This window comes from Anopheles stephensi, chromosome 3, assembly GCF_013141755.1.
Source record: "Anopheles stephensi strain Indian chromosome 3, UCI_ANSTEP_V1.0, whole genome shotgun sequence".
NCBI classification, from domain to species: domain Eukaryota; kingdom Metazoa; phylum Arthropoda; class Insecta; order Diptera; family Culicidae; genus Anopheles; species Anopheles stephensi.
In genome coordinates this window covers 8,854,595-9,098,387 of record NC_050203.1, presented here as the reverse complement: position 1 = coordinate 9,098,387, position 243,793 = coordinate 8,854,595, and the positions used below count along the sequence as shown (strand labels likewise).

The window sequence follows — 243,793 nt, the reverse complement described above, 5'->3', positions numbered from 1 at the left end:
ATTAATTTAGAAAAAAAATCTATGTTTTATTCAAATAAATTAATTATAAGGCTTGAAAAGAAATAATGTTGTAAATGAACTTCAATGTTTGCAAGCCATCCAATCCCAACGCTTTTTATACAGTGACATGCATTTCTTTTCCAGCCATTCACTAGAATCCGGTTTTTGAAAGTATTTTCGGACCTTATCTCGAACCAACCACCCAACCAAACCCAACCAAAGCCAGTTTGTTTTTCGAAGGCTTTCCTTCCTATCACTTTTATTAGGTTTCATTGCGTTAAAGATATAAACACAGGATATAGGCTGCTTTTACTTGCACCTTGTTCGGTTTGCTTATTTATGCTTCTTCTAGTTTTCTGCTTTCATCTTCAACAGCATTGTCTTACGCTACTTTTAAAGAAATCATCACTTGCGAAGCACTGTTAAAAAGGCAGTTTGTTGCTGTTATGAAACATGGTCTTGTGGAGCGTTGTTTTTCTTTCTTTCACCATTTCACTGTTGACCAGTTGAGTATTTTTAAGCTTAAAACATGTAACTGGCTCACGGCGTTACGATCCATAGAACCACTTGAAGTCGAATCCTTTCAGACCGGCCTGTTTTTCCGTCTCCTCTCGTGGCGTTTCTTCCGGGCTAACCTTTTCGAACTTTATGTGTGGCTGAAAACCGAACTCATTCGCTTTGTAGCTAACTCCCCGTCGAATGCCGTCCCGACCGATCGAGTAGTAACCGCCCTCCTTATTGCCTTGCCGATCGCCCTGCTCGTGATGGCCGTGATAGCCGGCAGTGTAGTTGAACCGATAGAGCAACCCGTTCAGGATGTGCTGGATCATGTTGGCAGTGTGTATTTCGATCAGCTTCATTGGATCGTCTTTATCTTTCTTCGGGTTGGATTTATCCTCCTTACTGGGGCCGTCTGATCGGGAGTGTGTTTGAGGATTATTTCTGAAAAGAATAAGAAAATTGTAGAAAGAAAATCAGGAAAAATTAGAATAAAATTTAAAATGGTGAGTAACAACAAGAAAATGTGCTCCAGAATGGTGAATTTCAAACGAATGTCGACTTAGTCGATAATCGAGCTAGAGATATGTGTGTTGCGCATTGCATACCTTTAGGCGCTTTTCGTTCCGCGCTTGTCCGTTCGTTCGATTTGTTTACATTTTTCGTGTGCAGCTTTGGATTTTCTGCATTTGCATTGGGATTTACGTTCCGATTCGATTCACCATCCACTTTCGGACGGTCCTTTGCATCTTTCGAAGCCTTTTCCACCAACTTTTGTGGCACATCTTGGGGTGGCTCGGTACCACCGCTCACTGTGGTCGTGGAGGTCGCGGTACTTGTCACCGGCCCAGGTGTAGGCTTACCGCCCACCGACTCAAGGTCATTCTTGTTGACGATTTTAAATGGTGGCACGTACAGGGTGCTGGTCTCGGGCAGCGGAGGTTGCGTGGTCGGAGGCGTTGATGGTTCGGGAATTTTGCATCCCGAGCAGGACGCTACGTTGGAGGGCTTCGGTGTGGTGAGCGGAACGATCGATTTGGCGGTGGTGATGATGCGGAATGGTTGTGGCGTCGTCGAGGTGGTCGTTGGGGCGGGCGTAGTCGTTGGTGGTACCGTGGGTGGTGGTGGTGTTGGTGGAGGAGGTGCCGGGGGCGGTGTTGTTGGGCCTAGTTTATAGTTTTTCATGCTGACAATCTTAAAGTTACCGTCCTCGTCGGTCGCATACACCGTGACATGGTAGACATTATCGGCCGTAATGAACCCGAACTCGCCCATAATGATGCCGTTTTTATCTGCAGACGGTAAGGGAAGCGCGAGATGAGCAATCAGCGTTGGACATGGACTCCAGCTAGAGCCAAAGAGTTCAACTGTGCGAAGCGATCACAAACCTTTAGACTCCTTCCTGTGCTGATGTCCTTCGATGTTAAATCCAAACTCGTACGGACGTATCGGACCATCGTAGTATTTGGATGCGGCTCGCACCATCGTTAAGAGCAGCAGGCTGATTATCTGCAGAATAAAAACCATTGATAGATTGTGTGTGAGTCTAGTTGCCCAGCATGGTTTCAGAGAGGCCTTCCAAATTCTTGTCCCGACCATCTAAGGCAGCACAGGAATGCGAATCTTTATCAAAATTATCTCTAAACAGGTGGAGTCTGAGGGAGCGATGATTTGTGGGAAAGATGTTGCTTTTACCATTTAGTAAAAAACGAATGCGTCATTTCGGTTGGATTCGGTTCGGTTCCCATGTGACTCATTTCTACGCCCGTGTCTACTTTACTTGATAGCCATTCGCGTCCAACGATAAAGCTCAAATGTTAACGCGTTTTAGAGTGTTGGAACGGGTTGATGCGCTAAAAACTGATGCAAACATCTTCATCAAACGTAATGCAGTTTTTAGGCTGATGTTCCACCCGCGAAAAAGGATTCCTGGCTCGATTTGCAACACAATGGTCGATAGCAAACCGTCCCAAACCGTGCGGTTGTTATTCGATCGGGTTAAGGTTGACCCGAGGGGTGGTCGTGTCAATAAAAGTTTATCGGTTTTATAGCCGCGAGCCATACGGATGGTCGAAGACAGTCGAGATTCCACGCGGTGCAGAACTTCCTTCCTTGCGAACGTGGGTTGAATAGTTCATAAAGATCTCACCCTGAACCCCTGCGCTCGTTCCTGCGCTTCCGCGACTCCCGCAGCTGATATGAACGATAGCACGATCACGATCAATCGATCGACGGTGACATAAGCGAAAATGCCTTGCCCGGAACGCAGGTGCTATCCCCGAGGCGAGTGAGTCACATGACTCGGAATGAGGTGCAAAAGCGCGGTAATCTTGGTGTTGAATATGTATTGCACATAAATCTTTCGGTAGTTTGCAACGCATGTTAACCCATTCCCCGCTGCTGGGACGATCTAATGCGATGGCTACGCTAATGGTTTATGTAGATCGATTAGCCGGGAATTATGGCAAGGTGATGAATTTTAGTGTCATTAGAACTAAAGCTACTGTTGTGGAGTGTTTTCGTGTGTGCTATGTAAATCTGTCAAATGGTTTATTAAATCAACATCAAAGTTAATCCTATCTCATAATTTAGTGAGACAATTTGTTGGCCGGAGTTTTGAGAAATAGTTTTCACTAGTCATCACGCGATGATCTAGTGCAGTGGTTGGCAAAGTGCTGCTCGTTTCGCGATAATCTATGCAATCTGCAAGATATTAAAATTAATAGAGTTCAGAAAATTACTGCAGGACATCTACCAAGCAATAAAAGGCATTCCAATATATTGATATCTTTTATTGGAAACTAATGAACAGCCGCATGAGCGGTGCTATAAATTCATCCTTATCGTAGACTGAACATCTGCTATAAATCTTAACGACACCATAGCTATTTGTAGCTTCTCTTCTACATCCGCCAAGCGAACATCTTCGTCACGCTTTTTATGTCCCAAGTCCTTTAAGTGTAAAGCAAAAAATAAAAACACACATCGGTACTTGCTCTGACATGCACAAGAAATCACGAAGCGTATGGGTCCAATGGGACTGTCCACACCATAAAACTCCAGCGGCGAGGAGCCAAAGCCTCACCCTTGAACGGGCCGATGCCGCATTGAATAATTAACTCTAACGAGCAGCCGCGACATCGATGTCACTGCACAACACCGCAAAACACCGTACGTGAAGGTGTCGATGATGGACGCGATCGTCTTCATCTCGGGGCATCGGTTCGATGAAAGGTAAGAACATGGCTGGAATCGGTATCTCTTCTCTCCCGCCAGAACATTGTTGTGGCTACACGGGGCGCACTGTTTGAACAGTGCAACACCAATTAACGACTGCATACCATATCGAGCCGAGCGGGGAGAGTTATTGGAGAGACTGTGGTGCTGGATATTTATGTGCATATGCTAAACACGATCTTGAGCCAAAGTGGGGGAGGGGAGGGAAAAACAGACGATCGATATCGACGATATGAATCGCTGAAACTGATGAATGGAACGGGGCGCTAGGTCGCGCGTATCATTGCAGTTTGAGCGGAGTGCATTTCGCGAACATGAAGATGACATTTCCCATCTCCAAGGGTTTTTGGGGGGAGATTTTTTGGGGAGGGTAGGAAAGGGGCAGATGATAAAGGCCACACCACGCCACGCGACCTTATGCTGAATGGATTCAGCTTTGATGCGGTTCAAAGATATCCTTAGATGTGGTGGAGCAGTTTCGGGGGCAGTTATTGTAGTTGCAACATTGTCACTATCGATGAGAGACCGATCAAATTCGAGTGTAAGGCCATGCAGTCGTGGTCGTAAATAGGGAAAGGTGTTGAGTGTGAAGTAGTGCGAAAATGACACATGCAGGCGCATGATAATTCGATTGTCAAACAGTCAACGTGCTCTGATTTACTCTCGCACGTTTTATGTACTTGCAGCTGCATTTGCCCTTATTTAAAGATAACTTCACAGCGAAAAATCAAATTTTTTAAGTCTCAAAGCTGAGGACGTCACTAAGGCAAATAAAAAATCAGAAGCTCGTTACGGACACTGTTCTACCGAAAGGCTTGCCAATTTTGTTGTTTTTCGCAACAAAACCTATACAAATACCACGCGTAGATGGGAAGTCAGAAAAGCATTTCAAAATTACCGTATGATGCAATCGCACAGAAGTCAACCGGTCGAAGCGTTGTTTGCCAAATATTTGCATAATTCTGACAATCCCTGGCTCAGCGTAGTACGGCCGCCACCGACAAGCATTGCTTGGGGAGTGGTAAATTAGAAACGGGGATTTGCTATAAAATTATAGCAATACTTTCTAGACTTTAGTATGGAGTTCATCTACTTGGAGAGACCCATTTTTATTAGTCAAGCTTTGATAAGGAAATCCAACAAGTGCTACACATAACAGAAGGAGAATATTGTATTTGATCTATCTATTTGTACGGCGACACATTCTCTAGCCGGACCCGGATATTAATGTTCCTCATCACAGACCAGGCTAGGTTTCGTTTTCATTGCACACAATCTGCTTGACGATCGTGTCGATAATCTCGTCGGGTGCTGCTGTGAGAAGCGCGCGTTCCCCACGATGAAGAATAATGTTATTTACAGGTGCAAATTGTAGTTTATGTAAATTTGTTTACTACCCAATCGTCCCAACCTGTCCGCGGGTGTCAAAATAGACCATTGAGATATTGGTGCGGGCTAGGGTTGAAAAATCGTGGGCCACGTTTAATACGCGCTTTATGAGCCATTTATGATCGTGCGTGTGCGCATCTGCCTGCGAGAATATAGGATTGGGTGTTGGCGTCTTCATAAACAGCAGTGGTTCGAGTGTTGTTCGAGTGTTTTGAAGGGGGGAAGCATAACAAACCCCATTGTAACGCTATCGAAGGGATCATATAAATTATGTAAAGTTCGGCTAATTTTGGACACGTGTTATCTGTTGGGATTTAGTGACTTGATAGCACTAATGATATTAAGGGATTTTTTACTGCATTTAATATCATCGATAAAGCTTCTCCCAAGTTAAAAGCTGAACATATTAAACTCTCCTTACCAACACCTTAGTCTCCATGTTCAAACACTTCACAGAAATAATCTTATCCACAGTTTTGCTATCACTTTCGCTTTTCGATACCGTCACAGCACTCTCGCTGATATCTTTTCACTCTCACTCTCTCTTGATCAACAAGACTAAAACAAACGAGTCATATTCAAGTATCACAGCACTTGTTCTATTTGTTTCGAGTTATGCCACACGTTTGTCACATCACTAGCTCGATCACTGGATACTCCCCACAGGTGCGACAATCGCAACAGGTGTGACCTGTGTGTGTTACCCTGACGGTGGTCCAGAACGTATTAGTCGGATGCAATGTTCGGCAGTTCTCGACAAGTCGACGGTCGCATCTTTCCACAGCGATGAAAAGCCTCGACGACCCCATCCGCATCATGGTCTTTTTTGTTGCCGATGCTGGATCGATGCTGGGCTCATCTTTTCCGTGCACGATTCTTCTGCCCGAGCTCGCAGCTGACGTTTAGTAGTGTGAAGATCGTGTGAGTAGTGACGACAGCACCGCGGCAAGCTAGAGAAGGGGTGTGTTTGTATCGAGTAATCAGGAAGGGATCTTCGGTTGATGATTGATGTGATATATTGAATATTGAAGTCCAGTAAGTTATTAATTTTTCTATTTAAAATTATCCAACAATTTAATTTTATGCAGAAGTTTGCAGTCTATTATTTTTTAAAATATAAGAGTCTTACTATTCATCAAATTAAATTTTAACCTTTAAAGAAATTTGATTACAAGAGAGCTTCTTGATTTTGACCACAATGTTTGTCGTCCAGTAATGACTTCCACCCGTCCATCTTGTTAGATAAGCTAGCCACTGTCCAATGCGCTCATGTCCCATTAGCATGATGAAACCAATTAAATCGTTCTCAGCAATAACTTTTCCAGCCGATTCCTCCTATCTTCCCAGAGGCAAACATTGCTCACTCCCAGTCCCGGAGGTGTTAAAATGCACCGTTTTTCCACATTGTTCCGAGGTGCAATCGTGACAAATGGCGCTAAAACCCTCGTAAAGATGGTGCGCCTCCCTGCTCTCTTCACACTCGATTTCGGAAGTGTTCTATCGCAAGCGGTGTGGCGAGATTTCAAAGGCTGCTGGTGATTAATTGTCATCTGGAGAGGTTGTTGGGGAGTGTCTGGTAGAATGTGCTGGCCGGCTATCTATCCTTACTGCGCGATATGCTTCGATTGTTTTTACGCTAGCCAGCTCACACGCTGTTGCGTTGAAATCCGTTAAGCTCGAGAGGTTTCCCTTGGCTCTCGACACCTCACGGTGGTGACCTACGGTGCTGCTCTTTCGCCATTAAACCAACTGTGGTGCAGATTTTGGCAGTGGTGCGAGAAAGAGCCGCGTAACGCACAATCACGCTGTCCACAGAAGGTTGCCAAACATCGGAAAGGGTTGCTGGTGGCTTTTTGAACCGTGCAGCTATTCTTGACACTTGAACCCGGTAGATCCGTTGCGGAAGAAAGAGTCGGGGAAGTTGTTTTATTGTTCCAGGCGAAGAATGTCGTTTACAATCTTGATTCTGTATTTTTAACACTTTGTTAGCTCATAAAGCATACGACGCCGGACAGCATCGTATCCGCTTATCAGCGTGTATGCATTGTTAATTTAAATTCAGTCAAACAGGTTGAGTTGCATCTCCGGCGAGAGTGTGCACATTTATTGGCAGGCGTGTTTGTGGCCGTATGTCGAGCAAAACTTGTACCGTTTTATTGCTGGCTTGGAATTTTACTCTAGCTGCTATCGATACAAAGATCCTGTTCGCTTACAAATAAATTGATAATATGGAGCTCTTAAACATTGTTAATAATTTATGATCTCGTGTCCAATAAATTGCATCTCCCTAAGCTTACTACAAAATAAATGTGATTGATGGTGCACAGATCAAAAGCCATCACCCCTGGCAAAGCTTCGCCGTTTAACAATTTAAGTAGCCGATCGATCATGTTCCACCAGCCGCGATGAGCGAATGATCATTCGAGGCAATATTTATGCACCAATATGGTGCTGCAAGGTGAGCTGCGTTGTGATTTAATCGATTACAGTATTGATTTGTAGTAATGTCTTCATAAACCAACGCGGTAACATCTTTACCCCGATGGAGGGATTAGCGAAGTGCAAGAAGCGTTACAGCGCGTTACGCTGATCGTGTGCACATAAAGCTCGAAAGCTTCATTCGAATGTATGTTCGAAAAAGCTCACCTCCTTGAAAACTTGAGCGCTGTTTAAAATATTTCAGAAAATACTGGGTTTGAAGTAAAAGTTATTTTTGCTCTCATTTAACAAAACGAGTTAAAATTTTGATTAAATAAATATTTGGCCCAATTTAGTTTAATCCCAACTTAAACACACGCTTGTAAATAACAAAGCGAAGCTTTAGGGTTATTTTACAAAGGGTCGATTGGAAATATTTATAAAGTTCCAGTTCTAACATTGATTTGCAATTTAACAGAGTGGCCAGGCCATCCTTTTTATAAAGTTTTTTAATAAATTAAAAACAAATCAGCAATTGCGTCCATGCCGTTCTACCTTCTTCCTTTGCACTACTCCCTCGAAAGGTCTCGGCCTGCCATTTCTGGCTTTCTGTGACTTGATTTTACCCGTAGCAAAGTAGTCAGCCCTGCGTACGGGGAGGCGGTCTGGATGGGATTTGAACCCATCCCGTTCCCACCGGACCGCCCCATGCCGTCCTATATGAATACAAAAAATGAATCGAATGGTCTGATGGGCGAGAACTTCGGATGTTTTTAACACATATAAATAACTCCTTCTAATACCTCAAAATGACACTTTTTATATTTAATTTAGTGTGATATTTTATGAAATTTATATTTTTGATGCATATTCTCTTTTAAAAACTATACGGCCCTCTTAGCAAACAACTTATGAAGCAAGAAGACACAGTTTTAATCGCCACTGCTTTATCACCCGTCACGGAATTAACAACGCAGCGTCTTTATCCATCTTGATATCCTGAATAATATTTCTCCACCTTCGAGCTGACACTAAATACTGGCCGGACGAGCGGTTAAAAGCGCATATCATTAACAGTCAGTGCGCGGCCGACCAACCGATTCATTAAATCTTTAACCCATCAAGGCACATCGTTTGATGGCCTTGCATTACCTTGAACTAAAAACGCCCAATGGCTGTGCAGTCCAGCATCCGAACAGAACCGATTTCATTTCCACAACCACAAAGAAGGACCGTTGTGTTGTATCGCCGCGCAACGACCAAGCGAGTGTATCATCTTCCTCATAAAGTTATTATGATAACGATTTATGGAAATTGCGGTGCTATTTCATTCACACACCACCAGATGTCGGCAGGATGTTTGTGTGAAGCGCTTGGTGAATGAAATTAATTATTCGTCCTAGCGAGCAAGGGTTTGTCCCGAAGACGAAATTTAAAATTCAACATCTATTGAGCAATTAAATTTCGTGTCTTTTTGTTTACTCTTTCGAAGGTTAGTAGCTTATTCACCTAGCTTTTCGAACAAACAAGGGCTCGATGTTCGAAAACATACTAAGGACATATTTTTATGGCATGATTTTTGTACTATAAATAGATGTTTTCTTTTTGGCATTTCGGATAAAGCGACCAACAATCGATCGGGTTCAGGTTTTGTTTCTCCCCAATAGCTGTATTTGAGTAGTATGTAATTACAAAATCTATGTATGGCATTTGTTTGTCCCGAGCGGTTTGTGTGTCTCGGTTTGAGTATTTTTCTGTCTGTGCTGCCCGTTGCCGTTTAGGACCGAAAGACGATCGTCTCGTCGCTGGTTTTCACCATGATTGATAGAAAAATCGCATCAACAAATTGAAGGCTCCAGTTAGTCTTTTTCTGGATCTGGTAACTTTGCTTCACGTGTGACACCACGACCGAGAGTCCCTGATGTGACGTCACCGTGTGACGGGTTTTGTCCTGCGCTTACAAGTAGGAGATTAAAACAACGACATTTTTTTAAACACAAAAACTGTACACAGGACGATAGAACGGCCTAAGATTCGTTGGAGGTTGGGTGTGTTCGATAGCGTGCAGAAAAATTAAAGTATTGGCCCGTGAACCACCCTGCGACTCGCGGTGCGGTTGATATTGGTCCCGCACAATTGGTTCACGGGCATGCGCGCGCGCGGGTGTTCTTCGGTCGGGCGACCGTCTAGCTTAAGGGTGTGTGTGTGTGTTTGGTGTCGGTTTGGTGGTGGCGTTAGACCTTGAAGACCCTTTTAAACCGTGGGCAGATGGGCACCTTCCGGCTGGAATCCGTTCTCGTCGGCGACGTAGTTGACCGTGTACACCTGACCATCGTCACCGGTGAACGAGTACGAGCCACGGACGACCAGGGCCTCCACATCATCGCCCAGCTTCCTCAGCTCAGCCTGCTCCTGACGCTGGTGTCCATCGCTGGTTTCGAAGCTGAGAAGAAGGAGCAAAAGGCAAATAATCAATATGGATGAGCTAAAGGGTCGTCCCAGCCACTGCTGGATGGGGAGCAGCTGCTAATGGGCGCAGGGTTGCAAGAGCCATTGCTTAACGCGACCACCGAATAATGCTTGAGCGGTGACACAAAATAGGCAAACAAACAAAGCGTCCATCGTTCGGCGGTTCGGTTGCAATCGCTCATATAATGGACAAACTACTGCCGTTCGTGAGCCGTACAATTGGTCCAGATTTCAAGCCCAAACTTGGACGTGGCCATGCATGTGTGTGTGTGTGACTTTGAAGGGAATTTCCATGCATCGGCTCACAAAACGTCTGATGTCGCAAGTAATTAACGTATTCACACACACACACAAGCTGCTGCACAAATTCCTTCTCAGAAACCCTGGGGGTTCGTCGCTTGCGCTACCTCGCACTGAGGTTGCGATTACTGGGAGTTGGCTTTTTTCACGTCTACTAACTACACATGCAAACAACACCGGACACTTACGCGAACTTGTATCCATCAACTCCGATGTTGTCGTTCTCGTACTTCAGGATCTGGGCGTTCTTGGAGTCATCCAGAGGGGCGGCCAGGGCCAGGGCGACGACGAAAGCGAAAGCAATGATGGTTTTCATGGTGAGGCTGGTTTTGTTGTTTGGTGGTGTTTTCACGAAGAACACTGAAACACTGCTCTGAGCCGGAGCTGATAACTGATTAGATGGACAAGCGACAACTGATGCCGATAACCGATCTGCCAAGCTCTTTTATACACCATTCTTCGCCCCGATATGCGACGGGTATCCTGGTGGAGACGCTCGGCAGCAACACCATCGGCGTCGTCATCCCCCTTCTGGGGTCTACCGGGTAGGGATGAGCACCCGACCGGTGTTCGAGTGTGTGTGATCTACCGGAATCGCGCGTGTGTAGATGTGCGTAAGCGACATGCTTTTGGGCGGGTACCTACCAAGCGAGGTAGGCTAAATTTAAATACAATCATACGCCGTACGAGTAATCCGGCATCCGTGCAGTTTTCGGGGAGAGAATCTTCATACTGGTTGTGGTTGTTTTTTTCTTCTCGATCGTTCCCCATCACAGCCCCACGTACACCCAATTTCCTATTTATCTCGCTCTAGGGGGGCTGTCTCTTTTGTTGCTTCTGCACGTGTCACAATAAAGTTTTGTCCAAAAAGCGTTGGAAATCTTAAATCTGTCCAAAAATCATTCGCATTGAGGAAGATATGTTTTAATGGCGTCAGGGAGCGAGGCAGGACAAGGAGGGGAGGTGATCTAGACCGTCGGGGCTGATGATCACAGCAAGGTGTCAATAAAATAGTGTGATCTTGCTAGACTTGAGGCGGACAATGCCGGCCGCTTGTGACGATACTAGATTGTGCTAGAGATTTTTATTGCGTTTGCCGAGCGTCGGGCAAAAATTTTGAAATGTCACCCAACGCTCATTAGCTGCCAGCAATATTTGCAAATAGCAAACATCATCGACGAAAGTTCATGATCGAGTGGTTTTGTTTTAGTTTTTTTTTGCAGTAATATAACTTGAGGAACGCCGCAGATGTCAAGCAGCTATTTGCGATGATGATGAAGTTCATCGGATGCTATAAAGATGCCATAAGAGGAAATGGAGAGTATTTTTATAGTAAATTGATGTAAGTATTTTTAAATCATAATTTAATTGTTCATTGTGTTTTTTACATCTTATGTATAAAAGATAACTTAAAATACGTAATGACATATTTATATAAAACTTACAGGATGATAAAAATTTTGCACTGAACGTTTCCAAGTATAATAAAGTCCCCATAAAAAAGGGAAGGATCTTAAAACCCTACCATTAATAGAATATCGTGGAATTAAAGAATGCAAAACGGAAGAAAAAAGTCGCATCTGCACTAAATCCTTCTTGCCTCTCGCCAAACATTCGCACACGTTTTAATACGCTGGTGTAAAATCGACTTGCTAAGCTACTTTAAGCGATATTTGTTAACTAGCCCGTTTGAAGATTATCTGCCGCCGCTAAGATGGCGATATTTTATGCTTGCTTGGATTATTGCTCTTCCTGCAAAACGGCCAAGCCACCGTCTCAATCGTCGGAACGAAAAAAAGAATCTGCTCCGGAGTTCACCTGTTCCGTTCAAAACTGACCACCCCGACTTTGAATCGCTTAATCCGATTAGCATAAATTGACGCATCACAGCTCAACAGCCGTTCCACCACGCATACGTACGCACCGGCCACGATTCCGAGACTCAGTTGCATGCGGGTTGGTTATCAACCGTGTGGCACCAAACTTTCCAGCACGGACCACATTTTCGGCTTCGGTGACCTTGAATCAACGTAGCTAACCTCGCTTATCAACCGCATCCATCATTCACCACCCAAGACGGTGGTCCTTAACGCCCTTAACGCTTTCGTCTGCGTGACCTTTAAACGTCACGCCATCTCCACATGATCGAGCCCCATCTTCGGCCGTCCACCGAAAAGTGTGTGGTCCAGATAGTTGATGGCCTTTTCCGAACAAGACAAAAAGCACACACACACACACACACACACATTCATCTATGTTTTTGAAAAGGGTTTCATTTTCTACCCAAAACTTTAACGTCCCAAGTCGTTTAGAACCGGAAATAAACGAAAGGGAAAACTGGTCCCTTGTGTGTGTTTAAAATTGAGCTCAACACGATCGTTTCGCTTGTAGAGCACGTCTCAAGTTCTGCACAACCGCGCCCTCCTCTCGAACCGGTTAGACAAACCTCGGATTGTCGCCGGAGATTAGAACTTATGGAGGGACTTTTTTTACGTTCGCTGGAAGGATGAAAGATCATCTTCACTTTTTTTTTTGTTGAGTGAAGTTTTTCGACCAACCGTCTGCATGACAGGTAAAACTATCTACCGGTTCCGTCATCGCTCGATCGGGTTGGACATGCTATCGGATGTTTAATTTTAGCTCATATTCAAATGTTAAAATTAACATCACATCTATGTTTGGCACGTTGCGACTCACCAGCTTGGGCCGGGTTGCAAGAAAAACGGACGATTTTACAGTGAAGTAGAACCTGTTTTTCCCAAGGAAGAAAGAATCAAGATCCTAGCGCGCGTCTGCACTGCAAAAGGGGAGGGTAGAACGGACACGGACCCGCACCATGGGAGACTTCAAAAAACCTAGACCGCGTTCAAGGTCCGCCAAAATTTGTGATTCAAATTTGCCAGTGAGAGAGACCCCGCTTTCCAATCATGTACCCTTACTATCCGACCGGCGTATGGGCCAGAAGACGAATCAAAGCTTTATTTGCTCTCATCATTGGGGAGGGTTTTTTTTTGGTTGTTGATGTGTTCGTGGTCCGTATGGGTGTGTGAGAGTGTATTTATGTTGCGGACAACATCTTTGGCTTATGGTAAAGGAGCTCTATTGGCAAGGTGTTCTGAGGTCTGTGATTACGGACTAATAAACGGAAGTAATAACGCTTAGGTTTGATTTAGAGAATTCTTAATTATGACTGTGTTAATCAATATCGCAGGCACATTGGAAGGATAACATTCAGGAACGAAAAGGTCTATAGACAGGAAGTTATCAGTACCTGCTGAAATATCATGCCTTAATTAATGTAGATCATCGCACAGCAGTCTTATGCACCTGTTATAATCATTTTTGGCCTGATCTTTTTCCACAGAAATAACCTCAATATCTGTCAACAAACGTCAAAACTCGTTGATCTTGACGAGCGCGTACCACAATGCAATATCAAATATTGAATACGCTGAATCGCGCTGTATTAAATCAGCCAACCATTTTGTAGCGTACGAAGTAACATCATCATCACTGTTGGTGCAGCAATGTGCAAAAATTCTTCACCGAAAGGATTTGTCGTCAGTGGTTGAATATTTGGTGAGCATACAAACCGAATACTACCGCACACGGCGGAAGTTTACCGAGAGCTCGTCCCGTACGACGCGCTATGGTTGGCTTTTAAAGAATGACAAGTGTGTAATGAATGGAGAAGGTGAGATTTCCTGTTTGAGGTTCTTCGGTGACCGTATAGATAGGTGATTGTCGTGGTATTTGGTGATCTTCGAGACAGCTGTAGATGTCTTGAGGTGATAGAGTCTTTTAAATGGCCTTCTTGGATCTAGGACTAGGTCTAGTCTAGACTTGGATTCCTATACTCGAGGAACGTGTATAGGTATACGTGAGGAACCGGTCTGGAAAATCGATCCTTTAGTGATGTTGGTATATTGGGTGTTATTAGCCAGAATACAATCATCAAATTTAACTCTTAACTCTATGTCTGTCATCGTCAGTAGAAAGCAAGTAAAACAACATGCACTTTAGCTTCCGTTGCCCTCAAAAACAGAACAACAGGACATCTCTATTTGTGGTCGAAACAGCTTTTATCACGCAAAAACAAACTCTTAACTCCGCTAGTAGCCACGCCCCGGTTCCTTACAGGCTGGGCACATTCTCGACGTACTCCTTCGGGATGTGGTCACCCTCGGGATGGAAGCCCTGGCTGTCGGCGACATACTGCACCACATACTCCTGACCATCGTCGGCGACGAACTTGAAGTTGCCCTGAACGTTCATGCCCTCCTCTTCCGTCTTCAGCTCACCCTGTTCCTGGCGCGAAATGCCATCGTCAGACTCGAACCTAAGGATTAGCGAATAGTTATCGTTTTTTCCGGCCCAACCTTCCCAAAGTTGCGAAATACTTACGCGAACTTGTAGCTTGCATCACCGTCCTGCACGTTCTCGTACCGGAGCGTCTTGGCGTTCTGGTTGGCGGCCACGGCCACGATGGCGATCAGCGCAAACACGATCAGAGTCTTCATGGTGTTTCAGTGGCGTTTTGCAGGATGCTTACAGGATGTTGCTGGTCGAAGGTTGGGAACACAACTCGTTGGCCCAGCCCGTGCATCGGGTTGCTTTATATATGGTTTCCCGATCGCCATCCCAACCACCGCCCAATGCTGGCCACTGCCAGAGGTCCATATCTTATGCAAATTTTCTGCCAGAATCTCGTGTCAAATTTTATTTCACCCCCAGCGAAAACGACGACATCATTCTCGTTCGATCGGGCACACGGGGTGTCTTATGCTGGTTTTTGGCGTGGCCTCTTGCTCTTTTTGCTATATTCTCCGTACGGACAAAATGTGTGGATCTTCCTGGGCGATGGTTTTGCGCTGCAGGACACACCGGTTTCCTTCCCGAGATTGTGTCTGTCTCTGACTTCCTTTTGTACTTTATTCCATCGTACGCCTTTCGGAATGGGCAAAGTGTCTGTAAAGTCTGGCAACACGGCCACGAACCATTGCTGGGGCCACAATGTCTACAAAACGATCCAAATCCAAATCCAGTGCAGTTTGTTTTTTTTTTCATGTTGGAGGTTGACCGGAGGATCGTGTGTGTGTGTGTGTGTGTTTCTCCCGCTAGCCGCTTGTCCCACCGGATGACACACGTTCCGTTTCATTGATAAAATCGCTTCTCATTAGCATAAGCATTAGCCGAAATTAAAGTTATGACCCCACAGGTCCTCTTGGGGACGACAATCGTTTGCCGGCTTTAGATATCCGTTGCAATGTCTGTGTGTGTGTGTGTGTGGTTTTTCCTTACCCTTAACAGGTTCGTTCTAGATTGGAACTGCACAGGTGGCCAATCGAACCGACTGTCACCACGATGTATCCAAAAAGTGGTTTCACAAGAAGGTGTCCGAGCCTTATTTGGACCGATCGAACATCAGAGAACACTTTCGTTAGGGTTGAGATGTGGCGTGGTGAGAATTAGCATCGCTTATTAATACATCATGCGGCAGATAAGACGACAATCAGCGAAAGGTCAGCGATATTAATGGGTTCGGCGCGATAAACGCTGTCCACCAATTTCTGTCTATACATCTGACGCTATTCATAGAAATGGACAAAATATTAGCTAAGTTTTCATAATTCTTCAAGTTCCTGTACTTCAATACTCTCCCTCTAGGAACTGTTGAAGACTAAGCTTCAGAGCCTCTGAAATCTGTTCAAAATCTCAGCTTAAGTAGGCACGTGGAAACAAATCAACCACAATCAAAAAGGTCGATCGTCCGGTTATTGATACTTGTTTTGATCCGATATCCTCGTATGCTGAAGATGGAAAACCTGTTCTAGGGTTGGAAATGTTTCCATTCCTTGTTTTTTATTTTGGCGAACCATATGCCAACCGTTGCCTAATCAATAAAACTAGTTCTAGATGATGGGACGTTTGACTTTATCCAACTTTAGCTGAAGATAGTTTTTCGAGGATTCATCAACGAAATGCATTCTTAACATTGTTTTCCCTTTCATATTAATTCATTCTGAAGTATGAATTTGTTGTGCAGATGCTAAATTTACTCAACACCTACCACCAAACTGCTATCAGCGGCGTATCGGGAACTAACTCCTTTTTTTCGATAGTATCGCTAAATGGTAACATTATGAGGCACGTTTATCATATATTCTCGATTGCCGGGCCGGTTCCAGTTCGGTTCTCGCAACACGTTTATGCAAAGCATCAGCAGAAGAAAGATATCAAATCGCACCACAGGGGTGTTGCAAAGGACGGCGGGGTTGGTCATCGGCTGATTATAAATCTAAACCAGTTTGTCTACCCTGTCTACCGGACATGGCACCTTTTTCGGAAACCACACCTGCATAGCCCGTTGTGTTGTATTATAGAAGAAGAACCTTAGCAGGATATTGCGACTGTGGTGATGGTTCGTTTTTCCTAGAGGTGATGACTTTTGGGACCGTTTTAGATAAGTGGTTGATTATGATAATGGTGCCCGGTATGGATGGCGTCGTCAAGTATGGATTGGTGATGATTTGGAAAAAAAACAGCATCGATAACGTATTGATTTCGTGTTCTAGAGATACGATCTTATCGTTATCAAAATTTCTTCCCAATTCCATATTATTCGCTCGATTCGCTGAGACCTTCGGAAAGGCGGTTGTGGCGACAGGTAGTTGTGCACTTCAAGCAGCAATCACACACACACACACACTTCAACTGTTCATCTTCACCTTCACTTTCATCGAACCACCTCGATCGGTGGGAAGTTGCCAAAAAATCATCCTCAAAGAAAAACCGGTTGCTCACGACGACGGCCAAAGCCACGCCGAAACGCCATTACTGGGCTAATATTTTGATTGCCATGTACGCCATCGGTCGGTACGGTCGGAACACTGTCCAAGAATCTCGTGCCTGTATTGCGCACCCTCGCACGCCTGAAGAATATTTGTTCAGTGTGTTGACCTTCGACATGGCGGCGACGAAATTTTCAAGATTTTCGGTTGACAAATCGAGCTTCAATGCAATTCCTGTGCGCTCGTCGGTGCGGTTTGTTTGCTTTCACGCTTGAAAGTCCCCAACCGACCAATTCTTAGACAATGTCGGAAAGTACGGTCCCACCTTCGTGCAAGTAACAGCGCGCAGTATGCGCACAGCTTCCGGCTGTATGATCGTTTACGCGTACGTGTGAGGTTAAGAGAGAAAAGGAGAGATAAAATGGGAGAGGAAAAGAGAAAGGGGACTTTATTGTAAGTCTTCCTTTGAATGAGTGCACCGCCGTGTGCATACTAAATCAGGCGGAACGCGATCGTGATCATCGTCCTTTTTGTAGTGGATGCTGAATCACCGTGCGTAGGCGCTGTGTGTGGTTAAGTAATTTATGGCCCACAATTGGCACGTAATCGTGGTTGACATCCTTTTCCCCTTGCTTGGTCAACGTATCTAAGCAGGTTTGTGGAAAAAAGTATGAAAATACCAACCAAAGTTTCAATGCGGTTGGTTGAAAGAAGCCTTCGCTTGGGATTGACAAGCAGATTGCATACCTTTAGGCGCATTCAACCGTTGTTCGTTGTTAGAAAGCCGGTTAGGAGGCCATGCGAAAGAAATGGTACAATTTGAATTTAAAATGACCGTTAGCAGGTGGTATCAGTAAGTTTATTAACATTACTACCAACAAAAACATACTCTTTACGTTCTATGCGTTGGTTTTCCGCGTGTTTTCCAGAAGGAGCTCAATTTGAATCCTCAACCTTACCACCGACAACTAGTTGACGATGCACTCCCTTTTTCGGGAAAACGAGCTTTACCTGGATGAACGTGGATGAGCATTCAAATATTCCGCAATAAAAGCCATAATATCGCAACACATGAGCCACTTGTCCAGCCGAGCTATCTTTCGCTGTGGCAATAAAAATGGCTGACCTTCAACCGAGTCACCAAACCGATGGCGATCATCATAACGTTGGGTGCGTTGGATGATTTCGGGTGAATTGATTTTAAAATAGCACGGCTGTATGATGAAATCAACCGACAGGCTTGCTAAAGAAAGAACAGATCGTTTGAGGCGAAGAGGCATCTCATTTTAGTATCATTGCGTAAGCTGTGCGAGGTTTTGCAGCTAAAAACGATTGCCGGCAAAATGGTGCACCATGCATTATGGTAATTTCAAGCCATAACAACCTCCTGACCGGTGGTGGCCTTTCCTAGCCTTGACAGAGAGCGTGTGCGTGTCCAGCGGCGAAGATGTTTGCGCTCGCGGTACATCACGCAGGTGACCATTTACTCTAGTTTACGATTAATTTTACGGAACACGACGCCGTTCCAAATTTAGTAAGATGGTTCATCGTTAAATAAGAGGTGCCATCTTCCATCAATCTTTCGGTTCGGTGCATCAGGCGCGTTTATAGCGCCGACCGACTCCCGCAGTTGCTGGCGGGTGTCATCTGCCGCATCACCATCATCATCTTCCACTACAAAGTGGGTATTTCCTTTTGCAGTGGCAAATTTACGAGCGAGTGAAGGCTGTACCGACCATATTATGTGCATCAACAGTGAAGTCTGATTATATCCTGAAGCACTAGACCTCCCATGCTTGAAATATGAGCACCTCAGCATCAGTTGGGGAGATAATTATTGGACAACTTTGCATGCTAGTACCACCCTGGGTGAATTTCTGCACCGCAGAAGCTGCTCGAATGTTTCAAATAATTATGTGAAGAAACTGAACAAAAGGGAGATCTTGCAGTTCGTGCTGCAGCATCCTGGGGACATCTTTACTCGGGAGGGTCAAAGAGTAAGGCCAATCTTAAGGGGGGATCCGGTTTAGGACAGCCTTTCAAGGACAAGAAAAAAAGGCAAGAGAGCAAGCTCCAAGCGCAGCAATAACGCAAGGTGTAATAATCGGACAAATTAGGGTCGTATAGTATCGTTGACGTTGAGCTTTACGAGATAAAAATTGATTAAATTCAGCTCACAATGATGCGACAATGGTCACCTTGTGCGCCAATGAGGTGCTTAATAAAGGTAAATGACAGTAATTTAAACGAGCTTTGATCAGTATCAGGTTCGCAATCGATTACTGAAGCATTACTAAGATGGCGACGGTAGATTAAACGAAATTATTGACTGCTAAAAGGGGAAGACACAACAGGACCGATATTACAGCAGAACACAAAGAAAGAACTAGAACGTGTGTTTTGTTTTGGATTAAAAAAACATAATCAGGTCACAGCTTTTATTGGTGAAGTGGTAGAATTGTTCGAAGAATGTTGCATTAACCTAGGAAGTTGAGAGTGGCAGGATGTAGAGGGAAGGAACCAGGGACAAGGATCCCCATGGCTAGTCGTCCACCTTACAGGCGTGGGATATGGGGAGCCTCCGGCTGGAATCCGTTCTCGTCGGCGACGTAGTTCACGGTGTAGACCTGTCCGTCCGGACCGGTGTACGAGTACGAGCCACGGACGACCAGGGCCGAAACATCATCTCCGAAGTTCTTCAGCTCGGCCGTCTCGGCACGGTTAATGTTGTTGCTGGTTTCGTACCTGCAGAGCACAAGACAAACACACATCGTCAGCACAGCACACATTCACCGAGCAATGTGAAGCACTCGGCGCGAGAGTTCTCCGGGCAACACTTCAGGTGTCACTATTCGACCACGGCACGTGCACACAGTAACTAAACACACAGTTCGCAAGGGCCGCGCAGGTCACGCGATACTCACTGGAAGTTGTATCCATCGACTCCCAGGTTATCGTTCTCGTACTTCAGCACCTGAGCGTCCCGTTCGTCGGCGGGAGCGGCGAGGGCAACGGCCAGCACGGCGGCAAACACAATGGCGAACTTCATGGTGCGTGTTGGTGGGCTTTCGGCGAGCAAAAAACGGATGCAAACTCGATGGCGCTACGAGGCAGAGCTACGTTAGACAACTGACAGCAGCGAGGAGGTTTGCGTTTCTATTTATACTAATCACATTCACCCGGGAACGGTGCGTGCTGACGATCTGTTGCTACCACCCTCTCCGACCACCGGCCACCCTTCCACCGACGGCTGACCACAAAACCGCGGAGGATGCTCGCCGAGGGAAGGTTTTGCAATCCCGCGAACAGCGCGCGCGCGCGAGTGTGAACGCCTTCCCGTGTCTCCGGATCGAGCGCCGAAATCGCGCATCCCACCTCGGCCGATCATCTTGTAAGTCCTTCCACGGCGGTGATCACCACCATCGGCAACCGTTGCGGGAGTGGGAAAACAAAACGGTCCTAGGACCAAGATAACGAGTACGGGGAGTCACCACCGCCGTGTCTAATTCGACCACCGTGCGTGCGCGTGGCAGATCGGTCGATCGTCATGCGAGCGAGACGCCCAGCCGAATTCAAATTTTTATGTGACCCACACCCGAAATAAAATTGCTGCTTGAACCGGTTTCGATGATGAGTGAGCCACCGCAGATGTCACCATCGTAAACATCGCCCGTTGGTGTGCGGTTGGGCGGTGCGAAGCGTCGCGACTTAGGCCCTTCCGTTGTTGCTTCAGGCCGCGGAAGATCGAACGATGGTGGCGCTGCGGCCTAACAGTTCCCCAAACGCACACACATACACACAGTTGACGGAAAAATTCAATGCCAGGATGTATATGACCATTTCGCACAGACAGCGCAACCGGATGGAATCGGGGCCGGATAAATCAATACGTGTTCGGCACACCCCGGTACAAACGACGACGTGCAACGGAAATGTCAGCGCGTTAGTCTGAGTTTAAATTGGCCGAGCCGACCGTGAGCAAAAAAACCCGTCGACGAGCGCTTGGTGGAAAATGTCGAGGCGAGTCAGGAATGATCGGTTTGGGCCCGAAAGTGGCGTGTGGAGAGTAGTTTTGTTTTAGAGAATTGTTTAAGAGCTGCAGCTGATTTCGAAGGCTCGAAGGTTACTTCCGAAAGGATGTTTAGGGTCAGCTAATAGCTATTTTGGCTTAGGGTGGCTTTTGATGCAAATGTTCAATCTCGAACGATTCGTTTCTAGCGTCAAAAAACATGGTGAGATATACGAAACAAATTTCTGATTCTTATGTCACCATCTGGGAGAGGTCCCTCGCGAATTTAAATTTGTAGTTCGTGCAATCCATTATTTGATGTCACGTAGGTGCTCGATAATAATCTTTATTTTATTGCTCTATTTATTATTCATGTCACGGAACAGTACTGGCCCACAAGAGAGGATCGTTGACCGATATCTTCTTTTGTCTAGAATATTTTTGACAGTTCGCTCTTAGAATATTGTTTGAGTATTTTTAGTATAGTTAATTAATCTAGACATGAACTATAATTCCTTGCAATTTTGTTTAGTGAGAAGCGTTATTAAAAAAAATTAATCAACGATTGTTCTCCAAGTTTTTATTTAACCGGATTTTCTTTAATAAAATCTACAAAAAATCAAAAACAATTCTAGTGAGAGCAGTGTCATTCATTTTTGGGAGGAAATTAAAAGGCACATGCTTGCGGATGTTTACTGTGACCGAATCCAAACTGTCACTTGGATGTGAAACAGTCCAGGTCCTAACGAAGCCAAGAAGAGTTCTTAGAACCTTCTCAAATAAAACACAATCATTTTAAGCAAATGTAATCAACATCCTTTAATCAACAAATAAAAACAGAGTCTTTTTCTGGGACCACGTCTACTTCGGTAGATGAGGCGCCTCGGGCTGGAATCCGTTCTCATCGGCAATATAGTTGACCGTGTACACCTGTCCATCGTCGGCCGTGAACGAGTACGAGCCACGCACCACCAGGGCCGAGTTCTCATCGTCAAACTGCTTCAGCTGGGCCTGCTCCTGCCGCTGGATGCCATTGCTCGTGTCGAACTGGAAGTTGTACCCATCGATTCCGTTGTGGTCGTTGTCGTACTTCAGCACCTGAGCATCCTTTTCTTCTGCGCCGGGTCGGGGAGCTGCATAGCCAACTGCCAGCAGGCCGGCGAAAAGCAGGATAACGATTGAGGTCTGCATTTTGTTCTTCGCGACAGAGAGTGAGATCCTAGTGCTTCTGCTTCTGGGGTTCGGATGGGTACGGTTGCAACTGATGCTGTCCGAGTGCACTGAGACACCTATTTATACCGAAAACAAAAACCCTGCACATGCGATGACCTTCACGGCTTGTGGCGATGGTTCCTGCCCCCTTCGGGGAGGTGGGAATGTTTGCCGTGCCGGTAGCATCAAACACCGCCTGCCCATAAGCGTCATTACGCACTAAGAAGGAAAGAACGACCAGGTGAATGTCAAGTTTACTGTCGTGTGACATCCCCCCGAGATCGTGTGCCTGAATTGAATTGTTGTTTTGCTGAATGAATGCAAAAGGCACGTTGGAGCGTTGGATCAATATCGCACCGCAACAGCCATCGAATTGGCAGCCCATTGAGAGGGTCAACCGTTTGGTAAAGGGTTGTAAATCACGGCAATAAATTAGTGTTGCCAAAATTTGCCATCAAACCATGGAATGGAAGAGGATTGGAGGTATTGGATGGTGCAGGCGTTGCAAATTACGCAACAAGAGAGCAGAAACTCAACTGTCATATCTGTCAAATTTAAATCCGCCACACGGACCTTTTCTATACATTTTCCAACATTTATTTACAAACTCTTGATCAATCTCGTGTGCCGAACGATCTACTCCTTCGGGATGTGCTCCCCTTCCGGCTGGAATCCGTTCTCGTCCGCAATGTAGTTGACGGTGTACACCTGTCCATCGTCGGCAGTGTAAGTGAACGAGCCACGTACGGCCAGTGCCGACGCCTCACCGACATTCTTCAGCTCGCCGGCTTCCTGGGCCGAAATTCCGTTGCTCGTCTCATACTGATAGCTGTACCCGTCGACACCGTTAATGTTGCTGTCGTACTTGAGCGTTTCGGCGTTCTGGTCCGGGACTGGGACGGCCACGGCGATCGCCACAAAGCATAGAGCCACACAAACCAATGTACACTTCATTTTCACTGTTTTTGGTTACTTTCCCCGCAGGTGGAAGTGTTTGGTCGAATGTCGTCTTTACAAGCGCGAGAACGTTACTAGAGAACGATCGTTCTGAGGTGATCGCTTTTATAGTCCTCCAGTGGCTTGCCAAAAGTTCAATTTCTAATCAGCCGAGCCAAATTTGTGGATCAAACCTGTTGCACTTTGACGCCTGCCAAACGATCCATGCACAAAAAAGAAAAGACGGACAGACTTCATCAAATGGGTATTTTATGTGCATAAGAATTTTCCTTTTCCGCGGCGAATGGTGCATACGCTTAGGAACCGGTCCTACTCGACACGACGCTTTAAAGTGTCGAATGCCGGTTTCGGCAAACTTTAAAAGAAGTGAAGAACAGAGCTTTAGAAGTAGAACAATCATATTGCACCGATCGATATCGATAGAATAGAATTTATTTATTTTTTTTCTGACTGCATCGGAACACAGTCAAGCGAAACTGGATTCTTCAGCTTTACTGATCAACATTTAACAACAACATCTCAGCACAAGACATCAAGCATTTAGTAGTTGTGCTGGAGTAGAAGTGACTACGGTTGACCGATCTACTTTGGGATGTGTGCTCCTTCCGGTTGGAAACCGTTCTCATCCGCGATGTAGTTGATGACGTAGACCGTTCCATCAGGACCAGTGTAGGAATAGGATCCCCTCACGGCGAGTGCCTCATTATCTGTTCCGGCATTGCGAAGTTCAGCCTCTTCCGTTCGACTGGTACCGTCACTCGTTGCAAACCTATCGAGCGGGATCAGACCATACCAATATTAGGATGACTTCCTGGTGAGATAATGTGTTGGAAGAGGATCAAGTCTTACTCGAAACGATATCCATCAATGCCAATGTTCTCGCTGCTGTATCGCAAAATCTCAGCATTCCTGGAATCATCCAAAGGAGCAGCCAGCACACTCACCACCAGCGTTAAACCAACAACTCCTATTAGCTGCAATCATATCCAAAAAAACAGTCAAAGAATTAGCTAAACCAGGGGGATTCCTACACATCCTTGACTAGAACTTATCACTACCATCTTCATGGCGTTGGAATGTTGGAGATTTACAGGCCCGTACTCGATCACTCAACTACCGTCACTAACAACGGACACTGCAAGTAACATCCTCTTTTATACGCTATCAGCTTCGCCAGACGGGTGCGCCTTGCGAATCCCCAGGGGGCATGGCAATTGATAACGGACCTGTGGTTACTGGGAAGATTCTTCACCATGCCATTAAAGGCGTAACTCAGACGTACTACGACGCGAGACGGTTCGTGAGCAACGAGGTGTCATTGTGGGTGGGTGGCGTTTCGATCACTCGATCAATTACATCGAGTCATTCATCACCTTCGCGTGTAACCAGTCTGGCGACCTAAACTTGACTTCATTCCAATGTGCGTCTGCGTAACCGGTAGTGATCGGTGCATAAAGTGATCATTTTATAATCTTGTGCATCTCCGTTTTGTTTGTGCGACAGTGAGGATCTCCAGGGTTGTCGCGAGTGTGAAATTTGATTCCCCGCCCTGAGTAGCCTTGTGTGCGTCTCTTATCCGTTAGAACCGCTCAGAATTCGTTTCAACAAACTGGTCCGAGGTCTGCGCCGTACGCATTGGCGGATCACTTTTACTTTCAATGTCTCGTGTCGTCTTGCTGGAGGCTTGAAATGAGAAGTGCCTGCATCTGGTTTTCAGTGTTGTTGATGCGTAACGCTACTCAAGCGCTTCAACACTTGAGATGCGCACTCCTGTGTTGCTCTACAACTTGCTGGCACCCCGGGCTCAGCTGCCCCCACCTTTTCGTTGGAACAAATTACATGCAAACGAGCCGTTTTGCCGTATCACTTACCGACGAAGCGGTAAACCGCACCACAGCTCCAAGGAAACGACCACCAAGTACGCGCATCGCATGTTCGGCAGTAAATATGTAATGATTTATGGCCCCTCTTTGATGTGTTCCGTTAAGTGATGCATCCCGTAGCGGGCGATTTATTTTGGGCAGTCGGTTGCCCTTTTTTGTCCGGGCGCACGCAAGAAAGACTTCGGTGGCGAGATCGGACCGACCAAGACAAGAAATGTCACGCAAAGCAATTGGACAGGTTCGATTGTTCGAACAAAGCAATTTATTCGGTTCGGTAATGATCGGAACGATAAATTGGTGAGCTATGGCACAGGATCATGAACGGTTCGATGAGTTAGCTCGCAATTGTTGAAGCAACATTTTGGATAAAGTTCGTCTATTCGTTTTTTTTTGTCGTAGAAATATGATGCAAAATGATCGACAAAAAAGCCCCAAACTCCATGAAAAGAAGGGAAAAAAGAACACGTTGATATGCTAATGAAAGCCTCACAGTGTGAGTCGCACCAACCTAACATCACCCAAACTCGCCTCAGTCTAGGAGAAAGAAGAAGAAGCTGTCTCTTGGCGCTTGTGTGTGTGTGTGTGTGTGTTTGTCTAGTGTTAGTGATAGTGAAAACCCCGAAGGCTACCTTTACTGCCACCCCAGGTTTTCCCGATCACCCGAGCATCCGCCGGGTTGATCATCCGCGCAGCTCGTGCGAAAGAGACGTTGTTGATGGGGATCGAAAAGTGGTCCAATCACGACCCTCACGCCATTCACAAAGACCACCACTTTCTGGTTAACCTTGAAAGTATCTTCTTCATCTTTCTCCGATAGTGTGGTGGCGCACGGATAGCAGACAGCACCGAGCTCTGTGTGGCGGACATGGCGCGAGATGGCTTGGCTACACATAAGTCACATTTTAGTAGTAATTTATGCACGCGAACAGGGAGATGCCAAAGCCACTGGTTCCTTTTTCTCTTGTTGTGTGCTTCGAACCGTTCGGCGGTTCTTGTTGGTGGAGGAGTTTTTGTGTGTGGATTACACCCAACAAAAAAACTTCATCCTCGTGGTTGGTTCGAAGAATTGTTATTTGATATCTGTTTGATATTTAACTGGGCGAAGATCACTTGGACGAAACGGAAGTGCGATTAGAACTTCTTGAAGTTCAGAACTTCAAGCGATATCCCCGCAAGACTCTTTCGTCAAACAGTTGTTTTACCTAAAAAGTACTTGGCTACAACGGTTAGTCCGAAGGATTAAAAAGTCCATGCAGACGCCCGTTGACATTGGTTCGGTTCGAGATGAACAGAGAAGGACGCTGCAGCTCATCTCTCCAGCAGTGATCATCGCGATCAAGATAATCATTTTGAGCGTTACCATCATCATCGTCATCGCCAGCTTTGTGCGGCTGTTTGCCGATGCATCATCGATTATGTCAGCATGCATCGTGGAGCCGTTGTCACCCGAGATGACCTCCTGGCATCGTAGACACAACCGTGCACACACGCGCACAAGCACAGTGTCTTGAAGACGATATTTCGGGCCACGGGGTTTGTGTTGTGTCTTTCCTTCGACCTACATCATGCCTCCCGAAGCGATGCGTTCGTTTGAGTTTGAGGTTCCCCCCCCCCCTTTCTTGGCACCTTTCTTTCGCGGCTGGGTTATTATTACTGAGCTTTTTTCCCCTTTTTTTTGGGGACACCGAGCTGACTCGGCTAGGCGCGACAACAAACCGATTGAACTGGAGTCCCGCAAGCTGGGTAAGTAGGTGAGGCAAGTTTTACGGTTCAATTTTATTGGCTGATGTCCCGTGTTTGTGTTGGCGCTTACATTTTTGGTTTGGGAGCAGCTCGGTCCGGAGGGTGGCATCTTCGAAGGCCTCGCTGGATGAACCCGAGCGAGCGGTTTTGTGCAGTTTTTGGAGTAGTGTGGACAACCTTATCGAAACGGGGTGCAGGTCCACGACGTGGGAGCTGCTGTAAAGTTGTTGTTTAGCCGAAGCTGTGGCGTGCGGGAGTCGCGTCGGAGCATTCGTTTAGGGTTTTCGGGGAGGATTAATCGGTCAGCTGTAATCTAAATGCCGGTCCTGATGTCAGCTGCTGCCTCCCAACGAATCTTCCGATCCATGTTGGGATGTAAGGGCTTAAGTGGATGGGTTGGCTCGAAACGAGGTCAACTGCATGCAACCGAATGAACTTGTTTGTCCCATTGCATAAGCGTTAGGACCAGAGTTCAACTGGGCAATGTTCTACTTAAGACACTGGCGAGGAACTAATGTGGTCTCATCCAACATGGGATCTTTTGTATTTCCACCATTTGTTTTTCTCGTCGGTGGCAGATGATCTATCACAGCATAATTGTTTGGCGCCTCTTAGCGTCAGTTGAGACAGAAGCATTGATTATGCAATTGGCAACTCGACGAGCTCCGTCCCACTCTTATCAAACGGCGGCGTAAAATTAACAACGAACCAACCACCATTAGCATATTATCGTCCACCGTGCGGTTCGAGGCTGAACAGACGAAGATTTCTGTTTAAACCAGTCCGGTTAGAAACGGTTGTGTGACATCGGCAAGATAAGATGCTTAGTGTGTGTGTGTGTGCTGTTATAGGAATAAATAGATTTTTTCCATTAGGAAATCGTATGCGATTTTCTGTCTATTATTAGCCTTTATTGTGGTTAGAATATTTATTCAAAAAATAATTGCCTTCCTTCAGGCTTTTTGTTGGGTAGCTTCGTTTTCATTCCTTAGCCACACCTCACAGCACTGATAGAGCCATCAGCGCGTGATGTTCTCTCGTCAGCGTTAATCGAAGCACATTACATTGAATGTGTTCACCGCCTATGATGCATAATCCCACGAATTCCTTGAGCTGTCACTTCAACGCATCTAAACGTTGTTTAACGTATTCAAAAAAAAGTCCGCCACTCGATCATTGTTGAGCAGTTTTTTGAAAACAGCATTTTAAGAAGCTGGCACGTATCGTTCGGTGGTCAGTGTTCATCATGCAAGTTATTCGTGTGGTTGCATCGTTGGGAGCTCTGCTAGCACTGGCAGAATGTGTTCCGGTAGAGGCGATGGGCCAGGACTCCGAACTAATCGACTATGAAAGTGTCCAGGGTCAGGAAATGTATCGATTTAAGTAAGTACGTTAAGGGAACGTTAATATGGCTTAAAGATACTAAATTTTGGTTTCCTATTGTCCTTCCCAAGATATGAGACGAGTGATGGACAGTTTCGCGAAGAAGTTGGAATGCTGGTGAACGTTGGAACGCCGGAACAGGAGCTCATGGTGATGGGACAGTACGGGTTCAAAAGCAAGGACGGTGGTACGATGGTTATGGTCATGTACACCAGTGGCAAGAAGGGCTATCGGGCCCGCACGGTAACGAGAAACTCAAGGGATGCGGACTTAAGGAACAAAGCATTCCTTTCATTGTTGATGGGATGAGTTTTATTTAAAGATAAGCGTTTTTAAATTATAATAAGTCGTCGTCGTCGTGTAAGAAAATGTTGTACTTTTTTAGAGACAAAACTCCTCAGGAAGACTCTATATAATTGCTTTGCCATGTATTAAAGAGGTAAAATTAAGAAAATGGACCCAACCAAACATCGAACAAGATAATTTGAGCTGAACGCTCAATTTAACTATTTAAATTGAACATTTTTTGTTCATTTCTTGGTTGAATCAAATAAAAATTCCGTGTAAGTCCCACGCCTTAGAAACTTTGTATCTAATCAGAGACAGCATCTGGTCCCGATAATAGTGCCGCAATGTACTTTACATAGTGTTTAGTACCATCTGGTTTACGGTAGGTGTACCACCCTTAAAAATAAAAAAGGAGCACAATAAACCAACTAAAATGGATGCTCACGCATATTTGAGGATCGTGAAGCTTAGTTTTTGCTCAACTCCGCTATTAAGCTACTGAAAATGTTTTGGTCGGTCAGTCACTAGAAGGAAATGCCCACTTCCAATTATCAAATAGTTTGTGCAAGACCTACCACTAGATAATCTTTGAATAGGTCTCCTCCTTAAGGTCTTTAAGTCAATACGGAGTCAATAATATGCTTTAGACATAAAAAGGAAACCGAGCTGTTGAAGGAATTGAACTCTATCAACACTATCAACTCACTAGAGAAACCCTTCAAAATCGCAGGGCTAAACCTTATAGCTTCTATCATCTCATTGGCTATAAATCTACAACACGATTGGGAGACCTATTCTATGTGATGTTTTAACAGAAGTTTCCGCGTAATGGTATTCTAGGACCTTGCAGATCGTACTCTAGCTTTACATTTAAAATATCTTCTGAACACGACTCTTTTTCGATTCCCTTTTGTTTTCTAAATTTTATTCTTTTCACCAATTTATTAATAAGAGTAAGTTTTAATATACGTCATAGAAATTATGCTACTAGCCTCAAACTAATGTATAACTGTAGCCTTGATCTTGTGAGACAACAAAACCAATAATTCTACATCGAGCCTCCACATCTAGCCTTATCCAACGAGCGAAAGCAGCAGCGCATTATTAATAGGAGCTGCACCGACAACAGCCGGCATGAATTGGGAAACTACGGCACCCGGTTGCTTCGTAACTCGATAGCCATTTTCGTCCGCAACGTAATCAACCCGATACTCGGCGCCATCTGGTGTGCGGTAGCTGTACCATCCGGTGACAGTTAATGCCCCCGTGCTGGGATCGATTAAACCGACCTCTTCGCGTGCTTGTCCATCCTTAGTTTCGTAGCTAAAAGTAAGTAGGTAGAAGAAGTCAGTTAGGAGATAATAAAAAAGGATAACTTTAATAGATACTCACGAGAACCGATATCCATTCTCGGTCTGCACATTCTCATAGCTGAGCAAATCGCTGTTTTCCGCTTCGATTGGAGCACTCGCAGCTAAAGGAGCACACACCACAATTCCAGCAATAATAAGCACAGCTATCTGGTAAACCGAACAGAAGGCATCAAATGAAATCTTTAACGCTCAACACACCATCACAACTATTTAACTCACCACACGCATTTTCTACGCTCGTACACGGTTATCCTCCAACTTAAGAAATAAAAACAAAGCGGATTCACTGTTCACGATCAAGCGGCAGCAACGCATCTGCGAATGCTAGCAAAAGACGATCGTCGATAGGTGCAGATCGCTTGATTAGTGCGTCGTGCGAGAGTTAAGGAGCGGCGAGGAGGGAACACCATTTCAGCAAGGTCGTCGTTCTTCGTCGTCCGGGTTTTGCCCGAAGATGTTAATCGGGTGCGTGCAATCGGTGGAGATGAACGCACAAATCATTGCTCACTGGCAATCGGTTGTTTCCATTTGGCCGAACGTTAAACGCGTTTCGTTTTCTTTGTTCGTCGGCTTACCATACTAATCATACTAAATGTAAGATTTACTTGTTAAGATTTAATTGTGATACACTCCGAATATGGGTACAGGGATACTGGTTTTACCTTCTTATTAGGAGGTAAACACTGTGAACATTCCTTAACGTTTTTACAAACAAGAGCTCAATCCATATATTTTAAATTTTATTCATCACACGATTTTAGCAGAAGGAACAAGTTTCGTAAAATGTCATTGAATTGTATTTTAAAATATTATTGAACCTGAGCTAGACCCCACGAGATTATTCAAGTAAAAATTATAAACCTGCAGCCTTAACCAACGAGCGAAAGCAGCAGTGCATTGCTGATAGGAGCTGCTTCAACATTCGGGATGAAATCGGGATCAACGTCATCAACGTCAGGGCCTTGCGTGACTCGATAACCATTTTTATCTGCAATGAAATCCACCCGATACTCGGCGCCATCTGGTGTGCGGTAGCTGTACCACCCAGTGACAGTCATTGCCCCTGTGGTGGGGTCGATCGTACCGACCTCTTCCCGTGCTTGTCCATCCTTAGTTTCGTAGCTAAAAGCACATAATGGATTGTTATGAAATTCAAAATGCATAATAAAAAGGGTTTATAACATACTGGACATCGATACTCACGAGAATCGATATCCATTTTCGGTCCGCATATTCTCATAGCTGACTAAGTCACTGTTTTCCACTTCGATTGGAGCACCCGTAATAAAAGGAGCACACACCACAAGCACAGCAATAATCCCTGCAATCTACCAATAAAATAGATGAAAGTAAAGAAAATGATATTGCACAAAGCTTTTTCCGAACTATTTAACTTACCACACGCATTTTCTACTCTTAAACGAACTACAATTTGCTTTAAGTAAAGAAACCGATCAAAGCAGAATCACTGTTCACGTCCACACGGCAGGAGCGCATCTGCGAAAGCTCGCAAAATACGATCATCATTAGGTACAGGTGTCAGAGTTCAGGTACCCGAAGCGGGAGCCATTGCAGCAAGGTCGTCGTTTTTTCGTCCGCTCAGTCCGAAGTTGTTATTCGGGCGCGTGCTATGATTCCGGCACTGGAATCATCTCCATAAGTCATACGCTCAACACATCGCTCACTCCACCCGATTACCATCAACCCGAACTTAATGCCCTAGCGTATGGGATATCTTCTTCGGTTCTTCGTTTTTCTTTGTCCATCGGCTTACCAGACTAATCAAGCTAAGTATAAGATTTAAATTACTTTGATGAACTCCCAATAGGAACCAAGGAATACTAGTTTCAATGGTGTTTGTTGGCTATCACAATAACGTATATCATCCAACCAACGATAATAGCACCGTTCGCGAAATGCCAGTATCGACCAGCGGTGTGAAGACGCTGAAGGCATTCGGATCGGACAAATCGGCACCGGGAAGATGAGCGCCGAGTGGCCGGTAACCGTTCTCGTCCGCCACGTACTTGACCTGATAGATGACACCATCGGGGCCGGTATATCTGTACCAGCCAGATATTACCAGCGTTCCCGTTTTGGGATTGATTTCTACCGTTTCATCACGCCACTGATTATCCGTTGTTTTGTAGCTAGTATGATAAATGATAAAAGATTATTTCACCAACATACAAACATCGTGTAAGCGAAGATAACTCACGAGAATGATTGATCGTTTTGATCGCTGGTGATCTCAAAATGCTCCAAATTGTTATCCCGCTCGGTTGCAGGGCGAGCTTTAACCAGTAAAACATACGTCATTACAAACGTCAGGCAGTAAGCAATGGTCTGTAAGAGATGAGATAATTACAAGGGAACCGAAAATTATTAGTTTCACAACCTCACGTGATTCGGCGGTGTGCAGCGGCTTACGCTGGGCATCCTGGTCCTGGTTTGCCGGGTTTGCTGAGATGCGAAAAAGACGTCTAACCTGTTTCTGACGAAGTGAAGCTTTGGACTAACGCAAGCACGGTTTAAGAGACACTGGTTCGAGGGTTTGATTTTGCTAGCCACGGTTGATCGACCGACTAGCGTTTTATTCATTATCATTGATCTGTGGGACTGATTTGTTTTGGTTACGTGAGTGGGGGGACAGCAAACGATTCGCCCGGAGTTCGTTAAGGTGAAAAAAGAAACACCTCTATAAACTTCACTATGATAAGTTTCGAGCGATAAATCCAAACTATCCTGACGAACCTCCCGTCCTATCCCATTCATCCGTTCGATCAGTTTCATATGCCTTTAACATTTTCTATCCAACCAGTGATAAGAGCACAGTTTTGGAAATGCCCCCAGCAAATGGGACGGAAATGGTGTACAAATAGGGGTTCGGATCGGCTCCGGGCAGATGAGCGCCCAGTGGCTGAAACCCGTTTTCGTCCGCCACGTATTGGACGGTGTAGAGCACGCCGTCCGGTCCAGTGTATCGATACCATCCCGAGATGACGAGCTTGCCCGTTTTCGGATCGAAGTAGTTCGTTTCTTTCCGCGATTGGCCATCTTTTGTCGCATAGCTGGAAGAAAGCAGTGATGTTTTTGGCCAATAAAGTTTGGTGCAGAAATCGCCAAAAGACTTACGAAAACATTTGCTCGTTATCGTCCGATTCGATGTAAAAACTCTTCAAATTTGGATCCACTCCTTGGGCCGGTGCTCCTTCCGTGACACAGTGGGCAACTAGCGTTAGAAGCACAAGTTTTAGAAACATCTAAAGAGTAGCAATTAGGAGACAGTTAGATTAAACTCTAATTTATAGATGGGGTCTCTAAGTGGGTATCTGCATACCTTGCAGACCATTTTGCCGCAAATCTCGAGAGTGAACAAAACTTCAAACCTGTTCGCAAGAAAGATGCAAGCACACTGGCAAGAGCGATCAGTGGAATAGGATTATATTTTTGGAATCATTCGGTAGGTGGATTTTTGTTTTTAGTTCTCTTTTTACCCCTTTTTACCGAGTGAACGGCCTTGAAGAAGCTTCTTCGCTCACCGAAGATGTGTGTCATATCGGCGTGGCGCTTATCGATGCACCAAACGATGCTTTCCCTTACCAATCTACTAGCATCTGTGCAAGTTGTTGATGTATTTAAAAACGCTTAAAATACATATGCGGAAATATGTCTTGCTATCGCTACACACATGTTATCGTGCATGTATTTGTCAGGGGGGTGCATGCTCCACTGACAGGGATAACCTTGATCTGTTGAGGCATTGGGAAGCATGTTTTGAAGACCGTTCACCAGACGCAAAAGAAGTCGCTGACCGTCGGCGTCGAGGCATACGCCGAATGATGGAATATTTCAGTATTGAATTACCGGTGGACTGAGCTGGACGGAAAGAATCGCCGAACAAGCAATGGTAAGAAATAGCTTTGTCTGTTGAAGAAGGCTCTATAAACAAGTTCTTTGTATATGTTTTAGAATATGAGAATTTCTACCTGGATCTTAGCTGCGGCTGTGTTGCTGGCCGTTACAGCCGTTCTTGCTGCTCCAGCGAAAAATGAAGACTCGGATCTTATCTACTATGACAATACGCGTGACGAAAGTGGGTACAGCTTCGCGTACAAAACTAAGGATGGCCAGTTTCGCGAGGAGCAAGGATACATTGATCCAGAGTCGGGCATCCTAAGGGTGGTTGGATTGTATCGCTATGAAGGACCTGACGGTAAGACGTACGAGTATAATTACGAGGCAGACGAGAATGGATATCGCATCGTGGAGAAGCCTCCGCCGGCTGGAGCCCCGATTTCCAACACGGTGCTGCTATCGCTCGTTGGTTGAAGTAGCTTTGCTACAATGAGCAGTACGGTGGCAGCACATGCTAATACTTCGCGAACGAAGAAATAAAAATATTGCTTCACAAAGAGTCATCTGTTTTTACTTGGTCTGAGAAAGCATGCAACACCTGATGCGACGGTCAGCAAAACATTACAAAACAAAGCTTGAAAAGGTCAAGTTCACCCGGCAAGATTACCTTAATCGCTTATTAATGGATAGTTTTTTGCGCCTCAAAATAACCTAAGTCTCAGCATGTGCGAATAATATTTGCAAACACACGCAGCAAAAAAAAGCCTTTAATAAGTAGAGTTGCAGCTAAGAAAAAATTCACTCAAAATACGAAAGCTATCCTTTATAAAAAAGTTTATTTTCCGTACTAATTCCGAATGCGTAAAAGTATGCAATTTTTATGCCGTTTAGTTAAAATTCCGACCACCAGTCTGCAACATGTTCACACAGACAACACTCAGCGCCATCTCACGTTGGGAATGCACACTAAACTCAAAAGACTTGTGCCGGCATAAAGCGACGAACTTTCACATCGGAGAATGATTGGTAAGCACCGTATTGCATACTTTCAGGATGATATCCTCGATTTCGTTATTTCAAACATTTTCTCATCGGCAGTTACAATAAACGATACGAGTGAAATTAATCGGGAATGGTTTTGTTTTTCACATTTTATTTCTTTGTATACTGTTTTTCCCGTTGAATCTCACTGAGTTCCCTGTTGATGGTGGGCGGACCTTTGTTTGCTTCCGCTCCCTCCCTCTACAGCTTGGTCACCGTCGGACGGTAGCCTCTCTCGTCAGCAACGTAATCCACGCGGTACCGCTGTCCGTTGGGGTCAGTATATTCGTACGAACCGGTCACCGACAGGGCTGGCTCATCGGCTCCTTCCACCGGCTTCAGCTCACCCTTCTCTTCTCGCTTCTGTCCATCGCTCTGTTCGTAGCTGAAAAAAGCCAACGAATGTTCGGGTTGAAAGATAAAGAAGCACCACATTAGTTACCCCATAATGTCAAACGATAAGCACCGGATGGGGCAATAAATTTGGTGGTTTTGTTTGGTCGGGTTGCAAACTTACGCAAAATTGTAGCTTCCATCGACGTTGTTGTCGTTGGTGAATTGCACTAGCTGCACCTCATCCTGAGCCTGCACGGCACAGAGTACGAACAGGGTGGCGAAGATAACAATCTAAAGGAGGGAAGAAGAGTGAAAAAAATATCATAATATATTAGATGCGCTAGACAATCTTCTATCGGCTTTCGACAGGATGCGTAGGCTTAGCATTTTGACATTATTGCGCATCTTCACGGCCGTAATCTCTATCGAATGTTTGGCGCTGGTCGCTGACCAGGGATATCCAGAGTGCCAAATGTTGTCCAGATAATTCTGAGTTATGTTGAACCTGACAGAACCGTGCGTAGGTTGCTCGTGAAATAGGTAAAATAAAGTTCTTTTGCAGTGAACAGCACAACCTCGTGTATCTGCAACAGGAGTGTTGTCGAAGGTGTCTAATACAGCTTATAAGATTAGAATCTGATCGTAACTTTGCAGCTTGTACGAAATTTAGAAATAATTTATCTGGTTTTTATTATAATCCAAAACTCTTCACTAACAGGTAAGAGCAATCAGAATAATGGTTAGTAGTTTCGACTCAGAGGTAAGCTTCTGTTTGCAATCCACGCCATTCTCTGAAGTTCTTCGTAGACTTTTAAACCAATTCAACAACGATTCTCAGTCCATTCACGTTTGTACTATTCAAAACAGGGCTTAAAACACGCATGACAATCACACCACACTGTACAAAAATTGTCCATATAATTCACACTGCGCTGAAACTCTGTCACCCAACTTCCATACACCATTAAGCCTCCCAAACGTCTTTATACACTTCACGTAATTCAACGCCTACGATCCCAGGAACTGTCTCCCAGGCGCACTGACACAAAGTCACGTTGCAACTCACCACGTGTTTCATGTTTTTTGATGGTTTGGAGAAGCGCGCGCGCTAACACACTCAGTAGTAATAAACGTCGTCCCGGTTGCGAGCACAGGAGCAGCAAAATCTCGGAATCTGCGTACCGCGCGGACAGAATAATAAGCGTCCAAGATGCTGTGCGGCTCCTTTTATACTGCCACCGTGCACCAGTGACTCCGTGCCGGACATTGGCCAAAAACAGCTCGATGACAGCTCGAGGGAAGATTATGGTGGTGGTGGTGTGGCTTAGGTGACGCTACCATCCGATGGCCGCAATTTATCACCCACCGATGGGAGTTTATGCTCGTTTGCATGTGTGCTCTTACCCCGGGCCCGGCAATCGTCACGTCTTGGTGGGAGAGAACACTGTTTGATCGTAGGGAAGATGAGCACGTACGTGTGGAGTCATCTGCAGAGATTTGTTGGAGAGGATACACTGCAGGTTGTTGGTGTTGGCAGGAGGAGGAGTTGATGTGTGGAAAGGGCGGGAGAGGATGGAAAGGTAATAGTAGATAGCAAACCGGGGGATATGACAGTGTCAAAAGTTGGAGGACGATCGTTTGCAGGTAGCTCAAGAAGGTTCGGTAGCGAATGTCCAAAACGGAGGTGCAAAATTCGCGTAAAATGTTGGGAAAAAAGTTGTGATGCTATTTTATTGTGAAGTTTTTAGTAGGTCAGTAAGCAAACTACAACGTCTTGCAATTGCAATTAGTGTCGCGAACAATAGCATTAATTGAGCGAGTTTTATTATCCATAAACTGCACCGCTTAGAAGGAGCTGCAATTATATCCATTAAACAATAATTATCCAGAAGGCAAGCGATGCAGCAGTCTATTTAAATTTTAAATAAGGTTAAAGTCACCGAAAACAGTCATTGTGGAACTGAAATATTTCTTCTACTTCTTTTTATTGATTGTATAATTATATAGATATTACCTGTACAAAGTAAAAGAAATTAAAGAGTCTTGAAGAGAGAAGCAAGAAACTGAGGACTTCCGAAAAATCAAATTTATGTCATCAATAATCGAACTCTAAAAATAGACGATGTTTTTACGAAACATCACCAATACATCTTCAATTAATTTTAACCCTCGCTCGTCACATAATTTCAACCTCGACAGCATAGAACGATAATTGAAAGATAAAATTGCCAGCCGCAGCTTCATAAGCCATCCATGTAATCCTCGATCGATCGAGCATGCATGAGCCCCTGAAAGTGCATTATGCATTAACGAATTATCACATAGGTGACAGCTTTTCCTTGCACACACACATACACACGCATTTGCAACTCTGTTTCTGTGACTTCTTTTGCAACTCAACTCAATCGATTCAAAACTCCATTCACTGAAAGCTGGTAACGTTGAACCGGGCAAAAAAAATCTATTCATTGCTTAAATCTGTTAATTTATCAACAAGCTTCTCGTTAGCATGTTAGTGTGTGTATGCTTTTAATGATTTTCTTGCCGATTGAATAATGTTTGACAATTAAGTAAACTACCTCTCTCACACACATTCAGACACACACCAGATCGAGTACGGTGGCTTCGAACTTTGACAGTTGTTGCAAAAAAATGCTCCCCCGTCAAGAAGACTGACCATGAAAACAAAAAAGCTTCAAAAAAGGTCGGGAGATCGCACGATCCGGGAGGATTACATGGGAATCGGCTTGCTTACTAAATTATCACCTTCCGCGATCCGTATGCACCCAAGACCAATGACCGGTTGGCGGCTTCTGTTTTAGCATCTTCCCGGACACATATCGACTCAACTGTCACGGTAAGGCAGGAACCTGAAATACGCCCAACAGGCGGCCACCAATAATTGAACAACTTCAATCATCATTACCGGACCGGCCGGGGGTTGTTACGATTGTCTAAGGTGGATTTTTGGTTTTTTGGCGCTGTCTCTTTCTCCTTCGTCGTCCTTCCCATCTTGACCTTTCTGCAACATTCCTTCGCAGCTAAAAGAAGACACACAAACATCTTGTCGTGGTGAGATAAGCAGACGCAGACGACGGGACAAACCGAGAGCTAACTTCCATCTCATTATCGGCAACAATCAATTACTCCCATTCGTCACGAGATTCACCCATAACGATAGCAGCAACACGCCGGATTTTTGTGTAATCTACCATTGTGCATCAATTTCCTTGAAGGTCTTTTATTTTTGTTGATGCGTAGAGGCGGTTTATCGAGCCCCGTCGTATTTTTTGTGGTAACTGCATTTGACGAGAAAAAAAAATGCTGACGACGACGATCTTCCATGAGACTTATTGGGACACACAGACGCAGGCGCGCAGATCGGCGAGCAAGCGTTGAAGGCAGAATAGGAAACGCATCTCTAGCCACACATCATCTAGCCGACGAAACAGCTGCCCAGCGATGACACTATCGTGGCCCCCTTGCGCTCATGGCGATGTCTTACGCCATCACCCTGAAGTCCACACTGCATAGAAGGAACAGCAGCAAAACACAAAAACCGTTTGCAAACAAACCACTCGGCCCACCAGCATGTCCTCGCGGATCGTATCAGTGTAAGGAAGGGGATGTTTGGAGAAAAGGCGCGAGGTTCATGTGCATAGGTTAAACAGTGGGAACGCGCTAGACTCTCCCCACCGTCGCAGGTAGTTAAACAAATCAGCCTCAAATTATCAAACACTTGAGTGCACGCGTGCTTGACTCGATGCCCTGGTCTGAAGATGATCGATCGTGGAGATTTGTGTCGATGAGGCAGTTGGTCAAGTTGATCGTGCGAGGGTCGAGCTTCCCGCCGAATCGTGGAGACGGATGATGATGATGGCTGTAATGGCTTTTCTGCCGAAAAATGTGTCCTGCTACCAGCTCCTGGCTGAAGGTCGTCTACGGATATTTATCGATAGAGCCTGTCTTGAGAGTCTTGAGATCTGTCAACCGTAACGTACAGTTGTGTTCAAAATTGTGGCAGATCCGTGTCAGTTACTCAAGTTATATTATTTCAGAGACATTTAAGTGAGAGAAGAGCTCTTTGATAATAAGTCCTGAGACCAACTGTATCTAAATTTATAAGTAAAATATACAGCCTTTAACTGCTATTGTTTTGAGCACAACTGTTCGTCAAATGAAAGGGAAGAAGACATTTTGTTTGTGTTTTTGGTACAGATTTTTATATTTTTTTTGTTAAAGTTTTCTCATCAATTTTATAACTCGCTCGACTAGTAGTGTATGCAGCTGCTACTGCTGCTACTGCTACTCTTTTGCTGCTGTTTTTAACGTTCCCCGGTACGGAAAGGGCATCTTTAGAAGATTGGGGAACGATCCTAAGGACACAGAACTGGTGGTATACCAAGGTTGGCGAGCCCACTTAGGCCTCGGTGATGGTCGGGTTGAAACCGTTCTCATCGGCCGTGTACTTGACGATGTAACGCTTGCCGTCCGGATCGGTGAACTCGTACTGTCCAGTGATGGCCAGCGCTGGCACATCCTCGTTGTCGAAGTTCTTCACCGTCTTCAGCACGGCCGACTCTTCGCGCTTGTGATCATCGGACTGGTCGTAGCTGAAGCTGTACGAACCGTCCACCAGACCGGAATGGTCGATGTCCAGGTTGCGCACCTCGATGTCACCCTGGGGGGCAGCGGCCGCGATGGCGATCAGAGCAGCGAGAACGATCTAGAAATATGGGAGATGGATAATTAGGCGGAAGCGAACCATGAACACTTCCCGGTTTGAACCGGTATGGCTTATGGGAGGTCACTATCTGCAGAAAAGCTTCTATTGGCAATGAAAATCAATCGCTAGAGGAATGGGCGAGATAGTATTTCATCTTCAGCATCTTCTAGATGAGCTATTCACAACAGATCAAAATATTGTGACAAAATGTTTACTTGCAAAAAAAATCTTCTATAATTTGCGCTTGTGACCTTGAGGAATATCTTTCACCAAAGGCCTTAATCGTATGGGACGTTAAGCTTTAAGATGCTATCATAATATTTACACGCTGCAATCTATCAACACCCTGTGCTGCGGCTTGATGAACGCCACTAGCAAATAGATTTTTAAGCTGCCGGAGAATTCGATAATCCTAGACGAATATGAAGTTTTTCTGAAGACAGAACAAGACGAGGGATAGACTTAGATGATGCTTTCTGAATTTCAAGATGTACTTTGTACTAGAATCGATGAGTAATTCTCCTTCGAAGTTAATAAATCTCAGAGTTTGGTGGGCAGTATCCTGAACCAGACTGCAGTTCTAGCACTTTCTACTCCTTTCTGAGTGAAACTTCGCGCTGATCACAAGTCTAGACTATCTCAGGCCACTTTTTCGATGGAATTCTCACTCACCAGGCACTTCATTGTTGCTAGCGTTGATTAAAGTAAGAACTACTCTCTACTTTGCAGATAATACGTTGGAAGATCTTGTCACTTTGCTCTGCGATGCTACAATGCACTGAGGTAGCAGGACCCACCGGGTTATATATCCGTAGACCATCTTCACGAACCGGCTACTCGGCCACCGAAAAACACTAGATGACCTCCATTAATTCAAATTCCGCACCAAACTGATACAGATTCCGGCGCGAGCCTTTGGAGCTTTGGCTTTTTTTTTTTTGTTGCTTCAGCCTGTTGTTTGTGACCAACCGTGCTGGTTTGCTCTAACATCTCTCATCCTCCTGTCTGAGACTGCCAGAGTTCGGCGTCGAATTTTCTGACACCGGTCAGTTCGAAGTAAACGAATCGCTTCTATCCGGTGGAATGTCTCGGTCCACTAGAGAAAGGGAGAGAGAGGGAGAGGGAGAGGGGTCGAGAACTGAGCCGGTGGTGTTCAGATAATGGGCATACCGTAACCTTTCAGCAATGGCTGATCGGCTGCTGTCTGCGCGCGTTGAAGATGAATCTCTACCGGTGCAGCTCGTCAGTAGCATCCACGAACGTGTTTTTCTACCAGGCCGACGAGACTTGCGATTTTAGCTCGATGCTTTGTTTGTTGTAGGTGTTGTAGAGCAAGGCTGCTTGTTTCGAAGAAGATGCGTGCTTTTCAAGGCTTTTGATTTATCATACCCGACCGTCAGGGTATCCGGTTCTGATGCGAGGTACGATCTGGATCTCGTGAGTGATCCAGATTGGTGGCATTTTTTTGTTGTTGTGGCGCCAATGATTTTGACTGGAGTTTTGCAAAAAAAAAAAACCATTAGCAAACGGTCGTTCTTTGTGTGATATGGAAGGAATATTCTTTTCTCACAAGGTCACATGGTGGAGACGAGTCGCGTAGTGCTTGAGGTCCGCAGATTAGTATGCAACGGCCTAAAGCAAACTGGTTTTTGTTGGGCAGTAAATTCTAGCTGATTTCTACTGCTTCCCAAAGTGGGCTACTAGTCTTGAACTTGCCAGAATTGCTTCGTTTTGCGATTTTTGTTTGAAATCAATTTAAAATTGAATTTTGTTAAATTATTTGACATTTTGAAATGTATCTCGCCACAACACTTAATAGACAAAGACTCTTGATTAAAAGATGGATTAACTACGCTCAGAAAGGCCTGACGAGTACCTGATAAATCACTCAAAACTACAGGAAATTTTCAAAGCTTAGTCGTATTTCTCTAAAGTCGGTAAAGTATTCTTAGAAATAATTTATCATTATCCTTTAGGATATATAAGTCAAAAAGCTCATCTTGCCTGCCTCAGTTCGAGAAATCTGACTTGATTTAAATAAAACTCCCAGAAAAAACATTCATCTGATCGATGGGAACGCTCGTGAATTTAATGCTATCGTTCTGCAGTAATGAGGTGCGAAATTTGCGTAAGGCTAACCCCGTCCAGTTCATTACGGAAAAAAGCCTCCTCTTTCAGCATCAACCAACTCGCGCTCCGGTATAACCGGTACAATTAATATCCCTCACGCGCCCCAAAAATTCCAATCCGACCTCATCCGAGCGAGCGATAACACTCTTCTTTATGGCTCCACAAATTGATGACTTTTGGGAGCATCCCCGTAAGGTATGACGTAGGCGCCAGAACACGCAAAACCACAAAGTCGCACTGTGCACACCGGCCGGCCAATTCCATGCCACTCGCAATAGTGTCCATACGGTGGTGATGTCCATTAGAAATTCTAATTCGACGCACTCTGAACTTTGCGCAGTGGTCGTAAATTAGCGAACGGTCCATCCTTGACCGGGGGCCACATTTTCGATGTCAGTGTCGACACACACACACAGCTCCCCAGACACAGGATACGCGCGCGCGCTTTTTTTTTTCTTTGGTTATTGTTGTGGGTCGTTCCGAGTGCTTTCGAGACGGCTAGCCGAGACGGCTCATCTTCATATCACCACATATCCCGCTTGCTGCGTGTTTCTGTATGTGAATGATAACAACGAATAGATGATGCCGTTGATGATACTTTTCTTTGGGGCCAGGTTCCGACTCGTAAAATCGGGTATCGGTAAAATGCAAAACCATTCCACCAGACCAGATTCCTGCTAGTGATTTGCGTGTGTTTTAGTCAGCTGGAGGCGACTATGGTCGAGATGGGAACGATGGTCCATTGGGATGGAATGATGATGATGATGACCACGGTGATAATAAATGACCTAACCGACAAATGTTCTTGGATGGTTAGGACGCGGTTTCTCGATGTCGCAGCAAGTCTCACTCCTCCCTTCCCGAGGTTCGCCCCAAGAACTGAGAAAACTTTGGTGACCGAATTCGCATATAAAAGCCGAACCAAGGAAGGGTTCGAATGTCAGTTGGTCAGTTGTTATCGGTTTGAACCCATCCAAAACTCCCAAAGGATATCAACATGAAGTTTGTAAGTAATGTGTCAAGCGACCAGTTGCAGTGCGGATTCTAACCTCAACCCTAATTGCAGGTCGCTGTATTTGCATTTGTGTGCCTGTTGGGTCTGTGCCTCGCGCAGGATACCTCTATCGTAACCGACGACAAGGAGATGAACGTTGATGGTAGCTACAAGTTCTTGTAGGTGTTCAAATATCTGGTGCTTCAAGTCCCTTATTTGACTAATCAAACCCCTTTCTTTGGCTACTCTTAGCTACGAACAATCGGACGGTCAGAAGCGCGAAGAAACGGCAGAACTCAAGGCATCGGCTGCCGATCCGGAAGTACAGGCCATCTCTGTGAGTGGTTCGTACGAGTACACCGACAACGATGGCAAGCGATACCTGGTCACTTACACTGCCGACGAAAACGGATACCGTCCGATGGTGAAGCAGCTGTAAGTGGAGTGATCCACTGATTTGCTTCGGGTGTTAAGTTTTAGTTGGGGAATGGGGACAGTGTGGCCAGTGTTACATGTGCCGAAGCTTCGAAGGAATAAATATGACAAAAATTAACGTTTCTTCTTATTAATAATCGAGAAGTTCTTATACTAAGGTTCCTAACTGAGAGAAAGAATGAAATTTAGGAATTAAACTGGTTTGCTTACACAACCCATCTGCGCTATTTATCGGAATAAATCGGATTCGAAAATGTATTCACTGGCTAAGTGAATATTCAGTAGCTCACTAATCCTTCACCGAGTCGTCGTCGACGAACATCGAAGCACGTGTAGATGATTCGAAGAGTGGACATCAGTTTCGTCTCCAGTTCGAGCTGATGGATTATGGAAGCTAATCACTGTTTTGCCACGTTTTGCACTCACTTTATTCAACTTGACATGAAGTTTATCATACGGATGCGAATGGAGTTCCATTCTCGCTTCGTCATTATTGTGTCAAAAGCATTACGATTGTCTCAGGACACTTCTGTTTAATTACAACACGTGAATAGTTATGGATTGCAATCAACTTAAACTGGATTTAACTTAGTTTTTTTTTAAAGCAACATCTAGCATCAATTAAACAAAAAACGAAGCCACTATCAAGGGCTGAGAGCTAACACATCAACACACCGTCGCGTGTGATCGATGCTCCCCTGTGCTCGTAGAGTACCGCGCACGTGCACTAGTGAATCTCCCTAACCGCGACTTTAAATGTCAAACGGTTCCAGCACTTAACCGCACAGATTCAAGTGGAAAATTGCAAGAAACCAACCAGTTATCCTCGCGCCCACCGGGTGCCTTTTCGGCATCAAGATGGTACATAATGTGTTACCGCTACCGTCTGCTGTATTCATACGTATGATAAGATTATGCTCCGACGCTGGTTCAATCAACGAAACTGTGCCGATGATACTCCCTCCTCTATCGACGAGACAGGGCTGCCGGTCAACAGGGTAAAAGGGTCAAACTGATGAAGCTTTTAATGCTTGATGCCACCGGTTTTGATTACAACGTCCACTCATCAAACACCTTTTTTTGCCATACGGTGTTTGGAAGCAACGGTTTACTGATGAATGGGTAAACATTGGTGTTTGATGAAAGCAAATTCGATGCTTGTCGGGTTTGCCTTTTAAAGAGCAGGTGGCATAAAATTTCTCATAAACGGGGCTGTTTTGAGAGACCGTATACCTTTGGGTGTTATGTGCAGGTGATTTTAAAGCATTGATGATACTATTACATTTGAATTTTTCTCTTTTATTTCCTCTAGCGGTGTTTTAGATCTTTAAGTAAAATTATAAGAAATATTTTAAGCAACATATTGCGATTGGTTAAAATGTTCATCATGTCTCATGAATAAATCTTTCCTCCTTCACAATTCACCTTCACTTTCGTTCGGCTCACTCAGAAATGCGAACGAAAGTGAGAGTGCTCTGCCGATTGCATACCTTAAGGCGTTGATCTTCGCCGCAGCATCCAAGCAACCCATTCGAACGAGCGTCTTCAACGTTAAAGCAAGCGACGAACCTGTCGCTTGATGTACCACCCCGACGAATGAATCATGCCACAGCGTACCTTCAAGCATTCCAAATAAATTAATATTCCATTACATTAAATGAAGCGCAACACAATCATATTAAAAAATTAAACAATCATTGCGTTGTGGGTTAATTTCGCTTCACCGTACCACGGGGAATAATTTTAATTTATGCACTCCGTCCCGCGACCATACTCAAAACGCATGATGAATTTTACTCGCTGTCGCATGGTACTGCCACCGTATTAGTGGTGTGTGGTTACGGGGAATTAACTTCTGCTGCATCGGGTCCGTTCAGCGCTTTTTCCCCCTAAATTTATGTTCGACACCAAAAACTCTAGCCCCTGACCAACTGAACGACCAACCCGAGCAACCGGTCCTGTTTCCAGCTTTCCCGAGTGTGAAGCGATACCGAGATGTGGCTTACGGTGCTTTCATGTGCTGAAAGTGAGCGATGGTAGGAGTGTTGCGTTCCATTCGGGCTGTTCGATGCGCCCTACAGCCAACAGGACATCCTATTCAAACATTCAATCACGGCACTTGTGGAGGGTGAACGGGAAAATCGTTTTATTATTGCAAGCCGTGCACTACCAGGGGAACGACCGGCTGCACCGGCTGCTGCAAGGACTCGCTACCGACACAAGCAAAAGGGCGATAGAGACAGATAGAGACAGCGCTCGGCTGGAATGGTGGTTTTAGCATTTTAAGGATTTAGCCACGGTAACACCTGCATGTTCGTCTCGGTTCTAAAATAAACACCACTAGCCGGGATTTTAGCGTGAAGGGTAGATTTCGCTCCGCGAACTTCTCTCGCTCTCTCTTTCTCCCTCCCTCCCATTCCCTCTCTCTCTCTCCCTGCTAACAAACACAGCAAACAAAAGCGATGAGGTGAAAGCGATTTGTTGTGTTGCGTTGTGAAGTAGCAAAAACATATGATCGGTTCTCATCGGGCACTTTTCGTGGGGTTGACCGGACGGACCCCGGTCTGTGCGCCTGCGGGTGGTGCATTTCTACGCTGTTTGCTGAAAACCTTCGTGGAACTGCACATTTGTGGACTTGCTGCGGCCCAAAAATAAACCCCGGAAGCAGCGCATGGGAACTGGCGCATGTGTGTTGAACGATCCAGGTTGTCCAAGTACATGGGAGTTGGTTGGTGTTACTGGTTTGGTGCTGGAAGGTTGCGGGACGAGATTATCCAGGGACACCAATGGTGATGCAAATCTACCATCGATTGCTTAAAAATGCAGAAGCAGAACCGGGCACGCAGCTAAATTTTGTTTGTTAATAAAGCACTTGAGTACTTGGTTTCGTTTCAGCATTCCTATCGGATCGTACCGGAAATCTAGCGAAGCAATCGAATCAAATCGGTTCCTTTGAAATGCACACAGGAAAAAGGGGAAATCTTTTGTGCAGGATGAACAAAATGAATGATTATTACTCTTTCAGTCAGCAAGGGAGGGATAAAGCACAAGTGGGGTTTTTGGAAGAAAATTATCTAGTTTCGCAGACAAGCGGATCGATTACGCTGAAGTGTCTTTGAGGGAGTTGGAATAAAGCAGAACAATGCGTGAATCATTGGAATAGGTAAGATCTGGGAAAAGCAATAGGGAATATGGCTTATTTTGATTCCTTATCCTCGATCAAATTAAGCTTGTTGTGACACTAACAATTTATCAAACTATTGTTATTTCATAGCTACTTCCTCAGCAAACTTCCTGTTCCCCGCTTATAATGAGCTTCTATTTATGCAAACAACCTCCCGTCCATTTTTACTTGCTACATGGAATAACCAATCTTGTCAAGCTGCATCTGCCTTCAGTTCATCCACTGTAGCATTTCGCTATCGCCCAACATCGATGAGGTAATCCATCATCGATTGAAGCATTTGCTGAAAAAAGGAACACACTCACACAAGCGAAAGTATCAACACTGGCGGCACTAAAGGAAAAGAGACTCACGCGCACTCACGGCACCAAGCGACGAACCCATCGATCAACAAACGGGGCACACTTCCGTCCGCCCCAACAGGCGAAACATCGCAATCGCAACCAACCTTGAGGTTGCTCGTGGTGCCATCGTACCATCGTGACGGCGAGTGTGGCTCGAGTGTGTTGATGACGGCTGTCTCGTTGCGGTGGTAACTTTTCAATCAAATCAAAGCATTTAACAGCACCGGTGGTATACGGATGTGCTATTAAAACAATACTCAGACATTTTACACCGCATCATCGTCATCATCGGCAGTTCCCTTTCTCCGTGGGCTGGTTGGCTTTGTGGGGTAACAATAAATATTTTTTGTGATGATCAATCAAGGAAGAAGCAATTAAATGCATCATTAGGTTCGTTGGTATACTATATGGTCGATGGATGGTTGGTTGCTTATCGGATGCATTTGGGTTATGTCAATTATTTCATTTTAAATAAATTTAATCTTGCTTCGACCACGAGAAAACTTGAAAAGCAAATGTAACCACCCACCGTGGTCGACCCTGTTAGAGTCTCAAAATAGCCAATGCACCAGCCTTTTACATGTTTCTCAAGAGAAGACTCTTGTTTCGCTTGCTAATGCACTTGCATTTTCACGTGTGTTTCGGCCGAATGTGTGTCCAATTTTCTATCAAATTAGACTTGAACCAATTGCATTTCACTTTTACCCGCGATCATTCGGCTCCTCTTCTCGCTCTGTCTTTCCGTCTCGGCACAGCTCAACGCTACTCTCGATTTCGTTTTCGGCCAAATGGCACCCGTGCTCGGGTCGATTGCGTCACGCAACACGAGGCATAGTTTTACGTGCTCTGGCGGCAAATTAGTATAATTTTGTATCGTAATTATTTTCCTAAAAATTTTTTAGCAATTATTTATGTAACGTAACCACACGAAGAAATAGTGGCGCACTTGCAAAGAAGGAAGTAAATAAAACAGTCATAACATGTAGGTCATTTTGAAGCATTTTGCAGAGTTAAAAAATTGTTTTAATAAATTTGCTAGGCTTTTATAGACAATTTACCTATTTTTAGAGTAGGTATGAGGTGTAATTAACATTTTAAAAATTAATAAAAATAAGAAAAATAAATAATAAAAAATAAACCAAATTTGTTAAATTTTTCTTTAAAAATGTTTTATATCACATATATTTGGGTACATCAGCAAATCAGCAAAGTTTGCCAGACCACTAAGTCAGTCAGTATTGCTTTGAGATTACTGTTTTGCCATCCTACTGGCTCAGCCTCTTCGAAAAAGGGAATGCCACCACTGTTGGCACCCTCAGCTTAGGCACTCTCCGCCTTAGTAAGCGCTGTATCCGTGGCCCTGGGCAGGCTGAGCATACTCCGGCTCATCATGGCTCTGGGGCTGGCTGGCGGCCTTAGCGTAAGCGTCGACCAGCTCCTTCGGGACCGGCGGCGGAGTTGGGACGTGCGATCCCTGCACCTGGAATCCATTCTCATCGGCAACGTAGCTCAGGGACACCGGCACACCATGGGGATCGGTGTACGAGTACGAACCGTGGGCAACCTGCACCTCGTGGTCCTTCTGGCCTGCGTTCTTGACGAATCCTTCCTCCTGGGCAGTGATTCCGTTGCCCGATTCATACGCAAACTTGTAGCTACCATCGTGGCTGCTGTACGATTCGCTGTGCACGATCGGGATGTGCTTGGCCGGTGCATGCTCATACTCCGGGGCGTGATGGTACTGGTCGGCGGCAACCATGGCCGAAGCAACCAGCAGCATTCCCAGCGAGGCGACGACGTACTGCAAAAGGGAACGAATCGAGTGTTAAGCATCAAACACTCTCCCAGGAAGCTCCGGGAAGTAACTTACCATCTTCATGTTGGTTGGAACTGGCTCTTGAAAGAAACACTTGACTTGGACGACTGTTGCTACTCCTTTACACTGCGATTGCTGCGATGGAACTGATGGCCTTCCGAAATCGGGTAGTTCTTTTTATACCGGAGGCCACGCCACACGCTGGCACGCTGGGAGGATGCTGCCCGGATGCTGGGCCGGTGATGATTCCGCCTCTCCCTCCTTCCCTCTCTCTCATACTCTCCTTCGTACACCTTCGGGGGATGATAATGAGAGCATCGCATCGCCACCTGATAAATAGATGTTATGCGAGCGATCGAACCGTATTGGGAGCCCAGCAGCGGAACCGCTCCACCAACAGTACTGCATGCCTTTATGATACTTTTTTTGGTTGTAAGTTGGGTGTATTTCTGTTCGCACATCAATTCGTTTCCATTTTATTTGCCTATGGAAATTGTGTAAACACTAGCCGGCACGGGGAGAACAGTCGGTGCGCCGCGCGATCGTAACAATGGGGAAGCGAATGAGAGTGTGTAAAGAGGCGGCACATTCGCTAGGGGTGAAAATTCGTTGAACGAAGCTACGCAAAAAAAAAACCGCGGAAAGGATGCAACGGAAAGCCAAATGCAACAGTCGAGCGAAAGAAATGGGGCTTTTCGGCGGTGCATGGCAAATTGATCCATTATCCGAGAGAGTCACGTGGAATAAGAACAAGAACCGAGGTTCACGTGTTGGCTGCTTTCACCGTTTGAAGGAGAGTGTGGAAAAAGTGCGAATGATGATTATAAGGTTTCGTGCGAGCTAGACGAAGAAGAGTCTAGCTAGTAATTCAATGTAATGATGGCGGTGTACAACTGCGCTTCCGTCATTTCCCGATAGATGTCTCTAGGATTGAGAGCTAGTAACTTCATCAACATTAACTTTTTGAGTTGATGAATCGAGTTTTCAACATATTAATAATTCTACTTCGAAGGGAAAAAGAGATAAGAATACTTTATCACATCACTGACGAAGAAAACTCATTCCGGATTCTAAGGATGATCTTGATCTCGGAAAGGCAAGATGAAACCTAGGAAATTCAAGTGCATCAAGGCAACACCAAACATTCAAGACACGTAGGTTGTGCTCAGTTACATGCAGTTCCAGATAAATTAGATGTCTAACGCTTATATTAGAGGCGAAGCGAACCGGAGGAAAACTGTGGATAAATATAAAAAGCGTTTCGAGCGTTTGACCTGAGCTCTGATGTGAAATAGACCGCAATACAACGAAAGACATGGTAAAGGAACTGTTCAGTATTAGATGGTCGACTTCAAGTCAGTAAGATCTTTTTCTTCTTCTTCTTCATTGTACTACAACGCCGTAAGGTCTCGGCCTGCCATTTCTGGCTTTCTGCGACTTAACCTTACCCGTAGTTGGATAGTCAGTCCAGCGTACATGGAGGCGGTCTGGATGGGATTTGAACCCCGTGTGAGGATCGGGTAAGGTTAATATCTGTATGTTTTGTTTTTTTTTATCAAAGAACTATGAATAAGAGCATGAGAGCTTGATGCCTTTATTCCGAGGATTTTGATACCCTTTTGATCCTATGATCTTGAGATATTGATCACCCGCATTGGAACTCTGAACATCGGCTCTTCAAAATTATTTTCAAATTCACGCATTATCTCCAGAAAGATAACAAGCATAGGATAAGATAAATGTTCAAGTTTTACAATACGTGACAGAAAATTTTACTAAAAACATGCACCAATTTCACATGATATCAAGTCACATTAGCCACATAGGTATTGCATCTCACCCGACAAGGTTAGCGCGGCGTGTCAATCAACCAAAGTAGACACCACAGATTTTTCGCCAACATCTTTCAAGGCATGTGATTTCATAAATTTCCCACCAAAAGAGCAGAGAGAGAGAGAGAGAAAAAAAGCGAGTAAAACCGCAGCCTATTTGTTTTGCGGATAATTACACATTTTTTCTTCTCCGGTGTGTTTCAACCGGGCGGTTCTTTCTTTGCCATGCTGCTTTCTTCTTCCATGTGTTCGCGGTCCATGTGGGACGATCATTTTCTGCATGCCATGCTTTTCGTAACCATGCTGAAGTGAAAACCTCACGCTAGCCGGACGGTTGCCTTAGCTTTACCCGAAAATCAACTATCCAACGGACGACTAAGCTACTGTTACTACCATTTTGTCAAGCCAACTTAACAGAGAGCCCTTCATTCACGAATGTCGTGATAAGTCAGTCAGCTGCCACTGGCATGTGACATCATATAGGAAAATTAAAGTAAAGGACATATGCCGAAACAAATGCTTGCCAAAAAAAAAAACCCGCAAAGTAATGGACAAATAAATGAGTCTGAACATGATCGACAGAGGAGCAGAAGAAAATCAATCACACTGACCATCGCTCTAGATTCTATTCGATTGCCAGTCCAACCCATCATCATCAGCAGCAGCAGCACTGTCGCAACAGCCAGTAGCGTGCACACCAAAAATTGATTGAAAACGAAAAGACGAAATAGACAACGAAAGAAAAAAATTCGCACACGACGGTGGCCACCCCAATTGGCGCGATCTCAGGCCGCGACGAAAGTCTTTTATAAAATAATAACTTTCAATTTCGTTCCAAGTGGCGCTGCCTCCGGCATCCCAGCCAGGCCCACCGAAATCGCCGCTGGCCGTCCCCACACGAGCCACTGCGCGTGAGTGCACCGAGTTGCAGGGAAGGCTGGTTTGTTCCTATTATTTTTTCGGACGGATCGGCCATTCGTTTCGTTTCGTTAGCGATCGCTCTTTCTGTCTCCTCCAGGGTCTGCGATCTTGGGCGATCGTGTGCGCTCTTCTCGTCGTCGGGTGTTTCGCCCGCATCCACCAAGTGGAGCATATGTGGAGATTCGTGGTTCGCGTTTCTTCTTCTCCGACCCGGAGCTAGGAATCTCTGGTAGGCTCTCGGAGGGGTTTTGTTTTTTTGGCAAATCGTTCGAAGCGATCCCACACCCAAACCTTCTGACAGCGTGTGTGGCCGTCCCGGGGCCCGACACGGACACGGGCGGATGGTCAACCGTGGCCACTATAAATATCTATCGAACCGTTCCGATGGTACGTCAGTGCACAGTTAGCATCCAAAGCAAAACCAGCTCTACTCAGCAGCTCAGCAGCTCCGTTTCGTAACAGCACCAAGATGAAAATGGTAAGCGAGTTCTTTGTGACCGGCAGTGCCAGCAAGTGATAGCATCCGTTGTGACCCGTCTGTCTTGTGCTTCCAGTTCGTAGCCCTTTTCGCAGTGTTTGCAGTGGCCAGTGCCATCGGCGATTACCACCATCAGCCGACCGGGGCACCGATCAAGATCGTGCACAGTGAATCGTACCACGGACACGACGGAAGCTACAAGTTTGGGTACGAGTCGGCCAACGGTATCGCCGCCCAGGAGCAGGGATTCGTCAAGAACGGTGGCAGCAAGGACCATGAGGTGCAGGTTGCCCACGGTTCCTTCTCGTACACCGACCCGCACGGTCATCCAGTGTCCCTGAGCTACGTCGCCGACGAGCACGGTTTCCAGGCGAAGGGATCGCACATCCCAACGCCGCCCCCACTCCCGAAGGAGCTGGTCGACGCTTACGCCAAGGCCGCCAGCCAGCCCCATCACGAGGAACCTCAGCCACACTACGCCCCGCAGCCGACCTACAAGCACTACTAAGTGCGTCCCATCGGGCAGTTTTCTCCGACGGGCGGGTGTGTGACATTTGCGGGTGCGCAAATGGTGGGAGAGAGGGGAGGGGGGAAGTGAAACAGGTCCCCGCCACCCCCGGGCTATGAACCTATTGTGATCCATTACGCGGTGCGGTTTTCTTGGTGCTGCAGCAGGAGTTGCTGTGGGCATCGAGTGAGCGCGTCTAGAGTACCTAAATTGAATTAATAAACCTAAACTCCATTTTTAAAAAAGAAGGTCTACATGTTATTCCTAGTTCCCAGCCTGTAGAACTAGATATTGAACACAGTAGAATGCTCTGTCCGAATAGTTCATAGGTGAGGAATACTCTCGTAGCCTAGCACATCGTGCTCGAAGAGTATCATCACTTAAGAGGCCTCAATGTAAAAGATGGTCTGTAGCTGCGTAAGGCTTACTTTGGGTTTAATTTATGAAGGGACAACAGGAGTCATCATCTGGAAGCACGAAGAACAAGGAATCAGCTTTTTAAGCTCGGAATCTAGAATTTGGGGCAGAATCCAGAAGCAAAGACCACAGAATGACCCGATTGGGCAACCGTGAAGGTCTCATTTTAAGAGCCAGTGATCCGGACATTCCTCGTGTTAGAAATCCTTCGAACATCGCCTTAACGACTAACATCCTTGTGGTAATAAAGCAGTCCACAGTCCCTGCCTTCAGTTGACGATCCTGCGAAATCTCTGCAGGCCGAGCTGTTTTAAACATTAGTGTCCTCTCTACTGGATTCTCCTGAACACTACGCTACGAATTCCAACATATTTGAGTGGTAGGATATTGCAGACCGAAGCAGACTATTTAATATTTTATATACAACTTCCTTCCTATTTTTCCTTCGTTTGTTTAACTGTCAGTAGGTTCTTGTTTGAGATGATCTTATATTTTAGTTTTTTCTAAAAACAGTTCTAAATTTTATTTTAAGCGACTTACATGACTCAAACCTCCCCTCACGATACACACTCAGTCACTGTCCGCTTACTCCCTGGTCCCTGGTGCAACACCAACAAACCTCATGGTGTTTAGGTGGTGCCCGCAGCAGGTTGTCACTCGGTACGGTCTCGGGTGTGTCATCTGCACGTGCGCACTTTCCGCCAGCGAAGGGTCCAACCCTACTGCAATCAGAAAACCGCCGCATCCATACTGTCCGAGGGCATGACAAATTAGCTTTCGCCATGCACCAATCCCTTCGTACCTTCTTGTCCCATGCTTATCCATCACTAATCTCGTTCTAATAGTGGAACATCAAACATTAAATCCATCCTCGAGCATGTCCCTTTCACTGTCACTGTTTGGTTCTCTGCCTGTCCCGCATTAATAATGATTCTGCAGCGCAACGAGTCGCGGTGAGGTTATGATTTTGGATTATTATTATTTTTTGTGGGTATGGTGTGGCCAACAGTGTGCGGTGTGTTGCTTTCTGTAGCATAATTCGTTTGTTCCGGTGGTGTTGAAGTTAATTTAATAGTATTTTTTGGTATTTTTTCTTCTTTATTCGTGTTGACTGCGTTGTGTGTGACAAATTGCGTTATTTATCTTATCACTTATTTTAAATTTTAAAGCTAATCTCGTATAGAAGTGTAGAGTTTTACAACAAAATTAAAGACAAAGTGCCTTATTATTAACTGACCGGCAGAGCTCATGTTCCACAAGGAGCCTAAATAGAGGCACTTTCTGACAGGTACTTGGTACAAGAAGGAACGGCACCGACGAAGGACTCTCCTAAGAAACTTGCTCCAGGCTAGATATCAAAAAGACTCGATCCTCGACAGTGAGTGTATCAAACCGATCGCCATAGCACATCAGGAACCTCACCATCCTTAATTTATCGCAATTTTCCATCCGCTTCGTTAAGCTCCTCCCTTCGACGGGCATTGAAATCACTCTCATTCATTCATCGCCCTATCTACGCACATCTCTCCCCTATCGATACAACCATCGCACTTCATTGGCCATCGGGTCGGTCGGTCGGTATCGGAGCGGGTCTTCAGGTCGGGTATTGTTCGGTTCGGGCTTGTAGAGATTATATCTGGTCGACATGGTGCTACGTCACCTCCATCCCTCCATCAGGTCACCACCCCACCTAGACACCTAGAGGGTTCTGGGTGCGTCCGCAAAACGAGGTCGAACAAGAAAAAGGCATCATCCTGCTGCGTTACACACACTTGCGTCACCTCACACGCATTTGACTTGCATTTGCAGCTTCACATGAACCGCTGCACCACGTACACACACATGAGGACATCCACCCCCCCGGTTTGGGCTTGTTAAGATTACAGCCCCGCGATGGCTGATGAGATGAAAGTGAAAACATGCAGGAAAAAACATTACCCCGAGCAGCAACCCAAAGAGAGAGAGAGAAAAGAGGGCGAGTGAAAGAAAAAACTAACCACCCAACGCAAATGTAGTGATAATATTTGAGCTTTTCACGCTTTTCCCTCATGCGTGTTCTTGTTTCGTATGGAGGTTGTTTTTTTTGTCATTAGGGTCAGTTGATTTTCTATTATTAAGCCAATGCATCAATTTTGGCGAAGCATCGCCGGCTCGAGGGCGATGACGGGACGGCGGTAGGCAGGCAACGCATGTGACGAAACAATTATGATCGCTATGAAAACGCACAAATGTGGTTTTGAGCTCGGCAAGGAAGATGAATCATGTCGGGGAGTCGGTGGGTTGTTTTTTTTTTTGTTCAACTTCATTGGTTCATATCTAATTTTGCTTTGACACGGCCGTGACGTGAGCCTGGGCAGCATAGATTGTTGGCACGGGATAAGGTGTGCGACTGCTGCAGGGAGCAGCGCGATTGTTCTGTGGCGATTACAAGCAGCGGGATGTTATGATCAAACGGTGATTGATCTTTTATCAAAAAATCTGCAAAATTGGTCTTTGAAAGCATCTGATGCAAATAAGCTGAAATGTTTTCTTTTGTCTCAATTTTTCTGCGCTTGAGGTTTGCCCAATGCAAATCGCCTGTTGAAACTATTAATTTGAATAAACGCATAAACTTTAAAAATATAAATAATGAATAATAAACTCTACTCTTCAACATGGAAAAAGCTCCCAAAAGCGAAACCTAAATAAAAGGTCAATGAAACCTATTCCCGACGTTGAACCTAGTTCTCTTGCAAGCAGTCTTTAATATGTACTATAAACAACATCAAATCAATAGTAAAATGACTCAAAAAATTCAAGCACCTTTAGCATTCTAGATATTGAATGATAACTTTAAAAAAATAATAAAAACAGATTTATAAAAACCTCATCAGCAAAGAAAGATACTAAATTCAAATATAAAAAATAATAAAAAGAAATAAAATAACAAAAAACAACCAAAGCTGGAAAAATAGTTGTGTGGAATACGAAGGAATAGTAAGGCAGATTAAAATTGGATAGAAACAACTCAGGACCGGGGTTCAAATCCCACCTGGACCACCACCCCGTACGTAGGGTTGACTACTTTACTCCGGGTAAAATTAAGTCACAACAAGCCAGAAATGGCAGGCCGAGATCTCTCGAGGTTGTAGTGTCACCAAGGAAGGAAGGAAGGAAGAAACAACTAATATTGATGAAAGGCAAACACACATTGAGAGTGATAGATGATAAATAACATTTAAAAAACATACTAAAAAACAAAAAAATAAAAGAAATTATAACTATTAGGAAGTCTACAACCAAAAACATTAAATTGCAATAAAAAAAGATTAGAACAACATCATCAATACACTGAACAAACACACTGTAATAAATGATCGTTCGCTCTTACTCGATCGGACTTTGCTCAAACCCTAATTGTTCTATTGTTGCATAATAATTTTTTATGTCTTTTTTCCCGACCTCCCTCCTCAAAAATCAACTGTTTAATCCCTGGAGCCCATCCTTCTCTAGCACTCGCGGCCAAACAAAACCAACCCAAAAACCCGCTCATAAAGCCGAACGGTACCGCGCATCCTAATTGAATCGTAATGCAATGTAAACAAAAGGGGAAACTGTAAACCCCTTTCCTTTTTTCGCCGGGATGATTGAACGTCCGACCGTCCGAGCACTTGCTCTCCCTCCAACCAACCCCTTTCTTTCAACCGGATCGTTTTAAAGCGCACCACCATCGGAGGTACCATACGAAAGAAAAACAATCCCGAGCAATCCCGACAGCCAGGGGGTGGCCAACTAAACTGACTGAATGGCTTTTTCTCCGTTCTGGCGTGGTGAAAAAAGGAGGGATGTCCACAGGTTGTGCCACAGGTTCTTGGGTAGTGGACGCCCGAAAAACATATGATTCTGACGTCCTGCCGTGTGCCGTGTGGCGAAGGGTCACGGGAGTCCGGATTGTAGCCATTTAGGGAGCATAAGTGTGCCCTGCCGGCGCATGCCGTCGATTAACCGCAGCAGGAAGCGAGTTCATTTCGGTGCAGGAAGGGTGAACTTATCCGCATCCGCTCCGCGCCCTGCTTCATCGGATCATTTACCGAGTGCCGAGGAGGGCTTTATTGCATCGTTCGTCAGGACGGGAGGGTTGCCGATTGCCCACGGAGCGCCCAGGCGCCCAGAAGAGCTGATCTTTATCAATTCATTTAAAAACTATTATGCGGTGTTGTAAGGGCGGGCCCGTGCCAGGACGTGACCCTTCGGAATGTCGTGAGATTTTTAGCACTTGTCGCGCTCGGCACCGTCCGCCCGTTGTTTGTGCCGGCACGACACGGATGCTGTTTTGCACCCTTCGCCAACTGCTCGCTGCTGGCTGGAGTGACTTCGTATTAGTTTCCCTCCCATCGTTTTTGGCAACCCCCACCCCACTGTGTTTGATCGGTTTGTTCCGGTTGCTTTCGGCGAGGATTCAGGACATCTCCCTGCTGGCGGCAGCGGGTGTACTTTCCACACTTGCTAATGCGTTTGGCAAAAAGCTATACCAGGCACGGTACCCGACACCCAAAGGGTCGCCGTGCGAGCGTACCACCTGATCCTGAAGTTGCGCTCCGGTAACCTGTCTCCCTGCCGTCGGAGTCCTTGTGGATTTGCGATTCTATATAAAACATAGCGTGCAGGAGGTGTTGAGCTGCAGACCGGGTCGGCACGTGTCCGTGAGAGGTTGTCCTGTAGAAGATTTAGAAAGGATTTGTTTAGTGTGTTGTGTTTTGGTAGACGAATTCCTCAGTGCAAGTGTAGCTACCCGTGGAAGGATGTCAGTGTACTGAGGACATCTCGTGTTGGACATTCAGTGTGCATTGGAGTTCGAGTTCCGTGTGAGTCAGCTGAGCGAGAATGTTTCCATCGACCACCTTTGTCCCAACTCCGGGCGTCGAAGGATCTCCACCGTTCGTGCGAAAGTTTCGGCCGGAAATTGATCTCCACCTGAACGTTAGTCCCGAACCGATGTCCGATGGGTACGAGGGTTATGCCGATCTATCCTCACAGTCGTCTACCTCCGGTACGATCCCGAGGCGTGCTGCCTCACCTTCTACTTCGGTTTGTGCACTCGGCTTTCTACCGATGGATTCCGTCTCGAAGGGTTACGTACCGGAGGAGGTGTGTCTGAAGGCAGCCCATTCTACGATAGGTGCATCGTCGGGTTCTCGCACGACTATGATACGGAAGTCATCCTCTACCGGACTACTGACGACGAACGAATCAGCGACGGCGATGAAAAGCTCCAACTGGATCCGCTCGATCCGGCTGGCTAGTGATGTGCGAAGCTTTAATGCACTGTTGGAGCTTACGACGACACAGCTGCTTCGTGTGAGGCTCACCGGTGATGTGAGCAACGGTGAGGAGCTGAAGCTATGGTTCTCGGAGGACGTGATAGCGCACATGCAGATACCTTTCCTCACGCCCATTAACATTCAACGTAAGTAAGCATTAACTGAAGGAAACAAAATCCGTCCTAACAATGGCTTTCTGGTTTGGTTTTTTTTCCCCACACCAGGACAAAACTGCTACGTTTGCCACCTGTGTCAGAAATCGTACGAATATCCCAATCCACTCAAAATCCATCTCGCGACCAACTGTAACCGTGAACCCATCTCGATCCTTTGGCACCGTTTACATCAAGCCCTCGCCACGCGTTACGGAGGTCCATTCAATCCGCTGTACGAATTCCAACCGTGGCGAAATTCCGCTTTCCGGCCCGTGCTTAATGCACACGTCGTGAAAATGGATCACATTTCACCTCCGACTTCAAATCGTCGCATCCATCATCCACCACCGGTAGAACCTGTGGCCGCTGATGAACCGACCGGAGCACATCTCGTCACCGCAGCCCATCTGGAAACGATCGTCAGCAATATGGGATCCTCGAAACAGGGCCATGTGTGCATTTACTGTGGGAAGTTGTATTCGCGCAAGTACGGACTAAAGATACACATCCGGACGCATACCGGCTTCAAGCCGCTCAAGTGCCAATACTGTCTGCGCCCCTTCGGTGATCCGAGCAACCTCAACAAGCACATCCGACTTCATCGCCAGCACGATGGTTCGCTGTACGAGTGTAATCTGTGCGGGAAGAAGCTGGCCCGCCGGCGGGATCTACAGCGACATCTACAGGCGAGGCACAATAGCACGCAGATAATCGATCAATCCACCACCTCGGAGGATGACGATGATGATGATGATGAGCATGCGGATACTACACAGCGGCGAAGTACGAGCAGTGGTGGACGTCGGCAGGTGGATAGTTGAGCCAGAGCCGGACGTACCCTTGTCATCCTGAACGGAAGTCTAGTCTAATCGTGACACTACACCCCCGACGTTCGTTGGGTTTTGTTAAGTTTATCAACCTTTCAACAACAGTGTTTTAAATTAAGTTAACTACATTATAACGAAGATGTGTCACGCACGAGCGTAAACGACAGTGGTAATGGTATCGCGCGCAAGCAAGGAGAAAGATGGAAACAGAAACATAACCATAACAAAACACAACCCCAACCCGACTTAGCGTTATTAAGGTCCGCTGGACCGAGTACGATTTGTCCTAACAGCTAAAAACAGTGAACCGCCATTTAACTAGTGTGCAACGTCATCCACTTATCTCACCCTAACCGTTTTCCCCTCTGAATTGTGTGTTCGCCAAAAGCCTTACGGTTGATTGTTTTACAATTTTTACAAATCTATACAAGGATTGTGCTGCTTTGTCTGCTAACAGATGCTTTCTTCAACATTGCTCTACCGACTTTTACTAAATTAAACGATACTAGCGCTCATGCAACAATGCCATTAAATCAGGAAACAAGGATTCGTTCTCTAGCTAACAAGGAGTGAGAGTGATGCATCTACTTTTCTTATCAAGTAGCTTTCAATTAACTAGCTTCCCTCACGCGGAAAGCGCATCTCTTCCACATTCTAACCACCTAAAAATTCACACTCTGGACGGAATGGTACGTTTTGCTGTAGTAGCACATTAGCTTTTCCTTTTCGCTAACAGTCATCTTCAGTCATCCGACTCCTACTATCCACCTCAGCGAAGCTCTTTTCCGCTAGCGCCAACGAAAAGAGCCCTTGAAAAGACGGGAGTCGTGATGCGTCGTTTAGCGCACGTTCGTACGATACCCGTGCGCTAGATGTCCTGCATGGCAAGGATAATGTTTTGCAGCGCGGTTCGTGCATCCGATGGGGGCAACTCGTTCAGTACGTCCATCGCCGCTAGGCTGTGCTTTTTCTGCAGCGCCCGTGTCCGCTCGAGGCCGGGTCCTTTGAGAACTTCCGCGTGTAGCTTGGCAAAGTCCACGTTATCGACCGAAACTAGTCCCTTTTCAATTTCACTGTACAGCGTAGGATCGTGATCGAGATGGAAGAGAACCGGTGCGGATACTAAGCTGAATTTTCCACCTGAAAGAAAGCGAGGGAAAATTAATAACTTCAGCCACTTTGATTGTCACCCTTTCAACTGATCTTACCGGATGGAAGTTGATCGCTGTTGAACGGTTCCAGATCGATACAGGCCTGCCACGCCAGGGAAAGATGCTTCCCAAACATGTAACCTCGTCGTTGCAGCGCTTCCGGCTGTCCCGCCAGCATCATCGCACCTTGACAGCTTTTCCCGAGCAAACTGCCCGCGCCGAGTATGTGCCGCAGGGCCCACTCCTTCTCCGGATTGCCCATCACACCCGCCAAACTAAGCGGTTGCGTATTATCGATCATATCTCCGAAGCTTAGGTCCACATTCGTTCCACTGCTACCGGCAGCTACCGGCGATTCTAGTGGACGCGATGGAAGTGGATTGTTTTGCTGGTCTCGTTCGCCGAAAAAGTTTGACTCAGCCAAATCACGCACGGCCGACGAGATGAGCTCGATCAGTGGTTGATTGCGAAGACCCGCCAGCTGTAGGCAAGCATTGCCGAGTAGATAGTCTCCGCTCAGCAGAGCAATCTTGTTGCCGAAGATCGTGTCGCTATCGTTGCCCAGCTCGTTGCCGGCACCGTCCAGCGGTTGCAGATTGACCAGCCCCTGGTGGACGAGATGCGCGGTACGAATCATTTCCGTAATTTCCGCCAGTCCGCGCTGCGATTGAAGCACGCCGGCACTTTTGTCCTGCTCCAGGTCCGGTACGGTTGGCGCATGTCCGACCGCTTTCGAGATGAGTAGAACGATCAGTCCCCACGCTTGCATGTTGTTTTTGCCATTGTAGATTAGGATTCTAAAATGAAGATGAAGAAGTTTCGATTAGCATTTTGTAAAGTATGCCCGTTGAGCAATATTTGAAGATAGCACTATGGAAGGCCTTCCAGACTCTCGGAGATGGAATAGTCTGGTGGCGCTTCTTAGAGCCAGAAAATAAGGAGCGAAAGGGATAGATTTTGTTCGGTTAAATTTCAAGTAAGAGTCTCGGAGACTCAGCCTGATTTTAAGGACATCCACATGGACCGAGTGATGTTGATGAGCCCACCAAAAAGCCAAGTACATTGGATTAGAAGACGATCGTTCAATAACTTTTGAGTGTATTTTTGCGGCACTTATTTTGTCAGTAGCTTAGATTACGCCCGAACAAACCTTGAATAGGTTCATGGTTGTAACTACTTCCTCTTTTAACTTTCTAAATCCCAAAGAATATAGTAGCTCATTTATTACCTCACGCTCATTACGAACTCCGTGAGAATATATTTGCGTCATTCCCGGCAAATGATCAGATCCGTTAGAAGACGATCTTTGATACGCATCAAACAAAATGCCTATGACGTCAAATCGCTGTTCCTCAATTGGGTTAGGGTTAGGGGATGCGTGTCCTCCGTATGCCAAATTTTTATCCACAAAAACCGGTTTACTAACGCTAGACTAACGCGCATCTCGCCACAGCACTACGGGAGGAAAAACCTGTCCCAAATATTGACGCCCCACCACATTCCATCGATCGGTGGTGGTCGATCTTTCGCAAAGTGTTACAGATGTTGAATGTTTAAGACAACATTTCATAATGCTCACACAGCCCACAGCTACTCGGACGCTACTTACTTGGCCGTTCGAAGCAGTGGATGATTGCTGCCGACCAGCTTCCTGAGGTGTAGCGCTACGTTTGCAATTTCATCGCTTAACAGCCACCGAAGGCTCAGGAACGATGTCGGATAGCCAACGATCTTTTCCGCCTCACTAACGGCCCGATTCCAGTCGTGCTTTGGGACAGCTTTCGGTGCTAGCTTGTCGTGCAGCACGAGCCCCGAGGCGATGTACCGCCGTGGAACACTTTCTAGCTGCTGAGCTGGAGGAACTCTTGTGGACAGTTTCACGACACCGCTTTGCAAATGTGTCCGCAGCCGGGCCTGCATTCCGTAGATTCTGGCGAGCGACATCTCGACAACCGTTTGATCAGGAATACACTTAAACTGGAGATTATCTCTTGTGGACCAACTTCCGTAAACCACCAACAGACACCGTGGAGTGAGCTCGGATGTGACACACGCGTGAAAGTGGCACAGGCTTTTCTTCTGCGAATGTGCGATACACTCAACTGCGAACTAACCCGACTGCTCTCCGATGCTCATCTTGGCCAGGAGCGATATCGTCACGGCACAGACACACTCACACACACAAGCACACGTTTTCCGCTCACGGAGGGTTGGGCCTATGTTGCGCGTACAGCAATGCTTTCGGCGGCTTTCACTAACTCTCTGCTCATCCAGGTGCGGACAATTGGTCGCATCTCTCACCCGGTCACCACCAACCACCACTTGTTGCACCCAGTCGTTGCAAAAGTGAAACTCAAATCGATTCAACTTCACTTCACTCCAGCTGATCGTTCCACTCGGATGGACACAATTTGCTTAGGCAGAGTGCACACTTGCTGGTTTATAGTAAATCCTTCCCTGCGGTGCTGGATGATGATCCACAAGAAGGGATACCTTTTTTTATGCAATATCCCAACCGAGTTGATGCGACTCGAAGACGACACTTTGCATAAAAGCGGAACGAACGCGACTGACGCAACCGACTGCTCGGGCACGGACTTTTATCTTCTGGTTCCCTCGAGGCTTGCCGGGCTGGGTTCCACCGTGCAAGAAACAGGTTTTTTTCGGCAGTTTTCTTTTAAAACCGACGACGATCCGATGGGGTTTAGGTGCCTAGCCGCCGACGGACGACACACAGGGGGAACGATGCAAAACAAAACGTTTGATGATGTAACCTCTTTTCTCTTTGCACCTTCGCAAGTGGAGAAAGATTTTCCCCGGGGAATGAAAATGCTTTTCCTGATCACGATTTTTTCACGTAGTACTTTTCGATCGACTTCTGTTGTGTGAAAACATTTAAAGAGCAACTATTTTCACATTTTCTCCGTTCTGCAACAGGTTCAGTTACCGGAACGCTTTAAGAGCGCAACCATTCGTTCGGCGAATGATTTGTTTTGAAATTATTGAATTGCACTGATATTCACTTCACCAAGCCGTTGTTGAGACACTCTTGCACAACATGATGAACGTTCGCATTTTGCAAGGATAATCCACTCGGGTTTAATTAATTAATTGGTAGTAATAATTCCTTGCTTTCAAAAGTTGAACCGTATGCCGTACAGCGTGTGATGATTATTTACGCACTGTTATTATTGTTTTCATCCGCCACATGACAGCTGTCAGTGCAAGCGTTAAGCGTTTTCGTTGCTCGGTGAAAATGAAGCGATGAAGCGGGAGCGCCATCTAGTGTGCTGTGAAGGAAACAATTTCAAATTTGGTTTCAGTCCATGATGGCATTTGAATCACGCGCGAAAACGTGACTTTTAAACGATTAACGTACTTACCGGTTCTAGTTAATTCATGAGGTGAAGCAGAGTGTGATGAAGTTCTGTTCAATTACACCCACTTTGGACTTAATCTTCTTACGTGGTATGCTTACGCTGTACTGTACATTTTCTTCGCTACTCTCAACTCTCATCTCCCTTACAACTCTTGCATTGCTAGAATAATATTCTGCAATGCTCTCCGGGCGTCTGTGGCCGGCAATTCGTTCAGCACCTTCATGGCTGCTAGGCTGTGCTTGCGCTGAAGAATTTTTGTCTTCTCTAGCCCGGGCCCATCGAGCACTGCCTGGTGGACTTTGGTGTAGTCGATGTTGTCGACCGATCGGCGACCCTTCTCGATCTCTTCGTACAGATCAGTATCGTGCTCGAGGTGGAACAGTACCGGGGCGGACACCAAGCTGAACTGAGCACCTGTTTCAAAATAGAGAAGAGCCAATTCATAATCGAATGCTTCATAGAAATATTCTATCCCCAACTTACCCATCGGAAGCTTCGGCAACAGGAACGGTTGCATGTCGATGCATGCCTGCCAGGCCAGCGACAGATGCTTGCCGAACTGATAGCCCTGCTTCTGCAGCGATTCCGGATGACCGCCGAGCATTAGCGCTCCCTGACAGCTCTTCCCCAGCAGACTACCACCGCCGAGCACGTGTCGCAGTGACCATTCCTTTTCGGGATTGCCAACCACACCGTCAATCTTCATCGGTTCGGTATTATCCTCCAGATCGCCGAAACCCAAATCGTCCAAACTGTTCACATCGGTTGCCAGTTCCTTCGCGAGGGCACTCGGTTTGGTTGGCAGCGGGTTGTTCTGTTCATCCCGTTCACCGATAAAGTTCGATTCGGCAAGATCTCGGAACGCGGACGAAATGAGCATGTTCAAGTCTTGATTCCTGTAGAAGACATGTTGAGTTGAGATTATTTCCTGGTAGCCATCGGGTGAGACCATTTCGCTTACCTTAGCGTCGCCACCTGCTGACAAGCATTCGCAAGCAGATAATCACCACCGAGCAGCGCGATCTTGTTGCCGAAGATCATATCGCTGTCACCGCTCAGATCATTACCGGCGTTATCGAACGACTGCAGATTAAGCATGCCCTGATGCACGAGATGCGAGGTACGGATCATCTCCGTGACTTCGGCCAGCGCACGCTGCGAATGTAGCACACCGGCACTCTTGTCCTGCTCCATGTCGGGTATGTTGGCCACATGTCCGGCCGCTTTCGACACGAGCAGCACGATCAGTCCCCATGCCTGTTGATTTTTGTCGTTATAAATCAAAGTTCTACAAAGAGAGAAACGAAAATTAGTTAAACTAAACAGACAACATCCGCCTTGTTAAACTATCCGAGAAAAGCGACAAAGCTGTTATTTGTTTTTCGTTGTCTTATTATCCCCCTCTCCCTCGCTCTTTATTCAGCAGATCGGGAAGTGATTTGAGGGCTATCACGCGCCTGCATACCAATCGCAGCTTGGATTGGATGACCATGTAAGATTGCAACGCCCCGCTGATGATGATGATGGTTACATGTTTCGACGCTTTCTACTGTGCTGCGCCACAACAACACCGATCGACAGTCAGCAAGTGGTCGTCCTTGTGAGGCTTAACGAAGAAATTTATATTCTCCGCGGCCTGTCTTGTAGCCTCAAGACGTCCGATGTCGCTTCTTGTTGGTGTTGGTCTTCTTCGGTCTGACCACACCTGCGCGGTGAAACTTTGAATAATGCTACGAAAGCGGAGCTTTAAACACATCAGAAGACATCGTCGATCGAGGTTGATTGATTGTGCTGGCAAAAAGGGGCTAGATGGATGGATGGGTTACAATCGCGAGCAAAAACCAAAAACGATTGTTTGTCGATGGAAAAAATGAGAAGCAAAAGAAGTGATTTTGGGAAGAAAAAAGGAGGTAATTAAAGTATTCTCTCGTTGAAGTTACTTTGATGGCGGGAAAAAAACTTCCACTAATTCTGAGACGTTTTTTTTATAACCTGCTTGTCATTAGCACTTCATTAGCTGTAGAAGCTCTTCATGGGAGAGCATTAATTTAATTCTCATTATCAAAGCCCAAACACCTTCTGGTCAGTTTTATCGTTAGGAAGTTGCCTTTCATATTCCAAACAATAGCATTACTTTACATAAGAAACATTCAAAAACGTGTTCCACAAAGCTGAATTTTAAAACTGAAGCAAACAAGCTTTGGTTGGAAATATCGACCACACTCCAAAATCCGGAGACCCAAAAACAAGCGCCGTCCCACCGTAATCCAAACGCATTATTTTCACCGAAATGTTGGTGAAGGTCTCCCACCCCACCCCAAATTCCGGTCAATGAAAATGACAGCAGCAGGCACAGACACAGATTATTCGGGTGGGAATTTGGGACCCTTTTACTACGGGACCGGTTTTTGCGCTTGGAGTAAAAGCGCTCTCGAGACGACCATCCGATGTAACTCGAGCTGTCCCTTCTCCGTAGGTTGGGAACACGTTTCGGTCGTGCTCAGTGTCGTAACTGGGGTGGCCCTTGGCGTCCAATTGTTTCACCAAAAACTACGGACGCCATCTTTGCCGTAAGAAGATGTAATATCGTTTCCAGTTTCCAAAGCGTTCCAAACACGATCACGATCGTTTATGGTAGAGAGATTTTTAGCAGCATCCATCACATCTTTACCACCACCATCATCATCATCATCATCATCAGCGTCAAAATATCGAAATGAAATCCACCAGAAGGCCACTTGGAACAGAAAGTGTGCTTACTTGGCAGTTTTCAGCAGTGGATGATTGCTCCCGACCAGCTTCCGCAGATGCAGAGCCACGTTCGCGATCTCGTCGCTCAGTAACCACCGCAGGCTCAGGAACGACGTCGGATAGCCGACAATCTTTTCCGCCTCACTAACGGCCCGGTTCCAGTCATGCTTCTGGACGCTCTTGGTGGCCAACTTTTCCTGCCGACCGCTGCTGGTGGCAAACTGCCGTACGTCCGGGGACACTGCTGTGGCACTGTACAGTAGAGTAGCGGAGGGGTGTAGCTGCACTTTCCGCGACGGTACAACACTGCCGGACCACTGCCTAAGATGGCCACAGACCCGTATCGCTTTGCTCATAGCCATGGTACTCGTCGTTTCACTTCCTTTTCGCGCAAAACGCAAACACTTCCAGGTTTAGGAATGAATTGATTCGTGCTACTTGTACACTACTCCGCTCCTTAATTTCTCTCAACACTCGCGTACGCACTGGACACATACATACACACGCACACCACTACACTAAACTCGTGGAACTCACACGCGATCGACCGCTCGGTACGAACACCTGCACTGTACTGGGGTGGCCGCGGCGTATAACTGGGCTTTCGGCTCCACCAGAGGTCGATGCGCGTGGAACTGGTTGGGTAGCTTTACATCGCTTCCCCCCCACCACCACCGAGCCACCCCTCCGCCCCCCGCTCCCTTCCACGTGGAACGTGCGTACGTGTACCGAATTCTTCGGGCGGAAGGGAAATTTCGGACAACACTTCACACTCCAATCGTTCCCGGGCGATCGTACCCCGTTGTGGGAGTTGGAAGTTGAAGTGAAAAGGCCGAACCGAGGATTGAATCGTTTTGGTGGAGGTGCACCTTCTCGATGTGCATTTCATATATACCAAGTGTAAGCAATCCTACCTAGTTTACACTTTGAAGCGAAAGAGGGACCCCGAGTGGTGGATCGAATACAATGGGCCAGCAATATGTTTACACAGAACCCGAAAGACCTTGCCGATTTGCTACCTAACGGAGAAGGAAGCTATAAAAAAGCGGAAAAAAGGTAGCAAAACTAACCTGTATCAACAATCCGGGCCACCACACTTCAATGTCGGCCACCACCGGTTGCACTCCCAACGGGATGGTACGATCTTCATCAATGGGGTCCTCGATCCCAGCCACGATCGAATCACACACACACACATACTGCTTTTGATGGTGTTTCTTGCTCTCTTGCAGCACGTTCGCGCCATTCGGTCAGTCTTCGGCGAAAGTTCAGTGTAGTGCGCGGGCATATGCACGAAAGCATGAAGCGCGTGTTCCATTTTTTTTTGGGAAATTAATTTCCCACCTCGATCCGTCCGCTGTTCTGGTTAAACTCCGGGTGGGGTTGGAGGAATTAATGTGTGCGGATTAGTGGTCCATGCAGCAAGGTCCAAGCCTCCAGAATGAACTGGCGAAAATTGGGTCCTAGCGGGGCACTTAGAGAGAGAGAGAGAGAGAGAGAGAGAGAGAGATTAAGTTCCCTATCAGAGCTGATAGCATTATCAAGCTTCCCTTCTAGTTATCTATCTACATTGTTGGTTTCTAAAACTAAGCCTTCAATCCCCGTTGAGATATCCGCAAGGGAGTGGTCATGTTGAGATGCGTGAAGTTAACTTCAAACACCCATTGGAGGGCCTTGTGGTGAACGATGCCTACAGCCCGAGCATGTAAAACAAGCACTTCGGTATGATCTCACCATCAGTAACCGTCGTCAACCTTCTCTGTTTGTCCCTACCATAATGAAACTTTGTACCACCGCCAGCCACATCCGCCCATCCATCGTTTCGCCCTCGTACACTCTGCAAAAGATGACAGAAATTTTAAATATTTCCCACCGTGATCGCCGTCGTCACTTCATACTCATCTGCGTGTGTTTGGTTCCTTCCTTCCTTCTCACCTGACCGCGTTTCCTAGTTCCGGGTTGCGGGACCAGTGATACCGACACGCAACTCTTCTTCAGTCTTGAAGGTCCACGGCGGTAAACCGGTTTCTGTTTCGCTTACGGGTGATCGGGTGATCGCGGATTTGAAGGTGGTGATCGCGCTTTAAATGTTTCTGGCTGGCAGCTTTGTGGTGCGTGGTGAGAAATTGGATGAAACCTAGTCGGGTTTTATGCTAATTTTGCACATTATTAAGATGTTTTGGCATTCGATCGACCATTCCGGCTACCGAGGCCGGTTATCTTCGCCAGCTTACCTTAGATAATCTTCAAACGGGTGGTCGGGCGCCATTAAAATGAATGTGATATATCACAACAGACAGCCATTAACACGCCATTTAGACTGATAGATTAATAGTAATAGCCCGATTTTTTAATAGATAATGATTTTTCTTTCTGTCTGTTGTTTATTTTTTTTTTAATTTTGGTTTCTTCTGACAAACATTTCCAAAGCAAATCTCTGCTGTCGCCTTGCTTGCATTGCTCTCTAGAACAGTCTCACACGAACCTCGCTTTTTGTGGTTGTTGCTTACAAAATAAGTGCAAAAAATAGATTAAGAAAATATTGTGTCAAAAAATAACATACCCATGTTATAAACTCTACATATGTCCCATTACTAGCAGCGCCATCTTTCTTTTACTTAGTAACAGCGAAACGTTAAGCACCGTTTAGGGCTTCTTTAGCCCCTTAGGGAGTGTGTCCAGGACAGATAGATAGATGAGACCTTGTAGTTCCTTTAGAGTTCCAGAGTTGTGGAATTCCGGTCCAACAGTGGTCCTCCCATTCTACGCCATATTACATGCAGTTCCATTCAGAAGCGTTTGATTAAGACCTCACTATTCTTGGCGCCACCACCACGCGCTCGCTCGCATACACTCACTCCTGACACACTTGCACTCAAATTCCACCACAAATGCTATTTATTATTTATAAAAATAAAACACAAAACGAAAACAAGACAAAAAACAAACACTCGTCAGAGCCATCCACAACAAGAGGCACCAAGATACCAGCTACCCCACACAGTCCTTTCTTCGCTATCCTTTTCGTTTGGCTATAAACAGGCACCGGAAAAACGCATGATGAGCAATGATGTGTCGTCGTCCTAGGCATGATGTGCTTGATCACTCTCTCTCTCTCTCTCTCTCTCTCTCTCTCTCTCTCTCTCTCTCTCTCTGTACAGATGCGTATTACAATATTTCAAAGCTGGATCAAAAAAGGAAACTACCACAAACAAAACCCAGAGTTTCGGTCATACAATTTCATTGCCGGTTTTGGGTTTGCGCTTTTCCCTTCTGCTATTCTACCATTGATCAATCATTGTCTCTTTCGGTTGGTTTGAGTTAGTTTTTTGCTTTTCCCGTTCCTGTTTGAGTGTAAAATGGTGTGTAGATTATATTAGTTTATTTATTTGCGCCATATTTTGCGGTTGTGTGTGTGTACTTCGTTTTTTTTGCTCTCGTTATTTGCTTTTGTTTTCTTATCGTCTTATACTTCTTCCCTTTTTCTTGTTTTGCTATTTTACCTCATTCATTGTTCAGATTGCAAATATTGCTTCTCTTTGTTTGCTAATTACTATTTTTCTTATTTCCTTTAATAGTTATAGTTGCGTTTAATGTATTTTTCCCCTCCTTTTCCGTCCTCTGTTTTGCGATACGTTTCGCTCACTCGTGCAAAGGTATGAATTAGTGTTCGATACATGTGTATAATAATCTGCGTTGTGCGCTAACAAAACTCCTCGTTCGCGGCTAACAAGTTTCGCTACAACCGAGGGTCGTTCTCATTTTCCGCCCAACATCCGCGAGGAGCAAAAGGGAAATTGCTAATGATTTGCTTTACATGTCACGCCGGTCACGCCCGGTGGCCCGCCAATGATGCCCGATAATCGATAAGTTTCAGTGACTGGTTTAAGGCTTATTTAGCACGGGTTGGTTAGGTTGTCCTTGTCTCGTCCCAAACAATCATCATCAAAAACAAAAGCTCTTTTTCCCTCTCCCCATTACAAACACCCTTTGCCGGTTGTTTCTTTTTTTTAAAGCACACTTTCCTTCCCCTTCTTATAAATTACATTCACATCTAGCTTTTATTTTTTTACGCAATTTTATACTAAGCGCACGATATCGCCACATGATGTCAATCGAGAAACATTGCACAATTTGAGCAATTTGTTCAGAGTACTCACAAGTTTGAGGCTAGGAGTGCCTTGGGACAGAAATGCACTTTCGTTGAACACACACACACACACGAAAAAGTAAACAACCGGTAATGGATCGAATCCTTCGAAGTTGCGATTAATATGGTACAATATGGTATGCAGGGTTGCCATATGAATGAATTTCGTTTGATCATGTTAAAAAATTGTCAAATTAATTTCTTGCCTCGATCGAGTTTAAGTTAAGCAGATTGTAGATCAGATGTTCCAAAGGTTCTTCTAAAATCCCAGTTCTTTCATTTCTGATTTACTGCATCCCAGAGATGCCTTTGTGTTGGATGTTCTCAGATCAGCGGTAGATCAGATCTTCTATAGGACCCATATAAGGTCCTCTGATCTCTATCTAGCTGATTGAATTTAGCATGGTCCATAGATGTAGGAGATATGTTCAACCATTTTTTTCAGATAATTCATATTCAACATCGTCCTGATCCTGATAGGCAACTTAAAGATCCGATCATCAGTAGATGAGATGTTATAATGGACATTATACCACCCCAGTTCTCTTGCTCATCTGATTTACTGCATGCCAGAGATGCTGGTGAAATGCCAAAACAAACCTTTGTCGTTCAAAAAGAGCTGATCATTAGAAGATCAGATGTTCTAAAGGATCTTATGGGACGTCTGATCTCTAGCCGATTGAATTTAGTTTGCTCAATAGAAGTAAGAGAAATTTTCAACCATTTTTTTTCCTAGGATACTTTTTAAACATAGTCATGATCCTGATGGACAGATAAAAGAGCTGATCATCAGTAGATCGGATGTTCCAAAAGGACCTTCCAAAAACCCCAGTTCTCTAGCTGATCTGATTTACTGCATCCCATAAGTGGTGTCCATGGCCGTTGAAAAGATCTGATCATCAGTAGATCAGATGTTCCAAAGGACCTTATAAGCCCTCTGATCTCTAGCTTAGTGAATTTAGCATGTTCCAGAGATGTTTTAGAAATGTCCAACCATTTTTTTTCAGTTGATTTTTATTCAACATTATCCTGACCAAGATTTTAATAAGAGCAGATCATTAGCAGAACAGATGTCCTGATAGACGTTATGAAACCTCGTTCACTAGCTGTATGATTTTAGTATGTTCCACAGAAGCTTCTCGGATGTCGCAAGATGTCTGTTCAACAACGTTATACTGCAAGAAGTCTCCATGTTTAGAGCTGTCTGTCTGTCTGATCGAGATATAACAACGCCAAGACGTAGGATTGCTTGTATATTGTGTTGTGTCGTAAATCATGGAGACACTTGCTCTTTTGACCAAACCCAAACCCAAATTGTACAACCAAACTTTTGAAATCTCATACCGAAATATACCATGATGATGGCAACCCTGCTGTAATGTACAATACTTAGCGAAGGATTTTTTCCCCCTCTAACATACGCGCACAGCCGACACACGGGACAAATATGTTATTCGTTTTGTTTTTCAGTTCATTACTGGCACAGAGATTAAAGATTCAGCAGCACGCAACACACAAATTTATGCAATGGATTTGTGAGCGTCTTGTGTTACTTAATGTGTTATACAGCGCACGGTCTGTCCTTTTAAAAAAAAAACACAGGTGAGGCCTCTGCACAACTCCCATTTGTGGCTTATTAGCAGTAGGAACAACCGACAAAGAACCATCGAAAGCGTCCGTCTTTTTGTGGCATTTTCATTGGCATTTTTGTAGACTTTTTAGTCGTTTTTTTAAGTCAATAAAGTTGCTTCCACGCCCTCCAGCGTATTACGCTCAGTTCCCGGGAATACTCAAGAATGTAAGTAGTGTCAATGTCTGTGGGTGTGTGGCCATTTTAAGATGCTTTGCTGTATTTTTCGGTATGTAAGTGTGAATGTATGCGTGTGTGTGAGTGTACACAAAAGATTTGTACGTTTGTTCGAGAATGTTAGGTGTTTGTCTTATACAACAAAAAAACGAACTGATCGTGTAGAGCTGTCATAAGTATAGTGTCGTAGTAGCTGTAGTAGTAGCAGCAAACAGGAGCAGTAATACTATTCGTGATATTGCAGAACTGCAGATCCCCCCCTGGGCAGCTGGCTGCCCTCCTCGCTAGCAAAGGGATACGATTATGCCGTTTGGTCCTGACGGGTCCTGACATTGTGTGCGCACTTTTACCGCCAAAATGCCGCCATTTAGGAATGAGTGTTTCGGGTTGCTTTTACTGTGCGCGACTCACATTTTAACTTATCTACATTACAAACACACACACAGACAGACAGTGGGAGAGAGATATACACGTCTATATAGTAGCTACCAGTATACGTACACTGTACAAAGAATCGAAGGGAGTTATTTGACTAACCGATCCATGAATGCGCCTTCACCGCCGTTCCCCCTCCCTTCGTCTCTTTCTTTTTCTAACAGCTTCTTTTTGTTTGCTACCAGCTTAAAAGACACAGACTTTTTTGTGTTATGTGAAATGATGTTCCCTCGGAAGACCCATTAGTTTTTTTTTCTTCTTTAATGTAAATATTATTAATTCATTTTTTCATATAGATATATATATATATCTGTATAAGTGTATATATGTATTTTCCTTGTTCATTTACTTTTCTCACAGACAGGAGGCCAAGTATTTCTTCCACTTTCCATTATTACTTTACGTGTATCGCCGCCGGGCGCGTTCCTTTGCCCTGGGCGCGGACGATCGTTCTAACCGGACCTACTAGCACTAGACTTGGGTTTTTTTAATTCTCCATAATTGATAGTAGCTACCATGGTTGTTTTCTTTTATTTTCAATCGGGGCACTTGGTTTAAAACAAAAGTTTTTTTTTTCTTCTTTTTTCAAAACAATGTGAACACATGACATGTGATTATGCACGCGCACGTGCACGCACTTTAAACTGCAAGTCTCGCTATCGACGACACGTGCTCATCGATGGTAAAATTATACATTTATGGTTCATCACACGTCACTCATCGTACAACGGAAATCGAGTAGAAAGGGTGTGACCAACCAACTTTTTCTTTTCTCCCCCTCTACAACGACACAGCTTGCAGTAGTATGATGGACGAATTAAGTTCATTTCGTTACTCTTTAGGTTTCGATATCGGTAGTTTGTTTACAACAATTTCCTTTAATTTTCAAGAATGAAAGACGTACCACCCCGCGCACCTGCTCGCGACGTAACGGCTAGAGGGAAAACCGAACTAACTGATTCGCACACGTTGACAAATTGACCAAATCATCGGGTGGCGGCTGTGTGCTTGTTGATACGTATCATATAAGTGTGTGTGTGTGTAGGGGATTGGTTCGCCAAAGCCTTAAGCATATCCGGGCTGCCTCTCAAGTTCCACTACATTAAAGCGCGGTTGGCTTCATTCTACAGAAATCGGAAACGAAATCGGACGTTCGGACGATACCTCGCGCGGTTCCTGTGTGCACAGAATGTGTATACTTAAACATGATTGTGTTGTCTTCCTTTGATTTAGAGCTCGATCGTACGCAACAACGAAACAAGAACAAAATGGGGCGATCAAACTTAACAGACAACCAAAAACACTTCGAAGGGAAGAGAGAGAGAGAGAGAGAGAAAATGAAAACGGACATAAATTTAAATCGAAATGAACACTCTTCCGCTGTCACTCAGACCGGTGTGTGTGTGCTCTACACCGCTACAATTGAACTTATTATTGTCGGTTACTATAAGCTACGAAGGGATCGATCATGTAGCATGATCCGAACACAAGCCACGGATTTACTGTCTGTCGGTCTGTCTCTCTGCGATGCATATCGAGACATTCGACTAACGCAGTGCAGAGTTTTAGCTATTTTAATGCTTCCATAGGACACCGACCCTTCGCTCCTGACAAACGTTTTTTTGCTTAGAATTAGCTCCTAAACGCTTCATAATGATCTGTGGCCTCTTTAAACAAAAAATACAAAAAAAGCATGTTTGAGAACCATCGACTTTTACTCATTGCTATAATGTTCCTGTTCTTCCCGGCGAGTAAGCTTGGACTAATGTCTTTCTATTGTATGTGTGTGTGTTTTTTTTGTCTATAAATATCAAGCTATGCTACCGAACATTTTTCAGTTTCATTTTTTCCTGTGTTGTATTCTACTAATTACTTTAATCATATGTTTTATACCTCAAGTAACTATCGTTTTCGTTTTCTTATTTTGTTTAACCCTCTTCTTGATATGACATCAATAGTTTTCAGTTTTAGTTTTTGCATCATGCTTGATTCCCACACACACACACATTCCAAATCGTTTCCGACCTGCCTAAACTGCGAACTTATAACTTTTTCCGATTTACACCCTTTTTGAAACCCAACACCACCTGCTCCACCTAAGAAGCTAGACAAATGAAATTCGTTACACCGCAACGCGCACAGATGCGCTTGAGATGGGGACGTATTTTGCACACAGACACACACACACAGATATCATAGCTTTTTTTTCCGCAGGCTGCCAGTGGTAATTGTAATCGCCCTCATTTACACCACCTTATCATCGTATTACCAGTCGCACCTATTCGGCCGGCGCATCTCGTACAAAGCAAGCGTTTTTTTACTATAGTTTCACAGCACAATTTGATAACTTTTATGCTAAATCGTGTCACTAGTACTACTACTACTACTCCTGCAAACACACACACACCCACCCTGGGCAATGGGTAGCTGTGGGCCCAAAACGGATCTTCAACTTCAAGATCCGTTTTGGGTTTTCTGCGTGTGTGAGTGTGTGTGTATGCTGCGCAGATGATACCACGAACACGCTTTTGTTGCCCTCAAAAACTAGCCCTTAACACTCAAATTCAAACCCATTTCGTACCACGCACGTAAGAGTTAATTGTGAGTGCTCTCTCCCTTTGCCCTAACTGCAATCAAAATCTTACGAAACGCAATTTGTAAGCTCACTTGTTTTGTTTTGTTCCGGTACGCTTTGAACTAATTATTGCTCGAGTATGCACACTGAAACCACACGACCGCACGTGGTGGTGGTGGTGGATGGTTTGCCTTTATCGGCCGTTAGCAGCCAGAGGAAAGAAGTATACATACAGGCGCATTAGACGTGCGTTACCATATCAAATATCAGCTGTGTACGTGTGCATGCACACATACGTAGGTGCATAAGTAGTATTGTTTGATATACTATGGGGAAACCCTATCCTCGATCACGATGATGCTGGTGTGTGGCAAGAATTCACGGCAAGGTAATTGCGAGCATCAGTGTATCAGCGAGTCAGGGAGAGGCGTTACTGCTCAGCGCGAATGGTCTATATAAAAAAGGGCGTGTGTGTGTGTTTCTTTTTTGTGCTGGATCACTTCTGGAACCAATGATAATTGTAGACGATGCTAGCTTTTGCTTGAGGTAACAGAGCTTCGGCTCCTTCTCTTACGGGGTACACCGCTTGGATCACATTTACTTAAGGCATGAGAAGTGGAAATGAACCGCAACGCATTTTCCAAAAACGGGACAGCTTAAACAATGTTTTGTTTGTCACATTCAATGAAAAAGAAAACCGTTAAACTTTAAAGTTATGAGCAAACGCTTGTTCTAGTGTGTATGTGTGATGCTAGTAGAGGTAAAAGCAACATAGTTAGAACAAGTATGTTTGTAGTAAAAACGCGTGATCTGATTATCGTTTTCCTTTTTGCCATGCAGACATCATGCAGACAATTCGGACGCGTCCGGATCGTATCGCGAATCTATGACCACTCTCCCCCACGGTTAAACGAAAGTAAGCTCTTACCGCGTGTGTTGATTCAGTTTGTGTGCGTGTGTCTGTGGATTAACAGTGAACGGTAGCCGCAGTAGCAGTAGTGGTGGTGGTGGTGGTAGTAGTACCGTTCGTATGCTGTATTTGTCGCCGTCTCTGACGGCGGCGTCGATGACGCTGCTTTGGCTGTGTCGATGTTTCCGTGTGCTGTGTTTTCGATTGGCGCTGTTGTTGTTGTGTCGATCTCGGGCACAGTTGGCGCGTTGTCCGATGGCAACAACGGCTGACCTGCGGACACCCTCAATTATCCGGCGAACCGCTCGTATCACTCGCATCGGCCACTGAGCTGTCGGTGGAGGTGTTCGTGTCAACCGTGGCTTCGGGAGCTTCAGTCACGGTTGTGGTGATCGAGCTGCTGCTAGAATCCTCTTTTGCGCTGGTATTATTATTTACCACACTGCTACATTCATTGCCATTATTGCTAGCTTCGGTTTTTTCGATGCCGGAGCTACGATCGGCTGCCGCTTCTTTGCTGGATTCATTTTCCGCCGATTCAGGCTTTACGATCGTGGAGCTATTTTCATTTTCCGTCGTAACTGCAGCTGATGTTACGGTGGCCTGCTCACCGGTGATGGTCTGGTCGCTATCCGAAGGTGTATCGCTTGCCGATTTATCTCTGGTGGAGCGAAATGTAAAAGTAAAACCGATTAATTCCACAATATCCTTCATCGTCAGCACTCAAATTGCTTACCTAGCTTCATTTGCGTCATCGTTAGGTTCAGCAACGGGTAAAAGCTTTCCAGCACCGCGCTCACCAGTCGATTCATCTTCGGCACCCGCTGCTGACGCTGCTTCCAATCCCGATTGCTCGCTTCCGGTCCGATCTGGTAGGTTCGCGACGCCGGTCGGCGGTATCGAGTTTGCATTAAATATGTCCGCATTTTCGAAATCAAACAATGCATTGACCGAATCGAACGAGGCTGCATCGCTGGATGTAGCAGCTGTTGCTGGCGCGGTGGCCGCGTTGGAACGGCCACTAATTTCAGCTTCATGTTTGCTGGCGAGTGCACTTGCCGCGTCACCGAGCACCGATTCGAAGTCGGCAAAGTTGTCCTCCAACATGGCCGACGACGACGATGGATGGCCCGCTTCGTTGACGGCTTGCAGAAATTTCAAAATGTTGTGATTCATACCACCGGTTAGTGGCATCTCGCTGTTACTCTCGCTGTCGACCAGCCCGGACGATGCTAGGGTATCACCAAAATCCAGATCTGATTTCTGGCCACTGTGTGTGTGTTGGTACGAGAGAGAGAGAGAAAGAGATACAAGAGAATAAGTTACAGTCAGTGAGAAAAATTGCACCAAAGAGGGTATTGAAATACACACAGCAAACTGTCACCCATCAGCATGTCTTTGGCAAGGTGCGCATCGTGAGCGGTGGCCGCCGACGGTACCGGTGCGAACGGATCGTCATTATTGTCGCCGTCCGTCCTTTCCCGCTCAATACCGAACATACGCAAACCGAACGGAACGTTGCTATCCTCCGCTAGATCGTCGCCGTCGAACCGGGACAGCGGATCGGTTCCATCGTCCGTTAGCGAATCGCTCCCGAACCGGGACAGCGGATCGGTTCCATCCTCCTCCGTTAGGCCGTCACCGCCGAACCGGGATGGTTCGCTACCGAGCTGCAGCAAATCGTCCGCAGAGCTGAAGTCGGCCCATCGATCCGACTCGCCCGCCATCAGTTCGCCCGACAGCAGACCGCCGAAGTTGTTGAATGCAATGTTAATTCTTTCCATTATATTGCCTATCTCGATTTCGGAAATTTTTGGTATTGTGCTAGGATCAAAATTGTGGGCAGCACAATCGAAACGCCCTCTATCGCTGCTGGGAAGAAAGCAGAAAGGCACAGAAAAAAAATTAAAGCAACGTATTTGGTTGAAACGGAACAATCATTACTTACTTCGAACAAATGCGATATGGATCTTGATCAGCCTGAGTTTTGCAGTAAAGGGGAAAAAAAAGAAGAACATATTAGTAAAGTTTACTGTTTGTTCTACACAAAGCAAAAATTGCACGCTCATTTCGTACCAGAAATCTTTTCTGCGTTGCCAGCGTTTTCGCAAGCACACTGTCATCGCCCTCCATAATCGTCTGCAGGTGCTCCTTTTCCGGCTCCGTAAGTGTCGACTGTACTAAGGCACGGATTTCTTCCGAGAGGTTCATGGTGGTCGACAATGCGTCCAGCATTTCCAGCAGGTGGCCCATATACCCAAGCCTGGTACGTCCGCCCGTTGCATCATCGTTAAACAGCTGTACCAACTTCGAAGCCACCTTACACTCGGTGATGATCTGTTGCGAATGTTTAAAAAGTGCGACCGTCAGTAGGCGCTATCGTCCGGCCATTCCGGCTGCACTAACTTACGTATCGCTGTAAACTAGAGGTAACCAGTTGGGTTTCTCCATCGGCACCACCGTCACGCTGGTCGAACGAGCTGAGCGCATAGTTGATGCACACCTTCGCACGGCTATGGAGGAAATTATTCCAACGGTATTGCTTGAAAAGGTTGAGCAACGTGTCGTAATAGTCAGTTTCACAAATCCTATAAAAGAAAAAAAGGGGGGGAAAATGCCAATCAATGCCAACCACCAACTCGTCGTCCCGTATTTATCGTAACTTACGTTTTGATCGCCTCCTTATCCTCCGTCTCTATTAATACTGTAAACAAATTACAAATCTGAAGTCTCACGTTGCCCAGTGGTGGTGACAGTGTACCGAAGGTGGTAATAATGTCCGGTTTCTGGAAAGCAAAGCCAAAGCGCCGCCGGTATAGAGCGAACATTTAGACATCCAACAACCCTTGAAAGCAAACAACTCATCCACATACCGCGGGAGGATTCTTGAGGATCGCCACCAGTTCGGGAACGCGCAGTTTGATAACGCTAACCAGGCGCGTTACGACCGTGTCGTGGTGCTCTTTCTCCGCATCGATAACAATCTGCAGTGCCGTATCGGAAACAGGTTCTTGTCTGAAGAAACCGGGGAGGGGGAAGAAACGGATAATAACGGATGGGCCGACACGCATCCACCATACTCACATTATCGCATTATCTAGCAGTCTTAAGATGATTTGAATTCCTGCAACGATTGCACTTTCCTCCCCGTTTTCTTCCAGGATGATGTCAAGCAATTGTTTCGTTGTAATCTCACTCTCCAGCGTATCTAGAATCGGGTCCGAAGTAACTAAAAAACAACAAAAAAGAACACAAGAAAAACATTTTGAATTTGTTTGTTGTCTGTCATGTAGTATACATAGGTAGCAGCTAATCCTAAGCACTTGGGAGGACACAGTTCTTGCTCTTGCTCCAGCAATTCAATCAGGAGAACTTTACATGGGGTATTCACGATGCGGCAAATCTTGGAGAACTATGCAGAACATTTATAGTCCCAGTACTCCAATACGCCTCCGAGACATGGACTCTGTTCAAAACTCCCTCTTAGTCGCGTTCGAGAGGAAGCATGCTCAGAAGGGTTTGTTGGGCCCCGTATGTGTGGAAGGACAATGGAGCAGCCCCGCAACAAGGACGAGCTGTACGATAATCTCACCATCGTGCAGCGAATTAGACTCGCCCGGCTCCGGTGGGCTGGTCACGTCATGAGAATGACACCGGAAGACCCGGCTATCCACAAGGAAAGAGGAGGCGTGTTAGGCCCGAATTGAAATGGAGCGATGGCGTTCGGCATCGGAGTCCTTACGATAGGACCAAGGCTAGCAACACTATCCACTGTCAACAAACGGTCGATCCGTTTCACAGAATCATTCCCCGCAAAGATGTGATTTGTGTAACGCTTCAAAAACAATTTCCATTGTCGATTATTAGTGTGTTATCCCCCTTAAAGTATTCCTGCGAGAATTGAAGAGCAAGAGATAAAACCCCCAAAGTATGCAGATTATTTCTAAACTATTTCTAATTTCTGGTTAGGAGTAGAATAGGCCCACAAGTTGCATGGAACACACTCGCACGCAAGCTTTCGTGGCAGTGCGTGGAAGTGGAATGAGAACTTGACGAGAAAGGACAAAATGATTTAATTTAAACTCTCAGTAAGTTGGGTACATAAATTATGTAAAGCATTTTCATTTGTTGTGGTAAAATGTAGTTATAGTTTTTATATAATTTTCCACACATTTTTAGATAAAATCATGAAAAATTAATTTTTTTTCGATAAGTTATTGTATTACTATTTTATCTATTTTTTGTACCATTTTAGCAAATTTATAAACTGTTTAGCTAAAATTTACTTAAATATAAAATTTCTTCATTTTTTTCTATAAAACATGATACAAATGTGGATCAGTAATGATGAAAAAAAGGTAAAAGACTCGAGAAAGTCCCCCCTAGAATCTTTTGTGTGCAGCACTGTGGCCTGTCATTTTTATTGCACTGTGGGATTTTGTATGGTCATAACTCGTTTCATATATACATTGTGCATTGTTCCCTAATACTGTTACTGAACAGCGTGAAGAGCATAATAATATACATTGTAAGAAGTGATTTGAAATGTTATTATTCTTATTTTCCCTCCTTTTCCGTTAACAAGTATCCATCGATCCAATGCTTCCGTTACAGTCCGGGAACACCGTGTATGTTGTAAGCCTGATTGGCCACCTCTAGCGTGACCAAAAATTAGTACGTAGCTCCTGTAAGCCAATATAAATGGTCAGGATAGAGGGAGGGGGATTTAATAGAAAAATAAGCAATTTTTCATTCGTATTTTTTCAACCATTTTTGACCACACTGATAGCACACTGTGAAGCTTTCGCAATGTGTGCTGCGGATTTCCTACAGTGCCGAGCAAATTTTGTCAGGGGGGGTCTTCTCGAGTCTTTTACCAAATATTTACCAAATTTTACTTTTATGTCCTAAATACTCATGCACACATTTCACCGTGAACTTTTACACAACTTGCAATACGGTTGTGCCTCGTACAACTTGTGGGTACCTATTCTACTCCTTAGCCCTAATTTCTTTTTTAAATGACAACTAAAAAAAAACAAATTAATGTAAAACATTGACAAACAGGAAGGAAGGAATAAGGGAAAGGTTATTTTAGTTAAAGAAAAATGTTAAAACTAAATTCTGCTCCTTAACATGAATGGAAACAAAACACAGTAAAACACAATTGGAGTTAAAAAAAAAAGGTTAGATTGGGACCAGAGCTAGCGGCTGTACTACAGGTGTGCGAGATTGAGATAAAAAATCGCCCTCTATGCAATTAGGCGCAAAAAAAACGTATCACAGGCATGAGAAAGACCTAGGGTAGCGCGCATAGGTTGTACATGAAAAAATCTGAGTGAATGTAGAGCAGAAATGCGCGGTGAATTCGACCGATTTAGGTAAGAGAGAGAGAGAGAGCAAAACAACGAAAAAAACGGAACATCATGTGGAACATTGTGAAGGTGTGTTGTTGTTTGTTTTTGTTATATTACCTTGAAAGCGAGATGAAATCTTGCCCAGAATCGACGGAATGGTACTGCTTAGGTTGAAGTTGAAAATATTGTTCAGTTCGTTAGGGAGAATTTTAGATTTCAGATTGTCTATCCGCTTACAAGTGCTTTGCAGTCGGTACGTCCCTTCTGATCGTGTTACCGACGAAAGACCGGCAAATTGATTCGTGAATAGATTATAGCGTTATTTGGTGCAATATTTCGAATTGTAACGACAATTGTCAGTTTTCGGTTGACGTGTTTTGGAGAACATTTTCCAAAATCAAAGAAAACCAACCGACAGAGAGTTTCAACAACCAGAGTTTGTGGAGTACAATAAGAAAAGGGAAAAAGAAGAAAAAACACAGTGATGTTTAAAGAGAATGGCGTGTGTGTGTGTGAGTGGGGGTGTGTGTTTACGAAGTACGCAAATTAATGCCACAGAACAGCTTGCGGCAATAAGCGATAGCCACACAGCCAGCCTGCTTAAAGCAACTCGTAATGGATGGTTATAAAACTGCGATATGTGGTGGTGATGTAAAACAAATTGTAAACAGGTAACCTAAACAGGGATCGACAACTAGGATGTGTAAACCAGGAACAAACCAGAAACGAAACGGAACGCAATCGAAACAAATACCGGATGATATTGCATTCGTTTAACAGCTGTGCGTAACCGTTCGTCCAAACGATGGGCTACCGCGATCCGATCGCACCTTTCGACCTACCTTTGTCTTGCTGCTCGTTCTGTCGTTTACACCGGCTAATCTTGATCAGCTCGATCAGAAACTGTGAGGCGTTGTAGTGCTTCTGCACCTGACCGGGCTGCTTCAGCAGGCTGATGATTTCGGCCACCAGCTTCTGCTCGTTCAGCCACTGACGGAATGGAAGAATGTAATCGTTAGTGCGCTTTGCTGATGGCGGCAACACACACACACACAGCAGCCACACTTACTTCCAACAGTTCAGACTTTAGCTCCGCGTCCTCGATGTCGGTGATGTGGGACAGCAGCAGATCGCTGATCACCTGGTTCCCGAAGTGCTTCAAAATCGTCGGCAGGAAACCTTTCTTCGCTTTGATAAACTCTAATACTTGCAGGCACACCGATTTGTAGGAAAAGTAGTCCTGTTCGTTCTGCTTCGTGATCAGCATGCCGAACGTTTTGCAGAAGAACGAGGTCAGCAGCGGGTTGAGCGGGGGTTCCTTCACCAGGAAGCTGTACAGCTTGTTCAGAAAGTTCTGATTCTCGACGAGATGCGTTTTGAAGGACGGCACATCACTGGTAAGTATTTCGCACGCCATGTTGGAATGCAGGAAGCGTATATTGTCATCGATATCAGCGGGCGGTTCCTGTATGATGAGATCGATCAGTGCATCGAATATCTCGGTGCGATTTAAGCTGCAAAGAACAACAAAAAGAGCGTGTGAATAAGTAACGGTAGCGGTGAAATTAGGAAAGAGGAACAGATAAGATCACTTACTATTGTAACAGTTTGGGATTCTGACTTTTACATTCTTGTAGAACGTTTTCATAATCCAGGACCTCTTCGAGAGTTAAACCCTGAGCAGAAAGAGCATACCAGCATCAGTAACAATGTTGGGACCATCATCCAACGAGCAACCCCTCTCTCTCTCTTACCTCTTTGCTAAGCAATGCGTCAACATCGGACTGCGTACTGAGCGAGTCCCAATACATGATGCTCCGTTTGAAGCGTATTTTGACGGATGTAGAACGGAGAGCTGCTGAAGGACAATCGGCCGTGCGATGGCAACGCACGATTCAGCTTAAGGGGTAAGCCGTAGCCGTCCTTTTACGTGATAGCGGTGTGCAGCAACGGTCAGCGGTAGCAGCCCGGACCCTAATCGGTACAGGAACTCGGGGCCGAAACTATTACCACAATCGCGTGCGGACTCTTGACTGGTTGCTCTAATGCACACTACTCTACTTTTGCATACCTTCAACCCCACTAATTGCGGCAAGAATATTTTATCTACTCCTAGTATGCGATTTATGCTGCAAGGGGTTCGATCCTTCCTCTCTTCTCACTGCAGTAAAGCGTTTTTCACTGGTGCGGTTTGGTGGTTTCGTTTTGCTTGAGGTGTAAAAGGTTTGGTTCCAGAGTGAGTAAGTGACGTGAGTGATGTGCTACAAATCTCTAACGCCCGTGTTCTAGCCCAGTGTTATTTGAAAACATGCTACGGATGAAGGTTTCTGTCGTGCTGCTCCTTCTGTCCACCGAATAACAGTCGTTGATAACACAGCACTGTAAAGATAGAACAAATCATACGAATTAGTAGGATACCTAACAGGTTCATTAAAACTCAACAACAAAAATTGATCGTTTAAAGCGAGCTTTGTTTTCTCGTTCGGCTTTTGGACACACAGTTCGGCTCCCTATCCCTCTCTCTCTCTCTCTCTCTCTCTCTCTCGATCGATTGTGACTGTGAGGAACTGACTGAAAATCGGCGCATATCTTTTATTTTTAACACACAACCTCTGCGCCACCTGTTTCAAGCCCGGGTACCATCCCGCCGATTAGACCCTCGGGTGCAGCCAAATTCATTATTACTCCCCCGGGTGAACACAGATACTACCACTGTTGCTGCTAGTGCCCTCATGATAGATAGCTAGTGCGTCGTTTATTCGGCAGCTTATGCAGTCAATATTTTCTGGCAAGCTACGACCATTCCGACGGATCGGATCGGATGGACATCGCTAGGAATCACATCTTGTGACACAACATGTCAAAATGAGGATCGTGACACGATGATGATAACGTAACGAGCTTGGGGGGGGGGGGTGCGAACGAGCACATCCCAGCCCGTCCGTACTTTCGATCTTCGGCGTGTAAAATTCTGAATGAGCCGAACCGGATCGGTATGTATGCTTTGCATACGGGCGCGTAGTTTGCGCTGACGTCAAGCAGAAATGTGCGCTGTGTTTGTGCCGGTTCATATTTTTATCAATCGCAGACAACAAAACCACTTGTGACAAAATAGGCACCGGGCGGGGACGGACGGTGTGGTGTGCAAAAAAAATACGCTGATGGGTGCCTTGTTTGAAGGTCTTTCGGTGACAATTGCTGATAAGAAACGATAGGAGTAGAAGTAGTTGTAGTAGTAGTAGTCCGACAAAAGCAAGGAACATTTGCCAGGGAAATGTGTATCGTTGGCGAACGAAACGTGTGAATTAGTTTACAAAGAACCGTTTGTAAACTGCAAAACATTACTGAGTTACCGATAACACGTATCCGCTTTCAGATGGTATTACTTGATATCGGCTCAGCACTTCTCAGCTACCCTAGTAGGCGGTTTCACGCATATTGCTCCGGTTGTTAAGCGAACCCATCCAACTGGAACGATCCAGACACAAAGGGCGATACAGAAGAACGCCAACCGGCAATAAGAACTGCTGGAATTATGTGGAGAAGATTATGGTGCGTGTTGTGGAGAGCGTCGCGCTACTAACCTCAGTGAAGATCACAGATATTGCACATGTATGCAGGTGGAAAAAAAGCTAATTACTGATGCTAATGGTCGCTTGTGGAAAGTTGAGGTGGACACCGTCTACGAGATTGGTGATGATTACAATTTTTCGAACCTCTGTCCTCTTTGTGATTATGATTGTTTCATTAGGTGCACAACCCTGTTATTACTGCTGACGGGATGACGGGTATGTGTCGATTGCCGATCCCCGGTTTGCTTTGTTCGTGATGCTGATGTAGCAACCGTTGTTACCAAACACCATACCGTACAAGCAGGCTGAGCCTTTTCTACACACCCTTCAGTCGTTCATTACCAAGAGCGCGAACCAGCTCGATTCTTCCGGCAAATCGCACTAAATTTTAGATTCACTTACAACACACTCCACCGTCTCAATGAGCGCTAGAAGAAGCACGCGGCACACGTACACAACCCACACACACACACACAGCACAGCACAAAATCACGCACAATTGTACAGACACACACACACAGGGATGCGGTCAAGCGAGGTGATAAGAGGAACGACACACGGTGGCGATGTAGTTGTGGTGTCGTGCTAGAAAATAGAAAATAGACGGGTGGGTGATTAAGAAAAGAAAAACACGGTCCCGTCTTCTTACGATTTATGTGCCCGCAAGACGCAGGCAATCGACCGATCCGCGTGGCCGCGTTGTAATTTTAGCATATCAGAGATTCAATATACGTCGATGCCTCGGTCTCCCCTGTTGCTTCACAGCTCGCACAGCACATGTGTGGTGTACACATCGCTGGGGGACCGAAACACACGAAAAGATCGAGTCCCTTTGTGCGTGGGCGCTTTTTTGCACACACACACACACGCACACTCTTATCCAGCACACACAGGTCAAAAAGTACACTTTTTAATAGCGATGAAAGCGCGTAGGGCATACCGGTGATTCCGGTTATTCGCCTGTGATTGTTACCACCGAACCTTGCTGACCTTGGTTCCTGTGTGTAACGGGAGAAGACACCAAACGCCGACCCCAAAAAAAATCGATCCCCTTTTGACTGCTCCCCGCGAGGCAATCGATGCAAAGGTATTTTGGGAACAAGAACAACATCAGCAGCAGCTCTTCACGCAGTAAATTCTTGCCGAAGCACCGTCCGTCGTGAGCCGTATCATACCGCTCGCCGCACCGTGGCACAATCGATACGTGTTTGGTTAACCCGAAAACAAGTCGTGTGAGGAAAAAGGGCACGTTTGCATATGCCCATTGCAATCCTTCTTCCGTGGCAGGGCACAGTTATGCACGTTCCAATGCATCAGCAAGATTTGCAACACTATGGCGAAAACAACAGGAGCAAAAACCGATGACTCGCCTACCGCACCCAACGCTCTCCGTTGATGGGGGGGGAATCAAACTTTGCTTAGCCGCCCCAGCCCGCCGTTCACCGGGCTAAATAGCACCACTAGTGGCATCCAGCACACAGAAAGGTAATTTGTCGTGGGTTTTTCGATAATCGGCAGTGAGTCACACTGCTGCGCCGTTCGATGTACTGTGGCTGGCCAACGTCCGGTGGCAGACCGATTGCACCCGTCTGAAACTGTATGTACCTGGTGCACAATGGTGGTGGAAGTGGGGATGTTTTTCCTCACGGCTGGAAGTACCGTGGGTTGCGAATAGTGTAGCGATTCTTCTTTGCACAGATCGTTCCGCTCGCGATATTTTTTCGTTGGCAAATAAAATGGAGAAAGTCAGGATGATGTTCCCAAATACCAAATTCCGACACTACTGAATGACAGCTGATGCGTGAGCCGCCCGGGTCGATACTGGCCGCCCAAGATAGCCGCCGATGGGAAATAGTTTTGAAAAAGATTTTCTTTTTGCCGCATAATCAAAAGATGATACTTAAATGATTTTTCAAACGATTCTATGCATGAATTATGCCGAAAATGACGATTAAATTGTTATTTAACACTAAGGAAAGCTAGAACAAAAATTGTGGCCCCTCATCGGGAGATGTTTTGCTGCAGAAATGCTACTTGGGCTAAAGGCCTTTGCAGACAAACGATTGATAGCGCAATGGAAAGAAACTGCAGAGGTGGTGTTCTCATTAGGCCTTTACTTTTGCAATTTACAGCTGAACGCATGTTACAAAAAAGGGAAAAACGCGTAAATTATGAAGTGAAATTCCTTCAAAATTGATTGATTGAATAATTTGTGCAGTTCATGTCCTATAAAAATCAACGCATTGGCGTAAAACCATTAATATGAACGCGGTGAAGAAACTTTTTCCCACATAAAGCTGAGAATCTCTTAAGCAGCTTTTAACGAGCAGTGGCGTTGCTTTCAAGTAGGTAATCGCACAGTTTATAGATTAAAAGTCATTAGCTTTATACATTCTTCATAAAACTTAAATTTCTCAATTACATTAAAAAAACATCCACATGCTGATTAGTTGTATTTTTTAAACTATATTTTATATCGAATAAATTGGTACACTGTGACAAATAGCCAACTAATGATTATGATAAACTGTTTGTTTGTTTGTTTCTGTGTGATTCCGCCAGCATCGTATTCTCCTTCCCGCGATGTGTGCGCTTAATTCTTTCGTTCCATTGTTTTGCTGATGAAATGTTTATGGTTTATTTGATTGTGGTTTGTTGTGTGTGTGTGTGTGTGTAGTCGAACCTAGTGGTGATCGATTAGTTGATTTTGCACTAGCTGTTTAACCTGTTCGCCCTTTGGTGGGGTAAACCGTCTGTCACCGTTCATTCGGCTTTACGCAAAAAACAATCCAGCACAGTTAGGTAAATGGTTGCATGGTAAAAATAGTACTTCTCATCCATCGAGTAAACAGGTCGATTCCACTTGCTTCTCTCTCTCTCTCTCTCTCTCTCTCTCTCTCTTTGATTTCATACACACAATCCTTATCATCTTTACTCATAGCTCCTGTCTCCTGTAGCGCTCGCGTTACTCTGAATGCTGCTTTCAGGCGATAAAAAGGTGCGCTTAAAAGTTAGTTTCGATAAAAAATACATAATAACTTAGGCAATAGAAAATAAAATTCAACAGACACATAAATAAACTCCAGTGTTAAGCTTTGCCACCGGGCGATCGCACACGACGGGGCCATTTACAGGAAGGCGGCCGATAGGTGGTGCAAACGCCACCTAACATCCGTATCCACCCCGGCATTGGGTTAATTTTTGTTATCGGTTGCAGTTGCAGTTTGTGAATTCCGTCCACAATGATGTATTAGCTATTTCGGTATACATTTGCCATTAACCGTTTAAACGTCGTCGTTTCCCCCAGCAGTATTGGTACTAACGCAAATTAGCTCGGTGTAATAAATAAACTCTTCTAAGGATAAAAGTTTGTCCTGCCACGTAGGTTCCCAATTCCCTCTGTACCCGGTAATTTAAAAGGACAGTCACCACCGGAAAAGTAAGTAAAAAATCGATTCCACCTTTCGATCATCGATCATCCTGTGCTAAACAGACAATGTAAAATACGAGCAAATCATACATAAAACAATTACATGATAGTAAGGGTTTTTAAGACTACCTTTGTACATTGATTAGGAGCAAGGTAAAGGAAACGGATAGGATGATAGGCTTATTAGCAGTAGCAGCCGGCCGGATTTGATGCCGGATTAGGACGTTTGGGAGCAAGTGTTTGAATTGCGATTAAAAATTATATTAATTCTTTTTCACTATAAATTGCACGCTTTGCGAACGAATCGTTCCACGTGTCGCCTCTCTCGCGAACGGACTTCGCTTGCCTATTGTGGTGTAATTAGTGGTAATTCGTTTAAATTAACCTAAACACAATCGTTTTACCCTACTACAGTTCTGTAGCGATTTACTATTTGATTCTGCCTTTGTTTTTGTTTGTTTTGACTCTCTTTACTACTCATCTCATTCGATCTTATTGTGTTCACTGTTTAGCGATTGATGCTAGTAAAACAGTCAGTGGGATAGTGGGTGACACGCCACGGAATAAACAATTGCACAGAAACAAAAAGTAATGTTTTTCACGAGGATAAAGAAATCGCTTGTTGCGCTAGCATTTCAAAAGTCAAAGTGCCCTGTGCCAGCACTAAGAACGGTCATTTACCATCCTCCATCGGACGCCAGGCAAGCTGCTATTTTGACCGGTTTCTCGCACTTGCTTGCTGTGGTTCCACACTTCATCGTTCACCTCCGTTTGGTTGTCTTAATAGCTACACGTATACACGTGCTTGTGTTATGTTTTGTATCTGAGTGTCCATGCTCACCTTTCCCGCCTTTGCCAACACACTATCTGCTGTATTAAGTATTTCTAGTCCATTTTACACATACATTTATGACTTTAGCTAATATTGTGTTTTCGAACTGTTTTGCTTTCATTTGTGATGTTTTTGTTGCTTGTTGCACATGACTATTTCAGACGAATGGGCTATTGGGATGCATTTCTATATGGAGACATATTGACACAGGATAACAAGAAAAAATACGAAAAAAGAAAAAAAGTAATCAACTAGTCAATAGGAGCGTCGGGGATGCTTTTAAACAGCTGATGATGATGATGTTTTGTATATTGAGATCATTCGGGTCACATAACGTGTAATCTATTGGCTATTGGGTTTACAGTGGAGCTCGTGTATGTTCTTGGTGACGCTGTAGATCTCTTTAGTGATGTTTATGTACCTATGCGATAATTTTTGGTTTTTTTTCGTATACCACACATAACCCACACAGACACACCTCGACGTGCTCGTGCTTCACTTGCACGGCTCTTCAACGTTCAAGACTCAATACGGCTAAAATGTAAACTTAGTGTTCACCGCTGTTAGTGGAACGTAATCGGTGCCGGTTGCCGCTCGGTGATGAATTCGGTTGGTTGGGAATTTATGTTACAAGTCCGGTCTGTATCACTCCACACGGTACGGTACATACGATCACTTCTGTTAGAAGCTTGCACTGAATTAGTAGTAAGCTCATTGTGCGCATTTTGTTTGTTGAAGTTGAACAGGGTTCGCGAAATGATAAAGTGCATCCGTTTTCTTTTCTGTTTGTTTCCAATGTAGTTTTAATTTGTACAGAGCTGCTTGGTAAATGCTTTAGTTTTGCAGTTTAAAATACACCTTTCTTGTGTTTTTTTTTTTGTTAAATAATGAAACTAAAGGAAAATTCCTCTTCTCTTTTCTGCTTCTCATTTCCGGAAAATGGACTTTAAAATTTTGGTTTGAACGGTTACTGAAGCAAACGTTGCCTGATATAGCCGCATCGCTTTCCTACAGAGTACAGAGTTTTGCTTATCGGTTGGCTGTTTTTGTTGCTTTGATGCTCCTTTGCTTTCTCGCTGACTAACGGTCACATCCTCGTACCCGGTGTACTGAACAACGAACAAAATACAAAACCAAAAATTCACCATACCATCTGACTTAATTTCGAACACATAGATTTGTGCTGCTGCCAAAAGTTTTGTAACGTTTCGTTTTTTGTTTGTTTGTTTGTGTCACTATAAAACTAACAACTACACCAGCCAATCGTTTTCGTTTTTGTGGTTTTGGTTTTTCTTTCTGTCAGTTCACCGGTTATTTTTTCCCCCGGTTGATTAGCTTTTGTTTGTTTGTTTGTTGTTTTGCTTTGTTTTTACACACGCTTCGTAAAAGGAAGTGGAAGGCACTTTTCTCTGTTTCCTCTCTTCGTTTCTCCCTCAATGCGCTCCTTTCCAAGGCTACTATCCTTTCGTTCGCACTATATTTACTCTTTGCTCATTGCACAAATGTTAAATATACTTTCACCTACTATAATTTTGTATTTTTTTCTCTCTCTCTTTTTCTCTCTTACCTTTTCGTTTAATAATTTTGTTAAATTTTGCATAAAATTTTGTTACCTGCTTGCTTTGGTTCAAGCTTTCCTAAACAGTTTCGTCGCGTTTTTGAACACATAGGCCGAAAGGTTTGTGTGTTTGTATTTTAATAAATTTCTCTACTCATTATTTGCCTAAACGTTACTTCCTGAAAGTTGTTTTGCCAAAATGGGTGATTTTGAGCGGGACAAGGGATACTTGGGAGGGAGGGGGCAGGGTAAAGAGGTCCGTCTGTAACGAGGGAGCGTTGATCGTATGTTCACCTCCACATGACTCGTATGCGTTTTGCGATGGATTCTGCCGCATTTCCGTTGGTAGCTGGATAAGAAACGATTGCATTGTCCATGATTGTACCAGTTGTGTTTCCTTCCTTTTTCCTTTTTTGTTTTGTTTCGTACAGTGCTTGGTATGTTTGGAAAACCCTGCATTTCCGCTTTCTGCTGGTTTTTTAATCGGTTTGATTTTTTTCTTCTCTCCTACAATTGCCTTTCCACCACAACGAATACCCGGTGTCACATTTTTACCGTGCATCGTGACACGCTTCGGTAAAAGAAACTGAAGCCGCAAAATAAGATGAACCAAAAGTTCGTTCAATTAATTAAACGTATTCGTTTCCGTTTCGAGGTTGCATCAGCTCACTAGCAGAAAATTTCACAATCTAAAAGGCCTAAAAGGTTTGCTGTTTGTTTTTGTCTCTCCATATATCTCTTTGTTACTCTGTTTTGTCACTTTGCAATAGTTTGTCTCAGTTTGACTTCATCTCCGTTCCTTTGGTAGCCGAAACAGGTAAGAGCATAACGCTTCCGTTTGTTTTTTTTTTTGTTTGTTCCGAAATTGTTTGGCAATTTATAAATTTGTTTGCACTTTTTTCTGTTGCTTTACAAAATACTCCCTTTTTGCTCCGAATTTTGCCTACCAGACGACCGGAAGGCAACTCAAGAGTCGTTATGTAGTCGAACCCAGTCTCAGTAAAAAACAGGGTTTTCCCATTTTTTCCGTAATTAATTGTTGTGATTTTTTTTTAATATTTTTTTTTCCGCCCATATGAATCGCTCTTTAAAACTTTGAATTCCTTTCGTTTGTTTGTACACGTAAAGTTAGTTTCCCCTTTCACGTTCACAAGATGTCTAAGTCTTAAGCTTTTTGCCCTCCGAAGAAAGTGTGCTGTTAGTTGTTGTCGGTTGCGGACCCGTCGTAGATTTGATTTTGCGGGGCCTATTTATCCTCTGTCTAGCCGATTAGCCGTTTGATGCTGTTGTTGTTGATGGAATGTAAGATTCCTTGCTACAAATGTTTCCGGTCGCGTTAGGCCCGCGGCTTGGGTTTGAACGCTTCCGAAGCGTTATCCCTTGTTATCATCCATACACATCATACTCGACCCGATATTGCACACGAATAATGTTTCACGCTATTGTAACTCCTTCAGCTTTCCGTGCTCGAAGTTCACCACACAGTTGTTGGAAGCTTGTGTTTGTTTGTTTTTTTTTCTCCCTTATTTCCCACCTTAAATTTGTCGTTCCATCGAACTGTTTCAAAATAAATACTGTGTAGTTTATACATATATATTCTTTATATAAGTCACACCTACATTTAATGCTACATGTGGAAGGGAATATATGTGAGAAACGAAAGAAAAAAACAGAAAAAAACGAGCGGGATCTCCAGTAGCCTGTACTCCTATTTCTTCACTCTCGAGTGACGCTCCAGAAACGCTTAAGTATATCACATATTAAAAATTCTTCTAACTTAAAAGACCGACCGATAGAGGGAGCCAGTAAGTAGTAGTGTTTGTTTAGTGGCTGGTTTGTGCTTACTACGGTTGAGTGTTACCACCACCTTCCCAGTGCTGCGAGACAAGTTAGTTGCGTTGGGTAATGCGCGTTGTCTTGTTGTTGATTGAGTTGATTGGATGGGCTTAATCGCCCCGGCACTCCGTTAGCGGTTCCACCTTGATTGATGCCGGTGGCCGTACCGGGCTGTCCTTGTAGTCGGGTACGCGGGCCGGTGGACAGGCGCGGGAAGTTGCAACCAGGGCCGCAATGTCCTGATCTTGGAACAGGTGCTCCGGTCGCGGTGGGGACGAATTGCTGGTGTAACCGGTAGCTCCACCCCGGGACGGTGGTTTGCTACCGTACGGTGGTGGAACGTGCATGCGGACGTCCTCTGGTGGTTGCGAGCCTGCCCCGAGTGCTAGGTTAACGGCTGGCTCCAGCACCATCCCGATCGGTGACGCAAGTGGACTCTCGTCCGGACTGTTGCTGATGCGCAGATCGTGGGCCGAACCTGGTGAGCCGAGTTTCGTTATGCTGAGCCCACCGGAACCGCCCGTACCGACCAGATGCGCCAGAGGATTGTGGTGTGGAAGATGGTGACCATGTCCGTGGTGTGATTGGTGGTGCTGTTGATGGTGATGATGCGAAAGGTGTGACTGATGGTGATGGTTCATGGACGAAGCAGTACTGCTGGAAGGTGACGATCGGTGCACGTTGCCACCCGCCGAACTGCTGCGACCCGATTCATTGGCGGACAGGTTCGAGCGTGCCGTTAGTGCTCGGTCACGGGCACCGGGAGGTGTGGCACGTGACATACCACCAGCCGAACCTCCACCTGCACCACCGCCAAGACCACCGTGATGCTGTAGTTCGTGCTCCTTCGCCAGCCCACTCGAACCGGCCGGCGATCCTAGCCGGGGCATCTGGATGCCACCCGACCCACCGTTGTTGTTACCGTGTCCGGTCGAGGGTACTGCTGGAGAGCCCATCTTCGGCAAGGGAATGGCACCGCTTGATCCACCGCCAGAGTTCGGTCCGCTGCCCGTGTTGGATGCGGCGGCTGCAGCAGCAGCAGCGGCGGCCGCAGCAGCTGCATTGGCCCCCGGATGGATGCTAAGGTTCGGTGGAGTTCCACAGTGCGATGGTAGGTTGAACCCGGCCGCGACCAGGTTGGCGGCATCCGGATGGTGCTGGGCGGCCGCCACCATGTTACACATCTGCTGACGGACGGCCGCTACGGTGGCGGCTGTCAGGGCGTCCTGGGACATACCGTCCGGTACCGTGCCGGGTGGTACAGCGCCGTTCGGTGCGTTCGGTGCGTAGCTCAGGGGGTTGTCTTGAAAGGGAAAAGGCTGGAAGGATTCGACAAATTACTAAAAAAGACGTATAAATGGATAATATCATCGCAGAGGGGAATGGTACGGTTTGCTTTCTTCGAGCGGCCAAATCGGGTTGCTTCGAATTTTGTGGGAAAGCAGTAATGATAAGTTTCGGTACATCGACAAGGTGGTTTTAGAACAATGAATCAAACTACAGATTAATCAGCAATGCCAACACCAGTAAGGACCAATAAGGAGGACTGTAAGGATATTGAAGGACACAACGAATAACTACATCTACATTGAAATAATAGACTAAACTAATAGGTAAAAACTCATGTGCAACCATTCCCCCCGAAAACACTCAAGGTGATTGAACGCAAGGTACACTACACGAACGGCTACTTACAGAGTGTCTTCCGTACATCATGGGCTCCTCCTTCATCTCTTTGGCATCGCGAAAGACGACACTCTTGATGACACCCTTGATGTGATCGTCGGGCCAAATGCCCAGCAGAATGCGCTGCGGTCGCCCACGTCCCTTCGGCCTCAGATCGGTACCACCGTCGATCGACGGTCCCAGCATGTTGTGGACACGGTTCGCGTACAGCACGAACGTTGGATACGGGATGTCATACTTTCGGGCCGCCTGGGACAGTGATAATCCTTCCTTCAGCACGCTAAAGATTGCTTCGGCCATCGTTTCCGGGCGCCAGGATTTTAGTGGACCTCGCTCGCGAAAGCGCAGATGGTGGATCAGATTCTGGCTGTTCCAGCACTTCTGCCACATGGACTGGAGCTGATATTGGTAACTTTCTGCTGTTGGGGCGAAGAAGAAATAGACGTACAATTAGACAAGAAGTTGGCACCGATAGGGAGACATGAAAGGGGACGCAAAGGGACACGTTATGCGACTTTGAAGTTTCTTTTCATTGCTATGTTATATGGGATCAATCAAGTTGTTAAAAATGAATGTAAAATGTCCTCCAAATTGAGTGAAACATATCATTACAATCAATTAATCTGGAACTGTTAAAAAGAGACTGAAAGCTGAAACAGCAGACCTGACAGAAATTAATTATACCAAAATGAACCACCGAAATGCATGAAGAATGAAGCAAAAGATTCACGAGATGAAAAAAGTGAAGAGTAAAATCCAATAAGAACAAAAATGAAACTCAATCGTCTGTCAGAAACAATAAATTTACCTTCAAAAACAAATAGAGCAAAGAAAAGATAACCGCACAAAAAAAAAAGACCAACGAATCACGCTCAAAATGGATAATGAATGAATAAAACAATTGATTGAGCCGAACAATTCGCCTGGTACGCCCGTCAATCCGTTTGAGCGAAAAGCGCTCGGCCCGCAGCCTTAAGTGACCGTGCTTTTGACACATTAGCCGAATTAAAGTCATGAAATTATAATCGCTCGAAATATTGGCCTGCCGGAACCTGGGGAAGCGAGGGCTTTATGCTTTGCCGGGTGGCGGTGGCCGGTCAACATAAAGTGACCGGGTGTGTGGTTGTGTGTTGTCACGTGTGGCAGGGTAGGGTTATTGTTTGGCTCCATTGTGTTGCCGCATGCTGCATTATAGAAAAGCGGTCTTTTTTCGGGTTTTCCGCTTTTCCGTATGCAATGGGCTTTTTTTGGTTGGCCTCACTGAAAAAAGCTGGACAATTTTCTTTTGCTCGTAAAGTGTGGTGCGTTCGTGGTGACTTGCCGGCGCTTGCCGGGTTCGCACGGTGCCGGGAATCATAAAGCAGTGTGATTTAAAATTCACAATAAAACAAGACACTGGTGAGCAGTTTGCGGCCGGTCAAATTCGTAAGGCCAAATGCGATGTGTTAAATTGTGTTGGAGAGCAAAAAACAAAAAAAAAACGGCCCAATATTGACCGATCTTTTGCATGCTCCGTCCGTCCGTGTGTGGAGGATTAAATGTTTATTCTCGGAGACTCGCGGTCTGTCAAACTATTTCCCTTTCCCAGAACGGGGGAACGATAAACGATGGCTGAAACCGCAAAAACCATCGTTGAAGGACGGTTAGCAGCTACGAGTTGCATTCTGCGGTCAGTGATTGGGTGTTCTAGTTGCAGGCTACGATTGAGTGTTGCTAGACGTGAGTCATAGGTTTTGAATAATATTTAATTCCTTAATTTTATCTCTTGATTACTTCACTTTGGTTTGGCTTTTATACACCTTCGCTGATATATAGTTCATGACTTCACTATTTAATGCCAAACAGTCAGACAATCAGTATTCCGATCAGTGATGTCTTGCTACTAGGAAAACTGGATGACTGTTTTCCGGCAAACGAACTCGCCATGCATGTCTCTCACCTCACCTCTCACTTTCTCACCCAGCTTTATGAATATTACTCACTGTTCGATAGCTTATAGAGGATTTATTTTTGGCAGTTGAACACCATACCATCGATGTTGGCTTCGAAGATCGGTTCGAGTGAACAGATATCACAGATGTCGGTGGACTCAAATAGCCCGGCGACGAACGATGCTGGGACTGTCTAGAATATTTTAAGTTTTAGTAGTCGCATACACCCTTCAGACATGGACTTCTTCTTCTCTTTGGATATACAACATCGAGAAGTCTAAGTCTGCCGTTTCTGGCTCTCTATGATATTATTTTACCCATAGCTTGATAGTCAGTCCTTCGTACGGATAGAATTTGATCATTGGATCTGTCTTGGAAAGATCGGTTTCTTTAACGCTTAAGCCAACGGACTGCTTAAGCCAGAAACATGGACTATGTCCCAAAAAATCATCTCTTAACCGCGTTCGAGAAGATGAGGGATCAGAAGGATCTTCATCCTAGTATGTGTGATGTCGTTGAAGCGTCTTGATCAAATTATTATGATTTTTATTTTATTCTTTATAACTTTCTTTACTTTGATTATTTAACTTCTAGCCATAAAAGAATTCAGCTATGATAAGCTTCTCATAACCTTATTCTCTTTTATTCCTCCCCTGATCGTGTAACCGTGCAGCCATGTAAAGTCAATAATTAGCCATCGCTTATTGACGTGGTGGGAAAAAAATCCACCAACAACTACAACCTGCCCAACCAAACTAAGCTTTGGCTTTTTGAAGTGCGAATAAGCAAAACAAAAAGCCAAAGGCACAAAAAATGATCAAACACGTACAAAACACCTTCCAATGTGCTGTCATCGCATCGTGAGGCGCTACCGTCGATACGGACGCCGATGAGTGAGTGAGTGAATGATGTAAAGCTTCTCCCATTAGCAGCCACGTTCGCTGCACACTTTTCCTTGCCCCACACGGTGCCCCCCCCTCCCACCACCTCCTTCCTTTGTTACCAAGAGGTTTCAATTTTCAACCCCCAACCGTACGATCATTAAATGTTGCTTTTCTTCCACGCGCTCCCTTGGCGCGGCCCGAAAAGCGCCCGCAAGTAGAAAATGCGCAAGGAAAGAAAAATGCAACAAACACCACTTGTTTCCGAATGCTACACGGTGGGATGTGTACGCTGCATTTTTGATCTTGGCTGGAGCGGGGGATCTTTTTTTGTTTCGCTTCTTCTGTATCGCTTTTCGGTTTGCGCATCGGCACGAAGATGGATGCATCGCATCATTTCTCTCGACATTATTTATATTCCTTCAACTGTAATCAATTATTATCTCTAATTGCTACATTGTGCAATGCACAATGCAGCCAGCTTTTGATCAAGCACTGTTGTTTTTTTTCAGGGTCATGCCGTGTGGGGCCGGCCGGCTGGTCCGCTGGGTGATCCTCATCATTGAGATGGATGGGGTTTGGGTGGGGGAGGGAGGGAAGGGTAGTAGCATACCTCGTGTTGTGAATGGTATGTTAAAAGGCATGAACAAGTTTAAGCGGAGAAGATGAACAGGTTAACCATACACGGAAGGTTAAAAATAGCTTTATTTAAATATAAAATATTTACTGACGTAAGATCGTTGGTCATGATCAGAAAAAAAGATTTTATAAACGCGTTTTTATCATCAAGCCTAGTCTAGATTAATCGTAATATTGATTTGAGATCTCGATTGATCGTTAATCCATGAGTTGAATGGCCACTCTAGCCTAGTCTAGGGTTTAAAGTTATCTTAGGGCTTATTTAATTAATTGAATCATATAGCTTGGCAGCGCTGCAAGTTTGACCATCCAGCTACGGGTAAAATTAAGTCAAGGATCCTAGACATGACAGGTCAAGGCCTCACGAGGTTGTACATTCCAAGATGAAAAATAGGATGAAGGGAATATTAACTTTCAGTGATTTTAAATTCTTTTCCACTGAAAAAGATTGTCTCAGAGAATCTGTAATCGATTTGGAAAATAATCGCGTCTGTACATCGTTGCAGGCTAAGTGCGGTCCACAGGGACTTGGTAAATAATTCGAAATACCCTCACTTATTAGCCTAACGAGCTGCAAGGTCGTCGGTTGGTTGGTTTTCTAACTACGAGGCAAACTGTCCGGATGGGATTCCGAAACCGTTGAATATTTCTAAATATTAAGACAAATATTACCTATTCTTCGTTGAAAACAGGTGACAATAATTGTCCCGGAACCTAACCTAACTCGGTGGTTAATTTATTTGTTGGCTTACAGAGACTCTGAGCTTTTCTACTCCATCTGCCACTTCTTCATCTTTGGCTCTACTACATTGGGAAGTTTTTGCCCTTCCTTTCTGGCTTCGATCACCGAATTCCCTTGACTATCTTCGACTGATCATAAATACCATATAGTAGATGTCAGTGCGTTCCTTGCACTGTAAAAGTTTGAAGGCCCCTGATCTAGTGTAAACTAGCAAACTAGTCTACTAGGTGTGATCGGGAGATTAATTAACATTTAAATTAAAATAGCTCATACAACGCCAACCACCAGAACGATCGTTACCTTGGCCTCGTAGCAATTGCTTACTCTAAACCAATTTCAAACACTTGTCATATTTCAGCCGTTTGATGTGGCAATACAACACACACCAACACACACATATAGACGCCTTACAAATCCCTTCAACCATTCAACCATCTACTGCCGGTTGCATTAAACGATGCAAAATGCATCGACACCCCAACAGACATCCAACAAGCCTCCGTATAGACAAATTGAGGCATTAGAAGGCATTCATTATCTCTTTCAGGTCGACGGTATGGCTGCAGCACACAAAAAGTGTTTGCACCGTGATGATGTAATTTTATTTTATTCAACACGAGATGCAAACTTGAAGCCAGCTTAGAATCGACGAAAGCCGCACTAAAACACGAAGAAATAATAAAACAAGCGCCCTGTAAGGCTTTCGGCATTACCCGGCGCTACCGGGGAGCTAACGTCACCATCCGGTTTCGGTTCTCCCATTCATATTCACAAACTGACCACAAAATGAGCCCGCAGGTATGTAGGTACTATATCGGGTACGGTTCCGTGGTGCAATCGGTTCGGTGGTGGACCCTCGCACCGTCCTCCACATGTGTTTTCCACGCTACCGACCACCACCGTTACTCGATGTGTGGTTACCGTGCGTGCGTGCAAAAGGGCTTCGGTAGGGTTTGCATTGTGTGTTTCTATTTTTCTTTCATAAGTTAGCGTTTCGCGTGAGTGTCGGTAAGTACCGGGGAAAGGTCTGGGAGAGGGAGGGAGGCTGGGTAACCGTGTTACGTAGGGTCGTAAGGTAGCGGCAACCCGCTCCATGCAATTGAAAGAGAATGGAAACACAGTTGTACGAACGAATGGCTTTCAAACGATACTCAGCCGGGCTGGGGGTAAATAAATATTGCGTGCAGAATGTCGTAAATAATTAATATTATGAATATAGTAATGACAATGTTACTTTGTGTGCGGCTGTTGTTGTGTCCTCTAGGGAAGGAAACTCGAACGGCATTCGATGCCATCCATCGAGTGGGTGAGTGGGTCGGTTGATGGGTGATGGGTGGTTGATGCCCCTCCCCCGTTCTTCCTCTTGACATTCCTTTCTTTGTCAGGGTATCATATTATCAAGCTTCCTGCTATCCGTACGAGCGAACAGACGAACAGACCGACGGGGGTTCGTCTCTTGTTGCCGTTTTTGTCTGATGCAGTTTTCCGTTCCGATTGCTCGATCATCAGCTGAATCATTCTCTCTCTCTCTCTCTCTCTCTCTCTCTCTCTCTCTCTGTTTCTCTCTTCGTTGTTGTTCGCTAACCAGCGGAACCGGGTGTAACCGCGATGCACCGCTCGAGTGATTGATTATCCATGGTGGAAAGACAGCTTGCAGAAGAACGGCGCAAAACTTCGCTGGGGACGCCCATCGCTCTGACATAGTAAGCTTGCTACCGTTTAGCTAGTAGCTTTATTAAGGTTTTTTTGTGTGTGTGTTTACAAGCAGTGCACCGGACCGTTCCGAAAGCCCTAGTAGTACGAGGTGCTAGGTGCTTCACGAGACCACTCACAGCAGAATAAAAAAAAAAACACACACACAGTCTTCAACGTCAACGAACCGTTGTACCCCGGGAATGAATTGCGAGTGACAGGCAACACATGTTAGCGCGCTTCCCGGTGTGAGCTGCTGTCAGTGGTAGCAGTGGGCTTCCTCCCAGCTTTGCGTGCCCCATTATTCATTTACGCACCCGGCCATATTGTGGAAGGCTCGGGCGAGCGTGTGGCACGTGCCCTACACGCAAGAAGCCCTCGCACCAGAATCGGTGGTGTGAGTGTCTATTGACTAAAATAAATTAAATGATGGCAGATTAGATTTCGGTTTGGTGGAATCCGCAAGTTGCCACAGTAGCACACGAGCTGTCAGTGTGCAATTAGGCTTGCAATGTATGATCCATGCATTTTAAGCCCCGGGGTAGCGGCGACAAGTGAGGTGGCGATGTAACGCTATCGGTTCAGGAATCGTCGGTGTTCATTTGGGGTCCCGAATTGGAATTCGATTTTTTAAGGGATTTTTAAGAATTGTTGTGTTGGAAAATTGGGGGTCGCGACAACTCGCTGGTATCATACATATTGTTATTTAATCTTCTGAGAGCTTCATCTAAAGAGCTCATCCTGATGTTCATCTACCGCTCATAAGCGAGGTATTCACATTCATTTTTAGTTAAAGTTACCCTATTGCAATAGATAAGTCATATCAACTTCAGCTCATAGTTTGACGTCGGGTGGTCACACTCTCTTCACGCAGATGCGGAACTATTTGGCAAACAAAAAGGACAAATCTTTTTAATTGGTGCCCAATTCGACGGCTAAATCAAGCCCAAACAACCGAATGACCAATTGGCCGTGGTCATGTAGCTGTTTTTTTGCTCTCTCGTGCTGTTGTGTGTTTAGCTTCGGCCACTTGCACTTGAATGCACTTGCACCGTATCGTGCCGTTAGGTAACGGACGGTGCTTCAGCCAAAAATGTTGATCCAATGTGCGAGACAGAGTGAAGGAATTTGAATACATAGCACGCTGACGACGACGCCGACGACACGTTCAGCGGCTTTTCGATGGTGATGTGTGTTGGCCTATGTGTCAAAGGCACATGCACTTCGATCTATCGCGACTTCATCGGTGTGAACCATCGATCTCGTTCGGCCGACAGATAGTTGCAAACGGAGCCTACTCTAGTGCCGAGGACCCAGGACGTCCCGGTATCGGGTGGAATTTATCGAAAATACCGCTTGTAACCGCGAACGACACCAGCTCGGGTTGTGTTGTTAGCTGGCGTGTTTGCGGTGTTGAAAGCTTGTTGTTTGCAGCACATACAAAAAAGCGAGGGAGCGAGTGAAACATTTACATCTCTTTTAGCGCAGGTCGCGTAGCTTTTATTGCAGCTGGACGAAATAGAAGTTGACTTTTGGATTTTCCTGTCCATAAAAAAGAACGCACGAGGTATGGCACAAATCGTCCAGTTCGTTTTCCTGGAAGCTCACTTCACGCGTGGAGTGTTTTTCGATGGGTACACACACACCAAAAAAGTTGTCAACTTTACCATGGTGTTTTAGCAATCGATCTGTTCTGAGCTTTCATCGGTAGAGTCCGCCAAGTCCGGGGACATTGATGGCGAGATAGATCAATTTGTGTTACAAATTGTGGTGAAAGGGTTTACCTCTTTAATAATAATCGTCTTTAAATTGATTGAAAATGATTGGAGAAAACCTTGAAGAGGCGGTAGAATCGTCAACCACAAAGTGGTCCAATTTCAATTTGCGGTTGATGAGCCACACAGCAACAGGTTGAAAGCTGTGACCCATTTTCTGAAAGCCGGGCGAGTTAATTGGAGTGTGGCTGTGAGGATTGATTTGTTCCAGGCACATGAAATTCCCAGGTAGAGTGGACTAACTGGCAAAAAGGCATCCAGAATCATCATTCAAGGACATTGTATTTCGGGATGGCTTAAACAGTCGAGCTTAATTAGGAATCGTAAATTCGTTCGCTTTAAATGACAGAAGGTAGCACGCATCTAAAATTAACACCGATAAAATCAACCGTTGGACAACTGCAAGTGGGTTGTTTGCAGTGAACTTTAACACCCTTTCATTCACTGAGCCTCCAAAAATTGCTCCCCAAATTCTATCCAACTAAATCTACTGCCGGTGAGCCTGGAGTATGAGGTGCATTCTTGTGGTGTATGATGTGGTGTCGGATACTCCAGTGGATGTGTTTGTGTGCCTGAGTTCCCAAAATTGCCTCCCCGTCTCCCTCCGCATCCAGTGGGTGGAAGCTGCAGCAATTACGGGTAAAGGTAGTCCCAATTCACCCGCGTTGACCAGTTTCGCAATGATTCTGTCACTTTTTTTTGTCGAAAAGAGAGTTTGGCCGTGTGTGTACCTTTGCACCACATCTGGTGGTGTGGGCCGTGTGGACACCATGTTTATTCGAAGGATGGGGATGAACACCAGTGTGTGTGTGTGTGAATTTTGCCCCGTAACCTCATAAATCGCGTCGGCAGCATCAACTCGCGGTGGCCGTGGGCACGTGGCATGATTTCATTCAATTTGCATCCCAACCAACCCCACCCCTCAACCAACTCCCCCCCACAAAAAAGGGTACAAGGGGAGTGCATTGATGCACTTCGACAAATATGCACCCTCACATGCATGTGTGTGTGGAAAAACACAAAAATCTGCACAGCACGTTTCGCACGTTTTCCACCGAAGTTGCATCATAATTTGTGCCACAATCTGTGGCCACCTTGGTGGGTGGAGTGGCTGGGTGGGATGGCTCCAACCCTTGGTGGGGAGGGAGTGGGTGTTTATTTGACTGTGCGTTTACGTTTTCACACTCAGCAGCCTCCCAGGGTGGGAGGTTTGTGTTGGCGATTTTTCCTCTCCGTTGTTTTTTTGTTGCTGTTGTTTATCCATCGCTGTTGCCTTTACCCCCTTTACGCGCTATGTCGGTGGGTTGAAAGGGGTGCGAAGAAAGGGGGTATGGTGGAAGGGAAAGCTATGCTGACCGACTGGCAATTTCTCTCGCTTTCTCTCCTCCCGATGCCGTTTTGGGGATCACGGAACCCAGGGGGACGTGTGGATTGATACGATTATCGGATAATCATTTACATACCGACGGCACGTTTGGGTTGCCTCCGGGGAGAGGGGAGAGTGCATGCCAAGAGGGAGAGATGTTTTTGGGGGTGGTGGTTTTTTTGTTGGTGTTGTTGCTGTTGTTGCAGCGTTTTCAGGACACGCGTGCTGCACTTTCGACAGCACGATGCAACAAGTGGGAAATTATGGTGGATTTAGTGTCGATTACGGCTGTCAGTGTTTGTTCTTTGGCGGTGCAGGGTAATTGTTTTTTGAGTGAGTAATTTTTTTTATAGAGTTACATGTTGACCGTATTTTTTATTTTAAATATAGAGAAACCGTTTACAAAAACCGGCTTAAAGCGGGTGCAAGTAACTACTTCGCTTAATTCGCCCATGAAGATTCCCCAGGCTGAAAGGAAGGTAATCTGTTCCACTATCGCGTCAAAACCATTTCCATTTCCATAACACCGGAAAATGGTGCTCCAATTTCAACTTCTTTTACCGAGTGCCTTTGCCCCGGCCTGGTTTCATCATCACTCGTCGTCGGCATCATATGGTACTGTGCTCACGAATCAGGTTTTCCATTCCATACACGCATCTCTTACCTTTGAAGTCATCATCAGACCAGGGATGATCCTCATTTGTGTGTGGAAGGGTGGACAGAGGGAGAGACAGAGAGGGCGAGGGAGGGTGGAAATGGCAACAAAAAAACTGCGAGCAAATGTAATAATCAGACAAAGAAACATCTTGTATGTTTATGTAACTGTCAGCAAACATATTGCGCGAATGTTTGAGGCACGATTGTGCGTGCGGTCCGTTCAATTTCTACCGTGCCGGCCTTTTTTATGTAAACGAAGCAATAAAGCAAGGTTCATCAGTGCACGACATGGAGTAAGAAGGGTCATCTTAAAGACGTTGAAATTTAAGACACAAAACCCCGGAGAATACTTCGCCGTGTGTTAGGCTTACCTTACCAAAGGGCTTTGCTGGTAAGAAAGAGATATTACAGGTACCTTCTCGTGAAGGCGTTAACGGGGACTATGTAACGAGGGAAGGCAGCAAGGCAGGAAAATAAAACGGTTTCTTTTATCTTCACACCACCATTACTCATTAAAAGCATGAATAAAAATTCATCATCGGCCACGTGGTTTGGGCGGCATCCATCTCGCCATCGCTCGAAAGGGGATGAACCACAAACACCTAGCACACACACACACACACACGCACATATATGGTGCGTGGTGTCACATTTGTGACGCCTTGTTTTTGTGTGCTGTACTATTGTGAAATAAGTCAATGCAGTGGTATGGGCTCACTTACGCCCATCAGGAAGCCGTCGGCAAGCCGCTGCAACTACACCAGCCCTTTCAGTTGCAGGTGATGCAGTTTTCAGCATCCAGCAAAAAAACACGACAAAAGGGGGAGTCGTTTCGGAGGGTGGAAAATTACCCCACCCCAGGAGGTAGGGCGAGCTTTTCTTCTAACGCGCTTCCATTGTGTCTTCCCCGTAGGGGCAGAGTTTCTCGCGCTTCGTCATCGTGGATTGTTTATATGTTGTTTACCATTTAATTTTGCCGCTTTTAGAAAGATTGCCTAAAACAGGACCGTACCTCCCCTCGGTTCCCCTCATGGTTTCACCCCCCCCTTTTGTGGGGAATGGGGCGGCAAACATTTACGAGTCCAAGCCGCCAAAGTCATCGCGTTTCTTTGCCTATCTTTATGACGTTCCTTTAGTGTGTCTTTTTTCTCTTATTTTACCTAACCGCTCTTGTGTGCGTGTGTGTGTGAGTGTTTCTAAGCGCAAATGTGTCATATTTGAACAACCAACACATACCCATACGGGGTGGAATGTGTGCCAGCCGGGCCAAGCACTAGCACCAACGCCCGAAAGTCACTTCACTTTACACTTCCTATCACGCTCCGATCGGTTGTGCTGCTGCTATCTTTTTCGTTCACTAAATTACATATAATAAACAATATAGCAATTATCGTTAAATGAACACTCATCCATGGGGTGGAAGGGGGGTTGCAGAAGAAAGAGAGTGGGAGGTGAGCATATGAAAAGACGAGATAAATAAAAACAACCACAATGCGGAGTAGACAACGGCAAAAACCTTCACGTAACTAATCGAGCGAGCGAGCGACCTGAGGCCCGCGCTGGCTGGCTCCTCAGGGTGGCCAGTAATTTCTCACATTTTTCCTCAAGCTCATGCGCAACTCCCGCGCCCGCTCGTATGCTTCCAACGGGGAGACGACCTTCTCACACGTACACACAAGCACAGGAAGGGAAGAAGAAAAGTGTGTTACGATCACTTCCTTTTCAACTTTTCACAACCCCCGGTTTTATTTGTTGTGAACAGTGGTAATAAATATTCCACGGCATATTCCACCCCGATCTTCATCAGCGTGTGGCTGGCGTACCGTCGTCCCGGGGAGGGAGCATCTGTAAATGATATTTTCATCATCCCCATCTATGCACGGTGCGGTTAATGTTTAAACAACCGCTGGAAAGTGCCGTCGTTAAACGATATTTAAATTTCATTACACTGTCCGGGCGGCGCAGTGGCCCTCGGGTGCTCGGTTGATCGGTTGACGATTACGTCACAGGTTAAATATTTTCCAATCCGGAATAAAACGGGAAGAAGGTTAATACGATCGTACCGAAACCCAATGATGCGTTTTGAAACAAAAAACAAAATCGTAAGCAGCTACAGCACCGAAGCGATCGCAGCTAAAAGACGACGCAACTAGTAATCAGAGTGCACGTTGGGACAACCGCTTATCCGTTAGCTGCGGTACAGGAGGGTTGAAGAGGCCGGGCGGACCTACAAATAGATCACGTGTAGCAAATTAATTGCAAATAGTTATTATTTATAGCTCTGGCCAGTTGCTTGGTCACTTGGTTCGGTTTATTATTGTTGGCCGGTTTGTACTGCGTTGCTGCAGGGTCATTCGCGGGTTGTGGTGTTATCAGCAGCAGCGAGTTGAACGACGACGATCCTAATCATCATCTAGCAGTTAGCTTGGTCACGTACGTGATTTTTTCGTTTCGAGAGCTGGAAGTGTGTTTGATGGGCATTAAACATGTAAACTGAATGTGCATTTATAGCAATAGCATCAGCGATAGGCCGTGTGATGCATTGTAGCTTGATGGCTTGAGCGGCTGTATGGATTTGGTTAGGGCGAGGTTTTGAATTTAAATTTGGGGAAGAGAAGTCTGGATTTAAAAAAAAGCTATTTTGGAAGGGTATCTTGTTTGTAGAATAGAGATGATACCAAGAAATAACTCAATTTCAAAAATCTCTTCAAGACTGCATTTTTGATCCTGCATCTGCTTAGACGACAAACAGGGGTCTAACACACCATCTCAATAAAATTTTTTAAAAGGTTCCTATAAAGGTTTAGGTCCTAAAACTGATATAGTTCTTTGTTGAAGAATGTTCACAGGGGAAAATGAGCTCGTTAACAAGTTCAACCATAAGTCTGATATTGATACTCCATATGATTATTCTTGATGAAGACGCCAATTTCCATCAGGAGGTTAAATATTACTTAGAGTTCCAATAGTCGTTAAGTCAAGTAGGACTCGCCATCCATGAAATCGGAAGGACCTGGACAACATGGACAATTGTCCAGCTAATTTTTCTTCATTTGAGTGATTGTCTGACATAGAAAGATCTCTGTACATAAGATCTCAGAAATTCTGCACGAACTTTGAATGCTTTTTACGGGTTTTGTAGCCTCTGCTGAAAGGAGAACAAGCAATGCATTTGGGAACGTCTATAGCCGAAAAGTGCTTCTAATTCAATTTCTTTGCTGAGGTTTTGAAATCTTCAATACTAATTGTTATACTACGTCGACTGCAACTGATCCGATACAACAGAAACCACAGTCAGATGTTGTCAAGCTCCACTAAGGGGACTGGGTCATTGCATTAAAAATAGTATTCCAACACCTACTTACGCTTAATGCGTACATTAAAGACACAAAGTAATTCGAATGGCCGTGCCCTAGATTGGTCACCCTTGCTGTCCGCACCAAAACCGACATTAAACGCTTGTAGGATATAAGAAATGAACATTTCAAGTGCTCCACTACAACCCATATCGTGACACTAGACGATCCTCACCAACAGCTCCGTGCTAGCCGAGATCGTAATGAGAGTAGCATTGCACGGACGCAAGACCGGTGTGGCGGGCGGTACCACCCCCGGAGGATGGTGGGTGGTAAAAGCTTTTTTACTCCTTCATTTATCCATCATCACCGGGTGGGTGCCGCCAGCATCATGATCCTCACCATCCGCTTCACTCGAATTTCCCTCCTGCGAGTATTATCATAACGAGCCCCCAAAAATCATCTTGTTTTATGATACCCATCCCACAGCTCTGGTTATCGATGTGCGTGTGTGTGTCTCGTTTTCATGAAAACGATAGCTTTTTTTTGGTGTTCTTTGAAAATTTTAACCTCACGCATAGGTAATGCCAACCTCTTACCACTCGCCACCCCTTCACCCTCCTGCCGAACCGCACATTGCACATTGGAACGCACATTTGTTTGCGCGTTTGCAATTAAGCGCTATATCGTTAATGCTTCGGTAATCTCTAACAGATAGAAATAAATATACCACGATGCTCATTACCCTTCGGGGAGTTTCAGTGTGTGTTCAGCTCCATGCAGATGCGGGAGGAGACGGCACAGATGATTTCGATGCTGTTTCTACTTAGGCCGAGTGGCGATGGTGTTCCCCCATCGCTTCTTTTTGCCGTTTCGAATGTTTGGTATGGTATTTTTATAATAATCTTGTTGTTGTTTTCCCTCCTGCTCTTCTTCCTCCATTCTTCTTCTTCCCCTGTTTCTGTGCGCGATTTTGAATCGTCGTGGAGGTTAATGACTGCTTAATAAAATGAAAGAGTAAGTGAAACGAGATCGCACATGGCAACATGGATCTGTCGAGCGGCTGATGAGGCAACAGATCTTATGGAAACGGCAACGCAAAAATATAAATTTTTGGGCCAGCTTAGCAACCCTCTTCCCCACTAAACTTCCCCTTCTACACATATAGCAAAAAAGTAAAACAACACATCCACTCACACACACACACACAGGGAGAGACTCAAGAGGCTGGAAGTAGAAGCCGGACCGGTTGAGAGAGTCGACCGGGCAGGTTCGCCACCGGGTAATGGAAGAAAAGCATAAAGCCAAATATATGATCGTTTGTTGTTATTATTATTGCTCTTATTGCTATCATAAATAAGGAGAAATAATAATTTTACACTATCGCGAGCGCAACGTTCCGAGTGCTCGCGAGGAGAGTCATTTCGCAAACCAGGTCCGCGAACTCTCCTGCAAAAGAGGCTTGGGCTTTCCAAGGGTGGAATATTCCAAATGTATAAAAATAACCACATTTATCTCATATTTTATTAATGTGTATTAACTCGGTTGATGCATATTTAATTGTCTCCGTTCGTTCCCTTTTGGCGATCCAGATCTCCTTCTTAACCTAACCTCGCAAAGGCGAACTCATTTAAATAAAACGTATTAATAATAATTAAATAAATAAAAGCACACAAACCACCATCAGCTGGAATGCGAATCGAAAATCGCCCACCACTTCAAATCGCTCGAGCAGGAAAACAATCACCTCCGATCTTCAAAGTAAAACGACGGAACGGTTAATGGCGGCAACAACTTGAGATAAATGTTGAAATTTTTAAGCCAAACAAATTCAACCGATACACGGGCCGGGTATGATATTTGTTTAAGATGCTGTTCGCCGTTTTTTTTTCTTCGTTTGTAATTCCTTCGCCCATCGCCAATATGTTGCATTGGCGTTGAGCGTCCTTCGAATGAATGCTTTCCATTTTATTAATGTAAGAGCTCTCACTATGGCTAACCGTTCTGCGATCGAGAGTGGGTGAATGGTTTTTTGTTCTTCCCTCGCCCGTCGAGGACCATTCAATGATCGACACATCGATCGCATGAATCGCAATCATCATCATCAACCGCGTCGGTCTCGATCGGTTTCGTCAGATTTTCAGAACTTCATGGGCGAGCAGCACACGATCAAAGGAGCATTGATCGTTGGGTGGGGTTCGGGGTGGCCACCACCGTGTTCGGTGATCAAACGGAAATGTGTTGGGCCGTTGTTTTTATGTAGCCAATAACAACAACAACAACAGCAGCAACAAGAAAAAGAACCCCAAAATCCCGATCGCCCCTAACAGATGTAAACGACACAGAAATAACAGAGGTTTCGTTTGATCGGGTGATTTATTTTGCACGATAAACAATCGAACAAAACAGGTGGAATGTTGGGGTTTTTTTTGCTGCACAAAAGGGATAAAGTTTGGTTTGCAGGTTGAATTTGTTTTAACAAATGGAGCAGTAGTGGGAAAAATTTAATTACCAAAGGTGTAAAAGGTGATCTTCAAGCTTGTGGTAGGTATGCGTATCAAAGCGATACAGGTGTAAAGGTGTGTTTCCCAGAGCGTTAACACATTGGTATTGATGTTAAGGGCGCTATTTCTGGAGCTTAAACACTTTTCTCTATTCCACTCGTAATAAGGGGCTTTTTCAAATTTTACACACGTCTAATCATTCGGCTGCCGATCGCCAATCAATATTATTCCGGAAGAATAGACGATAGGTTTGACAACACGAATCAGTTTCGATGAGTATTTTATGAGACGGGCGTTAAAAATAGACTTTGAATCGATTTGAAAGACCCACAACCACAAAAACAAATGCACATTTTACGGGAGCGGTTTGCTCATAAATGCTTACCGACACGAGCCCGCACTGGAATATTTACCACCATTAATTGTGGCAAATGTTTCGATCGCGTGTGCATTTGATGGCTCGGCTCCAATCTTGCTCACCACGAAAGGGCAGCCGAAAGGGTGGGTGGGTGAACTTGGGGGGGTGGGAGCAAGCAGGCAGGGAACACTATTGGAAAATCAATTAAAACCCTTCATATCCTTATGCACTAATTACACGCGGGTGATTTGTTCGCGGACTGCCTTGGGTCATGAAGTCGATTTACTTGTAACGGCCTTACTATCGGCAGGCCGGGCGAAAGGAAACAAATAGAACATACATTGATTGAAAACAATCCATTCCCGAGGATTTCTGAGCTTTTGGCAAAACGATTCGCACCGTGGTTGGGAGAGAAGGAAAGAAAAAGTTAATTACTTGACAAATGAATCAATCGGCACATTCGATTGTGGGTAATTATTTGTGTTCGAACGATTTGCTCTCCTCTATTTTTATTTCCTTGCCTGAATGAGTTTGTGTGTGTGTGTGTGTGTACGAGTGTTTGAGTGTGTGTTTCTGTTGGTAAGTTTAAGGTCTTCAACTAACGCGGTCGAGAATATCAAGCAGCGCAAAACAAAGTACCGACCGGAATTGAAATAAAAATGAAAAATTACACCCTTCGACGGGGCGAAAGGGTTGCAGCAAACTGGGTGCTGGGTGAAGGTCGCCACTTGGTTTTTACCCTCTTCCACCCTCCTCCCTCCTATCCACCCGCCCAAGCCGGTAGTGACGATGACGAAGCTGGCAGTTGCGAACAGGCAAGCGAGCGAGCGAGAGCCTTCCTTCCATTTCACTTAAACATTCATCACTTTCCGCCTGTTTTGGTTCATTTTAATTTTCATTAATATTTAATTAAAAGTAAATGTAAAAATGGAGCAGCCAACCCAACGATGGAGCATGGACGGGGCGAAGAACAAACAGTGCGCTCGCAAAAGAGAGAGAGAGAGAGAGAGAGAGAGAGAGCAAAAAGTGCGAAAAGAAAAATTGGTACAAAATCTTTACGCTGATGGAAAGTTGGTAAATAGAGTATTAAATAAAACGTACATAGATTTATTATATAGGAAAAGTGAAAATGAAAACCAAAAAGAAGGTAGAACAAAAAAAAAGAGGCAAGAACAAAGTGAAAGGTAAAAGAAATGTCGAACGAAGCGGGTGTCGTGTAAAACAGTAAAGGTTAATCTTGAGTAGGTAACACAAGGAAAGCTCAAAATGAAATAAAATATCTACAAAAGAGAGTGAGAGAGAAAGAGAGTTCGAGCACTGACCATCAAGAACAGGACAGAGCGGACAGGAACAAAAAACTTGTCCACGACGCCGAGAACAAATAATGTGCAGAAAAGGGAAAAACTTTCCCCGGGGCACCCATGGTTGCAATGGTTTCGCTGGAAAAACAGCAACAACAGAAAAAAACGAAAGAGGTTCTCATCGGGGGCAGGAGATTTCCATTCCACCCAATTTTCATCCCCCTGTTTTTTCATCTCCTGGTAGAAAATAAAAATCGTAAACATTTCTTTCACCGGGTCGATGTTGTTAGAAAAATGTAAAAAAAACGAGGAAAGAAAGCGAAAGAAAGTGGAAGAAAGTGCACAAGACTTAATATTAATAATTGATTAATGAAAAATGAAAAATTTAAATGAAATGGATGCCGTTCCGGGATCGTTGGGCTGGGTACAAATCGTCGGGGCACAAATCAGGCAGTGGAAATCGTGGTGTAAATTAAGGGAGCAATCCGAGGACATTGGTTAAGATTTAAGAAGCAGAGAGAAATAAGTCTTCTGAAAGGGAATTTCTTTTTCATCGGAGAGAACCAAATCGATAGGGATTATGTATGGTGTGATTAGAAATATTTTGAAAAATAAAGCATTAAAATTTCTTCTGCGTTTAACAGACAGTCGTAGTGTCGTGGAGAACCATTCAAATAAGCGCATGAAGATGCAAGAGGAGGTAACCGATTGAAACATTAACTTATCTGGAGCACACGGCAAGACAATGTTACAAAACCTCCGACAAGCAAACGACGTGAAGATGTAATTCCAACATCACACAACATTACAGCACAAATGGTAGAAATGTGCTATTTTTCCTTGTGCTGCTCTCATTTTGCTCGCTGTGTTGTGCCATATCATTGTGCCCGTACTATCATGCTTAACCATCTTTGCAGCAAAATGAAAACTGTCGTTCGGGGCGACCGGAAGAGAGAGAGAGGGAGAGGAGGAGACGTGAGGCCGGTTCATGTCGGGTCTGTCGGTAAAGTGAGAAAAAGTTCACCAAACTCCGACCATCCGACCGTTGTCATCGGGAAGGGATTTGCGTGCAGCAAGCGTGTGAGTGAGTGCATTGTCGTGGATGTAGCGAAACAAAAATGCATATATATTGAAAAGGTAAAACGATTGGGATGTGAATTGTGGCGGGAAGGAGAAGCATTGCGGAGGGGGGGAGGGGGGGGGGGGGTAAGGCAGGTGGTCTTGTTACACCTTGAACAATACGTGAAAAAACATAACACGTCGGCTCGTCGGAGACGATCATTATGATCGTGTGTGTGTGTGTGCAGGGGAGGGAGGTGGAAAAAGCACTCAGGCGGGGGAGGGTGGTGGTGATGATGGAAAACGGGTGGCACAAGCATAAGTGTAACTAACGGATGCTGGATGGCGAATGAGAAATACCCGCGGTGCGATGCCGGGATGGAGTGAAATTTCTTCAGAAGACCAAAGTCAACAGCCACAGCAGAAGGGCAGAAGAAAACGGCCGGTGAAACGAGATGAAAGTAATTTTGAAATGACAATTGATGGAAGCGAGTGGCAGCAGGACAGAAAAGAGGAGGGAGCTGAGGAATGAATGTAAATAATTACTCTGCCGCGTGTTACATCAAAGTTAAAGTCGCACAAGGCCTTTTCTTCTTCGGTCGGTTACGGGGCCGCCCGGATCCGGGGCAAGCGGATGGGAGGCTGGGCTGGACAAAAGAAAAATTAAAAATAAAGAAAGAGATGGCAAGCGCAAAAGAAATGAAACACACACGCACACACACAGCGGCGTACTGGAGACGGCGACAGGAGAAAAACACAAGGCGACAACCAAGGCAATAGCAGCCAAGACAATGAGAGTGAAGCGTAAAAATATGAGACAGAAAAAAAGTCACTTTTCCTGCTTTTCCTTTTATGCTGCACGTCTAATCGGTAAAGAGTCCTTGGAAAACTCGAATCGAAAGGGGTGGAACGGGGAGTTGACTGGCTTGGTGACGAAAATAAAGGCCCGGAAAAACTAGGACCGAAAATAACTTGAATCGGCTCGCTACTTGAAGACGGAATCGGACCGACACAACCATGGAAAAAGGGGTAGCCATTTTTTGGGATGGAAAAATATTACCCCACATCCCTTTCCACCCCCCTTCGATCTACCCCTAAACACCCCACGTGAAAAGAGGAAAGTGAGAACAAAAAGATAAACACGTGGGCAAGTCATTGTCGGGTTCGGGAAAGGGTGAACGAAAGGAAAAATCATGTGGAAATATGTGAAAAATACGCGGAAAACTCCACTCCAACCCCCCCGCACCACAAGCAGACGTCAGCTTAAGCCACGGTGTGTGAGGTAGCGCGCGCCCGAAAGAACAAGTGTAAAATTTATATACACGGATGCATTTTAACGTAGGCGTGTATGTGTGTGTGCGTGCTATTATGAGCAAGTGTGTGTGTGTGTGTATTATTTACGTGAAACAAACGAATCTTGCCGCCAACCTCGGACAATGAAGCCGAGCACCCGACACTGGCGACCCATAGGAATATGGCAAAGTTTTACTTATGTTTTCCCCCGTTTCGCTCCATTCTTTTAAACTTTTCCCCAACGGTGGCGGTGGAGGGCGATGACGACGGCGGCGGCGGCGGCGGCACACATTCGGCAGTTCGAACGGATGTGTTTGCCGAACGGTGGGTTGTTTACAAGAAAATAATTTTGAATACAGTCGCGGCACTGAAGCGGGCGAAACAAAAAAAAAAAAAGAACAAAACCGATGGCGGGCGCGGAACATAAAAGAAAATGATGAAAAATATATTACAAATATATATCACCACCTGGGGAGGGAGGAAGGAGGGAGGAAAAGGGAGGTAAATGGGGGAGAAAAAGGGGATCTTAGTTAGAGCCTTTGTATATGTGTGTGTGTGTGTGGTGCTGGATGCAGAACGATGGAAAACTGCTTTCCTTTTGTAGTGGCACAGAACGCCGAAGACGACGACGAGGTCAGTATGCATTTTCGTTTTTCGCGCCATTATTTGTGGAAGGTGTTAATGGGATGGGGGTGGGATGGAGGTGGGAATGAAGAAAAACAATAGGAAAATGTTTATTGTCTGATGTGTTTTTAATAATGTGCTTCGGGAAAATGTGAATCTAGCTTGCGAGGAAAATGCCGAAAGAGATTTCGTTTTTAATTTATGAATTTAATGTTTCTTAATGAAATTAATTAAACTTATTCAAATTTTAAGAAAATCATACTGGCTATTCCACTAGCAGGATAAAAAAAAACCCACTCGCGTCAAAGTGACTGCAACTTGTCACTTGAATGTCACCGCTTAATTGCCGGCCGCTGGGCAGGGTTTCACCGTCTCCTAGGAATGGCTTCAACCGCTCTACCGGTCACTGCTGCTGAGCACAAGGATGTAAATTCAAAGTGACAAAATAAAAACACACCATCATCATCATCATCATCACCGTGAGGGGCTTCACACGCCGTGGCCGGCATTCGGCCTCGCGCGCTCGTTGACGGAAGTGAGTGAATAAATCAGTTCGGAAAATTTAATTTATATCATTTTCCAGCTCATTTGCATTTCCAATTGGATGTTTATTTCATTTATCGCAACCGGCCTGGGTGAGTCCGGTCGGCCGTCCAGCCACTGCAACTGTAGGCTGGTGGGAGATGCATTTCCAATCTCTGCTGCATTAAATGCGTTTGTGGTGTAGGGGTTTTGTAAAGTGCGTTTAAAATTATTTGCTCTTTAAATTAAGTACAGCTTAATAGACATTGAAGTATCTTTAATTTTTCCAAGCCTTATACAAGTTGTTAAGTTGAGCAAAAGATCGAATAATTGCTTCAACAATGCACACAAAACCCTCTCTTACCTTCGCTTCGAAGCGTGGAATTATTCGCTGCATTAGTCGAACAACAAATCACCAAGGAACCGAACAGAAGACGCCATACCGAAATAGGAATAAAAATATTGCATCCCGCCATCTCCACCACCACCCATTCATCCCTTATTTTCATTGGTGAGTGTGTATAAGCTCGTATCCACGAAATGAGCTGAACACAAACTCAATCAATAAATTAAACATAATGAAACCGGGCTACGCGGAATCGTGATACCGATACAATGTGCCCACCGACCGTGTACCCCCCCCCCCTGGCTTCCTTTGCCTCCTCTTCCCCTCTTTGAGATTTGACTCCCCAAGCGTCATCTCATCGCAAAAAATAGAAAATAAAAACCCATCATAATCATCATTCTCCAGCATCACTTCTGCACGACCACTTGTACACCGGGTGAACGGGGCGAAGAATGGGGGGAGGTAATTCTCCATCCTCGTCTCGTGTGTTTTTTTTTTCCTTTTCGGGGCTGATTTTTTTCCCCTTGTTAGCTCCCCAGCTCCTCGCCGTACTTCCTGCTCCTCTGGGGGAGAGGTAATATTATATATTGTTTTGCATGAAAAGCTTTGCCGGCTTGGAGGCTTCGGTGATTGTGAGCGGAAAGGAAATTCCGCGCGAAGGTTTGTTCTAATTTTTATTTTCTTCTCATTCCAATTCTCTCTCTGCCTCTCTCTCTCTCTCTTTCGTTTTTTTCCCGCTGAACTTTAGGATCATTTTGGCTGGAGCAAGTACATTTTAAACCTGCAAAAGTGTGCGCCACCTCAACGAATTTTCGCCCATAAAAAGGGAAGATTTGTTTAATTTCTTTTTTTTTCCTGGTTCGTTCATTGCTGTTGCTGTGTGTGAGGCACTCGAAATTATTCCCGTGGCGCGTTCCGTTTGGTGGATGTAAAAAATTCGAATCCGACGCAGCGAGCAAATCATAGTGGAACAATTCGTGGACAAAAGTACACAAGCACACACACACACACACACACACACACACACACACACACACACAGACATAAACTGTTAACAAATAGAAGGAGAAAACGGAAAGGAAAAACAAGGTGGAAAAAGGGGATGAAAATCGCGGAAGGAAAATGCTCATTCCCAGTGCAGTACAAGAATTGTCCCGAAACGCCACTCGGAGAATATTGGCTTGGGTGGACAGAGAGGGTGGGAAGGGAAGTCTTGAGGGGAAGCGGGTGAGGAAAAAATCTAATTAATCAAATATTTATTGCAGGTCCCCAGTTTTTTTTAAATAATATTTTTAACCTGCCTTTTCTTACAAGCCTATTCTCTCTTCCTTTCTTCCATTTAGCGTTTTTCCTCTTGTTCGCTCTCCTAAAATGGTGCTGCACCACACCACTCAACCTCACCCACTCGCGGATGTTTTAATTGTTCTCCCTTTGCTTAAAAAATGATGGCAAAAATTAACAACCAAAAATCATACCACCGGGCAAAGCAATAGCTGCACACGGCGCGGGTGCTGTTCGCGCGAAAACCCGGTCCCGCGCGGAAAAATCGAAAATCATCTACACCCGCGGTGGTCGGGATGGCTAAATGAGTTTTGAGTTCGCAGTGTATTTTTTGTTATTTTATTTGCCTTTTTGGTACTGGAATTGGTGTTTTTTTTTCGTGGTAGAAGGAGGCAAGTAGCAAAAGAGGTGATGAGACGGGGAAGAGAAAAACAAAAAAAGAGGAAAAATCAAGAATCAACGTCCTCGGGAGCAAAAGTTTTGTTATTTAACAAATGTTCCATTTTGATTCGGGATTGTGTGTGTGTGTGTGTTTTTTCACTCGGCTCTCTCGATTTATTGTTTGGTAGAGGGGGCACTTTGCAATTAATTATTGCTATTGTTAGGAAAGGAAGCGCAATTTAAAAAAAATCGTAAATTAAAATCGAGAAAAATGTAATAACACACCAACCAACAATTCTTTTTAATTTACTACAAATGAACATGGAAGAAGCAAGAACAGGAATGTATAAACATTTCTTAGAGGTACGTTCGAAGCAATAGAAATAGTTGAATGCAAAAGAAAAATTACTGTAAAAGAGATAAAAATAAATAAAATACAAAAAAGTAGAAAATGACAATTTAAAACTCGTGCGCTTTCTGTTTCATATAAAGTGACTTAAATTTTTAATAAACGTCTAGCACAACACATCCAATTTTTTTTGGAGCAGCAAAGTACCAAAACGATCCACAAAAAAAGATCTAAAATCCTGTACCGATAGACAGCTGCCTTCACGCCGACGGAGACATTTTAGTTCTCCGTGCCGGTGACATTGCTTTTTGTGGCGTTACGCACCTAACCATCCTGCGTTAGACCTGGTGTCACAACACGCAAAAACTAAAAGATGCAAATATGTGCAAAAGGTTTTACATTTTCTCGTGCCCACTTTTTTTTTCTTCTGTCTTTGCATTTTCCGGATTACGCACACACACGAGGGTGCAGCACGCTGTGAAGCCGCGTCTCGGTAAATCCCTTTTTTTGCCTCAAATGCAGCGACTGATCAGGGCAGAATCCACACGGTTTCTGTGTGCTTGAGCGAGATGGAATGTAACAACGGAAGGGAAAACTATGGAAACCCTATTTACACGTTACGTCATTTCAATCGGAAAAGGACGAAAAGCAAGCCCTAGGAACAACCCTGTCCTGGTAAACGCTGTAAGTGAAATGTGTCCGACTCCTGATGCGTGCGTGCGTGCGTGGTCAGGATGGTGTTATGTAACGGTTGAAGAGCTTGTTGTGTTTTTTTTTCGCTGCCGGGTTGTCTACTCTGATGCCTCTCCGTCATCCGGAAGCATCCCTGAGCATGGTGTGATGGTGCGTTGTTAACCTTTCCGGGTGGTTCTATCGCAGATGCCTGCACCTGCACCAGCGAGCCGAAACACGAGCTGAACGGTGGGCTGAGTCTGTCAGCCCAACCCCATTTCGTGTGTACGCTGCAGCCAAGGACGACGAGTCGACGTCATTCTTCCTTGCACTCGCCGTTTGGTTCGGTGCGTAAGGAAATAGCAATTAAGATGCAGCGTACCGGAAGGATGCACATAATGGAAGTACAAAGCGGTCACATGGAAAGTGACAAGAAAAAAACGGAAAATGTAACCTTCTGTTCGTTACGCACATTTTTTTTTTTGGAGTGTTTCAATCTGGTTTGGTTCTTCGTAACGCTTCCCGTAGGAAGATTAGTTCGGATCGGAGCTGTCCGTGTGCATCGAAGGATATCAGAAAGGAAAAATGGTTCGAGTTGGAATATTTTTTTCTTGTGAAGCTTTGGGCTGGGAAAACTACGCGTCTTTATTCGATTTTCAAAGAAATTTGAAAATATTTTCCAAATTCCATATAAATAAAATTGAACCAACAGTTCAGCTGGTTTCTATTGCATCCTTGCATGCCGCAGTTTCCTTGCAAGAGCAAACCTGCCGTTGGGGTGTGTTGTATGAGAAATATTGCAACATTAACCACTACACCATCGTTAGATTCGATTACTGCGAGACTAAACTCGATATCCATCGTCGGGTGTGTAGCTTGTGCTATGTATCACTTGATGCCGTTGTAGAATAACGCTTTCTACACAGTAACGTTTCCTATTCTCCCCTCCATATCAAACCCTTTCGTGGACGGTAGACATCGTACCGAGCGACGGAAAATGCTGACCCAGGAACATCCAACCAACCACGTCCATCCGAAACGTGGCGCGAGCTTCAGCGAACCGATCCGAGCTCCGAAATAAAAATAGAGTAAAAATTATTTGAAATATATCTACAAGAGGCCTTGTGTGCATGTAACAAACGGGAAGCGGGAAGGGCAAAACCAGCCACGGAGCATCATGCTGATGCTGTTGATAATACAACAAAATGGGAGGATGAGTGCCGGCAGTAGCGGCAGCAAAATAGCAAAAAAAGGGCCTCAACATCTCTCCATCATATCGTGTACCGCTGCCCGCACACACAATGGGATCACCAGCACGGGACGGAAGACCCACGTTCGATGAGGCCGCGGAACCACCATTTCGCGACTTTATTTTACCCGATAACCGGGGACTGCCGGGAACGGTTTCCGAGGGATCGCGGATTGGAATTGCAAAAATATAGATTTTTTAATTAAATCCTCTGCCGCCACACACTCATGAAGTTGCTGGCGGATGGGCGAACCAATAGAAGGCACTGGCAGGACGACGATGGAACGAATGCACATAAAGACAAAGACATTCGTGCCGATACATGCTCAAGCAGCAGGAGCACTGGAAGCAGGTGGAAACCTTTCGACCATTTCAGGCCGTGAGAGGTCCTGGCTGGAGGGATGATGCTCGCTGTACGGCCGATTCCTTTATCCAAAAGGGTGAATCATACACACCGCTGTTGGTCGCTGAGTTTGATAGTGTAGTGGTGCAGTTAAACGGGCTGCCGTTCAAACGTGTGTGAGTGTATATTTTGGATGGAAAACACAGGTTAGTGTGCGCTCTGTTACAAACTCCTTTGGTAGAACTCCCTTCTGCATGTAAAAGCATTTGATCCGTCCGATTTAATCCACTTTGATGCTTTGAATGTGTAGTGTGACGGTTGGTTAACTGATAATTATTTAAATGGAAGATTTGCCTACCGATCACCATTCTCAATAGTTTGGAAGGAAAATCGCTTAACGTGTTTTTCTATCGTTTGTCGATATCTAGAAGCATTGTGTAACTTACCAGCAATTGATGACGTAGATGCGCCTAGCCATGCTTGGGAGTTTTCTAATAGTTTAGCCTGAAAAGAAAATAGGAATAGATGTATTAGATTAATCATCAATTTCACAGATAGAATTATTCACAAGAGAGATCGGACAAAAACGGCCATGATAAGGCAAATGTAATGAAACAGATTTGAATGCTGTTATGGAAGATGTCATATATTCCTAGCGATACTCTCAACTATCCATCATTTAAGGAAGAAACCTACGTCTTGGTGTCTTTCACATTTCTGTACCTTCAGAATCCAGGCAGGGCCGTCATCTTTGACAAGATGAGCGTTGTCCATTTCCAGTCCTCCGATGAAGCAGTCAATGATAAAGTAGAGGACTCATCCTAACAAGCCGACCGCACGGCTATCTTTCATGTGGAATACCTTTGCTCAAGATCTCCTATTCAGCCCTATTCGACTAACTGAGGCGTCGCGTCATTGGATGCGTACAAAGAAAAATTGACTGCCTGAAATGCGTTTGTTGCTTCTTAAAAATAATCCAACTTAGGCAACATAATAAGTACAACAAAATCGTCAAAATTACATCCCTTTCTTTCTTTTTTTTTCTTGCTGCTCACTTGTCAATGAACCTTGTTCCTGTCTGAAGCCTCCAACAAAACCCGCTGCAGGCACCTCCAATTGCACACAATCTAGCTTTGTGAGTCATTCTCCTTTCTGGTGGTTCCCAATGCAGATTTGAGCGAGTTTTCATTGCGCTCGCAAAACATTATTATTATCATCAACCCCTCATCTGCTTTCCCGTGTGCTGTCCAAGTCATCGGGTATCACCGAGAGAGAGAGAAAGAGAGTGCTGCCCCATGCCCACTGATGGTCCCTGCCGCTACGGAAGCTACAACACATTGATCGGAGCATTTATTTTGGGGCTTTTCTGGACCAATTTGTATCTTCTGCGTTTGCCCATTTATCTTCGATCCGATGATTTATCGTCCGGAATCGTACCGCCTTACGCAGGCAGCCTATTGTTTTGTGCCGGTGAGACACAACTGCTTGCAAACATGTTTTCGGGAAGAAGAATTATTGAAGGGTTGCTTCCGAACGTTTGCAGCGGGCAAATTATCCGTTTCGAACCGATGTGCAGGTTTTGGTTTCGGTTATAATTTGCTGTCGCCGTATTTAGCACGAAAGTAAAAGGATGCTTTTTTGACTTTTATCTTGCTGGATCTGGTCCGGCCAAGACGGTTGTGCTGCTAATGCGTTGTGAAGTTATCTCCATACTCCGAGCACCATCTTTGGTCCCAATTCATGCCAATAGCCACACGATTTTCGGAGTCGACATAATTTTGCTTTCGTTTCCTTGTGGCGTTTGTTTATTTGGCACCTTTCCGGGATTCTTCAACCCCGAACTCATTCGCCTGCTTCTTTGCTGGCAGTGATGTCATACGAAATATTATTTTCACATTCCTAGCCTCGAATTCACTCGGTACATTCCAAACGCGAGTCTGAAAGGAGGTACAGTCGGTCAGTCAGAAGAAGACCACGAAAAAAAAAATTGCTCCAGGCGAGTCACGCCTTCTGGTTCGATTGTGACAGCGAATTTATTTTCCCCGTGGTAGAATTGCGAAACGGAAAATCGCCAAAAATGCAACGAAAAATACAACTACTGAACGAGGAACGGGCATGTGAATATAATATTATATTTTATTCGTTTGCACTCGAGGTTTCGACAGCGCATTCGGTTGTTTTTGCTGACGTTCTGTTGGACATTGGTTATTATGTTCGGTTGTGCGCTTGCGTTTCGTTCGAAGTGCCCGTACAATTTGGAGAGCAATTAAAAGGAACGCAATAATGTATGCACAATGTTTGCTCGTTGGGCTTACTTTTTGTTGACCTGTTTTCATTGCTTGTCGATGCGATTGGTTGGTTTGGAAGCAGTGGTGCTTCGAGGCTTTTTGTCGGCAGGAAGTTTTTTCACAGTAGAGAAATAAATGCGTCCCATTAGCGGAGAATAAATTGTAACCGGAATTTGTTGAAATAATTGAAGTTTACTGTTACAAATAACATACTCAATTAGAAGTAAATTGTGTTTACCATTTAAATAAAATAATCCTGGACTAATTGTCTTGCTCATTCAAACGACAAATGTCTGCTCAGCACACTACAATGCACTCCACCATAAATACAAGTCTCACAACTCCACGCCGTACCGTAAGGGTTGTTGCTGTATAAAATTAATCCTTCAAGCTTTACTTTCTTGCCTACGGGAGTCTATTTGTATCCCGCGAGCAGAGACATTGAACGTAACTCGTTTCGAAAAATATAACTTCACTCTCTCTAGCTCAGCCTTTTTTGTAGCCGCTTTCCCCGGACGGGTGCAGTTTTTGTTGAGTGCATCCTGCACCACTCATTGCCTAGAGCCTACAGATGCAGCCGACGTCTGGCACTGGTTGATGTATGAATTGGTAAAAGTTTTTTCTTTTCGCCCTCCCCCCCCCAAAAATACACAACCCCAATAGATTTGACGGACCTTTTGGGGTAGAAAGCTATAAAGTTAACTAAACTCCAATGCAACCGTGCCCGCCTTTCATTCGTTGCAGACGGACTTGCATCTAAATTAGAATGACCGTTACGGGGGGCCTTTTTTTCTTCTTTATGCTGCACTTGCTTGCAGCAAACCTCACAAGACGATTTGCATACACGTTTGGAGTGCAGTTCGGTTTTGTGCAAGCCCGCTGCAACCGCGTGAATGGACAACACGGGCAAAGATATCCTCCAATTACAGACGCAAAAGTTTATGCACTATTGTGGAAAAGTACTACGGGAGTACAAAAAAACAATACAAAATTGAAGCTGAAAATGCAGTTCAGCTCATTCAGTAAATTAAGTGATTAATTGAAGGGAAAGAGTTTAAAACTGCTGGCAGAAGAAAAAACTACAGACGAGTTTGAAAATATCTACAGAGAAAACCCGCCATTTTAAAGTCTATCTCAGTGAAGTCGTTTTTTGGACATGAACCTTTGAGATATTGGTTTTAAAGCATTGATCGGGGCTTTACTCTCAGGTTTACTCAGTGTTGAACTATTCAACAACTAGCAAACTAGCGCTTATTTCATATCAGTCAGGCGCTTTCCCTTTTCCTTGATGGGTCCTCATGCAATATCAATAATGTCGCATATTTTTCCATATGCTTAACCATCTCCGACCGGAAGTTCCACACACCTCTTAATAAACTCTTCCTCCGTACTGGCTCCAGCATGCGACGTCCGTCCAGTGGCGGATGGTTGTTAATTGACACGTTTATTGAAATTAAAGACCATTCAACAAAACGCTATGCTCGATGGGTTATCGATGGAAATACGAATGGACAGTCAAGTAATCATCACAAACGGCCCCGAAAGGTGGTACAGTTTCGCGACTGGACCGTTCCTTTCATCAAAGTTGCACAGGTCACCGAAGAGCGTGAGCGTTCGGTGAAGATGGTACAAACCACGCTCTCAAGGATTTCTGGAGGACATGAGGCACTTCATTTAAAATCTTCCCGGACGCTTGACGACAAGTGGCGCACCAGCAGCGACGGAAGCGTTATTGTTATTGCTGGGTGCACGTAACGAGTGTCGTCATAACTGGTCGGTTTACATTTCTTCCGGTTCCGGGTAGACGGGCGATCCGTTGAACAATTAGCAAACCCCGGAGAAAACCGTCCAGTGGTGGGGCTGGGGAGGGGAAAGTTGCCGAAGCTCTTGCGCTGGCTTGCTTGCTTCCATTTCGAATGATAATTGAAATTAAATTAATAATTACACCATTACAATTGCATGCGCACGATGACACAAATCAACTAATGGCTCACCACCGCTACTAGCTCACTCTCGCTCTCTCTCTCTCTTCCTCTGCTCTTTATGAATGACCAGTGTCAAAGCTTCCTGGTCTCGTAAGCCTTTGGACTAAGGGCTTCACAACTTCAACGTGACGCGTCTAAGAATGACGCTTCGGCAAGCAAATCAGGTCACTGGCGTGAGCCATTTTAAAGTGATGAATAAATCCTAACCGTCAAACTGACCTCCCCTTCGTTCGCAAGTTCGAAAAAAAGTCGGAAAGCGTACTCATATTTAGTATTAAAAATAAAAGCGAAAGAAATATAAATCATGCATCATGGAGGGGGGGTGGAAAGAAAATGGTGAACTCCATCGAGCTGTTTCACCGTCGTTAATATTTGATAACCTCACTTTTTGTACACAACTTTCTTGAGGCGCCTGTTGTGCTGTTCGATTTTCTTCAGTTTTCTTTTCCGTTCGCAGTACACGTCAGCCTGGGCTGGGCGAAGGAATCGAAACGCATCCATAATTAATCCTGGCCGGATATTTTATTAAACACACTCTCTCCGTCCGCTCTACATCCTTCTGGTTTTTCTATGGGAGCTGGATCCAAGGTCCAGGAAGGATGGACAGCGTGAAAAGGATAAAGCCCTTTTTCGGATTGTCCGGATGTTTTATCGAAGGCATGGAGGTGGTTTGCTTCCTGCTATTTTCTTCTGTGAACTTTTTGTTTTTTACTTCCACTTAAGGATAGGGTATGCTGCATACATTTATAGATTATAGGAGCGAACGGGAATCGAAAAATAATTTAAGCACGAATAAGAATGTGGACGTGAATTGAATTAAATATTTTGCGTACTTCTTATCTCTGACGGAAGCTTGCTCGATGATTCTTTGGAACAGTGTTCAAACTTTGCTAAGTTATTGATGCATTTAATATACGCGCTCTCATCGAAGCTCGATCGTTATAAGATCGATTTTCCCCTCGGAATCGAATGCGCCCGGCAAACACGCGTCGATTTGTGCAGCTGTGTGTAGGCATCGGGTTTTGCAATTTTCAGTGGCATGTTATTAATTATGAACGAACGAACACATCGCAAAACGCGCATCATACACGCGGTCCAGTACCGTACCGTACCGTTCGGTTCGGTCGTGGTAACTTCCTGCTGCTTACTGTTTTACCCGGAGCTGTTCACAGTCGATACTTTCATTCCCGATGCCGTTTGTTGTCTTCGGACTCTGCGGGACGGTGGGTGCGGGCTGCCCATTTTTACGTCGTTTTGTTGACCAGAGAAATCACGGACACAAGAACCGTGAGCCCTGTACTGTGCCGAACGGTGGTGTGAGGCTCTATCGTTTCGCGATTCGCGCCATGTCGCTGTGGTCGTATTTCTAGAATTACTATTCGTATTCTCGGACCCGGATTTTTGGAGCGGGATGTGAGGGCCTCACACACACACACTCGGCTCCACCTCTAATACATGCTGCCGAGAGTTCTTCCGCGTACCACAAAAAGGGGCCCGAAACTGGGCAAAGCGAATTTTGGTTCGCGGTACTCACAACGAAAGTGCCAACGCGGAAGGACACGCCGGTGCATGAGGAGCATTAGGATTTCCACCAAGCATTTTCAAGGTACGATTCGCGGGTGGATTGAAAGAGGGAGGGAAAAACACAACGTACGACGACGACGTGGCTGCATATTTCAGCAGGAAAAATGTTTTTAAATATGTTTTGATGAATGATTAATGAAAAGTCTTTTCAGCCGAAGCGAAACGGCGTACCTCGAGCCGTCCGGGCTTGCTTGATTGGTTCGCGAACGGTTGCGAATTAGCTTGCTGTTGGGCAATCGTCGTACTCGTCGATTCGGTCGTGCATACGTGTATGCAAAAGCCACCACCAACCCCCCCCCCCCCCAACCCAGTCGGTTCGGTTTGGGACACAGGATGGACTTGCAGGATGACCGTGCAAAAGGGGCACTCGGAAAATGCCTGCCTGCCTGCGTATCTAATGGTGTGAGAGTTGATATGAAAATGATTACAAGCCAAGCCCCCCCCCCCCCCCCCCCCCCCCCGCCAAAATCGTCTCTCGCCCCCATTCCAGTAGCTCTTTCTGGCAACGGTGCTGCTCTGTTCTGGATTTGGTCGAGGCCTTCTTTTGACATATCCAAATCAAACCTTACACAACCGTTGCATGCGGTTCGTCGTTGGAAAATGAATAGAAGATGCAGCGCAAAAAACTGCACCCCTCCAATACCACCGGGGACTGGACCTGGGGCGGGGGTTATACGTATTTTATTTTACAAGTCTGTGTATGCACAGTATATGTATGATTTATTTGCACCATGCAGTCGGCCCATGTTCGTAACATCCCGTCACTCGGTAGTAGGACTTGTGGCACTTCTTCTCCACTCCACACTGGTGTATTTTCGAAAGAAAAAAGGAGCAGGAGAAAAAGGCGAAAAAAACCACCGGGAAAAGCACTCTCCTCGGCATAGAAAGCATGGTTAGGAATGCATGTTTTTGCCTCGCCGTATCAATGATAAATGAAAGCCATTTCTTATTCACTACCTCCTAGCCTAGCCTGGTGCTCGGCAAAGGTAATGGTTTGTTTTTATTTATTTTTGTGTACATTTTTATATACATTTTAACTGCCCCGGGTTTTCACGTTCGTTTGCACGCCGGAGTGTTTCTTGTGCAATGCTTTTACTATCAAATGGTGCATATTGGAAATGGACAAAGGAAAATGGTGTGTAGTAGGGCATGTAACGACATAACATGTTTCAAAAAGCCTTGCAACATGGATTTAGGAGTGTTGTCTGTCGACTTTGTCTTATATTTTAACTATTTTGAACAGAAAGTATTATCATAAAGTGTTTCGAAAGCCATTTAAGGGGTAATTTTCCATCAAAGTAGCGTAACAATTGGGCCATGGAGATGAATAGAGGCCCCCGCTTTCATGGTTCGCTGCCCGACGGTTAATGTGCAAAAATGATCGATTCTTTAAAACCACTCGCTCGTTACTGATTGATGAATGAGAGGCTGTTAAGAAAGCCGGTGTTCTGTGCTCTCGGCGTGCTGTATGGCCCTGACGCAACATGCAGCACATGACCCGGGCAGGCAAGCAGGCAGACAGGCAACATCACATGCAAATGCGTTGTATGTAAATTTATTGTAAAACAATCTCCCTATAAACACATCATTAAGCAGCTGGCAGATAGGTCACAACTCGGTGGGCGTACTGGGTGGTTGGGAGAAAGGGAAGCCATGCGCGGAAGATATTTGCGATCGGCCAACATCCGGACTGATGAACGGCCCTTTCGAGTAGCCGTAACCGCGGCAAACGGCAGAAGCATCTAAAAGGGCTCGGCTGAAGACAAACAGGTGGCAAACAGTCCGGTCCGGTCGAAGCTCTCGGGTCGAACACTTGACAAATGGTCGCGGTTCGTTTGAAGAAAATTGGCCCCCTGCATCAGACAGCGGGTATGGTAATGGTGCAAGGGGGATAGGATTTAAGACCCGCTCGCTGTTGGGTGGTTTAGCCACATGATTAGGATGGCGACCGACGACGACGACGACGTGGCGGTACATTACATTATCTAATATTTATAAGCTCATTGTTTGTCTTCGAAATGCGGAGCGCGGCCATGGTTCGGGTTTTCGCGAGTTTGCATCCAACAACTAAAGGGTGAGATGAGGAAGTGCGAGAGGCATTGCGGAGAAAGGAGGGAATACATTTATTATACCATTGTTGAAACTTTTCGAATTAAATATGCACATAAACTGCACCATGAGCGGTCTGGACAATGGATGCAGTTTCTTGGCGCTCGATGCGCTGTGGTGTGCATCGTTCGGCAAAACGCTTCGGCAAACGATTGATGATAATTTATTGTAATCATTAGCGAAATATAATTAGAACGAGGCCAAACCGGCTAGCAACGGCTTTCAGGGAAGTGTGGACGGTGTTACGTAGGCCAACTTTTTTCGCGCCTCTGTTGGGTGAAGAAATATTTTTAACTGTAGTTGTGCTCTCTATTCGCGTTTTTTTAAGTTAGTAACGCTCAATAAAGCAATTAAAATGGGGTTTTTCTTCTATCACTCATCGAAGTATGGCCGGAAATTGCCAATAGTTTCTGTCCCAAAATTGAACTCTCCATTAGCTTTTAATTTTGGAAATCAAATTTTGCTGCCGTACATCTATGCAACAAATATGAAATAAATTTTTTGGCACTCGCGTGCTCGATCTAGATTCAATTTCCGCACCACAAACTGGATGGTTCGAATGGGCATGGAGATAGCAAGAACAGTAGGTAAACCATAATTTCCCGAAAAAAATGGTTTAATTTTCTAATTTTGGAGTTTGGTCGCTGTGTGGAACAGTAAAAAGGGAAATACGAAACAGTTTGAATAGAATTTATGTTTGGAGCTAGCTGCAGATATTCTTTTCTGCAATGCAAAATATTCCATCAGTTTAATTCAATGTAGTGATGTTAATGGGAGTGAACAAATCTTGTACTTAGGTAGTAAGAATCACTTTCTGTGCCTTCAAAAATCGCTTGATATAAAACAAATTATTTAATGCTTATTACTTCCGTATTTCACGGTCCATTAAACAGCCTGGTTTTTTTTTCTGCCTGACATTCCAAAACCTTGAGCAGGGTCAATCAGATTAAAGCGATTAGTTTATTGCACAGCCAGGCATATCTTAATAACCCAAAGCCAGGTCCAGGTTGTCCAGATTGCAAGGAATGCCGTTTATAGCTTGATAAAGCTGTAACACTCTCACATAGATTGTAGATTAAGCAGTGGCATTCCAGCTAGTCAGCAGCCAATCTGGAATGTTTGGCGGGAAGGTGATGAAAAAAGGGAGAAAAATCCTGGAGCAAGATGCGCCCGGTTGCTAAGTATGATTTATGTTGCATGCCGGCCGGCAAATGTGAATATAATAATCGAGCCAGCGCTAATACGAGAAACGCGTTTCAGCGCAAACCGGACTTACGGTGATGAAAATCAAAATCACAATTAATGGACGCTAACCAGTTTACGCGTGTCCCACAGTGCCATCCGGGGGCCGAGGATGAGCCGCCGGTCGATTATGATTTGCCTGAGTAATTGACAGCGTTCCAGCTGGCTTCCCCGTTATCGTGCCATAAACTATTCTACTTCAATACATTTTTAACAGCCAGTTTCTGTACTAGCTGTACTTCAATGTTGCATCAAACCAGTTGAATGAATGAAACAACGCGAGGTCGGGTTGCGAATTGAGAGTGGGAAAAATCCTGTATGATTAGTTGGGTATGATCGAAAAAACCAATTCCAAGGCTCTGCGGAAGATCTGCTGATCAAACACAGCCCTCGCAAAGATGTTGCTGGTCTGGTGCGGACCTGAAACAGAGCGATCATTTCTAGCAATCAGGCGATTATGCTCATCATGTTTAACACGTGTGCCTGTTTCGTTACACCCCGTGGTGGAGCGGAGCTGTTTGTGAAGAAACACTTAACTAAACAGTCTTGCTGTCGTTATTTCATACGGGTAGGTGACAGTAAAAAGTTAAACGGTCTCCAATGTGGCGGGCGTCTGGCAGCGAAGGGATTTCGGCTAGTCGACGGATGGATTGTTTTTATTTTGCCGTCGGTTTGTTTGGTAAGAAGCGATGTCAAATAAGAAGGTGAGATTTTTAGACACTTTGCCAGACTTTGTTTTGCGTTCTAAGGAGAGCCTGAAGGCGTATTCCCCGCCAGACATCGGGCACCAGTTAAGTAAATACGAGAAGAAGATAAGAAATGAGCCTAAGGCAAAGCAAATAAAACAACACGAGACAACAAAAAAGCACACAAAACATTGTCACGAAGAACAAATCACGAAGTGTGAAGTGTTTTAATGTAAGCGAATCGAATGACATTCATCCACAACATTTGAGGGGTTTTGGGATGAAAAAAAAAAAAAAACAGGGTCACTTAGCAATCGACTACAAGCTTGACTTCCCCTGACGGTCGCGATGATACATACTATAAAGGAGAGAAGAATTTGGAAGAAACTGAGCAGCTAAGGACTCCGAACCCCATCACCGAACAGGGAACCGGTTATTCCACGTCGTAAAGCACCGGCACCACTGGCAGCCCTTCGGTCCTGTGTCCCGCTTCATTTGCCAACGTCACAATGTCTAGCCACCGTCTAGTCGCTTTGCCGGTGAAGCACGAGCGTTCGGCGCGTGCTCCAGGCTGCTTCCTTCAGTCCGACGACGACGACGACGACGACGACGACTATGTGTCTTCCGGTTGGTGCCCCAAACCGAACACCGCCAAGTCAACAGGTGCGGACCCGGCGTGGGACCAGTCCTGCGACGTGATCCTTATACATAATAAAATCGTTCTCTCATGCTTCTCCTGGCGATGCTACTTCTTGACCCTTTCCCGGGACCAGCGCCCTTTGCAAGAAGTGAGAAGAAAATCCCTTCGGGCGTACCGCCACTGTGACCGATTGCCTTGATAAGGATCCATTTTCCCGGAACCGTGGTGCGAACGTTCTCGTCCAAGGATTATGGCGCTATCGAGAAATCACGCGACACCGACGGGGGGCTACTCTCTGTGGCGAATGGGACGCGAGAGAGACAGCGAGTAAATCTGGTGGTCGATTGGTGGTTTTGCTCTCGTTGGCTGGTTGCACGATAGGGGTTAACACCAGCATCAGGCTCATCATTTACCATTGGCATCCTATATCCCGAGGGATAGTGTAGGGGGGTGAACTGTCTTTCACAGTGAGTCGAGTATATTCCTCCAATCTACGCCCTTTAGAGGGTGGCAGATAAATAGAAAATCACGACGCTTTTACGTGGAAAGATTCGCAACTGCCTTGAAGGAAGTGTTTAGCGGTTGCAGAAAAGAATATTGTTGAAGCAAAATACTATATAGACTCTGAGCATAGATTATCCGAGCTCGGAAAATAGGACCTTCGGTACCGCACGAGTATCGCTCATCAGCACGGCGAGAGGCTGGGTTCAAATCTTAATTAGAGTGTACCCTTCATAGAGGCTAATATATTGCTGACTAGACTATTCCGAAGTGAAGAAAACTCCTCCCAAGGTATATTCAATGTCATTGCCCGTGATAACGATAACAAATCTCTCACCATGGCCGACAGACAGCAATAAAAGAATACAAAAGCCATCGACATGCGGAGAGAGAGAAGCCTCCTCGTCCGAAACGCGTGTCGACAGTTTAACACCATTTAACGTATTCAACACACAAATCGGTGCATACGTTAAAAACTTCTGTTTCTTAGATTTTCCCGGACGTCTGCCAAATGAACTGCGGATTGTGTGCTGCACACGACGACACGTCGTCTTGGTTGTTTCGTCGTGCGTCTTCAATTAAGAAAGAATGCTTAATTGTGTAGTGTCTGTGTCTGTCCGACTGTTGGCCCCGGCTAAATGGGTCGCTAAACAGCCTTCTGTTGTTGAGTTCTTGGGCATGTTGTTATTAACTTATTGCCCCGAGAGAAAGTATGTGTCATGCGAGATTAACATATTATTGATTGGAGGTGCTAATTAATGTGTCTACCGCTGCACTTAAGAAGCTTTCGAGGGTGAGGTGTGTGATTAGAAAACTATGATATCAAAAATGGTTTCGTAACATGTGTAAAATGCATCTAATTTTGCCCTTCGAATGTGAGATGTACGTCTATCCAGCACAGACATCAGCATCATCACACAAATTGTTTACGTTCGTCGGTAGAGCATGGGACCGTCACAATTGACGTGTGCATCCTTGGTCCCTTTCCCAGCTTCCTGCAGACAAAACCCATCGCCCGTGTGTTCAAAATTGTCGCTTTTTGTCACCTTTGCCCTTCATATGCTACTTTCCACATTAGCATGGAAAAGAGTGCAATCCTTGCCGATGCACAAAATACATGGTGAATGGAGTGAAGAGTAGCTAGTTAAGGGCCAGAAACACCTCGCGTTTTCACGCGTGCATTATTGCCATTATTCTGTGGTGATGCACATGACGAACCACTTCGACACGTCAACACGTGCTTGAAGTTTGCCTTGCTGAGCTGTGTGTGTCAGGGGTGGATTGGTTTCAGTGCTGGGAACTTTGAAGATATGCTTGAGGTGCCTTGGTGCTGTCTTCGAAAGAAATGTTACATAAAATATCTTCAACTTTAAATTCTTGCAGCAAAGAACGCAGACAACTCATGTCTGCTTCATCAAATCGGAACTCAATTCATCAGAGTTTTTAAACTAGTTAACTTCACTCTTCCTAGCAGCAAAATCTCTAGTCTCTAGCACATGTTTAACTATAAATTCAACCAGCAATTTCGTTGCGCACTCACCGACAATAACTTCATATTGGAGCTGGCTCAGGTAAGCCGCACCAACAAAAGATGCAAACGACGGTTTAGATTTAGATCAAGAGAGTTGCATAAAAAAAAAACAAAAACCCGCTAGTACTAATAAAAGATAAGCTTGGTGTGGCGCAAGCCGTACACGAGGTACCACTTTTTCTTATTCGCCTTCCTTCATCCGATGCGTACGGAAGGTGGTCACGAATGAGCAGGAAAGGCTATCCACTCATACCGGAGACAACAACTTGACGACGAAGTAAAGCAAAACATTAAAGAAATAAAACGGCGCACATGAAACGAAACACCGCTCGGTATTTCGAAAGGAAGACACGAGACAAAATGCAGAGAAAAAAGGCTTGTCATGAAGTGGGGAACCGAAAACTGGAACGCACCCCATTGTTGCAAGGGGGTGAACCCCACTTTTGCCGTCTTCTTGTGCGGTGAGTCTTGGGTGCGTTTTTATAGAGGAAAAGTCACCCACTTCTCGAACCACTCGACCCTCCTCGGCGCCATCCCCCCAGGGCGGGGGGGTGGGTGGGTAGATTTGGCTTTAATATTTCAATAACAATAATCGTCATTATTGTAGGTAAATTATTCAAATAACTTCTTCCATTAACAACGGCTCCGGTTCCGAACTGTTTCCTTCTGTGTGACTTCATCGAAAAGGAAAAGAAGCGATCGAAAAAACAAAGACACAAACAGTACCAAAGGGAAGGAGAAACTCGAAGTTCGCGGACGAGTAAGATAAACAATCGTACTTGTGTTGTGCGTCGGGTAAGTTGTCTTTGAAGGGGTGAGTATAGGTAAGGAGATCGCGGGTGGGCGCGATGGCAACATTTACTGCTGACCAAATGGCGGCAAACGAAACGAAGATGGTGATAGTGATCACGACGACGATGATGATGATGATGATGGCGAGATGTAAAGGTTTTTTGTTTTCGGTGTCGTTTTAATTTATGCGATGTTTAAAGCTTAATATAAATGAATTGCGTGGAAAAAGTCGTTGAACGAATGAAACGATTTTAGAAGCAATTTGAAGGGTAAACACGCCAATCGCGCGCTCAATTTTTGACTTCACGAAATTTGATTGAAATGCTCCAAACATTACTCAACTAGGAAGAAATTTTCTTGCGTGTTGGACTAAGTTTACCAGCTTCAGATTATTGGGCGATCCTTGAGTAATTGTTGCTTCAGTTTGAGATTTTAGTATCTAGTATCTTTAGTGTTGTTATAGGATCTATAGTCTCTGTGCAGATTCAAATACCAGAATATTGGAAAACCTTGCCTCAGATGCCATATCAGTAAGGATGACGATGAGTGGTAGGAACAATATTATTTTGATTACTGGATAGAAAAGATATTAAAACTTCATGTTACGCCTCATCATAGAAGTCATAGGATAAGTCCCAGTTTCGAGAAGGTTTTGGACATTGCGTAAAGTTTTACCAAAGCTTTAAACGTGAACTCACAGAACAGAAGCCTCGCTTTTGGATACTCAAGATCTCCGAATGAATTCGATGTATCATATACCAGCAAAAAATATTCTGATAGGAAGATCATCATAAACAAATGAGCTCCGTTTCTTATATTCTTCGGACATCCAGTTCGCAGCAAAATAGACCAGAGGAAGTGTCTAATCTGCAACTACATGATTCACAGCATACGAGCAAAACGCACGAGACAAATGAACAAGCTGCCGACTTTCATCGCTGCCCTCTCAACTTCAGATCCGTTCACTCAGCCTCCTTCCCCCCCCCCCCCCCCCGAGGGTCGAAAAGGGCACGCCGGGGTTAGTAATTCCCGGCCCCGATTACAACTTCCGACGAGCCGGGGCCGACGCACCACCGGCCCACCAGGTTTTGAAGACGAATTTCAAGCGCACACACCGGACCTGGCAAACATAAACAACGATGACTCGACCGATTCACCGTCATATCTTCCGCCGGAGCGGTTCAGTTTCTTTGGCGCTCTCGCTCTTTCGCTCTTCCCAACCGACAAATGAGATGAAATTCCGGGGTGATGAGGTCTCCGGAAGGGTCCATCGGCGTACAACTTTCGGCCACCTTCAGCCTAATGATCCCACCCGGGTAATAGGGCACACCACAATTGTCTGCGTGATGTCGGGGATCGGTGGAAAATTATCGAATCGGTCTTGCTCGAGGGTAGTGGCACCGGTTCCGGGGTTCCGGAAATGAAGGAAGAATCTGCTGACATTTTGCTGACGAAAAGCGATTGTGCGCGCGATTTCCAAGTCACCGGGACACGGTACGGTGGGTAATCATCTTACACCGTGCGCGAAGGTAACATACGCAATTGAAGTTTACCGACCTGGTGGACGGTTGGGGTGGTTGGGGGAAGAGGGGAGGGGAGGGAGTCTCCAAGACCTCTTCCCGCGTGTGTCGAGCTGTGGCCGGTCGGAAGTTGTAATTGGTGTTGTTTTTTTCCGAGATTTGTTCCCTTCGGAGCGGGGTTTACTGTTATCTTATTAATAGTGCTCCGGGAGGTAATGGCGAACGGCGCACGGTTGGACGACAGGGTATGGACTGGCCGTTACCGGTGTTGGTGGTGTGTTATTTGTGAACTATTTTTGTTAATGTTTGCTTATTAATCTTTCTTCCGGTCTGTGAAGGCTAGGTATTAGAATTAAGCAAGAAAGTCTATTACTGAGCAAAGGTTGCGAGGTCCAATCTTCGACTGATCTGCTTCAGTTCTGAAACTCAAACAATGAAATTCAAAAAAATATTCTATAAACCACATGCAATAGGAAGTTTTGTTTAGTGACCTATCAGATAGACAATCGCCCAGCAAAACGAAAAAGTACGGCCCAAAAAGGTGATCCAACATAATTTTCCCGAATGTTTTAACGACCCTCAATCCATCCACCGTTGCACGCATCATGCGGCACTGCATTAGTATGCCGCGTACTTTACGTTTCCTAATTTTAATGGTTTATATAAATATATTTCTGCTTCTGTGAGCCAAGTTTTATGCGCTCATGCTGCCTGTGCTGCCGGTGGAAAATGGTTCGGTTTCACTCGGTATGGCCATTTGTATGGCGCCGCCGCCTAACGGGGCGCTAGGCGTGCGTGAGAAGCGTTAACAAATTGACGCTGCTATTAAAGTTTACCGATCATAAAATTGAGCCTGCGCTCTCAAACCCGCTCGTTTTCTGTGTGCTTCGGTGGGTCCATTTTTTTTAGGAGTGACTGTGTTCTAATTTGGCACAGGGGGGTTGTTTCAGGCGAATAAAGAAAGATTCCCAAACGCACAGACATCGACCTCATTGTCACTGCTCATTTGTTTTCAATTTCTTTTAAATAATGTGAATTAGCGGGTATGTGCAGAAACAAAGTACAGCGACGATCTTCTAGCCTCAATCGGATGGTTCGATAAAAACTCTTGCTGCAAGCACTCCAAAACTTTTGGTCCTCACGTTTCCCGGCGCAAGCCGTTAAAAATGTGATTTTATGACTTGACAAATGACGCGACGGGAATTATAGTTTGGGGGCTTTTCTCTCTCTGCGTGTGTGAAGTTTTGTGACTTAAAATTATTTGTGTTATGGTAAACTTTATGTTCCACGCATCGTGGTACGCGGTTTAACGACTTATTGTAATGCACCGGAACGGGACTTTCACCGGGGGGAAAATTATGCTCCCGGGAAGCGCATTATGTTTCGATGCACTTTTGGAGCGGCCGTTTATGTGTGCGGCTGTCGTTCGGTGATAAGCAGGAGGGTTTAAAACTACCGAAATGATTAATATTTTACACGGCGCAGATACTCATCTTGAGCTCGTAATCGTAACGCTCCAAACGATTTGAACGATGACATGTGTTTTTGCCAATGGTTTGCACTGCAAGCTTACCTGAAATAAAATAAAGGAAAACAAGGCGGTAAGTAAAACTGAACTAAAACTGTACGTGCAGGCAATGCCGCGTAGCAATGAGTTTCAACATTCAACATTAACCCCTAAATCGACCTCATTTCCGCATCTTATTTTACCCAGGAAGTGCAACGGGATTGCCCTGCTGGGGATGGGAAAGGATGGTTTACAGGGGAGTTTAAAAATGAAAGAAATAAACATCACGTAGTATATGATGTAAACAATGACTGTGAAGCTGACTGAATGGCCTGTGCCCATAGCGACAGAGAGAGAGAGAGAGAGAGGGAGCCCTCATGGGGCCCATGCTTTGCGCCACATCAATTTGGTAACACTGATGATGATAATTATGAAGCGATTTAATTAATCATAATGGGCCGTAACCCATTGCGAGCAATTATGCACCGGTGCGATCAAGTCGTTTGTTGCAATACACACGGTTTGCTGCTGCTGCTGGTGCTTCCTTTTCGTAAATGCTCCGGTATTGTGTACTTGCCTTTCGTGGAGATTTATGTGTTTGAACGTTTTGCAATTAAAAGCAAATCATATGGTGAATGGTTGGTGGGTTGAGAAATGGTTACGAGAAAATTTCTCTTTTCTATACAAAATTTAAAATAAAATAGAAAAGAGTGTTTTTTTTAATTGCAATCTAAACTGCATCAATACTCGGTTGACACGGTTGAAGTTGAAGTTGCATTCGTGCGCCCTCCGAAAACAGGTGAACATTCTTTGACAAACAACTACACCGACACTCGCTGCTGCTCACTGCACTCAATGACGTTGCAGATGCACTTTGGAATGGAAACAAAACTCCTCTCCCCCTTCTCTCCCCCTCCCACTCCAGCACGTAAAGACACGCGTTATAATATATTTTGTCATGACCGGCACACGACCTCCGGTTAAGCCTTCCCGACTAAAGCAATGCCAACGGGAAAACAAAAAAAAAAAAACAATCCAACACTATCTGACAAGGAAAACGGCAAAGAAATGTAGAATTTCTTATTACACGTCAACCGAATGATGGGGTGTTCTGCCCGGTACTTGCATTTCACCGAAAAGCCCACGACAGCGTCAGCCTAGTCTTGTCGCAGGCCGGATTGCATTCGAGCCGTGAAAGAAAATGCAACTGCAACATATAAAATAAAATAAATGCATTCCCCAGTTTTTGCGATCGTCCAAGACACATTTCTTTCGTGCCACACTCACCCCCACACACACACACACTTTCACACTTGCAGCAAACTGATAACAAACCCATTTTACCTGGCCGTGTCGTGTCGTGCCGACGCCTTTTTCCTACACCCCGATGGGGGATGTTTGATCGAAAAGCTAATTTCCTTCGGTGCATCCAAAACACCACCGGAAGACACCGGAAGACACAAATGCAATTTTGTGCCGGGAGAGATATGTACATATCGCGTTTTTCGGGCTACCCCCCTTTCGCGAAGGCCCGGATGTGCTAAAACTGTTTTTAAGGAATTTTTATTTAATAGAACGGTGACCGGCTGAAGGTCAGTGCAGTGCACAAATGTCTTGAGCGACTTTTGGCGGATGGGGGCGATGACAAGAAGGAGTGAAGGGGGCTTGAGCAGGGGGACCACCTATTAATATATGCACGTTTCCGGGTCAACATGGATACATCGAACATAACTCGCTTTTAGCGTTGGATTTCGTTGGAATTTTAAATCGTTTTGAAAGAAATACCTCCAAAGGGGTGAAAGGTTAACCGGAAATGGGAAAAAAAGAATAATATCGCAGGAAGAAAATAAACTCATTTTTTGAAGGCTTTCATGCATCAAACCTCTGTTTCTTCATGGATTTTGAGTAGTTTAAAATACTAATAAATATTTTACATAAATTGCTAATAATAAAATCTAACAAGTCTCATAGAGTGAACTTCTATTTAAATTGGTTAACGTCTGATACTTCAAGAGCAACCCACGTGCAGAAAATATTTTTGTGAATCCCAGCCAAAAGTTTGGAGAAATAAAATAGCAATAAAATAAGACGATTAACAACCTTAGCTTCGACCGGGATGCGTACCGGGCAACCGATTCCGATTCGCCGTCAGTGTACTTCGCTCAAGCTGGTGGCAGAGTTCAGCCAGGTCCACCAGCTCACCACAACACCGCTTTCCGGTTCAGACGTTCATTATATAATAATTTCCTATGACTGGTGATTTTTTTTATGCCTTCCCACTTTGCCCGTGGTCAAACAACGCGCACTCTGCTTTTGTGATTTTGTTATTTTTTCATCATTTATTCGAGTGTGCGAGACGGGGCGCGCTTCTTCTTCTGAGGAAGCCATCACCACCTTCGCTCGTTCGTCTTTGCGTCCTGTTTGGTACATGGTGGCGATAATTAAATAATGAATACATTTTTCTTTTTTTCTGGGATTCTTTGCCATTTTTGCGTTTGGGGGTTTTTGTTCTAGCTAGAGTTTTTGAGATTCAAATATTGAAAAAAATTGATCCGTTGAAATAAGAAATACAAAAAAGAAATTGCTGTACTGCAAAACAGTAATTGGTTTCTTATAAGGAAATGAACTCATTGCTGGGCGCGCGTTTTCCTTTGCGTTCGAATCTATAAATATAATGGCCAATTATTGAACCATTTTTTTCCCCGATTACATCCTCTTCAAACGGTCATTTCCTGACGGTGCTGGACACTGGCGGATATTGTTTCAATCGGGCGAACGCAAGACATTCTAATGAGCTGGTCTGGTTTGTAAGAATAGAGTCAGACGTTTCTCTTTTCTTGGATGTCAATGAGTGGGAAAAAGGTAAAAATTTGAACTAAATCTAACCTTAGTCAAATGAGAAATACTGTACTCTAATCAAGAATATTAGTCTAAAAATTTTGAAGCAACACTCTTACAGAAAAAAGGGTGCTCAAAACAGCTGTCTATTACGAGGAAATCCCAACCACCTGAACATATGTGATGCTGTAGAAAGGAAAGGGGGGAAAAGTAGCTTCATTATATTCATTTTGCTGCTAGTTCTCCATGTCGTTGCTCCAGCTGCTCAGTAGGTACGTCTTTTCATTTTTGCGTCTCGTTTGTTCTTCCTCGCTTTAAAAATGCTTTAGCTATGCTTGTCCGTGGTCCTTCCCTTTCGTGGCATTCGGTGCCGGTTGGGCTAGTAATTGCTTAAAAATGTATGAAATTTACATAGGATAACTATCTCGAGTGGACGCTCTACCGTCGTGCGGCAAAGGTTTTCCAGGTTTATTTTTCGCGGTTTAAATTACCTTCATTTAGTTCAATTTAATGCAAAGAAAAATGGAATAACATTTTTAATAGGATTTGAAATTTGTTTCAACAAAGAAAAGGATTTCGTTTGAAAATAGTAGAATAAATGCATTCCTGTTCTAGTTACTTTGATAGAAACTTGAATCATTCAATTCGTTGCAGAAAATCAGCTCTTGGCGCCTAGTTCAACTCCCTCATAGGCCTTTCTAACAAAATCAAAGCGAAACCCCCCCCCCCCCCCTTGTCCTGCATGTCATTTTAAGTGGTCCTCTTCATATCATACCCCCGAAAACAACAGACAGGAACAGGAATCCTTGGCAGCATTGAAAGGGTAGCCGGTGAGCCGCTTTTCTATGCCACCTAGTCTAGGGCCAAGTCCTGTTTGAAGGATCGATGATGATGCTATTTTTTTAAATTCCTTTTCGTCGACTGTTCTCGGGTATCTATTTTTGAGCCGGTTTGTATTTTTCCGCTCATACCGGTAAAACATTCTAATAAAAAAATGGGAAGAGCTCCGAAACATCGGGGGAAAAAATGCTAGATGAGCCAAGTTGAGCCGATAGCGGTGGTGATGCAGCAGCCTGGAGTAGGAGAGTCCGTGTACGGTAGAACGATAATTTTGTATGTGATTGCAAAAATGGAACGATTTTACAGCACTCGAAAATGCATAAAAAGAAGACAAAAAATACACCCAGCAAAGAAAAAAAGGGAAAGAATCCTCTCACCAATTGGCCACAGCGCTAGCGACAGGGTGGAGAGTTTTCTTTCTGTATTTTTTGTTGTTGTTCCTCTGGTCTGGTTTTGGCTTTCGGGTTTTTGTGCATGCAAAACTGGCAAAGAGTGCTCGGCACATTTTTTCCTTCGTTTCATCTTTTTAGTCGACACACACACACACAGGGAAAGCTCCAACACTCAGGACACCGCGCATCCTTACACTTTTTACACAGTGTCCGAACGCTCGGGAGGAGAACGAGGGCAACAGTTGTGTGGTGGGTTTGCGGACGGTGGGGGATTTTTTTTTTGCAAATGATAAGTGGGTAAGGAAAATGAATAAAATATATATAGAAGCTGGATTTGTGGATCCACCAGCAGCGGGTAGCTAGGGGGTGTCTAAGTGCGCTGTAAGGGGGCTTTCGTGCTGCGATGGTATTGGTGTGTGACGATGGATGGAAGGATGCAACTGGAAAGCGACACCGGACGCCTGACGCGCATGAAAAACATAATAATAATAATAATAATAATAATAATGCTGACGAAAAAAAAGAAACGAGGAATTGCAACCCAACGTGGCAGACATGAAGACCGTGCACCGTGTGGCTCTATGCACCATGGAGAGCTCTTGGCCTAATTAAAATTAAAGATAAAGCATGCATCCTGGCTGCAGGAGCGTCAACGCCGTCGCTTGCATTTTGGAGGATGCATTTTCACGGGTTTTGCATTTGAAGGTTCCGAAGGGCTTTCGGATGCCGGTGGAAAACGGATGAAAAGTAGCTACGCTACGGTACGGCTGCAGGTAGAGCCATTGCAGTAAGGGCGAATAGAAATTTGTTAAAAAATGGACAAGTTTGTATAATTTGAGTGTAGTATTTTTGAGACAAAATGTAATTGAGTTCTAAAGGGCTGTGTAAGCGTATTTGTTACTAACTTAAACTATGACTTTTTATAGTATAGTTAAAGTTTTATTTCATGCTATAATTATAGCATTTTTTCTTCTTGCTTCTTGAGGTTAAGCCCGAATGCCCGAACATCCAATTTGATGCACCTACCTCCACACCACAGCGACACTGTTTGGCTAGGGAAACTATTTGTTTTTAATGTGTGATAAACACCGTCAATGTAGTGTTGTTTAGGGCTGCATCCAAACAACGCTTTCCGAGCATGCACCCCTGCGGCAACGGCGGATGCACTCACACGGAAGCCGAAGGGATGGAGAATTTTCACACCACCTCGCAACCCGCAGCATATCGTAGCCGCGCGACACACCGACCGGATGGAACTGTTTTGACACACATGCACACCGGTTGTGGGGCGTATGGAGGGAAGCGAGCGAGCGAGCGCGCGCGCGCTTTTTGGTCGCGAATTAGTGGGATTGAACCACGCTTCGGGGTTCGTGGTTGACCAAACCCTCTCCCACCCATCCGGACACACGGGGTGCTGGAAGGATACATTTTGCAGCATTGTTTTTTCGGGTGCCCACCGCCGCCTAACCGGAAGCCGGCTGGCGTGCTGTTTAGCGTTCGATTGCGTGTCAATGTGCGTGTGGCTGTGTGTGAGCGGAGTTTAATTGATTGAAAAATTGAAACAAGGGGCTCCACACTTTTCGGTGAACATGCGTTGTTTTAGTGTTGTGACTTATGAAATCGGACGGGTTCCAAATGCAGCCGATGCAATGCATAACGTCACACTAAATGGTTCTCCAAAAGGGGCCGGATTGTCGCTGCCGAATTATCGCTTAATGGTTTCCAATCAGCTTCGTATTATTATAAGAGATTGCCTGCGGTCGCATAAGACACGGTCGCGCAAGGTAATTAGAGGCGATGGCGCAGATTTTGCAGTGTTAAACACACACACAAATTGATTTTGTTTATTGATGGCGGTTAAAGAGATAGAGGATTTGTTTCAATCAGTTCTATCAGGAATTTTGATTCAAAAACAAAATTTAAATAAAAACAGACCCAATTGTTCTTCGACGGTTTGCAAAGAGAGACAACAAATACAAAATAAACACCAGACGACAAGTTGGCGACAGTTGGGCCTTCCGGAGCTATTCGAGAACTTATTTGTTTGAGGAATGTACGATACCTTTGGCGGTTGAGTGGATATTTCCATAAATTACGGTTTTCTACCGTAATTTTTATTTTTATTTTTATTTCATTCTCTTGTTTTTCTATTTTTGTAGATTTGCACTACAAATTTTAAATTTCATTATTTACTGGACAAACTTTGTTTTTCAAGTTGCTCATAATGGATAGGCAACATTAGGGCCTTCATTACATTATTCAAATGCTCAGCTTTCTTATCTTGTCTAAGGCTTCTATGTATAGGCTTGTATAGACTTAAATCTCTGTTGATGCTTTCCCATCTGGGGAACATTAGTGTCACTTTATGGTAACGACGCGATCATTGGAGGACGGCACGCGCGCCTTTTGTCAGCTTGTGCTACCGGCCACGAGGGGGCGCGTTGCTTCGGACGACATCGGCGGACGGACCCGAAGCGAAGGATGACGTGGTCTGGCGTGACGATCGAGATAACGAGGAAAGGTCCTTTCTTTTTGATCCTGACCAGCGGGCCAAACGGACGAATTTTTAGTTTCGCAAAATAAAGTAAAGTATACTAAAGAATCCACTCGCCTTCTTTTTGATTGCTGGTCAGGCGTTGCAATTCGCAACATTCTAAAAATTCGTCATTCTAAAAATTCGTCAAAAAGCGTAAAAAATCACACCTGTAATTTTGTCTTGTAATTGTCCAGTAAAAGTAACACGAGCCGTGCAAATTCGGTTCGCCTTTGCATTACTTCCAAACCACGTGGCAATCACTTAACCTAAAGGACTCGGTTAGAAGTATACACACACACACACAAGCATACATAACCACACTCCACACAAAGGATCCGAAACGCGTAGTGCGAAATGGAGCAGAGTGGTGCCGAAATCTCGGAGTTTACGTGTGCGACTTGTGAGAAAGTGGTAACGCAAGGCGAATCGATCCAGTGTGACTTTTGCGATAAGTGGTTCCACCAAAAGTGCGCGAATGTGGACAAAGCGATAGAAACCAGGGCGTGGTGGTGCGCGGAGTGCGATACGAAATGTAAGCTCGGTATTGCTAAGGAGGAAGAAATAGCGAGCATGAAGAGAGAGATGGAGGCTCTGAGAGCCAAAACGGACGACGTGCTGAAGGCGTTACGAGAAAAGGAAGCTGAAGTGGTACGGCTCCGTGAGGACCGCGGGCAGACCACGTTTTCTCCGGATAAACCGCTTCCTTGCTCAACGGCTAAGCGGATTACGGTAACCGATGATGGTGAACTAAGTCAGAGCCAAATAGCTGCCCGTCAGGCTGTCCGGTGCGAACTCCCTTCATTCGCTGGGGATCCCGATGAATGGCCGCTATTTCTGTCAACCTTTAAAAGATCGACGCGCACATTCGGATTCAGCGATGACGAAAACATCCTTCGCCTGCAAGGTGCGTTGCGAGGAAAAGCGCTACGCATGGTGCAAAGCCGCCTACGCAACGCGGATAATTTGGATCAAATTATGGCAGCATTGGAAAAGTCCTACGGCAGAGCGGACGTTCTCGTTAACTCGCTCCTCGAGCAGATACGCGAAGCACCGGCGCTGAAACCAGAGCGCCTAGATAGCTTTATCGAGTACGGTGAGCTGGTAGCAGAGATTTGTGCGACCGTCAAGACGAAAGGAGCGTCCGAGAGGCTGTACGATGCAGCGTTGCTTCAAGAGCTGGTGGACCGGATGCCCGCGTTTCTACGATGGAGCTGGGGAATGCACAGGCGGCAGCTGAAAGGTGTTACGCTGAACGACTTTGGTGCATGGATTCAAGAGGCGACGGATGGAGCGATGGCGGTAACTCCCCCCCAGCCGAAGAAGAAGACGACAACACGACAGGTTCACGCGCAACATGTGGAAACGCATGTAACCCAGTCCAGCAGAAATCGAGCATGTGCGGTGTGCAATAAGGACACGTGTGTGGCGGTTGGTGAGTGTATAGTTTTTAACCAGCTTAGTGTTTCAGCCAGATGGGAAAAGGTACGCAGCTTAAAACTGTGTAAACGTTGCTTAGGAAAGCACTACGGCCCGTGCTCGGTACGTGTTGAATGCGGTCTGCAAGGATGTGTGGCTAAACATCACCGCAAATTACATCGTACCACCAGTGAGGAGCGACCGGTTGAAATTAATCATCATGGTACGAGAACAGACAGCATGCTGTTGCGATACGTTCCGGTGATGCTTCATGGGAAGAGCGGTCCGGTTTACACCCACGCGTTGCTAGACGAGGGGTCGACGGTGACGCTGATGGAGCAGGAGCTTGCAAGAGAGCTAGGAGTTTCCGGTACTCTCGATCCGCTATGTCTGCTGTACAGTGCTGGCCAGAAACGTGATGAACGCGAGTCGCAGAGAGTGACAGTGCAGGTGTCTAGTGTCGAAGAAAAGGCGCCCGTTTACTCGATGACCGATGTGCGGACGGTTAGCCGGCTTTCACTCCCTAGACAGTCGGTCGATACAGAAGAGCTAAAACGCAAGTTCACGCATCTCGCGACGATTCCAGCACAGTCATATGAAAGTGCTTCTCCACGCCTGTTGATAGGCATCGACCAGTATAGGCTGACGAGACCTCTGAAAACGATAGAAGGAAGTGCGGGACAACCGACAGCTACCAAGACGCGATTGGGATGGCTCATATTTGGTAAGTGCACAGACTACGATAACGATTCGAATTTAGTGCAGCCAGAGTCAAGCTACCACATCTGCGATTGCCAAGGAGCCATCTCAAGGGCAGATCGTATGATGGCAGCGTATTTTGAGGTCGACGGTTACGGTCCCGCCAAGCAGCTATCGCTTTCGAAGGAAGATCAACGAGCGCTGGCGATCCTGCAAGGCAACACGAGGCACATCGATGGGCGGTACGCAACCAGTTTGCTATGGCGGAGTGACAACACTTTTATGCCGGAAAACCGTCACATGGCTGCATCAAGGATGGAGTGTCTCGAGCGGAAAATGCAACGAGATCCGAATCTCGCCGACAACGTAAACCGAATCCTCAGGGAGTATTTGGCGAAAGGTTATGTCAGGCAACTAGGAACGGACGAGCTGAAGGTGTTTTATCCCAGGAAGTGGTACCTACCTGTGTTTCCTGTTACTAACCCTAACAAGCCAGATAAAATCCGCTTGGTTTGGGACGCAGCGGCTGAAGTGAAGGGTGTCTCGCTTAACAAGAAGTTGCTGACCGGACCAGATCTGCTGACGCCGCTACAAACCGTGTTGTTTCGTTTTCGCGAGTGTAGGATCGCGGTGGCGGCTGACATTCGCGAGATGTACCACCAGGTACAGATTTACGGTGACGACGTGCACAGCCAGCGTTTTCTATGGCGATGGGGCGACACCAATGCAGAACCGCAGGAGTACGTCATGCTGAGGATGACATTCGGTGCAGCTTGTTCTCCTTGTACGGCGCAATATGTCAAAAACGAGAATGCCGAACTGTATCAATCCCGGTACCCTCGAGCGGTCCAATGCATCAAGGAGGAGCATTACGTGGACGACATGTTGACAAGCCTGGAAACCGAGGCGGAGGCCGTCGATCTAGCGCACCAGGTGAGCCACATTCATGCTAACGCAGGGTTTCGGTTACAAAATTGGCTGTCGAACAGCCGCAGTGTTGTTGCAGCAGTGCAAGGAAACCCAGAAGCGGTAAAGGAGTTGGATTTTGAGTCGTGCCTGAAGCCGGAGAAAGTGCTGGGAATGTGGTGGGACACTGCAAATGATAGTTTCAGCTTCAAACTATCCCGCATAAGACACCTCGAACTGGCACGCAAAGATAAACCCTTATCTAAGAGGCAGATGCTAAGGACCCTGATGTCCATATACGACCCCTTGGGCTTGATTGCCGGAGTATTGTTCTACTTGAAAGTGCTGCTTCAGGAAGTTTGGCGCCTCAATCTTGGCTGGGATGATGAAGTACCGGACGAGATACAGTGCAAGTGGGATTCCTGGATGCAACGATTGCCGGATCTGGAAGGCATTACCATACCACGATGTTACCGGCTGATCACACCCTTTGCTGAATCGTGTCTTCAACTCCACGTGTTCGTCGATGCAGGTGCTGATGGTTACGCGGCGGTCGCGTACTTCAGATTCGAGTTTGATGGCCAAATAGAGGTGGCTTTGGTTGGGGCAAAAGCAAGAGTAGCTCCGCTTAAATATTTATCCGTTCCAAAACTAGAGTTGCAGGCTGCCGTGATGGGATGCAGATTAGCCTCGTCGATACAGAGTGCTCATCGACATGAAATTCATCGTTACTATTTTTGGACAGACTCGACTGACGTCATAGACTGGATAAATGCGGACCATCGTAAGTACTCTATTTTCGTCGCTCACAGGGTTGCTGAAGTTCTGGAGACAACTACTGTTGACGATTGGAGGTGGCTTCCTACCAAGCTGAATGTAGCCGATGAAGCGACGAAGTGGACCAACCTAAAACATCATCTCGCTTCCAACCGATGGTTTCTTGCGCCGGAGTTCCTGCACATACCTGAAACAGAGTGGAACGTCCCCTTCAGAACACCATCGGGAACCACAAAAGAATTACGGAAGAAGAGAATGCTTGTTGGCGCTCACGCTGTACACAACACGTTCATATCCTACGAACGGTTTTCACGTTGGACTCGCCTTGTTCGGACCATTGCCTATGTCCGTCGGTATGTAAACCTGATTTTGAATAACAAACCGAGATCGACAGGTCCTCTCACTCGCGAGGAAATCCAGGAAGCTGAACGAGTCGTCATAAGGGATGTGCAGAGAAATGCATTTCCGGAGGAATACGCCCTACTTCAAAGGCACCGGGAGACACCCGCAGCGCCTTCATGGAAGAACCTGATACCCAGAAGCAGTGTGCTGTTCAAGCGGAACCCTTATATGGACGAAGATGGTATCCTGAGATTGAGTGGCCGGATTGACCGTTGCCGTGTCGTGGATCCGGCGACAAAGCGACCCATCCTGCTACCGAGAAGACACCGCGTAACAGAGTTAATCGTCGACGACGTCCATCGCCGCTACAAGCACGGGAGCCAAGAGACTGTGGTCAACGAAGTGAGACAACGATTCGATATTCCAGCTCTTCGGTCGGTGTGCAGACACGTACGTCTGCAGTGCAACATGTGTATGTTGCTGTACGCTCGTCCGGTTTCGCCGCAGATGTGTGAACTGCCAGCTGCGCGTCTTGCTGCATATATGATGCCCTTCTCATACACGGGAATAGACTACTTCGGCCCTATGATAGTTGCGAACGGACGGAAGACGGAAAAACGTTGGGGCGTTTTGTTTACATGCTTGACGGTTCGAGCGATCCACATTGAGGTGGTGCGGTCACTGTCTACCAGTGACTGTCTGATGGCGATTCGCAGCTTCATGGCGCGTCGTGGGACGCCGATCGAAATCATCTCCGACCGAGGTACTAATTTTGTTGGCGCTGATCGGGAACTCAGAGAGGCAGCTGAACGGGTCAACTCGGCGATCCTCAGCGAGTTCGGTCCGCCCGACCCAACGTGGAAGTTCAACCCCCCGGCAGCTCCCCATTTCGGTGGATCATGGGAGAGAATGATTCAATCGGTTAAACGGATGCTGACTCGCACCCTGAAGGAGAGGCACCCCACGGACGCGGTACTGACAGCAGCGCTCATCGATGTAGAGAATATGCTAAATTCTCGCCCGCTTACCCACGTTCCGGTCGATGGTGAGGATGATGAGCCGTTAACCCCAAACCATTTCTTGTTAGGATCTTCCGCAGGGACGAAACCTTTGGTTCTGCATGACGATTCTCCTGCGGCCTTGCAGCAGAATTGGAAAGCTGTGCAGGCCAGGATGAATGGCTACTGGAAGAAGTGGGTAAAATCGTACCTGCCAACCCTGACAAGAAGGACGAAATGGTTTGAACCACATAAACCGATCCAACCCGGAGATGTCGTTATTATAGTTGACGAAAACAACCCGCGGAACTGTTGGCCGAGAGGAAGGGTGGAAAGTGTCATTCCGTCTCGAGATGGAATCATTCGTCGGGTCGTCGTAAGGACAGCACGCGGGACAACGCTGGAGAGGCCGGTGGTTAAGCTGGTCACGCTAAACGTCGCGCAAAAGGTTATCGTTTAGCACAGCAAAACGACTGGTGGACTGTCACTTTATGGTAACGACGCGATCATTGGAGGACGGCACGCGCGCCTTTTGTCAGCTTGTGCTACCGGCCACGAGGGGGCGCGTTGCTTCGGACGACATCGGCGGACGGACCCGAAGCGAAGGATGACGTGGTCTGGCGTGACGATCGAGATAACGAGGAAAGGTCCTTTCTTTTTGATCCTGACCAGCGGGCCAAACGGACGAATTTTTAGTTTCGCAAAATAAAGTAAAGTATACTAAAGAATCCACTCGCCTTCTTTTTGATTGCTGGTCAGGCGTTGCAATTCGCAACATTCTAAAAATTCGTCAATTAGTTTAAAGGAACATTAAACGTAGAAAGCATTTTTCTCTTACAAACTGCTGTTTGGAACTTGTGACAAACGCTCCAGAAACGATTGAATCCTTTAATATCGCTAGCTGCTGTTGTTCGTTTCCCCCATTTTGATAAGTACCGCCCAACAAACTTTTCTGTCTGGTTGTTGCGCTCGTTGTAATAAGATTTAATGATTTTGTTTATAGTTAAATTATGGGCAAAGTTTTCTGCAACGCTCGGCAACAGTAATGGGGCTACAATTTACATCACCGTAAACGAACAGGAAGCTATGTAGCTCCAAGCATTGAAATGTGTATCAAGAACTTGTTGGAATAGTAGTTTACAGCCGGTAAATAATAGCGCCAGATTAAGGTATTCGCGTCCATTTGGCGAATCGAAACAATTGCTCGTTTCGGGATAATGTAGCAAACATGTAAAATCTAGAACAAAAAAGTCGAGCCAGATATGATCGCCAACCGAAAAACGAAAACCCTTGAGAAAAGCAATGGTATTATTTCAATCGCTTTCCAAAAAACGGTTCCATGGCTCGCCGGTACAGTTTTGGGGCCACTTCCGAACACATTTGCATAATATTCAATCATTACATAGCGGGTGCATTATTACGATGGTTAGTAGCCATTCGTCAACATGGCCGAAGGATCGGTTGGCCAAAATGCACACACAAACACTTGCCGTAAATAGGAGTAAAACTCTTCCGGATTCCGGAAAAATGTGCCTCTACACATTCTTCAAACCGTGTATGTATGTGGGAGAACGAATGGTACGGTAGCAAATTATGTGTGGCCCACAAATGATGATGTAAACGTTTCCCGGCGATACACCAAACCGACAATCAAAATGGTATTTTTGGAGGGGGGGGGGGGGGAGGGGGAGGTTAAATTTGTATTCCTTTTGCCTACCAGGACGCGTGGCTTCTTTTACACTTCCGGTTCCGGTGTATGTGCTGATGATGGAGTTGTGTAAAATAACTCAATCGAAGGAGATTTGGCTAAGAATAGAAGGCATAATTCACCTTAGAATCAGATTGCACCGAATGGGGAATGTCGCGATAAGGAAATTTTGAAGTATTTCTGCCATTTTGAGCGGTGAGTTATGAGAAGGAAGAGCGTATTTTCGATAATGATGAACATTACAGGTAAAGCTGTTTTTTTTCTCGCTGTCTTATATTTATGATTATTATACATCGCATAAGACTTCCATACAAAGCTTTATAGGAAGCAGTGAGCAAACAAGCCCCCAAAGTGATAACACCAGTTCCAGCAGGTGTGACAAACGGTTTTAAATCATTGTTTTACTGAATTATCGCTTCTTCACAAAGCCTCATCTTCCCATACTTATTTTTGCTTTCTACTCTCTACTAGTCATCCCCAAAGCCCCTCACTGTTCTGGAAGAGTCTGGCTGGAAGTTGATTCTACTGTTTGCAACCAGTCTTTTGCCCTATTTGCTCTCTATCTCTATCGTTCCTTACGCTCATTTGCTTCGAAAGAAGAAGTTTTGGTATGGAAATTAAGTTATAACTGTGTGTTTCCTTCGCCATTGTTTAAAGAGGATGTTTGCCGGTGTCTTCTCCAACCTTTGTGAAAGGCATCAAGTGAGTTGAGAAAACAGCTCTCCACCAGGCAAAACAATACAAACACTTGCTGCATGGCGTCTGCACCACCACTTTGCCCTCCAATAAGGTAGTGCTAGATCCTTCGCCTCGACGGAGGGCCGTCTTGAGCCCGAAACGCAAAATGGGGCCGACTTGAAGACGTGCCGGCAAAATTCGATCCGATTCAGTAGAGAATATAATATTGCACACCAAACCAACTTTCCTGCACGATGCCCGTTCGATTCCGTGTCAATGAAACCCTCAATTAAGTGCTACCGATTGCGTTACGATTGGGCGAGCGGACGACCGGGTGGAAAACGGTTCTTCGGTTTTCGCCTACTCGGCGTTGAAGTCGCTCTGCACTAAAACGGCTTCTCTTGAACGATGTGGAAAATGGTGCGCTAAACCTCCACCCTCCCACACACACATTTCGATCAATACAACTATTAAATCAATGTCTTAAAAGTCATGTAGAAATCATCATTCGACGATGACGAACGAAAGCAACGGTAGACATCGCCAGGGGGAAGTTGATGTTGCTGTGAGCATAGCTTTAATTGCCAACCTCACACGTTGCGCTTCCCCACGCACCGTTGTTTCCGTTCTTTGGCCTCCAACTGTCTGCAAGCTGTTACTGTGCCACAGCTCGTACGCCTCAGCCTGTGGTTAAATGGTACGAGCATGAGCGGCAAAAAACCCGAGACAAGAAGCTATCGGACGAGAAGCACTCCGAAGCCTCCCATCCACTGGTGGAAGATTGGTGGTGGTTGAAAATGCTAATGAAAATTAGCCCGGAATAAACTAACATCATAATTTCCATATTGAATTCGCCAAATCTACAAACCTCGCCCAATCCATCCGAGCAATGCGTGTGGAATGTGGAGATCTATGGGAGCAAAAAAAAAACAAAAACCCCTCGGAAGACAAAACACAGTGGCCAGGCCACTGATCTAATTTTAACCATTTTATTACGCGCGCTTGCAACGGAATCTCGATCCAACTGTGTATCGCGCAGCATATTGGCAAATATGCCTTCGGAATGCAATCGAACTTAATAAATTGGCAACGAGAGAGAGAGAGAGAGAAAGAAAGGGAAAGAGAGAGAGAGAAAACCAAACGTTGGAACATATTTTCCATTTTTACGTAGCTTATCTAATGGATCGAACAACCGATAGTGATGTTATTTTACTGTGTTCTTTTGTTACTCTTTCATTATCAAAACCGAAAAAAAAACTGCAAAGGCACACCCCCCTCCCCACACACACACAAGCGATTAAATCGATACAACGTAACGGAAAAAAGGCTGCTATCATTGAGGAAACGAAGCCAAAAACAAAAAATGGACATACACACCAAACAAGCGAAACACTACTCGCGGTGCGTGTATTTAAAATTAATCATATCAATTATAAAACAATTAAACAAATTATCAGACCAAATAAAATCCCTCTTTAATTGTTCGGTGCTGCGAAAAAAAAACCGCTACCAGTGGAAGGAATGAGAAGGGACGGGTTGCGAAGGGAAAGGCTAGCGGCCGATTCCGACTCGTTTTGCCCTTTTTTTCACCACAAACTCAATAAGCTTTCGAGGGCGAAAATGGGTGGAAAATTAAAAGCGAAACAGAGAGAGAGAGAGAGAGAGAGAGAGAGAGAGAGACTATAGAGAAATAGATAGCGAACGTGTGTGCCCGTTTTTTTTTCTCTTTGGTTTCAATACCATTGTTGCACTCATTGTTTCACCTGCAAATCATATCCCTTTCGCAATTCGAGCAGGTCGGAGCTTTGGGGCCCGGTATCGGGTTGCAGTTTCGCATTGGTGCGCAGGCCACGCACTGCAATTTTCGCGTTGCAATTGCACACACTCGTATGGCAATAAAAGAAAGCGTACGAGTGCGTCACAGCGAACGAGGTTCGTAAGATGTGGAATTTATGGGGAAGATTTTTTTTTATCTTATCTGTTCGGTACGGCGTTTGGGAATTTGAAATATTAGCTTCAAGCTCAACAAGCTGTTTGATAAGAGCTTTGCATGATAAGAAACGGGGAGGTTAGTGTTTAGAATATCACCAATTGTTTATGAGCCCTTATTGTGGCTATAGACAGGGTCCCGATATCTAATCGAGGACCTCCTGTCTTTCATATGTCAGTCTCGTAGGCAGTTAAAATACCCCCCCATGGGTTCAGTTCACAGCTACCGGAATCTATTTGTCTAAAGATAGTCGTATTCAAGACAGTGCGCATAAAGGACATGTTCAGTTGGAAGCGTTCGTTCATCTTTGGTTTGGTGTGTTGTTTTCTTGTGGTTGAGCTCCGGGGACAAGCTCAACCGGACACTGAATGGTGGAAAACGGCCGTTCTGTATCAAATCTATCCTCGATCGTTCTACGACACCGATGGTAATGGAGTTGGCGATATCCGTGGAGTGACGGCCAAGTTACAGTACCTCAAAGACACCGGTATCGATGCCACGTGGCTGAGTCCAATCTTCAAGTCACCGCAGCGAGACTTCGGGTACGATGTGAGTGATTTTCTGGAAGTTGATCCCCTGTTCGGTACTAATCGAGATCTAGAAGAACTTTTCGCCGAGGCGAAGAAATTAGGGTTGAAGATCGTGCTCGATTTCGTACCGAACCACTCGAGTATTGAGCACTGGTGGTTTAAACAGTCAGAGTTAGGTGTTGAACCGTACCGGGATTACTATGTGTGGCACCCGGGTAAACCGGTGGCGGGACAGTCGCGACCCGCAGTACCAAATAATTGGGTAAGTTATTAGCGCGGTGGAGCTTGTTTTGTGATAGTAGTGAAAGTGTTTTATCAATGGTTTAGAACTCCGTCTTCTACGGTTCCGCCTGGGAGTGGAGTGAGATCCGGCAAGAGTACTACCTGCATCAGTTCGAAGTTGGCCAGCCGGACCTAAACTTCCGAAATGCGAAGGTGATCGAGGAGTTCGACAACATCCTCACGTTCTGGATGGCGCGCGGTGCGTCCGGCTTTCGGGTCGATGCTATAAACCACATGTTTGAGGATGCTCTGTTTCGCGACGAACCCATCAACGATCCATCCGATCCATTGAGCTACGGCTACACGCATCACATCTACACAAATAATCTGGTATGCCGCGGGTTCGGTTCGGTTGTGAATGAAAGATGAGAAAGACACAAAGGTGAATGTGTTTCCATATTTCCACAGCTGGAGACGTATGACGTAATTGGACACTGGCGAAAGGTGATTGACGAATTCGTGGAACAAACTGGTTCAGACACCGTGTACGGTTACGAGCGTTTTGGTTGGCGAAGAGCAATTCTAATGAATTTCATTCATTTCAGCATCATGCTGACAGAGGCATACACCAGCATGGATATGGTACTGCGCTTCTACCAATCGGACGACGGTTCTGAGCAGCGAGCACACTTCCCGTTCAACTTTGTGCTGCTGGGCGAGCTGAATGGCGCTTCCAAGGCACGCGACTTTAAGTATGTAATTGATCGTTGGTTGGAAAACTTGCCCCGGGGCAAGGTGACCAACTGGGTGCTGGGCAATCACGATCAACCTCGTGTTGGCAGTCGCTACGGCGAGGAGCGTATTGATGCGATGAACGTGCTGCTGATGACGCTGCCCGGTGTGGCGGTCACGTACAATGGGGAAGAAATCGGAATGGTCGACTATCGCGATATGTCCTGGGAGGATAGTCTAGATCCGCAGGGCTGTAACGTTGGACCGGAGGAGTACAGGTGGAAATCGCGCGATCCTCAACGCACACCGTTCCAGTGGGACGATACGTTTAATGGAGGATTTTCCACGGCCAACAAAACATGGCTCCCGCTGTATCCTTACTATCGGCAGAACAATCTTCGCAAACAGCTCGAAAGTGACTGGAGTCATTACAAGGTGTATACGGAAGCTGTCAAGCTACGTCGCCATCGGGTGTTTCGCGAGGGTTCGTTCCGTTCGAAAGCATTCGACGAGCATGTGTTTGGGTTTGTGCGCTATCTGAAGGACGATCCTGCCGATGGTTCGTTCATGGTAGTTATCATCAACTTGACAGACGAGCCGAGTGAGATTGATCTGTACGACGTGTACGATTCGATAGGCGATAGAGATGCGCGCGTTTATTTGGTTGGAACCGAGTCTCGCTACAAGATCAACCAGGTAGTTAATGCTTCGCGGTTGCTTATCGGACCGTACGAGTCGATCATCGTGGGTAACGATGCTTCCTCGTCTTTCGGAACTATTACGGGGTGCCATAGACTTATTATAGCATCTTTAGCTTTGGTTGGAATTCTAATGAAACTGACGTATCTTTAGAGTGATGAGGAACAGTTCTAAGTGAAGTAAGGTCAAGTCCTGGGATATTCAATTATTAAACCTGTGTACAATGTTGCATTCGTGTGGGATTCTTCACTTTTGCTATAATTCTAAGAAATCGTGAAAGCATATATCCTTCTCCACACATCGGCCCATCACCGGTTGACAGTTAAAACACCGTCCACTCCTTTCTATATAATAATGATCCCTTGTCTACTATCCCCAGGATCGCCACTGGTCAGAAGTTTTTGCTTTAAAAATGTATACCCATCGAACTGCAATCTACAAATTACAGAACTTACTGTCAACTGCGCTGGTGCGATTCATCGCTTTACCGAGAATGTCGTTTTTAAAATCGCGGTAAATTGAAAGGACCACCAGCACGGTGGTAAATTATGCATCCAATAAAGTCATTGCGGCGTACAGCGATGCGCTGGTGCTGGCTATGTTTTTTTTCCTCTCCTCCTAACGGCATGACTTATTATTATTTTGATGCAGTTCGAAACCAAACCGTACTTAGGCGCTGGTGGAGACGCTCGTCGGAATTTGGAATGGACCCTTGGTGAGCACTCGCGCAACATGACTCGAGACGGCCTAAAGGTGCTGACTTGCCTGCTGGTTGGTGCACATGGCTCCCGGGGGCAAGTGTGTAATAATTCACTAAAAATGTCTCAGTTCGTTAAAAATTTGATCGCACAAGTACCGGGTTTGACGTTCGTGGACGGAATTGCTCCGGTTAGAGGATATTTTATTCAGCATGCGAACCGGGCTTCGATGCTTGAATCGATAAGCGAGTGGCACAAGCGTGGCGGTTTGTATGTGGTGTAATTGATTAAAGGTGCAATTTAGTCCCATTGAGGATGTGATGCGACTGTGATGGATTGGTAATATGTTATGTATTTATGTGCCTGCTAGAATAATATTTCCTTCTACCTGTGTAAAGGTCCATAAATTTGAATTTCGTTCTACGAGATCCTTAGAGTCCTTTAGCATCATATCGAAAGGTTTTTCCTTTTTTTTTGCAGCAAACGTAAAGGAAAGTAGCAAAAGGGGTAAATTGAAATGCAAAGGGTTAATTGTGAGAAAATATTTACACAGCTGATTATGATGCCAGCAGTGCAGCAGCACTGGAGTCTGTGTACGTGTCAGAAAGCGCTCTACAGACGATTTGAGATGATTGTTTCGCATTGTTTTTTTTTTCTCCCCCGTATCGCTCTATTTTAGAGCTCAGAAGAAGATTAAGCGTCGGAGTTACAGAAGACCCACCTAGCTGAAACAAATACCTTCGCTCTGGTACAGCAGAAATCAGACACGGTCGACAGCAAGTTGGCCGGCTGGACGTTCTGGAGCGAGCACGAGAGCGAAGGAAAGCGAATGAGCAAACGTTCGAAGCAATTGAAAGGATCAACTGGCCAGTGAAATAAGTCGTTTCCCTATGGTCGGGAGGATATTGCAGCGGTTATCTGGCGCGAAAAGTTTTCATCGTGCTGAAGGTTTGAAAAAAAAGGATGTCGAGCTGCTGCTGCTGCTGCTGCTGTGTGCGAGTCCTGTCATTTGGTGCGATATAAATGTGCGCCGTAGTTTGTTTATAAATATTAAATCCTGTTTTATCTTCCCGTTTCCTTTCTCACCCCGTTTCCTTTTGTTTCACTCGGATGTAAGCGAAGTTTTCCGATGACCGATACGTGTTAGAAAGAGGGCTCTGAATGTGGTGTGTGTGTGTGTGTAAAACTTGCGTCTGCTCCATATTCATCGTCATCTAATATTTATGATTTTATTTTTGTTCCTTCACGCCGTTACTCCGGTTCGAATAACATGTTTCATTTGTGCCAACATTGTATGTTGAAAGCAAGGTTGAGGTCTGCACAGTTCAGAAAATAACTTATAATCATTATTTAAATGGATTCTCGTCTGTCCAATATCCAAAATTTGTACATCATGCTCCTTAAACAAAAAATTAAGAAACATTCGCTTACAGTTACTTTCTACCGATCAAAGTAGGCCTCAAACACTTGTCACACTGGGAAAGCTTCTAGCAGCGTGCTTTGCACTCCAGCCAAAGAAATGTCCCGTGAATGTGAAAGGACGACGACGACTTGAAAAGGAAAAAAGCTGCTACACGGGACGACGACACTGGTGCGAGGGGGCTTGGGCCGGTATAACGAACGAGAAAAGTGTCGGCTGGCAGAAATGACTGCATGAATGATTTATTTTTCCTACATTGTTTATGGTCACAACATACGTCCTTCCTCCTCCTTCTTCCCATTTGCCATCCATTCTTCCCATCCAACCTGGGTGGATTTTAATATTTTTTTCCTCCTCTCGTCCATTTTCCAGCACCAGTTTTCCGTTCCGGCGCTACGTTTATGGTTTCTAATTCTACTCTGGCAAGCAGCAATTACGTGTGTGTGTGTTTACAGCTTTCCATCGGACAGCTGTAACTGTGACGCGCGTGCAATGAAATGTGCCTAGTGGATGTATGTACTGTAATCAGCAATGGAATCGTCATGCAAGTAGTGTTCGAGTGGTTTGAGTCACCAGTTTTTTTAGTGTTTTCCTTGCATCCTTTTGGATGATAATTTATTCGTTTTACTTTCAGAAAAATAAAGGAAAATATTGTAGTTTCTATTGGAACGATGATTACTTGTCTTAATTAATTTTTTTTTGAGAAATTTTCAAGTTTTTACTTAACATTTTGGATGACACTCAATTAGTCCTCAATATATTGTACACATTTTAATGCATCAATCATCCATCAGCTTACCTGAAATGAAAAGAAGAAAGAATATTGTTATTATAATTTCTTTAAATTACTTAAAATTAATAAAGTTTAAGTTATTTCAAGAATAAAAATAGAATTAGCGCTGATTACTAGAGCGATCAAATGGCCGAGGAGATAGCGACGCGCGTCTTCAAAATACAAGACCGTGGATTGAATCCCATCCAGATTAGATTGCCTTCTCGTAAACTGGACTGACTATCAAGCAACGGATGGAGTTCGTTTGGATCCCTGATGGTCGGGAAATAAAATTGAAACTGATCAATAGACCTTGTTGAGGCTCTTTTCAACGACATGCACTAAATACATTGTTACAATTGAGAATAAAATTTACTTTGTTTGCTTTCGACGTTTTCCAGAATTTTACAAAATAAATTATTGGTGAAAAGAGGATGCTCGAAGAAACAAAAAAAAACTCACACTCCCATCAATATATGCACTGAATTGAGTTAAATGCACAAAACTAATCACTGGAGCCGTCAATTGGCACAAATCATATCAGCGTCATTCGGAGGGGGGTGGGGGGAAGGTTTGGGAACATACGCCATAGTCACACCACAGCCTCCTGTGTGAGCGTTTGTAAGCAAATAGAGCCGGTAGACAAGGTTTAATAGAATTACAACATATATTCGACGGGGTGCCACGCTCTAGCCAAGGTACGTTTCCGAACGTGTCGCGCACACTTGCGATGACTTTTGGCCCGACTCAAACCGTCCGACCACAGTTCTGCATGGACCCAAACCAATAAGTTGTGCTTTTCCGCATGTTGCTGCTGGTTGCCTGATTGATGGCTTTACTCCCAGAGCTCGGCCCAGTATATTTATATTAGAGGCGCAATATCCTCTCTGTCTCTCTCTCTGCACGCTTGTTGTGACGTTGCCGAAAAACCCAATCAATGAGTAAAATATTAGAAGTGCAAATTGCCAATCAGTAATTCTCGTGCCCCGGTGTGTAAATCGGATGTTTTATACCGGCTGATGGGGTTTGGAAAGCTCCGGCTGGGTGCCAAAAAGTGCACCAGCTCTCCGGATGCACACACACACACGTGCACTCCCACATGCATGATGTATTTGCTCATTCGGGAGTGACTTTGGGAGCATATGCACTGGTTACAAAGTTGCAATCGAAGTTTGTTGTGTGTGTGTGTGTGTGTGTGTGTGTGTGTGATGTGTTAGGTGAAATCCTTCGACAACAATTTCCTTGCCTTTTCCGGCACTAATAGTGATTTGATAGGGTGGCTGGGTGTATGGGGAGCGAGTGTGTGTGTTTGGAAGGAAGAAGGATATTGGACCATTATAAAATAGTTTGATGAACGAAAAATCTATCAGTTAAAATTTAGTTGAAAATATTTGGACAAATTCTTTAAAATAATTCTTTTCTTTGCAAAAATTATGTCCCATCGAATTCTTGCTGGGCATGTCCCAATTTCCCGCATTCGAAGGCGAACCCTTTTTTTCGGACCCGATTCGAATCAGTCTGTGTGTGTGTGTGTTCGTGTGGCGTGTTGTGTCCGCTTTCGGGCCGTACAAACCGAGCGCAACTACTCCTCCCATTCGCTGTTCGACTGTTTGCGCAATTGGATCAATTTCTTATGTAAATCGATGCATTATCGAGCGTATGTTTTCACACGGCACACACGTTGTGACTATAGGAGGTGCAAAAATTGAGCAAAAAGATATAGTGTGAAAAAAGAAGGCACAACGATGCACACACACACACCCAGCGATGAATAGCTTGTTGTCTTTCTGCTGGCCGTACAAAAGTTTTCCAGCATTTTGAGACCTTTGCTTCGGGTGTATTTTAAATGTAGCTGCGCCTCTTTCTTCTCCTTCTACAAGCCCTTTAAAAGCCGAAGCAAATGGTTGGTGCGTGAGACTGGCGTGTACACGCACCATTGCATCGGCGGCCCGTTGATGGAAAAGAGGTCCGTTACAAGGTGTAGAAAGGTAACATGTGCGTTACATGAGCTTTGCTCGTCGTGTTGGTGCGTTTTCCATACAGGTATATTAACGCTTGTTTTAATGCCCTTAACTTAAGGCTACATTCAATTATAGATAGACGGTTATTGCTTTATTGAAAAGAATTTAAAATTATTTATTTTTTGCTATCCCGCTCGAATTGGGCGAAATTGGTTGAAGAGCTCAAACACCCGGCAGATCCATTCGGGATGATCCATTCGCCATGCACTTATGCATCGTGGCACCCACAAGTGCCATAATTGGCTCTCCACGACCACGCGAGGAGACCAATTATGATGGCGGGTGCGGTAACGAGGCACGCACGGTGCGCGCATTTCGGTGCAGCAGCTCCAGCTGGACGCGGCCTGATGTATTGACATCCATTAATCCTGCACGCACTTGGGATGCATCGCAGCTGGACGACACAGTGACAGTGGGCTTAAAGCACCACCACCGACAGGGAAAGATTCGCGAATGTGTGTGTGTCCATTTATTCGATTACGCCGGGCGCTAGTGCCCTGGGTGGGTCGTTAGGAACCTACCGAAACGTCGTGGAACGCGTCGTTTAGTCATATTATCGAAATGAAGAGATTGTGAGATGATGATTTATTAAGCGATCAAGCGACCCTGCCAGACATTCGGGGTGGTGGCCTGCCCCGTAAACAAACGTCGTTCCATCCGGTTCGGACTGTTTGCGACTATTTGTCTCTCGCACAAAAGGGATGCTGGACGGGTGTGTGTGTGTGTGTGTGTGTTTGGATGAGCGTTTTCATTTCCCATTCCGATGGTGGACGCCTAATGTGTACTAATTTGTATCCACACCCACCCAGCCACAGCAGCAAGAATCAAGACAAGAATCAAAGTGAAGTGGCTGATGCATCCCGGGCCCCGGCTTTGGCCCGGCCAAAATGCGCCTAAAGTCTCCGGTCTTCCGTACGCTAATTTAACCGTCATTTAAATTATAATTTCCTACATATTCAATTAGACGATTCCATCGCTGATTTCGAATCAGCACGGTGACGGTGAGCCCAATTTTGGGACGAGGTTAGAGAAAGGGAGAGGAGATGAGTTCGAAGTGTTTCTAGAACAGTTATACACGTTATGTAAACATAAAATTTAGCTTTACATGGTTTAAAAAAATTAAAATACAAAAAAAAAAAATTTAAAATTCAATTCAAAAGGAATTGCGCCTGGTGGTTAGGCAATCTGCATGAGCATTTGATAATTTTGGACGAACCGTTTAAAATCGAGAATTTAGGACATCATAATTAAATGCTTCACTCTCAAACGAATTTTGAAAGTCCGTTGTAAAGGCTTCTTAAGAAATTAATTATACATATTAAAATTTAAATAAAACAAATCTCTTTGCTCTACTGTTCTTATTCTCCAAGAAAGAAATTATATCTAACCTGTTCGCCTGGCGCAGCCGCTACCCGTAATTTGTTTGATAATGAGAAGCAAAATGTAGTTTAAATACTTTCGTCATCGTACCTCCGCATGGTGGGGAGTACGATAGTCACATACTGTACTGTACAATAGAACAGCGAAGAAGAAAACCCCGGCACCCCGGCAGACGATACGTCTCTCGGAGGAGTTTCGCAACTCGCGATCCACTTCACTTGCCTTATCAGTCCCGTCAGTGTATATCGCACACACTACAAACGAAACGGAAACGGTGGAAAAGCGGGAAGGCGATAACGGAGGGAAAGGGGGGGGGGGGCATTCATGCTCGGTAACGACGCGTATGTGTGTGTACACTCGGTGTGTATGTGGAAATTACTTATCTATTCCGATGCTTTGCACATAAATCATAATGAATAAACATAAACTAACCGTTGGCAGCCAGCGGTAGACATCAACTTCAAGAAAAGGGTTTTGGAAGAGAGAGGGAGAGAAAGAGAGTGGGAGTTGCACGAAAGGGAAGCCAGTGCATAAATCGGAAGAGGCAGCAAAACGCAGAAAGAATACCACAACCAACAAGCAAACGAAGTGACAATAGTGGTCGCGTACTAACACGGCCCCCTTGGGGTGAGGTGCGAAAGTGTCAAGGGACTTGGCGCTGGAGTGGATGAACACACTGGAGCAAGCCGGGGAGGGCGGAAAAAAAACCCTCTCGGAACCTTCCGAGCTGTGGGAGTCTGTCAACGGTGAAAGAAATGCTCGAGACATCGTCATACATCATACAGCATATCAACAACAAACGAAATCCATATTGTGTGCTGTGGCTGTGCGCCTGGCAGAGGGAGTAAATCAGGCCCAACATCAAAATATTCCACTCCAGACAACCGAGGGGTTTTGGGCGAGATTTGCATCACGCCCCGGGTTTTTGCATTTGATGCGCTGAGGCGATAGGCGATTTTATAGGCAATGTATGCAGCGAGCATATGTAATGAAACAAAATGCACCGACTACCTGGTGCGGTGCCTCGATTGGGTGCAAAGGGCCTTTCGGGAGCCTGGCGGTGAGAACCCGGACAGAGAGGTGCCTGTCATCGAGGTGAGTCGTTTTTGTTGCCGTTACATTTGACACATTAGCAAAATGTTACATTCATATGTATTTTTGTATGCACGCCGGAGCTATCCTGCTAACCGGGTCGCGTGTGATTGTTCTGTAGCGATTTTCCGGCGCTTTTCTTCCGACACACCTTACCGGGTGTTTGATACTTAAGGGCACGGAACGGAACCGATGGAGCCAGGAGACACATGTACATGTGTATGAATATTTTGGTATTTGTGTTTCGTGCCCGAATGCATTAGTCGGTAGGCGATTCATGTTTTCGAAATTATGCATCCATTAAGAGGGGGGGAAGTTCTTCTTCCAGGGAGATTTTTTTTGTTACATTCAAAGAGCAGAACAATAATCAAAGCTTCAACTCCTGCGCTTTCACTCGTTTGCTTCCTTGCCACCCAGACCATCCCAAGGATTGATAATGTGTGTTTAAACTTTCCGGCATATGTTACGCGCCCGTAAGCAGGCGGCATAATTGTATAAAATTAATTTGAAGAACACTTTCCGTGCGACGGGCGTGTGTGTGAGTCTTTCGTTTGCTTGAATTCGAAAGCACTGTCTGCACCGCAAGACGAACGGAAGTGCATACGGCTCCGTTGCAAACAATTTGGCGCTCACCAAATTACTCGCCAAAAACTATTCACACTCTGCTTGGGAAAGGTGCTGCGGGTAGCGTGTGTGTGTTTGTGTTTGTGTGGGGAAAGTGTGCTTAAAATTACTTTTCCAAACTTTATTACTCCTTGCTGCTGAGGGTGCCAAGGGATCAAAGTAAGAAAGCTTCCACTGTGTTCTTATGCGAATAGCTGTAATAATAATGGTTGTAAGTTTTATGGCAGGTGAAAGCAAAATAAATTAAAAACTATAGAAATTACTTTGTAAAAAAACGAATGTAATTTGCTGGAAAGTGTTTTACTCTGCTACTGCTTTTAGCTGTTTAGACGTCTTTTGCTTCATCAAGTTTAGTTGTAAAGTTTCATATTCAGAGACTTGAGCATATAATATCTTGAGTTACATGTCGTGTGCAGTTAGTGGGTTTTTTGAACTAGTCCAGTTTATTTATATTTAGGCTAAAAATTTCGAACCTGACAAGTACATATATTAGCAACGAACCTTACAAAAGGAACGATCCAGTCAAAATGCTCCTTGTACATTTTATCCGTTAAATTAATGCATGACAACTTGATCTTTTTGCTCAATATGCTCTAATTGAATCATGCACATCCACACCTTACCAGCGTAGAGGAACTCGACCACCACTTAACACATCCTCTCCCATTCCAGACGATAATTTTCCTTCCCAACCATTGAGCATAAGCGAACCCGTACGAACCTAACGATGTGTGTGATTGTTTTTGCTACTCTTGCTAATCGGTCCCATCGAATGTTAACAATCCCGACCCGACCTCCGAAAAGAAAACACAATCTTCCCCGAACAATCTGTGCGAAGCGAGCGAAACGATGACCCCTCGGCCGGTGGTTGCAGCCGGATGGTCCGAGTTGGGTGTAGAAATTTGCTACGCTATCAACAACCCGATCTACCGCCAGCTTGCTCCAGCTAACCCTCCTCTATTCATCCCCCTGTCAAAGAAAACATAACCCTTTCCTCGGCAGAAGTATTAACCTCGCAGACACAAGCGGCACCCGGATTAACTCGGCATAACGCCTTCGCCCATTTATAAAGCACCCAAAGTTGTGTCTTACTGTTTGGCGAATGCTTCAACCGTGCTCGATTAGACGATGACGACGAACGACGATGGTTAGATCCCTTTAGCTTCGTGCTCTCATGGCCGGCAGCCTCAGTCGAAAGGAGGAAGCAAAAGTTTTTCTTTCACACCCGCTTCCATTTCTGCATCCCAACGCTATCCCAACGGTTGAGGTTCGGGGTTTTCCGGGCCACAGGAGATACAGCAGATACCTGTATCCAACCAAACCGTCCCATCGCGTGGCGTTGGGTGAGAAGTATCCTTTTCAAGGGCAATAAGAAGACCACAGGCTGCATCCGTGCAGTGACAGTGGGGCAGCAAGCGAAGAGATGTGGAAAACCACAGAAATTCAACCGACCACTTCGGTACGAGATGAGAGACAGAGAGAGAGAGAGAGCGAAATGGGAAAGCTCCTTTTCCAACCGGGTGTTGGTATAAAATTTTCTCCTTCCCATCCCGTCCGGAGTGGTCGTTGCCGAATTTTTGGAGAGTCAAATTTTCGGCGTGGTTAGGATTGCCCACTCCCGAGTGTCAGAGATTTGTGGAAAAATTGCTCACCCTCTTCAAGGAATTCGGTCGGGTTAGCGTACGACTTTCGGCAGAAAGTGAAACGCTCGGAAGCAGGTACGTAGAAGGGTGTGATAATATTTTTCTTTCACCAGGCGTCCCGGCCCTCCTACAAGTGTTTCCACGGGGGTGAGGGTGATGTTCTGGTTCGAAGAAAAGCTAGCCGGTCGAGTGTCGAAGGAAGAAACATGGATTTAACATGGATTGCCACATGTTGCATGTGTGTGTGTGTCTGGTGTTGGTTCCCTCGGCTTTCCGGACGACAGTTTTGGAGGTTTCGGGGTGTGTGCTTAGTGTGTTTGTGCGGGAAGAATCTTTTGGAACGGGACAATGGATGAGAAAATATTTTCTTCCCCTTACCCAGTGACCAGCGACCAAGTAGAGCAGCAGGACTCGATTTTCATACGCTTATCCGGAAAAATAGTTTTTGGTCGTTTATTTATCTTTATGAAGGATTAGTCCGTTGACAGGTAGGATCGAAAACTTGATCCCCGAAAAACAAGAATTCAAATTAGAGATTAGAAAAATATTTGATCTCTAGAATCCAACAGTTGGATAGAATATTGGGGGCAAACGTATTCCTTGATTCTAATTTCACCAACTCCTGCCGGGGTGCTAGTGTTAGTGATAATGCGCTCGTCCTAAATATTTCTCGCATGCAAACGAACCATTTACAAATTGCCTTTTTGCTGTTGTTTTCTTTCCCTTCATTCAATAGAAACCCCAGTTGGTGCATTTGCCGAATGCATATGCATTTCTGTTGTTCCTGTTGGCCGTGGCTTTTGTTTGCTGCCAGAGGTTCTGCCAGAGATACGTCCGTCGGTCTACGAACGGAAGAACGGAGGAGCTAGAAGGATATAATGGTTCGGTTTCGGTAAGAACCGATTACACCCATCAAAGCTTCAAAGGCATTCATTGCCTCACAGAGGGGGGGTCCGCGCCGGTAGGATTCGCAAGGCTTGGCGAAACTTTACCCATACAGCCAGACACATGGATATAACCATAAATTGGGAAAGATATTATTAGATAGCCATGCTTACCACCCTCACGCACACACACACACACACACACACAAACTCTGATACTCCTCTACTTCTTCTGACTCCTGGAGCAGACCTCCGTCGGGTTTTGGTGGGCGCCGAGAAGCGTAAAACTTCATTTATTATCCGATAGCCGGCAGACCAATTTGTAAAACACAAATAAAAACCCCAACGGATGCATCGGGGGAGGGCTGCGTGCTGCTGCCATTGGGTGCTACCAGTTTTCGATGGGCTACGAAATAACGATACACGGTACAAACTTTGGCCAATCAGCCTCAGCTAACCCGAATGCGCGGCGCGCATGGTTGGCTCAGGTTGGGTTGAAATAAAATATGTTTGATTAGCACGCAACTTCGGTCGGGATACAATTTCTTCGGTGCTTTAGTGCTCCCCTTTCTACCGGGAGCAAGTCCTGGGAGGGGGGGGGGAAGTCCTGTGGGTGCATAGAAGCAGAGGAACAGAGCTTTTACACAGCTTGTTGTGTTTGCCTTCGATGCAATTCGATTAGGTTCTGGCGCGTTTGGGCGTTCCACCACCGTTATTACGCATCACTAGGCGGGTGGTAAAAAGGAAATGGTAGCGTGCCTCTTGTAGCGATGTGTAAGGTTGCGGATGCAAATTTTGCTCGCGCTAAACTAAAAACCCCGTTCGCCGGAGATCCACATCCACGATCGTAATGCATTTGCATTGCGTAATAACAATGTTGCATTTTAACAAGCGAAGGATACTGTAACGGTCGAGCTGAAACCCGGACCATAGCAGCAATCCTTGGCTGCGTACCGAGCTGCGTAGGCCGAACAGAAGGAATGCCCGTTTTGCTATCGTGCAATCGGCTAGAAAGCTATAGCTAGGGTGAAACTTCCAGCAGCGATGGGTCGGAACAGCAAATAAATGTTTATTTTATTACACCCGTTTGCTTTCGATTGAAAATTTTCGAACATCGATAGGCCTCGCGACTCTGATGCCTCCGTCTGCATTTTTCACCCCCGTTTTGAATGGGAATAGGGAGTTCTACGCTCAAGCAGATAAGGTTACATAGCAAACCCGGTTTCCAGCGAAAGGAAAATAGGAAAGGCGACTTTTGGGTGGTTTTTCACGATCCCGGTGGCCGCAGTTTTCCGAACGATTTCCCTGCATCGAACCAAGTTGCGATTCGGTATGTGGATGTTAGAGAAATGGGAAAAGTTGGTAATTCTAAGTAAATGCAGCTCGCTCGTCCATTTACACAGTTTGAAGCTTCACACAAGTTTGGGGGCGCTTCTTGCATGTTGATGCACACCAACCTTGGGAGGAGGGTTAGCTCCACTGGCTGAATGTTTTCCTGATATGTGTGTGCACTTATTACGATGATTTTAATCGGTTGTAAAAGTTGACTGTAATTTTGTGTTGTGAAAGAGCACATGTGAAGGCAAGGCGTAATTGTGCTCACAGTAAAGTTGGGCAAATCAATCGAACATTAGCTTTCCACTTGCGTGTTGAATTGTGATGCAGGAAAGGCAACGTGTTCGTGAAACTAAAACTAAAATCGAATTAGTTTCGTTTAATTTTCTTTACCTTTTGCAAGTGGAATTGCTTTGTAAATGATATTTTACAGACGATGTAAGGAAGAGTGAAAAAGCACACACTCGCTCAACGGGGAAAAGCCTTGCGGGCCCGGATAGAAATAGAGAGAAAATTAAAATTTTCATTTCTTGTCTAGCGCTCGGTCAGCACCACTGGCACACAAGACAAGAGAGCAACAGTTTTTGCTCTCCACGGCCCAAGCTCCTCGGTCCAGAACGCAAGAGTATGTAATTTAATTATATTTTTATGAGTATAAATTAATTTAAGCATGAAACATGATGGGGAGGAGGAAAAAAAACGGGCGCTGCAAACGACAGTGAATAGGGAAAATAGGAGAAAATAAAAACCATCGAGCGCTTTTTCCATTTTCGCGTCCGACTGCTCCGAAGCCAAAACGGCGTTAGAATGTGACCGGTGGGGCCTCATCACCATCACCATCATCATTTGCGATGATGGACATAATTTTCCATTTCGGTTCACTTGTCCGTGCGCTGACCGTTACATGGCATTTTTTTCTGTAACGATTTCGTTTTTCTTCTGCCAACTATTTCATCAGGTTTTATATAAAATAGAAAACGGTTTAAATCAACAGAGAGAGGTCAGCATCGTTTAGTTACTCTTTAATTTAATTTTAATGAAATCTTCAAAGCACATCTTCGTCTGCGCTTTCGCCTTGAGCATGGAAAAGATAATGAAAATCGATAGTATCGGGTGTTTTCCCGCTCTTAATCATTCCTTACTTCCGGGGCTGAATTTTATTCGCTCCCCAGCTAAGGCTAAGGTGGAAAACACTCCTTCAGTGTTTTCTTTTGTACTGTAAGCCTTACCCTCAAATGATAGGGCTACTATCATCATTAGTAGCGAATGCTTTCCCCATTGCTCTCCACGCTTTTCCTCGACAAGTCACCGTTTCAAGTGGTTTGCAGTGGTACGATGAAGCCCGAAAGATCCGTGTGGGCCGTGTACTTAATATATGTATGCGATTGGCACCGGACGAGGCTCAAGACTGTCGATGATCGATAAAATTCGAACCGGACTGGGTGGAAAAGAGAGCGCAATGAGACAGTTCGCCTAAGTACGTCCCGTACCAGTCGAAACAACGACGAGAGCCATCGCCGTTTGCGTTCGAGCGAACCCTCGGGGGAGTCCACCGACTGTCGGGGGCCGCACCCGTTTCGCCGTACATATTTTATGCTTATGAATACTCACCCCCCTTATCCGTGTGGGATTATTTATTATTCATATAATAATACAATAAAATATATTTGTAATAATACACACCGTCCGTCGTCCACGTCCGCTGCCACTAAATTACAGTCTCGCGCTCGAAACAACAAGGCCCAGTCCCAGGCCGGTCCGGACGACGGAAGACAGAAACACCCTTCCCCTACTGTTTGCTCCCTCACCACCAACCGCCCTCCTTCCCCCTCTCCTCTCGCTAGTGGCAAATGCCAAGGCCAGTGCCGGTGAGTGCCAACCCTATCTCGCCTTAACCCGCGCGTTATGTCGCGCGCGCGTAAAAGCCACATGCAAGGGCAATTCACCACCACTACACAGACACAGAGGAACCGGTGTGCCTTCGCGTACAGAATTCCAGGCATTTCGATAAAATAAATTAAATATTAAAACCCAGTAATTATTGATGTTTTCTGCCTGCCTCGGCCGGTTCACCACCACCTCGCTTTTATTGGTGTTTGGCGGGGACCAGCACACAGTGTCAGGCCGGGAATCGGTTCGGTTGGCGCGTTCGTCCGTAGTGTTTCTTTCCGTCCGTCCCGTGCTGGGTTGTGACCATGTCTGAAGTTAAAGTTGTCTCCCCCCGCCCCATCCAATTGAACCGCTCGGCACGACATATGGGTGAAAATGTTGCTCACAGTGTGAGTGAAACAAGAAGCAGAGAGAGAGAGCGAGAGCACGAAGAACGGCACCCATGATTTATGTCTTCTTCAACAAGTTTAGCAAAACGGATCCTGCCCCGGTGTTGATAATTCTTTTCGGGGGTGGACAGCCGAACCGAATGATTTGTAGGTTGTGCTGTTATTATCCGGTTGACGTATGGTAATGTGGTAAGCGACTGGTGCAGTGTGTATTGTATCACTCGCCATACCGGGCCGGGTGATAACTGTCGGTGAAGCATTTACATTTTGCCCGGCTGATGCAGTTAGAAGATTATGTGCGCAACAAAGATGTAATTTTGTTCCATTTATTTCTCGTGTGTGGAGGTCGATGTAAATGACAGAACTCGTCGCTTGTATGTGGAAATCAATGAAAAAAGGCATTTTAAATGATACAGCTGTGACATCTGCGTTACAAATATCTCCAACACAGTGTGAAGAAAATTTTCAAAAAGAAATTTCGTGAGAAGCTTCTATAAGAAATAAAGAATCTTTTTCGAGCGCTAATCACAGTTTCAATTTTCATACTTCACTAGACAAACTTTCACTAGACAAAAAAATAAATTCCTAAAACTTCTGCACTTTTCATAATACAAGCCCCTGTAGACATTTTTATTCCAATTGGCTTAGGAACAGGAAGAAGAAAAAAAACAAAACTCAAACCCGGATCACTCTCGCTCTGGCAATCCCTTCATCGGTTAGGAACCGGTGTGCAACAAAGTCAATTAAACGAACCAGCTACAACCACTCGCGAATGACAACATGCTCGTGGAAATTCTATAACCGGACACAAACATTCCTTTCCGCAGTCTCCCTCCACCCCCCCCCCCCCCCCTTCCCACCTCGTGTCTCTGTTCAAACACTTTCCTTTCTTCCGCCACCCGGGCTCGGGACGTCATCGTAACGGACAGAAGTCCCGGAGGCGCTATCCACACATATCCATCGCCAATCCTTCACGACAACTCATCGATCGGGTGAGTTCTGTTTCGTTGACCATTAAGTGTGTGTGTGTCCAGGTTGGGACGGTGGGGTAGCAGGAAGTAAAAATATATTCATTTTCTACTCAAAAAAACACGTTTGCGTACTGCGAGTAAAAAAACGCAACGAATATTCCGTCTGCATCCGAAAGGGAAATTGCTCAGATCATAATGCCCAGGCCCTGGGTGCGATGCCGACGACGATGATGATGACGGTGCATCGCCCAACACAGCGGCAAGCCAATCGGAGAAGTCTCCGTCTCCGCCGATCATACACCAAAAAAAAGGGGCCAGTTGGACCTGATGGAGCGGAAGTTTCCGTGTCTACCGATCGATTCGCGCTCGGTTTGCAGTTTCCTTCGGACGCCAGGTGCATCATCTGCTGCCACGTTGCACACAGACGCATCCCAATCCAATCATATCGGTACGGGGACGCAGACGTCCGGCCGTAACGCGATACTGCCCGATGGTTGACTGATGGGTGGGGAAAGGACAGGTGGTACGGTATAAATTTCCTTCCTTCGGCAGTGTCGTCATCAGCGTACCAACCGGCCCTACGGGCCGCTTTATCCATCACGCAAAATATGACGATATGAGACCGGCCCGCACCGTAGAACTTCACCCGATGACAGGCTCTTACCTCGCTTCTTCTGCCGTGAGGTTTGGGCGGGACTGGACGAAATTGCACTTGCACTTGCCAAACGTACCCGATCTTCCACATACAGACACCCGTACGTGCCGGGCTGTCGTCTGGTTCCGGGAGTCTGGAGTAAACACACCTCAACCTGCGCACTGTGAGTGCACTAGAAAGGTGCAATGGATAGGTGTAATTGTGCAGTGCAAGAAAAATAGGACTCTCCGGGTTGGGCATGCAAAGAGTGGAAAAAGAATTCAGTAAATTGCTACAACACGTCGCACCGTGCGTTCGGCTCGTTCGGAGGACCAAAGGGCCGGCTCGTTCCTCACCGACGTCCGAATCGTCCGCATCCGTCCCATGATGGTGCAGAAGAAGCTTCCATCCTGTGTGGAACAGCCCACAGCACACTCCACTTCGAATGGATGCCACACCGGGCAGCACCGAAGTCGGACAGACAGAACGATCAGGGCATTCGAAATGATGATGCATCGAGTGAAATGCAGAAACTGACGAATTGTATGCATCCATCAACGGATGCGCTGATGACGTGACATAGGATTCGGGACTTTGGCATGCGTGCAGTTGGTGAAAAACGGACCTCCCTCCCACACCACCCAGCGTCACCCCTTGCTCCAGTTCTCCAATATCTGGGTAGGCGCTGGATGAAGTTATCCCGCATCCGAAAACTCAACAAAAAGTCCAAGGAGATGCATCCGCATCCGACACGCACACGGGGGCTGCGTAAGGGGGGATGGTGCATGAATTTTGATGAAACTTGTCAACCACTCCAAACACCGTCGTCAACCCGTGTCAAACCCCCTTTACGGGCCGTTTGTTCCTTGCCCAACGAGAGACACAGAAGGGTCGAAAATTCATCGTCCACACGGTCGAAGCAGAAGAACTCGGCAAGCGAGCCTTTTAAAATTGAATTATATTTTATATATTTTATTTCCACGGTCCTCGTCCGTCTGCGTAGCCCTGGAAGGGATTCCCAATTTTGCGTACGGCCTTCAGCACCGTACACCGTCCCGGGACGAGATACGACGCGCAGTGTCTCATTTCGTGTCCGTGTGAGTGTGGTAACGCACATACAGCACACGTGTGGTCAGGAGGATTCATTCAGCCAAGTCCACCAATGGCCAAAAGGTTTATACTCGCCACCGAGAGACGGACCCATCCTCCTAGACCAAGCTGTGGACATATCACGGGACTGCTGGTTTTTGCAGCTGAACGTGTGTGCATTCGTCATGCGTTACGTCTCGATGTTCTTGGATGCATGGGAGATGCATTCTTGTTTTGCACGGTCACACACAATCAGTCACCCGAGAGGAAAGTTTTCCGCCACCTGCCCAAGTTCTCCCAGTTGAACGGGGAGAGCGAAAAAGTACGCATGGACAGAGCAAACACTTCAGGGTGTGTTTGAGGAGGCCACTACCCGTACAAGTGGTGTCAATTTTGACAAACGACCCAGCCATCCTGGCTTGGTCGGGCGGTAGGAGGCTAGTTTGAAGAAGAGATATTCGGGTGTTGTGATGAAGTTTTAGTACTTTGGGCGGAGAGCGGAAAGGGCCGGGTTCCTGGAAGGGACCGATAATTGCCATTGATTGTTGCAGCCAACGGGCAACATTTTGGGAATGGCCACTGTTACGTAGCAACGTTGTATACGATAATATCGATGAATTTAATTATATGTTATAGGTTTCGGGATAGTTTTTCCCAACCCATATTCTAAACTGGAATATCATTTATGGTACCAGCAGTCGGAGAGACGTTTTTCCTAGGCAGGTCGCCGTAGGCCGTTGATGGGACGATAGCCAACGATGGTTTTAGATCGTTCGCCAAACGTAGCCAATGTATGGAATGACATATTTTTAGAATATTTTACCATCCAATGGTGTGTTGGGCAGTTCGAAGTTGAATGTCACTCACCTGGAAATGGAATAGAAGGGAAAAATAATATATTAATAGGAGGTTGAGGGCTGAATGGCTGTTGTGCATTGACAATTTAATTATTGTATATTCTTTATCGTTATCGACAGCTTGAGTCCTTATCAGATTGTTGAGTTTTGTCCTCTATTTCTTTGTTAAGAGGCTAGCTTACTCACTATTTTCGAGTTATGTTATCCACAGTCAAGTGTTTTGTGTTGTCTCCTGTTGTTTATTACTTTATTCAGCTCTTTTTCATTCTTGTTTTACCTTGTATTTTGGGCCTAATATTTTCATGTAACTTTTCTATTTATTACTATCATTTTGTTTGATTATTTTTCTGTTTTTTGGGTCCTTGGGTTTTTCTTAAATGAATTTATGGGTCTCAGTGGAATTTCAATAAAATATTTTAGGTTGCTAAGAGCCATCAACCTGTCTATAATTCTTGCTCCTTGATATTTACTAACGGTTATGTATTTCTGTTTGTTACTTTTCCATTTTGGATAGTAGTCGTTAAGTGTCTGTTTTGCATGTTTTGATTTGATTTGTTATTTCATGTCTGTTTTGTGAGATTTTGTAAATTTTTTTAATTTATAATTTACACTATATTTTAGTAATTTCTACTTTTCTAAGCACTTTTTCACATTTGATGTTTAAAATACGTTAATTTTGGATTATAATCACTGTTCACATAAACTTATAAATACTGAAAAATGTTTCTCATTTTTGTTGAGTAGACAAAATGCTTCTGCCGCAACCCTTTAGACCCATTACATCTCCCCTCATCAATGTTTTGAGTTTGTCACACATCTCGTTGGTTTTGTTTTTCCACCCAACCCACGCTTATTACAGCATCAAACTCTTTCACCGTCAAAGCATGAATGTGCTGTGCGCCTTTAGCCAGTGAACATTTTTATTCAATTTCATATGCGTAGCTTCCTTCACCCCTCTCGACGCTTCCCATTTTCCCGGGATGGTGGTGCTTATTGCACGAAATAATAACCCCTTTTTTCGGGTGCTCATCTGCCACCCGATTCGAGCCTCATTGCCGTGCCGTAAATGCATATGTATGTTTAGCTCGAGCCAACCAACCAACCAGCCATGTACGAAGCGGGTGAAATTCGTAAAAATTAAAAACGCGATTTTCCACTTTCCACCCAATTTTCTCTCGGTGTGCCCAACCCGTGATGCCCAGATTGTGCTCCATTTCTCTTCACCGTAAAAAGGGATCCATGTGAGGACGCGTTTGCCGCGTATTGAGTGTTGCGTTATGGTTGTTTTGTTTAACGTTTTCCCTCTATTTCCGGGAGACGTTTTCTTTCAACACACAGAGCGCCCGGTACATCGTTTGGTGCCTTTTTGGGCACCAGAGTTTGGGTGTTCTCCATCGTCGAGCGCACCGTCACACAAGCGTACCCGTATGAGACAAATGGAAAACGAGAAAAAAACAATGCATTTGCAAAGGGGCAAAAAAGCAGCCGGAGCTTGTAAATGCTTTCGGCCAACATGCTAGATGGGGTTTTCCGATGGCTAGTATCTTGGTATGGCGGGCTCGACTACATTGTAGCAACAGCAGCATGACAGGACAGGGGTATGAGTTGTACGATAAATAAAATAAAAAAGAAATCTGCACCATTGCTTGAGTCTCAACGGTCCTCACCGACACAGCGTCAACAGCATTGTCCGAAAAGAAAAACCAAAACCCTTCCGAAAAAACCTGTTCCAATGGAGGCGCCCGGTACGGGACGATGACTTTTGTGTGTGAGGTGGTCGCCAGTTTTTTTTTCTTCTTGCTCTGATGCAATACCACTGTTAGGTTATTTTATTTTATTCGGTCAGTAACAGATCCTGCCAGCTTTGAGCCAGGATGCAAACCCGCAAGCCAATTTTTTTCAAGTTAAAGAAAAAAGAGCAAAAATTAAGAAGCGTCTCTTCGACGATGCGCAAGCGGGATTGTGGGAAGATTGTGGGACGGGATCCTTCGATGGCGAATCGCCGGTACGATGGGAAATAAAATCAAACAAAACGTTGTTGCTCCGGTCGTGTGTGGAAAAAGGAAAAGCAAAGCAACCTCTCCCCCAAGGCACATCCGCGCATTGCTGGATGCTGGCTGATACCGGGCGTACGATCGAGCCACAGTTTCTTTACCAACAGCAGTGCCTCAGTGTACGCATATTTTTGTTATGCTTTTTCCCCTCTTTTTCGATCACGATACAAGGATGGGTTGGTTGGAAGGTACGGCCTGTTCCCTTGCCATCCTTACATGGGTCCCCATCCTATCGGCCCAGCACAGCACTTTCGAGCATGTAACCGGGCGATGGATTTTTGGCGAACAAAAAATTCGGCCGGCCAGAAGAGACGAAACTCGCGCCGAAAACTGTCCGCTAGTGAAGACCACCGATTCTGTGAGGAGCGAAATCACGGTGCGATGCAAAATGGGTAAAAAGGTGGATAGAAATTAAAAAGTGTTATGTGGGTGACAGCAGGACTCTCTTCTGCTTGCTTTCTTTTGAGCTCTCGCTTTCTCTCCAATGCACGTGTCCGATAAAAACAAACTACAACAACTCAACCCTGCACACATGTCGAGCGAGCATTCGTTAGCGTATTCCTGTCCCCGTGCCGAACTATAGCGAGGAGACACCTTTCGGCATAGTTCTCTATTTTTACATGTCCGCAAGGGTAAGGAGAAGCAACGAATCGAACTCGAAATGCAATGTGTGCCGTACGGTAAAGTGTTTCCCGGTGTTGATGAACGCTGGCAGTGTTCTGTAGACTGGTGTTCTGTGTGGGATGCCCCCGGTTGGTTCGATGGAAATTGTACAGTATGATACGATCCTGCACGGCTCAAGCTTACTGTCGTTTGTACATGAAAAATTTAAAACAACAATGTAACGGGAACCTGGCGGAGGAACAATTTAGCGATGGTTTCGATTTGAAGTTGAAGAACAAATTGAAAGAATGATGAAGAAGGAGTTCTTTAAACTGTCTTTGATACAACCAAGTCTTTATAATGAACAAAACGAATTTATTTAACTTAAATAAATAAAAAACTTAAACATTCTATTAAAAAGCTCCATCGCAACCATATAGTAAAACAATTTAAGTCGAGAGGTAACAATTAATAAACCCTGTATCAGAAAATGATAAAAATATGAATAGAAAGCAAAAAACAATTTTTTTCATTCAACAATTCATTCGATCCATAGGAGTTCAATAAAATGAAGTTAAAAGAATGGATAACAGCTTAAACTTAAATTGTGGAGGCATCAATTTAGCTTGTAATCGCACAAAAAATTAATAAACATAGCTCATTTGTAGTTAAAGTTTAGCTATTAGAATTAAAAATTACCAACAAATTGACCCAGCAACAATTTTTTTCTATGTAAGGTCTAAAACGATTTCCTATAAGTGCTTAAAAATGCTCGCCAAACCTGCTACGAATCACTCTCAAAATGAAGCCTCTTTTTCCACACAAATCATATCATAAAAATAGAAGTATACAAATAATATTGCCAACAAAAATATGAAAACGCCAATGAGCAACAAAACCGCTGAGTTCTCTCAATCCATCCTGTATTAGTGCTTGGTGCCGTTGTTATAAAAAATGTTCAGTCTCTAAAAATGAATTGAAAAAAAAAAAAACTCCAAACCCAAACCATTCCTTCCATCCTTACAAGGTGTGCCCGTTGCTTTTGTTGTAGCTACCCCCGAAACATTCACCCTCACGAAATTGAAATGTTCCAATTTTTGGGGTGGTGAACCACACCGAAAGGGGTGAGCCATTCTGCTGTGTATGTGTGTGTTTGCTCTTCGTTTCGTTTCGTTCCGTTGTGCTGCCTCAACCCTTTCGTCATCGCATTAGAGAAACTTTTCTGCAGCTCTGTGCTACAAAAAACACCCGAGCGAAGTAAAAACGTGCATCAAACCATCGCTTACGAGGGTTCTATCCACCTCCCAGGCAAGGACAATTATCGGAGGATGAATTTCTGTTTCTGTCGCGCGCCCGTGTGTGTGTGTGTTGGGGGGGTGTGAGTTGAGGCGAGATTCGCGATACATCCCAATTTCGTTTGACTGGCCCCCACCCGAAACATGTCGGCCAAACCAGACCGGGTTTAAAAGAAAGGAGGAACAAAACCTACAAAAAAAAGCGCACAACAAATGCAATCGTTTCGAAGAGGGGGTTTTTTTGGGTCTTGTTGCAATGGTCTCCAACTGGCTCTCTCTCTCACCCGCCCCTCCTTGGGTGAAGAGATTCATTTTATCATCTATTGTGCCGGGGCAGGAGCGATACCCGTACTAGTGAGGAAGATCCCGCGAATCCTCTGAATGATATTTAATATAATATAACGGCTACTGCCAGGACCGTACCCCGAACAGTGAGCTGATGGTTCCTCCCAGTCCCAGAGCATTCGGAAAACATTCGGCACAGGGTTTCCTACCAATTTTTACGTTTTTTGGACCACTTCGCCCAACTCCCTCGATTTTTCTCCCCCCGCAAAAAGGAAGAGGAACTCTCTTTGTGCGCTGGAGTCCCTTCGAAGCGTTGGCTGGATCTTTTCGTCGCGCAGTGCATTTGCTTACACCCTCGCACCGATCGACGACCCGAGTGACGACGATGACGCGCGCGCGCCCGCCTGGAAGGGGGTGAGCGATTTTGTTGCGTTATTTTTCGCCCCTTTGTGTCTCTCGCCATCCCCATGAGCTAGCATTAATCCACCGTTTCGCGAGCGCGAGATTCATTTTTTTTGGACCCCATTTCATCCGGCAGTATCTGTATCTTCTGCTTCACTGCTGGTTGCGATTTTTCTGCACCCAAAATTTTGTGCCTCCCGTTGTGCGTTTCCCGTTGCACGTCCTTGCATCGCTTTGTGTGAGGGGGTTGAAGTCCGTTGTTTGGACGAGTCGACGAAAAACACGGGCACCGGGGATATGGAGTTGGTTGGTTTTTGCTGCTTTCTTTTGTACAGGCGAGAGCTCGGCTAGATGAGCCAGCGTGCCGTTGAAAGGAAAGTGTGCTAGCTCCTCGTGGATTCACCCTTCGCTTGCTAGCGGTGTCCCGGCACCGAAAGCCTGGAAGGGACACATCCACAGCTGAGAGACAGTTTCGCGTTGGCAGTCTAGCCGTACCGTTCCGGAGTGGGTTTTTTCCTGTGTGTTTCCACCTTTCTGGAGGAATTGATGAGTAACTATATAGATATAGATGGATAGGCGTTTTGCTCCACGCAGTAGGGGGTTAGTAATGTCCGCACCGGTGGATGGTAAATGCGTCGGATGGATTTTTTTATATATTGCAAAACAAAAACAAAAAAAAAGCTACCCAACCAGGCACGGGAACGTTTTGTGGCAGACAGTTGGAAATGAAATGAAACGGACGAGCTGACTGAAAGTGAGTAGGTTGGTTTTGCTGTATCGGTTTTTTGGAGGAAAAACACGCGCTGTTTAGCTGATAGATGTTGCATACGAAGAAGGATAAATGCGGTTGTACGGAGACGGATTGATGAGAAATTTTTTGGAGTAATTATTAAAGTTAAAATTTCGGTAGAGTAAATTTTAAATTGCAATATGACAAAATACTTATCAATCACCGACAAATCCCGTGTGCAAGAACAAAAGCGTGATAAAACGTCACTTGAGCGTTACGCTACGAGCTACATACAGGCGTTACACGATTAACACGCTCGATTTATCCGGTGGCAGAGGCGATAGCGGCACTGGTATCTACACGGAAAGAGTGTGGGATCAAATCCCATTCGGACCAAATTATCATAGTGAGAACTGAATTTCCTCCCTTCGTGATATCATTAAGTCTAGTAAGCCATTGGATGGCTGGCATGACCCAGGAGGTTGTTAAGCCAAAAAGAGAAGAACTCTTAAGAGTTTATGAATTTTGAAAAATATTTAAATGTTAACCTAAATACTAAAACTCTAAAGAGAATGCTTATTTCAATTTTATAAATACTTTTGTGGTATTATTATTCCTTACTCACATTTACTTGCAGCTTTCTACGTATACTTGAATGTAAACTCGCTTTTCTTTTCCCTTGTCTTTCTTCCCTTAGATCCCAGAAGTGCATGTGGAACGCATGGAAAGTGAAAAATAAAACTACAAGGATACACATATCACACCGAACGCGTGATGCAAAGCGAGTGCACATGACAACGATGCGTCTCATGCTGCTGCAAGCCCACCGATGACATAACCAAGCGACTCATTCAACACGGACCGAGTGCACCCGTACACCGTGTCAGAAAGCCCAACGCTCCAAACAGCCCGGACGGAAAGAAAGCACGCCCAAGAAAAAGGGGAACTAATTTTTCGGTATGCTACGTACACGAGCAAAAAAAAATGAAGGAAAAATGCCCACCATCATCCGGTTACCTTTCCAGTGGTGCATCTTTCACGCAGGACGCAACGGCTGGCATCGCAAATCGGCACGAAATCACACGCTGTTTGTCAAACAACGTTGCGATGCACCAGCGTTTCTTTCGCCACCAGCAAGAGCAACAGCAGTAGTTGATATTTGCGTTACGTACGTTACCGCCACCAAAGGGAAAAACTAAGCTACTGAGCAGTTGGGTTTTATGGTGCTCTTTAGGGAGATAGAGCGGCTGAAAGGAGCGAAAAACAAAACCCCCTTTTCCCAGACATTCACATTTACACCGTGGATGCAATGCGATGTCTTTATGAGATGATAAATGAGAACCTGCTTGTAGGCAGGTAGACAGCCACGACATAAAAAAAAAGCGAAACACCATTTTGATGCGTGATGCGTGTGCAAAAGCTCGACTGCACTTAATCCTCTCGAGCGCTCGACCAAGGATTCACACGGTGCTTCTTCACACAATTAGAAAGGCAATCCTTCGCATCCTTTGACAGCGGCAATAAATAAAGCAGCAAGTGAGCGAATTTAAATTTCACGAACGCACCTCAAATGCCCTCGACCTCGAATAACTATCATCAATTCGCTTCGCCAGCCAAACGAAACCCCCCCGGTCCCAGTGATGCGCAGTCCGGTAGCACGAAGCAAATTAATAAAAATGATAACCTGCGGGCTTGTTTTCGCTGGAAAACGCTCCTCAGCCTGTTCTTCGCTTTTTGCAAATAATGATACCCGAAAAAGGGATGCAGCAGAAGAGGCGACCAAGAAAATACTATCGAACAGTATTATAATGATCAAGCAGACCGTTGGCCGTTTGATCGGAGCGCTTGATCGAGTCCAAACCACCGTACCGATAATTTGCATACGATGCTCAGGCTCCTAATCAAACTTCAAGGTCGGCGATCCTGAGCACTCGCTGTTTTTTTTTCGGGGTTCGCAAGCTCCAGTCTCGCAATTCTAGGGCAGAAATAAAAAAGCACCAGATTTTCGACAGTATCAGACAGGTCCTCTGGCGGCGTATCAGCCGGCAAACGCCGATCGATAGCAAAAATTACGTTTAAGCACATAAACACTACCTTCGAGCCTGGGACGCTACTGCACCGAGTAACGCATAGGACAAGGTGCGGTTTTGTTTGAATGCTTCTTCGGAGGAGGGAAAATAATATCTTGTGTTGGAACCTCAAACGATGATCACCAAAGTGTATGAACATACACACAAAAAAAACTCCCCTCGAGAACCCGATCGGTAGCATTGAGGTTGGTTTGTGGTTTCCCCTTTCCTTCTGTCCACCACTAGCGATCGATGGTGTGGTGCAACATAATGTTGTGCGGAGAACCTGGCATTGATAGGATGCTGCAGACTGCTTTTTTGCCATCAAAGACCCATAGACGCTAGAATGAACGGGACGAGACCCGGTGTTGGATAATTTGCGATAATGGCGCTTCTACTGATGCGCGTAACAAATGATCCTGCGCTGGTATACATGCTACATAGTATGCTTCAAAAGCACTTTTCTTGATGTCGCGGGTGGTTGACTTGACGGTAGCAAACCGACCCGACTCGATGACGTAAACGGCTTTGAGCCACTGTGTGTGTGTGTGTGTGCTAACGTGTGGTGGGCTCACTTTAATGTCTGGCACGACGAAATGGGTGATTATGCTGCGGTACTTGCAGTAAATCTGTACTCCAGCTCCGGAAGACTCCACACAGTTCGATGCCGTTACAAAGCGGACCCGACTGCACGTTCAAATCTTGCGTCGTACAATACTATTTATGCTCGTCGGTGAACCATAAATCTTCATGCATCCCGATCTTGCATCGCGGTGGCAACATCATCGTGCGCCTAGGCGATGGTGTTCATTTTATCAGTGGCACTTCTTCAGCGATCGTCGGTTTTTCGCCGTGGTTCGCTTGCCGTGATAGTGACAACAGGAAAGAAACGGTATTTAGTCACAACTTTGGAGAATGTAAAATGATGCATTAGAAATAGATACATCAAAACAGGTAGTTGGACGCGGTTTTACTCCTCTCTAAAGACATTGTCTTTTGGCAAAACAGAAAGATAAACTGTGGAAAGACAATCTATTGGAAAATTGAAAGCAAACAGGTAGAAACGATCTACTTCGACATCACCAAACCATCACCGTGCTCCACCGCTTCTCGCCCGGTGAGGGGAAGAGATTTTATGCTGCAAACTGTTTCTTCGTTCGTCTAGCGTCTCGCTGCTCACGGTTGGCTGGTTTTGATTTATTTCTTTATTATTGTTTATGATCTTTGCAATACGGTGGTTGTTCGGTGCGGTTGTTTTGCTTCCTTTTTGTTGTTGTGTCCAATGTACTACTATTTATTAGAGATGTTGTAAGTTTTCTCTCGATGGGATTGCGTTTTTTTTTTTTTGCTTGAGGTTTTGCCATGATTTGTGACAAGGCAATGTTGTTTATCTTGTCAGTGGGAAAGGTTTAAGGGGAAGTAGAAGCAAATAGTGCAATTCATGCGAAAGATAGCTTGATAGGTTAAATAAACATTTAACCAGTTTTTCTTAGTACTTAATTTTATAGAACTTTTTAGTGCAAAAACTGTCCTGTGGCAGAATGGCGGATCACACAGTTGGGAAAAATTTGAGGCTCTTGAGGTCTTGGCATTCAGCTGATCCTCTGCTGTTTAGATGAAATTATTAGAGATGATCCTATGTATGATTTCACGAACGTTAAGCTTTACCAGCTAGTGTTAAGAGAGCTAGCATTTAGGAGAAAATATTTTTAATAGCAATATTATAACTTCCTTCTGAAGATCTGATTTCCATGGCCTAGACTGAAACTGTTCGGCTCAGTGCTCTGATCTCTTGAAGTAAGATGTATTAGTTTAAAGACATCAGTCCCTCTGAGTTCTTCTCCAGCTGTATTTTATGGCAGTTCTCAGAATGGGCAGCACGTCAACCAATCTGGATCGTCCATAGTTGATGGTCATGACGAACCTCACCTTGCCCAAATTCTTGATCGTAGCTCCTTCACAGACTTATGCATCAACTGATGTCACGATAATCGCAAGCAGATATTTCATATCCAGTTGTACAACGGCTCAAAAAATCAATTGTAGGAAATGTTCCCCTCACACTCTTCTATTACCTCACGAAACCACAATCGCCGCTAATTAAATTCCAAACTACATGGAAAACATTGCACCGCTTTACTGGTCAAAGCCATGTAAGCGATATAGATGTACCACCTCCTGCTCATAAATTCCATTTAAAAACATTGTACAATTTGTACTTCATTATTTCCCCTACACAGCCCAACTTGGTCGGCATTTGCTGACATGGTACGAAGATACAGACATTTTGCAATTTTCAACACACACACGTACAGTTAGCTCATATGTAACCCGAAACCAATGGCATACATCATGCACCCCAAAAAACCACCTTAAACCACCTTATGCTGGGGTCAATTGTTCTTGTGCCTTCGGATGTTTTCTTTTTCTTTTCCTCGACAACCGTCACTCGACGGCTAATCGCGTATCGCAGGGGACTGTAATGTATTCGCATGTGTTGCATGCACCTGAGCCCTGCAACAGCGAAACAGCATACCCAACATATGTTGACCAACTTCCGCCAATGTTTGGGCTCGCCAACAGTGTGTGTGTGCGCGTTGTATTGTTATCGTTAAGGCGAATCGAATCGAGGCCCGTCGTCTGTCTCCCCGGGTCTCGGTGGCTTCGGATGCCAGCGAAGACCGTGGACCTGGCCGGTGCGTCGATGTTTACGTACATTTTCGCATACTTCAATGCGTTCGCGGGGGAAAACGATTTCCGCGAAACAATAATAATGCCCTTCGTGGGGATGAGGCTGATGATGATGATGATGATGATTATGAAAACATTCCGAATGCACTGAAACATGTATTCAAATTTATAATAACAATAAACATTAGCAAATATTTATTTACGATCGCTACAGGGCCCGTTCGGTAGGGTGAGCTAGGGTTAGCAGCGAAAGAAAACACACACACACACACAACCAACCTCGCATATGCCCGGTTCCGCAGTTCTGACGCTGGCACATTGTTGGTTTTAGATTTTATGCAACTTATTTTCTTTGCCCTCGGTGCGTTTATCCGTGCCGGGTTTCGCTATTTATCGACCGCGTTTAGACCGATGGACCCCTTTCGGCGATCCTAGAGAAGCGGTCGGTCGCGCCCATCGTTTACGGCGATTTAGGACGTCCCCCTTCCCTGTATTCCCGACCGATGCATCTTGAGTCACGCGGAAGCAGCCCGGAACATTCAAGAGAGCCACTTTGGCACGCCGAAACCGTACCATACCGTACCACCGTCGGTCGGCATTTCTTTCTGTCGGCTGTTCGATAGGTTTTGTGGTTGTGGTTCTAAACATCGGCACCCGGTTTGCGGAGCTTGTGTGGAATGTGCCGCATAAAATTCGCAACATTTACTTCGCATAACGCACATGGCGAGCGAGGCGGGCACGTGGTTCCGTATGTTTTGACTGGCGACGTCAATCATCGTCGACATCGAGCCCCATCTCGGGGTGGATTTTGTTTGGATTTAATTTTTCGTCGGCAGCGCGGCCGCGGTACTTTAGTGTGCGTTTTTCCCCGGGTAGCACATTATCGTTGAGCACAAGCGCTTGTGTCGGTACGGTTTTGTCCATTAACCGTATTATCCATAAACCGAAATAACAAATATTAAATTACATTTACATTCAATTCTACACTACCATCACGTGAGAATGTGAAGAAAACACAAAGCATAAAGCACGGGCTCGGGCTAAATGGGGGAAGGAATTAGCAAACACTATACGTATTTCATGTCAAACAATCGTGACGTGTGTAATGCCCGGAAAAGAAAACAGTTTTGATGCTATAATGAGGCGAAAAGGAGTTCTATAATGATTGATCAAAGTGGGTCAGCAAATTTAATTGGTTTTTTTTTGCAATGAAAATTATGTATGAGAATTGTTATATTTATATAATGAAGACATTTGAGCTTCTAGGGAAATATTTTCCATAAAACCTCATGCCATAATGAACAAAGAATAAAATCAACTTTTTTAACAGCGAAACGAAAATAGTGCCTATAATATTTACTTCGCTATTAAAATCAAATTATATGTGGTAATTATTTTTAACATAAATAAGAATATTTAAATCAGTAAAGCTAACAATTATTAAGAGACTACAGAGACATTCGCTCGATGAATTCATTCATTCATAATGAATCAAAGAGGAGAAGTGATTTCAAACATTTCTCGATAAAAAATATGGAAATTCTGTTTTTAATAACAATTTTCCACTAATATCTATAATTTTACGATACAATAAACAAAAAGTATAAATAGAATTTCCAAAACTGCCATAACTGAATGTTGCTGATGCCATAATGAACCGAAATGAACTTGGAAAATGCCAGACATTGAATTTCAAAACAAAACTCTTTGCCGGTATGCTCGCTTCATTGGGAAAAGACAATTACATCTCGAAATTACTTCCAAAACACAACTAAATATATTCAAATGCATCCCTTTTTCTGGTTCAAAAGGGCGTTCTAGAGCTCTCCCACAAAACAAAAGCTTCGAATGCATCATGCAACTGTACCTGCCTTATGATTGCAGCATCTCCTATCTCCGCCCGAAAAATTGCACCAATCTCCTCCTTCGTTTAACAAACAGACGCACACAAAAAAATAACAAAACCCCCAATTGCTTCACAAAAAGACAAATTCTCGATAAATAATTTAACAGCATCTGTAGGAGCAGCAACACAAACACAAGTATTCCTAATTCGTACGCCCAGCGCCACCAGGCTTTACCAAAGGCCCCATTTCCTTCCGTTGCGTACACGTACGTACGGGTGCATCAATTATGCAAAATGCAATTTCAAAAACGTAATGATAAAACTTCTACGCCCGAGATGCAGTGCCGGCTGTTGGCCAAGTCAAGTGACACTCGGTCTCGTTCTCTCTCTCTCCACGGGATCCCCAAGAGGTGTGTTGCAGTGGTAGCATCCCGTTGACTATTACTACGGAACACCCGAAAAGACACACGACGGTGCAAAAATGTATGAGGGAAAGGGGGGGGTGTAGAATGCATCCGACCGGAGACGGTTTTTGGTGAACTTGCTGCTGAAAAACTGTTACACCGGATGTAGCCGGAGAGAGAGAGCGAGCGAGCGAAAGATCTGTCAATGCTCGATGGTCGGGCTGTGCATTTGGATGGAAAATCTAATTTCGATCGTCGTCCCGTCGTTGGTGAAGAATAAACCATCGGAACCGGGATGGGCCGTGCGTGTGTTTCTAGCATAATTTTTCGACCATTTGTATGTAACAACATACACCTGGAAAGCCATGTGTGAAAGTATCGACGTGGGATTTGGAGTGCCCTGTTGCCAGCAGCGGTTCCTTACGATTTTCCTGAGACCCGGTCACCTCCGCTTTTCCGGCAGATGCGTGTGATGCCGCCACGGCACAAGTGACGGTGCATCGGGAAGAGAATGCATTTTTCGGACAAGAAACCGATGGGAAGCATAAGCAATTTTATGCATTATTAGCATCATCACCGGGTCTGGCTTAGGAAGGTATGGCGCGAATTTACACGGCAAAATTGCACGGCAAGAACCCAAACAGGCCACCTTTCCGAATGGGTTAGTGCCGAACCGTTGATGTTTGCCCATCGGAACTTGTGTTGTCCAACGGGCACAACGATACGCGTGGGAGTTGGCGTGTAATTTGGCACAAAATTTTACCATTTTACGTTTATGTGTGTGTGTGTGGATCATGCGTAACAGGTGTGAAAGTATACGACCGGGTGGTCTTAACAAACTATATGGAAATTTAAATTTGAATCAACTATTTATTTTAAATTTTATTTTTTCGGTGATAGTCCATAAAACCGAGAAACAAATTTAAATTCAAAAATCTATTAACAAGAATAAGTTTGAAAATTACCATTAGCCCTTCCATTATTTCACTCTGAAGATGAAAAAAAATAGTAGGAACAAAACGCAATTCTAATTTTCCCATTTTCCACGCTAAAAACGCACAAAAACGACAAAGTAAATGAGGTGGAAATGAATGTTTATGCTCTCGCACTCCCTTAACCCGCTCAGCGCCTGCACAGAGCGTGTACAGAGCAACGGGTGGCCACTTTAGACAGGAATGCTTCCCTCTCCCCCCCCCCCTCTTCCCTTCCACCCTCTTCCCGTTCGTCACACATACACACCATCTTTCATCACCGTTCACTTCACGATCGACATTCAAGAGATATGCACATTTTAGCAGGTATGCAGTTTTGAAGCAGCAGCGAGCTCGAGTAACACCGAACGATACTACTGATCCAGGCTTGCCGGTGACCCAAGCGCCTGGACGCTGGCAACTGTATTAGCGAATGTGAAAGAACCTCGCGACCTAGCGGACCCGCACACGGTGCATCACTTTGATGCACCTTTTTTGCATTCGCTGACAGGAACCAGCAACCTCGGTACCCGGTCAACGGTGCATCATCGTGGTGGTGTGCTACCGTCCAGGCATGTGCAGAAACACAAATTTAGATGGAGCCGAAAAACTGTGGCCCCTTAGCCTGTGTGGTGCGGCTGCCCCCAAAAAAGAGACATAAATCTAAATGAAGTCCCGGGTTCTGCCGTCATCTGATGTTCTAATAAATAAGAAATCAACTTCCCTACAAGGGACCGGGCCCGGGGATACGTGACGCCGATGCGTTTGGACATTTTTATGCCACTCAATCTCTCGCTCGCTTGCTCGCTATCTCTCGCGTGCGTGCTACAAGAATGAGGATTTCCACTTCAGAAGCAAAAGCAGATCATGGGAGGGGGGCAAAAGCGAACGAGGAGTGGTGGAAAAAATATGGCCACCTTCGCTCACAAGGCACCCGCATACCATCGGACCGGCTCCAGCTCAATGTATCGAAGTGCATTCTCATTAGGAGTGCATTTTCGTCCGCTGCGGCTCGATCATGACGACTGGGCACGAGTTTTCCCTGCATTACGGGCACCTTTGCTGTGCGTTCGAACGTCATTGTTGTGTTGTCGGCGTTGCAAAACCACGGAGGACGAAATTTTAATCAAACTATTCTAATTATCTATTTATCGATGCCGACCGGTGCACCGGTGCTCCGGCCCTGCTGGTTTGGTTGCATTTTCTTCGTGTGCCCGCGTTTTGTTGGATCGTTTCCCCCTGAGGAGTACGATGGCCGAGTCGTGCGTGAATTTCGTTGACGGCACAGGTGAACGGCGAAAGAATGAAGATATAAATTTTCAATAAACAGCCAAACCTGGTGCCATGAGTGTGCGGTGTGAAGGTGTTCGGAATCGGTGACAATGAAGAGATCACTAATAAACTTTTGACGGACGGCGAAAAATTGGGAGAGCTGGAGGACTGTTGTGACTATGAATGGCACTGGACTAAATTTATTGGGAAACATCATGTTTTTTATTATTTGATAATAGACTTTAACCTTAAAAAGAAAAAAAAACCTCAATTCTGACAAGATCATTAACCCTACACCCTTTGACGATGCAGGCAATCACACAGTTGGGAAAACTTGGGTCGGGGTGATATACGAACGAGCGATCCATTTTCCATCACTTTGTTTTTAGTGTTTTTCCCATTCACAACAACAGCAGCCCCGTCACAACAACATCGTCAAGAACCGACCGTGGTCGTCTTTCGTCGACCAGTTTTATGAGAATCTCCACTCCTAACGAGTCCGGAATAGAAACAACAGGGAGCAGTAGGAGTCATACGAAGAAACATTTCAATCGCACAGCTCCCATCTTCGGTAGTTTTTCTCGTACTTTTCTGTCGAGTGTTTCCACCGCTTCCATTCCACCACCGACCGGGACCGAGACTCTCCATGAATGGTCGACGGTGATTGTGATAAATTAATTCCGGATGATATAAATTAAACAAATAATTAATTTCTGTCTTGAGCTGCTTCTGCCACCCGGCTACCGAGTCTCAGTAGGTGCCCCAGTAGTGCTGTGTGTCGCAGCTGGCTGTGTGCCCAAGTGCCCTTTTGTGTGCTTACTTTAAACTATCACACGCTAATGGATGGGAGATGGGAAGTTGACTGCAGCGACGGTTTGGGTTGGCTGCCGTTTGATGGATGAATGATCGAGCAGCGAATGTTTACGTCCAGCATGTAGAAAGAAATTAGCATTGGACGGTTTGGTGGTGCGTGGGGGTGTCTAAGTTATCTAACAGTCTGGTCTACAAATTGATGAAGAAACATTCCAACCGGGGCCTCACAATTACACCACGGCTGATAGTGGAGGCACATGTGTGGAGTTCGGTCTCGTGCCAACCTTTAGGACTGACGGCTATCCCAGCGATAAAAGCGTAAGAAAATGGATAAACGACGAGGAGGCCAGCTTAATAATCATCACAACAAATAGAAATATTCAGCTCGAAGCGAGTTACGAAACGCGAACCGAACAGCAAATGGCATCTGCATCTCGCTTGCTAGTACGCTAGAGAGCTTAACTGTGCCATTACAACCTTCGTGCTGCACACCGAACGTGGAATGCAACTCGGCTTCCATTCTTTCCCAGCTACTGTAATTGCAGCCTTTTGTTGCTGCGGGAGTGTAATGAGAAATAGAGAGGGAAGAGGAAGAAGAAAAAACCTCCACCACCACGACACACAAACAACAAGACCAAACCATCGTGGAATGTAATTTTGTAACGCGAGGTACACACCACAATCGCGCGATGGTTACCTTTCAGCTTGGTTCGGGATCGGTTTGGATCGTTATTAGCGCATTTTTACAGTCGGCAAATGTATAATGACATGCTCGTGCGGAGTTAGTTGTCGATAATCAAGCGTCCGGCGAGGAGAAATTGGGACGTATTTCGATGTGGTGGAACTTGAGTTCGTTGCATTTGGCGATTGATTTAATTTCTGATAGGAAGTGAGTTCGGTTTTTGCAATAGAGTTGATTAATTTTAGTAAACTAATGAGTAAACTAATCGTGAGTTTTTAGTCCCTAGTGCTAGGCCACTATCAGTCAAAACCGAAAGTAGCACAAAACGAAACTGCAAATAACAATTTGAGTAACGCTCGCGTAACGTTACGCTGTTTTACCTTGATGTAGAATGGGAAATGTTCCACTTTATAATCATGACCGTTTGTGTGCTGTTAAAGTATTGTGTAAAACATATTTAAAATGAGATTCGTAACAGTCAAATTCCTCTCATTTGGTCTATAATCACTCAGTTACCGATACTGTTCCTAACAGGCGTTACTAAGCGTTACATCCCCAATTTTGTCAACTGCTAGCATTGATATCAACATCAAGCTGTTTTTAATATTACAAAGGATTTACAACACTTTCGATAATGGTGACGGGTGTCACTATACAAATGACAGCGGCCATAGCGCGTATTCCGGAGAGCCTGTAACGTGGAACAACTTTTTCCTACCTTCAACATCTGCCATCGACGTGGTAACAACCACCTGAAGGAACAGTGGACCACCTCACTAACTGATCTCCTAACCCTATGCTGTAAAAAGGAGGAAGTTGACCAAGCTCACCCGCTATGTGACGACAACATCGCCACCGTTGATGATGATGAGGATGCTGCTGATGCACCATGCACTCTGGTTGAGTCGCATTGGCTCGACCCATCGTCCCCGAAACGCTACGGAACAAGATAAACCATCGCAGGACGTATAATGCAAACACAAAACCCATCCCGCTAGGCCTATTCTCTACATGTGTGTGTGTGTGTGGACGGTGCATTCTGCAGGCGAAACCTGAACCATGAACCATCCGTCCGAGTCCGTCAGATGCATTTGAAGATGCATATTGAATGAAACACGGGCGTGTTTTATAACTCCTAAATGTGCAAATTTATAATTCCATGTTTATTTAAAACAAAATAAATCCTCCCCAGAGCTACGAGTTCTAGGCCTTAGCCCGGTTAGGCCATTGCCATCCATTGCGAAAGGTGATGCCACCGGGATGTTCTACTCATTCGCTCACGCTCTCTCTCTGTGAAATGACGCTAACGTACCAGGGCGTGCATACGCTGGTCGGAAGAATTGGATGATCCTGGCCGCTGAAAGTCCTGAGGCTCTGAAGCTACACGTACAGCCTCTCAGAAGCAACGGGTTTCTGCAAAGCACAAGGTGACGAACGCATCCGTAACTGGTGCATAACGATAACGGGCCGGGTCATGGAAAAGGAACCTCTGGCCGATGCAACCGGGCCCCACCCACCGAGCGAACACAATATTCGGCCAAAAAGGATATTGAATCAAATTCGTCATCAAATAATCATGCGACGAATAGAAATAGAATACAGCGCCGGCCTCGGTTTGGTTCGTTTTCGGGAACACGGTCGAGCTCGCTTGCCGTGCCTCACCCTCCCCCCCGCCGCAGTACACTTACATCTCCGCATCGAGACATTCGGTGCATCGGTGCATCCGGCCAGTGTGCATTCCCAGTGTAGCCAGCCTCGCTTGACGACGACACCCCCGGGGAGCCGCTTTTGTTGGAAAAACGTCCAAAATTTCTGTGCTTCACATCCTCCTCCTAGACTCCTACGGTTCTCGAGGGTTTTTGTTCTTGCCGGTTCTGCCGGTGCTGCTGCTGCACTCCCGGAAGCGATCGGAAATAATGGCCCGGGAGGTTAGACGATGGTCCTGGAAACTGGAACTCGTTCGCGTTACGATCATCATGAATAGTTACATTAATCTTTTGTGCCTCTAGGAACGCACACCCAGCTGTCTGATGTATCCAGAACGGGCTATTTCGTTGCCCGTAGTTCTTGAGCAAGAGAAAACGACATGGGCTTGGGATGTCCCGGAGGCCTGTGCTGATGTTTGGCTATAATTTTCTCAAATATTTTGTAAGCAATGTCACCAAACGATGGCGATTTGCGTAATGACCCATTCGGTGGAAGCTTTCGGCGAATCGACCATGATGCGCGGGGATGAAGTTGGGTGATATAGTATTCTGTGGAGATAAGGTTCTTGCAGATATTGTCGAGCCAAAATATGGTCACCTTTGAAAAAACTTCCTTGAAAATAGACAAGGACGAACAATTTTTCCTCTCGAGTTCTTCTGGATGATAATTCTGTCGATTTTTCCCCAAAACCTCGCGAATGTTTTTTTCCGCTCAGACCTTTTTTTCCCCCAATTTTCAGAACATCCTCCAGCTCTTGTGAGAGACTCCTCCATACGTAAGTACCGCTGCGTACAGCTGTGCAATGAATTTCGCACCAGAAATCTAAATTGGATGACGAAAATCTAAAATTCAATCTCATTAAATTTGCAACAGTCGTACGTTTTGTGCGTCGTTTGCGGAGTGCGTTTGTTGGCGTTGTTTTCTTCGGTACGGTACGGTTTTACGCAATGGCAGGAAGAGCTGTTGTTAGCAACTGCAGCAGTAGCAGCACCAGCAGCAGCAGATGGCCACCCACCACTTGGCGATGCATACATCAGTATTGGCCCCGGCCGTACGTGTGAGAAGGGGCCGTGTGAAGACCAAAAACCACGCCGAAACGAGATGGCCCCGGCAAAAGAACGGGGTTGCGCTTCTACGCGAAAAACAATCACGCCTGCCGAGCCGCGAATCTGTCTACTCCCGTGAACCAGCAGCAGATCCTGGGAACGGTCGGGCCCATCAACGGACACACCGAAAGGCCCGCCAGCGATATACATCATGCGTACGAGACAAGGAACAAAAAGCGGCCGAATCCTCTAATTTTGTGCTTCGTGGCCTAGCCCTATTGTATTAGAAGCTTGGTCGGGTGGTGGGTCACAAAAAAAAATGCTGCCGCCCCGGGAACGCTACATGAAGAAATTTGCAGGCGAAACCTCAACATATCTGTGGTCCAGCCGCAAGGTCCGATCGTGACGGTGCGTTCTTCGCTATCTGGTGCCGCGGCTTGCGGGTGACTTGGCGGTGGAACTGGTGGTGGTGGTGGTGGTTGGATGCAAGACACATGGGCGCGCAATGTACGCTGAAGATGCGTCAGCCACAATCAGCGACAGTGACCGTCAGGAAAATGGTGGTCTGAACGCATTTTTAACAAACGTCTGTCGGGTCGTTGTATAGTGGAAGGTGTTGATTTTTTCACAGGGTCCATATGTTGGTGACACTAGCGAGGGCTAGCGATGGGAACACTCTAACATATTGTACTTGTCACATAAATTGCATAAAGCCTCTTACTTCTAGAGACAATCGTTCTCTTTTCTAACGAGTTCAAATTATTCCATTAAACTGGCGGCATCAATGTTGTAACCCTATAATTCCATACCAATACTACCGTTCCAAGATGATCACAGTTTTCATGCTATTTGAATATCTGTTTGGATATTTTTACTCCAATATTGTACCAACAGAACCAACCTACAGGCCCGAACAACTCAACCTCGGCGTCACTGCACGATGAAATAATGCCGACTCAGATGCAAAACAAGCAATCCAACCAACAACCAACTCCTCATCGATCGCTTTTCGCTCCAACAAAATGAAGATGCACATGCACATGGCCGTTGCGGGCATGGATGCTGTTCGCGAATCCATGCGCAACGATTCCATCACAACCGATGAAAGAGTTTTCCGAAACTTCCCGCCCGTTGGCGCCATCGATGTAGCCGACTGCCGGCTCGAATGATTCCCGACTCGTCTCGCTACGGGATGCAGTGCAGCGTCCGCACTTGTCAGGGTAATTTATCCAAACCGATGGAGATGTAAAACTACTCCAAAAACTCCCAAAATACTTATTCACCCTCGGCCCAGCGGCTGTCGGAACTCGGCGATTTATACGATGTGGGAAGACGACTCACGGGTAAACGGATATTGGCAAATGAATAGCGATACCTTCCATTCGTTTTCTGCTTTCACATTTTTGCGTATCTAAACGTCAGTTATATAGAAATTATACTTTGTTACAATATTTCTAGAGTCTAGAATCATTAGATGATGGTTTGTATTTATGCTTGAATTTATTCCTCAGAATATCCCAGAACCTATGAAAGCTGGACTCTCATTTTAAGGATTTTAAAGGACTAAGGCAACCATTTTAGACCCCAATTATCAACTCCAAACAGCTAATCCAATTGATTCCACAAACATGAGATGCACGCGAACGTCCAATGTCCCTATCAAAATCCATACAACATCGAAGCGCTACACTACAAAAGCGCTGCTGCACTTACTCGCCGACGTCCGTATTGTCTTTAACCACAATTGGATCTCCCCCTGGGTCCCTTGGACTAAACCCCCCCCTCCTCCAAACCCGAAGCGCTCGATTAGTTTTCCGTTCCAAAATTCAAAGAACGACCAATTTTCTACATCCCGTTTCCACGATCAGAAGCTGAGAAATATTCCTCTCACGTCCAGATGCACTCGCATTCGCCATCGGGGCCCACAAAACTCGCTTTCATCTTGCAAACACTCGTAATCCAATCCAGTGCCATCGGCAACAATATCGAACACACGCCGGTGCCAATGTCCACCATGGTGGTGGAACGGGTGGCCGAAAGGTTGAAAGAAAACTGCACTCCTAATGTAGCATCCCCCCCGCAGTACGAGGCCCAGCCGGTTCAAATAACATGCTACTAAGCCGCGCTCTACAAAGATCTACACACAGCCCCGGACGATGGTGTGCCCCGACTCCAATGTTTCCATGCCATGCACCGATGGTACCAGCAACACTAGATACTGTTTAGGCGGCTGTTTCGTTGGCGCCAGCCCGTTCACATCAGAAACATCACCGAAAACGACGGCCACGATGGCGACTCCGACGACGCCATCAACAGCACCGTCCAGTGAAGCAAGAATTTCGCGGTTTGTCCAGCAATCCTTTCCGGAGTTGGTCTCGCGATGCTTTCGGGCGGCAGGGGCGGCAGCGATACAGGGCAGTGGGACCAAAACCTTGGACGAAATTAAAACACTACTACCGTCGTACATCTCGGGCATCTGCATCTCCGGCAAACGCACCATATTCAACAAACATGCGTTGTACGTGAAGAAGCCGGATCCACACACACACACACCGGGCGCATAATGAAATGTTGCTCGATATGTACCGGGTGGAGCAGAAAAAAAAATGCGAAAACCTAACCTAACTTAACCGAAAACACGAAATGGTTGCAATGTGCGCACCGTACTAACATAATTTTTCGCTTCGTTCCTCGGACCCGAAAGACCCGAGCTAATCCGTAGGCCGTAAGGCGGACGCAGGAAGATGATTGAACCCGGCAAGAACGTTAGGTACCGGGACCGGTACAGGAAACCTGAAGGACCGTTGTATTCAGACAAAAACATCCTGCGATATTACGAATTCACACAACCACTACGGGGCAAACGGTTGCGTTAGGGATCCGGGATGCCGGAAGAAGCACAGGTCAATCAGAAGGAAACTACTTCAATGACAAACGGTCGGACATTCGGGGTTCGCGACGCAACTGCATTCTCCCACCGTCTATCCCACCTTCCCCTCCTTCCTCATGGAAGTTCTTTTAATTTAGCCGAAGTTCCCAATTTCTCGTTCAACAGTCTCACACTGACGCATCGGTCGTTTCGGGAAAAAGGAGGCGGTTTTTCCCGATGCTCTAGCTGCTTCGCGTCACAGTACGGCCCTTCGCTCGATGAAAGGATCGATTCTTGTCGGTGCGTGTGGATGTGGTTTACCTGGTTGTGCCTGGTACGCACCAGGGAAACGCCGACGCGAACATTCCTGCCGGTGCACCGTTTCGATAGGATGCTCGCAAGATGGATTGGATCCTTGCATCCTTGCATCGCTCCCTGCCTTGCAGAGCTGGCGGAACGTGGTTTGCCGTGCTTCAATCGAACATTCGTCAATATCTTTTCACAACTTTCGGACGTTCGGCAACATGATGATGGGTACCCCGTGCCCGAAAAACCGTGTACTGCCCCACCTTAGGGATTGCAAAATGCACCGATCAGATGCAGACCACACCCGAAACTCCGCAATGGGTCCGCCGCCGACTCTTGCCCCGTTCGTCGCTCGGAAAGAAGCAAAGGAATGACCGGAGTGTGTGTGGGTCCAGGTTCTGGCTGAGCGACTGCATCCAAAATAAATATCCCCAATCGTTTGCACTTGCGTACGCCATCCATCCATCCATCCTGCTGAGCCGCATCTTGCAAGAGGACGGAAGCGGCACATGCCGGTGAAGGATTTGTACGTTTTCCCTTCGATTCCTTCGAATTCCAAACAATCCACACCACGGAGTCCACTCCTGCACTCCGAAAGCTGCAACTGGGGATGCAGGGGATGGCCCGTTCGTTTCCCCCAAATCAAATACGCAGCGCACGGAGTATTTTTGTGTGTGTAGTCTTTTGTTTTCGAGCTGTTCCCTGAGACTTGTCCCGTGATTGAAATGCGAACGAGTGCGTGCTGTGTGGGTGTGTGTGCGTGTGTGTGTGACCCGGACCCGGGTCTATGATAATTGCAATACTCTGCAAGTTGCTGGCCCGGGTTTCGGGGGGCTGGATTTTTTAATTGAAAGAAAATAGAATTCTTGATTAATTTTTCACTACCAGCTAGCCCCGGCACTCGACGACTGCAAGCGGCTGTACTCGAAATCAATACGGCACCGTCGAAGCAAACCCGACGGCAAGCGAAAACTGGGGGGATTTTCGACTGGAGTTTGAGTTGTTAAGAGGATTTCGATACGGAAGTCGGGAACGCAAAACGTCTAAGCCTGCTGGACCGGGTCTTGTCGCATAAAAGAAATGGTGCTCCATCAAAATGGAGGTGTGCCGTTGTGTGCCAATCGGGCCGGGTCCTGTGATCGGCATTCACGCACGTCCAGTGGGATCAAGAATTAGTTTTCCTGCATTGGCTTTTTTCTTTTTTTCGAGCGAGTCGAGAGTCTGAGCATCAAACTCATTCGGTGCAGGCACTCTTAGACTAGAAGAATGCAAACCCCTGAGCTTCTTTTATTCATTTATTTATTTGTATTGCACAAACTACACCTTCCCGAAACGCATTCGGAGCCATCACACCACACCATGCGCACCTGTCCGAGAAGAAAATTGTATGAATAAGCTATTATGAATATTTGAGAAAAAACGTTGTCTTTGGAACTTTGGAACGGTAGCCTTTTTTCCCAACTGTTCCGGGAAGCTGTTTGTGCCTGCAAAGCACTCGACGAAGCGAAAGATGATATGGGGCTTTCTTTGGTAATTAAATAATTCAACAGTGGAGCGACCTGGAGCTACCGATGGAAGAACCAATTGGATGGTTCGGTTTTCAATTGTTTAGAGTTTTTCTCCTGGGTACTGCTGCCACATGGAACCATATTTATATTTTTAATCGTAATGTTGCGTACCAGCATGCAAATGCTCAGTCTGGTCATTCTTTATGAATAAAAGAAAAAGGGTTCCATGCGAGCAGGTCTGGCAGATGTCATTTATTGAGCATTATTCAATTGGGAGCAAAGGAATATTTTTTCCCTGTTTAATTTCATAGGCAACTGGCTACTTGGCTTAACCACCGGGTAGGTCACGCATTAAATCAACGTCGTAAACTCCAAGTACTGTCAAATCCTTGCGAGTTAAGGACTAATTCATAATTCGTATAAAGACTCTACACTGTTGTGTCCTTTTGAAGTACAAAGACCATGCAGAGGTTTCCGATCCAAAATTTGAAATAATTTATTGCAAAGTTGGCAAGTATCAGCAATTTCAGCAAAAAAAACCCCGTTTATATGTCGCCCTGTGTTATTTCCAAATCCACGAGCTTGCTAATGCTCTCGCGAATCCTTCCATTCAATCATTTTCAATCCATTCCTAATGTTTCAATACCGCGCCGTGGAGAGAAAAAAGGCCCCCTGTTTCCCCCCCACACAGCCCTTTTTCGAAGGAAAGCTGCCACTGATGCCTGTTTTCCCGGGTCCGGGTACAAGCGGCCTTCTCGTGCGAGTAATATCAAATCCCGAACTGAAAGCTTCGAATCCGCTACCGTGTGTGCAAGCGCCCTCAACATTTCCAATCCCGAGCGTCTATGGACGGATCGGAGAGCAAAAGGTTTTTGCTGCTTTATTTATTTATTTATAAATGCGTACAGATGCGTTTTCCACTACCCACTGGACGCCATTATATCTACAGCGACCTAGTAGATGCAGCGCCACCACCACCACCACCGGGCATAGAATCATTTGGCCGGCCAAAAAACTGGTGGCACCGAAAGAAAGGAAAACCTTAGGATCTTCCACCGCTGTGATGCGAGCCCTCTTTCCCGGGGGGGGGATCGAAATGAAAACCATCGGCACGGTGGATTTAGGTTTACTGGCTCACACTACCCAGCGCACGACCCCTACTCGGGGGTTTTGGATTGTTGCGGTTTATATCAGCCGTCTTCTCCAACAAAATCGAACCCCGGGATTTCTGGCGCTTGCCTCAGCGAGCCGTTTCCCAATTATCGGTGCGCCGATGCAAACCTACCACCCGGAGGTGTTTTTGTGGAGTGGCAGATTGGGGAGCGCGTGGAGGTGTAGGAAAAGTTTCGCATCTCATACAAATCGAACCCGAACTCGACGACGGCGATGACGACGGCCCCAGCACATACACACACACACACACACGTTCGCCCATTGCAATAGAGATGTATTGTTTGGTTATCAAAGACAAAACAAAATAAATACCGTGCTCCCTATGCTGCCGGCGTTCCGGACGGCGTCCAGCTCCCGGACCGAACCGGACCGACCGTCGAGTCCTCGCAATTCTCGATTCCTTCAGCGCACGGATGGCAAAATCGAAATCTCGAATGATAAATTTTATATAAATTCCGTCCCGATTCCAACTGCTCCGGCGGATGGTGCTGGACTCCTAGCTTCCAACCTGGACTGGACCTTCTGATCCTTCCTTCTGCGCGCAGCCAACGATGCATACCGCTTGCTGGAAAACGGGAATCGGTTGTTTCGTCGTTTGCTTCCTGCAAGCATTTCTCTGCAACTCTGCATACGGCAACCGTGCATTCGGATGCAGCTGTATGCGTTTTCGGCCACATCAACGCTTCCTCTCTGTCTAGCTCTCGCTCTATCTCTCCCGGTCCCTCCTGAAGCACCGGCCGGAGACACACAGATCATTCCATCTGGATCTTTTCTGGCAAACGGGTCGGCGTATTAGTCGGCGAATGTGGTGCGTCCCGAAACCGAGCCGCATGAAGATAAATTGAAAAGAGCGAACGCACCATCCCGGGTGGGGGAGTTGGGTGGGCAGCGGGCGGCCACCCAACAACGAGCTCAAATCACACAGCCAACGACCTATCATCATCATCATCGTAGTCGTCGTCGTCGTCGTCCACGTTGTCGTTGTCGCTGTCGTTCTTCGGTAGCCGGGTGCGTTGGATGTAAAATTTCTTTGCGGTAAGCCTATCTCGTACCGGGCGGCCTATCTGGGCCGGGCCGGGCTATAGTCTCGCAAAACTCGGCAGAACCGCTTTCGGCAGGTTTCAACCCGGGCAGTCTCCAACTCCCAAACTCCTCCCAACACGTTGAACGGGGGGAGAAAGAAATTTTCGGGTACAGAATCGTTCAAGTCGGCTTCGGGCAATCGGGAAAAACAAAGACACCCGTCCCTAGCTAACTGGACTGGACTAGATGCATTTTAAGGGATGCACGTAAATGTGAAACCGTACGGCCTTCCGCCATCGCCTCATCGCATCCATCCAGCTCCACGAACCACCCTCAACCTGCAGCCGGATAGAGTAGCTTTCGGCTGCGCTTTTCAAAATCGCGATGCACCAAACGGATGCACCGAGCAAAGGTTCGCGAATGCATCCGTACCCGGTGTGCTCGCTTGGCTCGCTCCAAAAAACAGTGCCCGGAGAAAACAAATATTTTATGCCTCCGCTTCGGGATCGGCATCGCAAATCGAAATTAAGCAGCCACCACCCACTGCACAGTAAGGACAGTTGGATGCACCGACTGCAAATGCACTCGAAATGCCAGACCGACCCTCGGTGATGATACTCGGCGGAACATTCAAACCCCGAAAATGAATCTTTCTCGTGAAAATGAAAAAGAAAAAAACGGGAAAACCCTAGGAAACGACTTCGATGTACCGGAGGGGAGCAAGGTTCTCGGGAGCAGGTAGACACGGGTCCGAAATGGGGGTTTTCCATTTTCATGATTCACGAATGGAACGGCTCAACTGAGGCGGTAACATAAGTGAGATTTGTGGTGGAAAGTAACGATCGACAAAGAGCATCCATGGTGCTTCCTGGTTTTGGGTATTCCAATATAACATTGGAGCACTTGGAGGACGCGACTATTCGCTTACAATGAATGTAATATTTAATTACAATTTTGTAACTCTTTCAATAAAATACACTTACTCAGCAATGCTAATGGTTTGATGAGGGGATTTTAATGCAATTGTATCCAGTACATACCTGCAACGATAGAGGAGAAGGAGAGAGAAATGAAGTTGTATTTCACTTATGTATGTTATTCGATTGCTGTACTGAGCTGTAATTAAGCAAATAAGTCTAAATAAGTCACAATCACTTAATATCCCATCATCTTCCATTCTGCTGTCTTGATGCTACATTACATCTGTACACAGTTTCCGATCTCCATCTCTCTGCTAGCACCAGACCCAAGACATGCTCCGACTGGAAGTTGTAAAATGCATCCTTATTAGATTTGTCGTGCATTATTCTATCCCCCAAGCATTCACCTTAATCCTTCCCACTTGGTCTAGGTCACCCTGCACGGTGCGCTCCTTTCCAAGAATCCCTCAGCACTGGCTTGACAAGAAAATGGGACAACTGCGTTCAAACTGTTTGTTGTTCTTGGCAGCCTTCTCCCAACAACTCCCTCTCTGCCTTTAAAGTGCCTCTCCATTCGCTTCCTGCTTCCTGTATCAGATCCTGCGACATAATCCTGCCCCGTCACGCACTAAATTCGCCGGAACATTTCTCATTTATTAAGATAATAGCTAAATGACAAAGTATTTCCTTTACTTATCGGTCGGAGCTCTAATTAAATAATGAATATACTGAATTAATTAACTTATGTGTATGGACCGATCTCCTCACCCTTTATGTACATCGAGCCGGCCCGATGTGATGCGTGTCCTTCCTGCTTTGTGTATGCGAGTGTGTTTGGATGTGTGTGTGTCTGTGTGTGCGTTTATAGATACTTGAAGCGCACTCCAAACAGTGTCGGCAGAACGGGAGAAAACGTTCGTTCAAGCATGTCACGAAATATTATCCTTGCCAAACATAAATTCCTCATCCTGAATGCACTTCCTACATTTCGATGTCTCCCCATCCCCTGTCTCCCACCCCCCTTTCCAAAGCTAAACAACATATTTCTATTCATCTTCCATCCCCGTGCCCTGCAGCCATGCTAGCGATGCGTCAGCTAAATTGTTGACCCCCGCTTCATGATCCACCGTGTCTTGGCGTTGATGAAAGTTGATGGGCGAGAGCTGATATCAGCGCCGACCGAGCAAAGATGATCCGGAGGACGGGTTGCATCCGGTTTCGGGGCTAAAAGCACACGGCTGCAAGGGCTCATCCGAAGACGGCGAGTTGAGTGGGTCGTGGTGAATTATTTGTGTTTGTACGCATTCTTTCAGACGAATCATTGAAGAACGGCACGCATGCTGTGATTTTGATTTAATCCAGTGCATCAAACTTTGGTCCATGGACGTGGACGTGGATGCTTCCCGTGATCGTCCTCTCGCTAGGTTCCGGAGCAGATCTCACCGAAAAAGTAATTGAAGTTTAAGCGAGAGTGTAAATTACGCTTACATCTATTTTCATCCAAAAGGGCAGTGATGGACTATAAGTCGCTTCCCGGAACTAGCAGGCGATACGACGCGGCTTTAAGCAATATAATTAATTTTCCTCATAAGGCTAGGGCTGTGAAGGTGGCTAATAATATAATATCCGTCCACTTTCAACTACATGGAAACCTCACGCAAAGTTACGATTCCCGGACAACGTTGCCAAGAGGGAAATCCCTTTCGATAGAATCGATCGTTCCAATATCGCCTTTACGGTTAGTGCAACTCTTTCGAGGAAGCTAATCCATTGCTGGGCTTCTCTAACATGAAGCGTTGGGCCATCCTAAGCTCAACGCGAATTTTAAGACCATCAATACTATATAAAACAAGCGTCTTTCTCTTGGTGAAATTATTTTCTATAATATGTAAGTGTTCTTCAGTCAAACTTTAAGCTCACGAAACTAAGCTCAAATCATGAAAGCTATGGTAAAATAAAAAACCAAATCAACACATTAGCGATAACGAGCAGGAATTGCTAATAACGCACTCATCTCATCAACCAAACATGCAACAGAAACAGAGAAAAGGAGCAATTTAATACATTGTAGCCCACGCTGTCTTTCAACGCAAGATTCATCACATCAGTTCTAATAAAGCAATCAGTAACAATATTAAAAACAATTATAAATATGCCATCCCACGCCTTCTGTGTGGCACTCTGTGTGTGCGTGTGTGTACATCTTCAGAACACACGCGAAACATCAATTACACACACACACACACACACACACACGCATTCCCCGGGTGCCGTTGAGAGTTTTTCCACTTGAAAGCTAACTCATTCGTCACTAACAAGCACATGTTTCACGCACAACACGCAATAAAAGTCATCCCGGCAAACTGCAACTGCACACGCCTTGCTGCAGGACTCCAGGATGTGCAACCGGAGCGCGTGCGGCAAGTGAACAAAAAAAATAAAATCCCACACTGGCAAACAAACGCAATTGAAGAGCCATCCCACGAGTCGTTTTTTTTTTCGTTGCTGCTCCCCACCCCTTCATTCGTCCCCCCTACGTTCGTACGCGTTTAACCTTCATTGACATGGAAAATGGCACGATTTGCAGCCGATGTGCCAACCGTTTACCACCATCGACAAATCCGTGGCTACAGCTTATTTGTGGTGAACCATACGCTCACTCACCGCCACCGGTGATGGCGGAGTGAGCTGGCGGCGCGAGTCGATGATTATGTGCAGCAGCCGGCAGCACTTGCCGCCCTGTTGGTGGCAGCGTGTCGCAGCATCCCTGACGCGCCTGTGAGCGTCAGCGTCGGTGCACATATTTACGCGCGACCGACGTTTTCCGCTTGGTCCTGACTGACCGCACCGTTGTGCGTCGGGACGGATGGACAGGCACACACAATCAACAAGTGTGTCCCATTACTGGCATGGTTCACAAACACACATATATACATAGTCGGTCGTCGGTCGCGTGTCACTCTCTCTCTCTCTCTGTGTGTCCCACAGCGGGCGTTCAGTTTTCCACCTGATTCGAATCGACCCAATAACCGGTGCATATACTGTGCGCATCCGGTTCGAGCTGCATCTCCCATTCCCGACCGATGATCATGATGATGATGATGATGTTGATGGACGATATGTGGCTGGCGTGTGGCTGCTGTCGGTCTATTTTTTTTTGCTTCCATTTCCTTTATGTATCGTTTTGCAGTGTGTCCAATGCACGTCGATTGCGGCAAGCTGTTGGTGGGTTAATATTGACCAAACAGCTTACCGCTTCGATCGGCGCTAGTGGGAAAGTTAGTTTTTGACACTTTCGTTGTACGCTTCGCTTGTAGCTTTTCGTAACACTATGGCCATTTAAGACACTCTGGTTTAAGAGAGCTGCTCAAATGGTCCTCCACGATCAACGATCATAGCCTTGTTGTTGCAAAACTCTAGCTATTAAAAATGCAGCGTCAACTTGTCAGCTGTTTTCTCCCATTACGAATAATCTGCTTATCGAAGTTCTATCTATTTTTTCAGTCATTTTCCTTCATTTTCTCTTTTGATTTAATTTTTTTTTTGTATTTTTTTTTACTTTAAAAATCAATTTAATAAATCTATCTATCTCACTATCTCACGAGTATTTTAAACTATATTCCAAACGACTCAGATCCCATCCATTGCACTCATATCAGTGAATATGATGAGGTGTATTATCCTGACGCTTCCTTGTTGTTCCTCAACCGTCCAAGAAAGCCCAACCACGTAAGCGCGTATGCCATAATAACTGTAAGTAACACATTTCAAGCTCTCCCTGTAAGACAAGCTCACAAATGCGGACTGGAGAAGCGGTAAACCGAAAGCACAAGACACTGGGAAGCCCACAGCGTGTTCATCCCGAATGCCCGAGGCCTCCACGGCAAAAATCAGTCCAAGGACTCACTCGCGGCAAGGCTTTTCTTGGTTGGCATTTTCGCGCTTGTGATGCAGAAAGAAATATACATTCAAACACACACACACGTCCACTGTTCAGTTACAAAGTAGCAAAAAGCCAACTCCTGCCCAACCCTCTCCCCTACTCCCCCTCTTCCCTCGCGCGAATCCAACGCGCGTTGCGAGGCGCACATGATGGTATGCACATATAATTTTAGCAAGAGCAACATTTTCATTTAATATTTATACTGCTCTAAATATTAAATATTATTTTAGAAACGAGCACTCGAGCTCCATACACTTGCACAAGCACACACACACACACCCACATTCACACCCGGACGACGCGAAGGCGCGAACACGTTTATGGCGCGCGCGCTCGCTCCCAAAGAGAAAGTCCTTTCGTGGCTTGAGGGTTTTTTGTTCGTCTCGGCCATTTTTTGTTGTTGCCTGTGGTGTCGTCTGGATTTTCCTTTGGCACGTTGCCACTCTCATCCTCCCGAAAAGGATCGCCACTTGCGGTATCGAAAAAAACGGACGAAGGTTCCGGCTGCGCTCGGCTGTTGATATGTATGCATGAGAAGGAGTTTTCGTTCCGGCGTTTTTTTTTTTTTCTGTTACCTTTACTGACAATTTTCCAGCACCTGCTTTCTTGGCCGTGCTGTGGCGAGATGCGGAAACTGAAAGTTTGCCGGAAACACTTCAAGTTGCTTAGATTTTTCCGTTCTCTCTTGCTGCTCCTGGTGAGCGTGCCCGGTGACTTTGTAGCAAGTGGTGAAACGACCAACAAAATGAAGCTTATATCGAGGGAAGGCTGGCTGAAGAATGCAGAGGCAACATAAATATTACACCACCATCAATGTTTAACGAATCTCACCAGCGCATGCTGTCAGTGAAGATGTATTTTCCTGGCTTTCCTCCTTTTTTTTTGTTATTGCTGCGAATAAAAAGGAACTCTGTGATGGCGGAACGGTGGCCGAGTTCTTGGTGAACCCGAGCCCAGGGCTAACGTTCAACCGGGCGTGTAAGGCGCGCGTGAAAAAGGAGGTCAAATTTGAAAAGTAACGCTTAAAGGAAGAGATGAAAAAGCGTGCACACAGCGTTGCCGAATCGATTCCACACTGTTTGGCGGAATTAGGTCTGCCCTTCAAGCGCCAACCTTCTTTCAAATTATTCATTCTGAATGTATAAATTATTTAATATGGCAAAGGGCGAGCCGGCGAGAATGCAGCGATGAATTATTGGTTAATTTAACGTCAATCATTTTCCTTTACAACACATCCACCACCATTCCGGCTGCTTCCCTCGGAAAACACCACCAAGGAGAGTATCCTATTCTCACGTCACGCAGTAGCACATTATTGGCAACGAGCCTGGGTAAGGTAGGATTTCAGGATCGGATCGTTTAGTAGTCAATTTGGAAAGTGCAACCCAGAAAGGTGCAGTTGCAACTTTTGTGCAACTTGCTGGCCCCAAATCAGGGCTACTGCCGGCTATGTCTCACCAGACGAAGAGGCGTAAATATCCGCCAAACGCCCAAGCTCACATCCGGGCTCTTCGCCAGCACGCCTGTACTCGAGAAAATGGTGCAAGAAATGGACGGGCGTTCCAGGGATCCAACCTTTCAACCCCGTACAGCCCCGGTGTGGAGCGAAATCCACCAAATGGGGCTGGGGCGAGCAAATAGTATGAATATTTTATAGCTCGAACTCTGCCACTGCCACGGCGCACCGTTCCGTTCTCGTTACGATCATGCTCCACCTCCTAATCCCCCCCCCCTTCTTTCACCCCTCCAAACCACCCCTCTCCACCCCTCCAGAAGATGCACGGGAGCGATAGGTGAGGTAAAGGATAATATTTTATACATTATGCACAGTATCCAAATAGTAATTTCAATCTAACCTTCTCGTTTCGCAATTTTTGCGGTAGAAGGCTCGCCTCGATGCCCGTTGAAGCTCGGGGTTTCGATTCCGATTCGAGAGTACCGGATCATCGGATCAGGGAAGGGCATCGAGTGTGGTCTGTGCGTGTTTTGCTTTGATTACTTTGTTTTGGGTAGCTTCATTCAAAACACAGCATTCGAATTTATATCTATTTGGTGAGTTTGTCCTGCTTTTGTTGGAGTTGAATTTATAAATAAGAGTTTTATTGTTTTGATTACTAAATTTGTTTGTTTGGACCTCTTCTGCCTTGAAATCTATAGATTTTGACCATGTTTTTTAAAAAGTTTCCAAAAACTGTTAAATTTCAACTCACCGTTAACGGACTTTTTTAAATTTATATCAGGTTATGGTCTCCGTATTTTTACATCCAAAACCGTCCTGCCACTGTTACATCCAACACGGCGTGCACTATCCATTCACCGCTTGCCGGGAAGTCCATTGCCTTCATAAACATTTCAGCATACTCTTGACTGAGCGACCCAGCCACCGATAGCATCCTCAGTGCGCTTCCGCTGTAAATATTGCCCCGAACCGTCCCTCCTTCCCGAGGACCTTCGCGCGCACACAACCACAACCACGTGACTTTCGCACACACGTACCGCGGGGACAAGAGAGCGAACGTAAACTACACGCACACCACGTCCAAACGCTCGGGGGCACAGCCGTGAATCTTTTATGTACTAATCCTGTACAATTTATGTTGCTGGCTACCCATACCACACCGGATCGGCCAAGCATCGCCGAGCGATGATTCAGCCCAGGAACAAAACAGAATGAACTCGGCGTTTGAGCTTTTCGGGGTTGGAAAAGTGGCGGGAAAATTCCATCCCATTCAGCGGCCCCGTCTTTATTATGGTCAGCGTGGCTGGTCCGAAGGCTGTGCGCGACGTCATGCCGTCGTGTATAGTCGGAAAAGCTCTCACACACACATGCCCATACGGTAGAGCGATAGGGATGCCGGTCTCCGGATTCCAAGAATGGTGGAGAAGAGTTTTCCCGCCAAAAAGGAAAAAAACAGGGGGTGAAAAGGAAAAAAAAACACAGGATATTCCTCACTATGTGAGAGAGTTCAGCGCCAGCAGTCGGACCGGGAAAATCGCGCCTGACCGGTACTTATTTAGACATCGACGCCGTGTTTCCACTTGCGCCACGAACCGGCCCAAGGTTCGGTGGATGCTGACTGTATTTTCTCGTGTAACACACCAGTACCTTCTGGTTTAGGAAAATCCTTCCCAATCTGAGTCAAATCTCCACGGCTGGCACTGCCTCGGATGGACGAAGCATAACATCGTCCCGTAACGAGTGGGAAGCGTTGTTTCGAAAAATGTACAACATTTGCATAATTATTTACCACACACACACACACTCTCTGGTGTGTGGGCTCTGGGGCTTTTTGTCGCTCAAGTCGAAGCCGCTTAGTCGCGGGTGCCTGGTACGGGGTTTTTGCAAACCGAACGATATTTCTCCTCATTAATTTGTTAGATAAAATTCAATACAAATAAATACTATCGAGCAAACGAGCTCCCTACGTGTAGTGGCCGAGTTCGGAACCGCGCACAGAAACGTTCCAACCAACCGGGTGCAACCAGGTCCTGCAAATTGCCGGCCGTGCAATGAAAATCCACGACCATCGTGGTCTCGAACCGTATTTAGGGGTTCCATGTCTGCGCGACACCTTGGTCGCGTTCGTTTTGGCGAGATGGTTGGGTTAATTTTCGCTACCGCCGGTTGTTCTTCCCGTACCGTTGGGCGGACATTGTATATAAAGTTAAAGGATTATGAGCAAGATTGGGCACACAGCTTTGCGTCGGAGTAGGCTCGAAAGAGGGGGGGGGGGGGGGCGGTCGGGGGTACGCTTTGAAAGTAGCATGTTCATGGCTCATTAAAAATCGATTTTCCCTGCCGCATGTTCGGTGTAGTTGGTTCGGTACAAAAATGGTCCCGGTCGGATTCGTCCGGCGGGTGCAGAACCTTGCGGGGGGTGAAGTCGCTGCGCATGGGGTTCATTGATGAGAAGGTACATTATGCTGCTGTTTGGCGCAAAGTACCCCAATGCTTTATGCACCCGATGTGAGATTTGAATATTGTATCATTTTTGAATTAATGAATGTTTCATATTTTTATACTAGAACAGTTACATGCTGCAGGTTAGCGGGAGTAGTGCCATAAATTCTTGATCATGGCATCAAAGAAACAACATTCATTTAAAGTCGATATGATTATATACAGAAATAGACTTGAGAGCAAACATTGACCCAAATCTCACGAACTAACTCCACAAATTAATTTTAACCCGAATCTTTCCTTTATTCAATAAGTATTGAACAAAAATACTGTCACAACTGCCTAGGAAGCCTTTTAGTAGTTAGCTGAAACCCAAGAACCTTGGATCCGAACCTCTTATCTGGACTATAAAATCTTTCTGAACCTTGATGTCCAGATACTATTCTTCCCTGATGATTCTTCAAGAAATTCTACTGATCCCTGGTGGGAGGCTCTTGGATCGACGACAACCTCACCTTCGAACCGATATGTTTCACAAGCGTCGTCACCTGCGCAAACTGCGATTATAAACGACAGCAATTTTCATATTGTCCAATATGTTCTCCAAGATTCTTTAATTCTCATAATGATGAAGCCACCAGACTAAGGAATCTTATTATTCCATATCAATATTCTATCAGCGGGATTTGACGATGATTCAACGTTGTTGAGAAACTGGAATCTGTTCTCCATCTACGAAGAAGTTAACTACAAACTTTCTCTGAAGCTTCATAAACTATCACCCGGATACGGAGAACTTCATAAATTTTGTTAAACCTGTTAGAAAAAGTTCGATTCCAATATTAAATCACTAAGCGACATAATATTAGTTTAAATGTGTAAAGGGAAGCAGAATTGAAACGATCTTATTTTCACTGTAAAATACCTCTCTTGTTTATAGCCACATTCACCAACCATCTAAATGTACGTTATCGATCGTGAAATCACCCCACGTCCATACAAACGTCCCGGGCTTTTGTTTAAATAATCAAATATTAAACGTCTCCATGAAATATAAATTACCTAATTTGATTTGCAAAGCAGCCGAGTGTCAGCAAAAGCGTCACCCGACGCTTTCGGATAGCCCTTTTTTCAACCTTTGCAGCACCTCCGACAGAAGAAACAAACTAACCAAACCGTTGCTGTTTTTTTTAAGCTGCCACAAAGCAAGCTGCACACAATGCACACACACACAGTCGTGTGCAGCAAGCCAAATGAAAATGGCTGAAGAAAAAAAAAGTATAGAAAATGAAGGAAAAAAACCCCTAGAGAGCTGAAACTAGAAGCAAACACACACACCGGGTGGCGTATGTAATCAACGTTACGTAAAGGGCTGCGGCTTGCACACATGCACCACTCTGGGAAGGCAAATCAATGTCAAGACCGGACGACCGGGCGATTTAACGTGACAAAACTTTGCACCGAAGACGATTGTCTAGCTGGTAGAAAGTGGCTCGTTTTCGTTGCTCTAAAAGGGCATGGTTAACGTGTGATAGGTTCTCGCTGCAAATCGCTGAACTGCAAGAAGTGCATAGAACACGGGCACGGGCACATGCAATTCGTGACATCGTTCTAATAAGAAGCTGTCGTCGAAATGATGACAGTAATAGAACGTGCCATTTTGAAGGTTTTCCCCCGATCCTGCCTGGATCGTTGGTCAAAACATGGTAACCGAAGCACTTCTGCCGGGAGTTTTCCATCGGCGAGGGGGGAGAGGGGAGGGGGGGAAGGGAAAACTTGCTTCTTTATTCCTAGAATCGCTTGCAAAACCACCGTGACGACACGTGATACCGACCCACGGGCACGGTAGAACGCGTGTTAGAAGGCTTTATTATAATGAATCAAAGTGGCAAGTTTGTGGCTTGCCCTCGTGTCCCTCGTGATGTGTTTGGTCTACTTATAAACAGCCGGAGAGATACACACCATTGCGAAACCGAATGAACTGTGTGTAGTCGTCCACCGGCACACAACAAAATAAGAAGGCAAGAAAGCGACCGAGAGCTAACAAATGAACATTCGATTGCATCTCCCAATCGGGGGGATTGCAGCACAATGCAATTGCACATACACAATGTGTGCAAAGTGCACCCGAACTCTGACCACCAACCTCACCCCCTCTCTCATTTCCCTATCTCTTTTGCGCGCTCATTTCACGTAATCACCTCGCTCGATCGTATTTATTATTGCCGCGATCTGGTTTGCTCACGTAGTCACATCGAGCGGCGGCCGAGAGCATGTGTTATTATTAATAATAAAGTATTAATTTTGTTTACAACTAAGCGCTTTATTACGTACACTCGGACGAGGGGGGGGTTTCGCGCGCGTGCATACACAAACCTCGCCGGGAGGGAGACCGGTGGTAACGACGAGCAGTGCGGTGCGGTAATTGCAAAAGAACAAACCCCAAGACAGAACGGGTGAGAAGGGGTAGGGGTGGATGGAAGGTAGAGCCCCATTAGAAATGGAAGGAACAACAATAAAAACGTACACACACAACACATCAAGGGAGCTTTATAGTTTAGAGGAGAAAACTTATCCACCCAGGTCGCCCAATCATCGAGACACACACGCGAGAGAGAGGTCGGTATTTGAATAATGCAGTTATTGTTCTTCTTGCCTGCGCCAGATTGCACTTGGAGCTTCAAGCTGCAGGTGCATGCATGCGGGGCAGCATGCATTTTGCCGTCTACTAGTGTGTGTGTGTGTGTGTGTCTCGATCTCATCTCTCGCTCGTGTCTCGCTCGCCTATCGGCTTTCGCGCCAACCGTTGCCCACCAAACAGCCAGTCGCTCGTGATTATCATTTTTATTGTAAGCATTGATGGTTAGCAATCGATGCGAAGGGCTTTTTTATTCTTTCGCTGATAGCCTTCCCACCACTCGCTCTCCCTCTTGCACCCTCCTCCCTTTCCTACACCAACCCATTTCCTAGGATGCATCACCCACTACTCGCTTGCCAAGGTGCTCGGTGCATGTACCGGGCACAATTATTTCTCATTTTATTTATGTTTTTTTTTTGTGTATTGTGTGCCTGTGTGCCTGTGTGTGCCCTTTTGTTCGTTGATATGGGTAGTAGCAGCAGCAGCAGCAGCAGCAGTAGTACCGACGGTGGTTTTTGTTTTCGCCCGAGCCCTCACATTTTTTCACTAATAACGACCGTAATGGGTTGTACCACAATCGCTTGCCACTCACCCTCACCAAAAGGGCCACTGAAACCGCTTGTTTTGTATATGTATAAAACTAATTATTTTACCTCAAAGCACCGTACTACTGCGGGAGGGCCAACATTCATTAGGGCGGCCGAAACCGTGCAATTGCAATTGCTGCGTTGCAGTGTGAAGTGCATTTGTTCATTACCAGTGGTAATATTCAAAACAAATCCTCACTTATTTTTTAAACCAACTATCACGAATACAGAATGCAGAGCAAAAGTACTGTTCACGGTAAGACCCGGGCAAGACCTTCTCCACCGACCTACCAGGTCATTCATTCGGGCTGCTACCTGCCTGAGTGAAGTTGCTCCTTGACCGCGCCAACCTCTCGGGGTTGGAAAAAAGGTTAGCAAAAAAATTAATACAAATGATCATTTTGAAACGGCGATCGCAACGTCATTTTGCAATGGCCGTTTCCTTTGGCCCGCAGGGGTTGTTAGTTTATTCAGAAATTTAATGCTTAGAATGCACCCGAACCACCCCGCCTGCCCAGTGGACGATATTAATGATTCATACAAAACCATTACTGTATAAACCTTCGGCCAATTGAAATTATTCCGGCTGTGACTGGACACGGACGCGTTTCCAAATATAGACAATGAGCGGGCTTACTTAATCCATTACAAAACCGAACCCGTACCGCGTCGTACTGCCTTAGCTAGTCAATAATTACACTTACGATTAGACCTCGGCACTGGTGCAGTGGTTTTTAGGAGAGCAAGCTAGCAAAAAAGTAGTACTTCGGAAGGTTTATTGAAGGGCACCACGCATTACAAAAGCTAGGTTACTTTAGCAAGGGGATAGATATTCTAATAGTTGTAGCAAAAGCTCTACTCAAGTTTAGCGAGACACGAACAATTATAAATAGATTCTGTTCCTTCTTCTTTCCAGCAGTATTTTATTTCCCCTCAGAAGCAGCAAACCTGAAGAGAGAAAATCTTGGAGGCTGTATCATCACCTAGACTTGGATTCGGTAGGCTTGGATGTAGTAGTATGGAAGACAAGAAATACAGCGTCAAATTTTGTTATCAATGTCTGAGACGAAGTCGCCAACTACTCAGAATAAGTTGCAGTCGTCTATGAAAGAGTCTCCAGTCAGACCTCATGTGTGACCAATATCGAAGGACCTTATCCAATCACTCGATATCCGGAGCGCGGAACCAGGTCATCGTCAAAGCCCAGAAAAAAATTGAGGACCTTAGCCTGCTATCTATTAGCCGAGAAACATCATTTGTGTGGAATGCTTCCAGAATATTGCATTGAACCAGGCATGAGAGCTGTACAGACCATCGAATCCCGTCCCAGGACTTCTACCCGCTCATAGGTTTAATCATGTCAAGGAAGCCAAAAATGACAGGTCAACAATTGTTGAGGTTGTACTTAATCTTGAAGAAATGTTGTGCTCGATAGAAATTTCACGACCTATCTGTAGCACTTGAATTTTTATTGCCAGCTAAAGATAGTCTAGTTTGGAATGCTCATGCTTTTAGTTTACTTACACAATTAAGGCACGTGTAAGTGGTTTGCAATAAGTTTTTTTTACAGCCCCATGTTTACGCTCGTTACCGACTGCTGATAATCGGTATAACTGACCTCTCACAGTACTGACCTCCCTCTTTTACATGTAATCTGCAGCTGGTTGCTGCTTTGTGGCTTACTTTTTTTTACTATGCGCATGATTTAAAAACTCTTCACAAAAAAAGGCCAAACTAATAACAAACACAAAATTAATTTCTATTTCTCAACTTTTTAGTGTTTCACTCTTTGCTGTGCGCAAAGAGCACTAATCGAACCCGGTCGAAACGATTTGATTTAAGTGTTGTGAAACGAAGGTGATAGAACGCACAGGAACATGGGCCTATAAATCATTGCTGATAACCATGTACAAAAATAAAGCATTGTTCGATTTTTTTTTCAATATTCAGCTCATTACATTGGCGAACAAAAAATAGGAATTGAAAACATTGAAGAAAAGAAAAAATGCTTTCAAATAAAATGTGTCATCATAACAGTGGAGAGCTACTGATTGTAGGGGTAAGAGCGCTGCGTTGAGATAAGCAAAAGGTTTTTCGGGAAAATGTAAAGTGGTAAGATTATTTAATAGGGCGATAGTGAGGCAGCAAAATTTGTAAGCCGAGGGTTAAAAATAAATTTCATTCACAATCGTACCCTGCTGCTTTGCATGCGTGAATGGCTTTGGCGGGTTAGACAAAAAGCCGTCGGCATGTGTGTTTCTGATTAATGTTCGATCTTGATGCTTGATAGGACGGGCCGGAACCTTGGGAAATGTTGATAGTTTTTTTTTCTTCTAGTGAGCTGGCTTTTTTGCCAATGAGGTTGAAATATTTTTTCTAAAGAGACGTATAGATTTTTACCAGCAAAAAAATTGAACTTTAAAAAAATTTCAAGCATTATCAAACGGCACGTATTCAGGCTTAAAGTATGAAAAATAAGCAAACAATCTAATATAAATATTATAAATAGCAAAATTCACAAACTTAGCCCCAAAACAAGCTCCATAAAACGACAAACAATGTTAAAAGAGCATCAAACACTCAGCAGTAAACGCTCATCACTGGAGCCACTCCATTCGTCTCCACTGGGTACGGTCTGTCTATCGGTCTCAATCGATCAAACCCGATCATTGATAAACCATTCATTGGGACACATTTTACGACCATTCAATCCATCCTATCATTCGATTCACCGATCTCTCTTCGCTTGCGTAACACGACAAGAATCTCCCAGTTTACCATCCCGCAAGAGAGTCTCGGGACCCATACGGACTCCCCAGTTTAGCAGATCGATTAAAAAGACGTCATTTGTCCGCTGGCGGTGATCAATTGTAGCGGGTTTCGTTCATAAGTAGCGGACGCCGCCACCACAAGCCACCACATCCCCGTCCGGCCATGCTCATCCAGTAACAACAGGCACAACAACAAGAGGCCCAACAAAATGCCGATCATAAAAAATAAATTGATTAAAGAATGGAATTTAATTGTCGCTTATCAAATTTTTATATCACTTGCACACCACACAACCGTCACGCACACAAAAAAGAGTATGAGTATGGTGCGATAGGAAAAACACAATGATGTCGATATTTTATTTCTGGCCTCGACCCTTTTTTTCCACGCTTCGCCCCCGGACCAGGTTTCCAGGCAAGGAAAGTATTGATATAATATATTTATTTCTAGTGAGCCATTACAATGCCACCCCACTAAATGGCACCCAAAAATCGGGCAATTATTTTACAACATTTGATAAGAGCTTGGCGATGGAGCAATACCGGCGACTCCAGCCAGTTCTCGAACGTTCGCACCAATAAACCTGTTGATTGTGACAGAGCGCAAGAGAAGATACGACGGCACAACACTCAAACAGTAAAAAAAAGCCCATCTAATTGTGTACTCAAATACAATTTATTATATGCTCGTGGTTAATAAAAATGGGAACCGAGCACTTCACGGGCTCGAAAATAGCCTGTGTCGGTGTGGGAAAAATGGTCATCCGTTGTCAAAAAAAAAAAGAAGGTAACGTTGTTCAATTATTTTATCTTATCTACGAATTATGTTCAATTACATGCTCACGCTCGCCCAACAGAGACCGCTCGTGAGGTAAACGGGCTGTTCAGCAGTATTTCATTGACCTTCGCCAGTGTTGTTGGTGGTGGTGGTGTTTCGCCATTTCGTCTTGTCAGAATTGCCTTGCATTGCTCCCATCGGCCCAGGTTCACCTGTTGCATGTAGCAGCCCACCCGATCAAGATCACCAGACAGGCGAAATAAAATATGTTTCAAAACTTCAACCTCCAATTCCGGACAGTCAGGCTCCTTGGCTTGGAAGGTGCTCGAAATCTGAACAAACAGTACATCACACCACGCGCGAGCACTCTCTCCCTCTTTCGCTGTGACGTGCGTCAATATTTAGGCAGACAGAGAGTACATTTTCCTTGTGACACAATTTTTGTTTTCCAGACGGCCAACATGAGAGGAAAAAAATTGAGGCAAGCTGAAACCATAGGGCCGGGAACCGATATATTGTTATTGTAATGTTGTGGTTGGAATATTTTATTTTTCACTCTTTTTCCTTCGCTGTGCAGCTGTACAAATGGGGTTGCTGTCTGGGTGGATTCGAACGAGAGACGGCGGCCAAACAGACTGGAATTATTTGAGAATTTTCGAGGAAATTAGTCACACGATTCTAGCGAACGCTGGGAGACGCTGTTTCTGCGGCGTGGAGTAAAGGTGTCGATAAATTTGATTTAGCTAACTTAAAAGCTACTGCAGCAAGTGAAAACCCCCTTCCAAGACAAACATTAATCCGTTTCCCACAATTTTAGGTATCCACATTCTGGCCGTTAAAAGGGGTTCCGCTTTTCCACCCAAATGCGCACACAATGAAGAGCACAAATTAAATGTAGCAACCGCATCATACCATCGCCCATGCTTTATATGACTCATTTTTCACGCCCATCGCCCCATCGGCGATGGTATCGGCTAATGACATCTTGGCCAAGAGTCACAAAACAAACAGCGCACTAAAGTGCTTTAAATTGTGAGATACAATTTATATATATAAAATATAACGCACGTCACGCCGTGCGGACGAAACGATGCGTGCTAATGCTGTTTTCAGAACTTCCCCCTTCCCCCCTTTCCCTCTTCGTGCACATTCACGTTGTGGTAAAATGTTGTCAACAGTGTACGCGTATGGAGAAAAATTGTTTGTGTTCCTTGCCCGCTAAATGTGTTGTTGTTCGCGACAATAATTTTCACTTGTCGCACTTGACTGGAATAAAACTGTTGGTGGTGGTTGGCTGGACGGGACAGGTGGTGGTGGTGGGCAAATGGCAAATAAAAATGAAAGAAAAACGGTCGCCCCCGTTACCGGCTTTTCCGCTTTCCGGGGTTCGCCATTGCACCGCGGCAGTGCGTTTTGTGCCGTTGCGCGTCGTTTGGCTCGCGCTGATACTCATCAGCAAGATCTAGATCTTGACACAGAAAGTATGTTACAAAAGCAGACACACACACACACACACTTATATATATACATGTATTGACAGTCGACCTCTGGGGAAGCCAAGACCGGCTGGACCAGGGGGAGAATATGTAAAAAAGGGGTAAACGCAAGAAACGCGACTCGGTGTGTCGGTGTGTACTTACTTAACTGTAAGAAGCCGAGACCGAGGAGAAGGTGGTTGAAACGGAAGGGAAGAAGCGAAACAGTATAAGTACAATAAATGAAAGGAAGTGGAAGAACGAGATGGAGGTCTTGCTAGCCCGAGCTCGATAGAAATAAATACATCGGGAAGAACAAACAGTGAAACAGGAAACAAGAAAACAGCATAAGAGCACTTACTTTCGTAGGCATTTTCATTAATAACATCATACATTTTATTACACCCCATCGAACGATTTCGCTCTCTTTCTTGCCTACACACCAGCTCATTCTCTCTCTCTCTCTCTCTCTCTCTCGCTTTCTGGCTTCTTTCGCCGGCAATAAGATTCTGGAGCGCGCGCACCCAATTCCGCGGCCCATTCGCTCGCTGCAGAAAACGGAACCCGGAGCCGGAGCCGTTTTTTCTTATTAATAAATTATAATTTATATATTTTTATCGTCGCAGCAGCGTAGAACGGGCTTCCACTTGCCCCAAACCCCGGCAGCTGAAAGTTTCGAGTCGAGCCAGCTCACCCCCAGCCCCCATCCATTCCTCCCTACCACCCGCACCTTAACGACCCAGCATCGGGGGTTGATCGTTTGCATCTTTGCGTTCATTCTTTTCTGGTTTGTTTTCAAGAGCGACCGGCAAACCGAACCAAACCCAACTTTGCCCGTGCGGATTGCCGTCGCGCGGGGTCGACTCCAGCGTACGACGCCCCGCGCAGGCAAAAAGCGTGCCGAAGACGAGGCGCTCCGAGCCGGGTTCTATTTGTGGGGATTTAGGTTCGTTCGGTTGCCAGCCAGCAAACCAGCCAGCCATACGGGATACAGGGTGGATCGGAAGATGTTTGGTAAGCCTCAGTGCGAAAGAAAATCGGTTGCCAGATTTAAATGTGAAGTAATTAAAAAAAATTCTTTTATTTTAGGATTGAAATAGGAGTTCTGGAGACATAAAATAATGTTATTGCATTTACAGGGTTTTTCAAGTAACTTTTGCCCAAGTGCTGAGAGTGAATTTAGCCCAGCATGAGCTTAATGAAACGATCTCAGGCTGAGGAAAATCTCAGCAGAGAAAAAGGTTTATGAAAAGTAATGCCAATTTTTCTAACACTCAGAAGAGTAGAAATTCGATTGTCAGCATAAAATAGCATAAAATATCACATGATGACAAAACTGTTAAAGAAAACAGATATCGAAAACGTTGGCTTTCTAATTAGCGGCAAGAGTGTTAAGGCCAACTGAAAAACCCTGCAATATCTAAAAACTCTACACTTGCATAACATCAACTAAAAAAAAAGACCAACTTATCCGTTTAAATAAAAACCCCATCTACGGGGCCCAATCATTGTTTAATTTATTGACCAAATAGCATCATAAATGGCCGAGCTGAAACCGATTACCGATTAATGTTATCTGTCGGGTCAAGCTGTGATAAGAGGCCCATTTTTGTCCGACATTACACACGATCATAAGTTGGACGCTTTTCCACTCACCCAAACGCACTTTCCTACTTCCCTGAAAAAGTGAAATTGTCGCCTGATAAAACTCACTCACATCACCCTGTAGCAGCATGTGCATGCGTATTTCGATTGCCCAAAGTGTCTCTTTGCTGCCCTCGGAGCCACCGAGCTTCACCCAATTCACGCGCCCAGCTCCAGCTTGGAGCAGTTCGACTTGCCGCCGGGACCCGCGAGCGACGTATTTATATTAGTGTTATTATTTTTATGATTTTTTACGAGACCGGTGACGGCAACACGGGACCGAAGATAAAGAGCAGAAGAAGCCTCGGGAAGAAACGACCGAAAAGAGCTGTACACATTTTATTTATTTTAATGTGCGTGCACGGCACTCCAACTGCCCGCCGCCCTTCGCGTTGCCAACCGGCTCTGTGTGTCTCTGTGTGTCTCGCCGTCGTGCTGGAAGTGACAGTGACACTGTTTAGGGCCGAGTGTAACGGCATGCATAAGACGTTATTGATATTGGTCCACCGAGAGTCGTTGTGGATCGTGGGTGTTTGTGTTGTTGTCGCATGCCGGAGTAAGTTCCGCACGAATACGTTTCGCCGTTTTCGGTTCGCTTCTTTTCACTTTCTCGATCGCGGGCCGGGTTAAAGGTAGCGTGCCCGCCGGGTACGGAGAGAGAGAGAGAAAAACACACAAAACTAATATAATATATATTTAATTTCCATCCCCCTTGTTTTCCTGGCGATGATGGTCCACAGTGCCGCTCCGCTTTGTGCAACCCTAAATAGAGCGAGAAACCACTTTGCTTTTATTTGTTTCTTCCATCCATTCTCGTCCGGACGAACCCTAATCTGTTTTGTTTTGAAGAAGGCTGAACATATGTTGAGCGGAGGTTGAATATTAGTTTAAGAAGCGCTTTGAACCCTTCCGAAGCTAGTCAACCCAAAGAGTCATAAAGTCGATTGGCATGGCAGTTATAAATTCTAATAATTTTACAACCAACTTTGCTGCAACAAAATAGCTTCCCGAGCCCGGCAAAAAGGGAATGAATCCTCCGTGGCTTATAGCTATCATCCATAGTTTACATTAACCACCTCATGCACTGTGTGATGCTCATTTAAATGGCACATTAAGTATTAATCAAATCAATGTCTGTCCCGGGCGCAACTCATCGATCGATTCGATACTCTCCGCAGAACAAACAGTCCCAAGTGCATTCACGTCCTCCGGCACGCTCCAGCAAAGAACGGGGTGGTGGAAGCGAAAAAGACACTTAGCACCGTTGGGTGCGCTATTTTTAAATGAAATATAGCCTCAAGAACGGAGCTAGAAATAGGACCGGATGGTGAGTTGGGCGAGGGCGAAAAGAACCGTCCGCCGGCTGCATGTGGGAAGCCGCGGGCACACACAGACACGGCCGAAGAAGTAGGTTCTAATGGTAGTTTTCATCGCGGCCGCATATTGCCTCGACAACTATCATAAGTTAAATGTCGGGCTGGCTGGTCTGGAATGCTTGAGCTACTTTTTCCTTCGAACCACCCTAAGTGCTTGCTGGAATTTAGTTGTTTAGTGCTCGCGCGCATTGTGAGCGAAGCAAGGGGTTGCCGAATAAATTCTACTTGGCGTGGAGCAATATTCGCAAACGATGGTCGTACACTATGGTGGGACTTTGAGGATTATTGGATTATTTCTTTTGGATTATTGTATTAATAAAAAAAATCATCGGACTCCAAAGAGTTAACATCAATTTCTATAAAATATTATTTAATCACTACTTCAAGTGCTTAAACTGGATTTTCTCCAACATTCTAATGTGTTGTGCTCAAGAGCTAAAGAGAGTTGAGATCGAAAAAAGTCATGACAATCTTGGTCATTAGAAAATGATTCTTCTTCTTCTTATTTGGCCCCTTGAAAGGTGTCGGCCTGCCATTTATGGCTTTCTGTGACTTGATTCTGCGACCCGTAGCAAGATAGTCAGCCCAGCGTACGGGCAGGCGGTCTTGACAGCGGAGCGGATTTGCATACGGAACATCCCTCCAGGATTCTTCAGTTCCCACAAGAAAATATTTGTTGGATATCTCATCCACTTAGAAACTGAAAGGATTGGCGCAAGCAATATTTTTCTCCAGAGTTGTATGAATCAATTTCTGTCATTTTCATGCTATCGAGCTTCTTGATCAGCATCTTACTGATAAAATGAGATTCCGACTTACCCTTTCTTCCTCGCGAATCATCTCGGCGATGCCCGGCTTGATCTCCATATCGTCCGGATGGTTGGCGATCGACGACGACAGCGATGACATGGCCATGGCGGCCGAATCGAGTGCCGGTGGCAACGGGAACGACGCAAGCGGATTACTCGTCGATCCACCGCTCGACTGCGCAATGCTGGACGGTGTGGGCGGAATCGGAGACGGCACCTCGAGCTGGTCGGGCGTACTGTCGGCCGGACTGCCGATGCTGCTACGCTCGCCCGAGGGCCACCGTCGCTTGCGGGCACTCTTCGGCGTGGAGGCTTGTACTGCGGCCGCAGCCGCAGCTTCCAAGCCAGCCGCACCGAGCGGCCATTCGCCAGCCGCGAGTCCAGCGGCCGCCGCCGCAGCTGCTGCAGCTGCCGCCACACTGCTAATGTCACGCGACGATATGTGCGAATCGCGGGACAGGTCGCGTGCGAAATCACTCATGCGTGCGTCCATCCGGTGGTCTTTGGTCGTGTCGCGATCACGAGCCGATCGCTGTTTCTTGGCCGCGGCGGCCGCTGCCGCTGCAGCAGCTGCTGCACTGCCACTCGTCGCCGTGCTGTTACCTCCCGATCCGGAGCTTCCGGAACCATTGCCCCCGGATCCGGACGCGTTCGTAGCTCCACCGGACTCTCTTCCACTACCTCCGGAGCCAGCGGATCCAGCACCATTCGCCAACAGCGAACTATGGACGATCGCTAGCGGATTCAGCAGCTTGTGCTCGTCACGATCCAACTCCTCAGGACCACGACTTCCGGCACCTTCACGCTCGGATCGATCCCGACCGCCGCTCGACTCGCCGGCATCACCGCTCACATCGGCCAGTCCACGAATCTTCAACATTTCGGCCACCTTCAACAGTGGACCGATCTGATCCTGGCTCACGTTGATCTCACCCTTGTACATGAACTCCACGATCGCCTTCAGCTCGGCCCAGCTCACATCGCGCATTATCACGATCGGATGCTGACACGGGTTGTCGAAGAACAGCGTCTGGAAGTAGGGACTGCACGCGGACAGTACCATCTTGTGCGCCTTCATCGATTGCCCATCGCAGGCGAGCGTCACGTCCACGAACGACTCACTCTGGAGCAGCTGATCGAACACGCTCGTCAGGTTCGTTTGGTAGTTGTTCCAGCGGAGACAAAACTGTTGTCCACCGCCGCTTCCGGACGTAGCTCCAGCGGTACCGGTGCTCGACTGTTGTTGCTGCGTGTTGCGTTGCGTTGCGCCAGGACTGGCGGATGTTCGGGCGGATGCCTTGTGTGCCGCCTGAAGATGGTGTTCCATCGTAAGGGGTGAAGGAGGCGGTGACGCTTTTGCGGTATGTTCCTCCGGGACAAGGGCACGCTTGAGCGAGAGCGACGATAGCGAGGACGACGTGCTGGACGACGATGACGACGAGCTGGACGAGGAGGAACTCGACGAGTTGTGCGGTGGATGCAGATGGCCGGCCTGGTCCTGCGAGGGTCCGGGCGTGCCGGTGGACGATCGGTCCGGCTCCTGTCTGGACACGCTCGAGTTCGGGTCCCGGTGCGTGGAATCGTTCGGGTCGTGGCTCGAAGCTGGTGACGGATGGGACACCGATGCGGATGGTGGTGGTGTGTCCGATGGCATCGCGGCTACTAGGAATGCTGACACTGCAATAGCCGCTCCACTATACGTGGTGGGGGGGAGAGTCCTTGCAATACTTGTCTCTGGTTAACCTTATGTCCCACTCAATGTACTTCTTTTATCACTCTTTGCTGTCACTTTACGGTATTACGACGTTGAACCGTATTTTCTGAGTGTACGGAACTCACTCACTCACACAAACACTTGCTTACACACTCAAAATTAACGTTTGTACGTAAGACTTTGCTTCGAAGTTGCACTATTGCAATGCATTATTTGCTCACTTTGCACATCGGGACACATTCTTAAATTTAAGCACTTCACTCACGCACTTGCAAGCATTCGAAATATTCACCTGTTTTCAGTTTTTATATCGCATTTGCAGAGCACACATTTACGCTTCCGTGGTTGGTGCAACAATTTCAACAGCAAAGTTTTTCAAACCATTTCACCGGCACGATTCTGTCTGCCTGGGACCTGCTGGCGAATAAAATATTTATAACTTTATTTCTTACATCAAACAACCATTAAAAATGTACGAGCTTCAAATTTCCTCTCCGTGTGGGCAGTAGTCACCACCGTCACTGTGACTACGGACTCGTGGCAACCATGAGCGAGACTTCGTTCGACGAGGACGAGCGCCAAGACGTCGCTCGGCGATCTTGTGCTGCTGAGAAAAGCTTCGGGAGCAATCTCTGTGAGCAGGCTTCGTCTCACAATCGCATGAGATGGCAGGCATCCTTTTCCGACAGGCATCCTTTTACGCCAAGCGGGATCTTCTCTCAAGCGGGAGAAATGGATGTCTCGTCTCAGGGAAATCCTGACAACCCATACAACAACAGAACCACGTGCTTCTGGTGATTCGACAAAACGCGAGGGGGGGTTTTCGGTGTTGTGTTGCTTCTTATCGGTGAAGTCGGTTTGTGGTTAAGTAAGTCATCGACATTTTCCTCTTGCTCCACTCAATACCAGTTAAAGGTTGATTATCTCGGTGATGTCTGAGTGCATTATCGACGAGGTGAATATCGTGTCTAGCGGTATGGCTTAATTCTAACGCTCTCAGAGTCTTTTTCAAATATTTTTTTTTCTAAACCTCATCTAAAATAAAACAAGGAAACTCCCGCACACAAAACCCCGAAACTGATCATAAAGAAATCACCCAAAGTAAAACCACGCACACACGCACACATAAAATTGTCAAAATGTCGTTGGACAGTTAATCGCGTTTTAATGTCTCACTTTTCCGGTGCTCCCAGAAATGTCGGTGGCTTTTCCGACAGGAATGGTAAATAAAAAATAGACCAAATAGGGCGGGAACGGTCTCCTCGATTTTCCCTCGTCTCCTTTCTTCCGAACACTGACAAACACACACACACCAGGGGCACCTTAAATTGTCTTATAGAAACACCATTTGTGTTGGCAATTGGGCAATTGGGCAAAGCCGCAACCAACCAATCCGTACGTTCGTCTTTCCATCTCCGGATTCTTCCGCAGGCTTAAGCGGTTCCATCATTTCCTCCAATTTTGTGGCCCACTGCTCCCGGCTTCGCAGAGGCAGAGGGTTTCGGAGGGGGCGCGCGAGCGAACGGGGGTTTGTTTTATTCCTAATTCTTCGTTTCCGTATCTCGTGCGATTTATTTCGTAGTTTCCGATCCACCGTTCCCTACCGGGACAGCTTATTTAAGATCGTTTTTTTTTTCGCTCTCTCGCTTTGTTTCGGTCGTTTTTTTCATCCCTTCTTCAATTCCCTTTTTCCTAACGCTTTCTTTCCGGCCCGGGTCACATTTGTTTGCTCGTCAAATAATCACGGCTCGGTTTCGGCCCGTCTTAGGCTCGGAACCCGCTGCTGGCATGCCAGCTGTGGCTGCACTGCGGACACACATGGCCGTACTTGAGGTGTTTTTAATTGAGGTTTTATTCTCACTCGCACCTACAGCCGAATCATTACGAACCAAGGCTAACTTTGGCTATTTGACGCAAAAAAGGAATGTAATAAAATTCCATAACTGTGTGGCGCTTGCTGCGTGTGGGGAGACTAATATATTAGGTGCCAAGGTGTATTGTCCCCAATTTTAAGGCTTCCTAAGGGACGCCCGAAAAAGCACCAGGAGCAGCAGAGCTCCAGGGAAAGCGATTCATCCATCTGGAGAACAAATCGCTAAATCGGCCGTATCATATCGAACAATTTTAGCAAATTCGTTTTAACCACCCAAGTCGTTAAGTAATATTAGCATTTAAATTATCTTTAATCGGTACGCTGCCTTGGAGCCGAATCGGCTCGCTCACTCGTCAATGCCTCATTAAACTTCGCCGATGATCATCTGGCACCTGTTTGCTTGCTGAATGGGTAGCAGATAAATTAACTTGTTTCACTTCTGGAGATCTTGCAGCAGACATCGCTCAGACACACAAACAACCATTCTAGCCCGTTCTTGTTCTTCTCAGCGTGCGATTTAAACGGTTCCACACAGGCCCCCTCGAGGCCAAGCCACATTACCCGGCCCGGTTGTTTGTTGGTGGTACACCACGCTCGCTTTTGATGACGTTTTAATAATTATTGCACAAGAACTTCACTTCCCGCACGACTTCTGCCGCATCTCAGCTTCCCTCACCGAGTGTCACTTGGGCGTCCTACAGACAATCTTCCATGCACTCCCACCACGCACGATCAAACGACATTCTTTACATCGCTCAACGACACCGAGCAGACCGAGCACACACCAACACATGAGCCTCCGGTACTTCCGGCTAGGAAGCTGGCCTTACACCGACCGACCTACTACAGAAATGCTTCTCTCACAAGAAAAAAAAAAACAACTTGCCCGTTCCGCAGTTACGCAAAGAAAAACCCGCGCCTTTTTCGACGGAAACTCCCAGCTTCGCACACTGGTTGCACACTGCACTCGCCCGTTTCGCCGTGGAGTGGCTTTTGCGTGGCACTGCTTACTTGCTGGTGTTTTAAGAAAACACGCGCGCACACACACTGTACGCGGAGACGAACGTTGTACGCGCGCACGGGACCAAACACGGGCAAACAAATCTCAGTACACGGGTGCACCACCGAGCGCTACGGCATTGCAAATGATTCTGGCCAGCCGCTCGATTGGTGTGCAACCGTACAGCCGCGACGATGACGACGACGTAATACACCCGTCGGGACCGTCGGGTCTGTTTCGCTGCGCTCACGCACACCAATGGGGCCCACTTCAAAAACAAACCAGAAACCGGCACCGCCGAACGTGCTTCTCGAGCTGCTCGAATAGGCAGACACGGCAGCACACGCACGAGCAGCAGCAGCAGCAGCAGCATTTCTCTCACTTTTATTCGGTGAGAAGCTATGTGATTTGAGTTGGGAAGAAAGGTAGTTGCATTTTACGGGTTTTAACCACTGCCGATACTAGATATTATGTATCATCGTCCTTACAAATGCCCAAAAATTGGCTCACATGGCCTCTTTTGGCAGATGAGATTTTTTTCTTGACTGCTTCTATTTTTAATTATTACTTTAGAACATCGATGGTGATTTTGGTTGGGAACAAGACATTTTAAAATAGAATGATTCAGTAAGAGAACTTAAGTAACTCAATAAAATTGATACAAAAAATATTTTATCAATTCAAAAATATGTAATTAGTTGTTAGGAAAGAGTAAGGAAGGAAAACTATTCTAGAAGTTCTCCAGAAATCTATAAAAACCTCTTATAAAATAAAAATTGGAGCAATTTCTTACATAATACACGATAACGAAACAATTAAAAAAAAATCGAATAGAAATTGAACAAGTACAAAATAAATAATGAGACTTGCTGAAAAGATATCAATCATCCTAGCAAAGGAGAGATGCAAAACAAGAGCAAAAAAACTGCTCGAAAAAACTCAGCTCACTGGTGTGCGTGAGATCGAACTCTCTCGCTCTCGTTTGCCCTGCCGTCTTATTTACCTTATCTACTACGAACGAAACACGCGGTAGATTGAATCAAACACATGGTTTAAATCGAACTACAGCGCACACAAAAAAAACTCACCCCCAGCACCCCTCACACACACACACCAATGCAAAAAAAAACTCAATTCCTCTATGGAAGAGAGCCAAGCTGTCAAAACAAAGTATCGCTCTCTCTTCGTAGCCGAAACGCACAAACAACAATGACGACTGATGACGACAGATTTCCCCTCCAGAGCGTCGTAGCCAATGCTTCGCACTCTATCTCGCTCCCTTCCAACGCCGGAGCACAATATGGCAGAAAAAGTCCACCCTAGCTCCACCCCGGCCTGCCCCAATGGCGAATCGATTCGAACGGCGCACAGGGCGAAGCTTTATTTCCCCACCGCAGCAATCATCATTGAAACTGGCTCGTCGCATAGCCCCATTTCGCTCGTCGCGCCAGCTCGCTCACTCGCACGGTACGCACGCTCCATCACGCTGGATCGCTTTTGCAAAATTGGCCAAAAAAGATAAAGAAAAGGTAGTGAGGAGAGAAAAAAAAATACACACACTCGCCACGAACAACAAAACAACGCGCCATCGGTCGGGTTTCGGTGAGAAGGCGGTGCCAGCTTGCCCGTTGCGAAAACTTGCAGGCGCAAAAAGGGAAAAAATACGCGCGACCGAAAGAAAAGTGCGCTTTCAGTGCGTTTCGAAGGTGGTGGGAGGAGGGGTTGGGTGAGAAAGGAGTGGGTGGTGAAGACAAAAGTGCATACAGCCTGGCTCTACGAGGCAATTGGCAAGAAGAAAGGCACATCACACTGTTGCAGAGGCCGGAGAGACTTCAGACGCATTCAGATACATACGTACGCACATCTTGCGTATGTGATGATCCTTTGGCGATGCGTTTTCCTCGACACGGTGGCCAGGTGGAAGAGTTCGGAAGGGGTTTTTGGGGGAAACTTTTTCTATGTATAAGAAAATACTTTTTGGTGTTATTTTTCTACAACAAAAGACAGCTACGATCGCGAATTAGAGATTGATTTAAATTAAGATATTAAAATGTGATAAGTAAAACTTTAAGGTAAACTACTCGTTAAAAAAAATGCAATCAAACAATTTAATGTACATCTTTTGACGCAAATTCTTTTTCCTCTATCGAACTCCATCGTTATAATTATGCCGTACACGGAATGCGCACCAAAGGGAAGCAATTATTGACAAGGATTTTCACATCAGTCAGCCCGGACGGCCGAGCTGTGTGTGTGTGTGTGTGCGTGCGTGTGTTTGCTTGATGCTTCCTAGAACCGTTGCGACTAAATCGATACACCTCATTGTTTTTAATGAGTGAGAAAATGAGCCGATACTGACGAACCGCTCCGATCGGCAATAGAATAAAGCGGCTCAATTTGCATCAATATGTATGTATGTACATATTCACGTCCCCGACCTGGTTTTCTTGTAATCATTTGCTACATGCACTAATTATAGGGAGCAAATAGTGAAGTTTAAGCTTCATTTATTCTTAGCATCGAGTGAATAATGGAAGCTAGAGGTTTGTTTAAAAGATTCATTTATTTAAAGAAAATCGTGTCAAAAACATATCTTATTTTTACTCTAAAATACTTGTTGATGATAAGATTTTAAAGCCTTTTGATATTCTTATATTATGTATTCAAATCTAAATGTTTTTGAACCTGAGCATGAGCGTAGGCATTTATATAAACTGCAGTCAAAACAGGAATTTTTGAAGACTTCAGCCACAAAATGAGTGTGTTAAAACCTAATAAAAATATATTATCATAAAATATGCGCTCAGCAGATCAACATATTTGTCTCAAGAAAATCATGATGATTTTATGATCAGAATGACTGTTTTCATAATGAGATGCAGGGGTTTGATTGTACCAATTTAAACGTTAGAATCTTAAACCGAAAGTATCTTCTGATGACAATGAATATAAAAACATAACTCAAACTCTAAAGCTTTGACTTGCAGGATGAAATGTTTCGTGGGAGGTCTATCAACTGTAGGCGAAGTCCTTGGATACTGATATAGCATTGGTATTCTATTCCTACGGGCTCTAAAGGATCACATGATCCTCTTTCTTGGTTGCAGAATTATTAGATAATGCCTTCCAATAGAGTTTTTCTCAAAAAATATCACAAATTAAGGCTGGATAGAATTTCTAGGCTAGCTGGTTTTAGTTGAAAGTGTTTTTGATCGATGACTCACCCATCATCGGAAAGAATCACCTTCAGGCGAACGGTGGCTTTTTGATTGACTGTCACATGGAAGAGATCAGCTCAGATATGATCGGCAAATTTTGTACATCAATATCTTCCATCTTCGGCAGAACATTCTTCAAAGCTTATTGCTCTGAGCGTTCTCGGTGATCCTTGGTACTCCTCAACACTTTTTGTTGCTTTTAGCAGGACACGTACAGCAAGTTAAGTTGTCAGAATGTGTCCCCTATTATATATCTCTCCCTAGAAATAAGAAGATGTTGTAAAATTCTTTTCAGCTGTATCCGGTAATCTGGATGTTCCTTACACATTTAAACTACCCAGAAATGAGGCTTATTTTATGAGCAAATCTGCGATTGCAGTTCCTCGGCTTTTTCAATCATTATTAATCTGAATTCAGTGATTACCAGCTAATTATAATCAAGAAAAGGCCAAATTTTTACTATACGAAACTTTTTTTGTCAATATTGATTCAATATTCAATGGTTAATATCCTTATTTTACAGCGTTCATATAAAAAATGTATGTTTATTAGAACAATTAATGAGAATATATTTTTCGTACTCACATCACTCACTCTCTCTCTCAAGCAGAAGAAACTGGTATCATGGGGGTTTGCTGTAGCAATTACAGCGATTAAACATTCACAATGTCATTGCGAAATGTTATGAACGCATTTTGACATGCAGCTACGCACGGTGACAAATCGTGAGACTGATTTCAGCTGCCCCTTCTTACACCGGCCAGCAATATTAATTCTTGCAAGGGAGTTATTAAGTCGTTCATACACTCCCACAGTGTGTGTGTGTGGGTGTGCAGGTGGTTTGTCACAATAGTTGCGGCTGGTGCGCGATGAAGGTTGGTCCGTAAAGTGCAACAAATTCAACCGCAAAAACGATCGTCCGGTGGTAATGTCTTCAACGTCCGAACTCAGTCCGAACCGGGGAGCGGGTCCTTGATGGCTATGATTGAATATTCACTTTAAAGTTTTTGATTTATTAATTGCAAATTGATTGGTGAATTATGGAACGCTTTGCACGGGTTGGAAACCAATAGAAACCAGTCCAATCGGTAGGGTATCCCCATCAAACCCGTAAACTCACCTATTTATTCCTGTTTGGTTTGGTTTTTCTTGTTCTTGTTCTTCCACTACTTGCCCGGATCAGGTTGCCCACGAGACCCAACTGTTTGACCACCTTCGGTTAGTGGTCGAGCAACGGGGTCTATAATCAAATATTTATCCCTCAGAAAACTACCTCCGGCCGCGAGCGGTCACGTTCGGAGCAATTACGTTTGGTAATATTCGATGTCGTTGTTTTTTTTTTCTCTCTGTAACTCAATTCCTACCAGTTTCCTCGTTTTATTCACAAACGTCCAAACTTCACAAAACATCCTGGGGTGATACAGAAGTTTTTCTTTTTTGCTCTCTCTCTCTCTCTCACGCGCGCTCGTGTTATTGCTGCTCCAAACGGGATCACAGATCACGGTTTGCGCAAACCGATCGCACAGGATGGACATCCAGCCGTCAGCCAACGTTCGTCGCTCAGCTCAACGTGCCCATGTACTTTCGTTAAGCCCGGGAAAGAAAGTTCCAAACCGATGGGATCGCCGTTCGTTCTTCAGCGCAGCTTCCTGTTGCTGGTGGTGGGCCAACGGTGGCCCGAACGATATTAACCAGCAGCCGGGTCCATTCCACGCATTGTAGCACCGCATGCCGCATTACCGCATTTATTGTTTATATCAACACAATTAATTAGCCTTTGATATTTTTGTTCATTCGTGCTCAGGCTTTCGTGTTTTTTTCCGCTCCGCAAGAAAATGATGAAAAATCGATTTTTCATGTGAAATAATCATCCCTCCCTCCACCGACGGCACACGGGCAATGAGAGGCGACTCGATGCTCCAGCTCCAGCAGGTTTGTGTCCCCGCTGTGAAGTGTTGAACGATTTTCGAACGAACGATCGGAATGTTTTGCTTGATCTTTAGTCATCAGAGCGAGCGCTGGTGCTGTGTATTTGTTTTGTTTGTGTTAATTTTGTTTTGAATTTCTGCAATCGCGCTAATAATAGCGTGATGAGCATGAACAGGTACTCGATTTAAATTTTAGTCTTCTCGATCTGAAATCGATTTTCTAGACGTGTCTCAGCCAGAAATCAAAAGATAACAGAAGGAAAGATGATCGTTACCCGCTGCATGCAGAGTTTTTCACCGGAAGTGCATCGTTAGCAACAACAGCACCGAATGCGAGGTGCTCACAGACAATCGAAGAAGCGAGAATACGGCGAGAATAACAACCGATACGACAAACGGAAGCAACCACGCTTCCACCCACGCTCCGCAAACGACGGCCATCGAAAGGGAAAATGTGTTTGTTTTCTTTTCCAAGAATCTACTACAAGAAGTGTTGAGGCGACAACCGGTGCGGGAGAGCTCGGCGAGTCAGGGCAAGCAGTGAAAATATTGATGTAAATTTTAAAGAAAACATTAATCATTCGTCTACAGAGCGGGTGGTGCTGTTTCGGTCGGTTTTGGTTGGTTGGTTCGGAGGTTTTCCAGTAAATTGTGGCAGCCCATAAGGGGGCGGCTTTTATCAAACGGTGATGATGGTGTAGAAATGGGTCATACTTCAACCAGGTAGGCGCGTGCATCTTTGATCCCAGGCTATGGGTTGTGAGAAATGCAATAAATCGATATCGGGTTAGAAAAAGGTTGCGGTGAAATTAATTTAAAGTAATATTGCTTCAGTAGAATTCAAATAAATGTTCTGAGCCATGTTTGTATTCTAAGACTCATCTCGTTATTTAAATATGACAGATTGCTTCCTATCTGTCCATCATCTTAAAAAGGCGATCGTCAAAATCTTTATAAATTTCTTAAGTACGAAAATGACTAACATGGAGAGAATTAGTATTTAGAATATTTTATTTAATAAATCAACCCATTAATATTGCTGAAAATATAAGCTTATAACACAGTCCAAGAATTAATTTGAAAATCAATTTGATAAACTATTACGTAGCTTTGCCATTTGGAAGACTGTTTGGTTTTTCCAATCTAGCTGTTCCTTGAAGACCTATCTAATGCCTTGATGATAAGTTAGTCACTTTTTCTTCCTTGGCACTACATCCTCGAGAGGTCTCGACCTACCATTTCTGGCTTTCTGTGACTTAATTTTACCCGTAGTAAAGTAGTCAGTCTTACGTACGGGAAGGCGGTCTGAATGGGATTCCAACCCCGGCCCTGACATGTGCAAACAAGCGCCGCTATCATCTTGGCCACCGGACCGCCCCAACAATAACAACCTGGCATTGGATTTATTGCTTAAAGCTAAGTTAAAGAGTCACATAGGTTTGACGACATTTTCAAATCGTGAAAGGGCACCTTTTCCCGGGTGAGATCGGCTGAACCGTTAATTATAGTCAAGATTACATTTCTAGACAATTATCTACAATTAGACTTAAAGTACGTCGAGATCGGTCTATAAGAGTTCATAGAGGCTTTTATTTCTATGATAGTTTATTCACTTCATGAGCTGGTATTCTAAAATATAAATTGGACTTCTTAAATATAAGCAATTAAGGATTTGTCTGAACGATTAAGGGCTATGAAGTCTTGCCTAAAACTGAAGGGCTTTTACTCAAAACCACTATTTTGTAAACAGGGGAAAACATGGTAGGTAGATTCTAAAAGAAAGCTAAAAAACGCATTTTTTGTTTAATATAATTAGAAGGACTTTAATAGAGGAATCGCCGGAAAAAATGATGGAAAATGAGCATGAGCAATCATATAACATGAAGCTTCTAAAACCGGGGCTGGATGCCGTAATCGTACACTACTTCACATTGAAACATTGAGCTCATAACCTAAACTTTCAGAAAAATATTTTTGATTTATGTAGATAAAGTTTTGCCTTAAAATTGTTTTATTTTCCTTGGTTGATTAGATAGAAACACCTTGAATCATCAAATTTAAAATAAATTAACGCAACTAAAATGTAATTTGTTTTGGACCTTACGTTAACAACCGTCACTGTATATTCAAAAATATTTTAATGCTTAAATAAAATTTATCCTGTACTTTCAGGTATAAAAACTAGAGGATAATTAAATAGAAAAGAAGCTTTTTCATTGAATGAAAATAATAAATAAAAATTTTACTAATTAAAACAAGAACGGAATTCGGATCGTTAATTAAATTGCTCAATAAATTCGCCTAAAAAAGAGGCAACTATTCCTACAATTCTACCGCATTACAGAAGCTCCCAAATGCGTGCCACTCTCAATGAAATGGTTTCCGAATCGAAAGCTCCGTCAACCCAACGAATGGCACACAAAACTTCCCAGCAAATCAACTGGCCGCGCATGGGAAAATCGTCAATAAAATCGAAAAATTGAAATAATCACCGTGAACTTCCGATTCACTTCCGATTCCTGTCCCTAGCGTTACGATCTTATTGATCTCCGACCCCGTCCCACTTTCACCCCCCCCCCCTCCCCCCATCTCGGCGACTTTCCCGAAGCTGCCAGCCGCCACCGGCTTTGATTTGTCTGGTCGCGCTCGCTAAATCTTTATTAACATTAATGAGCCACGTCGTAGGATTACGTAGGAACAGTTTTACCCTTTTCCTGCCGGCCGTTCGGGGGTTGGTACTGGTTGGTTTTTCCTTTTCATCCCACCAGCCAGATGATCGCACTAAACACTCACCCTCACCGGGGCACTTGGTTTGCAAGAGGAGTGGAAAAGAAAATAAAAAAAAACGACACCACAGAGAATGAGCCAGTGTGTGTGTGCCTGTCTGCGTGTATGTGCTTTCAATAACTATTCAATATTTTGACACTAAGTACCGCACGTAATGGTGCGTGTTTTTTGCTTTGCTTTGTACTTTTCCAGCCCTTCGTTTCCCTCTTTTTGTCTCATTTTCTTGTGCTTGTGGCTTAAGAGTGTTAACCTAGATGTACACTCCCGAGCCAGCTCGTTGATTAGCCGTCGTCTCCTTTCGTCTTTCTTACCCAGTGATTAGTTTGGTGCGTTTTTCCATCTCTCCTTTCTTTTTCCCTCCCTTCAACACTACTTTTAATACTGAACTTTTCGCCTCGTTCGGCCTGCTCTTGGTCGGTTATTTTGTCTTTCTGGTGTGTCCGCGCACACCGAGTACCGAGGGTTACAGAGATTTTCTACATGATCACACATTCCAGCCCTCGGCAAGAGGGGGTCACATTAAGCCGACCGAGGTGGGCGGTAAGCAGGAGCGTGAAGGGACGGGAGGAATTTTCAACCAAACAACCGATACAATTTCTTCGTTTAATTCATCAAAATTAGATGCCCCGGAGCGGAAATAATTTATTCGAGGTCTTTTCGGAACTAGCGAATTTGGGTGGGGAGAGGTGCAAAGGGGAAATGAAGGGGGTTTTGTGGTAAAACGGAACTACCGAAATAAGCAGGTAGTACCGCGAAAGTACTGCGACCGGACATCAGACATCATTGTGGTGGGAGTCCCGGTCCCTTCGCGCTGTCCAATTCGGTAGCCTTTAGCCGAACCACGTGAGGCCACGTGAGGGCACCAGTAGGTTGAACGTAATCATTCAATCAAAAAGGGGTTTTCTTGTGCCGAAAGAAGTTTTATGGAAAGAAGTGCAAATTTTTGGGCCGAAAAAATCCGTTAGCAAAATGTTCGCATCAGGTAGGAAAAGTTCATTTTCCAAACACGTTGGAACAGTGGCAATGGTTCGAAATTGGAGCTTGGGAGAAGGTACAAATTTTGCAACATTTGTAATGATACCCACGCGAGAGGAGACTTACCGTGGAACGATTGATGATCGGGACGCATTTTTCCAGCAGACCAAATTGGAATGGTACGTTCCACCGGGAAACCAGAAGCTGCTGGCGTTGATGAAATGCGATGCAACCGATTGAAGTGTTGTAACTACAGGGGATGAAATATAATTTGATTAAAATACTATCTTTAGTCAGGCGGAGTGCACCATCCAATGCCGGAGTTGGCGCATACAAAGTATTATTACAATCAAACTCCAAAACTCGACATGTGCTGTCCGGAAATCGAACGATCCGGACGATGCAATCGGAATTGGCGAAATCCGGGCAGGACATTAGGACACGGGCACGCCGGTTCGGAGCGCCCTAATGATCGGTGGTGCAGATGAATTGTTTTAAGGCAAACATAAACATACCCGCCGCAGCACGGTGGCGTTCAACGGTTCAACCGGTAAGCGGTGGAGCAAAACTTCATCCCCACAGAAACAACAGCCCCAAACATAATCACCCCAAAAGCAACAAACTTCTCGACGCTCGACCGGAAAGAGCCAGCTTGATTTGGTTGCGCAAAAGGCGTGCGCACGCACTCGCACCATGTGATCGTACTTTTGTTTTATTTCTGCTCCGCATGATGATCGCATTCTAGCTGTGTTTGCCATGCCCAAATTACTCGTCGAAAACCGTTTTTTTTCTCCTCCACTCGGTGAGCTCATTTTTTATGAAAATTATTTATTTTCCTTTCACTCGGTGTTCACTTCATGAAACAATTGCGATGGCGATGCGGTGTACCTTTCGCCTGGCTTGCGGAAACGTAATAATAATATGTGTAATGTTTGATTCTAATGCTACGGGATCATCGTTGTGTCTGGGATGAGGGAAGGTGAGGCGAAGGGGAGCAACGGGGGTACAGCAACGGATTAGAAACCGAACGAATTAGCCACATCCGCAGCTGGTTTGTTACGGATGATGAGTCGTTAGTTGAGACGAACGATCAGCCGATCGTTGACCACGATTAGGAAGGAAAGTGTGTGTTGTTGTTCGAGTATTTGATTGCGGTTTGCTCTGTTGGCGTGCATTATTTTACAATGTTTCAATACAATACTAGATGTACAAAATTTGATACTTAAAGCTTAATTGTAAGGATGATATTGCCTTTCAGAAGTCTTATTAAAGAAATGTTTAGAATTATGCTTGAAGACTTCCATTCCAAGAGCAATTGTAGCGATACTGAATTGGGGTCGATTTGCGTCGAAAGTCACTAATTTGATGAGTTATCGCAAGAAACTTAATTTAACAATAATTTTCTTATAAAAATCCACAATAGCCTTGGTTAAGCATCTGCATAAAAGTTTTCATGTTAAAATTTCTGTTAATCTTCTGTAGGAAGCATGTTTTGGAGCAATTTAATGTACCAAGACTATAAGTTAATTAATTGGTAGTCAGTCACTTCATCAAAAATTCAAAATGTTAGGGTAAAATAGTTCAAATCTTCTCCTCTTGTTGAAGGATTTGATTGGCCTAACGATCTCTTAGGTCAAGCTTCCCATTGCTGGATTGCTTGACTTTTTGTTGGGTGGACCGGGGGCCGATGCGATAACGGCGCCGGTCTTCACACGGCAGGACCGGGGTTCAAGTCCCATCCCCCCCAAGACTGTCAGGTCACAGAAAGCTAGAAATGAGAGGCCCAGACCTCTAGAGCTTGTAGTGCCAAGGAAGAAGAAGGAAATTTATTGATACCGCATAGTTGGATAGTTAGTCCTCTCTATGGGGTAAACGTCTCAGATAGGATTTGAACCTCGGTCCTGCCGTGTGAAGACCAGCGCGCAGTTGTTGCATCTACTGATCCCGATGTTCATATAAACTCGAGTGGTCTCAGCCAACTAATTTCTGGCATTTCTTGACTCAATTGTACTTGCAGTAGGATAGGTTGTTATGCTTACGAGGTTTGTGGTCCGAATTGGATTTGATCTCCAGATATGCTGAATTTATCCCTTTTTGTATGCAGTTCCATTTTCTTGAAGAATACAAACATCAGGCAAGAAAGTGTTAAATACTCTAACGCAATTTTTACAACTTCAATATAAAAGTAGTACTAACATTCGCCTGTTGAGATCATCTATACCTACAAGCCTTCCTCATCTCTTTTAGAGCTCTACACGAAACATAAAACAAATCCTAGACGAGCGCAATTAAAACCGATTTAACTGCGGTAAGAATGAGAGCATAACGGAGTAACGCAATGTAATAAAGTTTGTATCGAGTGTACGCATCAATAAAACAAAAAAGGAAGGCATCCAAACCCCTCCGTAAACACACTCTTCCCCGGTGAGAGATAATTTTTATGTGTCTACGGTACTTAAAGGAATGGCCACGCCAGAAAGACACGCAGTTAACGGCATTCAGGTGAGGAATCATTTGAATATTATGCTATTGATATGTGCTTGTGAGGTTGGAAATACAATTTCTCTTTAGTTTAATATGCATGATGTGGGGAAGAGATTCGAACGCGAGAGTCTTGAGAAAATATAAAGATTTTTATAAGAAAACAACCATCTCACACATACTGATGCACTCCCGTAAACGCTGCTTAATATGCAACAAAGTTAACCCGTTTGGAAAACAAACAAGGTTACACACAGTTCAATTGGTCCATTTGTGTGTCATATGAACATAACCGCATTAAGTAGGCAAATCGTTTGCCTCAATGTTCCTTAGATGACGCACCACACACCATAAACAAACTCACACCAGACACGATTAGCCGAGTGTCGATGATGGTAGTAGCCTTGGTGCTGTGGATGATGATGATACACTTGATAAAGATAGCTTTTCTAAATAATCTTCCACCGTCTACGATTGTATCGACCGTACCGATAGTGCCGGAATGGAATGCAACCCTTCGGGGCAAGATGCCGCCCGGTTTCTTAATGGTTCGGGGAGTCAACCTTGGAGCGGGAGTTACGCTTACCACAACTGCTCACCGAGGTGCTGTGGTTTCCTTCATTCTCAGCATACCAGCCCCAGTAGCCAGTCGCGAGACTCTCCGATTTGTGCTTGTGGCTGTATGATAAAACGATTTGCTCCGTAAACGGTTTCGAGGCATGTGGTCAAGGTGTGCAAGGTTCTTCCGTTTGCCGACACCGAAAAGGAAGTCGTCCATACCGGCCGGAAAGGTGAAAAAGTTGAACTACTTCAACCGAACTGAACCCCGAGTCGAGTTCAGCAAACAGCATCACCATCATCATCATCATCATCATTATCATCAGCAACATCCTCAACATCATCACCATCGCCGTGGTAGAGGATGTCGTCCGGAATGGATGCTCGTCTGCGAGAAACGAAAACGTTTTCCTTTCCAATTTCCCCCCCTCCATAAACCCCCGGCGTTTGCGAAAAGTCAGCATCACATTTTCCTAAACGCTTCCCGAGATGAGCATTGTGTTCCAGATTTTCCTGACCGCCCGGTTTTCTCTCGTACCCACTGTCCTTTTTCGGTAGCGTGAGGAGATGCATATAAATATACTAACCGATTATCACCGAGACGAAAGAGAGAGATAGAGTGAGAGAGAGAGAGCGAGTGGGCTACATGGGCTCATGGTCGAACAGCTTCCGACCGTTATGCAGGAAGGCTTCCAGGGAAAGACGATGTAAGGAATGTGATAGTTGTTATCTTAGAATCTCGGTGTTGATGTTCGCACCGGCCCGGCCTAGACAAACCGGGCACACCATTACCGAGCAGACGGAAGGTACATTGTATCGGTGTGTCCATGGTGTTGGCAGGCAAGTTTTCTTGGTTTGAGGCGTCCGGTTTCGCAGCTTGACTACCGGTTCCCTGCAAGCCTGATGACAGAGTTTCGAGGGTTGCGCAAGCAAGGACACGCAGGGTTGGCAGGGAAAATTTGACTGCTATTGTTTTGCTGTTAGCACCTTGTTGTAGTTCTTTATGGGGAGTCTTCTTTCCAGGGTCGGGCAACAGGTGTGTCAAGAATCAATTAAAACTGACAATGTAGATTTAGATTGTGGCTCGCTTGTGCGAAGCTGGGCTTACATTATCTTAAGTGTTGAGGTTAGTTTTGTGACATTGCTTGTAAAATGGCACGTCAACTGTGAGGGACCCAATCAGATAGTGTACATCAGAATCGTTGGTTGAAATGAACTTGAACGAGATTCTTAAGGATTTAAATTTACTTACGAAAAATTGTACTATAGGGGCGGACCGGATAAAGAGGCAACATTGGTGGCAGTCTTCACACGGCAGGACCAGGGTTCAAATCCCATCCGGTAGTGAGAACAGTCTATCCAGCTACGTGGTATCATTAAGAATAGTAAGCCAGAAATGGGAGGCACGACCTTAGAGGGCGTAAGGCAAAAAAAAGAAGATATTCTAGGCCCTAGAATATTAGGTACTTAAAACAGATCGCTTGAAAATTCATATTCACTCCTTAAAACGATCTGTTGTTGTTGATGTCTTCAGGGCCTCTTGTCTTACGAATACATTTATTTCCTAATCATCACCGAAGCATAACTATTATGCTACATTCAACAAGAAATCATAAAGAAATCCCACCAATCAACCCTTTCTACATTCTTGAAGGCCAATCAAAATTCTCTCTCCTTCCCCCGGGACAATCGTACCAGGACGGACGAAAGAAGCTCGCACCGAATATTATAACGCATAATAGTCATAATAATAATAATAATCACACTCCACGGGGGTGTACGGCTCGAGTCCGAAACCGAACGATGAACAATCAAGCAAAACATGCAGCAGACCAAAAGAAAGGCCGAAACGAACCACACAAAACAAAGCATTCAACAACAACAAAAAACAGTAAAAACGACACATCATGCTGAAACTAATCCTGGCCAAATTGTTGGTCGCCGGTTGCTCTGGGCACTGATCACCATTTTTTTTTGGTAGGGTTTTGTGGTAATGATACATGAGATTGTTTTGGATGCTTTGCTTTCACGTGGAGGCCGACTTTCAAACACTGATAGATCGTTGCCAACCACCGTCAGCTGGCGCACCGTATGTAATATATTTAAAATCCGTACCGGTAACGGATCCGAAAAAAAAGAGCGGGGGTAGCCTGTGGTAGATTATTGTCTTAAAATTTGATACACATTTACGACACCGGATGCCATTTAAGCAGTCATTTATTGTACGGCTTTCGGCCCGGGCACGGTAGCTGGGCTGGGCGGTCACGCGTGTGCTGCCAACATAATCGAGCCCGTCATCGTCAGCGACAGTTCAACGATATGGAAACGGAGCAAAGGCAACAAAACATAATCTACAGTTCCGTTGCCCCGTTTGTTTTCCTTTGCGGGCATGTGCTGGAGCTCTGAAGCGCAGGGGAAGAAATGGGGCCAGCAATCAAAACGCTTAGCAGCCGTTTTATGTTTGTACATAGTTTTTACTAAGTTTTTGCTAGCTTCAAGTGGCGAATGGAACAAAGCGGAAGAAATTTAAATATTACTGCACGGCTTTTTGCTTAGCTTCTAGCCTGCCTCATACAGTTTCAGGGGCGGGTGGGAGAAAGGCGAGGGATTTCTTTTCTTCCAAAGATCATATTTATGTTACCGCAACCATTCGGAAGCTCACTTTCTTACATCGCGTCGTTAAAGTTGGGTTTTGTTTTTCTGCATCCGATGATTGTGCCAGCGCCATACAGATACAGCCGACACACCATTGTTTGTTGATCGTTTCATTTCGATTCATTTTTCGATCGACTTGCACGTGGAAAGGGTAAAGCTGGAAGGGGGAAGGCGCTGAAGGAGCATGCGTTATGCTACCGTTATGCTTCCGTCCTGTTACCCGTTGGACCGAGAGGGGGGAACAGGGCAGAAACAAGCCAGCAAAACCCGGGCACCGGTCTGGGTCGGATGGTTAAGCGTGGAGCGTAAAAAGCGATTTACAACTTAATCGCCCAAACGCTTCAACGGTTCAGGATTTATTTCATAACCTCGTCGTTCGTTCGCATTCTGTACCCCGTTTCGTCTATGCATCTACTTCTCTATTTTTTAATGTCGCTGGAATGATTCTTTCTTATTCTTATTCGATGTATTGTACTCTCCAACCCAATCGTCTTTTTCCCCTTCCCTGCTTCGCTCACCGGTAAGAGATCACGTAAAATCAAGATCGTACTAGGAGAGTAAAAGCGGAGATTAAAGATTAAATGGTGCAATTTTACACCTCATGATGGAAAATAAAATTTAAAAAAGGGGGAAAACTCGCCGGAACAATAACCGACCGATCGAATCCGATCCAGCCAGATGAACAACATAAAGCTGTGGCTTCTCATTTAAAAAAAAAAAAACAAGCGATCGCGATCATTGTGGCCACACGTCGTCTGGTGGTTCCTCACGATGACGATGGTGATTCGCGTTTCACGATGCTGTGTGATCTGTTTCAAATTCTTCGCCTGATTAAACAACTAATGACTCGCACAACATACGAGCTGCATTGAAACGGTGCTCGCGACGCTGTCATGATCGTCCGGCATGTTTTTCTTTCGGTATGTGTGAAACACATATATACAGCTTTCGGCGGTACGATGAACCGCCGTGTGGGAATCGCCTTTTGACTGTGTCGTTCCGGTCCCGTTCGTGTTTTGGTGTGAAATTGTTTGGTGGCCCTTCTGGCGGGTATCGTGCTGAGTCACGGGTGTTTGGTTCCTAAACCCTGGGGCGGGGTGATAGGGAGAGTTTATTGTATTTTATGCGAGTTTTTCGCTACTCATATTGTGCCTAGGGTGTGGGATGAACGCCACAGTGTAGTTGGTGTTGTGTGGAGCAAATTTGATTAAAAGTATTTGAAGTTTTTAGGTCTCTTTTACTCCGCGGCTCTATTATCTTTTCAAGTGACGTGTTAATATTGGCTTCTGCAGTTTAGTATTCCCGTTGCTGGAAAGTCAGTCAGTCAGTCCAACGTATGAGGTGACAGTCCGGATAAGATTCTCAAGCCTATCATGTTACTGCTGCCACTGCCGTATCCATCTAGACCTCTAGTCCTTCAGTCCAACATCTCTCCAAGAGATTAGAGTTAGGCTCTTTAACTTACGTAGAGGACAAGGATCATTCTACAGTTTTTAATGGAAAATCATGCAGGAAGATTTTATTCCTGTTGTTTTTCTTCGCTAAGCAATCATCTTCAGTATCTAATATCAATATTTTAAAAGTCTTCTTCTTGATTGGTATATTTCTTTGACTTGAACTTAGCCTAGGTAAAAAGTCAGTCCCTCTTTTTTTTAAGTATACATTTTTATATTCTGTGTGCAGAGAGTCTCTGTACGACTTGATCACTCAGTATACTTCATTTTTAGTCTTAAGAAGCCGGGTTATACAAACCAAGATGAATGTTTTTGCCTTATTTGACGTTACCGATATCTAATCGCAACTGTTCATCTCAACAGCAAATACTCCCAGCTCATCGGTAACTGAAATCATCGCAGTCAGGTCCAAGACATGAGGGTCCATCTCTAAAGGCTTAATTAACCAAAAACTGCCTTGAAGATTGTAAAGCCTAGCTAGTGTTTAGTAGAGTTCCTATCGTTGTAGACAACTACTTTCTCAATCAAATAAATAATGTTAAATTATTGTTCGAGTAACTTTGAAACAATATCATCTGGATGCCCACATTGTATGAAGTATTGTTTGATATGTTTTAAAAAACTCAATCAAAAATATCGCCTAACTTTAAGACAGTTCTCCCTCAATCGTGGAAAAAACTTCCTTGCGACTACACATCATCAAATGACGAACATCTCACCATCGCTCGCGGACTTACATTCACCATCAAACGACACGTGCAAACGACACGAACCACCTGACACAACCGTGCTGCATCAAAATCAAATCAACAGAATCGTCCTCGACTCGCTGTCATACGGCAGCCCCACTCGCCACAGTGTTGGGCACACAGAGCAGCAGCAAAAGACCCGCTGGTGTCCAACGGCGATTTTCTCCTCCTCCTTCATTTTCTCTTCTTCAAAAAGCGATCCAACAATTGAAACAAAACCGATAAAACCCCGAGTCAGGCACACCAGCACCGGGCTTCCCGGGCACAATCGAGAAGAAACGAATCATTTTGAATATTCTATCGACAACAACTATAATAATATTAGATTGCAATTTTTCACTGAAATCTAATTATTGCACGAGCGCGCTCGGCGCTGCTTTCACGTGGCATCCCCCTGCCAGCCGTGCAGCATCCCGGCCGTAGTTCGCTTTTCCTGGAGCCGGAAAAGCAATCGAAGTAACTGAAAGTCCAGCTTGGGTTGGGTTTGAGGGGGGGTCGTGGTAGTCCAGCCTGGTGGGCATTTCGGTTCGATTTCTTCCCGTCTCCAGGACAGCCAAGCCCGCAGACCGATTACATACAAAGTGTCCAGCGTCCGTGGCGGGATGGTTAAAAAGTAGCGCAGAAAACAGTCGATCAAGCAATCGATTCGTCGTCGTGAATGGTCCGGTGAAAGAAAGCTAGCACACGGGTTTTGTGTAGTTGGTGGTACAGTTTTTGTTGGTTCTTTGGCCCCGTAGGTGTGCCACCCGCTTGGTACAAGCCTTTGGTGTGTTGAGTTTTCTTGATGTTTCGTTGCTGGGGATGTGTGTAGTTTTTCTGTCCGCTTTCTGACCGAACAGGATACACGAATGGGGACGGAATTCAATAACTGAATGTACGGAATGGATCTGCAATTCCGGAATGGTGAGTTGAAGGTAGAAAGACTCCGGGAGGGCAATTAGGTTTCAGTACGGTTGGACTATTCGTAGGAAATTGTCTTTCAAAATATACGCAGAGTGATGCTTTTCGGAAAGCATTTGTTTCGGTCAGTCAATGCGATTTAAATTCAAATTTAGTAAACTTGTGAAATTTAAGATAACTGAGAGAGCATCTAGAAATAGATTAGAACAGAGAGAGTATTAAGCGAGTAATAAGAGAGAATCGAGAGAAAAAATTAGAGCATTGGAGAGGGAAATGAGAGGGAAATGAGAGAGAATCGACCGTGAAATGAAACAGAATTGAGATAGAATTGAGAGAAAAATGAGAGAGATGTGAAAGAGAATCAAGAGTGAAATGAGAATGAAATTGGTAGAAAAGAGAGAGAATCAAAAGAGAATTGAGAGATAAATGACAGTAATTTGAGAAGAAATGAGTGAGAATCGATACAGAAATGAGAGAGTAACAAGAGAGAAATGAGAGATAATCGAGAGAGAATTGGAAGATAAATGAAAAGAATCGAGCGTTAATTGATATAGCAATGAGAGAGATTTGAGAAAGATAACCAAGAGAAATGGGGAAGATTTGAGAGAGAAATGAAAGAGAAACGAGAGAAAAAAATCTTTATCTATTCTCTCATTTCTCTCTTTCGATTCTCTCACTTTTCTTTCCGGAATTTCTCTCTGTTCGCTTTCTCTCAGTTCTCTTTCATTTCTCTCTCGGTTTCTCTCTTCATTCTCTCGATTCGTTTTCGATTATCGTTCGATTCTCTCACAGTTCTCTCTCGATTGTCTCTGATTTCTCTCTCAAATCTCTCTAATTTTCCTCTCTCTTCTCTCTTATTTCTCTCTCCATTTTCTCTCAATTCTCCTTCATTTTTCTTTCGACTCTGTCTCAACTCTCTCTCAATTCCCTCTCACTCTCTCTCAATAATCTCTCAATTTTTCTCGTATCTCATTGTTTTTTCCAATTCTCTCTTATTTCTCTCTCAATTTTCACGCATTTTTCGTTCATTGCTTGTTCGATTATCGCTAGAATTTCTCTCAATTCTCTGTCAAATTTTGCTCGTTCATTCTTATTTCTCTCTCGATTCTTTCTCGATTCTCTTTCATTTCTAACTCGATTCTCGCTACCTTCTTTCTCGATTTTCTCCCTTTTCTCACTCAGTTCTCTCTTGATTCTCTCCCATTTCTCAGTTAGTTCTCTGATCAAATCAGCCAAACAAATTATTTTGTTTAACCGTTTCAATCTTCGTTTTGCCATTTTGATTTTCGGGGCACTTGAATTTCATGAAATTTGTTTTAAACATTCAGCCGCTTTACGAGCACTGATTAGCTGTGTGAACCCTGTAATTGATATTAAATCTTATTTATTTATTAATTATGACGGCTTGAAGATATTAAATCTGTTGAATATATTTCTTTGTAATACAAATAACTGCAAGGGGCTTAAAATTTTAAACTCAGACCAATCCACTCTAAGAATGAAGTATAAATTAGTACTGTCTGGTACCCTAAATCCTCCACTAGTGAGAATTCGATCGTCCGAGCCAAAACAATTTCTATCATCAATCAAACTGGTCTAGCAGTCCAGCACGATTGCAATTAAATTAGAAGATGAGAATAAAAATCTCAAACCCAAAAAAAAGAGCAACACAAAATCATATTCCCAACTGTGTTTTATCAGCATAAGAACTATCGAGTTGGATTTGAAAGTGGATCAAACCTCGGTTCGACGCTTTCACCTCCCACCCGCAGCCACACGCTCACCCCCATCCCCATTGCAACCCACTTGATACGCCACCAATAATTAGTCCAATAATGACTCTCGGTTCCGATTTTGAATATGAAATATTTATATCAATATTATAATTAAACCTGTCATCTCGCCAACTTCAGGCCGAAACTTTCGAGGCTTTCCACGGAGAGAGAAGGTGAAAGGGAGAGAAGGAGAGAGGGAATGCAGCCACGAAACTCATATACACACGGCAAGACGGGCTCCGGTGGTATGTCCGGTTTTCCGGGAAAATCGCTTGTGGATGTATTGGCCAGCGGTCTGTAATTTAATCGACTCGGCTCGGCTTATTATCATATTACTCAATTGATGGAGATTTGACACACGTCAAGCGAGTTGGCGGATGAAACTTTGTGTAAATTATAACTAAACGATTATAATTGTGTTGTCACGGGGGTTCGTTGCCGAGAACGTTGCCCGATGGATGCTGCATTTTCCCGCTGACTCTCGCACCCCTTCCCACCATTTCTGCCTCCCGAACCCATCGGCTGGGACTGTTGTGCATTATGTTGTATTTTATTAGACGGACAGTCCGGATAAGGCGGTGGACGAGCGTGGACGGTGCGCAACGCTCGATGCACTTTGCAACTGCGCTTGTTCGATAAATATCCGTTAGAAATGAGTGTTTCGTCTGGCTTTCGGATTGTTTCTCGACCCTCTCCCACCCTCGAGACTTCTCCCTATCCCGAACCCATCCAGCAAGCGCATCGCAGCCTGGGCATGAGGAAATGATCTAAATTTGAATAATAATCTCATTGGCAACACACACAC

The 243,793-nt window shown here is 45.3% G+C and overlaps 24 protein-coding genes and 1 long non-coding RNA gene across 37 annotated transcripts; 7 read left to right on the top strand and 18 right to left on the bottom strand.

Moving 5' to 3' along the window:
• Nucleotides 1-226: 226 nt before the first annotated feature.
• Nucleotides 227-5,969, bottom strand: LOC118514461 (protein lethal(3)malignant blood neoplasm 1). Its single transcript, XM_036061378.1, has 4 exons — nt 5,546-5,969; nt 1,887-2,007; nt 1,107-1,790; nt 227-913 (listed from the first exon to the last, which is right to left on the bottom strand). Exons 1-4 carry the CDS (start codon nt 5,561-5,563, stop codon nt 549-551), a joined length of 1,188 nt encoding a protein of 395 aa, XP_035917271.1. The 5' UTR covers nt 5,564-5,969; the 3' UTR covers nt 227-548.
• Nucleotides 5,970-9,184: 3,215 nt separating this feature from the next.
• LOC118513028 (flexible cuticle protein 12-like) lies at nt 9,185-10,746 on the bottom strand. Its single transcript, XM_036058305.1, has 2 exons — nt 10,500-10,746; nt 9,185-9,985 (listed from the first exon to the last, which is right to left on the bottom strand). The coding sequence occupies exons 1-2, from the start codon at nt 10,625-10,627 to the stop codon at nt 9,796-9,798; spliced, it is 318 nt and encodes a 105-aa protein (XP_035914198.1). The 5' UTR covers nt 10,628-10,746; the 3' UTR covers nt 9,185-9,795.
• A 131-nt stretch (nt 10,747-10,877) lies between these two features.
• Nucleotides 10,878-12,112, top strand: LOC118513029. Its single transcript, XR_004906388.1, has 2 exons — nt 10,878-11,653; nt 11,759-12,112. It is a non-coding gene; the product is annotated as an uncharacterized LOC118513029 (long non-coding RNA).
• A 2,217-nt stretch (nt 12,113-14,329) lies between these two features.
• On the bottom strand, nt 14,330-14,911 carry LOC118513027 (larval cuticle protein 65Ag1-like). Its single transcript, XM_036058304.1, has 2 exons — nt 14,716-14,911; nt 14,330-14,650 (listed from the first exon to the last, which is right to left on the bottom strand). Exons 1-2 carry the CDS (start codon nt 14,829-14,831, stop codon nt 14,446-14,448), a joined length of 321 nt encoding a protein of 106 aa, XP_035914197.1. The 5' UTR covers nt 14,832-14,911; the 3' UTR covers nt 14,330-14,445.
• A 4,589-nt stretch (nt 14,912-19,500) lies between these two features.
• On the bottom strand, nt 19,501-20,254 carry LOC118513026 (flexible cuticle protein 12-like). Its single transcript, XM_036058303.1, has 2 exons — nt 20,027-20,254; nt 19,501-19,847 (listed from the first exon to the last, which is right to left on the bottom strand). The coding sequence occupies exons 1-2, from the start codon at nt 20,149-20,151 to the stop codon at nt 19,658-19,660; spliced, it is 315 nt and encodes a 104-aa protein (XP_035914196.1). The 5' UTR covers nt 20,152-20,254; the 3' UTR covers nt 19,501-19,657.
• A 1,650-nt stretch (nt 20,255-21,904) lies between these two features.
• Nucleotides 21,905-22,390, bottom strand: LOC118513023 (endocuticle structural glycoprotein ABD-5-like). Its single transcript, XM_036058300.1, has one exon. The coding sequence runs from the start codon at nt 22,300-22,302 to the stop codon at nt 21,973-21,975; it is 330 nt and encodes a 109-aa protein (XP_035914193.1). The 5' UTR covers nt 22,303-22,390; the 3' UTR covers nt 21,905-21,972.
• Nucleotides 22,391-22,862: 472 nt separating this feature from the next.
• On the bottom strand, nt 22,863-23,371 carry LOC118513025 (flexible cuticle protein 12-like). The gene has a single exon (XM_036058302.1). The coding sequence runs from the start codon at nt 23,275-23,277 to the stop codon at nt 22,960-22,962; it is 318 nt and encodes a 105-aa protein (XP_035914195.1). The 5' UTR covers nt 23,278-23,371; the 3' UTR covers nt 22,863-22,959.
• A 289-nt stretch (nt 23,372-23,660) lies between these two features.
• LOC118513024 (flexible cuticle protein 12-like) lies at nt 23,661-24,475 on the bottom strand. The gene is made up of 3 exons (XM_036058301.1): nt 24,339-24,475; nt 24,130-24,254; nt 23,661-24,049 (listed from the first exon to the last, which is right to left on the bottom strand). Exons 1-3 carry the CDS (start codon nt 24,345-24,347, stop codon nt 23,863-23,865), a joined length of 321 nt encoding a protein of 106 aa, XP_035914194.1. The 5' UTR covers nt 24,348-24,475; the 3' UTR covers nt 23,661-23,862.
• Nucleotides 24,476-27,873: 3,398 nt separating this feature from the next.
• On the top strand, nt 27,874-29,011 carry LOC118513021. The gene is made up of 2 exons (XM_036058298.1): nt 27,874-28,289; nt 28,361-29,011. Exons 1-2 carry the CDS (start codon nt 28,153-28,155, stop codon nt 28,596-28,598), a joined length of 375 nt encoding a protein of 124 aa, XP_035914191.1. The 5' UTR covers nt 27,874-28,152; the 3' UTR covers nt 28,599-29,011.
• Nucleotides 29,012-29,472: 461 nt separating this feature from the next.
• Nucleotides 29,473-30,424, bottom strand: LOC118513019 (larval cuticle protein 65Ag1-like). The gene is made up of 3 exons (XM_036058296.1): nt 30,170-30,424; nt 29,970-30,097; nt 29,473-29,900 (listed from the first exon to the last, which is right to left on the bottom strand). The coding sequence occupies exons 1-3, from the start codon at nt 30,176-30,178 to the stop codon at nt 29,651-29,653; spliced, it is 387 nt and encodes a 128-aa protein (XP_035914189.1). The 5' UTR covers nt 30,179-30,424; the 3' UTR covers nt 29,473-29,650.
• A 253-nt stretch (nt 30,425-30,677) lies between these two features.
• On the bottom strand, nt 30,678-31,794 carry LOC118513020 (cuticle protein AM1239-like). Its single transcript, XM_036058297.1, has 3 exons — nt 31,349-31,794; nt 31,154-31,278; nt 30,678-31,072 (listed from the first exon to the last, which is right to left on the bottom strand). The coding sequence occupies exons 1-3, from the start codon at nt 31,355-31,357 to the stop codon at nt 30,820-30,822; spliced, it is 387 nt and encodes a 128-aa protein (XP_035914190.1). The 5' UTR covers nt 31,358-31,794; the 3' UTR covers nt 30,678-30,819.
• Nucleotides 31,795-31,805: 11 nt separating this feature from the next.
• Nucleotides 31,806-32,762, bottom strand: LOC118513017 (larval cuticle protein 65Ag1-like). Of its 4 annotated transcripts, none has more exons than XM_036058291.1 (3): nt 32,354-32,762; nt 32,169-32,296; nt 31,806-32,100 (listed from the first exon to the last, which is right to left on the bottom strand). In XM_036058291.1, exons 1-3 carry the CDS (start codon nt 32,741-32,743, stop codon nt 31,833-31,835), a joined length of 786 nt encoding a protein of 261 aa, XP_035914184.1. In that variant the 5' UTR covers nt 32,744-32,762; the 3' UTR covers nt 31,806-31,832. The 4 variants fall into 4 exon arrangements, with proteins under 4 accessions (XP_035914184.1, XP_035914185.1, XP_035914186.1 ...); XM_036058292.1 differs by having other exon boundaries at nt 32,381-32,762; XM_036058293.1 differs by having other exon boundaries at nt 32,349-32,480.
• LOC118513018 (larval cuticle protein 65Ag1-like) lies at nt 32,504-33,395 on the bottom strand. The gene is made up of 3 exons (XM_036058295.1): nt 33,291-33,395; nt 33,086-33,213; nt 32,504-33,021 (listed from the first exon to the last, which is right to left on the bottom strand). The coding sequence occupies exons 1-3, from the start codon at nt 33,300-33,302 to the stop codon at nt 32,760-32,762; spliced, it is 402 nt and encodes a 133-aa protein (XP_035914188.1). The 5' UTR covers nt 33,303-33,395; the 3' UTR covers nt 32,504-32,759.
• Nucleotides 33,396-33,727: 332 nt separating this feature from the next.
• Nucleotides 33,728-34,367, top strand: LOC118513022 (endocuticle structural glycoprotein ABD-5-like). Its single transcript, XM_036058299.1, has 2 exons — nt 33,728-33,860; nt 33,923-34,367. Exons 1-2 carry the CDS (start codon nt 33,858-33,860, stop codon nt 34,280-34,282), a joined length of 363 nt encoding a protein of 120 aa, XP_035914192.1. The 5' UTR covers nt 33,728-33,857; the 3' UTR covers nt 34,283-34,367.
• Nucleotides 34,368-34,930: 563 nt separating this feature from the next.
• On the bottom strand, nt 34,931-36,399 carry LOC118513016 (endocuticle structural glycoprotein ABD-5-like). The gene is made up of 3 exons (XM_036058290.1): nt 36,252-36,399; nt 35,367-35,476; nt 34,931-35,234 (listed from the first exon to the last, which is right to left on the bottom strand). Exons 1-3 carry the CDS (start codon nt 36,261-36,263, stop codon nt 35,051-35,053), a joined length of 306 nt encoding a protein of 101 aa, XP_035914183.1. The 5' UTR covers nt 36,264-36,399; the 3' UTR covers nt 34,931-35,050.
• Nucleotides 36,400-39,385: 2,986 nt separating this feature from the next.
• Nucleotides 39,386-40,719, bottom strand: LOC118513015 (larval cuticle protein 1-like). Its single transcript, XM_036058289.1, has 2 exons — nt 40,584-40,719; nt 39,386-39,911 (listed from the first exon to the last, which is right to left on the bottom strand). The coding sequence occupies exons 1-2, from the start codon at nt 40,593-40,595 to the stop codon at nt 39,606-39,608; spliced, it is 318 nt and encodes a 105-aa protein (XP_035914182.1). The 5' UTR covers nt 40,596-40,719; the 3' UTR covers nt 39,386-39,605.
• Nucleotides 40,720-42,948: 2,229 nt separating this feature from the next.
• On the top strand, nt 42,949-43,604 carry LOC118513014 (endocuticle structural glycoprotein SgAbd-5-like). The gene is made up of 3 exons (XM_036058288.1): nt 42,949-43,047; nt 43,108-43,214; nt 43,288-43,604. Exons 1-3 carry the CDS (start codon nt 43,039-43,041, stop codon nt 43,472-43,474), a joined length of 303 nt encoding a protein of 100 aa, XP_035914181.1. The 5' UTR covers nt 42,949-43,038; the 3' UTR covers nt 43,475-43,604.
• A 4,375-nt stretch (nt 43,605-47,979) lies between these two features.
• On the bottom strand, nt 47,980-48,979 carry LOC118513013 (endocuticle structural glycoprotein SgAbd-2). The gene is made up of 2 exons (XM_036058287.1): nt 48,869-48,979; nt 47,980-48,799 (listed from the first exon to the last, which is right to left on the bottom strand). Exons 1-2 carry the CDS (start codon nt 48,875-48,877, stop codon nt 48,335-48,337), a joined length of 474 nt encoding a protein of 157 aa, XP_035914180.1. The 5' UTR covers nt 48,878-48,979; the 3' UTR covers nt 47,980-48,334.
• A 2,984-nt stretch (nt 48,980-51,963) lies between these two features.
• On the top strand, nt 51,964-52,782 carry LOC118513012 (endocuticle structural glycoprotein SgAbd-2-like). The gene is made up of 2 exons (XM_036058286.1): nt 51,964-52,045; nt 52,122-52,782. The coding sequence occupies exons 1-2, from the start codon at nt 52,037-52,039 to the stop codon at nt 52,551-52,553; spliced, it is 441 nt and encodes a 146-aa protein (XP_035914179.1). The 5' UTR covers nt 51,964-52,036; the 3' UTR covers nt 52,554-52,782.
• A 5,051-nt stretch (nt 52,783-57,833) lies between these two features.
• Nucleotides 57,834-59,249, top strand: LOC118514460 (sal-like protein 1). The gene is made up of 2 exons (XM_036061377.1): nt 57,834-58,416; nt 58,495-59,249. The coding sequence occupies exons 1-2, from the start codon at nt 57,834-57,836 to the stop codon at nt 59,244-59,246; spliced, it is 1,335 nt and encodes a 444-aa protein (XP_035917270.1). The 3' UTR covers nt 59,247-59,249.
• A 71-nt stretch (nt 59,250-59,320) lies between these two features.
• LOC118513011 (decaprenyl-diphosphate synthase subunit 2-like) lies at nt 59,321-62,383 on the bottom strand. Its single transcript, XM_036058285.1, has 3 exons — nt 62,013-62,383; nt 60,461-61,200; nt 59,321-60,392 (listed from the first exon to the last, which is right to left on the bottom strand). Exons 1-3 carry the CDS (start codon nt 62,345-62,347, stop codon nt 60,121-60,123), a joined length of 1,347 nt encoding a protein of 448 aa, XP_035914178.1. The 5' UTR covers nt 62,348-62,383; the 3' UTR covers nt 59,321-60,120.
• Nucleotides 62,384-63,893: 1,510 nt separating this feature from the next.
• Nucleotides 63,894-67,131, bottom strand: LOC118513010 (decaprenyl-diphosphate synthase subunit 2-like). Its single transcript, XM_036058284.1, has 4 exons — nt 66,544-67,131; nt 64,745-65,071; nt 64,267-64,679; nt 63,894-64,197 (listed from the first exon to the last, which is right to left on the bottom strand). The coding sequence occupies exons 1-4, from the start codon at nt 66,894-66,896 to the stop codon at nt 63,926-63,928; spliced, it is 1,365 nt and encodes a 454-aa protein (XP_035914177.1). The 5' UTR covers nt 66,897-67,131; the 3' UTR covers nt 63,894-63,925.
• A 2,882-nt stretch (nt 67,132-70,013) lies between these two features.
• On the bottom strand, nt 70,014-87,114 carry LOC118513009 (serine/threonine-protein phosphatase 6 regulatory subunit 3). Of its 5 annotated transcripts, XM_036058280.1 has the most exons (15): nt 86,946-87,114; nt 85,743-85,925; nt 83,523-84,147; nt 83,365-83,444; nt 82,838-83,282; nt 82,611-82,758; nt 79,496-79,640; nt 79,285-79,426; nt 79,079-79,197; nt 78,822-78,999; nt 78,488-78,748; nt 78,360-78,391; nt 77,783-78,283; nt 77,148-77,681; nt 70,014-77,072 (listed from the first exon to the last, which is right to left on the bottom strand). In XM_036058280.1, the coding sequence occupies exons 3-15, from the start codon at nt 83,577-83,579 to the stop codon at nt 76,697-76,699; spliced, it is 3,018 nt and encodes a 1,005-aa protein (XP_035914173.1). In that variant the 5' UTR covers nt 83,580-84,147; nt 85,743-85,925; nt 86,946-87,114; the 3' UTR covers nt 70,014-76,696. The 5 variants fall into 5 exon arrangements, with proteins under 5 accessions (XP_035914173.1, XP_035914172.1, XP_035914176.1 ...); XM_036058279.1 differs by lacking the exon at nt 85,743-85,925; XM_036058283.1 differs by lacking the exon at nt 85,743-85,925 and having other exon boundaries at nt 77,783-78,280; nt 86,946-87,113.
• Nucleotides 87,115-87,786: 672 nt separating this feature from the next.
• LOC118513007 (protein bric-a-brac 1-like) lies at nt 87,787-223,673 on the bottom strand. Of its 6 annotated transcripts, none has more exons than XM_036058271.1 (5): nt 223,520-223,672; nt 218,932-221,052; nt 120,390-120,447; nt 94,692-95,101; nt 87,787-94,315 (listed from the first exon to the last, which is right to left on the bottom strand). In XM_036058271.1, exons 2-5 carry the CDS (start codon nt 220,573-220,575, stop codon nt 93,107-93,109), a joined length of 3,321 nt encoding a protein of 1,106 aa, XP_035914164.1. In that variant the 5' UTR covers nt 220,576-221,052; nt 223,520-223,672; the 3' UTR covers nt 87,787-93,106. The 6 variants fall into 6 exon arrangements, with proteins under 6 accessions (XP_035914164.1, XP_035914165.1, XP_035914166.1 ...); XM_036058272.1 differs by having other exon boundaries at nt 218,932-221,049; XM_036058273.1 differs by lacking the exon at nt 223,520-223,672 and adding an exon at nt 223,185-223,388 and having other exon boundaries at nt 218,932-221,049.
• Nucleotides 152,703-155,253, top strand: LOC118513008 (maltase 1-like). Its single transcript, XM_036058278.1, has 4 exons — nt 152,703-153,240; nt 153,306-153,590; nt 153,669-153,745; nt 153,806-155,253. Exons 1-4 carry the CDS (start codon nt 152,728-152,730, stop codon nt 154,782-154,784), a joined length of 1,854 nt encoding a protein of 617 aa, XP_035914171.1. The 5' UTR covers nt 152,703-152,727; the 3' UTR covers nt 154,785-155,253.
• Nucleotides 223,674-243,793: the final 20,120 nt, after the last annotated feature.

Excerpts from the sequence above, each read along its gene's own strand:
- LOC118513008 (XM_036058278.1), top strand. The coding sequence starts at position 152,728 with ATGTTCAGTTGGAAGCGTTCGTTCATCTTTGGTTTGGTGTGTTGTTTT. Across the intron at positions 153,591-153,668 it reads ACATCTACACAAATAATCTG|CTGGAGACGTATGACGTAAT; the intron begins GTATGCCGCGGG and ends ATATTTCCACAG. Across the intron at positions 153,746-153,805 it reads CAAACTGGTTCAGACACCGT|CATCATGCTGACAGAGGCAT; the intron begins GTACGGTTACGA and ends CATTCATTTCAG.
- LOC118513016 (XM_036058290.1), bottom strand. Across the intron at positions 35,235-35,366 it reads GATGGAAGCTACAATTTTGC|CTACGAACAGAGCGATGGAC; the intron begins GTAAGTTTGCAA and ends GGCTTTTTTCAG.
- LOC118513017 (XM_036058291.1), bottom strand. The coding sequence starts at position 32,743 with ATGAAACTGATCGAACGGATGAATGGGATAGGACGGGAGGTTCGTCAG. Across the intron at positions 32,297-32,353 it reads GCTGCACACCGCCGAATCAC|ACCATTGCTTACTGCCTGAC; the intron begins GTGAGGTTGTGA and ends CATCTCTTACAG. Across the intron at positions 32,101-32,168 it reads CAAAACGATCAATCATTCTC|CTACAAAACAACGGATAATC; the intron begins GTGAGTTATCTT and ends TTATCATACTAG.
- LOC118513007 (XM_036058271.1), bottom strand. The coding sequence starts at position 220,575 with ATGCCATCGGACACACCACCACCATCCGCATCGGTGTCCCATCCGTCA. Across the intron at positions 120,448-218,931 it reads TGATTCGCGAGGAAGAAAGG|GCTAAACTATTAGAAAACTC; the intron begins GTAAGTCGGAAT and ends TTTTCTTTTCAG. Across the intron at positions 95,102-120,389 it reads ATCTACGTCATCAATTGCTG|CAGAAAGTTACCAATATCAG; the intron begins GTAAGTTACACA and ends TCGCCCCAACAG.
- LOC118513023 (XM_036058300.1), bottom strand. The coding sequence starts at position 22,302 with ATGCAGACCTCAATCGTTATCCTGCTTTTCGCCGGCCTGCTGGCAGTT.
- LOC118513010 (XM_036058284.1), bottom strand. The coding sequence starts at position 66,896 with ATGGCTATGAGCAAAGCGATACGGGTCTGTGGCCATCTTAGGCAGTGG. Across the intron at positions 65,072-66,543 it reads CCACTGCTGAAAACTGCCAA|AACTTTGATTTATAACGACA; the intron begins GTAAGCACACTT and ends CTCTCTTTGTAG. Across the intron at positions 64,680-64,744 it reads CAGCAGGTGGCGACGCTAAG|GAATCAAGACTTGAACATGC; the intron begins GTAAGCGAAATG and ends TGTCTTCTACAG.
- LOC118513028 (XM_036058305.1), bottom strand. The coding sequence starts at position 10,627 with ATGAAAACCATCATTGCTTTCGCTTTCGTCGTCGCCCTGGCCCTGGCC. Across the intron at positions 9,986-10,499 it reads GTTGATGGATACAAGTTCGC|CTTCGAAACCAGCGATGGAC; the intron begins GTAAGTGTCCGG and ends CCTTCTTCTCAG.
- LOC118513014 (XM_036058288.1), top strand. Across the intron at positions 43,215-43,287 it reads GATGGTAGCTACAAGTTCTT|CTACGAACAATCGGACGGTC; the intron begins GTAGGTGTTCAA and ends GGCTACTCTTAG.
- LOC118514461 (XM_036061378.1), bottom strand. Across the intron at positions 1,791-1,886 it reads GCACAGGAAGGAGTCTAAAG|ATAAAAACGGCATCATTATG; the intron begins GTTTGTGATCGC and ends TACCGTCTGCAG. Across the intron at positions 914-1,106 it reads GGAACGAAAAGCGCCTAAAG|ACGGCCCCAGTAAGGAGGAT; the intron begins GTATGCAATGCG and ends ACTCCCGATCAG.
- LOC118513020 (XM_036058297.1), bottom strand. Across the intron at positions 31,073-31,153 it reads GAAAATGGATATCGATTCTC|CTACGAAACTAAGGATGGAC; the intron begins GTGAGTATCGAT and ends ATGTGCTTTTAG.
- LOC118513027 (XM_036058304.1), bottom strand. The coding sequence starts at position 14,831 with ATGAAGACTCTGATCGTGTTTGCGCTGATCGCCATCGTGGCCGTGGCC. Across the intron at positions 14,651-14,715 it reads GATGCAAGCTACAAGTTCGC|GTTCGAGTCTGACGATGGCA; the intron begins GTAAGTATTTCG and ends GCTAATCCTTAG.
- LOC118513021 (XM_036058298.1), top strand. The coding sequence starts at position 28,153 with ATGCAAGTTATTCGTGTGGTTGCATCGTTGGGAGCTCTGCTAGCACTG. Across the intron at positions 28,290-28,360 it reads CAGGAAATGTATCGATTTAA|ATATGAGACGAGTGATGGAC; the intron begins GTAAGTACGTTA and ends GTCCTTCCCAAG.
- LOC118513024 (XM_036058301.1), bottom strand. Across the intron at positions 24,050-24,129 it reads ATTGATGGATATCGTTTCGA|GTTTGCAACGAGTGACGGTA; the intron begins GTAAGACTTGAT and ends CCCGCTCGATAG.
- LOC118514460 (XM_036061377.1), top strand. The coding sequence starts at position 57,834 with ATGTTTCCATCGACCACCTTTGTCCCAACTCCGGGCGTCGAAGGATCT. Across the intron at positions 58,417-58,494 it reads CACGCCCATTAACATTCAAC|GACAAAACTGCTACGTTTGC; the intron begins GTAAGTAAGCAT and ends TCCCCACACCAG.
- LOC118513011 (XM_036058285.1), bottom strand. The coding sequence starts at position 62,347 with ATGTCGCTCGCCAGAATCTACGGAATGCAGGCCCGGCTGCGGACACAT. Across the intron at positions 61,201-62,012 it reads CCACTGCTTCGAACGGCCAA|AATCCTAATCTACAATGGCA; the intron begins GTAAGTAGCGTC and ends TCTTCATTTTAG. Across the intron at positions 60,393-60,460 it reads CAGCGATCAACTTCCATCCG|GTGGAAAATTCAGCTTAGTA; the intron begins GTAAGATCAGTT and ends GCTTTCTTTCAG.
- LOC118513025 (XM_036058302.1), bottom strand. The coding sequence starts at position 23,277 with ATGAAGTGTACATTGGTTTGTGTGGCTCTATGCTTTGTGGCGATCGCC.
- LOC118513026 (XM_036058303.1), bottom strand. The coding sequence starts at position 20,151 with ATGAAGTTCGCCATTGTGTTTGCCGCCGTGCTGGCCGTTGCCCTCGCC. Across the intron at positions 19,848-20,026 it reads GTCGATGGATACAACTTCCA|GTACGAAACCAGCAACAACA; the intron begins GTGAGTATCGCG and ends TGTGCTCTGCAG.
- LOC118513018 (XM_036058295.1), bottom strand. Across the intron at positions 33,022-33,085 it reads GATAACGAGCAAATGTTTTC|CTATGCGACAAAAGATGGCC; the intron begins GTAAGTCTTTTG and ends GCTTTCTTCCAG.
- LOC118513019 (XM_036058296.1), bottom strand. Across the intron at positions 29,901-29,969 it reads GAGAATGGATATCGGTTCTC|CTACGAAACTAAGGATGGAC; the intron begins GTGAGTATCTAT and ends ACTTACTTTTAG.
- LOC118513009 (XM_036058280.1), bottom strand. The coding sequence starts at position 83,579 with ATGTATTGGGACTCGCTCAGTACGCAGTCCGATGTTGACGCATTGCTT. Across the intron at positions 78,749-78,821 it reads CCTCTAGTTTACAGCGATAC|ATCATCACCGAGTGTAAGGT; the intron begins GTAAGTTAGTGC and ends CATTCGCAACAG. Across the intron at positions 78,392-78,487 it reads CAACGCAGAAAAGATTTCTG|GCTGATCAAGATCCATATCG; the intron begins GTACGAAATGAG and ends TGCAAAACTCAG.